The 253,904-nt window shown below is 37.4% G+C and overlaps 2 protein-coding genes across 3 annotated transcripts; both read right to left on the bottom strand.

Moving 5' to 3' along the window:
- Positions 1 to 16,112: 16,112 nt before the first annotated feature.
- Positions 16,113 to 227,076, bottom strand: B3GALT1 (beta-1,3-galactosyltransferase 1). 2 transcript variants are annotated; one of them, XM_037398682.1, is made up of 5 exons: positions 226,915 to 227,076; positions 130,777 to 130,917; positions 78,956 to 79,060; positions 21,493 to 21,531; positions 16,113 to 20,928 (listed from the first exon to the last, which is right to left on the bottom strand). In XM_037398682.1, the coding sequence occupies exon 5, from the start codon at positions 20,700 to 20,702 to the stop codon at positions 19,722 to 19,724; it is 981 nt and encodes a 326-aa protein (XP_037254579.1). In that variant the 5' UTR covers positions 20,703 to 20,928; positions 21,493 to 21,531; positions 78,956 to 79,060; positions 130,777 to 130,917; positions 226,915 to 227,076; the 3' UTR covers positions 16,113 to 19,721. The 2 variants fall into 2 exon arrangements, with proteins under 2 accessions (XP_037254579.1, XP_037254581.1); XM_037398684.1 differs by lacking the exons at positions 130,777 to 130,917; positions 226,915 to 227,076 and adding an exon at positions 79,222 to 79,272.
- A 14,839-nt stretch (positions 227,077 to 241,915) lies between these two features.
- Positions 241,916 to 250,136, bottom strand: XIRP2 (xin actin binding repeat containing 2). The gene is made up of 4 exons (XM_037397589.1): positions 250,064 to 250,136; positions 249,821 to 249,954; positions 244,395 to 244,528; positions 241,916 to 243,436 (listed from the first exon to the last, which is right to left on the bottom strand). Exons 1-4 carry the CDS (start codon positions 250,134 to 250,136, stop codon positions 242,440 to 242,442), a joined length of 1,338 nt encoding a protein of 445 aa, XP_037253486.1. The 3' UTR covers positions 241,916 to 242,439.
- Between the last annotated feature and the right edge of the window lie 3,768 nt (positions 250,137 to 253,904).

The following is a 253,904-nucleotide window of genomic DNA, read 5'->3' as shown; positions in this document are numbered from 1 at the left end:
GGAGGGTTTTTGGGCAGGGGCTGTGGATGGGCCCTGTGCTCTGGCGGGAGCCGGTGAGCCGCAGTGGTGAGTGTGCCTTTCCTGAGCTTCAGGGGGGCTGTGTGGGCACGGTGTTGCTGGTTATCTGCTTGGTATGTCTTCTGCGTCAACTGTATCATACCTCAGCACCCTGTAATTGGCTGTTTATCCTTTGCCTTGCCGTGGGATGCGCTTTGTCCCAGTTGGTTTGTGCATGCCTTGCGGGCGCAGCCAGGGGAGGAATGGGGCTGGGGGCTGGCAGTGGCCACCCCACGTGTAGCTTGGCGGTGCTGGGTGAGAGCTGGGGGCACTGTTGTGTCTGGTCTGGGGGGGCAGGCTGCAACTGGGCAGCTAATTATTACTCCGTGTTGGAGTAGGAGTAAATTAAAAGGTACCATAAATGTGCATCTACCAGTGAAACAGTTGATGACCTGCAACACTGAGATGGGGTGGCTGTGGAGCAGGACCCACAGGGGTTCAGTTCAGAGCATTACTGTTAGATTACATATGTTAACATATGCTTCTTGAAATGTTGCACCAGTGTTGACTCATCCACCTGCATAGTAGTTAGCTGGTTAGCTTTCTTTTTCAGGCAAAGAAATGAACGTTCATGGAAGCTTGTTTTCACAGATCTGTAAAAGAAGTGGGAATATATAATTGGATGAAGATCGTGTGCCACCTGCTATACGCCTCCCCAGAGGTTGGGGAAAAGGTGTTGGGGTATGAGTAGCAACTGACAAAGTGCTCATCTGCCGTATTGGTTGGGGCTGCCAGGAGGTATCTAAGTAAAGAAGAATGTAATACTTTAATTGAATCAGTCAGCAGTATTGTACCAAGATAAAGCTGTAACAGTTGTTGCTCACTTGCAGTCTGATGCAGAAACATGCCAGTGCTTCACTGAGCTTCCTTGGTTCAGTGAGACCGTGAATTCACGCAGCAGCATTATTTATTGCAACTGTATTCTTTTTTTTAGGTACTTTTGCTGCTGCTGCTAAGGTATTGTGAATAAATACAATGTGAGCAAAATGAGTTCAGGTCAATGACCTGAAAGAAAAGGTAGCTAAAACTTTAGCGTCTGTTAACATGAGGTTTGTAAGCAGTTTATTCTTGCAGCTGTATACAGGTAAAAAAAAGGCAAAAATATACAGTAGGTTGCAGCAGATGTGTGTGCAAATGATAGAGTAGATGCCAAATGTAATAGGAATTTGCTTCCTGAATACTATATTCACACCCTCCCTTGAATACCAAGGGAAAAGAGAAAACCAGGAACTATTCATTTATTCATGTTTACATGAAAAGCATTTAGGAGATGGGTACAGTTCTCATATGGATGATACGACTTGCCCCAAAGCAGTTGTGGTGCTCCTGTTAGAAAGATGTTGCTGGACAATACCCTGGGCCTGTTGCTGACTGGAGCACCTGGCTGGGTTTGAAGGAAGAGATCTCTAGTTAATGAGGTGAAGCTGGAACAGGTGAGCTACCATATAGCTGTCTCTTAAGGCCAGGAAAACAGGGCTTAATTAGAGGGTTCTAAAAATACAATCATCTGGAGCGATGATTATATGTCACCACTTGCAGCTGGGCACTTGCAGGCTCTCTGGGCTGATGAATGTCAACATTGGTGGAGCCACCCTGACGGTGTGCTGAAAGCAGCTCTGTGCGGTCGACCAAGATGAAAGTCAGCTGATGAAACGCAGTTCTGTATTTGTCACTTTCAAAGTGTTAAAAAGGATGAATATAAACACAGAATTTAGCTCAGCACAAAACCAGGTCTGGCAAATAATTGGTTTGTGCATGTGTAAAGGAGTGGGAGAGGAGGATCACTTCCAGCTTTTTACGTCCTGGGACACCAGCGTGGGCTTCAGGCTGGGGAGGCTGCCTCCCACTCTGGCAACATATGCTTTTCATGCCAAGAGAACAGGAGCGCATGACTTTTTCTTCTGACAAGTGCTGACCTCGTATATTCCCACTGACACATACAGGGAGTTGCATTCAAGCTGCAATGCAGCTAGCTAGTTGTGATAAATATTTTTGCTTTCCAGAAATATTGTCCTACGTGCTACCACAATTTCATTTCTAGACCTCCCAGCCTCAGAGCACACTTCTGCTTTGTGCATGGAGGTGGAAGGGGGAGAGGGGAAATAAGCCAAGAAACATAATTTAATTTTCTCTCCTCCACATTCTCGCCTGAGATGAAGATGAATGTGTGCCTTTTCAGCCAGCTTGGTCTAATTTAAAATCTCCAATTTGGGGGCTTCCAGAGCAGTCCTATAAAATTTAATTGTGGGGCATCCCTTCTGAATGTTTTTAAACAGCTTTATTCCTCTGAGAGGGAATGCTGCGTGCAGCTTTTAAATGGTGTGTCTCCCCCTCACGCTTCCCTTAATCAGAGATTTGTTTTCCTTTTCACCACCTACCTCTGCATAATGATGTTGGATGGTGAGATTGGCCTGTGCCTGAAATCAGTTAGCTCTGATGATGACTCTGACGCAGACCTAAAACACTGCTAATTGAGTGCATTGAAAATGCTGATTTTTGTGTAGCAGGGAGCAGAAAATGTTGTCTCAGTCCCTATCTTGTTTTTTTCAAAGCAGCAAAAAAATACGAGACCTTGTTGATAATGAACAGCAGTTGGTATTTTTTTTTTCCTCTGGATCAATTGTGATATAACTGTATTCAGTCAATTGCTGTGGGTTTTTCCACCACATCAAGTGGGCAGCCTTTCCACCCTCTTGCAATGTACTTGTGCATGTGCATGCACTAAGAATGCTAATAGCTTTAAAATGAGGGGGTGGAAGAGCAGCAGGAGCCTACATCTTTGAGTTCCTTGTGCATGTGCTCTGCTAATGAGCTGATGGAGCAGCTGGATTTACTCACACCATGAAAACTCCAACAAAGTCTGGTTTACTTGTGTTTTATTACACAGTGGTCTAACTGATGAAATACCCAGGTATATTAGTTGAGCACTGTGACATTTCAGTTATTCATTTTCCCTCAATGACTAAGAGTAACATTATAGCGCACATAAAATGTGGTTTTATAGTGGCTTTATGATTATTAGATTGATGCTTGTCAAGCTGCTTGCGTAGTCATTGTAATCTGAGGTGTTGAACCAAACTCAGTAGCTGTGAAGTTGTCTGCTCCTAATAATGTTCAGAATATGGGCAGTGGTGAATCAACAAGGGACTTGGAAGAGTGTGTGGTAAGAAGAAGAAATATTTAATTTTCACTGCATAAACTGATAGGGAGGCAATCTTGTCTTTCTCAGGACATGAATATTTTGCCATCTAATTTTCAAATGTCAATTTGAAACATTATGCTCGTTTATTGTCTCAGTAGGATGTAGAAAAACATCTATGCAAGTGGATGCCTTTATATAGAGGAACCGCTATTAGAAATAGAATTGGAGTAGTGCGAAAATACATGCTTCCCCCCCCGGTACAAATTTTAAGAATTAATGAAAACCAGCTATTTTTCAAATATGGAACATTTAGAATATTTTTTTTATTCTTATTTCTGGAAAGTAACTAAATGGTTATTAGATCTTTTTCATCCATGTAATAATTCAGGTTTATTAAAGAAATATGCTGCTCATGCATAAAAGTGCTGAGGTTCTTTAGATTTATTTTGAGCAAAAGTCTTTTTGTTTACTATGCACCTGTTTCCTTTGAGACATCTCGAAATGTGAAGGAATTTAAGGTTATTTTGGTAACACAACTGTCTTCATGTACAGGTAGTGTGTGTGGCTGTCATCAACAGGCAGATGAACCAGAAGAACCAGAGTGTGTCCAGTGGTTTCAGGGAGGTGGACTCTACTATTCATGTCATATAAAACCCACATCAATAGACAAAAAGATTGTATCTCCCAGTAGCAAAACTTCTGTGTTCTGAAAGATGGACTGTGTAGTGCTAGACTGGAAAGCCTCTGTAAGGGCAAGGCCTGTGTTTCTGCCTTTATCTCTGTTTTTGAAAGCCTGGAATTGATTTTATGAAGTATTCTGATATTGGGGTGGGGGGAAAGTGGAAGGCAAAAAAAAAAAAAAAAATGCTGAAGCTGATGTATTTTGACGTTAGAGCCTGTACCTCTTAAGTTTCATAATGTGAAGGGCAAAAATTTTTGAAGACTGTTACCAGGAAAGCTCCTTATGTCTCTAACAGTTATTATTCTGTCCAATACATCAAGGAAGGTTGAGAGACCCAAATATGCCATTACGTTAACCTGTTGGTATTTGTATTGTTAAGGTTGCTGGAAGTTTGGTTGTTTTGTTCTGGCAAATGAGTATCTTTTGCTAAATCCCTGCATTGTGCTCGTACTCTATTATTGACCAAGAAAGAACAAAGTGTTAAATTAAGGAATTTTATACTTATCAAATGGTCAGCAAACACAAGCTTGTTTGGAACCAGGGAGGCGTGCATGACAATGCTCCCTCTTCTCCCAGGCTTCCCCGTGGTTTAACCAGTCCTTTTGGCCAGTGTTCCCTTCCCACCCGGTCTGGTGGGACAAGGTTCCCGTGCGATGGCGCAGCAGGGCATCGCACCCTTGCAGCGAGCTGTGCCAGCCGTGCCAGCGGGCCTGAGCATGCCCAGCCAAGAAGTTAGCAGTGCTCTCTGCTCCTGTAAAGAGTACCTTCTTGAAAGTAAACTTTCTGTGCCTGTTTTTGCAATAGAGGTAAAGGATTTTGTACTTAGACCAAGAAATATATTTGATGGTTTTCTAGGTTGCTTTGATCACAGTTTTTAGTATAAGCTAAAAGCTTTATCTTTCTAACAGTGCAAGATGGGCAATTTGTGAAATCAAATAAAATTCCTAACCATTTTTTCTTAGGTCTGAGGAAAAGTGTTTGTGAAGTGAGTGATCACATTGAGGAATAGCGCAATAGATACATGATTGGGGTTGTTAAACCTGGAACTGTTTCGAGTATCTCGGAGAATCAGCTGAGAATCCTGTTGAATTCAAGATCTCTTCTTCTTTTTTTTCTTATTAGAGCATCTCTGATTAAAACAAACTTTAACTTACTGGAGCATTTACTCTATATTATGAGAAATAGGAAGAGGGTAGAGAAAAACACCTTAAATTAGAACAGAAAATCTAGAGGGAAGGACCATTATTGAAATCTCGGCCCCATGAATTAATAATACTCCACAATGGCTTCAGTGGGACTAAAATTTCACTCCCTATCTGTGTTGATTATGAGCTCCTCAGTTTACTCCTGGGGCTATAAAATGGAAAAGGATCCAATCATGATTAAAGAGTAGGTGTGATTTGAATGGAAGGTGATTACTAAAATCTCCCTGAAGTTTTCCACCCTGCTTGTGCTGCAAGCTTTTCCTATTTATAATAGCATAGCAGAGCCATCCAAGCAGAAAATGACACCAGAGAGAAAGAGTTTTCTGATTGTTTCTGATTAGGTTCAGTGCTAACCTTGTAAATCTGTTTGTCAGGCAGGGCACAGTCTAGTCATCCATAAACCTGATGCTTCACAGAAGATTGAAAGGGTGAGGAAACTCATGCACTTGTGTGTTGCTTGATACATTTTTTAATTTTTTTTTCTCCGAATAGATCTTCACAAAGATAAATCTAGACTCTTGGATGAGAGCTATTAAGCTACAATTTAGCATTATATAAATTACTATACTTGTTTAAAACTACTGTGTGTTCACAGATTTGTGTGTATTGTATAACAGTACCTCCTTGTTGGATTTGTAAGGCCAACAAAGGTCTGTGTCTCCGAGGTCTGTCCCATTTGAAGGAACCGTAGCTTGTGTCGGTGGAAATCAAAGCAGGGCTGTGTTTAAGCAAATGAGTGAGTGTTACTCCTTCCACTCCCCTCCCCCCCTTTTTTTTGGTCATTATCTTCATATTCTGTTGTCAGCATAGTCAAGCAGGGTGTTTTTCATAGGCAGATATTTTAATTTTTAGTAAAGTAATTGCAGATAATGTCTTATAGTAAGGCTATATGTATTTTAATCCAGAGATGACTGGAGCTGTTACATTTGCCTATGCCCTATAAATTGCTTTAGGCAACATAAGAGTTTATGCTAAGAGTAACAGTACTGAAGTAAATTTGATATTCTTCCTCACTCCTGGTATAAGCCAAAGGCCTAAAAATACCTTTTGGAAGAGTACTCCAGTGACCTTGTAGCAAATCAAATTGATGTGAGTTTAAATTGAAGACAGCTGTTGGATGCAAAAAAATTACAACAAAGTGAATTAAACATTCAGTTTTGGTCCAGGAAAGTAAACAGATTTGCTTTCCAATTTACGGTGTGTTAGATGTATGTTTTAGTGCTACAGAAAAGTGAGAGTGTTTACTTGCTGTGAAATTGGCATGCTGAAAATGTGTGGTAGTGTTTTGGTTTAACAAGGGTTATATTTTGAGGTAATGGAACATGCATATAATATATTCTCAAATTCAGTTGAGTAAAAAAAAAGAAAGAGTTCTTTAGCTTCAGATAAAATTTTGACTGGTTAATAACTGCAAAAAGCTTGTTTTGTTACATATGCCAAGTTTCCATGGGGCTACCACTTACCAAATAGACCTTTTTATGTATGTATTTATGCTAATTGTTCCGAGGATTACACTTGGCAGTAGAGGGAAAGGAAAATAATTTTTTTTTGCGAACTGTAAGGTTCACAACTGTTTTATATAAATATACATGTGTGTGTACATATAAAAATTGGGAATGAAAAATAACACTTAGGAGAGCTTAACAGTTATTGATGTGATTTTTGGAAAAATCAAATGCCACTAGTAAAATTAAATGGGTATGTGAAGTAACAGCATTTTGTTTGTTTAAGAAATTGCTACCATGTGCTTTCTAGGTAGGAAGCAAGAGCATCATATAAACAAAGAAGAGCAGCACAGAAGCATGCACACACCTCCAGGATTAAATACTTTATCAGGAATTCTGTCCTCATCTTGAATTTTTTGTAGTCATGTAGCTGAGCCAAATACCTATTTTTTTTGCTTAAATGCACTGTTAGGACTGACTTTATTGGAAGGCATGTTAGAGTAAGTTGTGGGAAGAATGCAGAGTGCATACTTCTCCTCTTGAAAATACTGCTTTTTGTCATCATGTGGGTCCTAATATGATTAAAAGTGCAGTTTCACAAATATGTACTTCAGGAACTTTTAAGATAAATCTGTTGCCAGTTGTCTGATGATTTCCAGGCAGCTGCAGATCCCACAGATGATGTTGCCTCACCCGCTGTGAATTACTGCTTAAAGCAAATGCATGTCTTGGCATTACAGCAAACTGAGAATAAATTTGTGGGCTGGAGACGGTGGTGTACCTGAAATTTCAGAACTCATGTTTTTATAAAACTTTATTATCTAACATAGGCTTCAAAGATACAAGTAATTTTGTCACCTGTAGTATATCACTTCCACTAAAATTTCTGCAGCTCCCAAGTTTTTTGTGTCCAGTCCTTACATGTGAGGCTGCCTTGCTCTTTCTGTGCAGAATTTTTTCACCTATGGGTAGTGATGTTGGTTTTGCTTCCTTACATAGAATGGGTTTGGGTTGGAAGGGACTTTTAAAAGGCTATCTAGTCCAACACCCCTGCAATGAGCAAGAGCATAGAATCATAGGATAGTTTGGGTTGGAACCAAAAGGACCTTTAAAGGTCATGTAGTGTAATGCCCAGTCTTTGACTAGATCAGGTTTTCTTGCTTTCAAACAGTAGCATGATTAGTAAAAGTTAAAACCTGGGAAAGGACAGTACTGTTTGCTGTAATCTCTCCTCGTGAGAAGTCACCCATCCTCACAGCCCATGTCAAGGAACAACAAAATACTTCTCATTTCATTTCTGTATTTCATGTGCATGCTGCCAGCCAGTATGTGCATGCAAATACAACCTCCCAGGTGCAAGTTTTTCCATTTTTCTTTAAGAATATTTGCATTACACTTAAGCATTTTTTCCTTAAACAAAATGCAGTCTTGCTGAAATTGTGATGCATAAAAAAAGTAATAAACTGTTAGGTACTTTTGAAATGAAGGGCATGGAAAAGAAGAGGATGTAATATGATTGATGATCAGAGCTGGAAAGGGAAAACATGGGCAGGTGGTAGTATTAACACTGACAGTCCATATGGTTTTTAGTTTACTTACTGATGTGGCTGTCCCAGCATTCAAATGTAATGCAATATACTCCTTTGAAGTGGTATTTCTCTTGGGTTTAGTAGAAGATAAAAGTGCAAGCTTGTTATCAATGACGTTTCCAGCACAGCAGTTTCAAAAACATAAAAAAAATTGAAAACATTTCATCATCTAAAATGTCCAGGAAGGAGATGATCTATCACAAATGAGACAACTTTGTCTGTTAAGGGTTCACTTGCCTTAGAGCCTAGAAATCCTAAAAGGTAATGTTTGCGGGCACCATGATTTATAGCCAAGGTGAAGTGTGCTGTTCCCCCGTGAAAGCTTTGCACCAAAGGGTAAGCAAGGATCCTGCAAGGTTTTTGCCTGGCTGTGCTAGAAAGCAACCAGTCCTGGGGCTCATGGGAGTCTTCAGGATGTAGAATCTGTAGGATGTCAATGGGTTGGGGTATACTTCATTTGTGTTCTTTAGTAGCCATGCTATGAGGGTAGTTCTTTCTTTTAGAGGTGGGAAGGACCTGCCAGCCTCGTCAGTCAGAACAGACTCTCCTTGCTAATCCCTACTTTCCTAATATCGCAACCAGGGAGCTTAATAACCATTCTTGCCCATACAAATTTTTTCTTTTTTTTTTTATCATCTAATTGGGGCATAGTACTCTGGGGTACTAAGTGAGCGAGACGTTTTTCTACTTGTCTTACGTAGTCTTATTATCGCATGTATAGGTTTTGTGTGTAGTTTATTTTCATAGAGTTGATGCTTCTTGGGCATAAAGGTTTTTGTTACAGGATGTCCCTGGAGTTCAAGACAAGAAGCAACATCTGGAGCTTAGATCTTAAAATGAATAGAGTAGAGGTGTAGGTATTTCATAGGCTGATACATGTTCAGATTAACCCGTGGACCTTCTTCCATGTAACTCGTGTAGCAAATGACTTTGCCCTAAACAAGCACAGCAGCTACCTCAGGTGCAGACTGATGTAGGGTATTTTTGGGGGGAAAGCAAGGGTAATCAGTTTACGTTTACTTAGTCTGATCATTCTTCTAAGCATATGGATGGATATATTGTCTACATGATATTCCTGACATTAACCTATCCTTGAGGTGCAAACACACAAACATAGAGTTGTTTAGGTTGCAAAAGACCTTTAAGGTCATCAAGTCCAACTGTTAACGAAGCACTGTCAAGCCCACCACTAGACCATGTCCTTAAGTGCCACATCTACACATCTTTTAAATACCTCCAGGGATAGTGACTCCACGACCTCCCTGGGCAGCCTGTTCCAATGTTCGACAACCCTTTTGGTAAAGAAATTTTTCCTAATATCTAATCTAAGTATCGTGTGTCCTGTCTGCCTGTCGGGCCTGTCTTGGGGAAGGCACGGTATGATTCCAGTAGTCAAGCTCGCTCTTGTGCTCCCTGATACTCCTCAACCTACTCACGTGCTCCTGGAGCTCTGCCACTAAGCGGAGGAGTTTCCCTACTCAGGCGTGCTCCCGCAGGAGTGCCCGCTGCTGCCGTGGCCTGGGCGACTGCATGTTCCCACTCGAGCGCTGTCTGGGCAGCTGTGGCAGTTGCGGGTGCAGAGCTTTCAGAGGCTGTGGCTTTCTGCCAGGCAAGTGCCACTGCTCGTTGGCTGAGCTGGCAGCGCGTCGGTGCCCTTCTGCACAAACTGCTGTGCAAACTGCCGCACCAGGCTCCATCTGCCCGCCCTGCTGGCGGCACTCCTGGTCACGCTTGCTCTCCAGTGGCTTCTTTTATATGCATGGGGGGCTCAGCTGACATTTCTCCTGGCCCTACCCAGGTCCCACCAGCTGCTGTCAGTGAGCTGTGGGCTCCTGGCAGCTCCCTTGGCTCCTCCAGAGGTTCCCCCAGTTTGGGAAACACCCCGAGCACCACTGACCGTCCTGCCAGTAGCGGAGCAGCTCACCTCTGCGACTGAGATACACTGCAGCATCCGTGCTGTTAGGCACACTTCTGTCTTGTGTGAATGGTGGGGTTTTTTGATCTCATTTCTGTATTGATAAAACAAATAGCCGATAACTATTTTGTCAAATACTGGTTTGCAAGGCTCAGTTTGTTTTCCTATAAACACTACATGTTCAAAACCCCTTTTAAAGGAATCTGTGAACCATAGTGTAATTTATTGCACCTAATTAACAAAAGCCAATACTTTTACAAGTAATTAAGTCACTTTAAAAATGTTACACGACTCGCCCATCTGTTTGAAGTAACAGCTAAATTGCAGTATAATCCAAATTAAAATGTATACTTCCATAACCTGTATTTCAAAGTATATGCCAGCACTTGCATTGTGTGCAAGTATGCTCCTCTATTAAAAAATGTAATTTTTATTACATACTGTATATATTCTTCATTCTAGCCCATTAGTTTTATCCCCATGTGTAGAAATGCTGAATCCAAGTACCTAGGCAGTAAATAATACTGGCTTTTAATGACCAATTAAAGCAGCCTATCATCAACCTTGGCATCAGCTGAGTTTGTAATTCAAAGTACAGATATGCTGTAATTGGTAAGAATAAAATGGTGCTCTGGAAGTATTGAGTCAGCCTCATCAGTACAGGTTACCACTCCCCAGAGGCAGCAATACTTTGTTTCATAAACCATCCTGCAACCAAAACTTAATAAAACTGGAAGCTAAATAAGTGGCTCCAAAGTGATGGCAAACATAATACAAAGCTTCAGTATACCTCGATGACTTTATTCTGAATGATCTGGACCTTTTTGTGGCCTTTGTCAGGGGAGATGGTGTCCTGTATAAAGAAAGTTTATTAACAAGACACTTATAAAAATAGCATGGTTATGTTGACACCTGCCATGTCTATAGCTACTCTAGCCCTGTAAACCTGCTGCTTGTTCCAGATGCTAGCAAAAGTTAATTTTCTGCTTTGAATGTGGTAATATAAGACAAGCTGTCCTGTCTGGTGAAACTAATCCAATAACGCAGTCCTCGATACCTCAAAAACAGGAACAGAGTAAAGTATTGCTGTGCTCAGCCTGAAATAGATTTGGTGCTGGATGTCTGACTATTAGAAAGGTACGCAGAAAGTGGAGGCAACATAGGGAGCAGAAGCAGATAAAAAGATTAAAACATTGAAATTATGGAATAAGATATACTTGATTAAGGGGAAATTAAAATGTGAAAAAATGCTGGTTTGAATTCTGATTAACTATTCAAGGTTATGAGCAGAAAGGTAGAAGAAATACGGAAAAAGAAACATAAAGAAAATGTGGGATAGTGAGATCTGTTAAAGATGAAAGATGATGGGACCTGCTTTTTCCATATACCTAAAACTAGACCGGGCAATACCAAAGAAAAGGTTCTTGAAGGAACTGCTTCAAGGGCTTCTTGTTTTCTAAAACTGACTAAATTCATTTTGCCAGGTATTGGACAGCACAGGACTGTAAACCCTTCAGGTAGGGACCATCTCTTCATAAAACCCTGTGTTCTTATTTTTGTAGGTGGTTTGAATGGATATGTTAGATGGGAGGATGCTGGGCTATGTAAAAGCACATTAGGAAAATGAAGTGATGGAAACAACAGGGAAATGTACCAGACTGAAGCAGATTAAAAGTGCAGACGGATTGAATGAGGCTAAAGAGACTTGTAAATCAAGTAAAAAGCTGAAGTGGGGGAAAGAGAGGAAGTAGAAGGATGTGGTGGAAAGTCAGGCTGTCCATCCTATCTTATGGTAATGGGTTTTATGCTGGGACTGACAAACGACGTGCAAGTCTGTTTTGTAAGAAACTAATAATGGAAAGAAGTAAACAGTCCCGCAAGGAGAGGAAAGAACAGCAGCAAAGCAAGCAGGTGACAGTTTTCCAGGGCTTGCTGGTTGAACGAGGGGAGATAAGGAAGAGGAATGTGTTGAGGGCTAAGCCACAGCTGAAGGACCTACCAATGGCTGGAGCCTGCTGTTTGAGACGGGGCAGCTGTGGTGATGGCAAGGGTACTTGAGTGTGGAGGGGGAGCTCTCTGGATGCTTGACCTACACTAAATGAAGAGCTAGCTGAGAATGGGGGAAAGGGAGGGGGTTTATTGTGGCTTTAAGGTAAGAGACTAGAGCCAGAAAGGGTCCACACCAAAAGCTTTGAGTGTAGTGACTGCTCTGATGAATGGAGGGGAGGAACTGCAGGGATACCAGCAAGTCCTGATGCCTTGAAACTTGAAAAGACCATCTATACTTGTCTCATTATCAAGGGGGAAGAAAATTATCGTAAATTAGATTGTTGGGATTTGTCCTGGTTTCAGATGGGATAGAGTTAATTATTTTGTTAGTGGCTGGTGCAGTGCTGTGTTTTGGATTTAGTATGAGAATAGCATTGATAATACACAGATGTTTTCAGTTGTTGCTGAGTAGGGCTTACTCTAAGTCAAGGACTTTTCAAGTTTCCATGCTCAGCCAGTGAGCAGGTGCACAAGGGGGGGGGGGGGGGGAGCAGGGCCAGGACAGCTGACACGAACTAGCCAGAGGGATATTCCATATCACAGAACATCATGCTCAGTATATAAACAGGGGGGTGTTGGCCAGGAGAGGCCAATTGCAGCTCGGGGACTGGCTGGGCATCAGTCAGTGGGTGGCTTGGATTTCATTCCTCTTGCTCCCTTTCCTCTTCATTACAGTTATTATTGTTATTATTTTATTTTTAATTTATTTCAATTATTAAACTGTTCTTATCTCAGCCCACAGGTTTTACCTTTTTCCGATTCTCCTCCCCATCCCATCAGGCAGGGGCAGAGAGTGAGCAAGTGGCTGGATGGCACCTAGTTGTTGGGTGGTGTTAAAACCACAGCAGGATTCTTCCACATGAATGAAGTTTAGGGAGGGCATCATTGTATCACCATTTTTTTCTCCAATGCAATGACTGCAAAAAGAAAAGCTGTGTAGGGAATGAAAAAGGAGTGATTGCAAGGAGGAGGTATGGCCCTGTGGGGCTTTTGCTCTCGCCAATGGCATGTATTTATTAGTGTTGCCAAACAGACTTTTTATGAGCAGGGTGTCACGTTTCTGAACTGGCAGAGAGCCAGGTAATAGATAACTCAACACAGAGCCCTCTCCTGTCAAGAGTTAGTGCTATATGCCTGCTTTCATTGCACAGGTTACAAACCCATAGGTCTCATGTTCTACTTTGTCTTCATAAGGAGTAGGCTTAATGGGAAACTGGAGAGTTTGCTACTTGCTATGTCTGCCTGCTTGCATTTGATAAGAGGTGAAGTTTCTGGTGAGTGAAGTACTGCCTGGAATACAGTGTTCTTCCCCAGAAACTTTGATGATATCCCAGTTGATTTCACTGTGAGTAGGAGTAGGACCCGAGCTGGACACAGAGAATGAAATTCAGCCCTTCGTAAACAGGCATAAATCCCATTGAAACTCATGGGGCTTGTGACTTGGTTCAAATCTGATTTGCCTCACACAGCTCAATCCAAATGCAGTCTGTAGTACAGCAGATAATGGAGACCACTGTTTTACTTCATTGTCCTTGAATTTGTATGAGGATAAGATCTGATCGGTAATGGATAAGTGTTGAAACTTCTTGCAATAGAAGATTATTTTGAGGAGGGATTTTAATGAAGTTGAATAAATCATAAATTTTTTTAGAACATTTCAAAATGTTTTATCCATTTCTGCTCTTGCTACACTTTGGCACAGCTTTTCTTTTAAGTTGTTCCTATAAATGTCTTATGCTAAGCAAGAATCAATGTGTGATGTGAGCATGATGCACTTAGAGTTCAACAGTTGGTGTATCAAGGTGGATGAGTCCAGGCACTGGTTGTGGCTTATTTCACTTATGTGGCCGCTATCTTTATTGCCAAAAGTGAATGGATATCGTGCTAAATAATTTTGTACTCTGGGCCTGCTAGCACTTTGCTAATGATACTGTAGGGAGCTCTCTACTTCCCTCTTGCTTTTGTTGCTGTCTTATGGTGTCTGAGAGGTCTGCTTTGTTTTTGAGGAAAGAGGTCATGCTAGAATATAGGCCAGAGAAAGGAACTCCTAAAGGAAAAAGGGACATAGGGTTTGGAATTATTCTTGATAGTTTTGACTTATCTGCAGATATGGTAGGTGTTAACCTGCACACCTCAAGTTCAGGATATTTGCTTCCCCTAAATAAAAGTTGTGTGCATTACAAAACCATTGCACATAATTCTGCACAGCTTGATATGTAACACTGCCTTTGCAGAATAAATGCTCAAGGATAAATCTTGCATGACGAATAAATCACCTTTCAGTCTCCTTAGCTCTTTCAGGTGAGGCAGAAGGATAATGTAGAGTCAGCTAACTCGCAGACCGAGCAGAAAAATGGATCTTTTTTCCTACGTTAGGCATGTCATCAGAGGAGATACTTGAGACAATTCTATTACAGGTGCAGCTGAATCAATAAGGCATATTCATTTTTTTCCCAGATGACTCGTCTTCTATTTCATAAATTCCTATTTTTAACAAGAGAAAAGTAAGCAGATATTATGCAGTACAATGTTTCATGTCATATGGATCTCCTTTTCTGGCATGTTGCTGCTTAAATAGGGCAGCTTCAGCAGTTTTAAGAAAGTTTTGTTACTACTGTTTTCACTTAGGGCAGTGCAAATTTCTTTGAAAATCTATGACAATCAATTAAGTAAATGAGAAAATAGAATGCTTGTAATTAAGATAATCAAGCTACATGAAATCCATCCTACTAGTGCTAATATCTCTATATCTCCAAGCTGTGTGTTAATTAAACACGATGTAAGTGTTGCAATTAGACTTGGGCTGCTATGGTGAAAATGAGAGACAAATGGAAATGTTTGGAGGGGTTTTTACTGTATGTGAAACTCTTAGTTGTTTTAAAGCATCTTGTTACGATTTGTAAGGTTACTGCATTGCTGCAGACACTCCCGGGATGCCTGAGGACTCTGTCGCAGGCTTCAGCTGCTTCTGAAACAGGTGACCCAAAGAAAATACACTTTGGTTGCAAAAGCTACGTATCTTCTCAGGAGCGCGTGTTATTTTCCTCTCAATTTCATGAATGAACTTGCATTACTGAGCTCTGAAACCAGTGGTCAAAGAGGTTAGGTATTTCATTCTACATAGGAAATGGCAAAGGGGAGAATGGGAAGAGGGGAATTATGCTGACTAGTTCTTACAATAGAAGGGACTCTGTCCTGCTTTTTTGTCCTTCCGTGTTTTTATTTTGATGTGAAGACCCTAAGGTTGCCCAGGCCTTCCTACCAGACAAACAGCATCTTGATATTGGGAGGCAAACACTACATGAGACTAACTGGATAATCTGGGTGTGTCCAGACTGTGCTGCTTCATTTATTTCCTGATGCTTTCAGGGGGCCTGGGGAAGAAAAAGTAGCCTTTTCTGTCAGGGTCAGTGTGTGGCTCTAATGGGCCAGGGGAGGTCCCCTTCCCTCTGTATGAGCACCATCCTGGCGGTCACACAGCAGCTTCAATGTGAGTTTATTGTGGTTTTATGAGATGTGGGTTTTGCGACATCCGTGCTTTCTCTTTTTCTACTGTGTGTACCTTTTGATGGCCACAAACATAAGCATTAAGGTACCATGGAGGCAGCGGAAGGATCGTGTTGCAGGGCCAAAAAAGTCAAACCGATTTGCCACCTTAGAACTGCCAGACTTTGGTCTCGTTAGCTGGGGGTACCAAAGCAGCTGAATAGGGCAAAGCAGACGATGAACCCACCTGCTAGTTTGCCAGATACTGCCATGGCTCTTTTAAGTCTTTGGTGTCACATCAGCTAGAACACTTGATCAGTGTGGACACCAGCAGCTTGATGAAGTTGTTGCACAAATAATGAATAAAAGTAATTTTTTGTTTTTTCCAATTATTTTTTTAAATCTGCTTTTTCAGCTCAATATTCTTCGTTATAACAAAAAGCCTATTCACTGGTATTGTGTTTTCAGATAATACCATTTACATTTCTAGAAAGAAGTGAAGAAGAAAACTTACAGGACACTTTCAATTTTTGACTTGATTTTGTTCTTAATTTTTTTATTATTTGACATAGATACAAAAAAATAGTATCTTGATTAGCAGCTTTGCCGGCAATCCCACAAAACTGTAAATAATACTTTAATCTAAAAGAATGCACTCCTACAGACACTATAGATAAAACAATATATACAATTTAGACAAATAAATACATAAGTACAGCCAGTCATATATAATGATACACCTAAATTTCGGTTACTGTTGACAAGCTTTTCTAGTTAATTACACTCTTCATTTACAAATTGCCATCTACATTATAAAGACCAAAAAAAGAAGTCTCAATAAAGAATTGAAATTGAAACTTAATATTAGGAAAGATGGAAAATGAACCTTGAGACTTCTGTTTAAATACTCTCACAGTTTTAGAAAAAAAATGCTTTTGTGAGAAACACCTCCTAAAGAGAGTTGTTTCCCGCCTAGCTTCTTTGCTGAATGTGCTTTGTTCACGTTTTGGAATAAAAATGTGATTATAGTCACAGTTTTGAAGTGACTAGAAGCCAGCATGTTTTAACCAAGTTGTCGTTTGTCCCATGCCCAGTGAAGCAAAATGAACTTAAGTAACATAAGTATTTCTTTTGATTAAAGGAAGCCTAATGCGAACACTTGTTTGTTAGCAGTACCCCATGTGGCACAAATACTACTGAGTGGAAGGGACAGTAAGCTGTTCCTGTGAATAGATGTATTGCTCCCTTTCTAGCTCCAGGTTGCAATACTGCAATTTCTGAGCAGAGAGAAAGTAATAAATCTGTTGTGTAAGTGTAACAAGCTAGTGAAGTCTAGCATCAGAAAACTAATAGAAGTAGAAAATTAGGCTTTTGTTGTGTTCTTTTAAATTCACTTGACAATAAAAGAAAAAAAAATGTTGTACATTCGAAAGTTAGGGCACACATGCTTAAGGCTCTTGAAACACTGGACAAATATAATGTCTAACTCAGCTCCATGCATAACAGAATACTACGTAGCAAGCAGACTCTACACATATATACAGCTGAATACAGAAGAAAATGCTTTAGAAATATGTACATCAGTTTCAAGATGAACATTTACATGTCTGTCGAAGATCTATCTATTTATAAAAGGTAGGAAATACATTTTTCAGATACTATTTTCAAGGTGTACCTTCCAATCATTAATGCAGTCTGCTTGTACTGGGAGAATTCAAGGTTACCATGCTACTCAAGCCCTGAGTATCTGGATTGGGAGCCCTGCTGCCCTCTTGGTTACTAGCCAAAGGCCACAGAAGCATCAGCAGAAGTAGTAAGGCCACCAAATCCATTCGGTTGTGGATTCAGAAACGCCAAATTACCACACAGTGCAGAGGGATAGCAGAAATGACTGCAGCCTGTGGGTTGAAATTATTACAGAGTGTGTTCCCGGTAGGATCGCACCCATGCTGTCTGATTTACCCAAGGGCTGAGGATGAATTCCACCCTTGTTTCCCTTCCTAAAAAAAGCATATTCTGGAGCTTGGGTAGGAAAGCTGACCTTCACCCAATCAGCGTGTGCATGTGTGTTATATTCATCAATGCAATTAGTTGGACCTTGTTTAGCTGGAGTTCTGAGTTTGACAGGAAGCAAAGGCAACTTTAACAAGGATTAGGCCAACAAGGAAAGGATAATTCTTAATTATGCTGCAAGAGTATAAAATCACCGATTTTCATTTTTGAAGGGTGCACAAGCTCCTGTTGATGAGCAGTAACTCCTGGGCTGTCTGTTGTGTAGCTTCACCTTTAGATCTGAAGTAGATTTGAGACAACTACTGCTTGTGGCTTGAAGGCCATGTATACTTTACCTTACTTAGTAGTTCCTTTCAAAACGGTAGTGCTGCATCTGTGAATAAGGCTAACAATTTGTCATGAAACTGCAGACCTTTTTGGGGTAGCATCTTCATTCCCCCGTTGCTGTTGTAAAGTGCTATGTACACCTATGGCAAAATCAAGTCAGCGTTTTCCTTTAAATCCTTATTCAGTTAATTTCTGACAACTTTATAGACATCCTGAATAATGTACAGACTTAACAGTTTTTCATGTTACACGTAACACCAGCTGAAATGAATAAGACTTTTGTGTGTGCTGTGGACAGTGTGAGTAATCTACAGCTAATAATATATTTGGTGAGTCTTGTATCTTTGTAACTTGCCTATGAATTCTTCATTCCAAGTTATTTGCTGAGCAATGTGATATTTTAGCTCTTTGTTAGAAGGCGGTGCTGAATAGTGATGGCTTGAATTATTGAAGAATTTCCCAGGAAATAATTTTCATGACATTTCATAACATTCATATTCAAAACACATAAGCACATTATGAAACAAATAAAATATTGTGTATTTGATTTCTGTCGCATGCTCTGGGGATCTCTTGAGCAGGAGCTCAGTGACTATTGACTCTGATGAGTAACTTGGGAGCTGCAGATTTGTAACAAAGGCTTGAATTTGTTTTTCTTTAAAAGGTGATTCTTAAAAGCCCTCTATTTGCTGTGAAAGTTGCATGTAACTGTTATGTACTCTGTTGCCTAATGAACAGAAAATTGATTGCATTCTTTTATTGGACAAAATTCTACTTTTCTACACCATTACAAATTTAGTAAAATCTCATTCATGTATGTATTGTAGCAAGAAGTAAAGCTTACCCTTAAAAAGCTGCTTTTGTGTTACTCTTTTTAGGTAAATAGTGCACTGACTGATGCTGAAGAAATATTCTGCTTATTAACACTTTTATCATTCAATATAATTATATTTTGCTATGCAAGACACTTAATGAAGAGTTCCACTGACACTCATGAGAAACATTGCACTTGCTTTGAAATTAAAAGATAGTCATACTTTTCTCATGTATTTTAAAGATAGATTTTCATACAACTCCCCTATCTTATTTCTCTTAGAGATTTGACTTCATTTAAGAATTGTGTTAGATCTTTCAGGGGTTATTTTAGGCAGTGGAAAGAAATGTGGGGTATCTTCTAAAATAATTTAATGGTATACCATTTGGTGGATAAAAATATACTTCAGTGTGTGGGTTTGATTCTAAGGCCTATGAGACTTTGATGTTCTTACCTGTCTAAATTCTACTATTATACCATCAGTAAGCTGTTTGGGAATTGCACACGTTGTACTATAAAATATACATGTCAAGATAAGAGTATAAGGTCAGTGCAAATATATACTGCTCAATTTATTAACAAAGCTCTAAATAGAGGTGGTTGTAGGGTGTCAAAAAAGGAATAAACATGTGTTTGTAATTCTTCATTTCTTCGGGCCTGAGTCTTATCTCAGACTGGGGCATGAACTGTTAAGCAGCTCATAGTAGTTTATTACTGTCCTTTTACTTACAAATGCAGGAGCTGGTATGTTGATAAGAGGATAACACACAAAATCTGAGAGTTGAGTCTAGATCCTTTTGGTTGGTGTAATGTCCTTACGAAAAGACCTTGAAGTCTGTAAACCAGTAGTCAAAATGAGAATGAAAAATCAGTCATTAAAAAAATCCTCTCACAGTTGATATCCCACAGTTTAAACTGTAAATCAGCAGATCACTTTGTCAAAAAATAACCAGACTAAACCAAGATTTAAAAAAAGGTATTTACATTTGTAAAAATCTTAACATCTAAGATGTTTCTTGCTGGACATGTCATTCCAAATTCTGTGCATTTCTTCTGGTGTTATCTGGTGCACTGTGATCACCCTGCGGTACCTACACAAACTGTAAGCCATTTTCCAGTGGTTGAAGCCACTGTTTTGGAAGGGGTGAATGCCCAGCTTCCGAAGACAGAGTCCAACGTACACGTCTTCAAGATGAAGAAGTCTGGTATGAAGGGAGGTTTTGTAAATCAGTTCTGCTACATCAGCTGAAAAAATGTAGCCAGTGCCTGAACAGAAGGGTGGGTAATTGCTGTCAGGATACAAATCTCTCGGCATGTACCACTTACTGCGAACATCTCTTATTGGTCCTCCGTTTATAACATATCCAGTGAAGTACCTTCTCCTTGGCTTGGTGTTAGGTTTGAGCAGCTTATAAATAAGATTATCCATATTTACAAAAATATCACTGTCTGTCTTCATAACGTACTTTGCTTTTGAACAAAACGTTGCTACCCACCTCATCCCCATCAACGTTTTCAGAGTGAGGTTATGATAAGAGTCAATAAAATCCTCCACAATAATGTCGTGAAAAATTTGGCTTTCTTGCTCTACCATCTGATTTAACACAGGATCTGCATTTTTTCCGAGAAGAAATAACGTGGCGATTTTAATTCCTTTAAAGTTGTTTTCATCTCCCCATGTTTCTCGAATGGCTTGCCTTGCATCGAACTCTTTGTGAGTTGTGCTGATAAGAATGACCAAGAAAGGGACGCTCTTCTCACATTTGTTTGGTTCATTGATAAGAAAGTCAAAGGAATGTGGATTTATAGGTCGAGTTCTTATGTTGCCAAAGGAAACGTTTTTTCTGGCTATGGATATGCTACTGAGCTGTCTGTGGCCAGTGTAGGAAGAAGTAGGACGAGTTATACTTAAGTACCAAAGAGCGCTTGCCCAACAAACTACTGTCAAAAGGTATAAGCATGAGACCTTTGAAGCCATTGTTCCTCTAGCTCTTCTATTCCATGTGATGAATAAATAGCCTTCGTACCATGAATGCACCTATGTCCCAGAGAGGCAGCATATTATTGAGACTTGAAAGTTCGATATAGAAAAGTAATTCTGTAATCATTCATGGATCTCAAATAGGACCTATTAACCCTGATGATACTTAGCTTTTCTTCTTTTACTAGCAGCGGCTTCCATTTCTTGGAATTTTCTGTTATTTCTGAAAAATATGAAGACAAATTTTCCATTGCTAAAAGCCTAGGGCAAAAAACCCGAGCTCAAATATGACTGGCCATTAATGAGCTAAGTGTCTTAATGCATTTCTTGGATATCCTTTTTTTTTCTCATGAGGTACCACAATGTAGGATAGTCTACTAGAATATAGCAGTATAACTGAATGCTTTTATGATTGATAATTTCTCAAAGATGATAATATATTACAAAAGTTAAGAGTGGATAGCATGTTGACTATTTAGGTAATCTTAAAGGTCTATGACAATAATTTTCTGATTTCTAGCATTTTCTTGCTTCTTACCATTTTTTTTCTGGATAACCTCTTAAAATATGGCATGGAATATTTTAAAATTATTAAAAGAATGAAAAAATATACTTTTATCTTAGGATTATTAACATCAGTGGCACCTATGCATATGAATACTTAGAGATCTCATTTGGTCTAAACTTTGTTAATGTCCGTCCTGCTAATGAGCATGCTTTGGTGGAAAATAGACAGAATGGAACTGATTGGAAAAGGTACAGGAGAGAGATACATATGGGGTCTTACCCATGTAAAGATCAGCGTCCGAGTAGACTCCATAAAAGTCTAGAAATAAATTAACACAGTTTGGTTATTCTTGTTGGCTTCCTTCTCCTCGCCCCCCAAAACAGTCTTTACTTTTAATGAGCAAACATCATTTGTATACCATGTAAAATAAATCACAATGGCAGCCTATTAACAGTGTCACTTCCCTGGCTGGCCTGCAGAGTACTTGCCTAGCTGGCCAGGGTTCCTGCGTTGGCAGCCCTTTGCTGCTGCACCAGTCCTGCCTCCAGCACCGGGGAGCTTTGAGGTTTCCCTGGATCCAGGGAATGTGACAGCCCTGAAGCTTCCTTTGCTCTTACGCGTTTCCTGGGAACCAGTTCTGTTTATCATCATTTCATGGAAACGAGACAAGCTGCGTTAAGCCTGCCAGATCAGTGCTGACTCCTCCAAGGCGTACCAGAGTGCCTATAGGCTCCACATGCCTGGGTTTTACCATTGCATTACTTCAGAGCTAAAGGATAGTAGCAGCATGCAACAGATGAGCTTTACACGAGTCTTTGAGATATTTAATATTTACTTTGGATAGAACAAAGCATATATGGATTCAGAGAAAAAGACAGAAGCCCTGTCTTAGAAATGTTCTTTCTGTTTCCACACTGTTTTGACACATTGCTTGGATTACATCAAAATGCTTTTTGAGGAGCCCGTGCCTCCCCCGTGCTGGATATGTATGGTCCCTTTTTCCTTTCTCCAAAAGCAGACGAGAGTGTGGCCCTGTGGCAGGGTCTCCTGCCAGGTGATCTATTGCTTTAGGTTTGTGCAGACAGAGCCCCCCTTCATGCAGGTTATCAGAGTTAAAGGACTGTTACCCTCTCTCGCTGTTTCACACTGAAGTGAAAAAAAAACCACCAACAACAACCCAGCAGAAAAACAATCTGAACATTTGCTTAAATATGTACAGAGTATAACCTTTTTAGAGATTCTTATAGTTACCGCTGTCCTGCCAGTCTTCGTTACGTGCACTTTTATTTAATGAGAAGAACCTGCATACCCCTCTGCACTTCCACAAAATGGGATAATGTGAATTTGTGGCCTGTCTCACAGCTTCAGCAGTTTCAGTCAGTTTTGCCCTGTAACTGGGGCAATTTCATGAGGTAGAGGTTGACTGTGATCTCTTTCCCTCCTTGTCACAGGACTGGGGGTTTGCGATCTTTTCCCATTCAGCAGCAGCAATAAATGTTTGGGTGCAGTATATTTAAGTGAAGTCTGTAATTGCCCTGTAGGGCTGCAGAGCACAATGATCTTGGTGCACGCACGTATATCCTTGTAAATAAATACAGTTATGATAAATATATACGTGTCTGGAGAGGGGATCTGTCCTGCTGTAACAACCCACTGGGGTTACTGGGACACAGTTCTGAGACAGGCAAAACACATCCCTGATCTGGTAGGTTGGTTTTCTTTCTGGCTTCATTGTGAATCTCAGATAACTGCCCCCACTGGAAACTCCATCAGGGAAAAACAGCAAGCGTGAAATGCCATAATGTAAAGAAAACATGACAGTGTAATGTCTAGAAGACTATGTTAATAAAAAAATACAGCAGTCACGGATTGGCATTGTAGACTGAGAGCTATGTAGGTCAGAGTATTTAATGGACTCCAGCATTAAGGTGTCACAAATACCTCTAGTATTTTACATATAATGAATTATTTTAGGAAGCTATATATTGCATTCTCTAAATGTGTATATTCTACAGCTTTTCTTTATTAAAGACAGGTGCATTTGTTACCATGAATACCGTGCAGATTACTGAGGGAAAGGAGAATTCTAACGAGCGCTTCTGACAAACTACATAAAATAGCTTTTCAGTCCAGCGATGTCATGGCTGTGATGTTTGATCCTGTGTGCTCTGAAAGGATTAGAAGCAACAAAAGCCCTACACTATATTGAAAAAAGATTCCAAGCTATTGTAGGGAACTTTTTGCTCAGTTATGAAATCTACAGATAACTATCCAGGATGAATATTACTTATGTTGGCCCTTGGATATCTCTCTCTTGAAATAAGTTTATCTTTTGCTGTTGTGTGTTTAGGTTTGTTTGGTTTGTTGGGGTTTTTTGTTTGTTTGTTTTGTTTTTCTTAAAGAAAACAAGAGATTAGATTGTGTTCTTCAGCTTGGAGTGTTTTACACCATCCCAGTGGTAAATTTTGTGCAAACTGCAGGTGTAGGGGTTAAGAGTGAACTGGCTGTAGTTTTCCTGACACGTGAAAATTTAGATTTACTTATTTTGGGAGAAGATCGAGAGGAAAAAGAATAAGAGAGCTCCCTGTTTTCCTGTGATGGGTTCTGTTATTCCCACTCTGCTACAAGGTGAAAATGTGAAGATTAAAGTTCACATTCCTGCTTTACCTGAGGTTTGTGCTGTATATGAGGAACGTATTCAGAAAAAAATAGCACAAACAAAATTGGCAAATAGTGCAAATACAAAGCAAAATTTTCTGAAGATTCTTGGCCTGCTATTTTGACTGAAATTATTGTCACGTTCAGGACTGATCTCTCTTACTCTCTGTAGGATTGCAGAAGGGGCTAGATAAGTAGCTGTGTCATGTATGCCCTTTCTGGCCATAGGGCAAATGCTCCTACAAATTAATGCTGATAACATTGTTCCTGCACACTAATTCAAATAATGTTTAGCTTGTGCAAGCAAGAGAATACATAGTTTGATTAGGCAGGGAAACATGAACTAAGCAGTGAAATATGTATTTTGTGATGATTAAGCAGTCAAGAATTTCAGAGATTGCGGAGTTCTGTTATTAAGTATGATGCTGATTCATCAAGGACCTAAACAAACTCAGGCTTTCCTAGAGTTACTCCTATGTTAGAGCTATCTTGCAAATTTATTCACAGTATCAAAGCCTGTGACAGCAAACCTTTTCCTTGTCATATGTTGTGACCTGAATCTGACCTCTGCAGCCATCCAATACGCAGAATATCAAGGATGTGAATTACAAGAAATGAAATCAGAGTGTAAAATTAATGTGCTTAAATTAAAGAGTTAAAACTTTTGTGTTAATTACTCACTTGGAAAAGAGAAGCAATAAAGTATGTGAATTAAGGTTACTATTTTCATCTAAATAACAACTGAAAGCACTTCAATGCCTACATGTTATTGTGATTCCTGTAGCAGTTTCCCAGAAGTTCTTCAGAACATTTTTAACCTAGTAAATAGTACATATATCAAAAGCTGCCTTAAATATTAAATTGTATAGCAAAATCATTAATATACTGTATTTCTAACACTGATACTGGATTCAGTACATTATCACTTTAAGTTTTTTCAGTTTGTTTTTGGTTGCCTTTTTTTTTTAAGTTTTGCCATGATGTTCTTGAATTTATTGTTGAAATATGAAGACCCTCTAACAGCAGGGCTGTCACAGGGAGAGCAGAAAGCTTTTATCAGCTTTGGATTTTGTCTGTTGGGATAGGATATGTCACATCTGGGGACACTGGCAAAGGGAAGTGTGGCCTTTGTTCTGTGGGGTGAAAGAAAGCTTTTTAGCAGGGGAGCAGCAATGTTAAGCTCTTGGGATCCTTGTTTTTAAAAATGTTTTAATTCAATCTGTCCTTTTCCCCAACCTGGCTATCATACTGTAAGTAATCAGAGGCGGAAGCTTTGCTAGGGTTGATGATTGTAAAAAGCAAATATTTAGCATTGTGTTTCCATTTTGTGACTCAAAGTTGTGCACTTAATTGTGCTGTTCACAGCTTATGCTGTGTGAGCCAGAGAAGCCACCCAGTTAAAGCACAGAAAGTAGTACTGTGTAACTTCTGTAAGTAATTGACCTGATGGAGACTGTGAGTATTCGCAGCAAACCTTTTACGAGCTGACTGCACATCAAGAATAATCCTCCGGATAATGAACCCATTTGAGAATCTTGCTAACTGCTCATGGGCAATTTTCAGGCAGATGTCAAATGAGTTCAGCAAACATTACTTGCCACCTGCAATATTTTGCCAATATTTTGGAATGCTGCTGTCTCTGCTGAGAGACTGTTGATCTTTTTCTTCCAAGAAAGCCCATCTTATGTAAGTGCAGTTGCGTCAATGTAACTAGATCACAGCGGACGCACATGATGGAAACCACAGCTGGGGAAGCCTGGCATGCTGCCATGGTTGTAATCCATACTGTGTCGCTATCTACTGCTGAGGCATAACGTGGGTGCTGAGAGGAGGCAGTCAGGATGCTGAGCCCCAGGGGTGACCCCAGGTGAGAAGTCAAGGGAGGCTGCACCTGCTCATCCTGACACCCAGAAGCTTGTTAGGCAAAGCACGACTGAGTCAATACTGTGCGTCTCTGCCAAAACATACCTATTCCTTTCCCTGAAAAAAAAAGAGGGAATGCAGCTGCTAAATTATTTGGTAAACATAGCAAATTCTTCTCATTTTCCCTGAAGAGATATTTGTAAGAGTTTTCTGTGATCATGGCTTTCATCTGTGTAGACACCAAGACCCTGAAATGTCTTCACCACTTATAAAGTCCTTAAATTACCTAAGAAAAAGTCTGTGATTATTACTGACTCTTGTTGAGAAGATAATTATCCTGAACATTAAGAACACATCTACAAAGAAATCTGGGGATGCTGTTAAGTTCTTGGTTGTATGTTTTCATAGTAATTTCTTGAGGAAATTCTGGACAGATGGCATAGGTGGTTTAACAGGAGATTGCAAGCTCTGCTCTAGCGACTTCATTTGAAGGTTTCTTAAATATTCCAAATGCTTTTGCTGTGCCTGGGTGTAATGGTCCTGAAACCAAATCAGTGCTGTAAAGGAAGACCTTCCTCTCTAGAATATTGTGGAAAGGGACTGTAATGGATGGAGGAGCCAGAGTCTCAGGCTGAGGGGCAGAAAGTACGAGCATTCATTTCAGGTCGATGTTTTTTAGAAAAATCAGTTCCTCTACTTTGGGAGCGCCCAGCTGTCATATGTTAAAAGAGGCTGGCTTCCCTTCTCTTCCTTCAACAGCAAGGAGGACAAATACTTTCTGAAAATCAGGCTATTTTTTAAGACACACTGTTTGTACATAGAGAATCATTCCTTGTTCACAGAAATACCAATGATAGGCTTTATCCTAGGCAGCAACTGAATGGGAAAGCAAGTGTTTGCACAAGTGATTCTTTCACACTAACTGTTCTCTTTTCATGAATGCTGATTTGCAGATTGTTTATGCTGTATTTCGTCACTGAGTTGAAGAACTGATCTCTGGAAATAGATTTGGGATTTCTAAATTATTTTTCAATTTTTACTACCTGCTCTGAATTTGAACGAAGGGTAAGAATGACTATGCATTAGGGAATTCTATGAAAAGCTTCTAAGTCTTATATAGGGAAAATGCAAGTTTTAGAATTTCCAGTAAATGTGCCCATGCTACCAAAACTTCCCTAACCTTTAAAAAGCTTCTGCGGAGTCTTTTTAAGAGTTAAAATTTAACTCTACATGAAAGTAAATCTGCATATGACTGACTTCTCTGTATGTTCCACTTTATATTTTTTAAATTAATATACCTCTATAAACCCAGGATTTTCTGTTCTTTTTCAAGAAGTGCTGAGACAGCCTATTTAAAACAAACTATTTTCATTGCTTTTTTTCTCTTGCTTAAGAATGAATTGTGCACCTATTTTTTCTCAATGAAATAATTTGCAAGTTAAAAAGTAAACAGTTTCTACGACTAAGCTATGATGTGCAATTTTCAATTGCAGAAGATCAAACAGTTGAAAGAAATATTTAGAAATATTCTGATCAATACAAACATCATATTTACTATGGCTGAGGGGAGTGGGGTAAGTTACTGGTTAGGAAATGTGAACTTGGCATGAAGGGCCCTTCCTTGGCTAGCAGTGTACGGAGGTGGGATCTCAGTGTAGGTTTGAACAGCTTTTCTTTCTGGCTTGGTTTGTACATCAGGAGCTTTGTAGCTATAAATTCCCATCCAAGTTTTGCAGCTCAGGAAGTATTTTCTATGCAGAAAATATTTCTCTGCTTTCTCTGAGCAGAGACTTGATAGCTGCTAGGCTGGCCACGTACCATTCCGTAATTTTTATACACACAGAGCACTCCTCAGGAAGCCAGGTGATGACTGAGGAGTAGCTGCCTTCTGTGTGGTGACTAGGAGTCTGGTCTGCACCAGATGTGGCTACATGGGGCTTCTGTAGCTGCATGTTCTTCCTGGTAAATCTGACCCTGAATAAAACTGGCTTTGGAGAACCCCCTGTGCTGGTGGTGGAGGACAAAGTGGTGATAGATCAAGATTCAAGCTGGTCCAAACTGGACGCAGTGCCTATCTGGGTTTGGATATTTCATAAAAGCAAAACATTCACAGTTGGATTGCTAACCAGAAAAAAAGTATGATTTTGTAAAATCTGGTATTCATAGGAGATTGAAGTGGTTTTTTATCCCATCTGGCATGTCTCAACACTATGTTTTCAGTAACCTTCTTACAGTTTTGGTCATTTTTAAAAACAAGTCTCTTGGTTGTAGTCATTTTCTGTTTGTGACAAACTAGTCTTCTCCAAAGTCTCCAACGGTGGTATCACACAGCTGACTCCATGTGGAAGGAGATGAAAGGACAGACCAGATCCTGAGGACCATCTGTACGATGGATGGGTTTCTAAAATTTTAGCAAACTGACTATGCTTGGTCAGATGTTAATCTATAATGGTATATATCTATATTTCACTCAACTCAAAATAATATTAGAACTTGTGACATGCTAATCAGAAGTTCTGTCTTGTTATATTGCCAACTGCAAGTGATTTACTTGGAGCCTGCGCATACTGCTGTTAATGGGAGTTTTGCTGCTGCCTTTAGTAGCGACATTTTAAGCGTATATCTTTTGCACTAACTGAAGAGGAGAGAAAATAAATGAAGAACAAAAAATGAGAGAGCAGAATAATTTGAGCACAAATATTTTTCTTTTCTTTTTTTTTTTTTTCCTCTTTTAAAGTAGCCCAGGAGATGTCAAGTGTCAGATCTGTGTGTTTTTTCCCATTAATGCTTTTCAGAAGCAATTTTAAAAAACACTTTGTGACTTCAGGTTGTGATAGGTCATTTGTGATTACATCAATCATGTCCTGTTACAGCAGTAATATGTAAGTTGCATCTTGGTATGGTGATAAACTGATGCAAATAACATATTTCTCTCTGGGTTACCACAACCATTGTTTTCCTTAGCCATTGTGTTGTGCTCTGTTGTGAAATCTCACAGCAAGGTTTCTTAGCTCATGTCATCACCAAATTGGTTAAAATATTTTGCAGTTAATGAAAGTTTAGGACAAAAAAAAGAGGCTTTGAGTTCTTAAAAAAAATAATCAAGGGGATAACCTTTAGAACTGCTTTAACAAAATCTTTATTACTCATGAAACAATTTTACATAATTTATTACGAGTCAATAGGTCAAATAACCTTCAAGTAGTAGTATTTGAAATCAAATATACTGCTATTCTTGCCTTAACCTTCTTAAATTTCACTGTTACATTTCCTTGGTATTCACAGCGATGCCTGTGAAATGGTGGTCTGGGTTATGACACCAAGAATAGATGACAGTGGCCTTGATTATATAGATGCCTACCCTAGCGGCACTGCCATTTTCAATTAATCTTTGTCACAAAAAGAGAGTAACAATTATGTGAGGACTGGAACACCTGAAATCACACTTACTTACCCACTGAACAGGATAATGAATCTAATTCCCATAATTCACGTGCTATCAGGGGCATTGCAGGAAAAGTACAAACAATTAAAACTTTTGGATTTACTGGGAAAAGTTTAAATGTAGCTTTGAACCTGGCCGTTAAGGTATCAGTCATGATGCTTGGGTAACTTTGCTTTTAACCTCATCAAAACTGGGGGCACTTCAGGCCGGAAACATTGATTATTGCTATGTATAAATAAATTTTTATAACCTCAGAGCATAGCTCTTATTGATAGTTACTGGAAGGATTCTTCCATATCTCAGGTGTATATGTATGATACCTATATTTATTGTAATTGTTATATATCTTTTACCTGTGAATGATGGAGAGATATTTTTTTTAAAGGCTGAAAAATAGCTAGAATTCACATTATTTTTATTTCTTTCACAGCAATAAGGCTAGAAAATTTTGTAAACATTGAGTTTAGATGATCATATAATAGCATAGCTCCAACATTTTGTGCTTGAGAAAAAACATTAGAGGTTATCAGATGTCCAAGGAAATTGTTGGATGCTGTGACACTGTGGCTACACAGGCATTTTTCTGTTTTTCTTTTCCCTGAAAATATTCCCTGTGTTGAAGAGGTCCCAGAGCCTTGTTCTGTCCATCCAGGAACAGGTTGCAGTTCAATTTTTTTTCATGTTTGCATTACAGTAATTAATGTGAGGCTATGTGGTGAAGCATTTGTCACTGTGAGCTATTTATAAGTCAAGCTTCAGGTTTCCAATTCCCTTTGTGAAGTAGTTGTCATACATTTAAAGCAAGCTGTTGCTTTCAAAATTGCACCTGTCTCTCACAGAACTGTAACATAAAAAAACCTAACCAAACAAATGACTTTTGTCTTCAGCTTGGAAAATATAGCCCATACTTCTGCCAGATGACTTATTCTCAAATACGTGAAAAACATTTCCTAGACATACTTTTTTCTTTCTTTTTTTTTTCTTTTTTCTTTTCTTTTTTTTTTTTTTTTTTTTTGGTGATTGTTTAGTCATGATAGAGATTCCCCAGTTTGCTGGAAGTTTTCTGGGCATGGTTTAACATCACCTTAATTCTGGCAGAGACAAATACGTGCAGCTCTAACACGGGCAGGTGCTGGCTGCCTGCAGCTGGCTACCCTACCCCCCTCCAGCAGGCAGGTATTCTTGGGATGTGCCCCTGGCACCTCTCCAGCTGCAGCACTGAGTGCCTTTCCTAACAAGTTACTCTTCGGAGACGGGATAGCCTTCTTGGAAAAGTGGGATTTGCCTCCTCGTTGCATTAAAAGCTGGAACGACATGTCATTGGCTTGGCTGTTTGAAAATACCTGGAGCGGTGCTTGCCCACCAAGGAGCTGGTGTAACCATCAGCTGGTGTGCATGCTCACAGGCACATCGACCTCAGCGCAGTTTAGTCCAGCTGAGGGCCAGCACTTCTGGCTGTTAGCTATAGTAATTGTCTTTACAATGAAGACAGGAAACATATTTCTTTTCACTTTGTCGTAACTAAATGGTAGATGAGGTTTTGCTCAAAACTGGGGATTGAATGAAACAATCTCAGCTGCAGGAGAGGGCATTTTTTGCAAAGCTATTAACATTTGAGAGCAAGGTAGTGTCAGGCTCGTTCAGCTAGCACATAGCGAGCATTTTACAGACATGACCCCAGACATTTTGTCAGTGTTTAGTTTTCTGAGGCTTGTGGTTTAAATGGACCATTGCACAATGTTAACAGTTACACATTCATAGAACATACATTCAGCACAAGAGGCTGTATCTCTTGTGGCAAGGATTTAAAAATGGGCTCATAGTACCTGGAGTTTTTTTGATTAATCAAATAAAGGAGTGCATGCTGTAATAAATTGGTAAATATATATCCTTGTGAATCCACAGGAGTAAATTTGTCCTCGTTCTTCTACAATATTTCAAAAGTGCAGCAAATTGTGTCCTCAGCTGAGACACGTGTTTGAAAAATACTGTTTGGGATCATAAATGGGTTGCTGCCTCCTTAGCTAGACTGTAAACCCATTCTAGGTTATCAGCTATGCCTACTTGGTCCACCTTCTTTCCCAAAAGAACGTTTCTTTATTCTTCCATTCTATTCCCTTAATGAAAATTGTGAACATTGTCTATTATTCTCAGTGAAAGAAACCTGTGTGTTTCTGGGAAAAGCAGCCAGTTAACAGTTTTTCCATTTGTGCTCAGAGCTGAGTTTAGCTTGAGCCCTATGAGAGTTGTTGTAGGCAAAAATTGAGGAAGTTTTCTCAAACTGTTATTGATGAACAGTTCATGAGAATTTCTCAGTTAATAACTCTTATCTCCCAGCTGGGCAGAATATGGCTGATAATCTTGGGTATCTAATAAAGCTGCAGGGAGAACTGCATTCTGGTAAAGAGTAAATCTGAATTCCTGTTTCAACTCACTTTTATCACTTATGTCATTAGAGATGTCCTTCATGTGTACTTCAAAGTTTTCACAAGGGAGCATAAATTTCCAATCCTGAAGAACTGTTTGAGTAGTCAGGAATACTAACTCTGATTTCTTACATCTTTTGTCTGTGAGCCTTCCTAATTAGGGGTATTTGCAGTGACTGGTAACTAGGAAAATATCTAAGCAAACTTCTTCCTAATGTGTGTGCATGTGTGTTTGTCTTTCTTTCCCTAAACCTAACAGGGCCCATTTCTGTGGGTTCATTATGCTGCCAGCACATTTTGTTTTCTCTTTTTCCTATTGTGACTAGGGAAGCGTAACCACTGCAATTGCTACTCCTCTGAAAAATTGGAAACTCTCCAGTTGGCATCTCCACCTGTAATTGCATTGTCCCTAGTGGGCTGATGTAAGTGTACATGTAGTCTCATTGTCTATATTGAAGGATTTCTCAAAACATAGGCAAAGTAGTTTTATATAAAGCACGGCCTCAAGCATATTCAGAGTTGAGCAACAGGGAAAGCAGCCATCTTCCTCCTCCCAGTTTGACTTTTACTGAGACCACTGTGGCATGGGTAAAGCATGTGATTACAGTGTCACTCCAGAGAAGATTATTCAGCAACTTGTATGCAGTGTTGCTCAGTGCTTTCTGTTGCTCTGGTTTGGTCTGTTGTGCTGTCAGCATCACTGAGGCTGGCTGTTTGCCTTGATTCTGATGTAGCTCAACAGATAAAATTCTCCTTTTATCACCCACTTTTTTTGGGGATGTGTTGGCTTCTGCTTGTATAAGAACATAATGCACTGCTGATAGAAATCAACTTTGTGAAGCAATAAACAGTAAATATGTTCTGTCACTGTGCCCAAGGGGAATCATATCATACCTTAGTTATCCATGTATTCAAGACCAAGCCTTAAGGAGAAAGAGGGTACATGAATATACAGTGTAAAAATACAGATTGCTTCTCTTAGCTCTCCATCTGTGGACCTTCGAGCTCTATAAACACAAGCTCACTAGGCAGCTGTATACCCCAAGGAGGCAGGTAATATGGTAATAAAATCTGCCAAGCAAGTTAAGAGTCCAAATCTTGATACATACCTCAGGGTTGTAAGAAATAAATAGAGCAGTTTCACTGAGAGACATTCTTCTGGGAGACTCTTTTTCTTACAGAAGCAACATAAGATCAAACCCCTCTTTTGATAATTTTCCAAACTTCAGGAGTCCTTAGTCTTTAAATAGAATCAGAAGAGATTGCTATATAAATAACATAAACTCAGACCTTCTCTGGAGGACAGTGTTTGGCTCATAGCATGGCTGGAAACAGCAGGGATTCTCCTGAGCATGTTTAAACTGTGCAGGTCTCCCTCAACATCCTAAACCCCTCTCTCACTTTCAGCAGTCTCCTTTGAATATGACTTTAATTTGAGAGCTCTCTTGAAAGGGAGTGATTTTAAAGCAGTCTGCACTATGTGGTTCCATTTATTTCCTAGCTATTCTGACATCAAAGACATCACGAAGCAAAAATTGTATGAAATACGATAAAGTGGCTGTTGGGTCAGCTGTTGTGGGATCACAGAGGCCACGGAAGGAACACTGTTTTGCTGTGTGACCAAACCTTGATGGAGTAGTCTGTTAGATGACGCAGCCCGCATCTTCTCTGGTGCTTTCTGTCTAGCAAGGAAGAAGGTATGCTCTGACTCACAATCCTCGCTTAGAAAAAGCCAGAAAATTTGAGGGTTGATGCAGATATCAGTAGTGCTTTGTCCTGTTGCTTGGGAGAAAATAATTGCTTTCCTGGCAAAGCAGGATAAGAGCTACTGGAGAGGCAGGGGGTGTCTAGCTGAACCCTGCTGGGTACACAACGGAGGACAGACAATCCTGCCTGGAGTGTGCAGAGTGAAGCCTCTCTATACTATGTGGTTCAGGGTGAGGGGAATATAAACAATCTAAATGCACAAAATTTCAAATTGTTCTCTAAAAGCTTTTCTTGCTACTGATGCAATGAAGAGTAATGCCCCAAAGCAGAGATGTAAATAATTTCTTGATCGTTTCTTTTGGCTAAGTGGTAACAGCGTAATTGAGAGCTGCCCTGGTACTTTTAAAGAGAACATCCATGTTTCATTCTTTTGTACTCAAAGAAAAGCTCACTCTCTTTTTCTTTGAACAAATTAATTTACCAGTCTGTGTACTCAGAGCGCACATACTTTGTAAAGATGTGCCATTTAGTTTCCTTTCTAAGCTGTGATCTTAGACATATATTTCAGGGAAAAGGAAGCCAAGTGGTTGAGGTTTTTTTTGCTTTGTGTGAACAACAATGGGAATAATTCCAGAGCCGGGCAGTAAGGCTGCCTGAGATGCCAAGTACAAATCACCTTTTCGGTGAGGCATTAATTCATCTTGTGAACAATGTGCACAAACTGGGTAAAAAAGCTCCATTTCAATTCCTCCTCCTGTCCACTGGCTGGATCAATTAAACTCCAAATAGCAAGTTTTTGAGATGATTTATGTAAATTTTTTTTTTTTACTTTTGAGAACCCTTATTCCTGATGATCTTCCCTTCCTCTCAACCCCTTGCAACATGTGCTTTCTGCAGAAGATAGGGGAGCGGTGGCGGGTGCTGCCTGGGCGCAGGGCCCAGTCCTCGGGCCAGCCCAGGCCGCCATTAGGCAGCCCCTCACCTTGGGCTGGCTGGGGCACGGCCCTTCCAGCAGTCAGGAACCCCTTAGGGGCTGAGGGGCATTAACAGGCCCTGCCTTCCTCGGAGGGAGTGAGGGGAGGAGAAAGGGGGTCACTTTGCCCCTACTCGGCTGTTTGTGCCTTGTCTTTGGAGACAGGTGCTTCAGGAGCCGCAAAATACTGCATGAGATCAAGATGGAAAAGATTTCTTTGCATCTGCACCTGGGAAGTTACAGCCACAGGGTGCGTGTGTAAGCTGGTATTGCCACAAAAATATCCATGCATTTGTTAATAGTTTATGATTATTTTTAGTCAGATTTGAGTCCCCACTCAGATTTGCCTCATGGTCACACAAAAGCCTCGATCAGCACAGCTAAGGGGCATCATCAGTCTGAAGCAAGAGGATGGGGCCAGACAGGGCAGACCTGTTTTTCGTGGCCATGCTCCTGTCTTAAATGATCATCAGAGAGCTGAGGGCTTCCTTTCTTCCTCTGGGGACTGTAGCAGTAGCCCCAAGGTTTCCTCATATAAGAATAACACAAAGCAAACAGCTCCTTTCTTCCTCTTGCACCAATTGCCATCAAGTAATAAACCAAAAAGCCTTTGGTTGCTTGTTAAGTAGTTAGGCTTAAATTTCAGTGTTTTGGAATGTTTTGTTTTGGAAATCTATTCAAGCACTTCTTGATAATTAAAAAAATAACTCTCCTTTTAAATTTTTTTTTGTTTGTTTTCACAGTACTTAATGATTCTTTTTATCCTTTGACTCTCCCAAGATTGCCTTGAACTTAAACTGGAAACTTAATTGGATTTTAACAGGAAACTCGTTCGTACATATAGCAGCTTTAAAGGGCATGAATAGTATAGCGTTTGAGAATGTGCTGCTGTTTGAAAGATTGATGTGATTTTCTGATTTTAATGTAAAATGAAAACAAATGTCACAAGCCTCTGAATCAGCCAGATTCTTTTTAGAAGCCGAAGACAGCTCTTGGCTCAGGTAGGCTATTCTCCCACATGTGCCTTTGCCAAAAAAGAGTGTGTGTCAGGGCTTTTTTGCTGTTGTTTTTTTCTCCAGATGGTGTAATGAGGGATAAACTGCTTGTTGCTTGCCAAGGGTTGTATAATATTATGGCAAAATGCAGTCCCAAGCTGCAGTTTTGAAGGTAGCATATCAATCACATATTCATCAGGTTCATACACTTCTTGCTTGTAGGGTCAAACCTCTGCCATCAGGCCAAACCTATTAACAAGTTTCATCCAAATGTTTTGAGTGTGATGAAATTTGGTATGTTTTCACTCCAAATGTTGGTTAAAGTGTCTGCTGTTAGGATGTTAAGAGCCAATATGCAGCTGATCCTTGTTTTCTTCTGCACCTCAAACCTAAGTTAAGTCCGTCAGGTCAGCTAAAAATAATAGTGTCTTGGGTTTGCCTGTGGTTTTTCTCTCTAGTACATCTAAAGGAAAAGCAAGAAGTATTTGGTGTCACAAGTAATTTACTTCCATGGTTGTGATTACATAATTTATTAGGTTTTGAAACACACTTTGAGTTTGGGATTTCCCAGGAACCCTTTAAAAATCACTTCTTGCATCTAAATGAAGTTATAATAATAAATAGAGATAAAAATGAGATAGAATTTTTTTTCCAACTAAAGAGTGTGTAGTTTTTCACTGGATTTATATCTGAGTCTTCCTCCTGTTGATATTCATTTTCAAAATATACCTGATATGAATTATACCTTCACTAGGTATCAGAATGGCAGAATGATCCACCTTCTGGCTCTCTCAGGTGTTTGAGAGTGATTAATCACATCTAGGAAAAAAGTTACCCCCTGAGAGTGGCATGTACACACAATTTAGTCACTGTAATCTAGAAAGCTTCCAATATAGAAGCTTTGGAGACAAAAACAGTTGAAGGAAGTCAATCATCTCCATCATCTTTCAGCTTTGACTTCTTCATTTGTCAAACACTTTTTGTCATAGGGACTATGGTCATTCAATCTCACAGCAATCCAAGGTAGCGGAAGTGGTTGTGACTTAAAATTAGTGCACTGACATTTATGATAATAAAAGAAATTTAAAATGGTGATACACTGCCTTTTTAATACACTACTACAAATAGTCTCTGCCATATAGCAGGAGAGAAGAGGGTATTCAGTACTATACAATATTTCTAAAATACTTCAGAATGACAGCTTGTATGAAAAACACATGTAGGAAGGTTGCTTTGGTATGAGCTATAAAACTATCCAACTGTTTTTAAGAGTGATCTGATAAGCTAAATAAGAGTAGGCTTGCTAATTTAGGCTGTGTGGAAGACGTGTAGATGAGATTTTCAGCATCTTAGTGATATGACAACAGACAAAATCTACATACATTGTTTAGGTGCACTATACACTGTAGCTGGACCACCAAAAAGATTTTCTGCTTCAAGCAATACCAGATTATTATCCTGGCTGGCAGGAATCAACATTTAAATTATAGCTATATCTGGCACATATGAAAGAAAACCCATCAGACTGCATCATACATGAAAAATGTTTTCTTGGTTGCTGTGGTCAAGTTACTAAAAGTTTAGGTGTATCCTCTTTTAATTTGAGGAATGATGAAACTAGCACTGACAAGAACAAACCCGCAAGTTTCTAAAAGTAGATATATTGAATGGGGAGGTAGGTCATTTGTCAGACACCCCTGTACATAAAATAAAATTGAAGACAAAAAAGTTTGCTTTGTATCACAAAGCCAGAGACTGCAGCACAAGATTATGCATTCTAAGGCATCTACCTCTCCATGTGTACACCTCTAGAGACTCCAAAGGGGTCTTAAATTTCAGCATGCCCCAGCATCTCAAGTTCTGGAGGGAGAGAGAGACTGCAGAGAGTTGCCTTTATACAGCTGACATCAGTAGCCTCGAATGCCATCCATAAATTAGACCCGTATCAAATAACAGTGCCCCTAGGCATGTGCTGTTTAAAAACTGCTCTTCAGAGGGAATGGGCAATCTTCCGTAAGATCGATTATGCATTTTACAGTCCTCATAAGAAACCAGACTGAAAAATAGTACCAAAACAATTAAATCATCTCTATTGGTGGATCTCCTTTAAGCCTCTGAAAACCTGCTGAGTGAAGTTACTTTTGCAGTATTTTTTAAGACGTTTAGCTGTAACTTTACCTGATACATGCAGAAAAGGAATATAGCAGGGCATTTCAACTCTGCCTTTCTTCTCCATTTGGCAGTTGATCTTGAGTGCCCACATAGACTATTAAACTCATTTTGCTATAGCTTTACTATTGACATTTCAGATTAAATGCCAGGGAATGAAAGAAAATTTTTTAAGGACTGTGACTTTTTGTTTCATTACAACTTTGTCAGGAGCACAAGACTGTAACAGCCTGCTGTAATATGTTATTTCAATCATTTCTTCCTACCTAGGAAAAACTACTATTGATTAGCATAGCTACTATCCCTTTGTTACAAGGTTTATACAAAATTCAGCAGTGTTAATACAATTGAACTTAATGAGACCTGTGAATGCTTGGCACTATCTCGTTCCTGTTTGCAGCGCTTGCTTATCTCCTCTCATCCGATAAGCTACAAAGCAGGATAATTCCTTTATGAAAGCAGTGGTGAATCTTGGCGCTACAATACTACAGTAAAGGATTTTTGCAGTGCTAAAATGGTGCCTTACACATGGTATTATCACCCACCTGATCCACATTCAGTCTGAAAAAGATGGAGGCCAGAGACCTGGGATGCTTTAGTGGCTGGCCTGAGAGCACCCACCTGCACTGCCCTCCATGCGGCCAGCAGTGGTGATGAGCACAAAACCTTTGTGCGTGGGGGTCTGCTTCAGAGCCAGCATTTAGCAGTTTTATCTCTTGTGTTGGTTCTGGGGCAGCAGCCCAGCAGATCTGTGTTAAGGCCTGGGAATCTATTTCTGTAACTTTCTACCAAAAAATCTGGAGAGTCCATGGGCAGCTCATACTGGATTTGGCAGCTATCAGTAAACTAGAGGGGTACCACACAGATACTATTTTTCAATTTTTTCAGCTGGTAGGAATGTAAAACCTTGTAAACTCTCTTTTTAATTCTCTGTAGACAGAATCTTCTGATCCAATGCATCCTAGAATTGCCTTTAAATACTTGGTACTTCCACTGAAATTATGATAGTAAAGGACAGAGCTAAAGTAATTTACAGATATAATGGATTTAGTGAAGACTGCAGAGTGATTTGCATGCCTAGTATTATTCTAACACTAATTTAGATCTTAGTTCACCTAGATGAAAGAATTTTCATCAAAACTGTTCTGGAGAAGACAAGAACCACTTAGTTTTGTATCTTACAACTGCTGCTGTGCGATCAGATGCTTTTGCATACTTAAAGCATTTACAGAAAACAGCTTCTTTCTGTCATTATTGCCAGCACTGCCAGTTTTCTAATTGGACTTGAACAATTCTTAGTCCACTTAACACTTTTTTAAACAATTCTTAACACTTTTTACTGTTACCTGCTGTGTAATAGACCTGTAGCTTGCATCTGCCTCACAGAATACGTTGGTCTATCTTCTTAGACTGAAGATATCAGGGAACATCGTGCATGGCACTGTTTCAGGTGTGTCATTACAATTCATTCCTCCCTGCTCTTTCTTACCGTAACTTGTCCATTACTTCCAAACTGGTTATGTAAAACTATTCTGGATTGGTATCTTTAAAATTCTGCATGAATGACTGTGTGCTTGTTCTCAATGGTGGATGAAGTATTTAAATAATGATGGGAGAGGTTGCAGCACAAAAATTGTGCTAAGATTTCAATAGTCAATAATGATTTTAGTTGCTACAGGTTTAGAGTAGCAGGAATGTGAATGCAGATAGCATTGTACTTTGGTACGCTTCATCAAATTTTCCAGTTCTGTGTCTCACTTTTAGAAGTGGTAGGGCGCACATACATACAAGTTAAACTTTTCCAGTGTTCCAATGGTGAAACAATCCCAAACTCTCAAGGGCAATGAGTGATGGAAGGGGTGTTTGTGAGATGTTTATATTAATTGTGGTTGTGTGCAGCCTAATAATACACTTTCTGCTCTCCTGCTTGAACAAAATTTTTTCTTGTTGTCCACTGGATATTAAGCAATTTAATGACTTCATGAGCAAGAACAAGGTGATTGCAGAAGTACTTTCAGCCAGCTAAAACCGAGTATGCATCTTATTTTGCTGCTCTGCTTTCTGCCTAAATGGGGCATTTAATTATAGGCATCACATTTGGGAGGAGTTCTTTGGTTTACAGCAGATGCCTGACAATGTCATCTGGAGTTATCTTCTGCCCTGAACAGATAGATGTTGTACTGAAGGTTATAGCAAAGGCTTTGCCAGAGGGTTTACCTGTACAATGTAGTTGTTTGTATCCCTATGCATAACAAGAGACCTTCAGGGAGCAAACTTAGCCCAAGTATCTATTGCTGAAGTCAGCTAGAAGGGCCCACAGCTTGCATACAGCTTGGAGAGCAGTACTTTCTCAGTGGTTAATGAAAAGGATTTTGGCCAAGACTCTGACTGTCTTTCCTCTTTTGTGAGCATTATTGCAATCTGCCTGGACCTCCCATTGTAAACAGCATTTACACAAGCAGTGTTGTCAGAGGTTACTTGGGGAGAGACTTCCTTTCTGGTGCTTGTACTTCTCTCTGCTCCAAGATCACATACACATATGGATGCAATTTCCAGTTACAGTTTTGACATTTAAATGTATAAATGAGTCTCAAGCTCCTTCTTGTGCTACTGCTGTTTCTGTCATCTCCATTTCTTCTCTATCAGGATGGTGTTTGTAAGCTTTTTGTTACTTGGTCTCTTCTTGAAAAGCACCCAAAATAGTATTAAATACATCTGAAATTGCTTCACAGTATGTTTCTAGTATGTTTTCAGGACTGTTACGATACTTGGGTTTTTTTAAAGTATTTTGGGTAGAGCCTAGATTGGTATGTGAGATCCAGTTCTAAGAAATAGAGCTCTTTGCTATGACGCCTGTGTTGCCTCATGGAAAGCTAGTTACTGAACATCTTGCAGCTTCCTACCAGGTACATATACTAGCATTAGATCAGCAGGAGCTGCATGGCCCTAGAATCCAAACATGAGAAATCCAGTATGTCTTCTAAGGAAAGGCCGGTTTATCGAAGTCATTTGAAAGTTCTGCTGATGCTTGGTTTTCTGTCTCCTGTGCCCCTAACTGGCCTGGGCAATGTGTGCCTGTTTATATCTCATAACATGTGATGCTTTATTTCTCTGCTAAATGTTATGCTGTTTAAGTGATTAATTGTTCAGTACCGACAGACTAGATTTAGCAGTGGCAGTGCTTGGATTTTAAGAAGATGCAGCGCATTGACTTTGTAAATGTAACATCTGGCTTTTCCTATTTTAACATGTGATAACAATTAAAGAGCCAGTCAGGCTTCTGGGATTTTAAATACCAGATGGGAATTTTATATTCCTTGTATACTGTATCATATCTAGTAAATACTGAAAGAAGTGGTGGCTAACTCACAGAGGACCTGCATTTTTCAACTCACAAATGATTGTGCATTCATTTCTGTTGCTACTTTTAAAATTCTCATGATTGCCTTTGTCCTGTCACCACCCTAAACCTCGTCCATGTCCAGCATGTCTCCTTATCACTTCTATAACACTTTTTTTTAGGAGCAAGATGCTGCATTCTTTTGTTGGCACTATGGTAGGAGCTAAACTTAACAACAAATGACACTAAGGAACTGGGTTGTGTCCAGATCAAGATTTTCATGCTCTCAAGCATTTTAATATCAACACCATTATTTTCAAAATAAATAAGGCATTTAGAGTCTTTACTCTGCATTAGAAAATCAACAATATAAAAACCAAGGAGGCAAGCCAAACAAAATTTTTAAAAACCTATGATGGACTTCTGATGCTCTCACATAGAAGTCCACTTTGTTTTGCGTTCTTTATCTGTCATGCTTTACAGGCAGCCCAGAAAGGAACCTAAGCAGTCAAGATAAAGTAGCTCTCAGATTCTCCTAAATGGCAATTAAGTTGCAGCAGCCGCTGCACATATGTGTCAACTGCTATATCTACTCTGCAGTGAGAAGAGAAATAATCTGTTCTGATTAAATTACTCTTTAAGATGGGTGGTGTCAGTAGTGGAGATGCTGAGGCATAAGTAAGAGTAAGCATGTACAGTCCAATATAACAGCTCATTAGACAGTGGCAATAGTTGATCAGTGCAACTTTCATATTTTCAGGCTTTAGTTAAAGATCTGCATCTCCTTTAATAAGGATACTGCCTAAAGTGGTGGGAAAAGTAATGATCAGAATTTTGATATGAATAGAACCCCAAATATATTAATTTAGATTTAAACATGTTTAGATGTAAAAATGTTGCTTTAATTTTTTAAAATAAGCATTTTAAAAGCTCTGAAATACTTGGTTAAATATATCTTATTTTTTATTTCTTATCATGATTAGAAATGTAAACATTCAATAGCTGGAGAAAGAGTACCTGTTCACCTGGGATTTACAGCTCACTACTGCAGTCTCAGAAATTAAGATGCTCATCTGAGCTCCAAACCCTTAAATCTTTGCTTTTGTCTTCTAATGTGTAAGGACATTCCTTTGAAAATACCAGATCACATAAACTGCATAATATTAGCACTGAATTCCCTGTATAAAGAACAGTAGTCTAGAATTGTCAGACTACAATCCCTGTTCCTCATGATAAATCAGCTGCATAGCCATTAAGGTGTTATAGTATCATACAGTTAAGCGATTAAAATAAAAAATAAAGTCGTGTTATCTGACATTTTCAAACATTGGTTTTGATGGACAATATGAAAACAGGAATAGTGAAAGAAAAGTTTTACATTCCTCCCATTTCACTGACCTTCATCCTTATTTCTAGCTTTTCTGCTCAAATATCAAAAGATCTAGTATAATAAAGGATGACAGGAAGCACATCTGACAAAACTATCTCTTAAGTCTTGTTGAATAAAACATTCAGTGGAAATGCTTCTTAGAGCCAGCAGGTTAGCATTAAAAGTGTAATGGTTTTAAAGGAAGCCTGAACACCCTTTGATAAATGACAGCTCCAGATTTTAAAATTAAGATTTGAGATCAAGATGCTGCTGAAGTTACTAGAAGAAACATATCTAACAGTTGCATAATGCACATGCTCATGACAATACTGTTTGTCAGAAAATCAACCACATCAGTGATCTAATGCTGATGATACTGGCACATGTTATGTAAAGTAGAAGCCCTGATCATATTGTCAGTCACACAGCCAGGGTTCCTGCCCTTCTTTTTTGTTCAAAAAAATTCCCCTTTCAAATTTCGCTAGCATAGTTTGAGGGACCAGTTTGTCTGAGCTCTGAATTAACATTTGTTTCCATTTGCTTGAAAAGTAAATCAGAAAAAAAAACCAGTCCATAAAAGCTATTTTATTTTGCTTATTTTTTATCAATATTAACCATGCTAAATACTGAAAATACTGAAGGCTTATATTTTAGCTAAGCTATTAGAGACAAATTCTCAAAACTACACATACATGTTGGAGACTAATAGAAGAGTGTAAATTGCAGGCAATTATTTTGACATATTTGCACATGCTTCACACATGGCATTTTTGCATACCAGATTTGGAAAACGATGGACACAGCACAAGCTGAAGTTGACTTCTGCTGTGAACGTTAGTGTGTTTGCACAACTTTTTTAGCATTCTCCACCCTCCCTAAAGTCACACCACCAGGGAATATTGTCTCCTTCAAGCTCTGATGCCATCAAAAGAACCTGTTCTTTAAGGGTAATTATGAATGCAGAATCCTTTTTCTGTGGTACATACATGGTTTGTTCAACTACTTTGAATTGCTATTAGTATTTTTTCCAAATTGAATTGAACAATACAGATTTTTTTTAATGCTATATACAGATACTTACAGTGTAAGAGTACTAAAATGGGCTTCTTGCCATTATTTTTTGCTCAAGCAGCATTCAAGGAGGATCAGGGTCACTGGAATGACAATGAACGTCTCGTCATCACTTCACTCATTTTACATTTCTCTTGGAAAAGTTATCTTTCTGGGAATCATCTTTCCTCTGCATTTCAAAAAAGGATATCAATAAAACTTGGAAATTTGAATGTAGATTTCAGTGACCTATGTTTAAAAAAGTGAAATCAAGTCCAGTCATCAGGCAATACTGGCCAAAAGTGTCTTCTGTTTGGCTTCTTGATAACAGAGCTTCAAGATAAAATAAACAGAACATTGCTGAAGTTGAAAGATACGGTTTTAGATTTAGAATGATTTTACAACTTCAAAAGAAAATGCCTCATTTTACTCTTTAAAGCTCTGGTACCAGGTAATTATCTAAAAGTTGAGCTATTTCTTATTCAAAGACATTTCTGGTCTCACTGTCCTTGTGCAGACACAACTCCCATTGGAATCATCCTGAACTTTGCTTCTGTGACTAGTATGGGTTTGAATGAGATGCTGAGATTTCCAGGAGGCTCATTGTTACACTTTTTATGCTTTGCTGTATCTGCTGTTCCACTTATCCTTTATTGTGGCAAAACTACTGCCCAGTTTTCTTTTGTTCCAAAAATCTATTCATTCTATTTTAAGAGAACAAAAACAGAGGGGAGAAAAATATCTGTATTAAAGGAAATGAATATTTGTGTCTCAGGGAATACTTCCTTTTAAAAGTCCCTTAAGAAACTTCAGTAAAGTAAAACCTGAGAAACATTCTGGGTGGACTGCAGTGTATAAATATCTCTATTTTGACCCAATCTATTTTAAGGAAGCCCATTAACAAGTATATAATTCGTCTGACTTTTGCATTAGTATAAAACAGCAGGCAAATTAACTAGATGCTGAGTATATTTAAATTATAATTTCTCCTGGCAGTAGATCATACAGTGAAATAATTTTTCCAGAGATCCCTCTCCCTGCCTTCTAACAACCTGCTGTTTCTTGCCAATGTTGTCATCAGAAAGTTCTTACAGAATAAAATATACTAAATAAAGCAGACATTAGCCAAGAAATAGTTGCAAAAGCTGCTACAATAAATGTTCCCTATCATGGAGTGGCCCACACAGATAGCATTTATAAGGTGCAAAAAGCTTCATCCAGTGCATCAGATGTCCCTGGGAACTCTTTAGACAAAATGAAACAAACCTTATGCACTGAGTGAATTTGTTAAAATATGTGAGAACAGACATAAGTGTATAGTTGTGAGACTGCAGCTTCATCTGTAACGGTTCATCTTGCATGGAAGATGAACTTAGAAAAGAAGTTTCTTAGGGCTCTTGGATACATATAATGTATTCAATAGATACTGGTTTTCATTGCACATTGCAGTTGTCTGTGTAATACACCATCAGTGTTCCAAGGCCGATAATTAATTTGTTATCTGTCAAGTTTATCCCACAGGACCTAATCATCTCCCTTTTTTGCTAGCATTCCCTTCTTCTCTAAAGGTGCTTTTTCTCTCAGATTTTATAAACAATTACCATAATTAATTTAAACATGGAGATTTGTTTGAAACTGCCCTTAGGCTGAAGTCTGTGGTTTGTTTTTCAGACCTTGCTGGTGTTGCATGCCTAAACCCATGTCTGTTCTTTTGTCTGCTATATAATATTTTCTTACAAAAAGCACTACCTCTCCCTACAAACTGAGTCTTACTTACAAAATTCATTAATTAGTTTCCATTATCCTTTCTACCTTGTATGTTTTAATCTGTACATAGAGTTTTACGTAACCTGCTTGGTTGTGTGTTTTTTCATTAGACTCTGAGATTTAAGTTCAGGGATATAGCTTGATTAATAGGATCTCATTTGATAAGATGCCAGCAGGTAGTACAGGACATAAATAGTAGAAATAATTGTCCACAAACATTTAGTAATTAAAATATATCTCCAGTACTTATTTAGAACATTTTTTTTTCAAATCTTCTATTTTGATCTAGAAGTTCTCTTTGTATTTGACTTTTGTTCATCCAACCTGTGAAGTTAAGCACTGAAAGTTCTGCTGCTTCCAGGAGGTCAAGGGGAGATGCGTCACCAGCTAAAAGTCAAGCTGAGTGGTTTTAGATGCTACGAGCTACTAATTTGATGAACCTCCATGTAAGGCAGGTGTAATAGGCTGTTTGTTTAATGTTCCCTGGCTTGCAATGTCCTTGCCATATCTGAACAGAGCACTGACATTTTTGTCATCAAGTTTTAGTTTAGAATCTCAAACTTGAAGTAGTTTGAAATAAATGATTTTGTGAACTTTATGACAGTGATTAAAGAGAAAACAAGTTCTACCCTCTCCAGAACATGAATGACAGACCCAATGACACATCTTCCATATAAGAAATAAGATTAAGCACTTTGAAAGCCAAGGCATTTCAATAGAAGTGAAATTGAGCTTTTCGGAGCAGACTATCCAATCACCTCACATAGCAGGGAAATAACTCCGCTCAGTGATTTTATAATGTGGAATGTTTTTGCAGTGCTATTGCAAACTGTGTATCATCCTGAAGCGCAAACCACCATACGCTTGCTATAGAAATGACCCTATTCGGGGCAGCTGTACAAGTGAAAAATCTGCACATAGATTGCCAAATAGAGTAGTACAAATTCTATGCAGTAGCTGTGCTTATTAAACATTTCAATTTTGTGACATACACTTCTCTAATGATGCTCATGTTGTTATTCCGATAATAGATTACATCCAATCACTTCAGGATTTTACCAGTCTGCAAAAATATCAGAAAATGTAATTTACCATGCACTTGCAGTCAGCGGTAGTGAGTTGACAGGCATTTCCTCCTTCTACAATCTTTTGGGTCACTTTTACCATTTGGTCATGAATTTCGGAAGAGACATGCCAGGCCATTCTCCACTTTTCCCACAACTGTGCTGGCAATGATTGCTACCTCTTGTCAAAGGGGGATAGAACAATGTTCATTTTCTCAAGAATCAAAATTGGAGTCCTACTTTATCAAATTGCAACCTGTTTTTGCACCTCACACCAATCAGCACTATGCTGGAGCAAAATTCAGTGACCAACCTTCACCGAGTATGCTTCCCAAGCCAATAAGCCTCTGGGTACCTGTTTCTTTTAAACCTTCTGATAAAGAAATAATGACATTTCAGCATACAACATTCTTAATAGTCCAGGATTGAGATGTAATTTTACATATTTTTAAAGTTTTTGTATTTTTTAAAATTTTGTCGTCCTTTTCTGGGCCAGGAAGTTTTGCAGGGTGGAAAGAAAGGAGGATATGGCTAGGTAGTTACTTGTTTTTACTTTCTAGCTTGCTGGTAAGAAAGTGTTATTGCCTTTCAGAATATAGCACTATGCTTGTTTTCGGCAAAGGCTGCAAAGTTGGGAGACTTCAGGAAGCTGTGGAGTATGTTTATTTACTGTTTCTCAGACAGACCTGGACTTTCTCTGTTTCCTTCTCATGGTCGTTGCGAATGGGTGCAGCCACAACCATGTGGCTCCAATATGGAGCACAGGCAGGGAAATCTTCATGTCTGCCAGCAAAACACTCTTTTGCCCTAACCAGTTGAGGCTGTCTCTTACAGTTGACTTGTCCTTAATGTGACCTGCTTTATTCCTCTGATTCTGCCTGAGGAAAATGGGTCCAAATTCTGCATGTATTATCTAAAGCAATTTGAATATTTGTTTCACATTATCATTGGAGCCTTACTTATCAGCTGTTTGTAATCCTCTGCAAACATGGTATAATAGAAAGCATAGGGAAAAGAACAAAGTAATCTAAATCTCCGTGTGAATTTGTATCAGTGATGTAGTATAGGCAAAGGACAAATCCCCAAAGCTGTGGATCCCAAATTACAGGACTTGCCTTGCCTATGTTGGAGCAGCATGAGCTATCAAGCCTGCAGCTGTCCTCTGCACCACTGCCATTGGCTCACAGAGCAGAAATTACCTTTGCTTTAAGCCCCTCCTAAAGTTTGATTCCCAAAGGGGTCTTCACCCTGCAGCATGGTGGGTGAAACGGCTCTTTTCTTGCTTCTCCTCACTCTCATGCCGTGCTTTCCTGTGCCCCTCTTGGAAAGCACCAGCTAAATAGATGTCTGTGTTGGGAAGGGAGAGGGATGTTCCCTGTGAGTAGCTTTCCTCAGATTTCCCATCACCAAAGCGTGACAGAGACTTCATTATTTATAATTACTGTAATTTCGTGTTGCCAAGTTGTAATGCAAAATGCCTATGCAGATATTTTCGTACGTCTACAGTATTGTCTGGCAGTTGGGTCTTCGTAAAGATGAAACTCATGAATTCTGGGTGATTTTATGAAACCGTTATATTGTGACTGCTTTGAGAGGGATGTGATCCATGATATGCTGTTAAGGCAGTGTCATGCCTCCCTCAGAACAGGACTGAGGTCTGGGTGAAAAGGAGGTGAAATGGCTGCTGGACATGCTCTTCAAAACATGGGTGCAGGGATGTGAAAAGATTGCCTGCAAAGCCTGAAGCAGCTATATCCTTTCACTGGAGTTGCAGCAAGCCTAAATTTCACTCATTATTTAGTGTTCTAAAACTTGCTTTGAAATACTGCTTTATTGGTTAATTATATAGCATGCCTTTATAAAAAATGTTTCCAAACAAGGTCATGAGATTTCCTTTTACTTTACCTGATTTAAATTAAACAGCAGAACCATAACATGTGGTAGCTATCTCTCAACCTAAAGCATGGTGCTATGGTTGTGTATTATTATTTTTCATTAACTTGATGGCTTGGTGAGTACCAAATGGAAATGTTAACAAATGAAATATACTAAAGCAGAACTCAGTTAAATGCAATATATTATTCCTGCTCCTTTGACCAAATTTATCTTTGTGCTCTAATGTAATAGGATCAGCCTTGACCTCTCACTTCAAAATGCTGTCATTGTATTGTAAATAGGAAACACAGCGGTCTATATACATACTATAATTGCACTTAGACTTGACTTGGTCTCATGCTGCCATATTTCGCTGAAGTCAATGAGGTTACATGGTTAAGCGAAAGCAAAACGTACTCCTTCCATTTAAATTAAAATGGCAAATTACAGCTGAGTGCTTCTGGGAACATAGTGAAAGTAGCAATAAAATTATAATTTATGCATTGATCTGCAATAGGAAGCTTTGAGCACTCAGGAATTTTACAGAAAATTGCAGCTACTCTGTTGAAATTTGGGGTCTGTTTCTTCATTGCATCTTCATTGCATTGTTACAGGTCATTACAGAACTTGAGATCTGGTACTGCTTCTCACACAAGAGGAAAGCAGTTTTTGTTTACTGCCCAAAGTAAAAGCGTGTCAGACTAATTTTTCCCAGAGAGAATTAAAAAAAAAAAAAAGTTAAAGGGAATAAAATTATTTTTTGTAAAATTGTTTCTTTTTGAACAGACATATGGGCTGAAGTTAACAACTTTTAATAATAAATTACCAGAACAGCGACCTTATCATCATCATCACGGTCATGATTATTTTAACTCAGAATGGAAAGGGTCCTCCCTCCTAGTGGGAGGACAACAGCCAGCTGGAGTTACACGAGTCAGTACACATTCATTTGCAATACATGAGCACCCAAGATAGCTTTTTCCTATCTCAGCTTTTCCCATTCGTACTATGGTACTTTCTGATGTCACACTTTGAAAAAAATGGAAGATTATATCCTCAGATTGTAGCACCTTATCCAAGTGTGAAAAATCACCTACATGTACATTTTCAAGATGAGCTCTGAGGGTATTTACTACTTTTTTTCTTTTCTTCTTTTTTTCCTTCTCAGAAGTACAGAGCAACAGCAGTAGTTGTGATTTCTTAGGCACTCCAAAGAAGTGACTAGTTCTTTAAACCCACTAGACCTGTCTCCTGGGTCAGAGTTGGATTTTAGACTGATTTTTTTTTTTTATTACTGCTGAAGTTTAAATTTAGTGGGGTAGATGCTGCATCCTGTGCTGGGGCAGTAAAGACAATAACCTTATGACAAAGTGGAGAAGGCTTAGACAGCCTCTAGGAAGTGGTGCTTGGCAGCAGTACGGAGCTGGCAGTGTCCAAGGGACAGATAACGCTCTGGGGCATGTGTGAGTTATAGCAAGCAAGGGAAGTCGCGAGATGAGGACTTTGCGTAGATCTCAGAAACTCAGAGTTTGGTGTAAGGTATAGCTTATGGTAAAACAAGCTGAGATATGAGGATAGATTGGTGATTGTCAGTAGAAAAGCATGATTATGTCGTCTTCATGAGCTTATTTTTACATACGAAAAAATATCTAGTTTTAAATATCAGTGTAATATTTCTGCAGAAGTGAATATTATACACAGAAAGAACTTGTACAGATCATCTGCACTGACTCACCCCTCCATAAGTAACTACTACTAATACCATGTTGTGGGACCTTTCAGTCAGTGGGTGGGTGTGTGGCATTGCCCCAGGTTTTGAATATACAAAAAGTGGAACATGGTGCCCTTTGGCTCTGATCACTCTGATCCTGTGCTCTTGGCAGTTGTGTGCGCCTTTCTGAATGCATGCTGGAGAAATATGGTTTTGTACTGGCAACTTCCATGGAGCAAATAAATGCCCCCAGCTATGGCTCTGCTTTTCACCTCACAGAGAGCAAACGTAGGCTGGTTAAATGGATCAAAGGAAAAATGTAGCTTGGCCACAAGAAAAATAAGTTCTATACTTGATTGGGTCAAGAGGAGCTCAGGGACACCTGCTTGGATGAAAATGGAACGGCATTCACAACAGAGACAGGAAATCTGATCTAACATGGCTAAAACAACTCAGGAGCCTCAGAGATGCAAGTTGGAACTAAAGTTAGAAGCAAATGTGAATAGCTTAAGCTGTGGAGGACCAACATGTGTATGGTCAGGGGCCATGTTCATTCCCAGGCAGGTAGACAGGCCAAACCACTATAGTTACATTTCCCATGAATAGCAGCTTTCCTAGGAAACCCTGCTTGATGCAACTAAATTCTTGGTTTCTCTGGCTGGCTTTCTTAGCTGACCTCTCCACCCAGCAGCCAAATCTGGCAGGCTCATAAGTCAGGTCAGGCTACTGGACTGATTTGTTCACCATCATTAGTTGAAATGAGTGTGAATTTGTGAGACCGTGTGAAGCAACAGCAATAAAGCCAGCCACATCCTCCTATACACTCAAGATGTAGGAAATCATGGATTAAAGTTACAGTTTTCCAGGAAAGCTCTTATATTCTTTCAGCCACATTCTGCAAAGATAACTGAGCAATATATTCTTTACACACTAAAAGCAAACCAGAGCACTGTTGACAGTATAACGAAAAATTTTAAATCAGTTACTATGCCCATAATACCAAGTATGCCCTTTATGTCCCTCTTCCCCATACTAACATTTATATCTTTTTCTACAAGTGCTCAGATTCAAGTCCCCATAGGATTCTCCTAGCAGGCAGAAATCCATACAGCTGCTTCTTGCAGTTACTAGTAAACAGGTTGTATTGGTCATGGGACACTGGCCAGCGAGCAGGGTGGTTAAGTGTATTGTGAGTTACAGTCCCCATTTATGACCTTGTGGGAGGACCACAGCCACCTCGAACAAATTAGAGCAAACAGCTTTAAGGTGTTCCAGAGATGGGGCAGAAAATCAGGGCCCACTCAATGGTGGTGTGGCTGCAGAGAAACCTCAGTGATGTCAGTTCCCTCAAGTATCAGCAACCTCAGATTTCATCTAACAGGTACCTGCTTTGCACAGCAATAAATAAGTAACACAAGGGAGGGAAAAACCAGGCATACTGACCCCAGCTTGTAAATTGCACCGGTACAAAAGAGAGTAAAGAGTAAAGGATTAGCCCATGCACGTTAGTTACCCATGCGTATGAGCAGGAGGACAATGTGAGTCACTGAAGCTATGGTTAGCTACTTGCATAACGTATTTTGGTGTGAATGCGTATGTATGTACCTATGGAAAAAACTCTCCCTTTCTGTAAGTATATAAATATACGTGGTTTATTTTCAACTTCAACTGATATATTTTTCCTAACAAGGATTTTAATGAGCCCACAGAAAATGTTCACTTTTCAGAAAGTCTGTGATTATTAGAATGGTTTTCTCTGAAATAATCTGCAGAAACAGATCTTGACCTCATTTTCCAGACCTTGGACAAAATGAAACTGAAGCAGTTGACAGCTACATAGTAAATGACAACATTGCACAATAATTTATTAGTTAATGTTGCCTACTTGGTGATGACTGTCCTTGTAGCTTAGGGTTATTTGTGTTTTTCTGTTATCTACGTATTCCATTTAATTGTTACAAACATGCTGATAATATTATGTAAGTTGCTCTAGTCATATAAAATTTAGATTTTATTTTATTTTTGTGGAGCTGTTCATTATTTTTCTATTCAGGTTCAGTGGGCCAGCAGGAAAGAACGGTTCTGGTTTTCATTTATTTTGAAGTAAGATTCCTGAGGGTTGGATTCAATAATACAATTCATTTGTCTTAAGCACTGCAAAGGCTCATGACAAAGCCCTAAAAATCAATTTTTTGAGAGACAGAGAGAAGTTGTGTAGCTGTACACAGGTTTTAGCAGTCCAGAAGAGTGAGGGGTTTTTTTTTAACCAGTCTTTAATGAGTATAGATTTGTTTGTTTTAAAAGGTTGATAATCAAGTATTTAAGGCTCTAGACATAGATCCTGTATGCAGAAAAAATGGAAGATGTTTAGAAGATCAAATAGGAATATATTCCTGAATTTAAAATTAAATCACATCAAAGCAGATTGATTAGAATTTAAGATCTCTCTGACAGAGCTGGAAATAAAACCAGGACTAGAATGTGACATTCGCTAGAAATCGTTTAGTGCTGACTAAATGCAAAGTATGACTGGCATTTCTGTGAAAAAATTAATTTGGAACTGAACTGAGGGATAATTTGAAAGGCTGATAGAACAGCACACACGCAAAAATGGAAGGGAAAAAAAAAAGATAATTTCATTTTGATGGCATTGCCTTGAATTCAGGCAGCTCCCTGGTAGTGAGAGGCCAGGGACAGGGTGGCCTCTGTTCCTGCCACAGGGCCTGGGCAGGTGAGGTCCCGTGGGCTAGAGAGCCAGCCCCGGGGAGGCCTGTGTCAGGCCTCTGGCCTGCTCGGGGACGGCGAGCCCTGAGCAGGTGCTGATGGCGGCAGCCATCTTGGGAGCCCCGTAAGGCACTTGGGCCTCCTGGCGCTTGGTTGCCAGTACAGCGAGTTCCCATCTTGCCAGGTTTCATCAAATTATAATGGTTTATAAAGTTACTCGTGTGTGAAATCATTTCCAGATTTGTGATGCAAGTTTAGGAATGAAAATGAGGCTTGGGGTCCTTATTCAGCCCTTTCCACAGCCAGAGAAATTGTCCTGAGACAGGCTGACTGTAGGTTTGAGTAAGGCCTGACTGTAATAATCATGAAAAGTAAACAGGGAAAGTGTTATGAATAATACTATGCAAAACACAATGAAGGAATTGAAGTATGTTTTTGATTTGCAATACAACAGGGAATATATCAAAGGATCCTGTTTCATTTTGCTTCTGTGGAACAAAGTCTGAGTGTTCAGTATGTGTATTATTTATATTCTAAATAAGTCCTTAAAATGTTAACACTGAAGTGGATTTGTTTGAACAGAATAGAGATACATTCAGTTCATTGGAAGACTTGACAATATTGAGTGATAACAAAGCTGAAAAATAATTTAAGTAGACTTTTATTAAACACAAGAGAACTAATCCGTGTTTCAAAATATATTTGCATGGGTTTGAAGGAACTTCTGTGATTGAAAGATGGTGAAAAAGAGGCTTAAAAGTAAAGAATTGTATGGCAGCGAGACTTTAAAAAGACATTAGGAATTTAATCCTATAAATCCTGTAAGAGTTATAGGGCAGGACTTCAGCTGATAAAAAGTTTTTGTGGCCCATTCAAGTAGTTCTCCTTTATTTACCATGGAGGTCTGAAGATTTGTGTTTTCAAATTGCATTCCTATATTAAAAAAATCATCTCTGAATGGAAGTCTGTGAGGTTCACATAAATGCAGGTTATATGACACTGCTGTCTCCCCTTCTACCTGCCCAGCTGTCTGGTGTAACACCCAGTGCCAAAGACAAGGGACTGTATAAGAGCCAGTACTGGAGAGCAGGTAGGGTGATAGACAACAGTACCATTTTAAAGGCAGAGAAAACTTCAGAAAAAATGGTGCAACACTTTCAAACCATGAGTTTACATGCAAGAAAGCATCCTTCCCTGTTTTCGTCCCCCTGTTCAGCTTGTCAGCCTCAGCACAGAAAATCTCTTGCTGGACGTGTGAGATGGAGGGAGAGCTGTGTCACTGTGCCACCCAGCTGTGTGCAGGGAGATCTGCCTGGCAGGGGTAGAAACCTTTTGTTGCCCCTCATGTATAACAATGATATGTTAGACTTCCTATATATGTCCTTGTGATATGCACTTGCCTAAGACCTCAAAAAGGTTTGACAACCCTTCAGCTTGTTGAAAAGTTAGTATTACTGTGGCCTGTTTTATGAAATGGATCTCTGTGGCTGTCTCTCACTTTTGTAAATCTGCTGACTGGTCTCTATGAAACAAATGTTCATTTAAGAGCAAAAGTAAACCAATTTAAGTACAGACTCTTTTGCTATAGGGACTTCATAACGAAGGTGAGACGCTACTTTTGCTTCCATGTTACTGTCTTTTAAGTGAGATGGATACCATCTAAAAGTTGACATTTAGCAATATATTATTTGCTAAATTATTAGTGAGTTTGCTCCCTGTTCTTTTATTAATTTTAGGGTGCTAACTGCTAGCAAATTCTCTTTTTTTTTATTAATGATGATGGAACTTTTAATCTTACAAAGAAACTTGAGTTGTAGTATTACACGGAATTACAAATAGATACTAATACCTGACATTTTACTTCGTCTAAAAAGTAGCTAAAAGTGAAATTCATTCAATGTATTTCATCCTAGTTATGACTAGAGCTTGTGGAATTAATAATTTATGTGATTAATGTAGTCTTTTTCTGTTTGTTCAATATCAATAATTAGATCATGATTTCTTACCAGTGTTTATTTGCCAAAATGTCTTCTGAGCTTTTATCCCAAAGAAGGATTGCAAATTTTAAAAAATTACACTGTGCTACTTAGTTGTGCCTGTTCAGATAAGAAAAACAGTAGAGCTTTATTTTATTCATTGGATAAGTTCACAAGTGTTTTCAGAACAGGTTTGCATGTGCGAATTTACTGTTCTATTTCTACGAATTCTCATACATTCAATTTTGAAACTTATGGATACTGACTGCAGTTTCATAACTTCTGGTAGGTTTGGGGATAAGCTGACTCAGTAGTTACACAATGAAAAAGGCTGAGAATAGAAGAGTCAATTTACATAAAGAATATAGGGTAGGAGAAATTTGTTTTCTGTTTGTGCCAACAAAACTCAAGTACCTGAATATTCTAAAAAGAAAATGCTAAGCAGTCTGGAGAAAATAAAGTAGATGATTTAGAACCTACAATATAGAACTGGTACTTTTCTAGTTAAATTAAGGCGGGTTGGGGTGGGGCGGAGGCAGGAAGGGCAATAAATATGATACTGGAGACTGAACATTTGTTTAGTCATCCCTTAATATTATAAGTGAAGAAATTCTGGAGATATAATGCAGAAAATGTGAATTTAAAAAAGGATGAATTACTGTAACCATTACAAATTTGACAGAGTACTGAATGCATTTTATAAATTGATTGTAAGTTCTCTGTTGAGTACAAGGGGGATGTTCTTGTCTCCCTTGTCTGGTGACTTTTCTTTTTAGGAGAGGTGTTTTTGTATTCTTTTTCCTCCTGTGTAATTTAGCAGTTGGGTCTCTGACACAACCCTGACAAACTTGAACAACTTTACAATATGGTATGAATAATAATATATTTAACAGTTGCAGAAGTATAATGAGGCTGGTTCTTTGTTGCTGGTTTTGCATTACTTTAAATTAGGAATCCTTACCTAAATTAGAGATAGGAGGGGAAAAAAAAGGCTATTATAACCTAGGCCCTGCAATATCTGTTATTACAGATAACAAGTTGGGGTGTTTATTTTTGCAGAAGGTCTATATTACAGGGGATCTTGCAGTGATGCTTGACAACAGCTTGAAAATGGATCTGCTGGGACATTTTTGATCTGGAACTGTGCTGACAATCAGGTTGCTCTGTCTGTGGGATTTTACCCTGTGTTTCTAAACAAAACTCTTCTATTTCTTAGGCCCAGCCAGCATGGGTTTATGAAAGGCAAGTCCTGCTTGACAAACCTGATCTCCTTCTGTGACAAGATGACCCACCTAGTGGATGAGGGAAAGGCTGTGGATGTTGTCTCCCTGGACCTTAGCAAAGCCTTTGACATGTTCTCCTGAAGAAACTGGCTACTCATGGCTTGGACAGCCCCATGCAATGCTACAGGCTTGGGGAAGAGTGACTGGAAAGCTGCCTGGTGGAAAAGGACCTGGAGGTGCTGGTTGACAGCTGGCTGAACATGAGCCAGTAGTGTGCCCAGGTGGCCAAGAAGGCCAAGAGCATCCTGGCTTGTATCAGAAACAGTGTGGCCAGTGGGGCAAAGGAAGTGATCACCCCCCTTTACCTGGCACTGGTGAGGCTGCATCTCAAACCTCGTGTTCAGTTTTGGGCCCCTCACTTCAAAAGGGACATGGATGTGCTGGAGCATGTCCAGGGAAGGGCCACAAAGCTGGTGAGGGTCGTGGAGCACAGGTCTTATGACGAATGGCTGAGGGAACTGGGGTAGTTTGATGTGGAGAGGAGGAGGCTCAGAGGGGACTTTATGGCTCTCTACAACGGCCTGAAAGGAGGCTGTAGGTATGTAGGAGGAGGTCTTTTCTCCCAGGTAACAAGCAACAAGGTAAGAGGAAATGGCCTCAAATTGCACCAGGGGAGGTTTAGGTTGGATATTGGAAAAAAAAATTACCAAAGCAGTTGTCATGGACATGGTTTAGGGAGATTCGGCAGTCCTGGGTTAATGGTTGAACTTGATGACCTTAAAGGTTTTTTCCAACCTGAATGATTCTATGATTCTAGCCATTTTAGAAATGTATGATGCTTTTTGCATAAATATTTCATTAAACATTTATTTGCCATGCAAAAATTCAAGGAAGTTAACTTTTTTTTTTTTTTTTACTCTCCACTCAGGTGTAATATGAATCAGCAATTCTACATGTCTTATATGGAGTCGTGAGACACGCTGATCACAGACCTCCGACTTTGCCTGTGAACATCATCTAAAGGACACAGTGAGGAGAAGGACACTTCACAGACAGGACACCTTTAACTTCCTCAGGCCCCACTTCATATAGGAAGATCTTAAGCATCAGGTGAGCCTGACTATTATACTATCAGAGAGATATATCACAATTAAGACGACCAGAACAAATGCAGCTGTTTCCTGGTCAATGAAGCATGAGATTAAAAGCTGATGTCCAAATGTGAGGATCCAATTAGGAAGTGACTTATGTCTACAGTACAAAAGTAAAATACTGCTATTTGTGTTACATATTCTAGCACAGCATTATTCCTATTCTCATAGATTATAGAAGAATTTATTATGAGTAATTAAGTACATATCTGGAATAACAACATATGGTGTTATAAAGAAATGGCATATGAGTAATGCAGTATAGAAGTGGTGCTTTTTCTTCTGCATCATGTTGTTTTCCACACTGAACATTATACACCAAAGCCTTTAGTAGTGTAAGTTATGGATACTGACTGCAGTTTCATAACTTCTGGTCAGTTTGGGGATGAGCTGACTTAGTAGTTACACAATGAAAAAAGGCAGAGAATAGAAGAGTCAATTTACATAAAGAATATAGGGCAGGAGAAGCATGTTCTTGAGAAGATGTTTGCAGTATCAGACTGCTGCATTTTGCAATGGTAACCAGTTCTCCTCAGTCTAATGGTGCTTTGGATATTCCTGTGATGTATTTCCTAGAACTAAGGCAAATAGAAGGGAAATTGCACTGTTTCTCTGTGATACGTTCCTTGAGGAATATATATATGAAGCTTAAAGGTTGCTTTTATAATTGAGACGTGGTCCTCTTAAACACTTAAGAGATTTTGGTGGGGGAAAGACTTGAAGGTTATAGACTAATTTAGATAGACTTTTATTTCACAGGTCATTTGCTTGGATGATTGGGATTTTACAAAAGGATTCTGGGGAAATGCATTAATTTCTTTAAAGTGACTGAATGTGTATGGTTTTACGACTGTTCTCACTTTATTGGGTAATGCACCTTTTTGATTTCCTCTTGATGACTCCCCAGAATATATTTAACTCATTAGGATCATGCCTAAGTTATGCAGGCCAGTATCTGAACATGTGTGTCAACTGTCTGCATCTAATAATAAATGATAATCGAAGAAGAGGACTGTGCTGTTAGTTGGAAGGACCCCTTCTTGGATACCAAGAAGAAATACAGCTGATGGAAGATAGTTAGGTTCACCCATCTATCCATCTTTGTAGAAACATAGGGCATATATGAAGAGATACATATATGTGTAGAGAGTGGAAAACTGAGGACATATGCTGGCATTTCAAACAATGTAGACAATGTGCATTTATGTGTACTTGCATCTATAAAGTTGACCTAGGCACTAAAAAAGATAAATTAAAAATATAGATGTCAACCATCCATAGTCCTGTATGCCTAGTAAACTCAACTGAATAAACCACTCTTATTTTGAACACAATGCATTGCAAAATGTGATTACGGAGATCTTAAATCCACATTTGTCCAGGGTAATGCAAAAAGAGGTCTGTCTAAAATGAGGAAGTAAATATATTCCATGTTAGTAGCATCCACGTTGTCTGAGCTTGGCCTTGTGATTCTTTTTATCATGGTTGCCCTCATCTTACAATCATATAATTAAAATGTTCCTAACTACCAGCTTATTAGAAGGGGCTTTGAATGAAGCTGTTGAGAAATTTGGATGAGGAAACAGCATAATTTTATGGTTGCATTGTTCTTTGTTCTTAGCAATGCTTGCTTCATCCTCACAAGCTATCACTGTGCAGTCTTTTTCCTTTGTTGCAAGACTGTTCTCATGTTGTCATGACATCTGTTCACAGTCTGTTATGGATTTCACTGCAGTGTCATTCCTCCAGATGCTGCCAAAGGCTATTATTCTGGGGGGAAAGTATCTTTTTAAAAAAAAATCCAATTCAGAAGGTGTAAACATGAAAGTGAGAGTTAGTGATCATAGTTGGTTTTTTTTTTGTGAGTTCTGCTTTGCTAGACTCCCTGGTTTTATAGCATGAAACAAAACTTCATTAGAGAGCATCTGCCTACTGTGACCTCTCTTGACACTGTTGGTTGCTGTTTTCTAGTATTGCTGCAAAATTTTACAGTGAACAAGAACCTCCTGAAAGTATTCTTAGTGTCAGTACTAGTCACCACAGTACTGTTGGCTCTATAAAGCTAGCAGAAACCAAGCTCCATTTTTATTTTCTGTTCCTTTCCTGTTGCAATTGCATTTCCTGTGATTAAGACGACAAAACTTTCTCAGGAAAATTTAAGATTTCATCATAATTTTTACCTACTTCCACTCCTCTGTCATAATTTAAGAAAATATACTCAAGAGAAGAGATTAAGTGATTCTAAGGTGTCAGATGAGAATGAAATAAAAAAATTTTGGCTCTGAACCATGGAAGAGAGTGTCAACCCTTACAGATAGTCCCTTTCCTATTGCTGGTACTACTTGTACTATTCACTATGGTTTATGAAAATGCATAATACAGAGAATGATCTGATTCTTTTTTAACCCTGTCTGTCTTTTCCCTCTGTATCCCTGACACTTCATGCTTTTAAAATCCTCCTGCTTAAACTTAAACTTCAATTTTTCCAATTCCCTGTGTACATAATTTCTTCTGCTGATGAATGCATCAAAAGCAGATTGTTTTATGTCTTTGGATATAAGCTACATGGATACATGTCTATAGAGAAAATTTCATAAACCCTTCCTTAAGAGGAAAACAAACAAAGATTGGGGATGGAGCACAAAACCATGGCAAACACAGAGAACAGACTTTCTTGAGTTAACCACTCAAAGTATAGAAGTCTTTTGCAATATATGTATTTTTCTAAACCCCCTCCAAGATTCAGTTTGCTGTTTCAAAATGTCTAGTGTTGTAATATCTATGATGGAGTTCATTTCTTAATTTCCTAAGATGTCTGCTATTTCTTGTGATGCAGAAAATTGGTGCATTTAAAAGTTTTTATTCTCTCCTTTTATTGAATAAATCATCCTGACAGGACAGGAAATAGCTATCTCTCTGCTGTGGATATAAAAGATACACTCATCTTTGTACTGAACCTCTAGGATCTCATGCATGTTATTGTAATAGACCTCGTTATAACTGAGACACAGAATAAAGCTTTCAGCAAAGGTTTATTTTAAATGCACTGGTTTTTGAAGCCTTAACTGAGTGTTAAAGTAATGAAATGTTTTATATTCACCTTTAACACTGGGCAGTAATAACAAAAGGGAAATATTGCTGTATTCAACCAGGTATTTTGTATTTAATATTATTTATGCTAGGTAGGGTAAATAAGAGATATAGAGGTAGCTTGGAGAGATTAGAGAGATAGCTATGATTTTGCTAGATTTTTGTTTTTTCAGGTTGTTTATAGAAGCTAATGTGATTTTTAAGATTTTTTTTTTTTTTTAATGTTGCAAACTGTCATTGTTCTGTAAAACATAAATTGTGAAGGTTCAACTCATTCCAGCTTCATTGTAACTTAGGGCCAGATTCCAGGCTCTGCATAAGGTGCACACCCATTTAGCAGAACAGACCGTATCAGCCTTGAAAAGTCCTTAACATCAGTGTAGCTTCTATAAATAGCAGCAGAATTAGTTTGAACTGATAGAAAATGTCCGCTATTCCCTGGAAGTTCACAGTAATTTATTTCATTTATTGAGATGTTTTACCACTTTTTTGTCCTCTAGGAAAAGCATGCCTGTATTCAGTCTGCTTGACATCTAAAGGATGTGATATTGGACACTTATAAATGAATCTTTGGCTTAAGGGGAGACATTAGGCAGACTGAGAAGGTCAGTCCCATTGAACCATCTGCTCCATAAAACCAGAGCTGGATTAATGTAGATTTGAATAGCTGGACTTTTGAAAGCATAATTGACAAAAATTAAAATAGAAACATTTAGTTTTATGGGATTTTTACATCTGGAAGTACACAGAATACCAGGAAATGACAGTGCTCAGAGGGACTGGTACCCAGTAAGCGCTGGAGATTCAATGCATACATCATTTGTGTAACTTTAGATTTTAATACCAACAGGCATTTTGACACTCATATTCACTGTGCTGATATCCACACTATGCTGTAAAAGCAGACAAGTACAGAGCACTTCCCAAATCTCACCATAAATTGAACATTTCTCTGAGCTTGTTGGGGTACACAGTTTCCTCAATCTCAGTCATCCATAGCAAAGCAACACATGTTATCAAACTTCTTGTCAAATAAGTATGCAGTGCTGCACAAAGCATGAATTTTAGATCCCGGATTGTTAGGAGATTATGTAGGCTTACACGGACTAATATGAAAGTAAGCTCTTTCACATCTGTCCAGAAACTAATGTTATTTTAAAGTAACACTTCAGTATTCCTGTATGTTTTTTGTCTAAAAACACATGCTAGCAGAGCCTTTCCTACTGTTAAGGTATTTACAATGCATTGTTTAGAGGACTGCAAACATTGCCTACTGGAAAATCTGAAAAGAGGTGTGTAAAAGAAATTAGAGTGTTCAACTACAGTAGAAAACCAGCACAGGTTAGAATATTAGAAATGCTATATAAAAGCAAATAGAAGCTTAAAATTTACATGCCATTGTTCTTGAAAATGTTGCACTGTAAAAGATCAGAAGTCCAGAAAAAAAAAAACAAACCAAGAAAGAAGAGAGTCCTAAATGTTTAGATCCCATGAGAGGTAAGTTGATTTTTTACATCACAGATAATGTCAAAATATATTTTAAAATTTATTGATAATTTCTTCTTTTGTAAGAAGGTCATAGGCTTTTTCAGTCTCAGACTTAGTTGCAGTCCTACCTTCAACAAACAAGTAGATTTCGTAAGGGAGTGTAGGCAGTTAGAAATAAAAAACATCTCAGTCTATTGCTGTGCAGTTTGGCACCCCACATTGCTGTCACCTCCAGGCACATGCACTGAATTCAGTGCTTCACAGTGGTGGTCAGGGGCCCATCTCAAACTGGTAAAGTAGGAGATGCTGCAGAGAAGGAAAGCTGCAGATCTCATAACTGTTCTATGTTTGAGGCCTTCCAAGTTAAGGTGCTCATCTGGCCCTTGCTATTCTGAATACAAACAAAAGAAATAGTCCTGGAATTAAAAATTAGAGCATCCCATTCTTAGATGAGAGAGCTCTTAGGCTACAGAACCCCTCCTTGCCTTTTGCAAATCTATAAATCTCTCCAGAGAGTGTAAGAGCTTTAACTAGCCAGATGGAAGTTAGGGCACTGTGACCAGGTGTTATTTGGTACAGGTCTGGATTTAGGGTCCCTCCAACGCTTTTCACTTTGGAAAAACACACTCCTGCACCAGGCTTAATTAATTGAGGAGGTCAGGAGGGCAGACCCAGTGGCAGATGTGCCTGACAGCTGCCAACCACACTGTACCCATGTGCCTGCTGTCTCCTCTGGCCTCTCTCAGGCATGGTACCTGGCCTTTGCTCTGAGCAGTGTGTTCCTCAGGCTACTAAAGTTAAAAGCCATAAGGCTGCACTTCATGATGTGGGAAGCAGTAAAGGTGCAGGAGTAGGAAGAGAAGACACGAACTTCTGAGTTCCATTAAAGCTGAGCTGTCTGCCAGCCATGTGCAGGATGCTTGGACTCTGGGCTCAGCATCTGAAATGTCATGGCCTGTTGTTGTTAGCTATTGAAGACTTTCTCTTAGTGGTTGAACCAGAACCTTGGTTGTTAGCACACACCCTTGCCGTGCTTTCTTAAGGCACACACAGCTTTATTTGCAGAGTCTACATAAGTACAGCTCAAGCTGGTCTCACCAAAGCTCTTTATTAAATATTAAAATGAACCCTTGGTAACCAGAGTTGCTAGTGTCAGAAATGAGGTTCACTTAAATTATTTAGAAAAATGGAAATAGTAGCTGCTTTAACAAATATTCTTCTCTGATGAAGCATTTCCTAGAAGTTAAAACAGGAGTATATTTTAGAAGATATTAATTGTGCTGTAAGGCTTCCTGATAATTTGGTCTATGGCCTCTGCTACTTAGCTGTTCTCTACAAAACCTAGGTGGTCTTATTCAATGGTTCAGCAATGCATGTGTCATTAATAACTCTCAGATGCTCTTCTGGAAAGTTACACGGTAGGATAAATCTTGAATATGTTACTGTGCAGTTTGTCAATAGATAGGGAATTTCAGGCTTTTAAAAAAAGTATTTCTCTATTAAAATGAAGATTTAATCCATGCTGTGTCAGGAACACTGATTTTATGATGATGGATGCTGAATGAAAGGCTTTAGAATAGATAAAGAAGAATGTAAGTTATGGGTTATCATCAGTTTTCTCTTGAGATTTTTTCCCCTCATAATTTCTGGAAGGGTCTCTTTCTTTGGCAGGCTCCCAGAACAGCAAGTAACCATACTAGGCTGTTGGACATATGCTATTAAAGCTGATTGTCCGTGGCAGTGTTCAGGCAATTTATATATTCCCTAAAACTTATTTTAAAAGGTCTTTTTGTTCACCCTCTATCTTGAAAGCCAGTTTCAACAAGCATTACTGAGAGATTTTGATTTACTGTTATGAGTGGCAGTTTTAAATGTGCTGGCACTTTTGCAGGAAGATGAAAAATATACTCCTGTGTTCCAACTTTTCAACCCTGCCTGGAATTTCAGGTACATAAGGCAGATTGTGCCTTTGCTGTTCAAAGGCTTCTCTGATATTCCTAATGACATTTGGATATGAATTAATATTTTTTTGACTATTTTTAGGCTAAGCATTACTGAATACATATTTGGTGTATGTTGCAAATCTCTTAATAAGAATGAATAATTCTCTGAACATCTGTACAAAGATCTGTCATTCCATGATTTCATTACAATCAAATAACCAGCAGTTATATATCTGACGGGGACTATAGAATACTGAGAATCTATGAATGCTACAACTTTGTACTAATAGGATTACTAAGATTTTGAGGATCTTGTCCATCACTTGTCCCATAGAAAACAATAGAGGTGGGAAATTTGGGGAATGCTGAATCAGTGCTGAAATATTTGCACTAGGAAAACACCAAACTAAGTTTACAAATATTTTGTATTCATTAAGACTAAGGATATGTGGGAATATATTAATACGTGTTATACAGAAAGATAATGCTATTAATTAGTTACCATACAATATTAATTCTCCATCCTTTTATTCAGAAAAGAATGTTGTATGTAGCCACCACAAATTTAATCACTCTTAAATCACTGAAAAGACTACAATCTGAAATAGATTTTTTTCTTTTTCTGAATAAATATTTCATTAGGAAGTTCTGTTTTATTTACGTATGCAACACATTTTTCCTACTATGTTTTGGCTTTGATTTAATTTTTTTATACATGGTATTCTGGTTTCCACATTCAAAATTGGAACTTTTAAATAGATTTTTTTATTGTAGTTTGTTTGTTTGTTTGTTTGTTTGTGATGTTTTTTTGGGTTTGGGTTTTTTTTTTGGTTTTGGGGGTTTTTTTGTTTTTTTTTTTTTTATAATTCAGTCCTCTGCATGCAAAGAGTAAGTGCTCAAACTAAGCATTTGGAATAATTTGAGGTTTTATTCTTTTGTTAGTAGAAATATACTAGACTGAATTTTATTTGGGACAAAATTTTCCGTTTTTTAAAAACAAACAAGTTTCCTACTCAAGTCTACGTAAGTTCTATATTACACTGAACTGCTCCTACCTATGTATAACCATTATTGAAGGAGACTTCTAGAAAATTAAAGTCTGAGTTTTGGATGGCCTAATTTGTGATGACTACTATGAAAAACTTCAGAACAGCTTAATTACAGAGTACCATGATAGCTACTACATTCAGTTGAGTGAATAGTGCCTGCTAAAAATTAGATCCTCAGTTTTGCTTTTCATTATCATCGGTATTTTTTTAAAATCTAGGTTTAATCATGCAATGAGTAGTCCAGTTGTTCTAAAGCTTGGATGTCACAAAGGACATATTTTTCTGGTTCAGTGATCCCAACTGATATCCTTTACCTCTTCTTTTTCTACAACATGAACTCTGATGCATTTTCTTTAATTCAGGCCTTAGCGCTGCTTATGTTTAAGCATAACATTGGTTAAAGAAATACCTGTTTGTCAAATTTTACTTCGTGCATAGTTTGACTGACATAAGCTGTCTTTTCTTTCCACCCTACTACATACATATGGTTATGTCACATGACAGATTTCCCAGTTCCTTTTTAACAATATAATTGTTTCAGATTACAGTCATAGGTGTGATTGTGAGGTTAGAGAGGATAGAGAGAGGCAGTTCTCTGCAGGAAGTGAAAATCTATTTCCATACCTTTTACTAGAGCCTTTGTATCTTTGGTAAAATTAGATGATTATTAGCTTTTGAATGCTATGGTTACAAATAGCTTCATATTTATGTGAACTATCAGGCAACCATTAACCTGGAACTAATCTAATATCTAACAGAGCTTTCTACATATCAGAATTTTTTTCTGAGGTACTCTCAATCTTCTGCAGGATTAGAAGGTTGGGTTACATTATGGTGATGTCCATAAAATGCCATGTTTATCAGTTTCAGCATAGGTATTTATATAAACATCCAAGACATCTCGCATTTTGGCATGCTCAGTTTTTCATTGTACACTCTTTAGACCAGTGAGAAAAATCCACATAGATGGAAAAGCACAATTCTAACAAAGCCATTTAATTTTTATATTTGCAAGGATCTAAGAAATGTTTAGTCATACATTGAGAGCAGGAGAAAATAGAAGAGTTGTATTTGGCTTTTTATTTATTTTTAAATACCACGTAAATAAACAATTAGGTTTGTAATGATAGCAAAAATATTACTCTCATATCTTGAGTGATGTCATAAAGACATAAATGCTTGGATTTAATTAAGTAAACAGCTTTAGTTAAGTAAAAGCCAAGAAGAGAAACAATAAAAGTAAATCAACATCTCACAGTGGAGTATAAAATGCTATAAAATTAAAGAAAGAATGTGGCGCAAACTGAAACCATTGAAGTCAATACAACCTTGTACAACCAAGTGCAGCTTGGCAAAAGGAAGAAAAAGGAGGAAGCTGGGGCACTTTTTGCTGTGTATACACTGAATACCATTACAGAAACCAGAATTTTAAAAAATTGTCTGCTCTGTTGCTTGAGGCCTCTCACTGCTCCCTTGAAAAAGCAATGTGCATCCTGGATGCTCAGCTACTATGGGTATGAAACCCGCACATGAAGAAAAGAAAGTGTGACAATACTTTCAGATTTCTTCTTCCACCCCAGCGTCCTAATACATACTTTTATTATGTTTATGGAGTGCCTTTTGGCTATGCAGCGTTAACAGTCATTCATAGCCTTTTACTCCTTCCTTTCTCATTTATACATTATAAATCACATATGCCACTCATTCCTCTTTACAGTCTCAATTTATAGTTGATCTAGAGTTATGCAGCTATAGCTAGTCATAGTTCTCAAGTAGAGCATGTGTGTGAGGCCAAATTGTACTTTTCATGGACTTCTTAAGGAGGTCAGAACAGACCATTACTTTGTATTATGACTTATCCTGTTCATGGAGGTAGACAGTCTTGACCAGCTTAGTAGTAGTGCAACCTCACTATGCCTTTGCCATGTTTGTTAAGTCAACTAAAAGTCTTTTTGAAATACCTTCTGCATACTTTGCCAGTGAAGTAAATGTCTTTGTGGTGCATTACAGCAGATTTTTGTGCAATGAAATTTCTAATCTGTGTGCATTTAGACAATCTTTATGAACCTATAAGGGTACAAAATGCTAGAAAGTAAAAGCACATCGAGTAGCCTAAACATGAGTCACTTGCATGTGGGCATCTCTTATCTTATTGTTTAATTCTTTTGAACATTAGGATCCTCCTGATATGTACACAGAACCTGGAATTTCTGTGTGGTTTGCATTTTAGTAGAATAGATGTATAATGACTGGTTCTTAGTACTTTGACATAATCTTGACAAGCAATGGGCAAAGTTTGATCCTTGGAACCATCTATCCAATTTGCATGAGCTGCTTATGCACAAATATGTAGCTAGAGTTACAATAAATAGGCTATGTGATGACAATATAATACAGAGCTCCAGGTGGCCTCTTTAGACAAACAGAGCTTTCATATTAATAATACCTTGATGCTACATATGGAATGAAAAGAAAGACCTTTTCTCTAATAACATGTACAAACACTTTCATGGATATTTTGTTATTTTAAATTGCATACATATGCAGTAAAATTGAAACCTAATATTGACATAGCTCTGAATGAAAAGATGATTACTATCACCAGAAGTACTGCCTAGTGTGCGTTTAAGTAACTTGCAGATTACATTGCTCTGTATATAATTCTAATTGGTTTATGTTCCTTCAGATTTACAAAGAATTTGCCCTCATCTATTTTTCTACTCTGTTTGTAAAATAGAAATATATCTAAATATAAAAATTATAACTTTTCCAATAAGCATGACCAAGCGTATGTCAGAAGCTACTTGCCCTGAGGTAGGACACATAAATTATGGTTAACCACAATGCTATCAAGCTATTTTAAATCAATACTTTTATTCTGAGTCACTTTTCCATTAGTGACTTGTGTAACACTAACCCAGCTTTTTGGGTCAAGGAGCCTGTGCAGACCTTAAAGTTCCAAATACCTTTCTGAACAGTTAATAATCTCTGTAAAACAGGAATATTGGTTCTATGGAGACATGAAGTAGCATTGCAAGTTTAAAATTACTAGAAAATACTGAACAAAGTAAAATATTCTAACAAGGTAATCAGGCAGACCTTGGTGAATCCTTGTTAAAGTAGAGCATTTTTTTCTTTTTTTTTTCTTTTTTTTTTTTTTTTCCATTCTAGTTCCACTTATCTGTTGTATGACAGCTATTGCTTTTTCTTTACAAAAGCCCATACTGGGTAAGGTTTACAGCTGGAATGCCAAGTGAAAATGAATTACAGCATAATGGAGGGGAAAAAAAGAAAAATCTCCCTGCTAACAGAAATGTGGCACCTTATATATGTGCAGTCTACATTTTTTTTGCAGTGACTTACTGTTTGTTACCAGGGAGGAAAGATGAGAGATGTGTAATACTTTCCATCCCTAATCTCCCTTCTCACAAAGGTCAGTGTCTCAGCAGCACCCTCTGCTCTGGATGTTCCGTCACTGTAGCGGGAAATGTTTCTCTTCCTTGCCTGTCATGCCCTGATGCAATTTTAATTCTACAGCTGTAGTGTATCCCTCTAAAGCTAATATGTCAGATTCTGTTTTCTTCTTCAGCAATATTCAGAACTAGGATATGAGCTTAAACAGTTTCCATATTTTGGCAAGAAGGGCTCATATTGTCCAATATATCTGCTTGGTAGCTTCAGTGCTTTGAATAATGATTGAAACAATAACTCCCATAGCAAACTGGGACTAGGCAAGGTTTGTGCTTTGAACATTACTTAAATATTAATTGAAGGTAGTTTGAAACTGAGGGTATAGTCAATGAATGTAGTACCCGTTCTTGGCCACTGTATATACCAACTTGCTGCCTGTGTAGGAGTTTGAAGCAGGATTCTGCTTGGACGACTCAGTGAGTTTGTCATTGTTCTGCCCTTTGGTTATTTCATCCAGCGACACTATATATAGGTTGTACATTCAGAGCTACACCAGATGCACAGAGCAGAAAAACGAAATTGCTGAACACTTTTCTTTTATGAAACAATTTTCATTTCCCAGAGTGGTTGATGATATTCTGGGGAAGGGGATATCTTTTGGTGGTATTTCACAAAGATTGTTGTAGAATTGGACAGGTATTAATTCAAACTCAGTTTATTTTTGTGTTTCAGAATCACTGTCTTGCACTGTCCAAAATACTTAAGCTTCAGACTTCAGCTTTGATCTCACATAGTAGGAGACATTTGGACCACTGTGATTAAGGTTCATTCCATAGCTTCCACTAGAACTCATAAGTAATGGTCTCACCCCTTTGCAATGCACAGAAAATTACAGAATAAACCAGAAGATACTGTTCTGTGACAGTTCAGATTGATTTTGTGCTAGCTTTACAGGAATAAAAATAACCATCTGCATAGAATTAAAAATATTAAACTGCACTCTGATCTATAAAACTGAAAAGCTCGAAGGATGTGCACTTCTTACTGCATCTAAAACATGTTGTCTTCTGTCAATGTTGAATTGGTTTAAATTTCCTCTCTCTTCCTGCCCACCCTAGAATTTTTCTGTAAATAGGATTTTTATCAAGTATGTTAGGAAATAGTTGGTTTTCATGTAAGGTCCCTATGCTTGCATTTGAGAATATTTAATGGAAGTGGTAGAAATGCTCATGGTTTGCTGAAAATTAATAGCAGAAGTAGTCCTATGCAATTTATTTTGCTATTGTACTTTGTCCAAGATAAAGAAAAATTAGTCATGCGTCTAATTTTTTCTTAAATTACTTTTATTCGCAGGCTTTTATCGAGATATTTATGATATATGTTCTTCTAAGTGAAAACAGTTAATAGTTTAACACATATCAGCCTGAAAATATTCTGCAGGGTATGATGGATACACAAGACATCTAGAAGGAATGTCAGCTAGTTTATATCTGAGCTGATGCATAGCTGATTTTAATTTTTGACCAGAATCTATCTTTTGTCTCACTTTATCCAAAATCACTTTTGTATGGAAATTGTTTTGCAGCTTGTGTGGAATGAGCTTGTGGTTTTGATTTGTTTCCTAACAAGATGGTCTGGCACAGTAACTGTGAAAAATGACTTTACCTGATGCCTTTTATGGTCTTTTTGTCAAGATTAAAGGGATAAGAAAGGCAAATACTTAGACAAATAAACATGTGGAGTTTTTTAGATTGCCTGTGAGAGATGAAGTGGGTAAGTTTGATCCTCATGATGTAGTGTCTCTTCTGCAAGCAAATAAAAACCTCCTCCACAGTTGTTTGTTTGGACACTTTCCCCAAAAGCTGTTTTCATACATGAAAACTCAAATTCGGTTGTATTTTGTAGCTTGGCAACCAGAAGATGTGCAGACACTGTCAGAGAAATGCTGATCCTACATTTCATTAACCTGTACGTCCTCTTTAATGTAGAGGACACAGTTTTGCTGTGTAGTATCTTTTATAGGGATTTCAGGGTGTCTGTTTTTACAATGTGGAAAAAATAAATGGAAGATTCAGGAGGATAGAATAATTTCTATGTTAGTAGCCCAAACAATAAAATCTGCCTTAGAATTACTGCTTTCCAGCAGTAGTTATTCCAACAAAAACATAAAAGGACTGTTGAGCAGTTTATACATGAATGGAAAGGAATAATCACTGGTTGATATGTTACTAGGATTTCTTTTTTATTTCATCTGTTTCCTTAAGTTTGGTCTAAATGTGGAACATTTTGAAAGCCAAATGTAAATGGTGTATACACTAATCCTATTATTAATATAGGATATTATTAATTAATAGGATTAATGAGTGTACCTCCTGTATAAAGCTTTGAAAATGTGCCCTCTAGGTCCCAAGCTCCCCCTTTTTTGTGAATTGATTGTCAAGATAATCCACATATATGCAAGAACATTCTAACATATGAATTATATATTCTCTTAATGAGCCTGAATTTTGCTCTGCATTTATCATTTCTAAGCATTGTTTCTATACCTGGGGCATTCTAGCAAAACAGTGAAAGTGAGTAGTATGTTATGCTGATGCTTTTAATGGTTATCTGTTCTGTTTAAGTTCTGTTTATGCAAGACATCTTGGAGGAGAGAATTAGAGTTATATTTAAAAAAAAATCATAAATTAACTCACCTGTCATTTCAAAACCAGACAAATTAACGTATTATAAACAAGTGAATGTATTATAAAGTTCAAATTAACTGAAGCTTCAAACAATTTTCTTAGCTCATGATACAATGGTTCCTGTTTTTTCCTAAGCTCAGTGGACCCTGATCTGAAAGACAGACATCATGTGTCTCAGTTTAAAGATCCAACGTCATCTTGTAGGCAGGTACATTTTCAGAAGTATCTTTGGTGCTCCTATAGAACTGAAGTTTTACAAAGGCAGGTTTTTCTTTCTATTTGAGCACAAAAACCTGCTAGAATTTCTTACGAGCAAAACTCAAGAGCTATCAGGTAAAGAGAAACAAGGGACTCCCTAATATTATCCTATACTTGTTGTTTTGTATTTGAAGCCCACTTCATCTTCAGAGGCAAAATCTGCCATTCTGTGACTGAAAGAAGTTTCCAAGCTAGGATGTAGCTCTGGGTGAGTTAGAGTTGTGGTTCTTTATTTTTTTTTTTAATTTCTTTTTCCCCAGAAGGACTCTTGAGTCTTATCCACATCCCTATGCTATGATCAGTGAACAAAAAAAGAGAAGGATGGTCAGTGAAGCTCTTAGCTGAATATGCTGTCTAGTAAAAAATTACAAAGGCAGTATTATATATAGCAAGACAAAAAACTTACTGCTTTTGTACTCAGGAGCTCCTTTTATTTAATTTTTTAATAGAAGAGATTCTGTTTTCATAGTTGATATCCTATCTATTGATCAGTCATTACAACCTTAATTTGGCACAACTGAACCTCTTCTTAAATCTCTTTCATTAAAAAAATTCTGAAAAGGAGGAAGTAAAGATGATTTAAGCCTCATCATGAGAGAACTTTGGTTCATCTCTATTTTGAAAAAAAAATAAAATTGACTGGTTTTTGTCATTGTAAAAATTATTAGATGAGTAAAACTTCTGCTAAATACCTGTTGGAGAAAGAACCCTTAAATTAATTCTCATCCATTTTTATTATGCTGAAGGAAAGAGGTGTTATTTCAATTATTTGTCATACAATTTTTGGTTTTGTAAACAGGTTTTTATTCTACACAGAATTTAGTAAATTCAAATTCATGTGCATTCAAGGTGGAAATGGAAGTTTGGATTGCCTAAATGTTGTTCTTCCCAAGATTTCCTTCAGGCTTTGCCACCCTTGAGTGCTAAAATCCAGTTTGTTTTATATTGCTTAAAGATAGAGCTGCTGCAAACTTTTTTTGGTCAGGAGCACAACGCTATAAGCTCTTCTTTATGAAAACTCTTAAGATTCCTTGGGTACACAAATGTGTGTACAATGCTTAATCCTGGCCCTTTGTTCAGACTAGTGTTAGAAAGAGGGTTAGAAGTTGTGTATACCAGGAGACTTCTTGTTTTGTTATACATCTTGTAGCTGTGACAAGTATATTTGTATGCTTTAGCTTTCTATTTCTGAAACAAAGACTAATATAATTTCTCTTCAGTAGAGTTATCCAGACTGAGAAGGTAAGAAACCAGATGGTTTTGAAGATACAGGGTGGAATTCAGGGTGCTGTGTTTTAGTTCATAGTCTCTGGAATCTATGCTTAAATATGATTAAGAGTATGATTAAAAAAAAATGTGTTCAAATTCTGGGTCACAAATATATAGTGCTGTGCTAGCCTTATCCCTCAGTACCCTGGGCCACTTGTCTGGGTGCAAGTCAAAAATACTTCTTAGCCAAGTCTCTGATGAAGATACTGGAGTTTTCAAATTTTCAAGAGATTTAAAGTCTGGAGGCTTACCAACTTTTGTCTTGTTAAGATGAATATATTAATTAGATACAAGATTAATCCCATTAAAATGAGCAACAAAAAATTATTCTCCTCAATGATATTCAGCACAATATGAAAATGAAAGGTTAAAATTTGTTATTGACTGCTGCTTTTTGAAGTATTTGGTGGAAAAAAATGAGTTATGCTCCTATGACTACAAATTCTAGGTTAAGATAATGATTATTCAGTAGCTGAAAATTTTAAGAATTTACTGCTAATTGTGAAGTTAGATAATAACAAGATTATTAAAGATTAAGCAACAAGGTCTGGAAAGATTTATGGACATATTAAAAAAGTTTAGAACATCATGTTAAGGCAAATGGTGAGGATATGAGACTGTCCTTGCATGTGTATTAGTAGCAGAAAAAACATGGTGATGAGATAAACATCACTGTTATGTTGAATCCCCATGATTAAAAATGTTCATACTTGTTTTGATGTTTATGAATGTTCAAACTGTCACCATGTGATGAGCGGAAGTGGCACTTTGCACATACAGCAGTGCCTTATAATATAATTGCTACCCAAATTAAATTCATGTTAAAGGAACACCCTAGTTATTTCCGTGCAGAAGAACAACTAAGAGCCTGCTGAAGTAGGGAGTGTGTTTTCATATCTCTGGGCTCAGGTAAGAGTAGGATGAGAGGATGGTCATTTGGTCCATAATAATATCTGAGAAGCAATATTCACATAGCTTTTAAATCAGCTGTGATGACTAACTAAAAAAAGTTATATTGGGGCAGTGTGCTCTGTACAGATAGCACAAAGATTCATTTCTCAGATTGCTTTTGAAGGAGGGACAAATGTTAAAATGTTACTTTTGGTTGATATATGGGATTAGTGTTCTTTGAGAGACAGAAGTATTAGGTAAAAGTCTACTCTTTTTTTCTTTTTTTTTTTTTCTGTGATAGTAATATAGTTCAAAATGTGATATTCTATACTGACATTGTGACAGATGTGTTAGCCTGGCTGCTTTGCCTCTGAAGAAGTTGTGTGTACATAGTATTATTGTTTTACATAGGGGAGATTGTGTTTTACTAGCATGTTTTATTCTTCAAAGATTTAAATTCCTTTTGTGAAGATTTCTTACTCCTGGAGGAACAATAAATTGACAGAAGCATAAAACATTTCCTACATCTTTCTCAGCCTCTTTTCACTTCAGTGTTTTAATCATTCATCAAATGATTCTTCTGTGCAAAATTATGTCATTATAGAAGACAGTTAGGCCATCTACAAAGGTACATTCCAAAGGTCTTACATTGGCTTAATGAAAATTCCAATAGTAGACGTATCTGTTAACTTTTTTAAATTTTGCAGTCACTCACGCATTATTGATCTTTTCCTGGCCTTAATTCTTGGTGATTTAGCAAAATCTAGGATTATACCTACAATGCACTTCTAACAGAAAAATGGTTTTCACTTTACCTGAAATGTTTGTTATTCACTAATATGGCAGTTACTGTTAACTGAATAAGTTCAAGAACAGAATTTATTTCTTTTTGCACGTATATTCCTGATGTTCTAGAACAGTCTTTTAGACAGAAAATTAGTGTGATCTTATGAAAATAAAGTTAGGGAATCAAAACCATTTTGCAAAATACTTTTTCAGAGGTGTATGTTTTCAGAGAGAACACAAGTACAAAACCCCACCACTTCATATGGAAGTCAGTGGGAGTTCTGATCTACTGAGGTTTATACAAGTGTAACCATTGTATTTGTGTCAAACTATGTAATGTAATTTATTTTTTCATTTGGGTTTGATCTGCATATGAAATACTATTTGAGAGGCTTTTTATCATGTATGTGAGCCTAACCCAAACTCATTTTATCAGTGCAGTGGATTAGTTTCTCTCTTAGGACAGGATTTAAAGTAAGAGTCATCTGCTTCTGTGAATGTCTTTTATTTTGTTAGTAACGGATAAAATAAGCACAACTAATACTCCTGTCTACTATTTCAATAAACTTGTAAAACAGAGACTAATTAGATGACATGGTCTGTAGGAATGAAATAGAAGCAGAAGTGTAAATGAAATACTGATAAAATAAGACAGATAATGCAGTCCAGATCTTTTCTATTCATGGTATTTTTTATCTGCACAAACTTGCCAGTGTTAAACACAAGTATTTTGTGACCTTGTAAAAGCCTGACATTTGTATTCTTTTTGTTATAGCTCTTAGTAAATGCATTCAGTTTTCTGTCAATAAGTGAAGAAAAAGGAGGTTCAAAGAGGACAATAGAGGGGTACATTGCTATTTTGCTACTAATTAAAATAACTGGGTATTTTGTGTCATTTGTGTGTTAACCCCAGAAGGCAGCTATTTATCCATTTCCAGGAAAGCAGGGTATCATTGTACATAAGAGTTACTTTGGAAGACAAATACCATAACTTCTAACACCCCACTTCTTCCTTCTTTCCCCCAGCTTTATTGCTGAGCATAATGCAATATGGTATGGGATATCCCTCTGGTCATTTATAGTCAGCTGTCCTGGCTGTGTCCCCTCCCAGTTTCTTGTGTAACTTCAGCGACTCAGTGGTGGGGCAGCATGAGATGCAGAGATAGCCTTGATGCTGTGCAAGCACTGTTCAGCAATAGCTCAAACATTGGTTGTTATCAACACTGTTCTCATCACAAGTCCAAAACACAGCACCATACGAACTGCTATTAAAAAACCCCTAGTTTTATCCCAGGCAAAACCTGTACAGTATCTGAAAGGAAGGGACAAAGTGAACAGGCAAAGGATTAATGCAAGAAATAGAAAACAGGTGGCTTCGATAGCCTGAGTGGAGGAGATCAAAAAGTTCTTGTGAGCTACCAAGCAATTGTGACTTATCTACAAACGCTATGGCACAATAAAGCAAGTAACAGACTGACCACTAGTATGGTGTTCTTTGGCATACCTTCAGTCGTTATCATGGAAATATGCAACCCTGACATTACTGGGGACTGGGCCTCTATATGGTTTTCTTTCACACATTTCTTCTGCACTTCTGTAGCCTTTAACAGAACTGCACTCAGTGGTTTTGGGTGTTTTTTTTTTTTTTTTTGTATGTATACATGTCATCATTGTTCTCTAAACTTGTATAAAACAATCAAATGTTATTTCTTTCTACGTGGTATGACCCTTGACTAAAATGAAATTTCACCTCTTTACTTTGCAATGTAGATATCACTGTTATGTTGAGCTGAAGGTCAGTGCAGTTTGTTCTTGTATGCCTATCAAGCTAAAGGGCAATTTCATGCCAAGCCTGGGGTCCTCTACAGAGGGTTAAACCCAGCATATACCTATATAATTAACTGTAATTTTAGTATAGCTCCTCAGGTTGCCCTCATGAAAGCGGTATTTGGTTTATTCTTTAATACATTAATTGCAATAGATTGTCCAGTAGCAGAGAGAACCAGGCACAGCTGAGAAACTTTTGCCAAGTTTGTATGTTTTTGAAGTCAGCCTTCTGGAAGGACATGAAACACCACAGGCAATTGTAATTTTGGGTTAATGAAGTTATTTGTTAGTGAATTAAAATTCAGAAGTGAGTTTTTCAGTTAATAAATATGAAAAATTACTGAAAAATGCAACGGGCCCTCTTATTTCTATATTAAGTTCCATTTATTTGACACTGTACTTTTAGCTTTTAGTATTATGTAGATTTTCTGCATTAACAATAAAATCTAACAAACAAGAATGAATGAAAAGTGTGATCTGATCAGTTAACCATGGAAAACTAAAATCCTGTAGTTTAGCACTTGTCTACAAACAAAAAGTCATTGACTAAATTTTCAGGTTATGGTGCTATGGTCTCAAGTAGCTGGAAATGAAATAATTGCTGCTGTAACTATTTAAATGCATTCCCTGTGATCTAATTGCTTTTGCTTTAAATGATTATGCCCATTCCTCATTTAGCATGCCCAGTGCAACCACTTAGACTTACATGATTAATTTTGTCCTCGCTTTAGGATAGATTAAAATGTTGTTCCACTCTAAAACAGGAAGTTAGGACTAAGAATGTGTAATTTATTTGAAACTCAAGTAAATGCTATTTAGGTTAATGTCCAGCTGGTTTGAAATAGGTCTCTGAAGGCACAGACTAGGACTGGTCTAGACTGTGCTTTTTAGCACACTGATACATGTCTAGTTGCTTTGATTTATTTTCTTCACAGAAAATGTATATGCCATGACTGAAGGCATACAGAATAGTCCCTTTTAAAGTGAAGGGTAGGGGAGAGAAATAATGCTTAACGACTGCTACTGGCTGGCAAAATGTTGTATGTAAATGAATGCATTTTGACTTTCTGTGTGGACAGATGGTAGGTTAAGGCAAACCTAAAGATATTTCCTCCCATGATGATTTTGTAAAACAGCATAGCAGATTGCCAGTTTGTACACTGTTCTAATGGGACAATGATTTTTTTTTTTGGCTGGGTTGTTGCGTGGTGCTCAAACTATGTGAATTGTGCCTTGGTGCTGTATCCTGGTGAATCAATTATCTGCAATCATATGGATCAGATTCCTGAGTGACTCTGCCTGGGAAGGATAATAATTTCTGGCATCTTAATCTCCCTTCTCAGTGCAGACATGTAAAAAGAAAGGCCATGCTTACTTTTAATTTTGTAAAATCCAGTATGCAACTTTTAACTTGGCTGAGCTCTGTGGCTCCATCCAGCCACCTCCTCCCCACAGCTCCCAAGGAAGATAACTTTCCGCACTTGGTTCCGTTTCAGTCCCTCTAATGGTGCTCTCCAGCTCTGAGTGGGTGATTTTATCCTTTTGTCAGTCTCCTTTTTGTTGACAGATAAAGAGGTTGCTATTTGCTCTAAGAAACCGCTTGAGACGCACTTCTGCAGTGAGTCTGGGAAACGTTACTGTCCAAAGACAGCAGCTGAGGTACCCTTTGAAACTGAGAAGCCCTAACACCCACCTTGACAGGATTGACTCAGCATATTAATTTGAAATTTCAACCTCACTGCTGACCCCTATATTATGTCAGCTTTTGGATTTGGAATTTAGCCTTGGATCATACTTTCTTCTGAAGTTATATTTATAACCAGAGCAGGAGAAGAAAGTTATTTTAAAAGAAAACTTATATCAAATTCCTGGGAAGGAATGGATTATGTTACTAAGCACTCCCCAAGCCTTTGGTTTTTGGTTATGAGTAAGAAAGCAATATGAACAGCAGCTGACTTGCTGATCTCTGCCTTCACTTAAAAGTCAGAGCTCAGGCATTCATTTAGAGGACTCAATACTTTTTTTCACTAGATCCTGTACAGTTTTTCTGACATTCACAGTTAATACTGGTACTCTGTAGGCCGGAAAATATTACTAGAGGAAGAATGTGTCAAGGCTGATTTTGCCTTTGAATGAAGTTAGTGGAAGTTTGACCATTGCTTATAAAAGGAGGAAGACAAGACTGAAAAAGATTTAGAATTCAAATGTGTTTAATAGTCGTGCATCTGTATGGTACAGATTTACTCATGCTATTTTGAGTATATTTTAAAAAGACAGTCTCTTTTATTTTCTAGGGCATTGTCTTGTTTTTATTCTCTCCATAATTAGTTTCTATTTATAGAGCAGATCAAGAGAAGTAGCTTGCAGATGTCAGAAAGATGCATGTTTTTTCACATATAAGTGTTTTCTTGCTTTAACTTTATGCAAATACTTTATTATTAATGCTTTTTAAAAGAAAACAGGAGTAATATAGACTTTATTTTTTTCTGTATGATTAATATCAGCCATTTTTTTTGCTTTCATTTGTAAGTACTTAAAACTCTGCCATACAGAGAAGAAATGGGCTATGTGTATTTAAATGTACACATAAAGATTAAAAGAATTGCAATCCTTGGGGTTTTTTTAGTCATCTGCTTTACTATGACGGATCTCTAACATGAAAATTCCATTTTATAAAGTGCTATTACCAGCACATTTCAATTTTTCATCTTGGAAAAACATTTAATTTCCACCTTAAGATCTTACTACCTATTTTAAAATTCCCTTATACACATTGCTTCTGCTCTCAAGAGGTCAGGTAATTTACTGCTTTTGACTCCATAAAATTCTTACAGGCAGTTATGCTACTGAAATTTTGGTAAAATTACATGTGGTATTAAAAAAAAAGCGATGAGTAGAGTTTCTATTACTCTAGTCACAAAGCTGTATGTTTAAATGCATGTTCCCGTGACCTGTATTCTGTATGCTAGTATTTTTGTATGTTCTATTCTGTATAAATTCACTATCAGCCGAAAGTTCTTTGCAGCTGCAAATAAAATGTAAGCCTTTTAATAGGATGCTAATAATGAAGTTGTAAATGCATAAACCAAAGTACTTAAGGCATGTAGGTATTTTAGATACCGTGTTAGTATAGAAAAGAGACACCATGAATAGTGACAAAGTTATAAACTGTGAGCCCTTTTACAGAGCAACAACACCCTCCCCCTTTCTCAACCATTGAATGATCTCACACAGTAGTGGCTTTTATATTTGTGTTACACACAATTTCTCAAAAAATTAGTTCCAGCTTTTATCTTCCATCTTGAATTGTAAAGGGGGGAGGGCTTTCTTAGGTTTTCTTTGCCTGTTAAACACTTACATTTAGTGTAAAGAGTCAAATCAAAGCCTTTGATCATTAACAGACCAAAGAACTGTTAATTCTAAAAAAGTCAGTCAACACAGTTTAATCAAAATTATACTATCCAATTAAATCATATAATACCGTGCATTTATACTGTTGTATTAGCTATAAAAATCTAAACCAGTTTATAATATCATACAGTTATGTAGGTACTTACCATTTTAAAAGCAGCATCAAGTGGAATTGGTGGGAAGTCCCCAAAGTGTAATCAATAATTGATTAAAATGATGAGCTTTTATGGTATTATTTTGAAGCACACAATCTGAAATCAGAGGAAATTTACTGACAGTTATATATTTTGTTGAATTAAGGACTTCTCAGACATATATTAACAACAAAATTGATGTCTGTTGCCTTCTACAGAGTACAAGGAGAAAGATTTATTTTGAAAATGTTTTTCAGCTGGGTAACTAGGTAACTTACACTGTGCTACATGAAAGAGTTCAGATTCCATTTTGCAAAGCAGGATTCCAGTGCAATGAGTGAAAGAAACAGATGGTGTAAGAGGAGGACAGATGGGTACCAAAAAATTACAGCCGCTGTTTTCAGTACCTGTGCATTAACTGCCATAAATCATGTATTTTCATTTACTGAAACAGGAAAATCATAGATTATGAAGCCAAAGCATTACATGGCCCAAAACCACTCTATGTTGAAACCATATATTTATAGTGGTTAATAAGAGTTCTAGGTGGGCTACATCTGAGAGTAAAATTTTCTGCAGGCAAGAACCTCACCACCAGTCTACATTTCATTCTGTTAGGGGGATTTAATCACCTCTTTTATTCGGGCTGGGGGGAAGAATATTGTGTCATATCGGACAGCTGTAAAGCTTTCCTTGTAGACCAGAGGTGGGGTATTGAAGTGACACAGTGAGTGCTAGAGGGCTGCTCCACCACAAAGGCTTCGAGCAGCCTGGGAGTGAGCTGAACCTGGAGACTCCAAAGTAAAGGCTGAGAGTGCAGGAGGCCACTTTCCTTCCTGTAGCAGCCTTGAATTGCAATACATGAAAGGCAGATTAGAAAATCAAAACAAATTTACTATATATACCAGCAGTCCTTATCTGTTGCATGGCGCAGCTGTTCTGTCACATACTTGACCTTGACTTAATTTGGTCATCCCTGTGGTTAAATAGGAAGTTCAGCTGTGAGCCAAATAATTTCTTAACACCCCTCACCCCACTGGTAACTGCCAGCTTGTTGCTGATGCTGTTGAATTTTCGTATGAACACCTGTCCATTAGAAATTGGATGGTGCCCATCCAGACAATTTACATTTATTTTACAATGTCTTGCAATTAGTGGACTTTCAAAATCATAGAATACAAATAGAAATCACACTTGTATTCAAAACATTTGAGAAATGAAGCAATAGAAGTCAGAATATGTAATTGCTTTAATTCTTGTTGAATTTGTATCAGGAAGTTTTCTTGCGCAGAGGTACTGTATGAATAGCCGCTATATTTTGGTGCAGCAAAGGCAAAAGTATGAAGAAGTCTGTATCTCAAATATCTTGGAATTGGCTTTCTGTCAGATTTTATCCCGGTTCCTTTTAAAATCTTCCTATGAATAGTTTGAGTTTAAAATTCACAATTTTCTTTAATTTTTCAAAACAGTATTCTAATTAAAAATATTCATTTTAGGGGTTAGGCTAGCTACTTCTGTAATAAAACATAAACCAAATACGGTGTTTTGTCTTTATATGAAAAAGATTGGTTAGACTTTATCCCTCAATCTATTAAATGCAATTTAGAGTTTAATGTGGAAATAAACCAGCATTATCTAATTTTGTTAGCTGATTGTAGATTACCTTCCCTATATTATCTTGTTCAAGGTGAGCATTGTGATGCTTGCTATGATGAGTGCTAGAGGCTGGGTTACAGTCCAGCTGTAAACAAGTCCTGTTCAAAACTCATCATGTCCTCCTCCTACCTGTAAACAAATCTTTCTTGAATTGGGATGTAGCCTATGAATCAGGCAAATAGTTCAGAAGGGGTATGGCTGGGTAAATAGGAAGGAAGAGGGTTTGGCTTGGTTTCATAACTGAAGTGGAAAAGAAATCAGTGTTCAGTTTCCTTCAATTAGAAAATATTAGCAATCTGAATTCAGTTTCAGCACAGCTTTATTTATGTAGATGTAAATATACTAGGTTTTTTTTCATTAATTTCTTTTCAGTTGCAGAAACATTAATACAATTGCTATTAATTTTTTTTTTTCCACTGGGACGTAGAGAATTCTGTATGTCCATGTTTAGACATGAATATGAATCTCATCTTCTATAAAGAAAATGGATGCTTTCAGTATACTAGAAGGTCCTTATTTGTCCTTATGAATTCAACAGTTCCTTCTACACTTGTAAATAATCTTTCTCTTTTTCCCTTTCTCTTTTTCCTTTTTTTTTTTTTATTTCACACTAAATAGTCACATGAAAAATTACTGTGAGTAATCAGGAAACTTTCAGTAAAGCATGCAATTTCAAGCTTTTTGCTAGGAGAGGGGAAAGTGGGGGCAGCATCCAAAATTATTTCTAGAATATTGAAGAAGAAATAGGATGGGGATTCTGGAGACATTTTTTAGAATATTTTTGAAGTGACAGAAACAGGAATAAAAGCACGTGGTTGTCTGTATGTGGTTAGTATATGACCACCTGTGAATGAAATAATTTTAATAATGCCCAGTTCTGAATGTCTGGTAATACTTTCTTCTGACTCTTGGCAACCATTTTAGCAGTATAATAATGATGTTGATTTTCTTTGGATACTTTTGAAATTTGTATATATAGAACTTCTTCAGACAAGCACAAATACAAGATACTGAGCACATGCACAAATAAGAAGGTGGTAAGCAGACTAGCTTGTAAAGAACCTGATTTTGTGATGATGAATGTTCTGCAGAATGGCTACCATGAAATATCCTCCTACTTATCTACTTATCAATAGGAGAGGGATATGTAACTAAATAACTCATTAGAGTGATGAAGATAATGTTTAGGGCACGTTCATTATCCCCAGTTCTCCCCCCGCCCCCCGCCCCCCCCCCCCCCCCCCCCCCCCCGACATCCAGATCACTAAAGAATTTGTCACTGCAGAAGATGATGTCTGGTGTATGACTTGCTTCATGCCAGCTATCTTTCACAGGCATTTGTGCTACATTATTCCTTTGACTATCTGAAAGGTAAGGTATAGGATCATATATCATTGTCTGCCCTTGCAATGGAAAATAGACATTCCAATGCTTGACTTTTGCCATGCATTTAAACAAGCTAGAGTAGTTCAGTAAGCTTCACTACTAAAATTTTTAAGCAAACAGAAAAACGTTATGACAATTTTTAAGCAAACGCAAAAACATTATGACCACTATCATACTTCTTGTACTTGAAGCTAAAGACTGATGAATGGTTGATGAAGAACTAGAAACCACTGGCTATGCTTAAAACTTTCATTTTTTAGAATGAAACATTTTGTCATTCTTATTTTTTATAGCTGTTTCTGTAAACCTAGAACTGAATCTGAAGTGTTGATTTGTTCTGATGGTATTGGTATTTCCATTTGGAAATGTCAGATATTTCAGGAGAAATTTTATTCCTAGATGATCTTGAATTGCAGCCCTATTATGCAAATTTTATCCTTGCAAAGCTGAATGGAATTTACCCAGTTCTAAACCTTAAACCTTTCGTGAAATATCTCTATTAAAATATCATCTTAGAGTCAAGAAAAAAAATAGCTAAAGCCAACCTAATCTAATAAAGAGTCTTGTGTCTTTCTGTTGGTATATAACAACATAAGGATGATAAATTTGACTATAAATACCCATTTATTTTGTAATGACTGCTATATTTTGTAGGTAGGGCATCTTTATGCTGCCTGAGATTAAGTGGTTGCTTCTTTAGTTTGTAGCAGCAGACTTTTGACCTCTTTGTTTAATACCTCTTCATTGCAGTTTGTGCCACCTTTACTAAACAGAAGCTCTACTGTATTTAGATTAAATAATGACCAAGGTCCAGTCCCATCCATAATTATTTGAGTTATTTTTTCATAGTGTCGAAGTCAGCAGAACTTCTCGTCAGAGGCCAGGGACACAGAACTGGCTTCTTATGTTTGTTGAGCACTGTTAATTCCATGCCAGATTGACTTCTAATTATGTTCCCTGATGTCTCGCTAAGGTTTTATCTGCTTTATACTGCAGTGACAAAGGCCGAGTATATTTTAAACAGAGGCTTATCATAATATTTTACAATCTCATTAAAACTTTCAGCCAGTCTAGTCTACAATTTCATCTTTTTTAATGCACTTTCATTTTCTCTATATTGCCTACACATCCTGAATTTAGAGGAGACATTACTTCATAAAGCGTCTGCTTTGGTTACAGTCATTTTACACCTATTTCATCATTATTGTATGAGATTTGTATTGAGTATATAATTCAGCTTGCTGCTTCTTGCTCTGTGTTCAACTAAAACATGAATTCTCTGCCATAGCACTTTCATTAAAAGAAAAAAAGTGAAAGCACTTAAAAACAAGAAGAAAGACAGGTAAAAGTAACTCCTTGTCCTTTGGGAAAATGCATTTTATTCTTTCTCTCAGCTGGAACAGTTCCCACTAGAAATATTCTCAAGTTGTCTGTTTTCCAGCAGCATCCAATCTAAAACATTGTTTTGCTGCTTTGTGAAATTGAATCAAATACTTTCAAAATTCAAAATCATTTAGAGTTGTAAATAACACTTACCCTTCTATCAAATACTAAGTAAGAAACCATTACTATTTCACAGTTCTGGAAATAAAAATAAGCTCTGCTATGTGTTACAAAAAAAATTCTTAAGTTTTTTTTTTTTATTAGAAAATAATTAAAAACAGTGGGGAGTTTTTGAAGAGTTTCTCTTTCTTTATACATCTCAAATGTGTGAAAGAAAAACCACTGTTGCTGCTTCTGCAGTACTAGAAATGAAAGTCAAAAGTTGTTTACACAACTAATAGTTCATTCATTTTATATTAAAGGTGGAAACACAATATTTTTATCTGTATTGAACTGAGAATGTTTGTTAACATCAAAACATTGCTACAGTGACTTATCCCATATGAATGAGAATTTATATGTACAGTACAATACATGTATTTGTTATCCTTCTACAAGTCTTGTGCTCATTTTACAGAAGAACAAAGGTGCTATAATTAACTTCAGAGAAAACTAATCAAATTCATTCTGTTACTTTAGCTTTACAGTACTTACTTCCTTTCTACAGAGAAGATTGTGGTGGCATCCCAAATGGCAGTTGCTGGCAAGCAATCATAACTAGCACAATGCACTTGAATTTTTGGGTCAGAATGTAAAGAAACTGGTGCCAGCTGAGCTTTATTCCAGATCTAACTCTCCATAAATCCCTTCAATTGCTCTTGAGTCACTGAGTCCTTCCCTCATTCAGTTCCCTTCTGGAATTCAAGTATTAATGAAGCAAGTAAAAAAAGTCTTGCATCACTTAGAACAATTCAGTGTGTATAAATCTGAAAGATGTATTCTGAAGCAACGTTTCTGGGCTCTGATACCTTTATGGTGTATTTTGGGAGCAGAAATTAACTGGTGCTTTTTCTGGACTTCACAAGAAGTTCTGTGTTGTAACTTTTCTGTAGTTTGTAGCAAAGGTTGGTCTTTGAGAGGACTTCCATTGAGGAAATAATTTCTGCTTAGGATATCATACCTCTTTAAATATGTCTGTGCATGGTGTGGCTTTTGCTATTATGTATTTTGTAGTCTTACATATTTTTTTTTGACTGAGGTCTTATCTGCTTATCATCAATTCCTATCTGAGTACCCTATGTTGTACAATGACACCACAGGCCTCATTAGCAAGATACTTAATATTTCTTCAGAATAATCTATTACATATTTATTGTGATGACTAGAGGATAAAGCAGTTTCTATTCCTCAATAATTTAGTACATTCTAATATTCTCTTCATGGCAATTCTGATTTCACATCTCTACTCCTTGAGCTATCTGCGTCAATTTATTTTTTTGTATGACAAAGCACTATACACATCTGTGCAGGCCTATAAATAAAAAGCAATAAGCTGACATCTTTCACCTGTATCAAATGGTTTTCATACCCTTTTTTCTGGTATACTTGCTATTAAACTTCTGTCTCTTTATATCTATTGCCTGTCTGTTATTTCCCATGTTCCTCTCCCCCTTTTCTGGCAATTGACAGAGTTTTCAGCTGCAGATGAAGCTTAATACACCATTACTCTTCACTATGTCTACCTTTGTGCTGATGGGTTCACACAGGCATTGCAGACACTTTTTCTGCTATGGCATATAAAATGAACTCTACAGCCATGTGCATTTGATTTCACACATGTAAGATGCTGCTTATTTAATGCAACATATCTACCTGTAAGGAGAAAGATATGCATCTCATTAAAATTTGTCTCAGCAAGGCTAAAAACCAGAAAGTAAAAATGGGCTGAGATCATTGGCAACTCAAAGTTCTCAAGTGATCTAATCAGGCCACTTATTACATTCAGTCTGCAGCAGTGTCTCATGTATTGTAAGTGTTCATGTTATACTTCTGTATGGAAATTGTCCTATGTTTATAGAATTCAGCTAGACATTTACGTTGTCTTTTTTTCAAGCTGCAGCCCACTACCTGGCCATAACGGTTTGCCAGGATTGTAGGCTGGTCTCAGCCTGACCAATAGCTGCCTGCCCATCTTGCATGGGAGCAAATCACACTAATTGCTCTAGGATACTCAGCAAGTTGCTTTTGTTTTTACTGACACTGCATATTATTGCACCCCTGCCTTGTCTCGTGGTTTGCTTATTAGCCCTGCTCTTTAGTGCCTAATTCCTGCTCTTACTCGTAAATCTCTCACAGTACAGTCCCTCTATGGGTTTTGCTCACTTACCTTCCTTACTGGCAATGCTCTTATTTTTCAAGCTCTCACATTCCATAATTTCTCCAGTTTCCTGACTTAGGATCATCTTAACTAGATCTTTAATTAATTGTAACAGGAAGTTGAGCCGAGTCTGTGACGACAATTTCAGTATGAGGCTGGACTTAACACCTACCTCAGGTTACTGTTTTAAAGTGGTCTGTCAGTCTCTGATGCTCCCTGTTAATGTTTATGCATGATTTTTTTTTTTCATAATTTTAGGTATTTGGGCCTTTAAAAAAATCTTAAAGCCCTGTAACACCTAGAAGTGCAGTTTCAACATACAACCAAAGGAGATCAAGACTTCCTTATAAACACTTTTGATTGAAGGACCTAAAAACCTAAGATAAATACCTCTTATAATATTGTGATATTTTTAACAGAAGCACAGATTATGGTGACAATACAGTCTGTTACACCAGACAAACTACAAGGTTTATAAATCCAAATAAAAGGTTATGGAGAAGACAGGGAAAAGAATAAATACCTTGGGTGTCAGTGGAAATAATTGATGCTTTCAGTTTGAATTTTATTCACATTTAGCAAGATATACAAGTAAAGCTGGGTCCCTGGGTTATTTTAAAATGTAAATGTGTCACATTAAAAATAGATGGTGTCATATGAGAGGATGGAGAAAAGCCAACAAACAAATCCCCAACTGTGAGGTAAATCAGCATGCCTTTAAGTGGTAACAATCAGATCTTTATTGGCACTAGATCACTTGTTGTGTATTCATACTTTCTTATTTCTTTTTTCAGAATGTTAAGTGAAATCCTATAGAATTTTGTCTTACAACAATACTATTGATGTGTGTTGTAGTTATGACCTGTTCAAAGAACCAATGAAATGACTCAGGACTTTTAGTTGAACTGCAGTGCTCACTGATTTTCTGGTTGTAAAATAACAATATAGTCAATGGATAACTAAATTAAAATGCAAAATTCTGGGTCAGAAGCCCTGAACAGGGAAATGTCCTAAGTAAAGAATAGCTCGGTCTAATCTTGTATTCACTTTCAATGCACAGGAGTGTAATCTTGTCAGCAAAGGCAGTCATTTCAATAGATGAAAGTAAAAGGCTTTTGTGTACACAGGCTAAGTCACAATATTCATATTACTGAGCTGTGCTGTGATTTTAGCCCTAGTGTTGCATGTGAAGAAGTTAGCTTTTGGCTCTTTAAGTCAAATGAGCCGAGTTAACTGTCCACCTTTGTTCAATCTTCCCACCTTCTGCCCCTATAAATCTTTTTCAAATTGTTCTATATATGCAGCAGTAAACTTAGGCCCATTAAAAACCTGAAATCTGCCTGGAACGTACAATTTCAGTACACAGCTTTCATACTCATGCACATTTGTCACTTACCTTTATACACTTGCTTTGAAACTATACCAGGTTTAGCAGCTGGTGCTTTTAAAACTAGGAATTGCCAGTCAACCGAAGGACCCTTTGCCAATGTGTTTATTTTTGTGCATTATGGTTGTTCATAATACATTTTAATAAGTTTGAAAATGTAACTTCCTTTCCTACAAAACTGTTCCTTTCCATTTGGCAGTCTGTACCTCTGTCTCACTCTCACAATTGCTTTTGTTGCGTAAAGAACTGGTCCCATAGTTTTTCCTCAAATTTATTCCCAACAATTATGCACAACAGTGGAATTCAGCCTTCAATTTTTATCTACCTTTTCAAAGAAATGAGTCTTACGCAATCATGTCATCTATCTCTTTTTAGCTTTTAATTGCATGCCTAAAAACTATTTAACCATAATTTTTGGCTGGTAAATTCAGCTGATTTTGAAAGAATGATAGATTTCCTAACGATCCCATGCATGATTTGTGAAAATAGAGAAAATTTGTGAGAATAGAGGACAGAGAACAAAATAAGGAAAAGAAAACTTAATGTCTCTATGTTCTGTTTGCTAGTAGTGGCACAGATGAGGAGAGTCTCTTGGGGCAGTGAAACAGCTAAATATGTTGCTTTTGAAGATATACCTGTGCTATTTCTATGGGATGCAGAAGCATTACCTATTATCTAAGCATATGTCTGGGAACGCTGGCCTTTCTTTTTAGTTATCTTTACCGTGGTGTGGTTCAATTATTATTTCACTTAACAAACTATATCTTAAAGGTATTTAGGAAACTTAGCTTAAAGCACAGTTTTAAATGAGAAGAAATTTAGCAGGCTTTACTATGCATTGTTCATGCTTTCCCCCTCCCCCCTACTGGTCCTTGTGTGGACAAAATAAAGAGTGTTTGAAGGATTGGGGGAGAGGTCTCTGAAATTTGGAAAAATATATGTATGTTAAGTTGGAAGTAAGAATAACTCAACTGCAATAATACTTTTTAATTGCAAACATCACTGTCCCTGTTTTTAATACCAGTTGAATCCACAGCATTCTTCAAATTTAGAAATGGAGGCAATAACCCTACAGCATCACAAAGTCTGACATCAGTACAGTATGTAGCAGTATAGTGTACAGCATCAGTACGGATGCAGTGCTCAGGTTTATCCTTAGAAATACGTATCTGAAAATTATTCTTTAGATGTATCTGTGTTATTAAGGTCTCATGAGCACTGCCACACAAGCGTGTAATCTGTAGGACTGAAATGTAAGATCAAAATCTAAAAGAGAAAACACAAAACACCATTGGAGAAAGAAGAGAAAACCTTAGTTTAGGGTATTCTTTTGCTTTCATATTTTTATAATGATTTGGCGACTAATTTTTTATGTTTGCAATCTAGCATTTATTGTAGGCTTGTTTTGTGTAACAGCATGCTGTATTGCTGATTGTTGTTCATATTGAAGTTTTCACTTCCTATTTTTTGGAAGCTGAATGCCAAATAGTAGCTATAATCTGTCAGATAATAGATAGGAATCTGAGACTGTAATGAAATGTAGCTACAGTACATGTACTTCAATGCTAACTAAATGGCACTGACTCTGAAATCATAATCTGAGTGTTTATAAGAAGATTCAATTCATTAACAGATCCTGTCTAAATAAGATTTTGTCGCATTCCTAATTATTGTCTTGCATTAAAATAGCTAAGAAACTCACTCTTTCCAAGGAGAATTTCTGTCTTAAAGTTCTTACAACATAAAACAAAGCCTTTTGAAAGAGTTGATCTTCCAGCATTGGAACACTATTCCAAATTGTTCTTCTGTTAGTTTGCCAAGTGGTTCATTAGTTTCATGAGGACTTTGCAAATAAGCGTATGTTAGATGTGACACAGGAAACAAGATGATATTTAAGCTTCCCAGAACTTTGCATTGTAAGAGTTTGCATTATAACAGTTGCTAGGAGCTTAGCCAAACTTTTAAAGTATTTGGGCTGAAATGTGGGTTTGGATTACGATACAGCCTTTAATTATGTGAGAGCATACTATTCTTCTCCAACTCATTCCCTGCCTGCCTTATTCAGGTCACAAGATGGATAGTACTCATTTAACAGGCAGTTTTCCAATACGTCATTTAAGAATGTGCTTCATTCAGTGTGTGGCCCCCTTGCCTCCTGCAACATTCAAATCTTTCTCTGAACACTACACTATTGATTTCCTCATAAGAGTGATGGGCTCCATTGAAACTACAATATCTCAGAGTTCACAGATGTTAGTGTCTCTATTTTATAATACTCTTGTGAAATGAGCGGTTATTATTATCTCTGTTTTACAATGTTGTACTATACCTCATTAATATATCCTCAAAGCACAGACCAGTTTGGGTGTCTAATGCAAAATGATCATTACCTTATTTCTGAAAGTACATAGTTTTTAGTGTATGTCTAGACCTGGAGTTTGTAAAAGAAGTCAATTCACTTCACTTGTAGCTATGAATTCTTAAAACTTCTGCAAACTTATTCCTTTGTGTGTCTGACTGAGTGCTCAGAATACACAGCAGCTGCTTGTGAGAGTTTTGACTGAAGCCATTTGCCTGGGATCATGCAGGAATCAGTGGCAGATCTGAGAAGAAAATGCAGTTCTCCATTCTACTTTCTTTAGCTTAAGACCTGGGCCTCCTTTCAATTTCCGTAACAAAGGAAAGTGAGTTTGCAAACATCAAGGTCATTCTCTACACAGCTGGCTTTCATCCTCTGAACATCATATTTCCTGTGCACTGCAGTGACAAGATTTTCTTTTTAAATTAAAAAAATGCTGATGTGTAATATTTCACAGATAAGTAGGAATTAGCAACACATATGTTTAATTATGTTTCATTTTCCCTCTTATGTCCATAAAAAAAGTAGTCTTATTTAAATAAAGTTTAAATCTTTCTCACAGTCTTTGTTCTTGAGCTTAAAACCCCTGTTGGCGTTTTTACTCCTGTTGCTTGCAAAATGCATGTGCTTGGGATCTACACAATGCAGCCCGTGCCAGTTTATCAGTTTTTCAGGTCCACAGTGAGATATACTGGATTGACCTAATGACACATTTCAGAATTCTCTGGTGAGATCTTCAACACATCTTTCCTGAAAAAGTGAATTGATAGTAGAAGCTGGGAATTCCTGAGTAAATTGACTTTTTTTGTGTCGTTCTTTTAAGGCCAGATTTTCAAATGGGCATCTTCTTTAATGTCATTATGTTAGACGTGTTTTCAGAGATAACTACCTACAGTGTTATCTGGGAAGAGGGTGGAGTTTATGAATACATCTGTTTTGGAGGAAAAAAATAAATAATGTGAGCAGCACAGTTTTGAAAATTTGGAAATCCAGAGCCAAGAGCTTCTCTTACAAGGTAATAACGTGGACAAGCCTGCTCTGGGAGCTAAAAGTCAGGGCACAGTGGCTTTGCTGCCGAGACTGGTTTAACCACCCCTGACCATGTAGTCCTGCCTTCATGTGGTGAAAAATAGCTCTCTCAACTGTATGGGTTGAACTATACATTATTATGCCATAGGCACACTAATGTGGGAAAACAGTTTTCTGGAGAGTTATTTTTAACTCGCGTCAGTTTGTGGTGTGGCTTATAGCAGAATTTCACAAGCAGTTATGGTGCTAGAAAGGAAGGTCAGGAACTTCTTAAGCCAGCTTTTCACTGAAGTTCATTGATTGTGGAATTATCAGTTAAGCGTTGCAGTATGACACCTAATTAACATCCTAAATCCTGTGTACATGTGTGGTTAGTTAAAAATGCTGTCAGTTCAGGTCAGGATTCACATTTTGTCTTATCCAAATCCACTTAGATGGAATCTGTGTTTATGGCAGCAAACTAAGCTATGTTGCTCAGCTTTTATGTATAAAATGGGAGAGGATGAAGATCACGCACTGAATAAATTCACAGCCAGTATGTTGGGTTTGGTGTTTGTTGTTTTTTTTTTTTTTTTCCAGCTGAACAGAGTATTAGATTAAAGACATGGACATTTAGGGACATAAAGCCGTATACCCAAGATATTATATTAACCTAAATTTGTCTCCCAGAGGATGAGTGTCAAGAACAGAATGAAGAATTTTCTATGCACTGTTTAGGGGACCATATGTATATATATATGGTCAGCTGTGATCCAACTGAAGACAAATCTGATCCAGGAGATAAAAGTGAACAAACTAGTTTTGTGTGTGGTTTTGCTTTTTAGAAATAATCATAATACATATCTAATTAGTCTTTGAAAGTGTCCCACAAGCATCAGGAATGCGGCTGCGCCCTACACTTCATTATAAGCCACAATACCACAGGGAGGCATGGCCATGGCCATGAACAGATTGTTCAGTACTCTGCAGGTAAATTGAGCCATATCTCCTTAGAACCTGATATTTTGTTATTAATAGGTGGGTACAGAGGGTGGATGGAAATACTTCAAAGTTACTTTTTTTTTTTTTTAGAAAAAAAGATCAATTATTTTGGGGAATCTGAGCAGCTAATTGTTGTGTTCATTTGTATCTCATATGACCTTTGCCATCTTCTAGGCTTGATTCATTCAACTTTAGGTCACCAAGGGAAGGGACTACATTAAATAAGTACAAAGGATGTTCTAAGCATTAAATATCAGTAGGAAGCAATGACTGGAGAAACCTCAAGGGTTAAGTGAAATGAACAGTTTTCTCTTATTCTTTAAATGGCAGATTGATAATTTGTGGTTTATTGCAGCTAAATGGAGACAGTAGTATAGAAAATAAATCAGAAAATCAAGCCAAACTGCATCCTCAAGCAACTGTTCTATTAACATTGTCTTTCAGTCCATCATTCAAAATTTCTACTATTTTTCAATTTTATGCAACTCCTTAGTTTTATGAAACTTTACTTCTTTGTTTTGTATTCAACCTTAGTCAGCTTTTATAAGAATATAATACTCTTAATAAATATATAGAACAAAAAGGAAACCTCCTTGCACATTTAGATACACCCATAACTGAGTGTGAAAAAGAGGGAGAATCCTGACTTTCTCAGTAACAACTATCATGAGGCTGTCTCAAGACTCTAATCAAATGAAGAGATTTTGTCCTGCTGAGCAGCTGTCAGCAAGAAGGTTCTAAATTAATATTAAATGTCTTTCAGCAAATGTTGTCTATATCTGAATAAGAAATTTTATTTTCTGTATGATATTTTATTAAGAAATATTTGTGTTGAAGTAATCCTTCATCAGCAGTGTTTGGAATTATTCAGTAGATTGCTGAAAGAAAAAAGAAGTCATTTAGACAATGTGGTGTTGCAAGGTGACACACAATTATAAACCTGCAGCAGTGTCAGCTAGTTAGATATTATTAAATTGTTTTGAGTTCATGGAAGCTTGCTTTCATGCTGAGGACAGAAGACTGCAAAATTGAAAATGTAACTGGTTGCAAAATTATTCTGTGTTTTGATAACCCAAGGAAAAATAATTCTGTCCTGTGAGATTAAAATCCCAAATTGTCTTTGAGATTCTTAATAAATAAAATATAATTCTTCTTTCTTCTAGTGAAGCATGCACATGTATCTGTGTGTATTCTTTGCCAGCAATTAGAAGTAAGCTTGGTCAAATTTTCTTTCTATAATCAGTGCCACTTATCTATGTCTCTATGGCAGTGTTATTGCAGGCTTGCTAAAAGGATTTTGAAGGACTACTGACAGATTTAGATTGTCCTAATAAAGCTATTCTGGCAGCACCTCAAGTGTGTTTAATTCACTGGACCACTAAAATTTATTTTAAAGATATTAGTGTCAGTTTTCACAGCTAACTCCTATATTTCTAAAGGGAACCATAAATGGAAACAAAGGAATGAATCCCAGAGTATGGATTTAGTTTTTAGTATGTTTTTATCTCCACTGCCTGATGCCATGGTCAGCAAATGCACCTGAAGAAATCTAAGCTAGTGGGCCATCAGGTACACAGTGTATCATTTCTTTGGGAAGGAGATGCAAATTGTGACATCTTGCGACCGAATAACTATGTTTGCCCTGGAAGTCTGGTTTTGGGGGTTTTTCTTTTAGTTTAAAGGGTAAGCACATTACAGTACTTTAAGAAAAATTTTCTTGACCTTACACAGTTATTCAGTAAACCTTTTTTTTTTTTTTCTTCTTAAATAATGAAACAGTGATATGCCTCTTCAAAGCATCTCAGAAATTTGTCACAGGATTCACTAGCATTCACAGTGTCCTAAAAAATGTGGTATGACCACTAAAACCAATGACAGCAGGATCTAGAACTAATTTGCTGTGGTCGGCTCTGGCTGTGGTGCATTGCTGTGACTTCAGAGCTAACATTAAAGCTGAGTTAAAAACAACCATGTTAGACAAGCAAGCTTCCTTGATGGGGCTGTAAAAATCTTGAATTTTCAGCAAATGCAGCAACTAATGCTTGGAATAGTTTATGATATAGCCAGCAGCATATAGTTTCTTAACTGTGGCTAGCCAGCTAGCCCTGTGACATGAAATATATGACACTTCTCTATGCAAGTGCTGTATGTAGTATTGTCTGTGGATTCATCCACACCTAGATACTGCATAATAAAGGGAAAATCTCAGCTCCTAACCTGGAAGGAGAAAGATCCACAATTATCTGCATGCAATATACCTCTGAAAATATAATTGGAAATGTAACCAGTGAATAGATTTCTAGCTGGAAAAAAACATTAACCTTTAGGAGACTTATGGGGAGTGGTGATCCTAGAATAATTATCCATGTTATTGGGGGCAATAAATTGGAGTGATAACTCCTAGAGAATATGTAAAATTTGTAAAAGGAATACAAAAAGCTCTCAAAAGAGTTTTTGACAAGAAAAAAAATCCAACCCTTCCCTCCCAATATTTTTTCCAATTAAAATACATCCTAATTACTGTATTTTTCAACTATTCCAAATCAGACTTGTGTTTCAAACGCTTTTTCATTCTAAAGCACTCTTCCCATTGCACCATTCCTATTTTGTAAACAAAAGCAACACCAGAACACCAGAAAGATCAAAGCACACAGGTAAGGAATATAAGTAGCAATTCCAAAAGTAAAATGTGAGATCTTTCTTTGAAAGAAAGATATGGCTGATTTGTCTTAGTACCTACTAGTGGAAATGGAGCAAAATTGTTTTGTAGTTGTAGCATTTTCTAAAGTTTTTTCCTGAAGAATCCAATTCTAAATGATTTAATTAGAATCCAGTGGAACTATTAATTCTAGAAGTCATTGAATGTTGAATCAAATAATTGCTAGTGTTAATAGTATTAGTGCTTCTGAGTTTGGGTGAAATTAATAACTATTGATGGGTGAGTCTGTAAAATTCATCCTCTGCAGAAAGGCCTTTAGTAGTTTGTGTGTCACTTAAATCTTATTTCTATTCTAATTCTTAATATTACTCTGTTAAGCAGTAGTTTGATGTGTGTTGCTGGGTAGTTGTGTGAAGTTGGACAAATATTTTACCTCTCATATTTGTAAAGGCTGTCTTATATTTGTGAAGTTTGCAAAACTACTGCCTTTCAACAGTGCTAAGTCTCTAATATTTATAACATATTCACAATAGTTGGTGTTTTCCTTAAAGTCCCAGCTGCAAAATCAGTCTTAAAAAATTGTTGGGTCCTAATGGTTACTGAAAGAAGTCTGAAAACATGAGCATGTTTTGTATAGAAGTATCAAAAATCTGAAATCAAATAAAACCAGAAAAATGAATCAAAAAGTTCTTGGCATTTGAGGGAAATCTCTACAAACACTTGGAGGTCAGTTACGTGAAATTTCTGGGGCTGTAGAAGTGTGTGGTGTGTGCATTTTCATTTTGTCTTATTTCCCTTTCACTTGTCTCCTTCCCAGTAAAACCCTAACAGTTTTAGAGTTGCCCTGCAATACTGTAGCATTTACATGATTGCCATATTGCTTTAAGCAATGCTTGGATTACTTGGGGAAAATGGTACAAGGAATGTGCAAACAAAAAGGCATCTACTTTTGATGCTACAATGTTCCTTGTCACTATGAGAAGAATGGGATTGATCATTTACTAACAGCTCAGTAACTGAGATTGTGCCCTCTTGCTGGTAGACTTACTTGGTCCTGAAGAAAAAATATCCCCCAATATTTGTACAGATTTTAAAATTCAGTTGTTTCGTGGTGTTTGCTTTTAATGAACATTCTATCAAATAAACTTCACAGGAGGAGTGTTCTCAGAATAATACAATTTAATTTTATACCGAAGGAGAGGGTATTTGGAGAACACATACTGGTTATGAGAACAATGTTCAGGCAAACACTGAACAAAATCTAATATGTGGCTTAGGTAATTAGTTTCACAGACTAAATTTTGAATAATAAACATGCACAATGGGAGTGAGCTACAAAAGAGGAACTGTTTGCAGAAATTATTCAGCAAATAGTTGTAATGAATAATAAATATGAGAAAATTGTGATCTGCTCATAGGCATTTCATTAGTAAGTAAAAAAGGCAAAAATTGTCAACTAAATTATGAATGGCAAGTAAATTATTAATCATTTCCACAAATTTACTGTTGAGAGATCATGTGCTGTCTTTGAAATGACTCAGAGTAGGTATGTGATTTCTTCTCACTGGTTTTGTGTTATTTTAACATGACAGGTTCTGAGTTCAAAACACAGATACTGCTCACAGGAGTAATAAAGCCTAGTAAATCATAAATTCTAAGCACCATATTGCTCTACTAAAGGCAACCATATGTAAACCATTTATTTAATATAAATGAATGGGCATATTTGCCTTCAGGCATATAAAAGTGCTGGTTGACTGTGGTGGACTGTTTAAGTATCTGAAGGTAAGCATATCACCAAGCGTTTGCTGGATCCTAGGTTAGACTATAGACAGCTGGGACAGGCTGGCTAGTCACAGCTAATGAATGGCAAGAGCATGGCCTTGGTGCTTATTTTTGAAGTACCACATAGCATGATATATTAATTTCTGGTAATAATAACGTGTGTAGCTGCATGTTTCAATGTGCTTTAACAACATGGGCTTACAGCTCCCATTTTCACAGAATCACAGAATGGTTGAGGCTGGAAGGGCCTCTGGAGGTCGTTTGTTCTAATCACCCTTCTCAAGCAGGGCCACCTGGAGTTGTTTGCCCAGGACCATGTCCGCACAGCTTTTGGGTATCTCCAAGGATGGAAATTCTACTTCAGATGCAGTGAGGCTTTCATGCTAGAGATGTAAATGTTGCTGCTGGATTACCATGCTGGTAATAGGGATCCTTGGTGGATCCTTAACCATCCTAGGTGATTACATCCTACTTACGTGCTACAGAGTAAATATGGTGAAATTTATTGGTTGGAGATCATTGCAGGGAAATCAGAACTTTTGTGTTGTAAGGAAATTGCTTTAGACCTTCTGGGCTTTTGCTTAGTTACCTGTAAATCCAGTGAGTACACATCTGTGTTGTAATGATTTCTCATTGTTTATAAAGTTTTTGTGATACATCACTCTGGAAGTTAGGAAGATTTGTATTAGTATTTATTACACAAAACCACATTTTAAAGCAAAACAGTAAAAGTATTCCATTATTTGAGTCATATTACGAATGTAAGCTCACTGAGGCAGAAATCCCATCTACTTGATTATAATTTTCCCGGTATCTTACATAGCGTCCTGATCAGGGTACCATACCAGAACCAAATTAGGGTTTGTAAACCACTGTGCACATATAACTAAAAATGCTCGGTTTTCCATGACAATGTTTATCATTAGAAATTATTTCCAAAATGTCTTACTGCTATAAACTATTCAGGAATTGGAGCTTTTAAAAAATAAATCAATAGTAAAATAATATTCCTTTGGAAACTTACGAAATATTTATTATGTGCAAGAGTCTATAAATTTGTCTGTGCTTATCAACAACTGTCAGATTTTAGGGGTTTTCTCACAGTTTATATCCATTAAAGTGAAAATACGGTTTTGACAGGATTTTCCTTCCCACATATCACAAGAACATATGCTGTTTTTACAAATGACTGTATTCCTTTCAGACCCTAGCTGCTACGCTATTGAGAGTAAACTGTGAGCATTATTAACCATACATCTACATCACACATTTAGAGAGAGTGATAAATGATAGTTTACTACATGTCCTTGAGAACTATTTTCTTCTCAACTTCCAGAAGCATTTATTCCAGTCCCCAAAAGGCTTTTTTGAAATGTTTCCATTCTTATGCTTTTTATTTTTATAGCTTGCCATTTTAAAGATACAAATAATTTCTATTGCTAGATGAATGTGTTCTGTGTCTAGTGCTTTGGGTTACATGTCTCTACACTATTTAAGAAGGAAATAGCAGTATTACTTGAGATCTTATTGTACATTCTTCCAGCTGTTACACCAGCGAGTGATAGGTTAGGGCTGGTTGAATTTGTTGTTTAATAGGAAGGATGCATAATGTTATTAGCAAACTAGAATTCTATCCCTGAAAAACTGTTCAATTATTTTTCACCTGTCTCAGAAGACTGTGATCAAAATTTCTTTCTTCTAGTGGAATAGCTTGTGCATGAAAACAGAGTGCATGTAATGTTCATTACAAGACCAGGTTCTGCAATATATGTAGAATGTATGAACAGGCAACTATAAACTCTGCTTTTAAGTATGTATAGCCAGGAAAAAAAAAACAAACAATGGCTTCAATTTTATGTATTTTAACTGATCCCTGGAACTACTGCAATGTTAGTGAGCAGGAGAAGCAATCACCTCTTTTGACCACAGCACAGAACGAGGTAAAAACTTTGCAGCTCTGGGTAACAGAAACTCATGTCTGGAGCACCTAGCAAGTTTTCACTTCTTATCTGATAATTCCCAAATGCTGACCTTTTCATTGTTGAACCATAATGTTCCTACACTGAACAGAGAGAAGGTGGTTGAAATTTTTTGCCTCAGTCACCAAACAAACATCAGGTGTAGAGTTAAATACAAATCTGTTGGTGGCTTGTCAGAAAATCTGGAGATAACATCTTAGTTTTCTGGCACTGATCTTGGCAGTTAGAGAACCGTTTCGATTCCTGCTTCCTGCTTTGAGACAGTCATCCTTGTTTCTGAATAAACTGAACAGTCTAGCCACCTTTAAGGATAATACTAAGCAGTATTTTAGACCAGGAGTAACATTGTTTCCAATACAGATCAAAACATCAAGTTAGATTGAATTATAAAGTTATAGAAAACTATATGATCTCTTCTTTCTGGACACTAGTAATTACCTATGTTTCCATTATTATGTCTCTGTATGTAAGGTCCAGCTACCTAATTAGCAGTTACTTGCCAAGTGAAATGGTGATGTCACTCACAGTGTTACCAGACATTTAGTCATTGTACCCAAAGAAACTGTAAGCATGTATAATGCTTTTAATTTTGGAAATGGGTTTCCAGTGGCCTAACTCAGCTTAATTTAGCCTGATGGACAATGTGAGAAATCCAAAGAACTTCTTTAATTTTGGAAATATTATGCTTTGGGCATTTTTAATTGTAATACTGTGACAATATTGTGACAATACTGTGAGTAAGTATTCAAGCTTATATTTGATAAAGTGTGAAGAGATGGTAAATGCAACACCTGCATGTTTCGGACTATGCTAGTTTTAACATTTTAGCCTTGAGCAAGTTGCTGGCTAAGTGGATAAATGTCCTGACAGAAACCCAGGCAGACTTCCTTTTGAGCGGTTTGTTCTCTTAGCTTCCACTGGAGATCTGCTTTGAATTTGGTGTAATTTTATTGAAATCATTCAGTTCTCGACATAATGGTTTGCCTTTGACAAACAGGCAAAATCTTATGAAAAAAAGGTATTAAAATTATTTGCGGTGCTCTTTCTCTTTGATGCACTTTTATGGGGCAGCATGGTTGTGGCATTCTGCAGTCCTGCATTCCGCTGCCTCTACTGTATCCAGGAGTACATATACAGGTGGTACTTGTTTTCATCAGTTGACACCTGACAAGATTTTTTTTTTTTGAGCAGTTGTCAAAAATGAGATATGAATATTTCCAGGTTTACAGTTTCTTCCTGAAAAGTATACAATCACCAGCCAGTCAGGGTGTCAATTGGATGAATAAAATATAAGAATACAACTGACACGTTTTCAAGGTTCTATTAAAAGGAAAATGCTGTGACTTGACTTCATAGGATATGATATTTAATGTTATAACTATGTCCTTATATATTAATCTAATAATTTAATAAAATATCTAATGGAAGTCCTCATGAACATTTTTTTTCCTAACATAATCACTTTCCAGTCTAGCTCTTCATATTCACTGCATTAGATTCCTTCTGTTCAGACTATGAGAACAGCCAGAGGAGCGCTTGTCTCAATATCTAGCCTTTAATTCTGAACCCTGTACACAGGATGAGACAGGAGGATGAGGGTTTAGTTATACTATGTGAATAGTTTTGCAATGCAGACATGATCTCAAAAGGTTAGTGTTGTAAGATCTCACTGTTGCATCTCTGCTTTAATTTAAGGCATTTCCACTGGGAATGCAGCAGTCAGCTTTTCCCTTTTGATATTTACTTTATTTCCTCTGTGATTTAAACCTGCTAACATGTCATTTTCCTCAGCTCTTTAGAAACTTCAGTGATGGCTTTTTCCTTTCCACTAAAACTTCTTGTTTCTAGGATTATTTCTTTTCTTTTGTATAAGTTGGCATGTTTCTAGTGAACTTCTTGGAAGATCGTTTCTTTACTCATTAAAATTTCCTCAAGTTTTAAGTGCAAGACTGACTTGTCACAGTTATTGTGTGCTGAAAGAATATCAGGCTGGAATGATATTCACTGTCAGCTCCTAGATTTCTTTATTAATATGTATCTTGAGAATGTTAGACAAATGAGAGACATTACAGTTGCAGTAAATAATACACTAGCAGCAAAATTAAAATTATGTATAGACCTCTTTTATATAGGAAAGTTAGGCTACAATATTATCCTTTCAGCTTGCTGTAGGAGACATTGTGGGCTATTCTAAGATTCCTAAAGTACAGTTAAAATAATAATGTTGTTAATCAAAAGAAGTATTTTGAATGCTGTTCTTTCTTAAATAGAGCTACGTGCACTGGTTGTGGTCTAAAATAGGTTTTGTTGTTGTGGGTTGGCGCATTGCAGTTGCTGAGAATTACTCAATATTTAGGATTTGGATCATTATACATTTTTTTGTCTTTGCTTAAGTTATCTAATCTGCATTCTTTTCAAACCAACATCTCTCCATTTTGCTGTTTCAAATGGCACAAAAAAATTCTGATTGATAAGGAAGAGCTGACAGAAGTGTAGGTAACCAAACAGCTGAGCTCTGCATGCCTTTGCCTTCTAGCCCTTACATTTATCAATGCATCTGAGTGAATTTTAGGACCCTATGTTGATTACAAACTGGTTGATATTGAGAAGGAAAATAGTCAAAAAGTACTACCATGGCTAGTGGAACTTAATATAAGAACTAGTTTTGTTTTGTTGCTGCTGTTGTGCTCTTCTACTGACAGCATATGATAATTTCACATCTGATTTTTATATTTCCTTTAGGCATCATAGTCTGTTTCCTCTCACATTATAAGTATATTTCATGCATGGGATTTGGGCATATCTGTGTTCTTACCTTGTCAACCTTCTGGACTGGATGTTTTCTCATCTGAAATGGTGTTATGAACTTAGATCTCCTACACTTAGGGAGAGGGGCATGTAGAAAAACAGCTCTGGACATGCACAAGTGCCCAATATATCACTTAGACTGTGAAGTCACTTTGCTAACCAAAATGTACCATGACCGGTGCTTCAATTACTAGCTGCTGGTCTAGTAGTTTAACAGGTAAATTGTTATCAGTGGAGGAGACAGGTAAGCCTTATCAGTCACCAAACTTAGAAGGTATTTGAGGATAGGCTGTTGTTACGTGACTGTTGATGACATATTACTGCTAGGCAATGCAAGTACCTTTTTATTATCAACAGATCCAAGGTAAGAATACCTGTTCTACCTTAGCCCTATAGGATTCAGGAGTATGCAGCCCATTCCCCTCTTGCGGCTGAAGTGAAGGCTCCCCAGGCTGTGCAGATGAACTTTTCTTCTCTGCTTCTTGCCAAAGGATGAGCTGTAAACAGCATCAGCTTTCTTTGGAGTGGTGGTGTGTGTTTTAGTTTTTGTTTCTTTTTTTAATCTCAACACCTATCTATCCATCAAAACAGCTTTATGCATTCGGATGGATGTAAAAATAATTCAGGCCAATTCTCTGTGGGCTTCTGCGCCTTCCCACAGTTTTTTGCCTCCCCCACATCTAGGTCCTTGCCTTATTTATTATTGCTTAAATAATTAAAACTGCCTGTACCAAAATACTTCATTATTGCAAACTGCTACATGTCATAGTGATGGATTGGCAAACAAATGTTTTCAATCATGTAGTAATAATTTCAAAAAATACAAATGGGCATTAAATGAATAGCTAGAAAAGTTAAAGGATTGTACAGTCAAAGGTCAGAATAATTGTGGTGCTGTGAGCACTTCTCAAAAGGTTAACTCATCCATTTTAACTTCAGTGGCATTTTGGTGGCCTTTCAGAGAAGCAAGCAGGTCTGTATTGGTGCAACATTAAAATACACTTGACTTGGATTTTAGAATACTTTTGAAGAAGATGATGAATATTAGTATAGTCAGATTTCCCTGTATTTTAACAGCAGTGCCCCTACATATTTCTGAAATTCATTGGACTTTCTTGCCAAGATTTTTGTAGAAAAGGGAGAAATTGTAATTTTCATGATTGCAACTTTTCCAGTCAGGGTCAGGCCTTATGTTCTTTGGGAAACAGTTTTTGGTCCAACAGACACCAAATCTTTTAAAACTGTAAAAAATAATTAACTGGTTGCTCAACTGGGCCCCACAACCCTTAAGATTTTTAAAATAAAATAAAAAAATCCTTTACGTGAGTAACAGTAGGTAATTTCAAGCTGGATCATTATAAATTATTGTAGATGCTTCTGTTGTGGCTTTTCAGAAGAAAAGCATCAATTAAATTGTAAGCAAATGATGATACTAAGCAATGTATTCATCCTAAGAGATCTTAAAAAGCGTATGTGGATATCTGTTTATAAATTCCTTGAAAAATATAAACATGTGTATTGAATTAGGCTTCTACAGTCACACAAGACCTGTTCTAGACTGCAGGCAAGAATAAAGAATCTTTAAGATTTGAAGAATTATAGCAGGTGAGTTTACACATATTTCCCCAACATTGACATTTTTATTAAAAGGAACAGATACTGCACCTAGTTGCAGAGATCTCAGTTAGGCCTGAAGGAGAACAAGACAGAAAAGAAGTGAAACCAACAGTTTTCTGAGATCACAGACTGTGACACATCTGTTTAATATCTTGTTAGGGGTCATGGGTTATCATATTGGAACATAATTTCACTTCACAGTGCAAATTAGTCTGTGATAGAAGTACTAGTGTCATTGACCTTCCACAAATGCCAATTGCTTCATTGAAAGATGATCTCTAAAGAAACTGATATAAAACAAAGAATGGGTTGGGGTCTTTACCTGATAAACTTATGCATTATTCTGTGTATTTGAAATGCAGAGGACAAATGGATGCACCCTTTTTTGTTGTGAGCTAAAAAAAAACCCCACATGGTGAAATACCTGAAAACTAAAGCTATGTGAAAAATTAATTTTTCACAGCTGTAAGTGGAGGTCTGAAGGACAACTCAGTTCAGATTAAATGCTTTTATTCCCAAGAAAATAGAAAATCAAAACTTGATACAAGACTGGTATCTATTAGAAAATTGTAGACATGAAAAGACTGCATTTTAAAAATACAATAAGATTTTGGAAGGGAGGGAGCAGGAGACATCATTTCAACCCCTCTTTTAGCATTTTACTTTGAAATACTTGCACAGTCACAAAGGGCAGGAGACAGGGGATGACTGTCAGATCTGGGAGCTGGAATATAGAGTGGGCATGAAATTACCACTTCAAAGGGAAATGAGTTTTAACTGACAAAAAATGAGAGACACTGCTTTACAATAGCCAGTAGTGTGGTGGCTAAGGTGATGTCTGGGAGGGAAAGAGGTGAGATCAAATTAAGGCAGTGGAGAGAACTGAACATTTTTTTCCTATACTTTGGCTGACATTTAACTAATAAGTTGCCCAGTTCAAAGACACAGAGATGCTTGTTTATGTGGGTTTGGGCAGTGGAGTTGACAATCATGAAGCTTGACATACCAGTAGTAGTGTTTTCCTTGCAGAAACAATGAGGTCATTTTTAGGTTGCAATTCAGTTGTGGTCAGAGAGACTAGCATGAAATTTCTAATTTGTCTGAAACTGCTTACCCAGTTTTTACTGAGGATCATTGAACATGCAACACATCAGTATTTTTCCTAGTTTGTCTAGATAGATCTTTTCAAAATTTTCCTTTTCACCTTGACATGAATTTTCGACTTTTTTTTAAATCAACTCCTTCATCAGATATGTTTTTCCTTTCTGAATATAAATATTCTTCCCCCATATTAATAATGTGTTTCAGCCTCAGCTACCTGGTTAAATCTGTTTGTTGAAAGAGCAGTAGCATTAAATCTTATTAGAGCATATTATTAAACTGAAGATTAGTGAAGTTAGATGGTGTTTTGAATGCGTTACATATTTTCAGAAATCCTTTCTAGTTGACCTAACAGCGTATGCTGTGCCACTGATTAATTATAGTCATGAAACTGACACTACAGCTAGCACTGAGAAGGTATTTTCTGTTAAAAGATCATCTTTCAGGCACTTAAAATCTTTCTATCTCTAAAACATTATGCTGAAATTCTTAATTTTCCATCTTTCAGCTCACAAGCAGGGTTCTTTGTTTTGGAGTGCCTTAAGGCTTCTTAACTCCATATCTTCTCTTCAGATAGCATAGGAATAGCCAAAATTCATTTCTCCTCAGTTCCTTCACTACATACACTTCTAGATATTTTAATCGGTTTTCAGGTAAAAGAAAACAGATCCTACAGAAGCACAAAGATTTCTTATGAGTCTGAAGAAATGTAATTTAGAATAAAAGCTGGGAATTCAGCATGGCACTCAGAGCTAGGTTAGGCCAATTATTCAATGGATAGACAGCCATAAGTGACAGAATGGGTTTTCTGTGACCATGTGGCTCTGTTAAATTGAATGTTTGGAATATAACTTCACATAAATGTGTGCCTACTGCAGGGTGATTTAGAACGACATATAAAAAGTCATACATCTTGCGCTCAATGCAGGATTCCAGGAAATGAGCAAATGCAGATGATCTATAGGGAGAAATTATTTCTCCACCTCCCAATTCCTAACTGTCCATTTAGAAAAGCTAAGTTACTACTACAGTTGCATCCTGAAAAAGGTCTATTCTTGAGATATTCTGCAGGGCTAGCCTGTTCAGTCTTTCCTCTGGAGGACCCTGAGTGCAAAGGAATCCTAAGATAGCTATTTTTAGTCAGTACAAGGTCTGTCTTATACTGCTGGAGCACATAAAGGAGGCCAAGATGTCATTAACTACTGACTTATTTATGATCTACAAAGTAGCTTCTATAGGTATATTGCTACATTTCCGTAAAGTCTTATTGATTTAGTTCTGGTCACATTCTGTCAGGATCTTCCAGCTGACTGAACTGTTGGATTTTTAGGAGTTGGATTTATTAATTCTGTCTCTGTAGAGACAAAAAAAATAATCCTTTTCTAAGATACAGAACTGCTCTATGTTTACCATTTTCATACTGAAGTAGTTTGCATCTTTTGCTCCCTTCTTCCCAGATCAGCTAATCAGTCCCAGACAACTTACAGTTCACTAGTCCTTCAATTCCTCTACCCATTAAGCACAAAAAACTCCTGTAAAGATGAAGAGTCCTTGTGCTTCATTTGCACAAATTACCTGCAGTGATGTTAACTGGACAATGTGGGTATTTAGGAGCTCTGCAAGACTCAGTCCCTCTGGTCTGAAGGACATAGGTGACTGTCTTGAGAGACTCTCTCATTGCATGGACGTTCAACTGCTGGGAGGAATGTGATTCACCCTCACAAGTGGTGGCAGTTTTTGAGGTTAATTGTGTTTAATTGAATCTGCTTCTACATTTTCAGATAAACCATGTAATATGTTCATTTGAATTTGCTATCAAACTTCTAATTCTTGGTTTTAAAAAGCCAAAGAAATTGCGTGAGAAAAAGTCCTGCATTGTAATTACTTCTGGCATTTAAACAGAGTAAGGAAATTCAAATCCTGTTTCAAAGATAAGGTGTTTTTTTTAACAGAAACTTGGCCATAATGTATACATATAAATTTAACTCATAGCAGAAATTGAAGACCCTGAAGATATTATTACTGGTGTGTTTTTAGACATAAAAGAAAGCTTGTGGGAAACATGAAGACGTGATACTAAAATATATCATAAGATTGTAAGAATGTAAAATTAGACAAAGGACAGAGTTTTGTTTTTTTTTCAAGTACCTTGACTTTCAAAAAAAAAGGAATGTACTGAGCTATAATATCTGTATGCATATGTATAAGCATTCATGCAGTCATACATATGAATTACTTCTGCTTTCCCCAGGAAATACATTTTTATGAACTGCTACCATGGAAGCTAGGGGTAAAATTCCCATCAATTTTAATGGCAGTGGAATCAGACCTTAGCTGTGCTTTGTCATAAATATTTTCCAACTTCAGGCATTAGGATCAGGGATGTATGTTTATAGTAAATTATTTCTGCATCGTCATAGCCTCGGAACTCTTTAACATCTTGAAGCATTTGATAATTATTATCACTGTTGCTCCATTTGAAGGTTTAAGGAACATGTTTTCAAAGGATGAATTCAGTATGACTCTGAACACAGCTGCCTGCCTTTTTCATGCAAACAGGCCCTCCTGCATGTGACAAATAACTGTTTGCTTGCACAGCTGAGGGCTATTGAAAAGGAATCTCTTGCACCTTTCTTTGTATGTGAAAACACTTATCCATGTTTGTGAGAAGAGTAAGCCGATGCCAACTTCTGCTGCTGTAGGAAGGGAGACAGTAAACCTATGGGAAATGGCTATGGAAAGTTTTACTGCAATACTTTCAGGAGTCTGCTTTACTATCTAGGAAATAAAGCTAGTTAAAGGAAACTACCAGTTAAAATAAAGGCTGGAAACGTGTAGCCTTTCTATTATTCTAATTGCTATATATCACTCTAGCCATTTATAGTCCATTTCTTTGTATTCTTCACATCACCTTCACACATGGAAGTTCATTATCTAAGATTTGAATAGTTGAATGGGGTCAGAGTGGGTTTGTTTTCTGTAAGCACCTGACAGCACTTAGCGTACCTTATTTCCCAATTTGCCTGTATGATGAATAAAATCTTATTTTCTTCGTGTTAAACAAGAGACATAACTTCAATTGAAATTTTAAAATATAGACTTGTAAAATTTTGCAGGAGGACTTGAGCAGGGGGCTAGTATTTGGACGAACTTTTTCTTGCAGAATACTCTCTCTTAACCTTCCCAATAGATGTATGTTGCCTCAATACAGGCAAAACAAAATATTTATGCATGTTACCATGACATCATCACTACTCAAAAATGTTTGTAGTGGTTGTGGGACAATCCAAGAAAGGGAGGTTGTAGGAAGAGTGTACTTTGCTAAACCTGGCTAGTATGGCTGGGTAAAACAGATGTGCTTTTGGGAACAATTTTTTCTAGATTTGTTGATTTTTTTCCCCCCAGCTATGTCAGTTGGTCCAATAAAATACATTCTTTCTGTGTACAGACTTTTCCTCACTTGTAACAATTATGTCACTCACAACTCAGTGTTTGATAAGGGGAAGTCCCAGTGGTGCATGTTAATTTGTAGCAAAGGGTAGTGTTTTGTCTCTCTGAGCATGCCTTATGTCGTGTTATTAGATTGATAATAATAGGGATATATTAAAAGGCACTGTGCTAGATATCAAGAGGAAAGTTTTCTAGGGATTAGAATTTAAATGAAAGCTGACAAGCTGCCATGGATTTGTAAGAAGCAAAATCAGACCCATAATGTCCATTAATGTAATTCAGCTACAATAAGAGGAAATGAACTTACTTCAAGGTATTTATCAGTAATTAGGTTTTAATGAACAGAAGAGTAATGCAAGGCTACTCAAAGTAATTACAATTATTTTCTTATCAAGAACTATAATTTTATTTTACACTGTGCATGCCAGAACTGTGGGGTTGGGGTTTTTTTGAGATTTTTAGGGCACCTACATCAAAGGTACCATTCTTCAGCTCCAGCACAAACTACAATAAATTTTACATTGGCAGGTTGGTGCATGGTAGAGATGGAATTTCTTTTTTATCCACAGGTAGTTATCCTCCCCTTCAAAAATTGCGTTGTTGATGCTTACATATCAAGAAGGTTTTATTTCTGTCTCGCAGTCATGTTTATAGTTAAAGCAATTCCTCAACACTGTGCTTACATGCTCTTTCAAATTAAAGAATCTGTTACACTAATTTCTATGCAGAACAGAAAAAAGTTTATTTTCCAGTTTTGCAAAGGATTCTAGAATACTGGTGTAAAAAGCATTTATGATAACAGTGGAAGAGTAACTTTCAAGAAGAAAGCAGAATTTAACACAGTGTTGCATCTGGAGAGTCCTTTTATAATTCTGGAATATAATTAATGAACCAGTTTTGGACATCTAAAAGCCAAAACAGAAATCAGAGCTATAATTGCAAAACATAAAAATTGTAGGGAATTTTCCCAGAGGCTTGTATAGAGGTAGAATCAAATCTTGAATTCTCATTTTAATTGAATACTTGCTCAATACACGTTCAAATTCAAATCTTTTTCTGCCCTTGTTCAAAGGGTATAGCACCAACAACCCACAAACTGAAGCCCTTCAGTGTGAGCATTGATATACCTCAAAGTAGGTTGTTGTTATCTGTCAGTCTCAAATATACTATGCCAAGGCTCCAAACTATTTCTACTTATTTTCTGAATCGAAATGATAAAACCCCATCTTTTTGGGGTGGAGATTCTGGTGCTTCTCTAGATGCATAAACAAGAAGAAGCTAATCCTTATGCCCTGTTTCCCTATGCAATAGAAAAGAAAAGTTGGCAATGTAAAGGAGTATCTACATGATTTTTTTTTATTATCTTTATAACTTCCAGTGTAATTACTGAAGGAGCAATAGTGCACGGGGCGGGGGGAAAACCCAAACAATAAAACCCGAACCCCCATTTCATTTGTAGCTGTTGCAGTTTTAAAAATAGCTTTCTAATGTGCACATACGGTTAGAGAATGATGGAGAAATACAGCCAAAACCAACCTGAGGCTTTTCAGCAATGGAAGAAAACAGGCCGTTGTCTTGGAATGGCAAAGGTCAGTTTTGCAACACTGGCAGACCAGGGCTTAATCAGTGGGGAGCGAGGGGAAGGCTTGAAAGGGAAGCAAAGATATGGGGAATGGGTAGCAGAAGTCACTGCATGTCAGGACAAGTGAAAAGGGGCTGATGGGTATGGCTTCCTCTTCTCCCTTTCTCTGTACAGTCTCCATTGAGCCCTGTTTATCAGAACCTCTTTCTTCCCCCCAGGCAGGCTGATTCTCACCCTGCAGCAGTAAGCATGAGTCAGGATTAGTTACTATAGCTGTTAGCAGGAGTCCAAGAACTTTAATCAACTTCGTGCTGTAGCAGAAGATGAAAAAATGCCATAACAAAATCCATTCCTATGGACCTCCATTCTCTGCACTCAGGCTGCCCCTGTGGGATGCAGGGATGAAGGGACCACAGGGCACGGTGAGAAGGCCCCTCGAAATGGAGCTTTGTTTCTGCCACCAACCCCGAGAGGGAGGTAAGGACGGTACCTGTGTACCACCAGCATGGGTAACTCTGGCTCCTTCTTGCTGAAAGGACATGAGGGCCCAGAATGTCAGCAGAGGAGGGTTGTGCAAGTAAGGAGCAAGTGGTCAAAGGCAGCATCCATTTCACCTGGCACACACAAAGCAACGAGCTTTCAAGTGAACAGCTGATTGCTCTGTGACAAGAGCTAGCTCTGTCCCTGTGGCTTTTTTATGCTGGGAAAGTTTGCAAATCTATTCATCCTGTCATTAAAATACTCACAAGTATTAGCTATGTATTTGGTTTCTAGAAAATCAGAGCTATGCCAAAGAAACTTTGATGATATTTAGCTTCAGTACTCTATGTGCAGTAAAATCTGGATTCTTCCTATAAACATAAATTTATCCCCAAGAAATGGAAACAAAAGGAGAAAAATGGGCTTAAGCTTTGGAATATTTCTCTTCATTCTTTCTTGTCCTTAGAACTACCACAGAGGCAGATCTTAGTTTAATTGTTTTGGTCTCCCCTCCCCTGCTTTTTATTTGGTTAGTGTGTTTTGTTGGTTTTGGTTTTACCTATGCCTGCCAAAAATGTTAAACACTTTTATTTTGTACTAGGTGGCAATGCTTATATTATGTGAAAAGGTGCATGAAATCTGATAGTGGCATAAAGTCCTTGCCAGGGGCATCCTCAGTGAAAGCACTGTGTTTTCTATAATGCATATTTTCAGAGGATTTTGTACAGTGCTTATTCCCTCACAGGCATTTTTTACAAAAAATAACTTTTTATAACTTGGTACCAAAAATAACCAAGATTTTCAAAGAGGAAAGAAGATCACTGCTCAATGATTCATTCGTTTATCCATCCTGCACAGCAGTTTGTGGCATGCCCCTGAAGTTGGAGCAGCTGGGTTAACTTTTGCCATTATACATGAAGGCACGCACTGTTCTCTCCACCCACAAATTCATAAAAGCATGTGATTTTCATAGTATGGAGTATTTAAAATTGAGCTGGTTTTTTTTCCTTATCCTTTGAAAAGATTGATAAGATCAAGCTTTTAATTTTGCTTTTTGTTACCTGATTTTCCTATACTTTATATTGTAATTTCACAGAAAAACTGCAAAATAGCTATTGCTGGGCAGAATAGAGCCATAGAAAAAATTAACATTTCTGCCACAAGAAGGAACCTGAATTAATTCACCCAGTCAGTCTTAATCAGTCAGGATGCAATTCTTTAGTCCTTGTGACTTTTACAGAAATTTTACCTGCAGCAAACGGCCTGCTCTGTAACGCTTGGATGTTTGATTTGAAACATCTGGCTTACCTAAACAATAGAGCAGATGTGCCATATTACCATGAATTTCTGTTTCATAATGGAGTAAAATAAATTGCTGTAAGAACTCAGACTTTTTTTTGAAAGCCAAACAATTTACTGAAGTGTGTGATTCCATAGTTATCTGAAAATAAAATCATGGTCTTAATTACACCTGACTTAAAATACTTGTAACTTTTAGAGATAAAATTAATTGAAATGGTTTGAGCAATGTTTTATGTCACCATGCAATGGGACTTGCTGCAAAAATATTCAAGACATCTATAGAGCCAGCTGATGCATTCATATATCGTTGCTTGGTGCTGCATGGAAATTCTAGCTCAAATCCTGAAGCCAGTTGCCTATCAGCAAGGCTAGTTATTTCAGATACCGACCAAGATATACATCCTCCAGTTCTAGAGGCAGATAAGCAGCTAGCTGAAATTTCTTTGCTTATAATCTATGATAAGGAGTGTGTACGCTTGTTGTCCTGGAAAGGATCTTGAGCTGGTCCCCTAAGGGTTATCACTCAGTTCTGCCTTGAAGAAGACAGCACTAGGTTTACTCTAGTGACTTAGAGGTGCCACTAAAAGCTTTGTTTAAAGTAATTTTTTTAAATAACAATTTTAAGATATTTAAGCTGGTGAATTCATATTCACAAATGTGAAATACTACAAAGAAATGAGAGAGATCTACTTTCAAATACTTTGTTATTTTGTACACTGGTTCTTTCTTATTTTAGGCCATTAACAGTATTGTAATTGCAAAAAGAATTCATGCCAGTCTGATTAAGTCCTCTTTCTGTAGTCAAAAGCATCAGGTAATTTTAAGATGAACAATTTTACATATTTTGCTGCATCTTATTTAATTTACATGGGCAGTTAGATATATCAGCATGTGAGAAAGCCGCCTTCTTTTAGAATAGTTTCTTAGGAGGGAACATTGTTGCATAAATTGTCAGCAGTTGAGGCAGCCATGGGTGAAATGGCCTTTCTTATTAAATGTCACAAGATTTAATGTCACAGTATAATTGGGATGGAAGGATAATTGAGCTAAGCTCAACATGTCTTTTTCTTCTAACACGTTATTAATCTACAGGAGTGTTAAAATATGTTTTATAAAGGCCCTATTCACTTGATAATTGTTGGCTCATACAAAAAAAAAAAACAAAAACAAACCCAAACCAAAAAAAAACCCAAACCCAAACCCAAAGTCTTTTATTGCAGAATTCATGAACAACAATTTTGCATTTCCTTCACAAATAATTTAACTTGTAATTAAAGTATACAGCAGGATGGAGCACAATAAGGAATTAATGAAACACAGATTTTTTTTTTTTTTAAACCAGCAAAAATCTATAGTACCCAAACACTCTAGCACAGGCAGTGACTGAGAACTGATTTCCATTTGAAGTCCCAGCATTTATCTCTCATTTCAGAATTGTCTTTCAGTAATTGACATGATTTAACCAATAATTTATTGATATAATAATTTCATATAGATTTATTAGTTAAGTACAACTAGCCAAGTCACTGAAGAAAGCCTTTCTGTCTTAGTAAAAGAGCAGTATAGGACATAAATACACTGCTATGTCTTGAAATTTTAGAATTTTCCATTACCCATCAAGTAGAAAACAGTAGAGAAGCCTTTTGCAGACATTACATTTCTGATGGTTTCTTTTTGAAATGTAAAAGCATTTTTTTATGGCAAAAAATAGAATCAGTTAGGTTGACAAAGAACTTAAAGGTCATAGACTCCAGCTGTTAATCCAGGCCTGCAAAGTCCACCACTAAAACATGTTCCTAAGCAGAGCATCTACACATGTTTTAGATACCTACCTCCAGGAATGGTGATTGCACCACTTCCCTGGGCAGCCTGTTCCAATGATCAACAACCCTTCCAGTGAAGATATTTTTCTTAATATCTGATCTAAACCTCCCCTGGTGCAACTTGAGGCTGTTTCCTCTTGTCCTGTCACTTGTTACCTGGGAGAAGACTACAACACCCACCTGCCTACAACCTCCTTTCAGGCAGTTGTAGAGAGCAGTAAGGTCTCCCCTGAGCCACCTTCTCTCCAGGCTAAACAATCTGTTCCCTCAGCTGCTTCTCATAAGGTACTCCAGACTCTTCACCAGTTTAATTGCTCTGCTCAGGACATGCCGCAGCACCTCAATATCCCTCTTGTAGCAAGGGACCCAAAACTGAACACAGGATTCGAGGTGCAGCCTCACCAGTGCGGAGTACAGGGGGACGATCACTTCCTTTGTCCTGCTGGCTGCACCGTTTTGGATACAAGCCAGGATGCTGTTGGCCTTCTTGGCCACCTGGGCACACTGCTGGCTCATGTTCAGCCAGCTGTCAACCAGCACCCCCAGGTCCCTTTCCACCAGGCAGCTTTCCAGCTGCTCTTCCCCAAGCCCATACTGCTGCGTGGGGTTGTTGTGATCCAAGGGCAGAACCTGGTACTTCTTGTTGAACTCCACACAACTGTCCTTGGACCCTTGATCCAGCCTGTCCAGATCCCTCTGCAGAGCCTCTTGCCCTCAAGCAGATCAACACTCTCCCCTTACTTGGTCTGCAAACTGACTGAAGTGCACTCGATCCCCTTGTCCAGATCATCGATAAAGCTATTAAACAGGACTGGCCCCATGCTGAGCCCTGGGGAACACCACCTGTGACCGGCTGCCATCCACATGTAACTGCATTCACCACCACTCTGGGCTTGGCCAGCCAGCCGGCTTTTAACAAGCATAGAGTACACCCATTCAAGCCCTAAGCAGCCAGTGTCTCAAAGAGAATGCTGTGGGAGAAGGTGTCAAAGGCTTTGCTAAGGTCCAGGGAGACAGCACCCACAGCTTTTCCCTCATCCACTAGGTCAGTCGTCATAGAAGGACATGTGGTAAGCCAAGTAGGACCTGCCTTTCATAAACTCATGCTGGCTGGGCCTGATCCCCTGGTTGTCCTAAACATGCCACGTGATGGCACTCAGGATATTCTGCTCCATAACCTTCCCCAGCACCGAGGTCAGGCTGACAGGCCTGGAGCTCCCTGGATCCTCCTTTCTGCCCTTCCTGCAGATGGGTGTCTCACTGGCTGACCTCCAGTCTTCTGGGATCTCCCCAGTTAGCCAGGACTGTTGATAATTGATGGAGAGTGGCTTGGTGAGCTCTTCTGCCAGCTTCCTCGGTACCCTCAGGTGGATCCCACCTGGCCCCATAGCCTTGTGTGTGTCTAAGTGGAGCAGTAGGTCACTAGCTGTTTCCTCGTGGACTACGGGGACTTCATTCTGCTCCCCATTCCTGCCTTCCAGCTCAGGGGTCTGAGTACCATGAGGGTAACTGGTCTTGCTGTTAGAGACTGAGGCAAAGAAAGCATTAAGTTCCTCAGCCTTTTCCACATCCTTTGTGGCAACGTTCCCCGCACATCCAATAAAGGATGCGGATTATCCCTGGCCTTTCTTTTGTTTCTCATGTACTTGTAAAAACATTTTTTGTTATCTTTTATGATCGTTGCCAGCATGAGTTCTAGCTGGGCTTCCACTTCTCTAATCTTCTCCCTGCATAACCTCGCAACGTCCTTAGTGTTGCCCTGAGTTGCCTGTCCCTTCTTCCAGAGGTGGTTAGCTCTCCTGTTTTTTTCCTGAGTTCCAACCAAAGCTCTCAGTTCATCCAGGCCGGTGGTCTTCCCCAGCAGCTCGTCTTTTGGCACACCTGCTTCTGTGCCTTTAAGATTTTCTTCTTGAAGAGTGCCCAGCCTTCCTGGGCCCCTTGGCCCTTCAGGACTGTCTCCCAGGGGACTCTGTTGGCCAGGGTCTCTTAAAAAGGCCAAAGTCTGCCCTCCAGAAGTCCATGGTAGCAGTTCTGCTGACCCCCCTCCTTACTTCTCCGGGAATTGAAAACTCTTACCATCTGGGGATCCCTATGATGATGGTGTTCTCCGACCACCACATCACACACCGGTCCTTCCCGGTTTGTAAACCGTAGGTCCAGCAGGGCATCTCCCCTGGCTGGCTCGCTGACCAGCTGTGCCAGGAAATTATCTTACACACAGTCCAGGAACGTCCCAGACCGTTTCCTCTCCACTGTGCTGTATTTCCAGCAGACCTCTTCTAAGCTGAAGTACCCCGTGAGAATGAGGGCTAGCGATCATTATTATTTTATTGTTATTTCACTCTTTTGAATATATATATAGAAAAAAAAAAAACCCATGCTTTTTTTTTTGTTATTTCACTAACATTGTTAGCGATAATTTAACCAGTAACAAAGTTTTTGTTTGGACTAAAACCAAATGCTACAACTAGTTTTACAAAATTAAGTGGTAGAAATGGACATGGTTTCAAAATGTAGAGAGCAGCAGCGAAAAGTCTTTCAGATTAGATTCTAAATTGAAAAGACTTCTGATGGAATGACTATTCATAGACAAATAATGAGTATCCACATAATGTTTCATGCCTGTTGGTGAGTAAACAATAATTCAAAGAAAATAACGTGATGGTATTATTTTTGTTCCACACAGTCAGATAGCTTGTTTTTGTGCACATTTTTTGAATAAGGAATTCTAAGGATAATACTTTTTGAAATACTATCAGTGCGTGCCAAAAAATCCATTTGAAAGCACTGCTCCTTGTGATTTTACACCTCCAGTAAGACACAGCAATTTAAACTCTCTTGCTCTGTCTAATATGCCAGTTGTCTCACAGACGCTACACAGCACTACCTTTTCTTTTAAGCCTGTTAGTATCCTTCAGCAGGTTGGGGGTGGTATTTAGCACTTTCACTCTTACCATGAATTAAAACCAGTAGGCATTCTTTCATCACCAGCAAACCACCACCACTCCCTGAAAAGAGAATCACTTTGTCACAGATAGTTCATAATAAGTCCACATACCTTAATTTAAAAATATGGTAATTTGCAGGACAGAAAATCTACTTTGAATATTCTCTTAAAATAAAAGAAAAAGACCCACTTCTTTTTCCTCATATAAACAGTACAAAAAGTGTAATTTACAAAAGTTATAAGTTCTGGGCTTAGAATTTCCAAGTTTTATCACTTGACAGTGAATCCTACCATCAGAATCAGCTGCATCTAACTGCAGAACACACTTGCATGCTAAAGGAGTACAGTTTGAGAAATGAAAGGGCCTCCCCAAAATAACAAAACTAAGAGTTGTCCATCTCAGCACATATACCAGTTTTGCACAGACACTCACCAAGTATTTATTAACAGAGAAAAGCTAATTTATGTGAGTCTTTTGAATAGAGTCCTAGGTGACCATTCCAGCCCATGCATGATGCTTCTGTCAATCATTTTAAACTATGTATGTACTTTAAGTACTTAGGAACCTAAATCTTTATAAATGTTCTAGAAGATGAAGTCTTACAATTTAAGGGTACTGACTGTAGTTTTAAATGTAAAATATGAGAGTTTATCCAAGCATATATGCCGTCTTCTTCTTTCCCAAAGAAAGAAGACAACCAAATGGTGCTTATACTAATTAACAAAAATAATAGTAGATAGTGGAAATGTTTATGATTTGGTGCAAATTCACTCAGATTCCAGACCTGGTTTCCCTTTTAACTATTTGTTCATCAATTGTGTTTTGCATAATTTATCACATTATCTTAATCTATATTACAGCTCTGACTTTACAAAATGTCTTAGTCATGCAAAATGGCTGAAATAGATCCAAAAGAACTTCAGAATACTGCCCTTTCTAGAGTAGTCACAGTAGAAAAAAATACGAAAAAACCAGGTCTATCTGATAGCATTTGCAGGAGAGGTTTAGCATGAAGAAATTGTTCTTTCAAAATAAAAAGTTAGTATTAAAGGGCTTCTTTTCTAAATCAAGCTTCCAAGAGGAAGAAAGCAAAGACAACTAGACATTTGGACAGCACTTAATTTTATGCTTTTTTTATATGGTATCAGTTCAAATGTGTTCAGGCCCCCAAGGAAGTGGGATACCAGGCAGAACAGACAGTTAGGGGAACCGTCCAACAACAAAAAAGCTATATGTTATTCTGTTGAGCTGTATTGCAGCCTCCCTATCTGTCAGTGGAATAAGTTCAGCTCAGTTGTTTATAGGCTGAAAGAACTGAATGCAGCCAACTTTATTCTTAAATGGCCTTTTAAAAATGGTGATTCTGACAAATGCACATTTAAGAGGAATTTCTGTCTTTCTTGTTTAGCCTGCCAGACAGTAGCCCAAAGTTTACACCTACTTTGTCAAGGATGTCTAGGCCTACTAAAATTAGCTGACGGGACATCTCAGATAGCAATGTAATGTAAACTGATGTAGTTCACTCTGTAATGTTGCATAGCTGAAACTCAGAATTGTAACTGTCTACAGAAGAGCCATATGGCAAACTCAGGTGTTTCCAGGCACTGAAAAATTACCATGCAGTTCTCCTCCTGGTATTTGTAACTTAGCATTAAAGAATATAAAAAACTTTGCTTCAAAGAAACAGAAAAAAATACAATAAATCAGCTCTTCTATTACAGCTGGATAAAAAATTATTTTAAAATTTTCAAAACTTATTTCCCTCAAACATATTCTTCTTAATTAAAAAAAAAAACCCACCAATGTCCTTTGACAATTTTTTCTCCGAGATTTTAAGGTTGTTGTTGCTTGCTTCTTTTATAAGGGAAATAAGTCTTGGGCCAGCTTGTGTCCTTGTGAATTCAAGAGGAAGAACCCTTATCAAAGTCAAATCCAGATGAATCATAGACAAAGCTTTTTTTTTTTTTTTAACCTCAGAACAATATAAATACTTCATACAAATTGTACTGAAAAAGAGAGGAGGAGGAGGTCAAGGTGTATTGCCCTGTAGTAAGGCAAAAGATGGCATAATATCTCAGCAGCTGCTCTTCTATGAAATAAGGGAGATGAAGTGAGAGTTGCTCTCAGAATTAAATTAATGCTAATTAAGCTCCCTGTCTAGCATGAGCAAAAAGCGCCTTTTGTTCTGCTGGGCTTTTATCATTACTGATAGTCATACAAGTCATAAGATTAAGCCTACTCTCTAGTAGAAACAATTTGTAACTCGTATAGGCATATCAGGTAAATGTAGCAAAATAGACAAAAAAACTGGCAAAAAATATTTTTTGAAAGTTGCATTAGTTCTGTGTCTAAAAAAAGTGTATTTTGGTTCTGTTTTTTTGTGGGGTTGGTTGGGGTTTTTTGGGGGGGGGGTTTGTTTGTTTGTTTTTATTTTTAATGCTGACAAAACTGCAGTTGCTTGCAGTATTACAAAGGCTTTAAGTGGCCATCGTCATTCTGAAATTTGAAGTACCTCTTAGAGGTCATTCTCTAAGTTACTTTGAGCACCAGGTATGAAAAGAGACATTAATACACCTTTAAAAGCTTATTAAAAGAAGTTTTTCATTTTTCAAGATTTGTTCCCAATTTTTGTCAAAAACGTTGTATTTGCTCAGAACTAAAAAGATCTGGAAAATTTCTGCATCTCTTGGGACAACCTGTCAGGAGTCCAGAAAAGTGATCCCATGAATCTGATTTCCACTCACTGAAAATTCAAAAAATCCAAAATGCTGCAAGAAGACACCTCTGGTTAAAGAAAACAGATCTTCTTGAGAAAACCTTTTCACTTCTCCAAACACTTCTGTTTATCGTGTTTTCCAAGATATCTGGGCATAATTTACACAATGCACATAGGGATAAGCAATATTTCTAGTAAAAATGGGCAAAACACATTAATTTTGTGTACAGTGTGCACACTTAAATACTAGCTATCCAGTTGAGTCTGGGAAAATGATGACAACGCACTCCTTAACTTTCCAGGATGCATAAATTCAAGTGTTACACTCCTAGCATTGACAGTGCTCCAAGGCTGGTTAGTTGTCTCTGGCCAATACTGTTAGTGTCAGGCAAATGTAAGCAAAATTCAGATAGAATGAGTAATTGCCTGAATTACTGAATCAGTTATAGTGGTATGTACAGCCTCTTGCAGGAGTGGGTAATCAGTCTTTCATTGAGAGGAAAGGGCATACTCCATAGTGTTCAGAGCAAAGAAATAGTTCTGGCCATTGATGCAATCAGCGAACACCAAGTCAAGTGCCACGTGGCATAGAAGTCAGGCCTGCAACTCCCTCTCCTGTGCACCAAGGAACTGCTTTGACTAGTGTTCAGAAAAAATTTTTAAGTGTGTGTGTGTTTTGAGTCCATGTTCTCCTAGGCTAAAACCACAAAATTTAATTTCACTCCTCAGGAGACTGAACTGCAAGTGCACAAAGTAATTAACTATTAGCAACTGATGTATGTTACAGTGCTGGAGAGGAAACTGCAGAGAGTATAGAACAATTATCTCCTGCTAGTAAAGCTCAGAGGAGATTTTGCCTGCTTATTGAATGTAAGTTTAGAAGGTAAGAAGGACAAGTCAGGGAAGGCAAATGCCTGAAAACCATGCACCTGATAAGTATAACAATGATGTGAATATAGAAGCTTTGATACAGACCTCTGTAGGAAACTTTTTAGTATAATAGTTTGGTCTTTCCTGCTGTGAAATTATAGCAAATACTGAAGAGCCTTCTATCAAAAATTGTAGCCAAAAGTCTTCTTTGAGTTTATTTCTTTTTGTGTGTAAGGCAAGAGTAGAAGAGAGAGAATTTTTAACAAAGGCAGTGTAGACTAAAACAATCCTGCTTCTCTTGAAGTTCAGGGATGAAGTCACAAAGTGCACAAATAAACATAGTAGCAGTAAAACGTAAGGTTTTTATTTCCTCTATTAATTGGATTAAAGTTTCCTCCAGCATTAAAGACATAACATAGGCTTCTAATTTGTAAATAAGTAGAAAATGCCAAAATTCTTAAAAGCCATAGTTATTCTAAAGAATAAAGGTAAAAGATGTTCTTTATCTCTGATGTTTCTGTTGGGGGATTTTATTCCTAATTCATAACAATACAAGTATTTTTCTGGACAGAGACACTAGAACACACAACATCCCCTGAAAAGATGGAGTAGCTAATGTTTTATTGACAGTTTTTCCAGCAGGAGTCTGGCTGAGTTTAGAAAACATACTTGATTTCATTCTAACAAAAGACTATTTGTGTGACCTATTCCTCCTTTCTTTCTGCTTATAGATTATGTTCTGCTTGGCTTTGCTTTTATCAATATATACAGGTGCTACTCATAGTAAAAAGTCCCAAGCCAAAACAATAATAAACCAACAACAAACCAAACAAAAAAAAAAAGTAACAATTCTTCAAAGCAAAAAACAGCTGGGTCTTGGCTTCTAAATTTTTGGATGCCTGTTCTGATGAGTTTTATGCTACTGAATGTATGCATACTTTAATTATCTGATGACCCAAGGCACACTAAAACTGCTGGGTACTTGAGAACTAGAAAGGCACAGAGCAGCTAGAATCTACACCCAAAAAAGGACAGCTGCTGAGGCTCTGACATTCCCTGTTCTGTCCAGATGTACTGGCTTTCCCATTACTCTGGAGTTTTCTTAGAGGAAATGTTTAGTTCCCCAAGGTATTTTGTAAAATACTACATTTTGAAAACAGTAATTGAATTACCAATGTGGATTTTGCAGCATGCTTCTCTGTTAAAACCCATTTGTACCCACAACATCTCAACTAATTAAGAAAAGGTTCCTATCAACATTCAGAAAATCTAAGTCTTTGAATGGTATCTGACAGTTGAGACTCTATGAGAAAGGGATGGTAATGAAAAAATAACTTTGACTCACAATTTTAAGACTATCAGAAGATGAAGATGGAGTATTTCTAAGGAATCTTAATCAAAAGACTCCTGCCCAACAATAGAATCATCTAACAATAACTTAAAGCTTTGATAACTCACGAACACAGGTTTTCCAGAATTTCTCCACATGCACCCCAGACACATATATTAGAAGCCATAATTGCAGCCAAGAGAAAAAGTCCAAATTTAATATGGAGGATGAAATATAATCCTAGCTTCACATCACAACACCTCATGCAGAACCTTACTATAGCTAACAGCTAGACAGAAGACAAAGTCTGAACTTCAGTCCATCAGACTGACTGTAAATGAACACAAGAAACTGAACTTTCAAGGTGAAATTTTCACTCAAAATGAAAAGTACCCTTCTAATGCATCAAGTTGTAGTCATAGCATCTCTTTTCAGGGGATGTAAAGTCACACAACTATAAAGGTGTCTTCCACACCATGGAACACTGGTTAGTGTACTGTCTCTGACATGGAAAGCAAATTGACATTGTCATTTGGAAATCAAGGTGTGCTCAGGTGGAGATCACAGCGGTGAAGCAGTATTAAGGAAGAAGGTCTGCGCTTTCATGATGTTTCCAGAAAACTCTGGATAAACTTTACCAGTTGCATCTTAACTGCAAGTGATTGCAATGAATGTAACTGAAATGCCACTGCACATAACTGTGATACTAAACTCCAGTAAAATTACTGTTGTAGGTTTATTGTTCATGAGAGTCAGGGGTTGGTAAGGAATCCTCAACTGAAATAAGCTGCATTTCTTAAAAGGGAACAGTTTTAGGACCATGGCAGAAATTCTGGCCCCATTTCCATCAATGGCAAAATTTCAATTGACTTCAAGGCACTGGATTTTACTCAGGATATCTCAAGTCCCTCATTACTGTTTGGGTTCATTATCAAGTACACAAAATGGCTGGAAGAAGCATAAAATTAGAAGAAGTACCACTTAATAAAGTCATCTGGATTTCTATTCAGCAGCCAGGAGACTACATTGTGTGTGTGTATGGAAATATGCATATGTGTGCTGGGAGGCCAACCTCCTCATATGATATAGCATTGCATGACTCAGGGAAGTGGTGTACAGCCCAAACTGTTCCTTAAGCATGGGTTCATATTCATCCTTTTGACATGGGATGGGTAGAAGGACAGGAGACCTGGAGGTAGAATGGCATGCAATCATATAACATGCCTAGCTAAACTGTAGCAATTGCTTAAGTTTATCTAGTGGCACTACTAATTGTTTATCATTCCATAATAGAGAATTACACCTTTCATTTATGGTGGGGCAGTTACCAGGGATGAGAGGTTCTCTTTGGTCCTTGTTTGGGTACCTGGCCTACATGGCACACTGCCACGGCACCAAAGCACAAAAGACTCTGCATGTCCACTGCATTCCTCTTTACGTACAGGTGGCCGTGAGGATGTAGGAAGCAGCAAGAATAAGAGTACCAGTTTCAGGATTGTGGAAATTGTGACTGAATCAGTTCTTCCACAAAGGAATATGCTGCCCCTTGCTGATAACAAAGCATACATTTTACAGTCTACCTCACTTCTTAACGAAGACTGTAATGAAAGGTTATTAATGTTGCTCTTTTTTGGGCCAGACACTTAATAAGTTTAGTCAGAGCCCTGAGGTGGCTATGGCTGGTGTGTGTGCAGCATAAGAAATTTTCCTTTGTTTATCACTCAAAATTGACTGCATTAAGAAACATGCTTCTATAACCTGAAGCAAATAGAATATAAGCTTTCTCCCATTAGAGAAACTTACTTCAAAGTTGACATTTCTGTTCTCAGAGCTCTTTCCCGCTACACGTTTTTTGAGAGTCACCGTTCAGAAGTGACTGAATTTATTATGAAGCTTATAAATACTTCACATGCTCATAATGGTAATACTGTGCTGAAGAAAATGAGGATACAGCCATTTCTTAGGATCTTAACTTATGTTTAACTGAACTTGAGATCTTTGGCTGGAGAATCTTAGTAATATCTAGTCTTCTCAGGCGCCGAGTAACCACTGCTTTTACTGATTTCAAGTAAGATTACCTTTACATACATATAGGAAAAGAAGCCAATTCTTGACTTTATGGTTTATTGCTCAATTTTCCTGTATCGTAGCTGAACTGTATTAAAAACCGAGTGCAACTGAAAAGGTCTCTCTTCCAGGGAAGGCTGAATATCATTGTGCCTTCAAGACACTGAGCAGCATAATGTATTTTACCATTGCTGTTAAAAATTTATTAAGAATGTCACAGAAGGAATGAGAAGTCTGAATTTTTGGGAAAAGGAATAAAGGTTCAACGTTTAAGCATTCAAAAAATAAAAAAGAAAAATCTTCATTTTTCCCTTGCAAAAGAAATTCTTCAGTCATAAAATAAGTAACTCCCAAACAATAAATTCAGTGCTGGATATAGGACATATATTGTGGGACTTTTTGTGTTGGTATTATCAAACCTCAGAGTTACAAGGAGTGAAAATGATTTGTCAGAATGTGAGATTAGAATTAGATCTACAGGCGTTGCAATGCCTGAATTTATGTTCTACATTAGAAAGATTAAAGGTTTATTAGCTTAGATCAAAGAATAGAACCAAATTGCCTTTTTGAACTCTGTTGCCCTTTTGTATTCAGTTCCTGACATACATACTGTATACTTTGTTCTCTTTAATAATGATGTTTCACATCATAATTATGAATTTATGTAAAGGTTTTTTTGTTTTGGTGTTTTAATTTTTCAAATAAACATTGGGAATTGAAAAGAAATTATAAGAAAAACTATTGTTCTAAAATAAAACCTAACCTACACTTAGCCAAAATTTACCTTGGGAATTGCAAAGCTAGTGGTTGGGGTTATTTTATTTAGTCCCATTTTACTCTACATTTGGTTTTACCGCGGCCTATACAGCACCTGCCGCAGTAGAACAAACACTAATTAGGGCCGTTAGCTGCTAATATACAACAAATACCTAATAGTAGTATCATGAAACTGTAAGAAAAAATACTTCTGAACAGATGGTCTGAAGGCCAGGATTAAAATAAATCAAAAAGGTTTACATCTCTAATTATCTAAACTTCCACATTATGACTTTTCCAATGAAACAAGTGCGTCTTTTGAGGTTCCCCTATCACCAGTAGTAATTTTTTGCTTTTGCAAACTTGCACAAACTAATCAAATAGTAATAAGAAAGGTCTTGCTCCTGTTCTCATTGACTTCAATCAGAGTTTGGCATTGACTTGGATATGGTTATTACTGGATGGAGAATTACTATTTTAAATAGAATGTGCAGTGGGCTGCAGTTTTGACTTGGAATTTCATTAGAATTACCACAGTCATTTTTATTGTTGACTTTTTCCTTAACCTAGTTTGCTAAAATAAGTCAGTTTTTCATGGGACAGATTCTCATCTTCCTTGTTTTACACTAGGATAACTTCATTGTCTGGAAGAATATTACCAAATTGAATTACTAGAATGCTCTTTATTTGGGAGACTCATTAGACAATTTATGTAAGATTAAATTAGAAAAATAATCGGTATTATCAGTAGATTTTAAAAGCATATTGAAATAAAAGACAAAGCAGGAAAAACATTTATTTAGACTATTCTCATAGAAGTTGTATTTGCTGCATCAAAAAATTGAAGTCAAGGTCAATCCTAGGCAAGAGCACTGATGCAAGTGAAATCAGTATGTGCCTTGCTAATTAAGAAGTTAACTTTATGAAGCTCGCTCTCCACGTTGTTCCTTTTTCCACTTTGTTGAACTTTATTAGATGATCTATGACTCAGATCCTGACAATATAGATGTCAGTGTTAGGAATGCACTGAATTCCTCAGGGCCAGAATTTTTATTAGTATACTTATACTTTCAAGATTTATCTTGTAAGTATGTTAAACTTCAGAGCCTTCTGGTTTCTCAGTTAAGGAACCTTTAGATTTGCTCTATTAAATTTAATGTGGTCACAGAAAGGAACCATACCCTTTCCAGTTTCTCACGTCAAACTCTGCACCGCTTTGTCCATCATCTGAATTGATGACGTTTCCTATCAACTTCATCTTTCACAACTTCTCTTCCCTGTGTGCTCCTCTGTGACAGTCCTTGATGCCTTCTCCCTTCCTTGCTTATTTTTTCTTTCTGACTGCAGGAAGTTATTTACTGGAGGAAAGGCCAAAGGTGTGGATACTCCTCAGTGACTCTCCAAAATAAGAATCTTTCCCTTTATTGATGATTTCCCCTGCAAGGGGCAGAGGGCACAAACTGAAACACAAGAAGTTCCTTCTGAATATGAGGAAGAACTTGTTTACCTTGAGGGTCACTTAGTATCAGAACAGGCTGCCCAGAGAAGTTGTAGAGTCTCCCACCCTGAAGACATTCAAAACCCACCTGGACGTGACTCTGTACAGCCTGCTGTAGGTGAACCTGCTTTAGCACAGGGTTGGACTAGATGGTCTCCAGAGGTCCCTTCCAACCCCAACCATTCTGTGAGTCTGTGATTCTCTCTTCCTACAGTTCTGGAAATGATCAGATGAGACAGTTACTGCCTTAGAGCTACAGCCCAGCCAACTGTAGGCAGGAGACTTGCAGCTGTGTGGCTGTGCCACATGCCATAGCAGACGGTGCTTGATACTGAGGAACTTAAAACTTTTTTTGCATCCCTTAACCATTGCATCTTGCCTATCAAATACTGGGACAAAACCTATATAACTGACATTCAAAATAATCTTTACTGACAAAGACCAAAATACTCTATACTTTTAAAAAAAATGTTAACCTGCAATTGACTATTTTTAATATTATGACTATAAAAATTGTAATTGTCCAGATAAACATATATGTAATGAGAGTGATTACCATACAACAATAAGCCATCACTGTTATAAAACCATAAACTCTTATTCAATATACTGTAAAATTCAAAATCTAATTGAAAGTGCTAGTTTAGCATAATTCCCACAAGCCATCATTCTTTAATATTGTGAAATGAATGGGGGTTTTGTGGAGCTATTAATTGTTACTGACAACCAATAACCACTGGAATGAAACTCCAATTATCAGCAGCCATTAATCACATTTACTGTCATCTGTTATGTCAAAAAAATTCAATAATCTAAACAGCAAAAAGGAATTTATACCTCTTATGTTTTAACTCGCTTCATAGAAATCAGATGGTCTTTTGGTGGGGTAAGCAAAGAATTACAGAACATTATTTTCAATGTAAGCACAATATTCGGTCTTATATTTTCTATTTAAAAAAAATGTCTCCCACTTTATTCTGTTTTGATGGAGACTTAGATACCTTGCAGCTTTATTTCTATAAAGTTATGTACAATTTATAGCATAATTTGTTGCTAGCATGATGTATTGCAGTCACCTGTCTTTAAAAATCAGAAATTATAGAGACCATCTGAATATGTAGTTCACTAGTCTGTTCCAGGAAAGCACTTAATGTTACTTTTAGGATGCAGGCTTGAGCAAGAGATGAAGAGTTCTTGGAGACGAGGGTGTAAATAAGGGTGGCAGAGCCTTCATTGTAATACCTGAGCATTCCAATAACATGGACTCGCTCCAAACACATTATCATATATTCTTAATCTTGTTCATTTCCCAGATTCAGCTGTTTACATCAAATAATTGTTTTCTTTTTTTTTGGAACCTACACAGTATATAAAAACCACACATGTACATCCTTGGGAACAAAAGGATAGGAAACCATTCAGTACTTTACTAGTGACTGAAATGGCCAAATGTGCAACGTAGGCATCACAGTTAAAAAGCCATGCTTGCAAAATAGGATCTGCTTACTATACCCCTGAAAATTCCTGATATTACAAAGGTCTTTGTTGGACAATTAAGGGCATATCGTGGTCCTTACTCTCAGATGATATTGAGGTTTATTCTGGAAAATATTATATATGTATATGTGTATATATATATATCTATATATATCACCAGTCATTTACCTTGAGAGTCTGTCAGCTTTTGGTGGCATGAAACCGCTTTGATTTAGAATAGTGTCGAAGCACCAGTCTATAATCTGTTGTGAATAACTTCATTTAGAAAAAGCAGTGAAATCTTAAATATTTGGTATACTATACTGTGTTGTTCACTTATGATTTCATCCACTCTTCATAATCTATCAAAGGTACAAGTTCTCTAACATGAACCAGCAGAGCAGGAACAACATCTGTTCATAATATACTGCAAATATCCAGCAGAGTATCTTTTTGGAAGAAATGTATGAGAATTGACAGTTGAATAAATATCAAAAGAAGCCCTAAAATACATACAGAAGTTGTATTTAGCTAGGCAGCTCCAAAGCATAGGGCAGTTGCTTGTTTTTCAAGTTTAGAAGTAGAGGTGCATTTAAAAAACCAAGTATATTAGCACCTCTGGAAGTGAAAGTCAGAGGCGCTAAAGTCAAATAAAACAATGTTATTATTCCAGTTTATATAAACAGTGTTCCAAATTTTTAAATACTGTAGTTTCAGTAAAACTGGGATGCGTAGCTGACAATATGGTTTTAAAATGCACAATGTGCTACTTGAATAGGTTGTGTCTTTAAGATACTGTCCTTTCTGAAATTCTCTTAAGATACTGTCACCATTCACCCTTTGGTTACTTAAAAACTGTGGTTAGATAAAAATACTTTACTTGTGATTTTCCTGCTAAGTGTAACTGAATGTTTTTCTCTGAAGCATCACAAGTTTTTGGCCTATCTATATCTTCTTAAACTAATTGAAGACTTTGAAAGTGTACGCATCTAATATAATCAATATTATACTATAATGCTGTCATGATCAATTAATCAAAAAAATTAACTGTCTAAATGAATTGAACTAGCAGAAAAAACATTGGAACATGATTCTTTCCTTGAGTTCAACTCCTGAACTCTTCCATTTTTTATATTCTTGATGTTTTCCTGAGTTGTTTAATATGAAACTTAAATAGTTTGTAATTTTTTCAAAAAATAGTGGTAGTAGTAATTACCATATTATGACAAGATTTTAGGTTGAAGAATTCATACTGATATTCCATTACTTATATTTAATTAAACATTTTTATCTTTTCAGAAGAAATTACTAAGTATTTTTAAAAAAAGTTATTTTTCCATCACCAATTTAAAACTGCTGCACTGAAAATTTATCTTTCATTTGTGCTTGTTGTCAAGGCAACAGTTTATCAGAATAACAGAAATAAAAGTATTTAAAATGTAGCTGTAAATTATCAATTTATTAGGGTAAGGTAAACACTAACTCTGTCAAACACTAGTTATCTCTCATTAGCATGGATTTGAGTATGTTCTTAGAAGGCAAAAATATACAAATATTACTGTTTCTTTTAATAATACATAGCTTTAGAGAAGATAATAATAGACAAATGTTTGCTAATTCAGCAAGTATGTTTACTACACAGAGTCTTTAAACTTGAGCTGTCAGTTAACATATATTTAAGATTCCTTCTAATTCAAAAGGTAAAAACACCCTCGAGTACAATAGCCAGAACTGGCTTTTTCCCTCCCTCCCTCCCTTCCTCCCTTCCTTTCTCTTTTCCTCCCCTTCCTCCCTCCCTCTTCTTATCTCTCACTGAATAATAACCCTCATTTAGTGACATCAGTAATTTTTGCATCAGCCTTTTTTATGGCTGGAACAGAAGATTATGTGTGGAATAAGCATGAGTGGCATTCAAATTGAAATGTGTGAAAACTTCACAGATTTTGATAATACAGTGAAAAATGTGTCATGAGTTGGTGTTAACATTAGCTGAGAAATGGAAATGGTTGAAGTAATTTGCACAGCAATCACTCCTTCCATCACTGGGCTGCAAGTATTTACAAATGTAAACCCATGCAGTGTCAAACGTTGAGAATGGTAAACTGTACACAGTGGGTTTTGGTACTGAGTGCAAGGAGGGTGAAGCTTACAAGGGCCATACAGCCATGATCTTCTATTCATTTCACTGTGAGGTTCTGTTAACTTTAAATGATATTGAGTCACTTAGATGACTTACAAAAAAAACCCAAAACCAAACCAAAACAAAAGTTAAGTTACCTACCTAATAGCCAGTAAAAACTAACAGGAAAGCAAAATGCATAACCCATAATAGGAAATATTAAGAGTTACTAGAATTTCTCTGATTTATTTCTGCTAAAGATCTGGCCAAATGGAACAATCTTATGCTTTTTGGTTGCTCAAACTGAACACTTGAATAGATGATAGTTCTGAAGATGTCATCTGAAGTATTGCACAATTAGCATGAATAATTTTAAAATATTCTGTTCCTGTTATAGATCTTGAAATGCATCACCTAATGGACTATGGTGTTTAGCGCCAAACTATTCGAAAACCCAGTAAGCCTGTACATTTCCATTATTTGGTATCAAAAAATTTGTCATTTAACTTTTAAGTGGTGACTAAGTAATAGCTCCCAAAGAATGATCTAACCTTGGTTGGATTTTGCTTCCAAAGACAGCACTGCAGGGTGGGAGGGGTGAAGCTCAATTTACTGGAGTGGGAAAAATTGAATTTGCAGGCAAATAGTGCCACATGAAATACAAATGTTTTTTTCATTGAACCTACTTTCCTGATATCTTGGCTAAATTTTTCCGTTTGTGAATTCTGATAAATTGTAAAAGGAAAGTCTTTTAAAATTTGGAGATGTTGTTTGTTTTGGGACTTCTTAGGTCCTGTGAACAGCTCGCTTAGCCTGATACCAAAATGAAACAATTTAGGATTCTTTTACTTTAATTGTTTTCAGTAAATACTCTCCCCCACCCCACCCCCTTTCTTGTTCTAATAATTTATTTGATGATTTTATTATAGCTGTGCATATGGACTCTCATTTTTAGAGATTACTGATTTAATGTTTTCTCCAGCCTACTTCACATAAAACTCTATTTTCAATATAAAACCATATTATGCTAAAGTTTGCATTGCACATAGCATTTGCTGACTTTTGAGCCAGCTTGCTTTGAGATTGCCTGTAGGCTTTTACATATGGTGACTGGCAATTGCTTCCTGTTTAAATATTCCTGATAGGAGTTTATTAGTTTTCAGTAGCTGGAGAGTTAGCATAGCACACGTTCAACTCTCATATTTAGTTCCTTCTCCATTGCAGTTACAGACCCTATTGCTATAATTAAGAATTCTACAATTTGTGCTCATTATTCTATATACCTTGAGTGTGTTCTATTCTCCTTTCACTTTTAGTGGGCTCTCCAAGGTAATACAAAATAATAACATGCCATATGGCAAATGGAATCAGCTGTAACACCACACAGCATCTTTTATCATGTAGCTTTTACAGTATGACATTCCCAAGTTTGTAACTGATGAATATTGCATGTCCTAAAGACACTCTGGCTGTATTATGCTGCTTCTCCCATTAGAGGCATCCTTGTTGATACTCTGAACCCTTTTTTAACATAAATGAAGCAGTTGTCATTTTGTAAGAATCATCAGCGTACAAAGGAATAGGCACAATGTCTCAATGCGTGGTAATCTTACCGCAAAAAGTTAGCATGAACAAAATATTGCATTATCATGAATTGTGAAATATACAATTGATATAATGTAACAGTAATAATGAGTTTTATGTCATTTGGGAAGCTCAGCTGGGGTTTTTTGTTTGTTTGTTTTTAATGTTTGTAGAACTTCTGGGAATTAATAGAATGTGTTATTTCAGTAGTGAATTTCCATAGGTTTGCAGTCAGTCATCTGAAACATGCAGTCTGAAAGCATTAGATGCTGTTCTATGAAAGTTAGATATAAGCATAACATAGGCATTTTGTAGATGGGTTAAAGCACTTCTACAAGGCCAAACTCTGAAGGGAATTCTGATGATGTTACTCAAGAATGTGAAACCCTGTAAGTAACCATTTTTTAATAGTTGACATGTAGGTATACCAGCATCTCATGTTAGCTTTAGTTTTATAAGTGGAAGGGAGAGGTAAGAATTAAGCAGATAGGCAAATTATGGATATGTGAGGTTTAGTTATGAGTATTGCTTTCCATCTTCTGCTTGTGGCAAAAATGTAATTTCAATCTATTCTAAAAGTAACTATATTTAAGTAGTTAAGAGAACGTTTCTGTCACAAAGAATTGCATCGCATAGCATGCGGTTAGCTTAGCTTCCCAGCTTGTAGGCTGTAGAGAATGTACAGTCTCCATCACATTTACTGCTCCCACTGTCACTGCAAGTGGTAGGGCAACTTTTCTCCAAAGCAGTGGAGCAGAGGAGCAAAAGACGAAATGCTGCTCATTGTTCCTCCAGTGTTGGCAAGTATATCCTTATTCCTCTCTAGTCGGGCTTAGGAAACAGAAGTGTGCTCAATCTCTAAATGAACTTTCCAGCTGTCACCAGTGTAAGAAGGCAGACGTAGGTCATAACACATGTTGCTTTTCTGCAGTGCACGTGTAATGCCCCAAGAGATCAGTACTAGGATAGGATAATACAAGGTTTGAGAACTTTAAACTGATTTGTTGAGAAAGAATAGTACCACACATAGCACAACTCTCTTTTACTCCTTTGTAAAAATGTTATTTTTTTGGTTTCCTGTAGGAAATAGTGCAATGTTTTATTTAAGCAAAATAAAATGAAATACAGAAAATGGATTTTATTACAAGAAATATCAAATACCAGTATAGTAAATATTTGCACGGAGGGTAATGGCAATTTTGCTGAAAATGGAAATTCATTGCGTGAGTGGGTGTAAGCATGGTATGTGTGTGTGTGTACATATGGCCATAGACACATAAAGTGGTAATTCTCAGAAATATTAGGAAGGGCAAGATAAGCCTAAACTATTTGATATGATTCTTTGTACAATTTACACTTTATACAGAATCACCTGAATTCCTTACCTGATTTTTTTAGAAACTGCTCTGTCTTTTTGTCCTTAATTTTTCTTTCTTGCTTATCTGCATCATATCTACTGCCGTTCTCCACTGTTTGCTTGCCTCCTTGTCACGTATGAAACCAGCGTGGACTGTATATTGATAAACCTGCATTGACAAATATCCGTGAGTTACATATGGGTAAATGAAAGACTTTTTTATTACTCTTATTTCTTTCTTCCATGAAAACAGAGGTAGAACAATGAGAGACTTGGGGTCAAGTGTAATAAATCTGCATATGTGAATACTGATATATTTTTATATTGCTAACCACTTAAATCCACGCACAAAATCTTTTTTTTTTTGTTTTCTAAAAAAATGTGGCAACACAAACACATAGAAATAATATAAAAGTCTTACAACACAAAACATACGGACTTATGAGAAACAGAAACTACTAGTGTTTGGCAAGTTGTCATTTGGAAGCCCAAGCAACATCTTCAAAGTGACCAGTCATATTTAGAAGTGCCACAGACTAGTTTAGTTGTAGAATTTTTCTGTTTTCTTTTAGGCCTGATGCTGAAGTTTACAACAAGTTGCCTATCAAGACACCTTTGCAGGGTTTACTGATTTTCACAGATTTCTGATCAGGCTTGCAAGAATTACCTTATGTTGTAAATGGCAATTTTGTAAATTGAAATTTAAAGGGGGTTTATCTGCATCCTTTTTCTGTTTTATCACTCTTTGACTCTTTGGTGATTTGTTGGTTTTTTTGGTTGGTTTTTTTTTGGTTGGTTTTTTTTTTTTTTGGTGGGGTTTTCCCCAGAACTTTTTTCCTGGCTTTTCCCCAGTTCCTAACAATCTGTCCTCCACCTCTTGAGCCTCTTTTTCCCCACCATTGCTTTTGAACAGTCATGCTTTAGGCAAGAGTTTGTAAACTAAAATTGTATTGTTCTGTTTTATGAACTTAGCTATTCCCTACATTCTCATTTCTAATCCTCTGACTTCCTTAATTAAGTCCAAGACAGTTATAAACACCTGTATGGGGAATTTCACCATGGTTATTTGAAATGACATATTTTTGTCATAGAAACAGGTATGAAAAAAAAATTGGAAACATATAATGGTGCCAAGGAATTTTAATTTAATTAAGCTGTAGACTCTTGGGGCATCTTTTCTAAAATTAAAAACATATCTTTAAAATAATTTTTACATTAATGGGGAACTTATTTGCTTGAGAAGGACAACAGCCATATTTGTTAGCCCTTTTCCAGTAGAATTTATGTCAGAATGAAGACAAAAAGCATAGAAATACTTAAAATGCCTTCCTTTAAATGATTAAAATGGTACTACCCTTTAATGTACGGAGTCCTTAAGTATTCAGTCTCAAGGACTGCGCAAGCCTCTACATAAGCCTGCCTGCCGCTGAGCCTGGACTGGCAGCCTTCTGTGGCTCAGAGACACACAAATGCAGTACAATGGACAGAGCCCTGAATCAAAGATGAACTTGGCCTAAAAAGAGAATTCAGCTCCATGTTTCCCTTTGTTTCCCTGCCAGAAAGCTTTACATATAATAAACACAGTCATCAAAATTCACTTATGACAAGTAATAGTTCGCTTGTGGATCATTTATCGCAGAGTTCTGTGATTAGTCACACCTTCATATCCTTCAACATGTAATATGTGTTTCCTTGGAGCATGCCACATTTTATTAAGGTGTCCAGCTTTTCACATGGAGGATATTAAATGAAAACCATTCTTATTTGCCTGGAAATTCATGTCATACACCAAATACCATGTTTTCTGTGATTAGCTAGCAGGAACCATCTGTCATGTCCCCACCCCCACAGTGCTGAGGAAGGCAGAGACTGAAGGTGAGAAGTATATTTACTTTTGACAACACAACCAGCTGTTGCCATTACTTCTAGCTGTAAGGCAAACATGCTGAAAAAGGTGACTATCTATCGTGATTTTAGTACACTGGGACCAACTATGACTGCTGATGACAGCAAACCTCTTAAAAATCTGGAGGAAAATTGCTTTATGGGTTATGTTAGGAAAGAATGTACAAACACAGCTCCAGCTGGGAGCTGGAACCTGGAACCAAGAAGCAGAAACTTTAGGCTAGAAAAGTATCAGGATGAATTCAAGTAAGAATCTGCCTCTTCTCCCACCTTCCTTTTGGTAGAAATTCATATTGGAAGAGAGAACTGTTTTTCTCTAATGATAACACAAGATTCTGAAATTAAGCACAGCAGGTAGAAAGATTCAGCACAGATTTTAAGATCTTGCATATTCATACACTGAAATGTTTTCCAGTGCTGACAACTAACATTCCAAGTGGAAAAGGTACATTCTCTGCCAATTTCCTTTCTTAAAACTCTGGCACCATATTTTAGGGGCTGTGTACTCTAATCTCTGTTATTCTTACCTTTATCCATCAGACTAAGGAAGATATTTACACAGCCAAATAATTTTGACTTTAAAGAGGATTGCAGCAAATAGGTATATTTTTAAAATTTTTGAGTAAGCGGTATTTCTTCACTAAACCCACTTTATTCCCTTGTTACCTTCTTTCATATTGTACCTGGAGAGTACTGTGCTATGGTGTGAATGTACCTAGAGCATATTTCAGGAACAAAATATAAACACTGGCAGCAAAGGGCACTTCATGCAAATGTGTTTCCTGAGTGATGGCTCTTCATCCCTAATGATTCTGGCAAGACATCATAATTTGGGAAAATAAGTGGGGTGCCCTGCCCTTCAGCTCTTTTCCATAGAGCACGTACGTTCCCTTGCAAATAGGATTATGACAAAATAAAAAGTTCATTTGGGTGGGAGCTTCTTTTAAAATATGTTCAATATATCACTGTAGAAAACAGTAGAGATAAAGCAGAGCCATAAAAGACACACTTTTAGGAAGAGAAAACAGGCCATCATGCCTAACTCTATATTGCACTCATTTTGCTTTTACAGCCCACCTGTCAGTCCTGTTATCCTTGTCTAGAAAAGAATTTACAGTAAGTCTCTGCTGCAATCAGTTTCCATGGTAACTTAGTTCTGTCTTAAAACCTTTACATAAAAACGGCTTGGTTAAAATGATAATGAGCTGGAGTGCTTGCCCATACCTGAACTACACTTCTCCCATTGCTCAAAAATAATCAGCCAGGTGTGTCACTCCCTCTTCTCTAGTTCCTTTAGCTTCTAGAACATCATCTCATTATGCAATTCAGATCAGTTTCTTTGTCATCTGTAAATCTCTGTTTTCAGAGATGTATAGGGTTCAGGGTACTGACCAGTGTCACGTGCTACTGACTAGTTACATGCTGTAGTAGTCAGAAGTACTAACTACTGACACTTTACATGCTGTGAAGTACAGTAAAACATGTTGGGCTCTGGAGTCTTGAGGTCACTAGGGAAGAATCCCTCTGTGTGTACAGTACCTACAGTGGGGCTGAAAGCTCCAAGGACCATAGCACCTTTTAGGAAATGAACCAGAAAAGGCAGACTGTCTCCCTTCTAGAAAATGCTTTTCTCAAAGGTAGGAAAAAAAAATTCCCTTCAGGCCACATCAAGGGGAAATAAAAGTTCAGAAAAACAAATGGAAGTATGAATTGATTCTAGGAATATTGTAATACTGTCCCATCACTATGGATATATATGTTTTATCTGAGCTTTAGTTATCCCTTATACTGATTTCAAGCTCATCTCTTGCACTCATAATTTCTGATTCTCTGGCTCAGTTTGTCTTAGTCTTTTTTGTAATTCTGATTACTTCTTTATACTGTCTCAAATCTCATCTAGGAAAAAATCAGTACTCTTTTTTATGTAACTTAAATACTTCGATGATAACAGAAATTTCAGTTACAGCGAAGTCTTAAAAGTACTTCTAATGTTGATCTGATAGAGCTCTTCAACAATTACTCTGAAAACTTGCTGCATTTCATGGAAGTTGGCATCCTCCCTGTGATACCAAAAACCTCTTCTAAATTTCTGTACTAGAGCTGCCTTTCTGAATTGTGTCGGGTAGCTTAATAATTGTAGAAGAAGTCTTTTGTTCCATAAGAGGCACTAATAGAATTTATGAAAAATAATTTTACACGCTATATGTTCCGGGCAAGCATTACAAAAGCTGCTGAATGTAGGTATACACCAGTTAAATTACAACTGGGTTTGTCCAGACAAAGACTTGGTAAAGTTCTGATGTTTCGGCATGGGACAAAACAGTATTATTTTCTTGTGACAAGTAGTTCCCCCCTGGTTTCGATCAAGCACCTGAAATAACAGAAAAAAATCCATGTTTGCAATGTGTTTGGATAATATGAGATACTGCTGCCTTGTCCTTAGCAATACACAGAAGTGCACTGCTCAGTGGCTTGTCACACTTCATTTCTGAATGGCATTACTATGCAAGGTGTATGCATACTATGTCCTTTAGATAGGTTTACTTCTGTATAGACTTAACTTTGATTGTCATCTACTGATTCATCTAGATAATATGACCATCTCGAAATTCAGTTGCAATTTAAAATGAAACAGTATTCTTATCCTAAATAAAGTAATATGGTTGTACTAGAAATTTGATTTAGACCTACATAATTCCTCCCAAAACAACTTGAAAAACCAAGCTTTCAAATGTATTTTTCCACCTCTTATTTTTAACTAGCAGTTTAATTTACCCCCTGTGTCCTAACATTGTCCTATAGACATTAATTTCTGAGGGCAGGGCGTTGTCAAATCAGGGTGTCATAAATCTATGGAATTCCTTTCATCAGTCATGGCAATAACATCTTCACAGTACTCCTGCATGTCAGTAAAGTATGACCTTCTCTGACTGATCCGTGCAGACTATGCTTAATTGAACTATGCTTTTCCAGTGGGCATTTTAACTTTCACACAATGATTTTTTCAATAGCTGATGTCTAATCAACTGGTCTCCAGTTTCCAGGGGAAATAATAAATAAAATCTTGGTCAATTGAAAAAAAGTAGTTCCTGATTTTTAATCTTTTTAACCTCTTCTAAATCATTTGAACAACTAAATATGCTTACACTTTCCATGGTTTTTTATTCTTTTCATAGTCCTTTGTACAAAAAGAACTGATTCTGTGCCTCTTTTCATCATTGTAGCATTATTGATTTCTGGTGCTGATCTGTGCTCCAGAAGTACTTAACTTGATGTGAAAACTGATCATACTTGTTGGCCTCTTGAGATGGGAAATTTCTTGTTAGATATGGTCTTTAATACAGTTCTCACTGTATTTAATTAATCTGATAATTACTGCGTAGTGCAACAGGTTATATTTTCTTTTGCCCTGAATATTGTTTATATTTATGGAAGATCAATTGTTAGCTGCAAAACTAACTCAAATGTATCATTTGAAATGTCTGCCTCTTTTTAAGTAAATTAAAAATTGCTGTTACATTAAGAGGGTCTTATTTCTGAATTTTTAGCTCATTATGCTGAGTTATACTTTTTAAAAGCAGTAATTTCTTAATTTCTTTTAATTTTGAAATGTCTTTTATAATCTTATATTAATTATTACCAAGTATTTGAGAAATACAAGTATGTCGTACTAATTTAGTTTTTTACTGGTATGAATTCCAAAGAGTGAATTTCAGTGCCTTCAGTAATTGTGTGATTATTTTTTTCCCTTTATAATTATGACTACCCTCATATGCTGCTCTATACATTTTTTTCATTTTGCATACAATTAATAAGATTTTATTTAGTACCTATTTTACCCCCTCATTGTGCTTTCTGAATACATATCTCATATTTTGAAAGCTAGTTCTGTTGTGATTAAAGTAGAGCAAGCTTGTTTGAATAACATAATAAAAGCTCAAGCATTCATGCATCTATGAACCTTCACATTAGAAATCTCAGACGTCTCTGCTGATGAAGGCTGAATGGGCTATGTATAAACAGTATGTAAAATGAGAATCAGTAGCTTGTAATATGTTACCTGCCTGCATTACCAGCTTGTTGCACTATGTGCTATATGTTTTTGAGATGGATAAACTTTGCAATGGCTATATGAACCTCAGCCTCCCTCTTTCCTGGTCCCTCTGGTCCTGGTATCTCCCACACAATGCATCCTCCAAATTTCCACATTATGTCCTAAATTTACTTTCAAGATATCTCTCTCTCTGATTTTATTCTCCTTATGCAAAGTATCCCTTCTCCCTGATTACATGTGAGAAATCATGTTTTGAAGTGTGCTACACAGAAAGAGATCAACAGAGGAATACCATCATGAAAATTACATGAAAGAAACTGATGGTGCAGAGAGAGTTTGGTGAGTGACTGGAATTTCGTTTCTTCTCTCTGCCTGCTCCTCCTGTGAGTAGCACAGCAAAGACAGGCATATGAAAGTAAGTTTACCAGGATCATTAAGTTGCTTGCTGACCAAATTAACAAGGTAGAAAGTCTCAGAAAACTGAACCAGACACTTTTTCTTTGGCAATATGTGCTTTTTTTGAGTCAGAACCGCAGCATGTGAATAGTTTTTACATTTTTTCACTTCTACTGTTCTCTTGCCTCCAGCCCTCCTCATGACAGAGGAACTGGCCTATCTGGCTGTAAAACTTGTTGCACTAAATGCTCCTGATCTTTATTGTGGTGAGTAGTAAATGAGAATTGTTTTATAATGGTGCAGGATAGGAAAGAGCAAATAGATCCAATGGGTAGAAGAGCTAAGAGCTCAAACCAAGCCTTCAGGCACATTTAAGAGACCACCAAATCCTGTTCTGTTCTGGAAGGCTAAAAGGTTGTGAGGAAGTTAATTTCAAACTGAATTCATACCCACTCAATCTAATGAAGAGATTCTTGTCTCTAGAAAGATCATTGTGATCATTGTGATCACAATTGACATATGGGACTAATCTGATCAATATATTTTATTTTTTTTTTAGCAGAACTGTTTTTAAAAACAAACATATTCAGGTCACGTTACAATTAAATTTAATAGTTCCACCTAACCTGGAAGATAACTAGTATCAATGGAAACAATAAGCAGAAACATAATGTTTTCCTGTCACCTAATAGTGCTGAACAAGTAGGTATGTGTATTTTAAAAATGAGTTTGCTGTCTCAAAGTGACAAAGACATGGTTAGCCCCTTGGTCTGGATTATAACAGACATAGGCCAGTGAGCAGAGCTCTGGGAAGTTCAGGTTCCTTTCATGGCTTCTGGGCTTTTCTCCCTCTTCTATAAAATGAAGACCATGAGACTTCCTTAATTTGTGCAATATTAAGAAACACATTCCAGAATTTGTGATTCCCAGATAGTATAAAGAAGGAGAGAGTTGTGATGTATGTAAGTACATAAGTAGGAAATACAAAATAAATCACAACTACTTTCTCGTTCACAGTTTTACCTTGATTTACTCAAAGACTTGCATCTTCCGATGTGAAGCTTTTCAATGACATTATATAAATGAATCTAGCTAAATTTATCATTCATAGAAAATTTATATAAGTTGCCTGAAAGTTTCTAGAAAGAAATGCAAGCTTCCCATATTATTTTTAGAAGTATTGTATAAACAATTTATTTTCACCTGCGTTCTGAGAATCTGGGGTTTGGGAGTTTATTCATAAAATCCAAACCAGCTTGTTTGATTTTCCACCTTCCTTTCCTTCTTTAAAAAAGTACAACTTGAAGGAAGCACAAAATCAGATGGAAGAACTCAATCTGGGTTTTTGAGAATATATGGCAATTATATTTCCTTTTACAAAGGGAAAAGAATTAATCTTTTCTAAATTACAGGTGTAAAAAGAATCCGCTATGGCAACCTTATCAACAAGGTAACATCATCAGTCTGAGTCTGGCATTATTGTAGAAAATGGGGCAAATATTAATCTAATATAGAGAATATTGTGAATTACAAGGTTATGTATGCCATAGATATGTGGCTGATTCACCAGCTTTGAAGTCCAGAGTGCCTTATAGAGGACTGTGCTTCTAAACCAGAACTAAAGGTCAATGGGAAATGGGTTTGTTAATTTTTTCTAAGATGTCAGTTTAATCAATCGGAACATTTCTTAGAAAAATGGTATTAGGATAAAACAAGAATTTTCACAAATCTTCCAAGAAAAACTTGTAAGCTTCCCTAGCCATCTCTATTTCCCTTCACCACCCCCAAAACCACAAGTATAAAATCAAGACATATTTAAGACAGTGTAACCTGTAACATTCAAAGCAGTTCAGCTTTAAAAGGTAGAAAAACATTTTAATGAAATAAATGCCTGTCAGACAGTTATGATAAGCAAAGCAGAACCCAAAACAGATGTTGAGGAGCTGGCAGGCTGATCTGAGTCTAGTAAAACTGCTTAAAGTTAAAAAAAACAAAAAAAAACCCCAAAACCAAAAAAAACCAACCCCAATCCCCCCCCTTTAAAGCAAGTAACAGTCATTTGTGTAGGTGATGTTCTCATCTTTGTGATGTTCAGGTGTTTTCCTATCAGAACTTTTCTACCATATTCCCCCCCCACCCCCAACCCCCTGAAAATCTCTAACACTGCTTGTAATATGTATAAATTTGTCCTTCTAGTATCTCTTTCATACTGTTAAGCTGCTGAGTCCTTTTTTCTCCATCTTCAGAAGCTTCAACAGCTAAGTAACTTTATGTATGACTTTCATTAGGAAGACACTCTAGTTAGTAAATCAAAAGCCCTCTGAATTACTACCCAAACTTAATTGTCTTGATGGAGGAATTTAAGTCTAATAGGCAAACATAAAAATGTGGAACAATTTTGTTAGCAATTTTCTTTTAATGGTAGCATAGTAGTAGGACGTCTTGCTTAACTGTGATTAGATTTTTTGTCATTTCTGTTGAGTTTGATTTTGAGGAACAGAAGTTGCAAGACAAATATTTTGGTTCAAGAAGCTCAGTCACTCATGTGAGTTCAGTATTCTCTTTACTACAATAACGTTTAAAAAACCCAGGTATTTTTGAAGCCATGAAAATTAAGCAAAATCAGCCATGCTGGACTTACAAACAACTAAAATAATCTATTTTTAAAATAAATAGGCTCTTTTTTATTTCCAAATGAAGGACGTAATATTCTCATCAATGCAATAGTTAGATTTTTTAAAAGTAAGAGCGCAGGGGAGGCGGAATTGAGAGACAACATTCACTCATTGTACAAATACAGTGCAAGAGGTCAGTATTTTTAAGGTCATTTCTCATTATTATGAATATCCCTGTGGCTGCCTAAAATCAATTAGATTTAATGTAGTCTTATTCATCTCTAAACTTCAGCTCCTCAGTCCTACAATAGTACATTTTATGTACAATTATGAGAGGAAGAATCCTTCACAATATGTGAGTTTTGGAATTTTCAAAATCTAGAAATAAAAAGAAAAATAATGAAAGCAAATTCTGCTTTTCTATACACGTGGGCATGGGTTGAATTATGGGATTTTTTTCCTCTTAAGTTTGCTTTTCATCTCTATGAATATTACATTGGGAAATAATTTTGTGTCAGATTTTTTGTGTCATATGCCCAGATGGTATAAATTAGCTACATTGACTTCACTGATGTAGTATGGATTTATATCCCCACAGAATGGAGAGCATATACATGTAACATAACATAGCATAAAAACTTTCTCACTTAGCAGGGATTATCTATCCGCAAGAGAATTTCAAAATACTTAGTATCTTGGACCAAGAACTCAAAACTTGGTGAGAACTTTAGCATTGCCTTCTCTGGAGCTAATGAGGAGTATTCACACTACCCAATTTTAAGCTGCTAGCTCAGATCAGATGATTATACATAAATTTAGAAAAGGTAAAGTTGATTTTTTGTGTCCAAATCCTTATTTAACAGAAAAGAAAAAAATCCCTATGTTCTGTTAAGCCCTTTTTTGAAATTCAGATTAAGTTTATACCTCAGGGAAAAGACTAAAATGGCTTGCTTGAGCTTCAGATGATTAACCTACTTTATATCGCTCTCACCACACTACATTGGTTAATCATTATCTTTTAGCGGTGTCTTCAACAATTAGATAAAAGAGCATTTATCTCTTTTCTATATTTAGAAGACCTTACACAAACTAATCTTATTTTTCCTTTAGTTTCCATTATATTTGCCATATGGAATGTGTATAGTAGAATTAATGTAAGAAAACATTCAATCTCTATCCTTGACTAGATTCAGACAAGTTAATTCTTTCTTATCTTTACTCTCCCTCTAGGCCCAGCGTCCATTACTGTTGAATGAGGTACTATGCGTTTCTCACTGGCGATGAACATACTTTATAAATTCAGTCAGGCATTTTTCCCCTTAGAATCTGTTCTATCAGCTGATATTTTCCTGAAGCATTAGACAAACCAAGTGGGAAATCCAGTAAAGAGAAGACATTCTTGAATATTCTGTTCAGAATGAAACAGTCAGTTACTACAGTAATTTTGTGGGACATTCAGGGGTATGTGTGGTGATTACATAGTGTGTTTGTTTCAGCTCATAAAACAATTATACTAAAGGTGGGAGAACTATTGGCTTATCAGTTATTTTATATTGGCTTTCTAATGGTGAATATTTTTGGGGAAAAGGAAAGATTTTTTCAGGTTCATTTCCAGGCTTACCAGCTGCAACGCATAGCACAATTAGAGATACCTAATCTATCTATTCTTCCTTCCATATATTTCAGGGACAGAAACTTTAGTCTTCAGCTTTTCAAGACAGTATTTCAAAGATGTTTTTAATAACTGGTCTTAGAATGATTTTTCAAATGACATGGGAATTTGCAATGGCCAGTTCTGCTATATGTGCAATCTATTTGCATTTAAAGAGGAATCTTACAAAGGGACTTTTATTGCTTCACTCTAAAGTTTTCTTTCTGTATCCTCAGATTCTCTTCTAAAACTTCTAGTATTTTTGTGCGAAAAATACACTAGCTGATTCTTGCAACACTGTGCATACTCAAACTGTAACTTCATAATTGTAATTTTTAATTTTAATTTTTTTAAGATGTTAAACTAACAAAGAAATCAAGAGTATATTCTTTAACACTTACATAAAAAGGCTATAGGTAGGAAAGGAACATACAGCTGTGTTTATTAGTATGTCTCATTTTACCAAGTTCTTCTGGTAGAAAACTAAGTCAGCTTATTATTAAGTAGAAATACATTTAGACATCCCTGAGAAGACATTTTGGAGCAAAATAAATATAAGCAATGTATAAATTGCTATGTGTAACTAGAAAATGGCAAAGTTTTTTGGTTTTTTTTTTTTTTCTCAAGGAATGCCATTACAATATCACTCCATGTGATTTTCTTTGAGAGAAGGTACTTATCTATGCACAGTATCAGGTCAGAGTCAGCCTTTAGTGCCTCAGGTAAACAATTATGATGGAGTACAGAAAATGGAACAGTTGAGAAAAATACTGGGTTTAGGCCCATGTGCAATGCTAGATTGAATGGTAGATCTGATTTCCATTCAACTATGTGCTGAATTCTACAAAAATACCTAATTATTTTAATCTATGGGATCATCAGGGTAAAGAAAATAATTTTGCCTGGGCTTCAGACAATTACCTAATAATATTGTCAAGAGTAATCCACAGGAATAGCTGCTCTTTCCCCCCAATCTTCCTGTACACCGTCAAATCAAAATACCTCTCTCTCCCCAGAGAGACTTAGTTACAAACTTAAATACTTACTGGAAACACAGAAATCCTTGAAAATTGTTATGTGGCATAGGAAGAGAGCAAAAGACATTGTGTGACTTCAACATGTCCTACACCTAGAATAGAAGGAATGTTACCCAGTAAAAGTACTCAGGTGACTGAGAAAGAGACTGTACCACATGTGAAAAGAGGCAAATGTAAATCAAGAGCTCCTGCCTGTCTGATTATGTGGTAACAACTTCTTCACCTAACTAATTATTGATTAACCTTGAGCAAGTAACAATAACGCTCTAGTTGCAGACCACAGGTGCTTCTTAACCACTCAAAGCATCACTGCACTGCACTCAGCTTCCTGTCTCCAGCAGAAGGGTGTGCATCTTTGCCATGCACATAGGCTTGTCAGACCTGTCTGTGCTTAAATACCTGCTTCATTTACACTGCCTCTAGATGTCCAGTGCTAGAAGAAGTAGAAATGTCAACTGGATAACTAAGACAAGGATATATTTGTGATGGCAAAGACTGGCTAATTTTTGAGAGCTTTTTGATTATGAGAATCCCACCACATCTAAGAAAAGAATTACTTCTCGTGAGCATTTAGTAAAAAGAAAAAATCCCACATGCAGAATTCATGTATAATATTCTTTTTTAATACTGCTTCTCCTTATTCAAAGAATTCAGTGCCACCTTTTTAACATTTCCCAAGGCCATACATTTCAGAAACTATGTATTTAAATATCACTTTCCCAGAACTGTAATAATAGAGGATTTCATTAGCAACATTTAGGAGTTTTAAATTATTGCTGCAGAAACAGTTATATTATGATGTGCAAAAGAAAAGACAATAGTTTTCCCCCCAAGAAGATTCTCAATGTATATTATATGATTCATAGGGAGAATGATCATATAAATGAACTGTTTTTCTGTTTGAAAAGATTTAAAGCTAGATTTATTTACAAATTAAGAAAGTGTTATCAAAAAAAAGATTCTCACCAGCAAAACTGCTACATGAATACTAAGCACATACTGTATATTTTGCATGTAAGAAACTTGCATTTGAAAAGCTGATTTATTTATTCATATTTTTAAAGAAACTGTTAGGAGTTGTTGTAAATTCTTGAAGAGACAAGAATGGTCTTCTAATGTGACATAATAAATACCTTATTATGCTATGGTTTTTTTATTTCTGCACAAACTAAGTACTATGAAAAACTCTCTATCAACTTCCTTTTTAATCCATCCATTCTACTTCATTTTGCTTTGTTTAATTTCACATGACGGCTAGGTTTCATTCATTTCATACAGACTTACTCTTCCACCTCCTGCCTAGTTTCATGCTCCTTGGCCATGGTGGTAGCATGTCATGTATTTGTAGGGCAGGTCCTCCTCTCCTGATCCCAGACCACACATGTTGGAGGCAGCAGATCAGATGTGTCAACTAGTTTTGCCTGCAGTATATTGCCTTGGAACAGGACTGAGGCACTAACATTGCATTTCAATGGGAAAAATGTTGCTAGCTTTGGAGAGGTTGGTTTGTGCAACCTCCCTTCCAGCCATAGATTCTTTCCACACAGAGGGATATTATTACCCTGCCATCGCTAACTTCACTGGTCAGATTTGTGAAACGAAGGAGGTCACTGTATGGGATTTGAGTCTAGGCTTTTAAGCTGTGCCAATAGTATATTAAAAATACATGCTTACTATTTAACAATGAAAATAACGTATAACAGTCTACTCACAAGCTACTCCATTTCTATCCTGCCCATGATATCTTGTGTCCTCCTATATACTGTGACTGCAGCTGGAGTAACTTTATGTTTGACTGTGTGCCTGATGCAGAAAAGAACTTGATGTGGGATGCACAATCTATGTGGGAGCCCACAATGCAGGTGGTAAGCTCACATGGAACTCTGTGTGGCCTTGCCTAAACTACTACTATGCCTTGGGGAACTGATGTTTTACTTGGATATGTTTATGCGAGCTGCAAGCTTATTTTTAACCACATTGTAGACATGGCCTTGGCAGTAGACCTTTCCTAAAAAAAATTTCAAAATTTGAAAATCTGAATGGTAATGTTTCTGTTGTGCCCTAGATGCTACTGTGACATTATGTTACAGGGATAAAAGTACATTTACTGGTAGTTTTCAGCTCTACAATGCTGTAGCAATGCCTATTGGAAGAAACTACATTTCAGGTCAGTACCAATCCACAGAATCCTGCATATTTTTTTGTCTTAGTGTGTGATATAGCACTCTCTCTCTCTCAGTACTTTTGATGTGTTTATCATGTGTGTTAATGACTAGAAAAGTTTCCAGCTCAGTTCTCAGGTGGAAGAGACAAGCCAAACAAGCATACTCTAAAGCTGGAAGTGGCCACAGTATAAATCTGTATTGGCAAAAGTGAGGTGTTTTTAGCTAGCTAAGATGGTGTATCTAAGTTACAATTACGTTTGGTTGGAAGGGCCCTTAAAGATCATCTAGTTCCAACCCCCCTGCCATGGGCAGGGACACCTTCCACTAGACCAGGTTGCTCAAAGCCCCATCTGACCTGGCCTTGAACACTTCCAGGGATGGGGCATCCACAACTGCCCTGGGCAGCCTGTTCCAGCACCTCGCCACCCTCATAGTAAAGAATTTCTTCCTAAGATCTAATCTAAATCTACTCTCTTTTAGTTTAAAACTATTACCCCTTGTCCTATTGCTACAGGCCCGTGTAAAATGTCTGTCCCATCTTTCTTATTTAAGTATTGACAGGCCACTATAAGACCACCCTGGGGCCTTCTCTACTCCAGGCTGAACTACCCCAACTCTTTCAGCCTGCCTTCATAGGAGAGGTGCTCCAGCCCTCTGATGTCTTCTGTGTTGAGGAACAAATTGTCAGAAATTCTCTTTTCTGTTGAGGAGCATCTAGTTGCTGTGTCCCAATGCCAGGCATCTATCAATCAGCTCCTGTGGAAAGTACATATTGACTTCCTGATATTTCATTGCTTTCTATGAGGCAAAGATTCCATTTTACAAAGGTACAAAGGTAAGACATAGACTTTAGCAGTGAATCTAGACTATGTTTTATGGGTTCTGTAGGCATTATGTATAAAAAGCCAAAGGTTAGTAAATGCTGGTTGTAATTCATCAGCTAACGCAGTACATCACCCAGTACTCTAGGTGTGATCTGTTGGGGCTGAGTTGTCCTTCAAGCCAAAGAAGTAAAAAAAAAGTTAATAGCACATTTGGGATGGCTCTGGAGACTTCAGTGTTGGCTTGGCCATACCCTCATACTCTGTAATCATACAGGAGTTTTCACACAATTTCAAGATGAAAGATTAGTTCTATACAGTATTGTCAATCTCTTTATATTTTTCTTTTGAATTTTATAACAATATATCAGTATGGTGAAACTGAGCTATGCAATTTCCCAGAATGGCCTGACTCTACCAGACCTTGTCCTCCCTGAACATTTGTCCTTACTGAGAATGAGACACAAGGTATTTATTGCCTGAATCTGAGAACTGCTTGTATGGCATCTGCCTTCACCTGATTTCATCTATTGCAAGTATTTGGGTATCATCATGCTACAATCACAGAATTTAAGCTTACACTGTTTGAGGAAGCTTCTGCATGGTTTTTCCCTTTACTTCCCTGGCACAGTTCTCAGGTGGTACATATCTTTAAGTTCTCTCAAGTGCAGGTTTGTCAGTGAACTTTAAGATTTCACATCCTATCCATAAAATTATTGCACCAGCAAGGTTTGTTACCACAAAAGTTTAATTGGCATGATATCAAAATATTGTTAAGACAAATAGAAAAAGCAAACCAAGAATTTGACCTAAACCATAAACAATTCAAACAAACTCATTATTGGACTGATTCTGACATGGCTTAGAATTGAGCAAGAAATCTAAACAGAGATATTTACTATATATTACTAAACATGAAAACAAAGAACATGCTGTAGCATCATTCTTAATGTAGTGCATAATGAGTCGAAGGAGTCATTGGCACTGCCTGTGACTTCAGTTCACTGCTAGCCTCAACCATTACGGTCCGAAGTTGCGTTTTGGGCTAAATGCTGACTCTTCTGTCTGGAGAAAGTTTCTGTTCCCTCTAATTAAACTGGATAATGCAATTCATGAAGTTTTTCTGGATCAGTGCTCTTCTTAATTTAATGGAAATCAATTGAAAATAAGTAGGCTTCCACAGGAGGAAATAAAAGTACAAACTGAATCTCAGAAAAACAGCCCATGATGATTTGTCAGAAGTAGAGCACATTGGTGACCTGCAGCCTTTTCCCTGGCTTAATGCACAATACTTGCCTTGGAAATGCTGATGGTCAGGTGGTACTTTTTCACGCTACTTTGAAATGAGTTATCAAATCCTGCTGCTAGTACATAGCCAAATAAGCCAGAGTTTAAAAATAAGTTATCAAATCTTGGCACCAGTGCACCACCAAACAACCAGAGGTTTTACCATAGAGCACTGTGAAATAACCAAAACAAATCTCAGGAGAAAGGAAAACCAGAACAGTTCTGTGACTACAATTACAACATAAAAGGCTGTAGCTTGCCCAGTGCAGCATATCCACTGTCTCTAGCAACCTCTTTTCCAATGTTTTGCTATTTAGACTTCCCTGGCAAACTGAAAGATACAACAGTGCCTACTGAGAAACAGAAATGCAGCACTGACTTACAATTCTCCTAGTTCTTCAGTTTCTTTCCCTTTACCTGCACAGAGGGAGCTTGCAATGATTTGTGTTTCTTCTGTGGCCTAAAGCGTTCTTCCCTTAACACTGTGAATGGCTCCCTGTATTAATCTGGAGAGGCATCACTTGGGTAGTAGTGCATGCTATGTCACTGCTAGAGGAAACTAAGTGGGATTTTGGAGAGTAAAGCAGAAATTGGGTTGCTTTCCTAGTTTTAATGATGTTCCTGTTCAGATGTAAGGCTGTTTCTTATTTGTTGGCAGAGGGTGCACATGATGCAATAAAGGTGGTTTCCACTTTCCAACATGTGATGTAATTTGGAGTAAAATTAATAGGTTCTGTTGAGAACCAACATTTCTACAATTTTGCAGCTGCTGTGATAAGACAACTTTTCTGTCTGGGAAGCTAGAAGAGGCCAAACTTTGTGACTGTGTTCCAAATCTGTACTGAAAAAAAAACCCCTGTCCAAATTCTAGTTTTAAAATTCTGCAAGAATCTTTCATAAACAGACTCTGAATATTTCTATCTCTGTGACTCATTTAATGTGTCTAGCACGTTTAATGATAATGCTTGTGTTTATATGGAGACTTTAGCAAATTGTAGACTAGCAGCAGAATCCTTTCAGTTCTGCAGGGGCAGCAAGGTGGATGATGACAACCGTCATGTGTCAGTTGAACAAGATCTATAATCATCATTGTAAGGGGTTGGCAGGGAAGAAGGCCAGACCCCTATCTTTAGCTACAAAGCCCAAGCAGAAGACATCTTTAAAAGACTACTAATCACTAGATCTCAGATTCTCAGTTCTGACTCTCTATTCCTTGCTAGCTTTGTCAGTTTTCCCCAAAGTATTTCTCCTCTGTGCACTTTTTACTGCCTCCTAAGCCTCAGTGAAACTAAAATGTTTCAAGCCATTAATTGCAAAGGCATAATTGGTTTTCCATGATATGAAATGAATTCTTCCAAAACATGGTATGTTTAGAGGACAAAAACCAGTCAAAATTATCTGTTAAAACTTCGAAACCAATAAGTCAATCTTAATATTTCATGTATGTATGGTAACATATACTTCCTCAATAGTTTTGAAATTTTCATTTCTTAATAACTGAGATTTCATCAGCTTGAGTTAGCTCATATCTCTTCTGCATAGTAGTATTATTTGTTGCCACCTAAGAAACCCCCAGACAAAAGGAAAGAACTACTGTTTACTGTTGAATAGTGGGGAATTAAGAAATGACCATGAAAAGCTTTTTTAATTATGATGACAGCATGCAGGTGAAACAATGACAAAAAAATTTCTTTCATGAGGATAAGACTTGCCTTGCATGAAGATCTGCATTGGAGTATGCCTAAACCAGATGCCTGCAATTCTGTATCCACCTGAGGTTACCATCAGTTCACCTGAACTAAGAGGCTTCCTGGTGTTTCTCTTAGCATGTCTAACAATCTAGTCAGAGTCCAATCTCAACAATCATTATCTACCTTAGTTGCGTCACGTCCAAATGATCCTTTAAATATTTATAATGTAAAACATTTTAACATGACAAATGCAAGCAAAATCCTGTGAAATTAAAAAAAAAGAAAAAAGAAAAAAGAAAAAAAAAGAAAGGACATTAGAGCTAGACTACAGATTCCCTAATGGTGTGTAACTGATTTTCCCAAGATGAAGTCAGGGGGTACTTAGTATACCTATACATCAGGATCAAGATAAAGTTCCCTGAAGTTATTCACCTCTGAGTGGAAAGAGAAAAAAAAAAAAAAAAGGTATTTGAATTCTGATGTAGCTGTTGCTTAAAAATTTGGCTTTATTACATTGCAATAAATTCCAGAAGCCATACAGAATATAGATGCCTGAAATCTTACTCATTTCTGCCCTTCTATTTGTCATCCTCCTACCAGAAATAATTAGAGCCATCTCAAATTCTGCATCTTAATCTGACTAAATAATTTCCATGTAGATTTTACCTCCCGGAAGTCTGTTTATCATTTTCAAAGCTATTTCAGCTTGTCTGAAGAAATCCTGTATCTTTAATCATATTGTTTCAAAATATATCCTATCATACCAGTAAAAGGAAATTAACATTTAGAGGACACCTTCAGGTAATTCAGAATCCTAAAACAATATAAGCATAATTACTTGGAGAAATACAGATCAAAACAAGGAGCTAGTCCTCTTTTTATCTCTGTCAAGGGAAGATTTTGAAAAGGAAAGAGCCCTTTGTGACAATTCACTTGTAACAATTAACCATGTAGTGTCATCTTTCCATGCTGGCACACAAAGTTTGTACATTTTGGAGAATCAGAAGGAAATCAAGGGTGATCTTACAGGGATCCATACTACGTCTTATGGCCTGCATACTTTAATTTCTTCTCTTTTTATTCTGCCTGTAAATGTGAACAAGATTTCTGTAGCTTAGGAAAAAAAAACAGTGAAAAAGTTACTCAGCATTAGCTTGCAATACTTGGAGTACAGTATTTATTTCAAAGGGAACATGCTGTACGCCATTCCCATTGTACCCTCTGCCCTGTGTCTGTGCCTTCGCTCCCTGAATCCATGGTGTGTCATGGTCCACAAGGACATTTCCATCTATGACAATACAGTTTTATGCCAAGAAAGAGACAATGCTTATGGTGGCAGCTTGCTTTAACAGCCAGTTATTCCCTCCTTTTACAAAGCACAGATCTGTGGTGTCTATGTGGAAAGAGACAGTGATACGCTAAGTTGTGGGATTTACTGTGGCCACATCAGCACAGTCTGTACAATAAGATAACAAAAGCATGAATATCTCTATAGCAACTAATAAAACCAGACTGCTTCTTCAAAGCCTAGAAGAAAACAGTTAAGACTATATCCAGACTTGCTGCTTTGTCTCTATATTTTTGTAAGAATATGATTGTCCTGCCACCTAAAACTCACTGAGGTACAGATTATTCACAAGTTGTGAAAGAAAGTCATGTTATTTAAGATACTTCACTGACCATTCATGCTAGGTTGTTGAAAGTAGTTTTATTTATGATCTTTCACTGTTTTTTCAAACTAAAATTAATCATAAAGTTCTAATGAACTCATGATTCAGTGCCATTAACAGCTGCACAAACAATACAAACTGTAGATCTTCAGTTTCTAAAAGCCAGTTTTATGTTCAAGTCTCAGAATATCTTGATTTTGGTCTATAAGTCATCCTGCCAAAGACTATTTCTTCTTTGTGCAATATATGTAGCTGATTCCTGTGGTACCTTCTAACATTAAAAATATGAGACACTTCTGAAATATTTTCAAACTTGATGCCTAAGTGATTTATGCAATTATTCTGATATAAGCAAGTACTAAAAAAAGGTTTGGTTTGCAGTGTTAATTCTTGGGGATGCAAAAAATTTCCAGCTCTCTCTAAACTCAGTCAGTAAAAATCATACTACCTACATACATATCTAGATAGGAATGGGAGAAATACCTGATTTCTTCTCTCCTTTACTGTGTGACAGTACTAAAATCAATTCTACGCTGATGCTAGCAAAGACAAAGAGAACTGAGGTACTCTTTTAAAAACCAGATTAATTTTCCCTACCTTAACATTTGAACCTAGATATTCTTATCTCAACCATTCATTTTGTTGCTATGATACACTGAAAACAAAGTCTCAGTTTTCATAGAATCATAAAATCACTTAGGTTGAAAAAGACCTTTGAGATCATCAAGTCCAACCATTAAATCAGGACTGCCAAGTCCATCACTAAACCACGTCTGTAAGCACTTGCATCTATGTGTTTTTCAAACACCTCCAGGGATGGTGATTCCACTGCCTCCCTGGGCAGCCTGTTCCAATGCTTCACCACCCTTTCAGGGAAGAGATTTTTTTTTTAATATCCAAACTAAACCTCCCTTGGCATAACTTGAGGCTGTTTCCTCTAGTCCTGTGGTTTGTTACTTGGGAGAAGAGACTGACGTCCACCTGCCTACAGCCTCCTGTCAGGCAGTTTTATAGAGCAATAAGATGTCCCCGAGCCTTCACCTCTCCAGGCTAAACAATCTCAGTTCCCTCAGCTGTTCATCATAAGACTTGTTCTCCAGGCCCTTCTTCAGTTTTACTGCCTTCTCTGGATACACTCCAGCACATCTATGTCCCTTTTGAAGTGAGGAGCCCAAAACTAAACACAGGATTCGAGGTGCAGCCTCACCAGTGCCAAGTAAAGGGGGACAATCACTTCGTTTGTCCTGCTGGCTGCACCGTTTTGGATACAAGCCAGGATGCTGTTGGACACCTTGGCCACCTAGGCACACTGCTGGCTCATGTTCAGCCAGCTGTCAACCAGCACCCCCAGGTCCTTTTCCACCAGGCAGCTTTCCAGCCACTCTGCCCAAGCCTGTAGCATTGTGTGGGGCCACCCAAGCCATGAGAAGCCAGTGTCTCAAAGAGAATGCTGTGGGAGAAGGTGTCAAAGGCTTTGCTAAGGTCCAGGGAGACAGCACCCACAGCTTTTCCCTCATCCACTAGGTCAGTCGTCATAGAAGGACATGTGGTAAGCCAAGTAGGACCTGCCTTTCATAAACTCATGCTGGCTGGGCCTGATCCCCTGGTTGTCCTAAACATGCCACGTGATGGCACTCAGGATGATCTGCTCCATAACCTTCCCCAGCACCGAGGTCAGGCTGACAGGCCTGGAGCTCCCTGGATCCTCCTTTCTGCCCTTCCTGCAGATGGGTGTCTCACTGGCTGACCTCCAGTCTTCTGGGATCTCCCCAGTTAGCCAGGACTGTTGATAATTGATGGAGAGTGGCTTGGTGAGCTCTTCTGCCAGCTTCCTCAGTACCCTCAGGTGGATCCCACCTGGCCCCATAGCCTTGTGTGTGTCTAAGTGGAGCAGTAGGTCACTAGCTGTTTCCTCGTGGACTACGGGGACTTCATTCTGCTCCCCATTCCTGCCTTCCAGCTCAGGGGTCTGAGTACCATGAGGGTAACTGGTCTTGCTGTTAGAGACTGAGGCAAAGAAAGCATTAAGTTCCTCAGCCTTTTCCACATCCTTTGTGGCAACGTTCCCCGCACATCCAATAAAGGATGCGGATTATCCCTGGCCTTTCTTTTGTTTCTCATGTACTTGTAAAAACATTTTTTGTTATCTTTTATGATCGTTGCCAGCATGAGTTCTAGCTGGGCTTCCACTTCTCTAATCTTCTCCCTGCATAACCTCGCACCGTCCTTAGAGTTGCCCTGAGTTGCCTGTCCCTTCTTCCAGAGGTGGTTAGCTCTCCTGTTTTTTTCCTGAGTTCCAACCAAAGCTCTCAGTTCATCCAGGCCGGTGGTCTTCCCCAGCAGCTCGTCTTTTGGCACACCTGCTTCTGTGCCTTTAAGATTTTCTTCTTGAAGAGTGCCCAGCCTTCCTGGGCCCCTTGGCCCTTCAGGACTGTCTCCCAGGGGACTCTGTTGGCCAGGGTCTCTTAAAAAGGCCAAAGTCTGCCCTCCAGAAGTCCATGGTAGCAGTTCTGCTGACCCCCCTCCTTACTTCTCCGGGAATTGAAAACTCTTACCATCTGGGGATCCCTATGATGATGGTGTTCTCCGACCACCACATCACACACCGGTCCTTCCCGGTTTGTAAACCGTAGGTCCAGCAGGGCATCTCCCCTGGCTGGCTCGCTGACCAGCTGTGCCAGGAAATTATCTTACACACAGTCCAGGAACGTCCCAGACCGTTTCCTCTCCACTGTGCTGTATTTCCAGCAGACCTCTTCTAAGCTGAAGTACCCCGTGAGAATGAGGGCTAGCGATCATTATTATTTTATTGTTATTTCACTCTTTTGAATATATATATAGAAAAAAAAAAACCCATGCTTTTTTTTTTTGTTATTTCACTAACATTGTTAGCGATAATTTAACCAGTAACAAAGTTTTTGTTTGGACTAAAACCAAATGCTACAACTAGTTTTACAAAATTAAGTGGTAGAAATGGACATGGTTTCAAAATGTAGAGAGCAGCAGCGAAAAGTCTTTCAGATTAGATTCTAAATTGAAAAGACTTCTGATGGAATGACTATTCATAGACAAATAATGAGTATCCACATAATGTTTCATGCCTGTTGGTGAGTAAACAATAATTCAAAGAAAATAACGTGATGGTATTATTTTTGTTCCACACAGTCAGATAGCTTGTTTTTGTGCACATTTTTTGAATAAGGAATTCTAAGGATAATACTTTTTGAAATACTATCAGTGCGTGCCAAAAAATCCATTTGAAAGCACTGCTCCTTGTGATTTTACACCTCCAGTAAGACACAGCAATTTAAACTCTCTTGCTCTGTCTAATATGCCAGTTGTCTCACAGACGCTACACAGCACTACCTTTTCTTTTAAGCCTGTTAGTATCCTTCAGCAGGTTGGGGGTGGTATTTAGCACTTTCACTCTTACCATGAATTAAAACCAGTAGGCATTCTTTCATCACCAGCAAACCACCACCACTCCCTGAAAAGAGAATCACTTTGTCACAGATAATTCATAATAAGTCCACATACCTTAATTTAAAAATATGGTAATTTGCAGGACAGAATTATCAGTACCATCTAATATTTCCTGGAAGGATAACTATGATGTTTGAATTATGACTGTGTATTTGCTAACAACTCAACAGACTTATATTTAAAAGTAAAGGAAGATTAATTAGAAGAAGCTGTCCTTTTATCATGGTTCAATTTGGGGAGTAAGAATTTTTCTTTAATGTACGGTAAGAAAATCAAATGTGAAAGTGCAACTGTGAAGTCGGCACACAAATGCTGCTAGAAAAATATTTCTAGATATTTCCAGCAACTCACTTCATTTCCCTTCCCAAACTTTGCACTTAATTGCTTTAATAGACATTTTAAAAAATTTGTTCTTTGCCAAAGACTCCTAAAATCTACTTTGAATATTCTCTTAAAATAAAAGAAAAAGACCCCCTTTTTTTTCCTGATATAAACAGTACAAAAAGTGTAATTTACAAAAGTTATAAGTTCTGGGCTTAGAATTTCCAAGTTTTATCACTTGACAGTGAATCCTACCATCAGAATCAGCTGCATCTAACTGCAGAACACACTTGCATGCTAAAGGAGTACAGTTTGAGAAATGAAAGGGCCTCCCCAAAATAACAAAACTAAGAGTTGTCCATCTCAGCACATATACCAGTTTTGCACAGGCGCTCACCAAGTATTTATTAACAGAGAAAAGCTAATTTATGTGAGTCTTTTGAATAGAGTCCTAGGTGACCATTCCAGCCCATGCATGATGTTTCTGTCAATCATCTTAAACTATGTACAAACCATCTTCTGATATCTTAGTGAAATACAAAAGACTTGTGTTATCATTCCTGCACCTGCAGAAAAATGCTACAGAAATTGTTTTGGGGACTCCTTCAGTCTGACAGATTCTTTGTGCAGGATGTCAATTAACAAATTTAAGCATTAATACGGTGTCTATCAAGTGCCTTATACAGAGCAGAGGCTGCTTTTGGGAGTCTCCAGGACAGTCTGAAATTCCCACCTGTGGATCTCTTGCAACAATTAATCAAATGTTTTGCTATGAAGACAGTCAGATGTCAATCCCCTTGCCTTTTCCTGGGCTCCTCTCTGCAGAGACTTGCTGGGAAGTTCCCAGACCAGTGCTGGAATTTGATGACTCTGTGCTGGGTAGGCACACAGACATGGCCCTGATACACAGCTAGACAACTATAACCACAGTACAAACTTGAATTGCACTCTTGTATCCCAATCATAATTTAAATTCCATATATCTTGCCCTACAAGATAGGATGGAAAAAACTTTTGGCAAATATACACAGTGAGAAAAACATGATAGATGCTCAATTGAACAGACCTAGATCTAATTCATGTGTCTGACCTGGACATATTGAACAATAGGGATAACAGGTTTGCATGTATACTAGGGATTTGGTAATAGAGATCAAGTACAAGGCTTAAAAAGGGCCACAATGTTTGCTGTCCCTATAGGAAAGAAAGAGAAACTGAAAACTGACATTTTCTACTGAGCGGCTACCATGAAACTGGCCAAGAATTTGAGTCTGTGGTAGTCATTTCAGGTATCTAGGTCATCTCTCTGTGGCTTTCCTGATTCCTGTGGTAGCTCAGTCTAATACACTTTTTCAAAGACTTACTTCAGTATTGTCTGTTGGAAGCACACAGTACACATTTATGCAGTCAATGCTGATAAGGTTGCTATTACAGGAGTCTGTAAGATCACAAAAGTAATAACATAGCAAGGAAGAGAATGAACTTCCCCACCCCACCCCCAGCACATTTGGTAGCTTAATTTCCACAGAACATGCATAGACAATATATTTATTCCCCTTCTCATGTTGATACACATAGGGAAAAGCTTAGAAGCTTGATCCAGATTAAACGTGTCCTTTGCAGTCTTCCTTTTTATTTTACTCTTTATTCTCAAACAGAAAAAAATGCCTGCAACTTAAAATCAAATTGGAACTATGAAATGTAGCTTTATATTGAATCATATTACAAAGTTAAAGGCTATGAACAGGTCATTGTAATCTTGTTATCCAGGCACTTATTTCCTTACTCTTCAGTCCTAAGTATTTGAGGTAGCTATCTTGTCTGCTTTTTTTTCCAGTTTTCCCTCTCGTCTATTTACTTGTAATAGTGAGAATAATCATTGTCTTTTGTTCAGAATGCATTTTTGGTTCAATAAAGCAACCATATTCCAAATACTGATATTTTATCTGAGGCTTTTTATTGTTCTGAGTTCCAACTGTGTTGTATTCTATTTTTATTGGACAGTAAGGAGAAGGACTAGATATTAACTGCATCCTTCTCTTTTGACTCAATATTCCTATTGTTTTTGAAACTTGTGGGCAAGTTAAATAGCAGAGAAGTGGGCAAATGTTATGGAAAAAAATTAAAAGTTTGAAAGGGAAAAAACCCACCAAAATAAAAAAAAGGAAAGGAAGAATAATCAACTACAGGAAAATAGTGGCTACTGCTCTTTTTGTGAAACTTTTGTATGAAATCTCATAGACAAAGCATAAGCCTCTCCTTTTGCATTCCCGTATCACACCACCTGCAGTGAGTTACGAATACCATGCATTCGTAGTACCACTTGAGTCCTGCACCAGGATCCCGTATGGCTGAGTCAGTAGTTTTATCTGTGATCTGTCCACCACATCAGCTTCCAGGCTGAAAGAGGCCAGTGCAACTTTGCAGCCACAAATATTCCTCCAAACACTGCCCTGCCAGAAGGCTCCCTCCTGATGATGCTAGCTCTCTTCCCTCACGTGACAAGGCAGATGCACAGTATTTCTGATTCACATGACCGAATGCCTGCATCCAACGTGGTGAAAGCTAACAGATACCCACTCTGCTGTGAGAACCAGTGTTGAAGTTCAGTGCACTGAAGGAAGCTGAGAATTTCTTTTAACTTCTTTGTAAGGTCACAAAATCCCAAAGTAGGAATTATGCCTCGCTGCACGTTTGGGGCAGGAGTTTCACCTGCCCTATTGGCTCAACGCCCTTATCATATGGGGTCAGCACCTTACTGCTTTCATTTGCAGCAGAACACGTCTGATACTGAACATTTTGGGAACCTCACCTGAAAACATTTTCTCATATTCATTGTAATACATCAAATGAAATGCAGGCAGCATTGCATATTTCTGAAGATGAATGTGCTGACTGAAATGCAGGGCATTTCGCCTCCTGATAATTAGACTCTGAGTCTATTGAGAACAGAAGAACAGCTAGGCAGCTGACAGGGGGGTTTGACCGTGGTGCTTCTCTTTGCCACATTCCTAGCTGGACAGATGGCAACCATGTTGTCAGTCTCAGCAGATTCAGCAAGGACTCCAGTATTCAGAGAAACCGAACTACCCTCATTTGCATTAGAATTGATTCCTCCAGCTCGAGATTTTAGGCATGTTGGTAGAGTGTGAGGGTGCATTCAGTGTATAAACAACATACTGCTATCAGATTAGTGCCTTCTAAAGAACATAAAATTCATTACAGAGAAAAATAAAACATAGATGTTTTTAAGTTTCCACAGACACTCAACTCATAAATCCCATAGATTTGGGGGATTTTTGAAATTACAAACCACAGTGATTTATGTGTTCTGCAAATGGCCGTGGGAGACATGTTACAGAATGCTTGGAACTTCTTTAAACCATATGAACAGATTCTGAGGTTTTGCTTCTGTAATGAAGTCAAACCTGTTGGTTTATTCCAATGTTTTTAATCTTTCTGCAGATTCTTTGCATAATTTGTTTTCCACCCTTATACTAGTGTGATATTTAGCTCTCTGTTCCATTTCATTTCTGCAATTGTACATGGAGGTCAGTGTGCTGCCTCTCTTTTCCTTGGCTTTCATATTTATTTTATCTTGTGATTTATGTTGCACAGTATTCTGGCAGAGATATGAATTTCCACTTTTTCTGTCTTGTGAAGACTGACTGTACTATCTTTCTTTGTTCAGTCCTCCTACCAATTCATCCCCAAATTGCAGAAACAGTGGGTTTCATATGTATTCAGATATCTTCTTGTCTAAAGTATCAATACAAATGCATTATATTTAGCTGATAAAGCCAGTAATTAATTCTAGTTTGAATTGCAACCTAACTACATTTAACACTGAGATAAATTTTATATAAAGAAGAACCAGATTTTCTGTTTCATTAAAAATTCTCCTACTTCAGTTTTTGAAGTCCACAATGGAAAACAACACATTCTGAAATTTTTAATGGAATGAATCCTTATCCCTACCAAAATCAGTTGGGATTTAATCAAAGCATTTTCTATCAATAAAATCAAAAGGATTTTTACCTTCTTTATGGCTTATTTAATTTACAAACTTCATTCAAAAAAGCTGTTTCATAATAAAGAATACACAGTATTTTTTTAATCCTTTTTAAAATGTCAAACTGGGACATATTCCTAGCTGAAGTTGTTAAATTCTAAACTGAAATTTCAAGAAGCATCTTTTTGTTTTTATAAACAATATTTTTCAAGTACTTATTGTTTGACAGATTTTGATAATGACGAGCATATAATTTCTTCCTGAAAAAACATTTTGACAAAAAGCTTTCATCATCTCTGTCGAGCACCCAAATGATTAAGATATTGCTTAACACACAGCTAAGCTAGACCATCCCTTACAGGCTCATAGTCTGTATCAAGAGGACAGAAAACATCCTTACTGAGACAAGGACAATTTCTTTGGCATTGTAATTTATTTTTCTCTAGCATTCAGACTATGCAAATAACTGTGCCCAAAAATCCCACTTCAGAAATATTTTTTGGAATTAACTGTAGAAGAGATAACAGTCAAGGCTGTGTCATGACCTTCTAAGCAGGTTGCGTTCACAGCTGCTTACATCAGGCTATCAGCTGATAGAAGCTGTTTTTCTACTGTTGCCTCCATGAAAAAAAAATCAGGACAACATTTTTTTTTACCTAATCAATAACTTACAAAAAATGAAGGCTCCCGAATCACATGCAAATATGTCAGTTTTAAGTTATTACTTGATAGTTTTCCTTTTATGATGTTTTCCAATTTTATACTGTAAATAATTTCTCTGTTTATCATGATTAAGTAAATTAGGATGTTTGGGTAATTTTGGAACAAGTTGTAAATTGTGTAAGGGCTGTGTATACTTTTGATGCTTATTTCAAGTACTGAATTGGCAGAAGGGTTGTATTTCACCATTGGACTTACACTTCCTAGGAGAATTTACCACAGCAAGAAAACTCACCATTGTCTTAATGTTATGCTACTCTTATTTTGTTATTGTTATTGTGAACTCTGTAAAGGAATTTAATAAATATGTGTCTTTACAATGCTGGGTCACGGCTTTGCCGCAAAAATGTAGTATTGAACTATATTCTTAGCGGCCGCTTCAAAACTTGAAATTTCCCTCAACAGAGTTCAGCTCAGCTAAGGTGAAAAGAACCTCATCCACAGCGTATCAGGAAGCTTCTACACAATCATAATGATGCTAGCAGAGCTGTATGTATTCGTACCTGCCCAGATATTTTCTGTACTTATAGTGATAGTTTAAATCTACTTTGCATCAAACCATTACAGCACACTACTGTGAGTAGTGCCTTGAAAGTATTTTGATAGGAAGACAGAACAAGCCACCTATTAAGAATTTACTCTTCCTTAAAAAACCCAGAAAGTATTTTCATGCTGGATTACTTTGCAAGTGAGGTCCCATGCTTCAGTGAATGGCTGCACCCTCTACAGCCTCCCATCACGGCATCATGAAAAAATGGTAACAATTGTGTTCCAAGTATGAGCTCATGGTATTTTAAACTCTGCACAGCATGTTTTCAGGTTTTCTCTTTCACCCAGTCCTCCAGGTTTTGATATATTATTTATTAAGAAAATTCTTATTTCAGTAAAGCTGGAATTCAAGGGTGTTTTCTGCCCTGTTCTTGCTGCTGTAGCATCATAATAAAAGATGGACTTAGGCTTTTAAGGAAGCTGAACTGAAACTGTGGAGTTAATAGACATAAGTTCTGCACATCCAGCAAATAGACTCCCATAAATAACAGGATTCTGCTGCCAATTTTGTCTCCTATCTCCAAGTGGTCAGGTTATGGGAAAACTTAAAGTTTGTGGGCTGCAGCCAAGATTTGCAACTTTTCTTAAATATTAATAGCATTACCATCCTTTTTTGTGTGTGTTTTTCAGTCATTTGCCAGTTTTGCGAATATTGTCTCCATTTGTAGAGGGGTTAAGAAATGTCACCCTAGTATTTATCTGTAATGTGAGGAAGGGCCAACAGCAGGAGTTCTGCAAAGGCATATTGGATCACAGTGTGAACAAGAGCACCGGGGTTAGAAGTTGGCTAAAAAAGGAAAAAGCCAAGGGGCTTATTAATGTCTCACTTTTGCTTATGTCTACTGGAGTACTCTATCAAGTTTCATAGCCTGTGTTCACAAGCACCTGGTACATTACAAAAGATAAATGTTACCAAAAGAATGACCAAAACCTCAGCACTTCTACAAATCATGTTGGATGGATGGTGTACGTATGAAATCAATCACTTATAATTACATTAAAACACCCATATTACAAAACAGTCATATTTATGTATGTACTTAAAAATAGTATTTACTCTACCATTTTTTAAAATTCTGTGAATATTTATAAGGCTTTTTGAAATAGTTACTGGATAATGGAAATAGATGAAACAATGATCTGGTGGATTTAAAACATAGATGCTTGCAGAATGTAGTAAGTTGTTAGTTTTAAAGAAGTAATTGACAAATGTTGTTAATATTTTTGTCTTGATGCTGCCACAGTAGTATTTTTAATGTCCTATATTTTTTTTTTAGCTTTTAGTAGTGGTGGTATACTCTATAACTTAAACTAGTATTTTACAACAGAGATAAACCCACAGCAATATATATTATGGATTTACTTCGGCAATATTCCCCATATGATTACTTGAATGCTCTTTTGCCCATGCCTTATTGTATTCTTTTTTTTCTCAGTTTGTTGTTCTTTTCCACCATCTCTTCAGATTTACGTATTACTTTTGATTATTTTTTGTGCACTTAAAAAGTTCTTAGAGAGACGTTATATGAACTCCACCACCTGCAGTTTACTAGAAATCCTGACCCGAAATACTGAGTATATGTTAGCTCAGAACTTATTCTGCCTAGAGGATATGTTAGGAGCTCTGCATGCATAAAACTGTTTTCATCACATCCATATACTGCATACTCATTTGGAAGATATTTATAGATATGTTGTGCTGTTTCCATTTACTACCCCTTCATATCTCTCAATATTAGAATTGCTTTCTGCCTCTTTCTGAATGTGAGCATTTCTGTTATCATAATCCTGCTACTCTGATCCATTGTTGTTCTACCTCCTTTATTAACAAAAGTTGTTAATTAAACTTCATACATTTGGGCAAAACAGGGAAACATATAACAAAATGGATTCAGCTGCTGTCACATCAGAAACAGGACAGATCGCATGTTACACTTCTACCCAGGCCAGTAAGAAGTTGAATTCATTGTGCACTTCCCATGTGTTTGGTGAAAATATGAGGATAGCGTCATGGTCAGTTAACAGCAGAACACACATCCTGCCTTCTTCCTTTTCTTTGTCAAGACAAGATGCTGCAATTCAGCTGTAGCTGTACACCTTTATCTGAGTGCAGCCCCTCACTGGAGGTGTGATTCCCATTGCTCCCTCTGCTCATGGACAGCCCCTGCATCACCAGGCTGGCCTTTGCATAGCCAGGCAACGAACTGGATCATGGGCTAATCTGGCAAAAGCTAATCTAGAAAAAAAAAAAAAAGAAAAAAAATTAGCTTTCAGCTGGCTCAGTCAAACTCACTGCTTGGCCATGCAAATCTGGGAAGAGAAGGTGTAATCACCCTTTTCAGCGGCTGCTCATACATATCTTGCATTAAAGCAGCAATGGTGGGTGTTATAGTGTCAACCAGGCAGTAGTCCTGCTCAACCTGGAAACCAACAGCAGGAAAAAAAACCTGTTAACTGTTTGAACTAGAGGATCAGGGCTCCCCTTTTTACGAGTTGCAGAGTCTCCATGTTAATTCAGGATGGTGTCAAGAAACATCTGACTTACATGAAAGAGTTATTTAGATTACTCTTATAAAAAAAAAATAAAATTCCAACACAATACTGCAAAGTTCCAAAATTTTTTCACTTAGGTAAAAGTAATCGGCACCTGTTATTCAGGTCAACAGAGAAATACCAGCATAAGATAAAAGAAAAAAAAAACTGTCCCAAAGGATTTAATATGTAAGAGACAGGGGAGAGATGTTGTACTAAGTTCATCTTAGCTTAGAATCATGGAATCATAGAATCATGTAGGTTGGAAAAAACCACTGAGATCATCAAGTCTAACCATTAACCCAGAATTACCAAGTCCAACACTAAAACACGTCCCTAAGCACCAGATCTATGTGTTTTCTAAACACTCCAAGGGATGCTCATCCCATCATGTCCCTGGGCAGTCTGTTCCAATGACTGACAACCCTTTCAGTGAAAAATTTTTTTCCTAATATCCAATCTAACACCTCCCCTGGTGCAACTTGAGGCCATTTCCTCTTGTCCTATTGCTTGTTATTAGGGAAAAGAGACTGACAACCCCTCACTACAACCTCTTTTCAGGTAGTTGTAGAGAGCAATAAGGTCCGCCCTGCTTAAAGTAACACAAATTGTTTCAGCAAAACTATGTAGGGGAAGGAATCTGGCTCTGAGGTCTTGAAACAGTGGGAGGGGAAATGAGCTGCTGGAGGGTGAAATTAATTGGTTTCGGGAGCTGTCCAGTTATCACACCAGCCCTGTGAGCAGTATGCTGTGTGCATTGCTTTTGATATTAGTCTAGTTTTAAAGTGAATAGAATACCCAATGACTGTACCCACTCATTTCCTTCCTAACAATAAATAATCCTTGCTAAAGCCCAAATTTTCCATAGGGCTTGAAAGTGATGACAATATGCAGTGCATTAGGTAAATTAAATAATCATAAATAAAACATTTTATGATTTGTATCTGTATGCTTTCAAAAAAGCTGTACACAACTTTTCCAACACTGTGCTTTCAAGAAATAAAAAGAAACCCACTTGTACTTGGCCAGTTCAAAACATATTTCTGGCACTGAAAACTTTGAAAGATGCAACATATTTGGCCTTTTATCTGTTGGCTTATGGAACACTTACGTAGTTATAATATAAGCATTTCAAGCAAAGATAGTATGTTTTCTTAGCTCTCTTGAAACGCTGTTGTTAAATCATCCATACTACAAGGATCATTGTCTAAGGATTGCACAGTGTATTATGTACTTCCTTTGGAGAAAGAACAAAGATAACCCTAAATCTGGTAGTGAAACAGTATAACTTAGGAGCAGCAGCTCCAGACTAATTCTGTTCTTCGGAACCAAAAAACATTCGGTAGTCAGGACTAAAGATTAGTATCTAGGTAACCAGAAGGGTAAAAGGACCAGGAGAAATAAGGATATTAAAGAATGGTAATGTAATGTTACCCTTGGAGGGAAGATTTCAGAATGGGGTCCTATAGAATATTTCTAGATATCAATCTAAACAGAAACATGCACATTTTTAACCTTGTGAAATATTTGAGCATTTCAATTAGTGATTTACATTTTATAATGTTATTTTCTAGTTACATACGTCAACCTTGTATCATGATACTTAATAACTTTGATAGTATTTTTATTTGATTAATAATATTTTAAAATTCTTTTGTGCATTTAAATGCTTAATTACATTAATGTTTACAGAAGCACAAGTGCCAGATTCTGCTATCAGTCATGCTGGAATCATGCAGCTCACTTGATGGAGTTATTCCAGTTGCAACAGGGTTGCTAAAAGTAAAGCTACATCATGCTTTCTTGCCATATTCAGTTAAAAACTAATTAAAATATTACACAGACAGTGTGGATTCTTTTTCACCATAACAAAGATTAAGATTCCATACAAGTATTCAGGTTCCAGGGGAAAAAAACACTCAAAAATCATGTAAATTTTTCATTAAGGACGAAGTTAAATAAACATTCCATATCACAAATAACTTTTTTTCCTACTATTTATACATTATTTATCAATAACTTACTCATGCTGGAACTTCTACAATAAAATAATTTTCAAGATTTTATCATACATGTTTTGAAATTAATTAATAATTCTATTCTTTTTAGCACCTGTTGTCCAAATTATTTACAGAAGTTGCATTAACAAGAACTATGCATTAAAATTCATGGGAGTGACTAAAGGATTTCCCAAACTAGTGTCTTAAACATAATATTAGCACATTATTTATAAATAAGAATTATTGCTACTTTTAATACTGGAATATATGCATTTGGTATCCATCAGAGGGCTGATTCAGTCCCAAATTACTGACTATTCTGAAGCACAGAAAAATTGACTGTTGTAGCCCTTTTCTCGGTGTTGTGTTTGCTCTTCATCTTGGATTCCTAACACATACCCTACAAGACCTGCAAGGATTTCTTCAGGGATTTTCTGGCCCAATGAATGTTAATGGGTGTATTCATTTTGGGGGAAGTAAAAAGCCTTAATAGCATGAAAATTGTAGGAAGATTTATAGTAGAAAATATAAGACTTGTCACCCCATTGTAAAGAGGAAGAGACAAATGCAGATAATGACAACAAGTAGAAACCCACACTGAGGTCTAAGTTGCTATATACTGACAAGCTTTTTACATGAGATGTAGGCCTGCCAGCTAGACACAGATGGCAGGTTCTCTCTTAATTTGCATAATATCTAGCTAAAATATTTATGTACAAAGGAAGGAAGATAGGCTAAAGCTGAACCTTAACAAGCCAGAGGTCAGGACAGTGAGGACAGGCTTAAAAAGAAACAAAAAGTTCACATCTTAATTAGTGAATGCTGTTGTCCAGGACTTAGGTGAATTTTGTAGCCTTGAGACCATCTATGATTCCTCATACTTAAACCTAAAACCAGGCTATAAAATGTGCTCAGCTGCAACTGCCCAGAGGAATGTATGACATCGTATGAGACTCAGACCTATGTTTATCCACAGACTTGAATACTTCCCCGTGCAACAGAAAAGGAATAAAGCAATTTGGAAACAAAACAAAACAAAACAAAAGGTATCATAATGTCATTTAAAAACACTGAAGGACTTGTGAAAAACAGAGACGTTTGAAAAAAGTCTCACCTTTTCTTGGTGTGATTTACTTAGATTGAAATGTCACCTTAAACCTTCTCAGAAGAAAAAAACCGCAACTGCTGCGTAAGCAGGAAGAGGTAGGGTCTGCTTCACACCTCTAGCTAACAGCCTCATTCTCTAGATAAATGGGGGGAAAAGTAACCTAAAGCTAACACTTCCATAGGAATCTCCTATATTTTCTACTCTATGTGCTTCTGCACAGGTTTTCATACTCAGAAATGCAAATTTCTGTTTAAGTGTCTTAAATGATGGTACTTTTAGTTATGACGCATATACAGTTTCCATTATTGAAACAATTTGATTATGATTTGGTTTTGCAGTTACCAATGTTTTGAGATGTCTAGCAAAACAGGCAAAAAAGATAAAACTTTGGCAGAGAATCTAGAGCCAAACCTCAATAAATCCATTGCTCTGACCCTAAATATAAGGGAGTCTACACCTGCAGCCTACCCAGAAAAGTTACATTGTGTTACAGTACCTTAATTTAAGTCCTCCTGTGTTTTGCATCTGTACATTTGCATTTAAATTTGAGAACCTTTGCCTAACATACTGCATACTGCAATAATTTGCTGCCCATTCACAAAAAAAAGGTCCATCTATAAATGTTTTTCCAAGTAAGACTACCCTTCTTAGCCTCTAATGTATGAAACTGGCATAAACTTTTCCAGAACAAAAGCAGTCATAAAATGAAAAATTAACATTTCTCTTAAAAAAATGATATTGGAATGTCTGTTCACTTAAAATGTTCCCCTGTGAGTTCATCATCCTTCTTCTCTTTTTTCTTCTTTTTTTCTTAAATCCCCTCATTGAAACTGAAAGCAATGCAGTTATCATCTTCAAAAATCAGAGGCAAAAATGAGTTTTCAAAAATATATTTTTTTCATACATCTCATACCTATAAGCTTTCCTGTATAAATTTGAACAAACACGCATAATCTGGGTTTACTGTTGTCCAGAAAACATCCTTGTGGCTTTCCATTTTAGCTCTGCCTGGAAGAGCCTTGGCCACAGATTTGATCAGACTTAACGTACAATTTGTTTCACACTAACACACTGCCTTTATGGTCACAGAAGTACTGCAACTGTAGTTCAAATCTACTTCCACTTGAAGTTAAATTTAAAAAAGAAAATATAAATAATTCAATGTATGATGGAGTTAGTAATTTTCTTAGGAGACCTTAATATTGTCATTGTTTTCTGAAAGATGTACCTCAGTGATTCATAGGCATCTATAAGAAAACAAATGCTTTAGCACTAAGTATCAGACCCACTTGGCACATGGAAAGAATTTCAATTGTGCTATTATTCTTCTCTATTTTTATTCTTATTTTAATATTAAGCTATCTTGCAAACATCATTAAATCTATCCTTGCACCACCCTTCAGAGGATATCTGCTGCATCAGGTCTTTGCTATTCAGGATGTCTCTGGCAAAGCAAATAAAATCTGAAAACCATTCAGTTTTTCTCTGTACTTGGGTTCCTTGCGTAATAACTGGTCAAATACAGACTTGTTTCCAGATGCATCATTGCCTTCTCCTAATGGTAAATGAATAGATGCTATGTTTGCCTTAGCTATTGCAGATGATTTCTACTATCCCATTTCCCCCTTGAAAATATGTTGCCTTAAGCTCCACATTTTTCATCATTTACATTAGAAAAACTAGAGTGGTTGAAGATCTTGCTGCCAATTTGATTTCTACTGTACAGGACCTCTGTGCCCCATCTGAGCAAGATTGGAGACCCTGGAACAGCAACTTAGGCACTCAAAAATACCCTGGTGCCAGTTTCTGCTTCTGTGTAGATACAGAAATCTGGATAGCCAAAATCTTCTGTTTCCCTTACTGTCTACTTCCTAATGAACTGGGGAACAGATTCTGGAATCCATTCTAAACATAACATCTCAAAGAACAACAATTATCTCCTCTTCTCTTATGTGCTACTGAATCCTCCTGCAAGTAAGTGATTAGCAGAGAGCTTATGTCCTCTTCAGAGAGTGCATTCTGGCTGTATCCATCAAATGGTGGTTATAGGGTGCATGAGGTGACACAACAGGACTCCAGTGCTCATCTAGGATACCAGGCTGCTCCTTCTTTCAGAGGTCCTGAACCAAGGCAGGACCCAAATATTTTTTCTCTGGAGACTTGTTGTTAGGTACTTCCTTTCAAGATTTATCTGGAATAATGTTTTGAGATGTGTCTATATTCTGTGTAGTTCTTTTTCTTGGTATTGATCTTCAGGATCAAACTTATCAGTGCTGGGGTCAGTGTGAGGCTGCTGCTGCCTTTTTCCCTCATCTTTTCACTCTTGGATTCTGGCTGTGTATGTTTGCCTGAGAAAACTTTGTTCAAATGTCATCACACAGAGTGACAGCATAGTTCAATTTGAGACAACTATCTCTGGATGTAGGATTGAGAAAAAATAACAGCAATTTGAGCACCTATATGAAATGAGTCTATTCCCCAATCTGATTTAGCAACAAAAGTAACTGTTTGTTTACAAGATAGGTATGGATCGAATCTAAACTGTTCAGCATTACTTGCAGCAGTCAGAATAAACTGCTTTATCATATTTCACTTCTGTTAATGCAGGTCATTTTGTAAGTAGTAGTAGTATTGGGTAAGTTTTGTCAGCAAGATTAGATAAACATTCAGTGGAGTGGTGGGTTACATATTACTGGGCTCCATCAAACAATGTTTGGTGGTAGATGATTTACTTAAAATATTGTGACCTTGTATTCATGAAAACCACTAACATCTTCATCTTCAGACTGATGCATGACTTTGGAGCTAATTTTATTTGGTATTACATGTGCCCTGAATGTCCAATAACTGTATGTACAAATATCTCAGCTCTTGTACTTCTGGCATTTGTAATTGCTAAACCCTGTTCTGATTCTAGCCAATCACCCATGATAATCCCTGATTTTACTCTCAACTATCACCTCAGATAAACAGGCATATAGGAAAAATATGCTTCTGGTATATTGTATGACTGGTTTATATTCTATTTCTCTATCCTAGAAAAAATTCCTTTGGCCACAAAAAGTGTGTGTCCATATGTCTGTCATGTTTGATCTTCTGTTTTGAGCTGCATTGATCTGATAACTCAGTTTTGTGCAGCTGATGTTTTCATATTTCTTACTGGCATGTTTCAAATATACACTTTGAATCTGATACACAGCAGCTGTAAAACTTTCCATCTTTTATTTCACTGTTTTAGGACTCTAGTAATTTTCGGATTTAGAGATCATCTCTATCAAAGTTAGGCCATATTGCTGTCTTTGGCATAGGTCAGAATTAGTTTTTGTCACTTCTGAAGAATTCTTCCCCACATCCAAATTTATCCTACAAAGTTGGCAAGAAAATAAGGTGAAGACTTATACATAAGGCTGTAAATCTTAAACCACCCATCTTTGATTCCCATCCTCTGTTGCTCGGTCATGGTGCTGACATTATTGATAAGCTCTGTGCAGCACTGCCCTCTTCCTGGTTCTTCAGATGAGCCACAGCATTGCAGTGGGAATGTGAATGTCCCTTAGCACGAGCAGCAAATGGAAATGCGTGGAGGAGCTTAAGCCTCTTTCCAACAGAATCATTGTACCTATGGACAATCCCCTGTCCATGTGAGGAAATACGAAACGATACCTTCATGCCCATTAACTTGGGTAAACAACGTAATTTGTTTACCATCCTGATGTATGTCAGGAATTGTTTGGACAGCTAACCCCTACCTTGCTTCTCTCTAAAGCCAATTTTGCCCAATCCAGCAGCTGATAAGTAACAAACTGATATACTGTGTGGGAGTACATAAACTTAAATATATGCCAACAGCAATGACTACCAGGCTCCTTTTGTTCAACAGTTTTCTTCATCAAGATCCCAGGAATTTTGAAGAAGGCTAGGCCCCATTATATTAAATAATGTGCTAATGTACTTACATTTGCATTAATAATCTGAAGCTAATGGTATGCTGGGCCAGCAACTTAATTCTGCAAGATAAAGACTTCACTATTCTGAAACACTGAAGTCATTCACTGGATATGGAACTAATCTAATTCTCTTAGATCAGAATTTACATGATATTAAATATATTCTGACAGCACAGTGATAAAGAAGATTAAAAGGAAAGAGTGTGCAGAACTGTACAGGTTGCATCTATCTTCATATTACCTTGGGAGGGTTTTTTCTCTCCCCACTGATGCCTTGAGTTTAAAGAACCTCCCACAAAATGCGAGTAGAACAGGACTTCAAATCTAATAGGTGACGTTTGTCACCATTAAGAAGCTCCTGATGTCATCAGTCGTAACAAACGGGTTGGATCTGTTATGCATTATCAGTTAAGAATTTAGAAAGATTATATCAAAGAAACAGCCATTAAATTAGTATCTGGAATAATACTAATTAACAGACACCAGTTTTAAATTTTCAGTCCAGTAGATCTCCACACAGCATACTCTTGGCTCATTAATATGAATAAAATACCATGCTATGATCCAAAAAATGTACTGCAAGTTTAGCCAAGTGCCCATACAAACAGCAGAGATGTCAGACACCAGTGCAAATGCATTGCCAGATCCCTGGGTTTCTTTTATCTTTGACTGTTTTTTGACCATGGGCTGTTATTGCACCGGCCAAGGACAGATAGCTGTGATTTGTGCATCTTCACAGCTACCCACAGCTTCCTGGACTGGAAAACTGCTGACTGGATGCCATCCAGCACCGCCCAGGGCTGTGTTAGAATGGCCAGAAACTGGACAAGGTAATCATTAATCTGTGCCCATGCTGTTTGGGCAGCTATCAGACTCGTTCATGACCTGCCGAGGGCACTGAAGAAGCAGGATTTCTGACAAGAAAGGCTCAGTGTTGCTCCCTCACAGATTTGAATGTGGTGGCAGGGTTTACGCCAAGCACTCAAGCATCAGTAAAGGCCACAGTAAAGAAACCTGAATAGAAGTGAATATATGAAAACAAGAAAAAAGTTGGCAGTAGTCATAGTTTAGGCCTGATAGGTTTGTTTCTTTGCCCCAGCCTCCTACATACAATACATTCTTTTAACCCGTATCATGCTTTATAATGCTCTTACTGGGTATATTGTCAGTGTTAAAAAGGTTCCTTTTACTTATTGCTGTCCCCTTTTTTCATGTTCCAGCCTACTGTAGAGGAACACTGAGTTTTCTTCCTAAAGTCTTTGAGCTAGAGAAAGCTGCAGATGCCTCAAATGCAGTGTCCTCAGCCCTCCTGGTAAGGACACTGTTGTGCTTCTCTGTAACTTGCCAGGTAAGAGCAGATCAAGGGATTTAGGCCAAGTGACAAGGCACAGTGAGCTGAAACTCAGATTTCTTTTGAAGCTGAACCACTGTCACCTCGTCAACTTGTACTGAAGCTTATATTATACCTTTAAACACGTACTAGCGTGCACCAGTATGCTGTCCCTGAGCAACAGATTAAATGGATTCCAAAGAGAAAATATAGAGATTCAGGCATGTTGGGCTTGAAGCAAATTTATGTCTACAGCAGGAGTTGCAATTCCTTTTCTTCAGTGGAAAAGTTGAAAAACTTTCCACAAAATGCATACAAAGGGGAACCTGGGATTATTTTTTTCCTTCATGTATTTTTTTTTTAAAGCAGTTGTAGTAATAAAGGACCTCCAGAGACATTCACTGTCTCTAAATCTTTGTTGTTAGGAAACTGCTCAGTTGATCTTTTAAAACATTAATGATTACTTGTGATCCCTGATCACTATTTTCTAATAGTACAACTCAACCCTTTCCTCCTTCCACCACTCCCCTGCCCCTAGAATTGTTTTTTTAGTTCACCTTCACTTCTAGTAATACATTCTTTATGTAAATAATTTAGATTGCCAAGTTCACAGAGTTTTGTCTTCCAGTCTGACTTTCCTAGGAAATTACATTACATATTAAATATGGAATAAATTCAGTTCACTCAAGAATCTCAACGAGGCCTAATATGTAAATTCAGCCAGGCTAGGCTGTCAGTCTTCCCGATCCTATCTCTCCAAGCAAAGCTGTACTTCACAACCAAGTTGCAATGCTTGATTCTCAACACATGGGCCGTTGCCTGCACACAGAAGTTCACCGTAAAGACTAAGCTTTCCCTGGAAAACTCGGGCTAATATTCAACCTATACATGTTTCACCATGAAATAAATGTGAGTTGAAACACAAGTAAAATCTATACACAGTTCTCTTAATAAATCTGGATAGATTTAAATCAGATTTGATTAGATTAATATTTAACTGTAATTTCTGATTCCTGTTCCTGACTTCTCCTGTTGTGAAAAGGTTTTTTAATTCAGAATTGGGTTTTACATTCAAGATTTATACACTGAGTATTACTAGCAACAAGATATAGTTCCTGATTTACACTAAAAAATTCTCCTTACTGCACAAAACTTGCTTTTAAAAAATCTCATTTTAGGTTATCTAGTGTAGTTCATTTTGAGTAATTTTTTCTTTAAAAGTGCCATTTGAGCTGATACTGTTATATCCATACCTTCAAACAGTAGTGTTTAGACAATTATATGATATTAACCAGGATAATATAACTAAACCCTGAGGGGAGAATATTCTATTGGAAGTACTCAGAAACCTGAGTTCAATATGCATGAAAAGATGAACACCTCTATTTTGAGAAAAAATTTCTTATTGCTTCAGAACAAGTATTGCATTAAGTCACAGTTAAGACTTCTGGGGTAAGTCCCATGAAAAATAATCTGTTTAAAAACAAACAGCCCAAACCAAGCATCAATAAATATATGTAAAAAATTGTACTTATATACACTACTCTGACAATGGTGTGTGGTATTTTCAGAACCCTTTAACACATGAAGACCAGAAAGTGGCACATTTAAACATATAATGACATATATTTAATCACTTTATGCAGCAGAATGACAGAACTTTACTGTACCATTATTACAGCTTTCTATTTTAAATTACTTATCGAACAGACTAATTTTGACCTTTAGCCAAAGATAAAATATCCATAAAAAGCAAAGGGATAAGATCTTCAGGTACAGCAATATGTGATAACTAATACAAGGTCAGCAGAGCTTTGAAAGTTTATCACTCCTGTCTACTCAAATTAATTCAAGACATCTGTCTGGATTCTAGATGCTCCAAGAGAAGTAGTGTAAATGAAGTAATAACTTTACAAAGTTAATAAATTTTATCTTTCTTCTAAATACTGAAGTTACTCACGAGTTTTGTATTATAAAACATTACCTGTAATTCTTAAATTTTGTCTATAGAGTAAACCAATTATAAGCTAAAATTTTTAATTTATTATATTTTGCATATATCACTTTAATAGACAGAACATACAGAAAACTGCAAAACATTCTTACTTTGCCATTTTAAAACATCCTGCTAGAATGGCCAATAGGCCAATTTATTTCTGTATTTTTGTTTTACAAAAGCTCTCTCAGGACTCACTTTTATGGGGGGTCAATATCAGTCAGTAAATGCAGTTAATAAAACTAATAGTGCTATGGAACTGCAGATATTATTAGCTATAACAAGTCAGTTATGTTGGTGATAGTGTCCATTAGATATGCAAATTAATTCTTTGAGATTTACAGCTGAAACAGTATAGAAGAAGTTCTTCATTAATCAGCAAATTTATGCTCTTAAATGAGCATGTAACACACAAACATGAGAAGTGTACTGTCTCTTCTCAGTGGAGGTGCATCCAATTTGATCTACACTTGCTACCCAGAGAATGACTTATCATAACATGTTCTTTTCATGATTTAATTTTGCAGTGACTTTCAGTCTTTGTGACAATACTGTGTATCTCCAATGGCTATTTTTCTCAATTTATTCACACATAGGCACAAAATAGCCACAGCACAGCAGTTTTCACTAAGCGATCTAAACTCCATGCCTAATATCTAGGATTAAAACCTGTTCCATTTCCAAATTCTGCTGTTTAGGCTGAAACTCCCAATGATGGTCTCTGACTGTGCAAATCCAGATAATTTTCCTGAAAGACTGCCAAGCCAATGATTACATATTCCTGCCTTTCATAGTTTACAGGAAACAATTTCTTAGTTAATCCCATAGGTGCCATTGTCTTTATCATTTTTCATATACTGAAGAACAGCCTGCATGCTTCTGTCCATTCAAGACTATGGTTCTTTAACCATATCTGTGCTTATAATGAAGCATGTTTCATTACAAAGCCTAAAAACCATGTTCCATGTATGGAATAACACAATTTCATTTTTATATTTTCTACTTAATTGTTATTTTGTATATAGAAAAACTTAACAAAATGGTTATCTATAAATGCTTAGTTAGGCAGGTGATACCTGCTCATGATACCTCTATATTTAGACCTACGAAGTCTTTCACCAATGCTAATCTAAATTAATCAGTTTAAAAATGAATAGCTGTGTCTCACTAGAGACCATAATGAATTTCACATCTAAGCACCATTTCTATATTTCAAAGAAAGGTAAAAAAATACATAGGTATTCTTAACTATACTGAACTCTCATCTACATATATTGAGTCTCAGAACGTAATGTAATGACTTTACATTCATTATGCTGTCATTACAATCTATATATTCTTCCTCTAGTTCCCAAGACCTATATGTTCTCCTAATGCAGTCAGTACACATTTATTAGTTAGAAAATATTTTAATTCCTATTGTGTTTAAAAAATAATACAACCTGTAGGGGTTACTTTTTTTTAAGCCTCTCGGTTACTTTTGTCTGTAGTGTACAGGCAGCATGAACAGGCACCCTGTTCATATTAGAAAAACACATTCCTAGATTTAGAAGCCATCAACACGAAATTCTGAGATGAAGATGCACCTTCATGCTCCTATTCATTCATCCCTTTGTCACCTAAATAATATTCAAAGGCAAATTCAGATTTATTTCTAGTTCCAAATGTAACTTCTGTCATAGTTCAGAGACAAGCTGCACTTGTGATCTCTTTACCTTTCAAGTTTCCCTCTCCAGGAAAATTTACACTCTGTGATCCAGCTGAAATCTGTAATTTGTGAGGCACCCTGTTCTTGCTGTACTGTTGTGCTAACAGAGACTTATTATTGCAATCTCTTTGAGCACATACCATTCTTGTAATAGTATTTTTTACCTTCCCACTGTATTGTCCAGCCTATGTAGATGAGTTAGTTCTTCCATGTTACCCAGCTCTCACATGAGACAGATCTTGTAGATTGCTCTAGGACATTTGTCATCCCTGTGTTTAAGTGAATCCTGCATTACCATGCAACCCCTGTATGGTGGTTAGGAAGGCTCTTTTCACACATACTTTTTTGCCCTGCCAGCTCAAATATCTACAGGCTGGCTAGCCAGTCCTTAAGTAGATGTCTGCTAAAATTAATGTTTATTTCCAATTCTTGATATTTTCCTTCTACCTGCCCAGTCATTATTTTCTTAAAATCACAAAGTCGCAAAACATTTTCCTACCTCCAACCACTGACTTGTTTCCAGATTACTTTTCTAATACCTTCTCTTTAAATTTAGCTCTGCATAGTCAAACAGACTAATGTCAAGCAGATAAATCAATGTAAATATACTTCACTTACATCTTATACTACATTTTAGGGGAGTATCTTAGCACAAAAAAATTAATAAAAACTATATTTTGAGGAAAGCAATATATTCACAGACAACTGTGAGCAAAGAGATTAAAAGCTATTAAATTATTCACTTGTTTGAAGTATTTGCTCAGCCCTACTAACAGTCTACAAGAAATATTACTAGTTTTGTACTTAGCAATTTCACATAATGGATATTAGAAGGTGATGAACAGACAAGAGGAAAATCTGCTTTGAAAAATACAGAGAAATGAAATACAGACTTTTCTGGGTATTAGTAAAACACAGACTAAATTGCAGGGAGCACATATTCATTAGTTTCACAATCCCCAGCAGAAATCAACAGTCCTAAAATAGGTACCAAGATTTTTCTGTGGTATCCTCAGGGACTGCAAGATTTTTAGAAATGACTGCTACAGTAACCAGTCTGTAGGTAGCCACTTGCATTCATAGGATGGAAATGGAGGCCTAAGTCCACCCTGTCCTAGACACGTTGATACTTAATTCTGGGTTGAAGAAAGGTACCCATTTCCACTGAGAATTCAGAGTGCTGAGCATTCCCCCTGAGCTGGGTTAAGCCAGATACTGCACTCTCTCAAGAAAAATCTGAGAAGCTTCCTATCAATTAATCCAATGACAGATCAGAGCCATTAAAGAGTATAGAAAAACCAGGTCCAATTTCATGATTTAACTCCTCATCTAATCTCAAGAAAGCTTAAAATGTGTATTTTGTGTCTGCCAGAATATCAGATTTTTACCAGTGTACTGTAGTGATAGTATTCTGAAATGGAGCTGTCCATGGAAGCTGGTGGACTTTGCATTAATAGTGAACTATCAACTTGGTTGTTTCCATGAGAATCCCCCAAGCTTTAGGGTATTTAGCATTCTCATCTTCCTTCTGAAAAATACTCAAGCACTTAAGTATTTTATTAGCAGACAGTAGGGCAGAGAAACCTTTTAGATGTCAGCCTAGCAGGGACACTAGTGAACCCAACACCTCCCGAGTATAATGCTGAGGCTGTGATGTGTACCCGCAGCGTGCAGACTTCAGTGCCATTAGGAAAAAATTGCTATCATTTGCTCTCAAATAGCCTCCTCTGCCATCAAAAAGCCACCTTGCATCAAACTGCCTTGCTGATGCATATTCAAGCAATGCACAACTATGGATGACTTTGGTACTTAAACAAACCTGGCACACAATTTACATGCACTGACCCTGTCATCAAATTGTAGCCTCAATTGGTACCATTTTTGTGGCTCCTGTGAAGTGTCTCTAGACATGACAATCCACTGCACTTTGATTACTGTAAAAGAACATAATAGTTAAAACTCAGGGTGGAAGAAATTAGGACTTCGGTAATTTCTCTTGAGAAGTAAAAGTACAATAATGGCTAGTAAAAAGAAGCAGAGAAAGGCATATAGTTATATAGACAGAGCTTAACAGGTAGAAGTTTTGGGACTGTGGTCTTGTTTTTCAGCTAGCACCATGGAGTATTTCCATATGGGAAACACACTGCAGTGTTTTTTGTATGGAAGACGTTGAAAGCAGACTAGTAGAAAAGCTGCCAGTATTATTTCTGCAGGTGAATCTTGAGATTGCCAGCTTTCTACAATGACTTTTGCTCATCCTTTTTCATTCCACAGTCAAAGCATGCCTGTGCTAAATGAAATAAGGTATAATTACATGAAAAATAAAGATGTATCAGGACACTTTGACATGCACATGTTATAAAATGTGGATATTATCAGAAAATTACCACTTAACCAAAGAAAACCTTTATGGATGCTGAGCGTGAATTCTTAGTTTACTCACAAAGATTCTTTTGACATTCTCACTCCTTTTAAATCTTAGGTTTATTACAAAACATGGTTTTCACAAAGTTATTATATGAGGGATTACAGTAATCAGTTATATTTAACTGACATGTTAATGTTCTAAGTGGCAGTTTATCATTAATTACTTTTAGAAAATGTAACTTAAATGAGTAATGTCTTTATTTTATGTCAGAAAGGAATTCAGACTGATTCCATTTTTGCCTTTATATCTTTTTGATAATTATCTTTGTGAAGAAACCTTAGGCCCCTACGACCCACTATCAAAAGCCAGCATTTGTTTAGATATTCATGTACATTGTTTAATACTTAGATGTTAGTAAAATGTTAAAAAAAATAGTAGCTTTTATGTCCTATATCTCTCCCAAGACAAATGAGACAGGCAAATATTTCATACTGGACAGTAATATGTTACTTGCAACTATTACTAACTCTGAGGTTATTCTTCCCTCTATGGCCCATTGAACTGACCTGTCCCAAAATGCTCCAGCTTATTTCCTAGTAATACCCTTGTTATGCTTTTATTGAATGAAATCATGACACACTGATGCCAGTAACAGTTTTGCCAGATGAGGTGGGTTTAAATCAAGACATCTGGGACACCTATCTTGAAATCTGTGTATCAGAGTTCTCAAACCAGTTTTCATTTTTCAAGCAACTAAATTCATACTGTACTACATAGTTTATCATCTAGCTTTCTTGCTGTAGAACAAGCAATTTCCCAGAGTTAGGAACAATCTTGTACCTAGTTGGCATACACGATGCTGTATTATGTTTGGCTAGTTAATGCTGTCTCAGTTAAGAAACAGGAAAAAAGTCTTCACATCTACTATACTCCATCAGTTTTGCCAGTGACTACAAATTATTCTCTTTTAATTAAGTAGATTTACATCCTGATATGAATGTGTATCAGTTTCATGTTCACTGCTACATGCATCACTTTTGCATCATTTTTAATGCAATGTTTGCCAGCATCACTGCGATGTGTATGGTAGGGTTCCTCTTCCTCTAACCAACCTGCCAGCCAATTCTAACTTTCTGTTGTCACCCTCAACAGTCTTATGTACTAGTGGAATGAAAATGAAAGAAACTGCTGGTCATCACCAGAGTCCTGATGAGTCTCTAAATACATAGGAACCTTTCATTTCTATGCTCTGCTTTAATATAAATGAGTGACACAACAGTAAGTGTCAGTAGTGTAAAGGCAGACCCAAAAACAATCCACAGGAAGGCCTCTGAAGAGAGACAGTTTGGGTCATGTACAACACTGGACATGACAGAGGGGAGATATTTTGATTCCAAGAATCACTCTCACATAAAAACAATATAATTACAGGGCCCAGTTTCCCAAAAGGCCAAACTCAGCTAGGTCAAGAAAGGCTAAAGACTGGATGCAAAGATTACTAAGGCATTTTTGGAGTCTGAGAAGTATTACATGCTCTAATGGTAGATGTAGCCATGGGATGACACTGCAAACTTTCAAGAGGAAGCAGAGAAAGCTAGAATTACCTTTCCTTCTAGTAAAGGCTGGTAAATGTCAATTTGAGGCTTCTGTATTAAGCCACTTTGTCTAATGCTGTTTGTCTTCTAAAAATAACTTTTTCTAAAAATAATTTATTTTAGATTGGTGGATCTAAATATGAAGAAATAACACTTGCTTTACTTCATCTTGTGGTATTCTATAATGCAGCAGTATTTGCCACATGCTAGAGGAAAATGTGAAACCTGAATCAATACCTTTTGTTGTTACTGATTCTCTAGTATTTGTGTTGCTTACTGTGAGACACACAAAGAGTATCAAAAACTACATCTTGCTTTCAATGAAGTGATATTTGGCACTTAATACTTTCATATTGTTGCAGTATAAGTCATAGTAATATTTTAATATTTGATTAACTGAAGTACGTAAGTGAGGAATGTAATTAAAATGCTATACTCAACCTCTAAAATAATTTAAGAAATTAGACAAGTGATGGATCAGTTGTGAGTACAGCACTGCTTTCTTTTGGGGGGAACTGTAGGTTAGTGTTTAGTCTCTTTAAACAAAGCTAAAACAAGATGGTGTTTCAATCAGTTCAAATGACATACAGCTGTAGTTCTCAACTCCATCTCTACTGAGACCTCCTTTTTCAGCTCCAGAGGTCTTGTCTCTCCAGTCAAGTAAGGAACTCCACTGCCCTTTGAAATATGGGAAGTATAAAATCACCCTAATGCTCTGGCACTTGTTTACCACTCCATCAAGCATTATGACTCTTTGGACTAAAAGCCTTTGAGACGTGATGGGTTTTTTTTTGTTGTTTCCAGTTAGCCAGTTCACCTCTAGCGCAGATTAAACCATGGTTGAGTGCATATCCAACAACTAGAGGGAGCTCAACTCTTTGGAAGACCTCTTTCAGCCTGACTGACAGCTGCTTGAGAATTCAGGTTTGCTGATTATTAGGTGGAGTCATGAAATCCATGGTAAACAGAATTGTTACACTTAGTGCCAAACAGAGAACATACACAGAAGTGTGTTTTTCACTTCCCTGCTAATTTACCTGAAGAAATAATTCTGATAACCAGGATCTAGCACTGCCGCTCAGTAGGCGCTCTCAGAGCTACATACTACCTTGGAAATATATTTAGAAAAGTGATTTACCCACCATCGGGGTCCATTCTTTGTTATAAAATAAAACAACACGTAATAGACTATTTTTTTTTAATTGACATTATTTTGTTAGTTTGCAGAAAACATGGTCTCTTTTCAAGCTTGTAAAATGTATCACTTCTTTAATACTAGAAATTGCTACTATAAGAACATATGAATCATAAAGAACATAAGTAATGATCACGCTAAATATATACTAACATAACATAAAATAGTGTGTAATAGCATGTGAATCCCAGTAATATGCTTTAGACTTGCATTTGCATTGTATTTAGAATAAAATTTACACAGTACAAACTTCTCTTTAGCCCTACATAACCCTAAAACTGCCAGCATACATACACAGAAGTTGCCACCTGTTATTTGTTATCCAGACATTGTCTGAAAAAACAGGTCCTGAAACAGGACAATAATCCTAGGCAGCAACACAGCATTCTAAAAGAGCATCAGATAATAAAAGTAAGAATACCTGTGTTTCTTTTAATATATATATATCTGCATACAAAATGCATTACATATAGATATATATATTGTATCTATGTACACATATATACATGCAAGTGTTATAAGGAGCAGCTGAGGGAATGGGGGTCTTTTAGCATGAGGAAAAGGAGGCTGACAGAAGACCTCATCACTCTCTACAACTACCAGAAAGGAACCTTTAGCAAGGCTGGTGTCAGTCTCTTCTTCCAAGTAACAAGTGATAAGATGAGAGGAAATGGCCTCAAGTTGCGCCAAGGGAGGTTTAGATTGGATATTAGAAAAAATTCTTCCCCCAAAGGTTTGTTAAGCATTGGAACAGGCTGCCCGGGAAGTGGTGGAGTCGCCATCCCTGGAGGTATTTAAAAGATGTGTAGATGTGGCACTTAGGGACATGGTTTAGTGGTGGGCTTGGCAGTGCTGGGTTAACAGCTGGACTCAATGACCTTAAAGGTATTTTCCAACCTAAACAATTCTATGATTATATACACATAAATATTTTATATATATATATGTATATATGCATACATGTCTAACATATATATATATATATATATAAAAATACAATATTTAAAGACTCTCTTTGATAGGAAACTTTGCTACTTCCTGGGGAGGCAGAAACTTCTCTATCCTACTCACAGGAAAGGTAGACCAGTATAGGAGGTGACCTGTACGAATAGATAGGAATAGAAGGATAAGCCATATAGCAGGTATCCACATTTCATTGAGAATTGAGTCATTACCACCTTGTTACCTCCCCATTTCTTCTTGAGTTTTTCCACTGACCATGCTTTACTTGAGAACTCTCTATGGTTTCCCCTTTCTCCCTCCCCCTTTTTTCCCTCTTTGATCTTTTCTGCCTGTTCTTCTCTTTGACTTCAGTTTCCTCAAAGGATTCAGAACAGTAGCAGTGAACTTTTAACTACTGACATTCAGATAGGATCAGAATGATGTCAAAGTTGTTCACACCTCCCTACCAACATGTGTTTATAGAAAATGACTTGAATTCTGGCTTCTCAAAATGTAAATGCTTGTTACAGAGGGAGAAATATGTCATAAAAAGGAAATACTAAAGAAAACAAGAGGCTTTACCCTCCCCCTTTTACTTTTCATACAGTTCACAGAAGGTGCCACACTTCATTTCATTCTAAAACCTGCTCATGCTTTGGTTTAAAAAGGTCTGGAATATAAAATCTTGTGTGTCCTGTTCTCTTTGGGTCATCCAGGAGTGATTTGGGATTTTCACAATGTTACCTGTGGAAAAACTAAGGAATACTGAGCACCTTATATCAAATTAGTTTTAGTGTCAAAATAACAAAAAAAGAAAAACTAAAACAAAAAAAATGCCAGATCCCCCCCTTTCTTCAATTGTTTTATCAAGGCAAAAGCAATGGTTGCTTGCTTGGTAACGTGTATTATGTCACTCCTTATCAGTTGTATATAGACCTTTCCAAACAAATGAAACAGGACCTTGAGAAGCAAACCATAAAAACGGTGTATGTATGTAATCTTTCTATTCAGACAATTCCATTAAGGGACAAAAATCACATTTCTATGTGCAAAATTATGATGAAGTTAACCAACGTAAGAAAGTTCCTAAAGAGCCAAAGGGCATACATAATGTAGCTTCTTTCTGACATTTTAACAGGTGATATTTCAGTAATCAACCAATTCCGAGACATCTGAGCTCCCCATATACTAACCTAAACTGTCCGTGTGTTGATTTAAGATAGCGTTGTTGTCACCATCATATTCAGGTACCATTAACAGCCACATCTTCAGGCAACTATGAGATTTTTAAAGAAATACCAACAAAAAGATAAACAGAATCTTTCCTTCTTTTCAGGATGTGAGAATGTTCAAATTCCATTTCATTTGCCCTCTCTGAGGTTTTGACTGCCTTTTCCACAGCTTGACCTCAGCTTGCTCTTCTCATGAATTCATCTTCTCATGTAGATGCTATAAAACATAGCCACATTGGTAACATTACGCCAAGGATCAATTTACATCTACTTAATTTGCATGTAACAGAATATCTTGAATATTCAGTCAGACCACTTATTTCACTGAACAATGAATTATTTATCCATTCACAAACACAGTGTTGCATTAATCATGACTGGAGCTTTTTTTTGCAGTGTATAAGTGATTTTCTCCCCCAAGTCTTACAAGTTTCTTACATTAAAATATATTTAATTGATATTATTTAATTCAGGTAGTTACAAATTATAAACACAGAACTTCAGCTCTACTTTAATAATTATGGAATAGCTTGTAGCCTGCTTCTGATCTTTTATGGTATAAGTGTCACCTACTCATCACTCAGCCAAAACTACTCAAATGAGGGTTATTCTTTTTCTGTTGTTGACCTGAACATATTTAAAGCGTTTTCTCATAAGACCTTAAAGGATGAAAACAAAGGGAAAAAAGAACAAAACAAAAAGAAGGAGCCAAAATTATAAATGTTTTTGCATACTGACATGAAGTCCACAAACTGGACTATCGTAACTAGTAAACAAGAATAAGTAGAAATATGATGAATAATGAACACAGGATATTGGGAAACAAAAAATCTGAAGAGTTTCCCAACCAAACACTCTAGGTAACTTTCTTGTACATCACAATTTAAAAGTTCCAAATAGTTGCCAGCACTTTCTGCCTTTAAGTAGCAGACACTTGTGGAAATAACACTGTTCTAATTCAGCACAGGACAAAATCAATTTGTTCAGTTGACACCCCTGGCATAGCACAGGATATGCCATCTTTTCCCTAGTTTCTTGGTAGGAAACCACAAGAGAAGCAAGTCTCTTTGACATACCCAGCAGTTGAGTGTGCTCTGTGTATGAATCATAGCACAAGTCTGAACAATATCGCCAGCTGGTGCAAATGTATGGACAATGCCAGGTAGCACTAAAATGTTCAGGTTTAAAATTTAGAAGAAAAACTGATGCTGCTGCTTTCATCTTCTCTCTACCCCTGTTTTCCAGAGATTTCAGGGAACTATGTTCATACCTTTATAAAACTGATTCCCAGAAGTTCAGGAACTTAATTAATAACTTATTTTAACATCTTAAAATGAGTGCAAATGTTGACAATACAGTGAATATTAGAATTTCTCAAGCATTTCCTTATTCAATACCTGTTTTACAGGTTCTACATTACATTCTGATCCTCCTATCTCTTGCAAGACAGCATGTTTTCCTAAGTTTTTTCTGCATATCAACTATTTTAAAATTTATTAATTTCATCCACTCCTCATTAATTTGTTTAAGTATTTTCTCCTTGTATTTCTCCCCACCCCCATCCCCCCACCCCACCCCAATTCATTTATAAGAGCTTTTATTCCCACACTGACAACTGGGAAAACCTTTAATGAGTTGAAAACCGTAGGTTTCTGTTTTGTATCAATGTCTGTTAAAATGTTCTTTGATAAGTACATGAACAGACCTAAAGCACAGCGACCTGAACCTCTGGCACTAAACTTTCATGTTTTACAACTGGATTTTTAAAACCTGGTACCACCTACTAGCTTTGAATGATTCTGCAGCTTTTGCTCAGAGAAACAGAGTACATAGGATCGTAGATAATCGGACATATATTCTCTAAATATTCACAAGTAGGACACTGTAACTTAGTAACCTTCAAGAGTTACCACTGGATTTCCTCATGCTACTAGTCTCTAGTCTAGTCTAGCCCAGTACTACAGCACTACAAAATCAGTTTGAAGGAAGAATTTGAGAACAACCTGCATAAAGGAATTCAGCATTCTTTCTTAGTAAGTCTTAACAATTCATTCTACCTGACCTTTGCCTTTTGTTGCTTAGTTTCTCTTTCAAGTGCCTTCCCTTATCACCGTCTTCTGCATCTTGAAATAGCAAATAGCTTAAATTAATCTAGAGTTTAAAAAGTTGTATGAAACAGAAATTGCCTAAGGAGGGCATGTCTCTTTGCTTTTTAAAATGCTTCCAGTAATTTTCTAGCAGCAGAAAAATCTTGATTTTCTAGTAGTCTCTACTTCTCCATGGAGGGATTTTATAGCTGAGACAAACTCCAGCACAGTCAAACCATCTCTGCTCCAATGGTACCAGTTTTACACCTGAATTCTTACCAGTCATCCTAAGAGCCATCCTGCAATTATCTCATAGAGATTAGATTATTCATACTATTGAAATACTAATTTAAACCACTTCTGTTACAGTTGAAGAGAGAGGAAAACACCCTGTGGATGGCAAAAAATGCTAGCTGGTCAATGAAACCTTGTAAACCCTATTTTATGTACTATCCTACCAGAGGAAAATCAATCTAACACTGGTTACATATGACAAATGAGGATTGGCTTGGTTTAAACATAGTTTTTGTGTTTAGCATGAACAGTGATTTTGATCACAAAGCTGCTACATACACTTAATTTGCATTGAAATCTTCATAGTGTAATGGGCAAATAATGACAGAGATTTATAGAAAAACAAGTTTGTTGTCAAGTTTTTGGAAGGTATGTGCAATAGTAAGAAATTATGGCTAGATAAACCATATAAAGTCTTCAGGACTCTAAATGAAAATTAAAACTGTGTCAGAAAAGTAACATTTTGAAAAAAATATCTTTTTTGTTCTTTTTTTGGAGCATTGACCATTCAAAGACAGAAAAAGGCCATTTTCAGTAATGAAAATGGAAAATATATTGTGCCTAATATGACCTACTCTTTGTATTAAAAAAATCAATTATATTAAGCAGCAGCATAAATCTGATTATTGATTTTTAAATAATGTTATTAATAGCTCTATAAAATGCATAGTGAAACCTTTCTTTAAATCATATCCAGCATAGTTTAGTCACAGGACCCACTTTCAGCTTTATCTGAAAGCAGGATAATAATATGGGACCAGTATTTCATTTATATACAGTAGTCTTAAATAGAGGCAAACAGGGGTGCTTAGAGATTTAACCTGAATGTTATTAAAATACATTATTACTAGTGAATGATAACAGTTATGTTCCTTCTAGAGATATGAGCCTAAAACTTTCATGCCTGACCTGATTTAGTAGTATTTCATTAAATGAATCTTAAGAAAAAAGAAACCATTTTTGTAAATTCGCTTCTCATGTTAGAAATTGCAAGAGCTCTCATTAACAGAAAATTACATTCATGCGATCAAGAAAGCTTTTGTCATCCTGCAGATGAAATAATAAGTCTGTGTGGAGTCATTAACTAATTTGAAACTATTTGAAAAAGCAGCTAAAACAAAAACGGGCTTTCTTCTGATGAGTTCTTACTAAAAAAAAAGGGATATCACTAAGGAAACTGATTATTCATGTGAATAGATAGTTTCTATGAAAAAACCTGCAGCTATCAAAAAGTTCCAGCTTGGCACTGAATGTGGTCCATAGGTACCTGAAACAGAACTAGTCCCCTTGCTGTGTGGCATTCATTTGACACACTTGCAACTAGCTCTCATAGCAGTCGCCTGAATGCTTCCAGATGCAGTGAAGTCCTCTTAATTCCCTTATGCAAGTAGAAACCTGCTTTTTTTTTTCCTATTATTAAAAGGAGGTTGGCACATCACGAGGGACTGTAGAGTCAAGTTAATTTCCTGAACCGCTTGAAAGTTACCTACTATTAGTAATATATACAAATGTATATAATCGTATACATTTTGTTTATGTATATATCTTTGGAAATATATACATTTTGTATATACGTACTGTTTATAAAAAATAGATGACACAGACTTCTGCATAAGGGTGACTCATTGTCCATATATATGGCTGGCATATATAGCCATAACTGTATCTACTTGTTGATCAAGTTAATTCAGAAGGTGGTTAAGACTGTAAACTGCTGCTGAAGTCTGTTACACATTTGTTATTTCAATTTAAAAGAAGGGCAGGGATAGGTAGAGATGGTTTTTTGTGGCTGGTTGGTTTTAATTTTGTGATGGTTAAGTAAAAGTAAACCCTTCCAACTATATCACAAGCATTTTAACCCCAAACTGCTATCTCCTCAAACAAGTCATGATTTTATATAATGAAGAAATAGCAATCAATTCCCTTCCCATTACCTAATTTGTACAAACAATAGATTAGTTATTGTGTCCCTTATGTACACTTGCTGCAAAAATATGTCCCGTACATCCTAAATCAGCGGTATTACCACTACCTTCCCAGTAGGCTTTGCACAAATGTATTCCTCCAAAATCTGTTAAACGTTAAGTATTCCTTCAGCATGTGTATTTTAAATCTGTGCTTCTTATTGAAAGCTGCATATTGGCATCAGTCATTTAATTCCTTTACTTTTTCCGATTATTCTGTGCATCTATTCTTCTAAGATATTAAAGAGTAGTCCTATGGTAACTTTGAAGGAAGTATTCTGTAAGAACTGCGGAGTCAACCCTTGTATTTGATCTACCTTAAAGCTTCCAAAAATGGAAGCACTTTGTCATGCCCATTGTGCTGAACGTCTCTGTCTAAACCATATATTTGTAAATATTTCATTATTGCTTACCTTTATTTCTAATGTCCTTCCTACAGCTAATGCCAATTGGTTTCAAGAATGATAAAATGCCCTAGGGTTGCGGGGAGTAATAGCGGTGGTTCAAGAGGTGGTGCTCCTCACTGGCTCCATGCTCAGCTAAGGTCTTTGCTCAGCAGGGGACACTGGGTTCTTACAGGTGCACGGTCCTAAATACAAAATCAGTGTCCTATCTACTTCACACAAAACATGCAGCTGCTGTAACAGATGGTGACCTAGTAAAAAGGTTAGAAGAAAAAAATAATCCAAAATAATGATGTTGGTTGCAAAATATACTACTCAAGTCAGGAGAAGTTGGAACAGCCTTGCAAGGGCACTTCTGAGTTTCTGAGTAACTCGATAATCAGAAATACCAGCGAAAGTCAAGATAAATGACTAATGTTTCTAAGTACAGCAACATTTAAATCTGTGTATTTATAAGTTTATTTTTAGAAAATATCAGTGCTAGTCTAGCCTAATCTAGCCATGTAGTCAGTTTATATCCATCTAACAAGGATGTCATTAAGAAAACAATTTTCCCCTGCCTGCCTTTTTTCCAATATATGGTGTCTGCTGATTCATTACAGGTAGATGAGGTCCCCACCCATCACTGCAGTGACTAGAGGCAGCAGACATGCCCAACAAATAGATGTAAACTAAGAATATGCTGTCTCTGTCAGAAAACAAAGTTAAAACAAAAATAAATAAAAAAAAAAGCACTTCTGCAACCTGCAGATCTTATGAGACCTACTATACTCTGCAATTTCATTTGTAGTATCTCTCCCCTGCGTGGACTCTCTGGCAATATAGTTAAATTCATACTACATCTTTTCACTCAGTCGTGATCCTAACTGCTTTTTCCTTTACCAAAATGCTTCCTTCCCTGAAATCTGAGGTCTGTACTCATGTTTGCTTCTCATGGCTCTGCCTCTACCCTTACATTTAGCAGAAATTGAAGGGATCAAAAGCCAAGGTCAACTGAAGACAAATTCTCCTTTTCCTACCATTTTTTTTAATGACACAGCAATTAAAAATACTCTAATGTACAAAAAGACAGACAATATTATATGTGTGTGCCTTGTGATGCCAGTAAATGACAAAGCTAACAACAATAGAATTAGAGTTGACTTAAAAAATTTTTGGTGCTATATGTTTAGGTTTTGTAATTTTTCTTTTTCACACGCTTCATTGAAAACAGCTGGAGAAAAGTATTATGCCTTACTTCCAAGGCCTGTTCTATTGTCACTTAAGACTAACGCATTGGCACAAAGGAGATAAACCTTCTTTGAGGCAAGACTCCATCCACTCATATATGCAATGGTTGTCCAGTAGTTATTCTTAGGTATTGCTTCCTGGCATAGTTCCTCTTTCTGTTTATGTAGAATGGGACATTTTCTTTTTGCAAATTCTGAAGCTTACTTCAGTGATGAATGAATAAGCTCCTCCTTATTTCAGAGGAATTAAAATACTTCAGACAATTACCCTGAGGTCACTTGCTAAAAATTTCTGTATATGAGAGAATTGTGCATGCATTGTGTGCAGCCTGGTTTTGTATTTAAGTGCCTGGGTTAAGATACCATGAGCAGAGAAAAAAACATTGTATAGACCAGGCCGGCTCAGGTCTAGCTCTGGAGTGCTGCCAGAATGGAGCTTCTGGAAAAGCCAAATAGGACACAACTTGTGTGGTAATGTGCTGAAGTGAAGCCATGCCCTGCTGGCACTTCTGGTTCCAAAATGTCTTACTGGGTCAGGCAGACCCAGATGCAGCACCTGAACTGGCTCTGTGTGTTTGCATAGCGAGTACATGGAACAGTTCTGGGACAGCTGCTCACAGTGGCACACCAAGCTTCAGCAGCAGTGGAATTCAATTATTGCTCAGTCTGGGAAAGAGAGCTTCTTCCAGTCTGTTTTCATTGCAGATAATGGAGTGTGGACTTGATGTTAACACTTCAGAAAATCTTTTTCCCCCTTACTAGAAACACTATAAGTAATATTATATTGTACAATATTTAGCACACTTTACTGTGTAAGCCCCACCAGTTCCAAAATGAGACAGCTAGTGCACAACATGAAGAACTTTTCCGAAAGTTTCCATGAAAGGCAATTCAATAATGTAGACATCTGTAACTTTCTTTGAGAAATAGGTTTATCTTTGAAAATAAACTGTACTACTTATTGTCTGTCTCTGTGCAACTGCGAAGAACTTTAGACAAATGTTCTCCTTTCTTTAGATTGATGTGGGCTTTATAGGAACAGAGCTTATAAGACTGGTGTGAAATTCTGAAAGGACTTCTGATTTGCTTGTACTACATTTAACTTCATAGTGAATACTTGTGTTTTTCACTTGTAACATTTTCTTTTCCTTCACCTGTATTAGAAATACTTGCTATTTGTGTTAGGTATAAAAAAATACTTGGCTACATCACCTTCACATGTGTGTGTCTTAAAGACGGAGACTCACAGACTCTTTCTATGTTTTGTTGTGTTATTTTAAGAGACAATACAATTTATCTTTAAATGGGGGTTGACTCCAGGTTACTGAAAGCTCTGTATGGGCACTATGGAAAAAATATGTCCCACATGTTTTTTAAAAAAACCCCACATATTCCATATGCACAGTCTGCATTCTTATTCCACTGTTCCTCTTTTCACTGTCATTCATTCATCCTGTGTTGAAGATCTGATGATCTCATTCCTTATTACTCCAGCTTGTTTTTTAAAATAATCTTTCATAACTTCAGCATCCATGACACACATGTATTGCTTGTCTTGTACACTTATTTGAATTTATTCAGCTTTTTATCTACTTATTCATGTTCTCTTCAGAAAATGCCATCAATTGTCCAAAAACTGAAATTACACGTTCTGTTTCTATAATGCGTAGTATCACGAAGTAATTAACATGTAATATTCTAGCCAGTTAAACTTGTTCATACTACAGGAAATTTAGGTGCTACAGAAATCGATGGGGCAACTCACATTAATGAGCTAGGATTTCACTGTTAACTTGTTCTAAAAGAGAAATGCCAGGTTAGCCGTTCACTGATGATGGGCTACTGTACTGTGCAGTGACCAAAGATCAATACACTAAGCTACTAGAAGAAAAAGTCATTGTAAATTTATGTGGTGCATTGCTGAGACAATGGTTTTTATAGAACAAACAAACTTCCCCAAGCCTTCTCCCAACAGTTAATTCAGTGTTTATGCAGAATGAAATGTAACTCATTCAAAATGCCTGCAGGCAGTCCTGGTCAGCCTTGTCAAGTCCAGACTTACAGATTTCATCAGGTTTTCATTCAGCCTCTTTAGGTCAGAGACATTATGTAAAGCTGATGAGGAAAGGAAGCTAGACAAGACCCCTCTCACAAATTAGCTTAAAACATCTAAAGAAATTTCTAATAGGCTGCTAAGCTGCTGTCTCACCACAGACGCTTTGCATTCTTCCTCAGTCATGGCTGAACATCTAGGTCTTGACCAGACCACTATACTAAATGGCAACGGTCCTGTGCACCCCCTACTTGAAAAACAGTTAGACCAAGTTAGCACAGAATTAAGAAAAATAAATCTAGTTCATGTAAGTTTCTGCAAAACACTTTCTCCCACATTGATCAGTATTGTGTAGAAATATAGACAGTATCTCAATAAATTGTGAGAGCTAATTTCTAGCCTTAAAATGTAAAAAATAAAAATATGTTTTCATATTATTCTGATTTTACATAATTGAGCACAGCCTGTTCTGACAGAAAAGAACAGCTGTCTAAAGTAACTTCATGTTACATCTCCAATGGAACGTATTTTTCTATCGAGTTACAGATAATTGTATGCAATTACAACATTTTAGTAATCTCTGTAAAACAGCTAATTTAGGTGTCTTTTTTTCTTCTCTCTTTTTTTTTTTTTTCTCCTCCTTCTAATTCTCTCCCTCCTCCTCCCAGTTTCTGAAGAATAAAGTAAAATACAGAATGGGTAAGATAGGGGCTTCACAACTGTTTTTAACAGTCTTAAATGTGGACCAACTACACATCCCACCTTTACTGCCATAAATTTTCCCCAGACATTAAAGCACTTTGGATCGAGCATATCTCTCCTGTACCACATAAAGAAATTTTTCTGCTAGAAAAAATGCAATCAAATGGAGCCAGTGCATTGCTCCAGCTACACTGACTGCTCATTTAAAACAGAGAGTCAAATATTTCCCAAAATTTGTATTAGAAGTGTGTCCCTGAAAGTCTTTTATTTTCACCAAAAGTACAGTGAGTTACAACTTTATAGAACCCCTCTAATTTAACTCTTCCCATTACTTGCCCTTCTGGACTGCCAACAGAGCAAGTCCCTTTGCTCCTAAGTTGGCACATGTGCTGTGCTGCACCAGAAAGAGGCCTGTCCCCGAACTGCAAAGTGACTGCACATTTTCTGCATTTCATGCACTTGAGTCTTTGCCAGAGTAGTAAAATCCTTCTATACCGACACTGTGGGTGGTCTTTAACAAGTAGGCATAACAGCACATAACGAGGAATGTTTCATACAAAAGTCACTTATTTGTAAATTTTTACAAAACCTTAATTAAGACTAACTAATGAATGCTTCTAGAGCACATTGATTCTGCCTTTTCTCAGAAAGACAATCAAGGTTAAATGGACATGCAAATATTGTACAGTTCTTAGTATCAAGCTATTCCACTATGGCACTGTAGCTGACCAGTTTTAAAATATTATGTAACATCCTTGCATTTGCAAGAAATGTGGGGGAGTTTGTTGTCTTTGAGTATTTATTTTCTGTATAGATTTGCTAATCTGCAGAAAAACACATGTAGGTTAGTTTTCACTACAACTAGTAAAACAAATAAAACTTCCAGACAAAGGCTATGGAACATGCAAAAATAAACAGTTCTGGGATTTCTGCAATTGTGTGTTTATATAGTGGGTAAAAAAAAAAAAAAAAAGTAGTAAACAAGGAAGCTTGTTTCCAGTAGGGGCTTTATGACCAATTTTATAGAATTTTAGCATTTTAAAGGCTATATAATTGCAATATATAAAAATGAATAAATGTAGGGTTGTGGAAGGAGTCTACCTGTTTCATCTGTTGAGTGCCATTTCAAAAATGCAGGTTTTTACTGCTCTTTCAGTAGGTGGGAAAGTGTTTTCTTGCCAACAGTAGACTTGAAAGTTGCAGTGCCAAAAAGCTTTAGTTAAATGTCAGCCTTTGCTACAAACAGTATGCATGCAAAATACGCTTTCCATTTGCAGATTAAAGTAGCCATCAAATACAAAGGAAAACCAAAACAACCTAGTCTTGTAACAGATGCAAAACGCTTATTGGTAGACTTCATAGAGTTTTTACAAGAATGCAGAATGAATGACCATCCATGTACAGCCAAGCATTTATAAGAAAAAATTCTGAAATAAATCCTTTACTAAAAAATAAAATTATTGTACAAATCAGCTGTGAAGAAATTCAGAAGGGGGTTCTGTGGTTGAAAGCATTATGCTTTATTTTCAGACTACCATCTTTCATAAATTTAGGTGTTCAATATTGTACCAGCCAGGTGTCAGTAATGAACAATGACCTGCCAGAAGAGATGTTTCCCATTTCTTAACCACCATCCTGGTCCATGACAGAATTGATTGGCTTTTTCACATATACCACTACGACTGTCAGAGAGAAAATATTATCTCTCTTTAAATAACTATCTTTAGACCAATTTTTGTCACTTCAAGTACATTCAGTATGATAAATATTTTGATTTTAAAAAAGATAAATGAAATAAACTAAATCCTCGGTACTATGAAGTTCTTTCTTGGGAATACTAGAATACACTTTTGACAAAGGGCTTGCTTTATAATTTAAGCATAAGAACAGTGTTCAGTAGATTTTTCTTGTCTTGGTGGTACTTGACTTTTACTTCACTGAATGGGTATCTTAATCAATTAGGTACCATATGCTGTTTCCTATGATAAGAATTTGAGGTCTCAGTCTGACTTGATTGCCTTCTACTACGGTTTAAGGTGTTAGACTCAACAAGACTGTTCCGCTGTCAAAATACTGCTATAAAAAGAACTCATCAGTGACTGGTCACTCTTTACTAGTCTGCTGTATGGTGTAACATTTCTTATGATCTGTGAATTATGAGATCAATTTGCATCACAAAAGCATAACAAAGTTACAGCAGGAAAGTCTTGTTACCAAACTGATTTTTTGCATTCCCCTCTTAAAACTCTAAATAATGTGAACTATTGCAAAGGAAGTCAGCAGTTTTGCTTTGAATCATACCAGTTATTTCTTCCTTCTCTTGTGTTTCTCTCTGCTGGCCGGCCCATACTGGTTCCACAATGAGACTTTCATACAAAGATCAGCATTGCAAGGCGAGGGGTCTGCCATTAGGCAGACTAAGACTTAATTGAACACTTATCCAGGTTGAAGGAGTCTTTTTTCATTATTTTCATAGACCTCAGGTAAGGTTCTTAATTGGGAATAAGTTGCCTCGAGTTGGATTGTTCTTAGAAGTGAACTTGTGAAAATCTTTGGAAGACAAACTTCACAGATCTCCTTTGCCACGTGTTCAGTTTTTTAATTACTTCTTTTCAAATGTGCCTGCATAATTTGGTCGTGTTGGCACTAAGAGGTTGTGATTTTCTGCCTGTTCTGCCTCATCACTAAAATAATAATATACCAAAAGCGTATCACCAATCCAAAGTCATCCATCTCTGTGTCTTTAGTAGCCTTGCAATGAGCAGGCAATTTTGCAGCTTTCATTGCAAAAAGCCAGATTTTGATTAGGAAGCCTTTGGAAATCCTTCTGAAATCCAGGTTCAGAAAATGCCTTTTCTTAACACTGCAAACTGCATTTGAGCCAAAGATAGCTCAGTGAATAATAGAGGAAAACACTGCTACTAGGATATCCAAGTTTTCTATGGTTGTGTTTCCTTCTTTCATGTTCTCTTAATATAATAATTGTATGTGAATATGAAAGAAGTGTTATCCCAATTGTAATAAAATTAAAATGACAAGTTACAGGCACATTTTTCTACATGTCTTGACAGGTATTTTAAAACAATAGCAGAGGACTACTGATGACTTTTCTGGCTAAAAAGACTCCCGTCACCCTTAAACATTTTCTCATCTTCCATTACGATACTTTCCACAGTGAGCTGGCAAGATGAAGGTATAATTATGCAAACCTGAGAAACTGTATGGTTAATTTTAAACAGTAGAATACTTCATAACAAAAAGGATTCAAAATCTGAATCCAAAGGCATATCACTCCTGGGAAAACTTGTATTTCCACAATTACTCTCAACAGCTCCATCTCAGGATTTTCAGCACATAAAATAGTTTATATTTGGAGAATATTTATGAAAAGCCAGCTGCAATTCTACAAATGCTGCATATTGTCAGATTACATACATTCAACTACAAGTTCTCCTACTGCTTACAGAAAAATGTTTTCTGTATGTCTTCAAAATCACAGGTACAATAATTTGTTTTAATACACTGTTGTGAGATCTTTATATTCTGTACACCTCCATTATTTCTATAGGTTTTGTACAGGCCTGATGTAAATAGTCCAGCCCTGGAATGAGAAGTGAAAGGCACAAATCTGGCTGGTGCAGAGCCAGCTCAGGTTGGGTGGCAATACAGCAGTGTTGGCACAAGGCAGCACAAGGCAATGACTCAGGGCCCTGGGCTGTAGTCCATTGCAGGGGATGCTTTGGGGCCACATCGCTCTCTCTAGCAGTTCACATGCACAGTGTCCTACATCAGCCTGTGCTCAGCTTATGAATTATTGAACTACAGTTATTTAGTCTGCCCAACAAAAAAATAATGGTTTGATGTTGTGGTGCAAAGAAAGCCATCAAAAGGGTTGAGCAGCCATTTCGAATTATTTATCTGGTAAATGTGTTATAGACTTCATCCTTAGTTATTACTATTCTGCTACTAAAGAAACAAAGCTTGAAAAGGACAGAATATGTTGTCAGTGTTTGCCTCACTTCTAGCTAACAAAACTACTATCCAGAAGCATAGATCTACTATAAATAGTGTTAAGACCATAAACAGGGATTAATAATAGTATGCAAGTATAAAACCTTTGTATTGTGAAAGCCAACAAATTATTTGCCTGTTTGTGGGATCCACCTGGCTTAGATGAAATGTTGATTGTAAAATAAACATTTAAAAGTTTGTTATTGCTTATATTGATACAACAGGCAAGTTGAAAGCTTAGTGTCAGGTTCCAGGGAGCTTTTAAGAGCATGTGTTTAGGTAAGTGATGATGCTGACTCAGCTTGCAAATCTGACTTTTGTCATTTTCAAAAATAACCCACTTTCGTGGGCTATCTGCCCACTTCTGCTTTGTTTCCTCCTTGGTCTCACTCCCATCTTGTCATCACAGTTGCACAGCTCTCGCCTGCAGAGTAGCATCAGTCTGCTTAGGAAACACATCCCAACACCTTCAAGTTTCATTCGTAACCTCCTTGCTGAGTTATTTTTAACTCTGCTTTCTACATACTTGCCTTCCATCAATCTTTTAGTGATCTCTTTCCTTTCTTCAGATTATGTGCATGTATACACACACACAATTTCATTTAATAGAGTTGTCATCCTCTTGTGTACCTCATGCCCCCCACCCCTCTGGCTCCAGCCTCCTTTACCAGGACCCTCATTCAGTCTCTCAGATTAATTTTTGTTGCTTTTTTTTTTTATAATTATGAAGGGAAGGTGCTCTGGCTCTCTACTAAAGAATGAAACATTTATTTTAAAAAGTTGGAAAATAGAAGAATTTAATTTTCCTTCTGTACTTTTATTTCCATATGTTTTGATTTACATTACACAAAATTAAACTCACTTAATAAGACATCTCAGAATGAACTTACAGGTTCCATTTACAGCTGTGTCAATTTATATTTAATAATCTTCCTATTCTTTCCGGTAACCTACTCCCTATTTTAAAAGATAAGAAGCCTGAACATATGCTATCTTTTCCACCAAATTCATCAAAGCCTCATGGAAGTCAACTCAATACCAATAAATAAGTTAAGTAGATGGAGAGAGAACACAACAAACAATGAAAATTGAAAATGAATTTATTTTAATTCACTGTTATAGCAAGTGTGACACAGATGAAGGCTGAGTGCCAGGAGAGCACACTGAAAAATAACTGAGCTTTCTTTATGTTTCATTGTGCAACATGTTGTATTACAATACAATATGTGATTTTTTTAAAAAAATTATTTTTGCTGTGGCTTGCTTTCTTCCTTAGTGTCTTGTACATTCTATTCAGGCATTTTATTCAAACTATGCTTGACAAAGGTACAGCAGGGATGGTTTGAAAAAAACTTCAAAATCCTAGATTAGGGCAGAAACTGAATACGCATTAAAAGTGTGTGATTAGGTTAGTTTCCATAAAATGAATGGATATGAAGTTATTCTAAAAAGAACATATTAAATACATTTTTTTCTTACTCTTATCCCCCCCCCCCAAAAAAAATAATGCTTTCATTGTTATCATTTGAGGCATATGGTTAGAGCACCTAGAACCAATCAGTCCATTGAAGTTCATTCTTTCACATATATTATTACTAAGAAAAGGATTCTTTTCGTAGATTAAAGGTACAGTAAGAACTTGCACAGTCTCCCTGCATTCTCTGCAGGCTCACTGAAGCTTTCAGGGAGAAAAAAAGACGACAGTGAATTAAACCTCTGCCATGCTTCACCCTTCAGACTGTAATTGGAATTAAAAGGTGTAAAAGTGTTTCTTTCACGTAAGTGTCAGGGGATAGGTTTGGTAAGAGTGGAATAAAAAGTGCCACTTTATGTAATTAATACAGAGAGTTGGGTTGTTACACACCCAAAGACATTTTGCTACTGATCTGGAGTGGATCACCTCAAGTGATTTTGGAGAGGGTTCAAATGCACCATGCTTCTTTAGCTAGCCAATTCAAGGCTGAAAATGAGCATCAAAATTTCACATCTTTGTTAGAAATTAATGCCAAGAAATCCACGAGCCTCTTCCATGCCTTCTCTGAGATGAATTATCCTTGGGGCATTCATAACAGAAGCAGTCGTCTTCCCTACTCAATGTAACACCGCCTGACCTTCCACTCGAGGTCACATCCGTGTATGAGTAGATGCAGGCCACAGATGGGTTGATTCAGGAGTAGCACAAAGGTAAAACCAAGAATAAAATGCTGGAGGTATATTTATGTGCATACCAATATATTTGTACAAGTCTTTTAGATCTTATTGTAGAACCTTCCTTGGTGAAATGGCTATGAATACAGTCAAGAATAAGCTATTTACTTACCGGAATACCTTATGGAACAAACTAAGGAACTCGCTGCTTTGTTTAGTTATTTAAATGTTTGTTTAGCTAATGGAAGCTCACATTCCCTGCCTCTGCCTTCTTTGCTGAGGACATACATGCGTACAGGTAGCACACAGGCTTCAAGAATAAAAAGGTTAGGTTTGTATCAGGGAAAAATGGCAAAGGCAGGTGTGGATGACAAGGCTGAATGTCTAGGAGTGAAGTAGCAGTATTTTTTGTAGCTGATGATGACTTGGATAGGAAACATCCTCTGTCTGACCTTATATGCTAACTGCAAGTCATTCCCACTGCAAAGAAGGATTTGCCGTGTCAGACTGTCAATACTACCTCTCATGGTTATTACAGATTCTCCCTTTTTTCACTGTTTGTGCTGGCTTTGGTTGGACTCACACCTCGTTGTAAGAATTCAGCTGAATGCTGGCCTCTGTGTTCCCAGCTCTAAACCTCAGCCGGCCTGGGGTGGGGGCCAACGAGGAAGATGACGTAATAGGTGTTGACTGTCCCCCCACCCATAACTAATGTTAGGAAGGTTGCTGTGGCAAGGTTTTCAGTCACACATGGTTTCAAGCTCAGTAAGTTAAACCTATGCACATTATTTTTTGGGAAATGTAAAAAATGATGAGCCTTATCCCAGACTGACTCCCTCTCGGCTGAATGAAAGCAGGAAAAAAAAGATCTTGTTGGACAATGCTGTAGATTTTCTAATGGTAGAAGGGTCCTTCCTTATTTTCTGCTTATTGTTAACACACAAGTAATATCATTAATGTGGGAATTATGGTAGAATAAAGCAAATGTAGTATTAGGGGAGAGCATGTCCAATACAGCTGTCCTCATTTTTAGTGCACCAATATTATCATTTGGAGAAGAATGAATTATGATTATTTTAAAAATATGTATTGCAGTATTTATTTTATCATCCAGATGTCAAGCAAAACAAATTAGTTTCACTTTTCCATAGGCTTTCAAAACAGAAAGCTGTGTGTTTTCCTGGTAGTTTTTCCTTTTTCCAATGTAGGCAAACCATTTTTCAGAAAGCTAAGGAACTAGGGAATCTTTATCCTCAGAAGCTAGCTAGAACCAGACAGAGCCTCAGCTTCATGTCCTGAATTTACCCAAACATGCCAGTGTTACATGGTATTGTTTCCAGAGGTGCTGGAACACTACTTGTTTCCAACAACAAGTTCATTTGCCATCAAAATTAGCTACCATCAATACAAGTCAGACTCAGTGACAAAAATGGTTTTGAAATGAAAACAATTATTTACAGAAAAGATAAATTCTGAACACAGACTGGTGATTTGCAGGTGTGTATGAGGACAGGCGTACCTTCTGCTGCTGTGTAAGCCAGGGACAGTCATTCAGTCATAGACTGCAGAGGGAGGCTTACTGCATCCTAGCAGGCGAGCAAGCCAAAATCAAATAGGCTTCAGCTCGAGCGGAAAAAAGGGCCAGCGATGGATTCTCTCAGCACACTGAAACGGGTTTTCTGAGTGGGACCACAAAAAATGCTGTACTTTATTCCCAGTGCCTGTAAAACCTTAATCAGTAGAGAAAAATAAATCTTACTGCCAGACAAGCAAAAACAACTGGGAAAAAGTTCTCTTGGCTTTCAGGTTCTTCCTTATATTTCTGCATTTCCCTTAGTGAAAACTCTTTTTCGTTATAGCGTAAAGAGAAGGCTGACAAATAGCAAACCCCCAAATAGGCTTTCCACACACTGGGCAGAATTCTTGGCAGTTATCTCCCAGTTAATGATACTTAGAAATATAAGCTTCAATATACTTCTAGCTATCGAATATTACCAAATATATCAGAACACAATGTCCTTCTTGATGTTCAGCTGTAAGATAAAAAAATGTAACTGTCAGAAATACATGAATGTTATCCCAATTTTTTTAATTTAGTGAATGGGCTCAATTCCAGTACATAGATCTGAGATTACTTCTGGGTCTTATCTGATGATTTCTTTTAATTTAATCTTCTCTTGCAAATATTTTTACATCTCATCTTAGACCAAGTAAATTCATCTATCAGATTTATTTTCAAGATAGGGGAATGATAATTCTTCCCCATTGAAAACGTGCCCAATAACCTTTTAAAGTATTAGGAGTACTATACTATACTCATCCAGAAACCTATGGGCACTCAAGCAGCCCAGTTTAAAAAACAAAAAATCTAAACAAAATCCCTCAAATTCAAGTATGTTTTTTATTTGCATACTCACCAACAAAATACACTCTTTCCTTATTATATTACATATGGTGGGGGTTTTTTTTAGCAAAACCATGTGTTAGTGGACATCAGCTCTCCAACATAGCAATGTGTTAGAATTGCATATGGGTATTTCTCTATTTCTTGTAATACTTTGATTACATTCAATATTAGTCTTAAAATGTGGTGGTTCATCTCAGAGGAGGGTTGAAGCAACAGGGTCTGAATAGGTATTTCCTCAGAGATATTCACAGGCTTCTCTGAAGAAGAGGGGGGGATTAGAAAATAATACAATTAACTCTGTATACAGAATACAGAGCAAATGGACGATTAATTATATGAAGTCTATCAATGAAGGTCCCTGAATCTTTTTAAGGTTGTTTATACAATAAAGTTATTTGTATTTTTATATTGTTATATCGATAGTCCATTGACTCCATGAAGGGTTGAATGCTTCAGATTGCAGGTAGAAAGCTCTAGAGGTCACTGGAAAAGATCAGAAAGAAGGGGAATGCATCAAATAAGTAATACCCTAAAAGTTAACAGAAAACAGCCTATTTCAGTAATTTTGAGACCAAAACTGCAACACTGGAGACTACAGATGTCACTGGCAAGAAACAGAGTGAAACACAGAATTCCAGAAGATTTAATTTTATGTAACCACAGCACCAGGAAAGTTTATGTAATCTGTTAAAGCATTTTCAGCTTTGATACACTGATTCTCCTTAGATTTCTTAGATGGAAATTTCTTAGATGGAAGTGCTTTTCATTAGAAGACTTAGCTAGAATGTAACCATTTAAACAAGAGCCCAAAGACATTAAAGTTGTCAAAAGCTTAGTTTGTCAGAGGCCAATTAAATTTTTCTCTGCTACAAGATAGCAGAATTGGGTTTCCATTTGTTCCAGATAATTATTTGGATAACTAAACTGAGCTTATTAAGAAAATATTTCAGAACAAGTGAAGGTACTGGAAGGGGGTGGAACAGGCATTTGCACTGTCTAGCAGCTTATGTGGACTTCAGATTCTTTGCACACAGACCCCTTTGCCTCCATGGCTGCACGGCTCATACTCCTTGTCTGCCATCTCCTGAGATTGCATCAAAATATTTAAAGGGAAAGATGTAAATAATCATGGAGATTAACTTGGATATTATTAGTTCTTCATACTTTGATATTCCAACCTAAACCACAGCTGAGTACTGGCTGACAAAGATGGCATTATTAGGTGACACCTTAAAGCAGTAAAATCCTATACAACAGAGTAATTGGTCTCATGATGTTTTATTTGGGAACAGGAGCTTCAGAAAGTAAGAATAAGGTTTTACTGTAACTATTCAAAACTCAAAACATGGTTTTAGCTTTTAAGGACTCATAATAAATCTTTGCATCCTTACTCATTTTAGATAAATTTATTTGTTAATCTCAATGAAAAAAGTTTAATATCTATAAAAATTAAAACCAGATTTGTAGTTTCTAGTCCCATAGTTTCCATAGCTTTTAATTTTGATTTGGTTTTAGTTTTAATATGTGTTTTTAAGAAAGGTGAAGAAAAATGCTATATTTAAAAACTTAATGTTCATTAAAAATGCTTTAGCTGAAGGAGAAGCTTTATTGATTTTTAGGGCTGGGCTTTGGGAATTGCATTTTTCTAGAGCACACCATTTTATTTACTGGTGGTTGATAAACTGCAGTGTTACCTGCCAGCTAGCTTCACTTAAAGAAAGCTGACTGATTGGCCAGGACACACATATGAAGAACAAAATTATAAAAATGGTAGAAACTTCCCATGGCCCACCTCTCCCCCTGAATTAGTCAGGCTTGGAATTCCTTTGACTTGAAAAGGATCATTCTTATTATTTGCTAGCTGCATTATTCTACCTCCTGTAGGTACCAATCATCATTATAGTCTCTGTCTACTAGACTTTTAACATTCTGTAAAAAAATAAAAATAAAAATGGTTTGCATATATTATATAGTTGCTGAATGTTTATCATCATACAGTATAGTTTAGACATTTATCCAAGCATCAACTGCAATTTCATCTCTTCTCTATGAAGATGTCTATGCTACACAAAGTACTCCAGCGTTAAGGAATAAATAAAAATAATTACATTAAAATAATTCACATGTTAAATCCAGAGGTAGAAAGCAACAGATAGCTTTTCCAATTATTTTTTTGAGGGGTCCAAAATAATCTAATGACTAATTCCTTCAAGTTTTCTATACAGGACAATTAGTTTTAGGTGCAGTTACTAGTGAACAAATAGCAGCTGCATCACTGTTTCTTCATTTCTTCCTTACTCTGCCCTACTGCTTGTCTGACTGTTTCCTTAATCTTTTTCTTGCTGGCTATGGTCTGCAGGCAACTGCTTTTCACACCTATTAACACTGTTTCTTGACTTGTGGTTTGAAACAGCTTGGTCTGTCAAAGGGAGATGCCCTTCTCAAAGGGTCAGAAGCCCAACTGCCCCCCACCAGGTTTTGCACGTCAGTTGATAAAGGATTGGCAGCAAGGCCAAGGCATCCTGTACCATATCAACATTTCATAACCATCTTTTCTGTCATCAGATGTATAACAAAGATGGCGAATGGCAGAACAGTAATTCTAAATTTAACTGGTATTAACAGTAATTTAGAGTTTAAATTGGAAGTATTAATCTGGAGGACCACTGATTCTGGTGAAAAACAGTGCATAATTAAACTGCTGTTATCACAGAGGAGTATCTTTATTAGATATGCTTTTTTTAAAAATTCTAGGGGGCTCTAATTCCAAACAGATTGATGAAGACAATAGAATACATATTTAGTGCAGTTCTTTTGTTATGTTTTAAAAGTCTAGAAAATATCAGATTAGATCACAGAAACCCCTTGTAATGTCTGGGACAAATCACCTTCTAAGAAGGCTACTCTCTGTCTGTCAGGTATAGCTGAAAAAACACATTAGGGCATTAAATTTACGCATGTAGGTGGTCTTCAGGTTGTTCACCAGCCAGACACATGGACACAAAGCATACAGTATGGACAAATGCATGTGACAAGTGTGTGGGTTTAGAGGCCTCTCTTTTGACTGCAAGCTCTCACCATTTTAATCAACATACCATGCCAATCTTCTGTCCTAGGAAAGGGAAGCAGGAACTCTGTGTCATTTACCTCGCATTTCTGGTTCTTTAATGCAGACATAAAAAGGATGCCCTATACAGTGCTACTGAAGGATCCTTGTACTGCATCACATTCTATTTAGAAAACAGGCCAACAAAATCCCCTCTCCTATTCATCAGGGTCTTGTAATGATTAATTTTGGTGTTCCATCCTGACCCCCTATCTTATGATACCAAACACAGCAGCAGGAGAGTAGGAAAGTACAAACAACTGTACCATTTGCAGATGCTATCAATCTGACTGGTCCCACTCTTCAGAAAAGTAGACGGAGCTCTTAGTTGTTTACGTGCTCCATCTATCATCAAGGAAATGCTGATCACAAGTTTCCTTAAAATTAGTTGGCAGCTAAAAAAAACCCAAACCTAACAACAAAAGATGTGACGACTGTTCAGCATCTCCAGAATCTGCAAGAATAACAAATGATCTAGTTGCTGATTGGGCCCTCTTACTTTCTATTTAAAAGCAACTGTTAAATTAAGATGACAGTAATTGTTACAGATTTAGGTACCTTCATCAGTCAAACAAAAAAAACCAAACCCAAACCAAAAACAACAAAACAACAAACAACCCCACGTGCTCAGCTTCATTCCCAAAAGAACATAGGACAACAACCAAAGGGCACCACCATAACAAAACTCTTGTTGTGCAACCCCTGCAACTTTATTTACATTTGAAGAGCTGCATTAAGGAGAACTCAGCAATATCATTTAATTCATGCCTGACTGACTGTCCTTATAGCTGGTAACTGGAGTCAGTCATGGTTCAAAACCTGATGCTACAATGCAGCAAGCTGAAGGAAGCTGGTCATTAGTCAGTCTCTGCTCAGACTTACTGTAAGTGTCATTGAAAGACTTTCTTACATAGGTCTGTGGCTCTAAAAACCAGTTGCTAATATATGGGTAGGGAAGAATAGGGTGTAACTCCCTGGGTAGACTGATACTAGCCAGCTTCAACACAATTCAGCTTAAATTCTTCTTTATGAACTGGAATGCAGCTACCTGTTTTGGCCAACCTCACTTCCATCCCCGCACAGCTGGAGACAACCTCTAGCTCCTGCAGCCACAGTCAGGACAGCCTGATGGCAAAGGGCTTTGCCAGTCATGTGCAAAGTTACTGTGGTCTGTAAGAAGTTCACAGGTGACTTCCCTGAGAGCCCTTTATGGAAAGCAGTCTTCAGTGTACATCTCAAGATCCAGTATGTTAACTATTGAATTGCTAGTATTTAGAACAATACAACATTAAATACATCATTTTAGACATACTATGATGGAAGCGTTTTTAATGTATGTTCAACTATGCCAAAAATTTAATTCTAAGTATTATTTCCCGCTCTGTTATATTGTTGATTTTGTCTAAGCTGAATGATCCAGAAAAATATCTCTGCTAATGTAATATGAAACCATCCACAAACATGACAAAGATGTCTAGCGGCAACAACACTTGGTCTTTCTTGCTCAATCCATTTGCTAGGATTATCTAACATGAATTAACTACACAGTAGAAGCACCTTTTCTGTCAGAAAATAGGGCTGTGAGGGACCAAGTGATTTTAATGAGTCAAAAATAATGTTTGAAATTTAACATTTGCTTGCTGAGTGGCAACAGTGGAATCTTTGCTAGCAGCAGGATTGTTGGACCTTGGCTGTGATTCACTGAAGTTTCTATTTTGTCTCACTCCTGTAGACACTTTGTCTTACAACTTGAATAACCAATTTATAGCCATCCCAAAGTTGAGCGGAAATGCTGGGGTAAACCCTGGAGTGAAAATTAAGGGTGAAATGGCAGAATAAGACAATTCACTATTGTTCAGTACCTCTGGATCACTTCTGCACTGGAAGACCAAACTGTTTAATGTATATCTAAACACATACACTACATAAATTGCAATGTAGAGGTACACTGCCTCAGGGCTACATCCTCGAATGGCTACAGCACTGCCTGCTTGAAACAGCTTTTAGCCCTAGCCCATGGTTGCAGTGCAGAACAGCAGAGAAGAATCCTCTCTCCCCTGGTCCATGTCTCTGAGCATCCCACAGTTCAATCAGCCTTCTGCACACATGCAGGTGTTACCTGGGTTTAGTGCACCCCAAAATATTCCAAGCAGAAGAGAGGAACAAAAAGCATTATTGGCAAGGAGAAAGCTTGTTTGAAGATTAAACTCTAATTACACTACAGTTCTTCCAAGGAACATTGGTTGTACCACTTTCACTAATTTGGGGTCTGTCTGTATAAACATAACTCATAAATGGATAATACGTGTTTTCAAATTAGTCTTCCCGGTTACAAATTTTGGTTTTATATATTTAGTTTTCAAAGAGACTAAAGCTAGTATCCGCTATGGCTACAAAAATTGCTTTGAGGACTAATATTTCTTTCTATAGTTCTCTCATGTCTTTAAATGTTTAGATTTTTGGTACTGCAGGTTCCTTCCCTAGATATTCTACGATTTGTACAGCTTTGTGTGGCTGAAGACTTGAAATACAGAGATCAGTTATCTTGCAATACGACTGGAAGATAAAAATAGGCATTTTATGATCGTATTTCAGGGAAAGTCCCTTCAACAGAGGTTATGAGAGACAGCACAAATTTTTCACTTATGCACATTGAGCCTTTATTTCTGTTTCTTAAAATCCCAGAAATCCTTTTTATTGTTCTTTTACTTACCTTAGAAATCACTCGGGGGGTGGGGGGGTGGGGAGGGGTGGGGAGGGGAAGGTGGGGGGATGAGGGGGGATGGCAAAAATAACAACCCAAACCTATTTTATCCCCAAAACCTTTTTCTTAATAACTGGCATTAACAGAATTCAGAATTCTTCACATCCTGCTTCAGTTGCAATACCTGAGTTCTGACACCTCACATAAATCATACAGAAATTATGAGGACTTTATATAAGATGAGGACTCATCTAATAAAAAGTTTAAATATACTAAGATAAGAAAGATGTCATCATAAGAATGATGTGTGCGGTTAGCCCATGAGAAAAGAGATTACATCCTGATTATGAGCATACTACAAAAATAAAATGAGCACTTGAAGATGTTTTGTTTTCATCACCTTGATGCCCATGATGAATGATGAAACGTACTGTCAGCTTGAATGCCAGTGCTTCTAAAAAGTTACATAACCTTACCCCATCAGTACACAAGGCAAAAGCAGACTCATGAATTATTTCTTTTTTTCCTATTTTGAATATTGTCCACCAGTACACTCATACAAACTTGTGTGATTTTGTTTGCTGTTTGGCTGCTGTCTGCATGAAGAATATACATGATTGCAAACTTTGTAGGTTCATCAGTAATAGTGTAGCATTAAGAATACAGAATATATGGCATTAAAGACAACAAGTCAGAATTTAAACTTGAAATTACAGCTTTGAATTACTCTACTGGTAACAAAATCTCTCTCTCTCTGGACACTTAAAAATTGTATGTATGTGGTATAAACCAAACAAACTAGCTGAACGCCAGGTATTGCTCACGTACAAGAGTTATGCCAGTGGCATAATCACACTACGGCAACTCTTGACTGTTATTCCCTACAGGACTATTACTGTTCATCCAGGTTTTATCAGCCCAACATTGTTCAATTTACCCTTGCATCCAAACAAGCTACATATCTGTAGATATTGTATGTAGATATTTATAAAGATTAAGGGAGCAGAAGCAGTATTCCAGTATTTTTCCTATGCCACACCTCAAATTTCTGAATATTTCCCTGAGAGGGCTCAGGATTTGCATGTAAGTGCCTACAATTTGGGTGACTGTTGCTCTGGAAATAGAGATTTCACAGATGTTCATTTTGCCTCCTGTAAATATCTGAGTTATAACAGCTCAGTGCCAAAGCCTTGGTTTTATTTCCAACAAAATCAACAAGTACAGTGAATGATAAAATTAGAACACACTACTATTACTATTTGCTTTTCCTCTGCAGGGCCTCACAATCCAATCTTGTGCGAAGTGTAATTCCTTTAAAAAAAAAAGGAAAAAAAAACCCACCCCAAACAAAAACCAACTTCCCTCTCCCTACCCTAGACTCACACAAGCAAGACTGATAAATGGATGAGCCTTTTCAGTCTCCACAAAGTAAATGTACTTTACTAGCACATGCAAATATCAATTTAATAGGTAGCTACATTACAAAACGCATTACTGCTAACGCGCTGATTTTACATCCTTTTCCCACTAGAATATTTCTTCTCAATCAACTTGAAGTGGTATTTAAAAATTAAAAAATACTGGAACTGCAAAGACAGTTTGCAGTCTGCAAGACATCACTAATCATGCCGACTTTAAAAATTTTGTATCTCTAATAAAACCCTGAATTCTCAATTGACCTAAGAGATCTTCCGAGGTAGAGAGAAATCACTGGATTGTCAACGAGCCCATCCTATATGGAGCTAAAGTCCGTAAAAATACAGCTTACTAGAACATATTTCCCTTCCTTTAAACATGTTTTTTCTTTACTGCAAAAATTAAAAATTCAGACATATCCTGTAATTCTTATATCTAATGTGGATTGAACCATTACCGGCAAACTTCAAGTGCTCTGGAGAAGGGGGTGTTGTCCTTTTCCACGTTTACACTGCCTTACGCAAAAGCATCCAGGTCATATACATGTAAGGAAGAATACTGTAATAATAACAACATGATATGTAATACTATTACAGATAGTACTACCAAAAACAATAGGCTCTAAAATGAAATGTGACTCTGTGACAGACACTCCATTTTGCAATGTTATATGGCTATCTCAGAAATGAAACTATGTTGCTGTAACAAACTTCTGTGAATATAACTACCAGGACTAACTCCAGCAGAGTACCAACTGACTGCGACCTGCTATAAATGTCCCTCATGAAGAGACATTTAACTAAAAATCACATCTTCCTTCACAGGCATACAGAAAAAATAATATTTCATTATAAAAGACTGATTATGACCTCTGGGAACATCTGAGAACTCACCTGCCATTTACAGACTTAATGGGTTTTGTTTTTTCACTAAGAAAACAAAATTTTGTCTAGTTTCACAAAAAGATGCTAAGAAATTAGTACTGGACTTCAGCAAAAAATAGATTTTGATTCAAATGGCTCAAGGATCCATATTGGACCAGTTTTGCACATTCTAAATACCAGTGCCATTTAAGCATCCATAATCCAGTTCTAGATTTATTTTCCAAGTTTTGCCCCTTCTTTCCATAAGACATTGACTATTTGGACCCAGTATTTTGTATCAAATCCTCTGCTTCAGGTTCTTAAAAACAAATTGTAACCCCTTCCACAGAATTAAGGTAGCTGGAAAGCACACTGTAACCCAAAAAGGTTGCAGCTGACCCAAAACTTCTCTTCCAATCTGCTATTTTAAATAAAACAGGCATTATCCAGGGCAGGAAAGGAGATTTGAAAAATGCCAAACTACAAAATCAACTGCTATTAATGGTCCTCTTACTGCTCCAGCAGTTCTAACACTTCAGAAAGAAAGCATAAGAATCTTTTAGTCCTAGCTAGTTTTTATACAGACTTCTCAAGGATTTTAAGAAATAGTTGATATGAGTATTAGGATCATTACTGGTAATAAAACAACAATCTTGTTGTAAGTATGAACTATTTCAACTGAAAGAAATTATCTTAGGAAGATTTGAAACAGTAGATATTTTAAAAAACAGACAGATGTTTTCACTGGACGAAGGAAAGCAGAAGTATTTGACTCTCCCTTGGTGTTGCCCATGCTCGTTATCTGGGTCTGAACAGTTATATTGACTGGGAGGAAAAGAGGAATAGCAATAATGTACTTCACATTTTAGAAGACAGAAAAAAAAAGTTTCCAGAGGTTACACTGTTTCTTTATAAAACATTCTTCTTTGTCTTAATACTGGAAATATTATTATGGTATTTCTAAAGTAAATTAGAACAAAGGTGGGATAGTAGAGAACTATATACAACAGCAACTACAACGTACAGTCCTTTTTTCTTTTGAATGATTAGTTTAACGTGCTTCATTCATAAAAGCAAACCCAAACAGCTAAATGAAAAACATGCATGTAACAATAATTAAAACCTATGCTAATATAAACCACATAGAAACCTGTAATATAAAAATATAAAAAGTTAGAGTAAGGATTCTGCATTTTATTTAATAAGGAGCATTTCTGAAATTAAGGAACTGTTCCTCAGTACAATGTGCATGGAAAAAATCTATTCAAAAGAAGGCATCACACGAAGTCTGAACAGTGAACAGAGCCTTTGGAATCAATTTGAGATGTTGCTTCAATGCCAAAAGATCTCTTTCGGCAAAAAATGCTGGACCTTTATGAAAAAAAATACAGAAGTTAAACTGTTGGAAGAAGGCTAAAAGGAAGAGTCAAATACCCAAAGGTTGACTGGAGAAGAAAAAAACCCAAACAACAACCCTCTAGCATTTAGAAAAGGTTGGAGAAGTTAGTAATCTGGAAAAGCAGATTATGAAGGTTTTTTTGGGAAAAGCTTTGGCTAGTGTACATAGTCATAAATTCATTAACTTCAGATGCATTTTGATAGTATGTATTAGTCAAGAATCTGCTCACAAAGTTCTGTGAAGGCCAAGTCCAATGGGTTTCAAATTGTTAGGAATAACATCATGTTTTCAGACAGCTTACAGTAAGATTGCTTATTGAAAGCATCCTTCAAGGAGAGGCAGCTGAGCCTGGAAAGATAAATTGGTTGAGAACTATAAACACATGCCATGCAATATTTTCAAGAGACTGCAAACCTTTTTGTGGCAGTTTAACTGCACAGCACAACTAGTGCCCTATCTGAATTCCAGCACAGCCTAAAAATGCTAAGAAATACCTTTCATTTTCATCTGAACATCACACTGCTTGCCGGGTTCTTTAATCATCTAATTAAAGAGAGTTCCTAACATTTTTGATTTTCTAATTCACTTTGAACAAATACAGTAAGTGCTCAGGAAAACACACTTGATCTCTGTGTACAGTATATGAGAAAAACTTGCACCAGTGCTCAAAGAAGTGAAGCAATTAATTTAAGCTTCAAGACAGTAGAGCTGTATTGATTCAAGAACAAAAAAATATTTGTGACATTTTCAATATATTAAAATGGAAACCTTTAGCAATATTTGATAATTTGTGGAAATGCTTAATGCTACAAAAATAAGAAATCAGTGTTATGGTTCTATAATTTATGTATTTCATTTACAGTTTTAATAATACCAAATTGTTATGGCTGTATTTCCAACAATAATAATTCCAATCTGACAGATTCTGAAAGAAAATAATGACGTTCTAGAACCAAGTAATTATAAAGGTTTCTATTAAAGATGTTGCCATTTCATAGCTAAGTAGCTGTTTTTCCAAAGGTAGTGGCAACTTCACTTTGGGGCTGGCCAGTCAGATCCTCCTACAATTTACCCATCCTCATTTTGTCAAACAACACACCCCTGGCAAAGCAGACTCCCAGTCAATGAGCTTGTCTTAAAAAGAATACATGACCTGGGATTCTCAGCACCTTGTTCCTTCCCAAATCTGTCAGACCAAAATACAGGTTTTCCTTCTTCTCATCTGGTCTGTTCTTCCCTCCCATCTAGCCAGTGTATTAATTTTCTGCTCACCTAATCATAGTCCCAGCTACCTATGAATCATGTAGGAATGACAGGCTCTTGACAGCCTACTGACACGTGTACTGCACCTTGTATACCACAGTGGCTCTGTCACCTAACATTACTAACAGCATCTATATCATCATCTTATTTTGTACAATAAGGTGTGCTCTGTCAATGTAATATTCAGCTCTAACCACTTTGAGATAAATTATCTGCATAGTGCATTTCACACATGACTCCCATTATATCCCACAGACATAGTATAAGCTGCTCCCTAGCAACTGCAGCAAAAACATACCCCTTTAGGTATTTTTCCCAGCTAAAGAAACCAACTTGCTATTTTATGAACTGCATATATAAAAGAACCTTGGTTACTGTCAGATCAAATTATTCTGACTAATGGTCCTTAAGATGCATTTTTAGCCTTTTGCCTAGTTTAAGTTCTGATACTGAAGCTTCTCTCTTGCAAACCTCCCACCTCAATAATTTTAGCAGCAAGGGAAAAAAATATTTCTCCAAACTGAGAAATACCTTCCCAATAAAAGCTAACCATTTATACAAGAATTATAATCATGTCATGAGCTAGAAATCCATTTTATATGGGAAATGAAACTCCTAGCATGTTGGCAAGAGTGGAGATAATAGATTTATTTTGTGGAACACCAGAAAAAGTCTTCTGGTTGGACTTCATTCACATACTGAATGGGACTGCAAATATTTTCAAAGGACTATAAGCTTTTAAGTAGACTAATGCTTCCTATGTTACCACAAATGTATTTAAATGAACTTAGTTAAAATCTGGAGAAAGCCACAAATTACTACTCCGTGTTTAAAAACACTAGCCTCGTGCTTACATCACACCTAGTGAATAAGAAGGTGTGGCTGTTGTGAGATTGGTATTAACACACCATAAAATATTTTAAAGGAAATAACTGACTAATAACAGCTAATTAATATTTCACACATGAACAGAACCTTCCACCAAACAAAATAAAAATTCAGGAATTTACCCCCTGCGCCAGGGGAAAGGCTGTAACAGCACAGAGTAGCTTCCCCATAGAAATAAAGTCAAGCCTTCAAGTGTGATGTTATCCAGGCTCACTACGTTAGCACATGTAGGCAATGTCTAGTTTGGCATTGTTGTACTGCTACTTAGGGTCCTACTGGTGAACCAAAACCATTAAAAAAAAAAAAATGATGGGAGAATTGCCAAAAAGGAGAAGACTGGAGCAGACGATGTACCAGTTCCATACCAGTTTGAATCTGGACCATTCATTTGGCTTCACAACATCAAATGTCATGCTAACTTGAGGTATCTTTGTACTATGGGTCTAGCTCTACAGTTGATTCCATGGTTAGATTATCTTTACTAAACTGTTGTACTTAACATGGTGGTAGTCACTGCAGACAAGGACAGCCAGAGTACCTTACATTATGCAAAAGGTATTTCTTAGTGATTGAACCCTTCAGGATCTCAAAACCCAAGGAACTGTGATGATCAGACAGGGTCTCTGCAACAGTTTTGTAAAGTCACTTTTTTTTTTTCTGGCCTTCCAGTATGGCTAAATGGTGAAACTATATGACTTCTCTTACTGATAACTCACCAGTAATAACTACACCACCACAGTTTAGCATGTGCAATGATTAGATTCTGGCATCTGTCTTGAGCCATGCTCAAAGTTTAGCTTTTTTAGCACTGTAATAATAATAATAATATTGTAACATATATACAAGATACACATTATAATTTGAGACAACCTCCCGAGCTTTAAAAGTTCTACTGCTGCCAAACAGAGTTATACTGACTTCATGCTACAGTGGTACATAGAGAATCTTTTAAACTCTAGATCTTCAAAGAGAAACTTCTACAGAACCATTTTACATTTGTATATAACTGCACTGGTTTCCAACTTTTAAACAACAAATGCTTGTAGAATGAAAATAAATCCCTGGCTAAAAGATGGTATATATATGTAAAGCACTTGATGCAGTCAACTGCCAAGAGGAGGTGGGTTTTTTTGAAATGGGTACAGGGTTCACAACGTGAGAAAAGTGAGCAAATACACCATTGATAATTATGTTAGTGAACATTAGAACAAATAACTTGATGTGGACAGTAAAAAAACCCTACCCAAACAAACAAAGAAACCCCAGCAAAAACCCACAAGCCCTACCAAACCATGATATCCTCTTTTAATGATGTGTAAGGTGATTTTCTGACTTTTTCAAAAGAATAGAGAATGTTCCAAAACTAACGTCTGTCGCCTTTGTTAGATTATAGTTCCATTCTCTCTAATTCTGTTTTCTGAAGAGCAAATATTTTAAGGAACATTAGAGAAACTTTAGTTCAAGGAACATTCATTAATGCATTTTCTCTCTTGCTGTCTTTATATAACACTGGTACACAAGAAAGCAATGGACATTGAAGAAATCTTAATTAAGATTTTTCAGGCAGTTCTGCTACCAGAATTGTTGTTTTCTACTTCAGCATAAAAGTTACTAGATCCTTAAAAGTCACATGACTGACTCTGTGTTCAGCAAAGAGGTAGACAACTCAATTTAGGTGTTACGCTATTCTTACACAGCTGTATTTTCTCAACCGAGTCAATTAACATAAAAGGAGCTTCGTGCTATTGTGATTATATTGCTTCTAGTACAGGACTCATTTGGGTATCTTTGTTCAGAGAGAGGAGAGTTTCAGCATATTTGTGTTCATTTAGAGTAGTTTACCTGCATGTTTTGTCCACATCAAAAATAAAAGCACTACTACTGTCACAGTTGTTTGCAATTTAAAATCAACCCTGAAAAACCTTCAGCTTAAGGCAGTAACTAAGCAAAAAATTAAGCATGTGTATAAATTTGCTCACTAGGCATTGATACTAAATTATAAAAGACAAATAAAAAACATTGGCACAGAGAAGATTAGTTTAAATTGCTGCTGCTTGTGCTGTATTTGTTCTGTGGATAACGAGATGAGCTCAAGTTTTACAGATGTCAACACCTGTCACCACTACCAAATTCAACTGAAAAACCCCTACTGCAGACTTTCAAAACCACCTCTTATGCAATGTTATTTTCTGAAAGGCTTATTGCTCTCATGCTCCCAAAATTGCTAATCATGCCTAACCAGTTCTCCTGTACCCCATCATGCTGTGAAACATACGTGCTTCAGTTGCAAATGGTCTAAAAATAAGTATACGTATGCAGTTTTATCAATTTGAAAGAGAAATCCTATAAAAGCTTAAAAATTTAGGATCTACATCAGCTTCCACTGGCATGCAGCCTTGTGGACGGTCAAAAAGACTACAATTCCAGAACAGAAGAGAAAACAGCGTCTGTTAGCTAGCCAAAGACAACAGCAATTAAAACAGCAAATAGCAAAAAGCAGAACAGAGCTATCCCTTCCCTTTAGGAAGTTCTATCTCTGCAACTATTACAGAGCTCTAGAGGGAATTAAATCTGTCCTTTTAGTAGAACAGGAAAATACAATAAAGACCTCTGTTGACTGATAAGTCTCTAAGAAAAAGCATAGCACGTGTTGCATGTAGCTACGCTTTAAGCATCTTCCTTGATACCCTTCAGTGAAGCTGACATTGAAAAAAAGTGCAAATTAAATTCACATACAGGTTTATCCCAAGTTTAGACATGACCCCAGAACAGGTCCTGGTGACCATCTTACTTCGTGAAGCAGAAATGCATTTTCTAAGAACTTAAATGTCACTGTCACCAGAAGTCAAACGCTACATAGAAATTGGCATATTTAATAAAATGCCATTGAAGTGAATCCTAGCTGGAACACTGCTAAATGATATGCTCAATTCCTGAACCAAAGTAATCATCTTCAGTGTCACTGGGTAACTAACCTGGCGCCATAAAAAAAAAATGGTATTTCCATTAGAGCCACGTATTCATCACTTCTATATTCGGTACACATTGGAGTTCAAACTGCATTTCCATGAGAGAGTCCAATATGGTGTACCTGGTATGGTGTTATGGATTTAAACTTGATGCAAAGTTTTATGAGTAGTAGTACAGTCTTCAGTTCAGCAAGATTCTCATTTCATGAACAAACACCTTATTGACTTTTCTGTGAGTTTTATGTACTTTATGTCTGCAAGGTCAGGTCTTCTGTATATATCTTAATCAAAAGAATAGTTTTCATACCAATACACAAGGTATAATATAGCAATAAGAGAGGGAAAGCTTTTTCCCTTTTAAGCTAATAACAGGCACAAAAATTTCTAGGTAAGACCTTTTAGCAGAGTTTAGTATTTCCGCACAACAAGAAATAAGTGGGTTATACTTATACCCTAAATGATGAAAGAGCTGTGTATTTGAAAGGAACAAAGGACCATATGCATAAGGAATGTCTTCCTATGTATGAAAATCCAGTTAGATTAGAAGAGGAAAAACTGAAAAATAATTTTTCATAGTTTACACTCAGAGAAAACCAAAAAATAATATGCAAGCTTCCTAGGAATGCTCAAAACCATCCTTGTAAAACAAAGCATACCATTTTTTAATTTGACTTCCTTTTCCTTTCTAAAAATGCAAATCTGTTTACTTTCTGTTAAAAGAAATAAAACAAAAAAGCAAAGCAGCCTGGAAAAGAAAGATGGTTTAACTGGTTCAAAAAGCCAAGTGCAATATACAAGCTGCTGTGCAAGAAAGAAAAAAAAAAACTTTGAAGATTTAAATATGAAGATACCAGTATGTGTCACAGTTTTACCTCTTAATTTAATTTTAACATAGGTTGAGAAAAATATTACTCATCTGATCTTTGCCATCATCTCTCTTTTACTTTCTCAAATATCAAATTGTGCTGTCTCTGGATATACATTGAAAACTCCCATTAATACCAATCAAAGTTAAATATCTGAAATACTAAAAGAAGAAGAGACTGCTGTTTTGCTTGGTAGGCACCATTTTCAGAAAAAAAACCTGACTGAATGAGATACATAACAAATACAAAGTTGCTTCTCCTCTGAGAATTCAAACCTTACAATGCATTTCAAGTTTAATATTAACTATGTTGCCAACTTAAAGTTCCAGCCCAAACTCACACAGTTGTCACTGTTTTGTCTCTCTCATTACTTCCATAACAAATATACTACAAAAATTGAGCATGGTGTTCCTGACAGAAAACAAGTACTATGAAAGCAAAGTACTCCTAAGCCCTGATAAAACAGCCATTATGAAACAGTACAGAGACCATCCTGATGAACGCACAGGCTTCAGGTTTTGGGGAAAAGGAAACTATACGTCTTTGCAACGCCATGTACAAAAGAAAGCTGTTAAATGCACTATTAGGTAGGTAGGTATACTACCTACCTAAATCCTGAAAACTGGATTTATTGAAATTCAGAGTAGTCCTTTTCACTCTCATGGAATAGGTGAGAGGAATCAAGGCTAACTGAAATTAACTGAGGTCTTAGAGATCACTTTTAGTTAGTCCAGTGGGCTTTGGACAGGGACTTCAACGTGAAACTCACTTGGCAATCAAATATTTTTACTGTTTTAAAATATTTTATTTCTATCTACATATTTGTAAATTAGCCTGCCTTTTATGTATTTGTTAACGTTGAATATGGTCATTTCTTTCTTATGGTTCTGTTTATTGTAACTGTTCTTTTCATTAAAATTATTTATGAGAATAATAATACTGTTTGAAGAATAACTCTGAAGAGCTATAGTTGAGGTTCTTCTCTAGAGGCGCACAAGGTTATTACAATATTTCATTACTACAAAACAATACATCTTCAGATAGAGGCAGTATTAGCTTAGCTTGCAATATTCCTTGCTACCATGGTACCAGCTTTTCCTTGTAAAGCAATTTAATCACTTCCATATTGGTTATACATGAAGTATTAGTGCTATGCTTCATAGGAAACACCTCCCAGATTTTCATTACAATACATTGTTATATTATTTACACAGTTAGAAAATCTATTTGTCTTTAAGCATGTCACTGCATCTCATTGAAAAATGTCTAGCCCAAGTTTTATTATTAAAAAGAGGTGGTTTTTTTCCAGTTTTAAGTCCTCAACTCAACCAGTCTGGGGTTCCTCATAGATTTTCTAAACCCCACATCATCTCCATGGTTCTTTTAATTATCTTTCACAATACCACCTATCAGCACTGTTCAAAGACTATAAATCTTTGTCTTTCAAGACAGAGAACAATCACATAAATTTTAACATCCCATGAGATAAGAATATAGTTACAGTACCAGGTTATCTAGCAACTATATAGCAAAAGAAATTAAGACTATACCAATTTGTATTGGTTTACTTATGAAAGATGTGGTCATCACCTTCAAAAGCTTAACACGATTTTATTTTTCAACAATGAAAATACATCAACAATATATATGAACAATTTCTTTTCTTTTTCTCCATGGAAATAATCTATTAGATAACAAAGTAAAGCTAACTTTATTAATGCTATGCCCTTCTTAGCAAATCAGGTAGAAGATCATCCAGCCAATTATGGAATCCTGGCACATAAGAAGAACATATACAAAACCAAAGCAATTACAGAATTCACAGGTAGTACACAAGACAACATAATGAATTAACAAGTTAGCCATGCATAAATAAACATGTATGTATTGCATATTTAGAAGGCTTTTGAACAGAGAAAAGATGAAACTGAAGTTCTGATCAGCATTTTTATCATCACTGTGTAGATACTAAGCCAGGCGCTCAGATGCATGAAGTTTCCACTCTGCAAAAGAAGGAAGCTGTTACTAAGCCAGTTAACAGCTACTTGATTCTGTAGTGTCCTCAGCACCAACGCACATTTGTCTTATGCCACCTGCCTAAGGCTCCCAGGGGACCAAACTGTAGTACCCTTGAGCTTCATCCATCCAAGCAAGTACAAGTGCCACCAGGTACACATGTATGTCCATGTGTCAGAGAGCACTTTCAGACCCAGAAGATCTCACCTGGCTATCCAGGCTGCTCTCTAGCAGTTGGGACCAATTATACACAGCACGCGGTGGCCAGAATGCAACTTCAGAACTGATCCACCTCATCTAGCCACAACTGCTATTCTTGATCGCCTCTGGCCTAAGCAAATCTGCTCTGGTGTTCAGAACAGGTAATCCAGGGGCCAAAACTGACAGCATGTCACTGCTGCACTATATAGAAACTTCTTAACTTGTTCTACAAATAACTCAGTCTCCAAGTCTGTAAAGAAACAAGTACTACTAAAAGCACTTGTAATGTAACTAATACTAAAACTGATTGCTGGTATTAATCACTGTACTTTTTATTTGTACATATTCAGAGGATGCTTCAATGTACAAGATAGTAGATGCTTCTATCTGTGCACACATGCTTTGTCTTGAAGAGAATTACAAAACACTTTTTATAAAGTAAAACTAGTATTTTTAATACAGCTGCTTGAAGCCATGTTGTTAAAACCATGATTAAAAATTACTTTCAAACAACTGCACGTTGTATAAGTGTAACCTTGCTTATAGGTCACACTGGCCCAATAACATAAAGATTGACAGAGTCTGAAAGATAGGCAAAACATATTTTTAAGAAGTTTGGGTAGATCTATAAAGTTGAAAAAAACCATGCAGAACCCTTACTGGCATCTTGCTAGAATGAGCTGCATTAACAGTAAATGTGGATAGTACAGGCTCTGAGTTAGGTATTTTATCAAAATATCAGGTAACATGCAGTCAAAGTTAAAACTACCTGAGCCCAAAGGTCTTATACAGATATTACAAGTGGTCTGAGTCCATTCCACTGACAACTGTACAACGTGCATAGGACTTGCTCAGACATAAATGACCTGTTTCCTCATGTCAGTCTCATTACAAGACAGTCACCTCAGACAAGTATCTAATAGTGAAATGAAATCATGCAATAACTTGGCTGAACGGCCACACAGAAAATAGGGACATACTTTACAAAAGACAAGTTTCATTAGCGCTAGTATGTTGCTTACTTTTACTTGGTTATAAAGAAATTTGCCTGTCTCAGTTTTCAAATTATTAAGAAGGTGACTTCCAGGTGACCTCAGCTGTGACACATCAACCAATATACGGCTTCCCCAGACTTTGTGGTTAAAATAGTAATATATAGTTTAAAATTATATAAAATGGGTATGGTCTGGCCCAGGCTCAAACTCCTACACCTTAGAGGTGCCTACCTCTAAGCGTACCTGTGATTCCATGACAGATAGCCAGAACGATCTACAATAACCCAGCCAGCAACAGTCAGATGCCTCAGTTAAAAGCCAGTGATGAAATGCAGCAATAGGCAGAGGCTCAGGGAAGTTTTCTACTTTCAGGTAGGGTGTCTTTGTTCCAAGAAGTCCTTGCAAGACAACCAAAACCTAGCAGAAGCCTACTGTGACAATCTCCCTGTTACATGATGAACCGTTTCTACTGCATCATCCACATTCTTTCACTCGTTTTACTATGACTTGTCATATAGTCTGATACCTAGTACAAGTGTAACATCTTCAGAGGAAAATCTATTACTTATGACTCAGTTGTTTTCTGTGCAATTTTTTATTGAGCTATTTTGCTGTGTGTCATTTTATGTTTTACTTTCTAAAAAGAATTAATTAAATTTTGTTTCAGAAAACTGAAATGACAAAATGTCTACAAGTGGACAGCTGATGCTATGGCATAATTTTCCTCTCCAAAAACTTGCAGGTAAGCTTCTTGCTTTTACTAGCAAATTCTCTTACCATCTACTTTTGTCAGGACCATTCCTCAGACACACTGTCTAATTGTGTCATATGGTAAAGAGCAATTTTACAGTGCGAGGTGCAGTACCAAATTCACTTTGCAGAAGACTTCAAGTGATAAACATACCAGATCTTAGAGAGGAAGAATTACTGTTTCTTCTCTACAAATGAAAAACAACTCACAGCAAACATCTTACTTTGGAACTTTTCAAAAGAGTTGACTGTTTATCTTTAGAATTTGTGCCAGTACAAACAAAATTATTTTGTTTCCCTTTTAAGTGAGGATATTACTGAATAAACAATATAGAACTTCTAGAAGCTAGTTCTTAGTTTAACTAAGGTTTTTGTTTGATGCCTCTATGCACACTTCTTTTGTTCATACCCACACCTATCAAGATTTTATATTTTCTCCAGAGAGATATTCAGAGTAAGATACCCATACCACAATATTTCAGAATCTCCTCCTCACTTGTAACTAGGACACAATGTGTTGAATTCTACTGCCATTGAGTTTTAATTTCATAAACTAGACAGAAAATATGGACAAAACAATTTTATCCCAGTAGCAGTATATTTTCCACCTGACATGTTTAATATGGTCCAACTTGCAGCATCACTAGCAGACCGGATGCTCAAATTCTATTCCAGACTCTTTTAGTCTATTTCAACCCCTGATTTATCAATGGGAATGTTGGCTTTGTACAGTAATCTGAAATCTGCACATGAAAATTTCCAGCAAGCAGGCCAGTCTCTTCAGAGCTTGCAAAACATTTTTCACCTGAGCCGCAACATAGCAAAATATTTGTATAATAGGCAGCAGAAGTAGTAATATGCTCTTTAACAAACTGGTAGGACAGCAGTGAACCCCAAGCAAGTATACACAGACTTGAGGCATCTGACTCAAACTGACCTAGGTGTACTAACTTGCTGAGCAACTTTCATTTCAAGCTTCATTTGGGTGATGAAAGCCTGTAGTATGATCAGCTATGCTCATACATTTGAATCTTTCAGCCACCTTTTAGCTGTGCTATGTTACTTCCTAGCTTATTTTAAGCAAATACAGTAGCAAACTACATGTAATCATAAAACTAATTCTGCTGTATTTGATGTAAGATGCATTTGCTGAGGCCTTTTAACAAACAGCTAGCATACTCAAAAGCTTGGCAAAAAGAAAAAACTAGTAGGTTTAGTCTGAAGTCTGAAATGCAAGCCATGGAAAAATTTGCAAATTCTGAAAGCTTTAAGTAAACTTTTGCAAAATAAATTTTTACAGTACAATAACATGAACGTACTAATGTCACTCTTACTAGCTGCCTAACAGACCAAATTCTTGAGATTTAAAGTGTCCTCTTAGAAAACGTACACAGAAGAAATTAATTGGTTTAGTGTATTTTGTGGATGCCCACAGCAGCATGGCTTCCTTTACATGTACCATCCTACCTACATGAAAGTACTTTTTCTAGGGAAGAATGCATTAAAACTTGGCTGATGATTCAGAAGTATCTTATTTAAAAATGTTAGATGAATGACTACATACATCTTAACACAAGAAGATATTGTCATAATTAAACAATGGAAGACAAGTTCCACTTTTTATGATGATAGGCTGTTTAAGACAGATAAGCACTACAAGTGGCACTGCTCTATCAGTAAGCTGCTAAATGTATTCAGCACAGATTCATCAATTACCACTACTGTGGCCTATGAGTACTGGAGAAAGAAGAGTCTGCACAGTCTATACACTAATAGTGTTCATGTCCATCCACGACACCCTTGCAGGATACCATGAACCCACTATTCCACTTTAAAATAATCTTGAACTGCATCAGCCAACAGAAAGCTAACTATGACTTTGCAGCTACTGTACACAAGGACACGTTTGTCATGAGTTTCAAGCATACCATGCAAAAGGGATACACCAAAACATTTCCCTGTGGCAAACAACTGCCTTGCTTTGGTTGCTACAGACTCTGGCAAACAGCACCCATTAAATAAGATCAGGAAACTGACTTTAAACCACCCATTACTAAATTCAAATAGTAGAAATATTTGTTACATACTTGATAACATGCTAATTTGAAAAAGCTGTTTTTGTCAACTGTGTTATGGTGCAAAACAACATGAAAAAAGAATCCTATTGCTGTAAATTAACTGTGGTTGGTATCACAGTCTTTTAGACAGCCAGACTTACACAGCAGATGACCTCATCAATGGACAGTAGCACAGCTGTGGCCTTGCTTCAAAGGATGTAAAATATAATTAAGGTAAATATTTCAATTAACAAAGCATTAAGATGACCACTAAAATAGTTCTGTGTTTCTGCCAAGTACTTTAATAACAATAAATCAAGAAACAGAACAGCACTTCAGGCTGGGGTTTGACAAGCATATGAGGGAATTTAACTGCTGCCCATCAACCACCTTGCTCTCCTCTTGCATTTACCTTTATAGCTCTACGTCCTCCCTTGTATCAGCCCTCATAAGGTCCTCTGTGAAGCACATTCAAGCTGGCAGAAAGTGGCTTTCTGTTTTGGTTTGTTTTTGGAAACCAGTGGCCTGTGGGGAGGAGTTGTCTTCTGCCGGACCAATGTGCTGAAGTGGTTCTGCAAAGGGTTGGGAAGGTTGGAGTCATTGTGACTGGGAGAGGGGAAGACAGGATCATCACAGACATGCTCGCTGGAGTCACTTACGCTGCTGTGAAACCACATTTATTACTAAGTAACATCAAGTAATAATGCAGCACACTAATAATACATTTCTAATGTTTCTTTAAACGTCTCTCAATGCTGTTTGCAATGCAGCGGCTCTTCTAAGTGACATGCTCTGAATATCAAATGACTAGACTGTTTTTGAACAAGGAACATGAAGAGATCCTTTCTATATGGTGGGCGTCCAGCCTAACCTCTAATAAAACTGGGAGGGAGGAGGAAAAAGCTTTGCTTATTATTTTCACATTATTATGAAATGTAGTTCACAAATGGAAGGTAATTAATTAGATGGTATTGGAGTTAAGACTGTTGTGTAGTGAATCCATAAGGAGGCTAGAAAAGCATTTAAGTTATTTGAGTAAACATCACTTTACACTCCAATATTTTTAAAAGCTTCTTTGGCTTTAATTAAGCATAATTTTAACAGCAATCAATGTGGATCAAACACCATATACTGCCAATCTCATCTCCCCATTCAATGCAGCTGGATTAACTGCTATGAATGGCATCTTTCAGAGTGTTCTTTCTTTTTTATCTGGTCTGGGTTTCTGGACACGGCCTTAACCTGTTATTCTTCTGAGCTCATGTTTACTGAGGTTCAAAGAAAAAAAAAAAAAAAAACAAACACAACAAAAAGCAAAGCCTGTGTTATATACAAGCCATTTTTAAGATCTACGGACACCTTGACTGATTTGCCACAACACTTTTATCCCTCTCAGACATCAGACATACATGCAAAAACTTCATAAGGAATGATAATGTTGGCAAAATTAGGACGAAGACAAGAAGCTGCCTTCAGGCACAGGACTAATCCCATGCTGATGGCAAAGAACTCCAGAAGCACCTTGCAAAACTCAAAATGGACAAAAAGATGCCAAATGAGCTTCAGTGTAGATACACGTAAGCTAATACATCTAACAAAAAATAATCTAAATCATGTACGCACCATGTTGACAAATGACTTGGAGAAGAAAAACTAGGAGTCATTTTTGACAGATCCCTGGAATTAACAGTTTTACATTCAACAGCAACCAAAAAAATCTAGCAAAACATTGGACATCATGAGGAAAGGCATTGAGAAAAAGACAGAGCACATCTAAACAACCTTTGTCCTCCCACATCTCAAGCCGCGTGTGAAGTTCTGGTCCCTGCACCTCAAGGACAGTCTCTAGTCAGAGAAGGGCAAACAAAACATCAAAAGGATGGAGTGCCTGCCTTAGAAAAGGACTAAAGAGGTTCTTCAGTCGGAGAGAAGGCTGAAGCAAGAGATGATTGATCAAACCATGAGGGTGGTAAATAAACCAACGTAAAACTTGTGCTTGCTAAATCCTTCAATAATAGAATTAAGGGACATTTAACAAAGCTAGTACGACATTAGTTTATAAAAGATTAAAGTGCTTCTTTACAGAACTAGCTTTTGGAACTTGCCACCCCAGGAGGCTGTGAAGGTAGTGAGCATGAGCAAGTTTGAAAAAGACTAGTTCTTTGTTGGCAGGTCCACAAACAGGCTCTAGAAATGATGAGCATATATATACCTACCATCCCTAATATGAAAACTATGAAGGGAGAGTACAAGGGAACAGATACATAACATAGCTAGGTTTGTGTACAATCCCTAAATAGTATCCCTCAATGTCACTGTTGTAGACCAGACCCCAAGTATGAAGCCCACTGGTCTGACCCAGTAGAGCTTTCTCTGATATTCTTAACTTAAACTTTCTCTAATACCATCTGTTAAGCTCTAGGAAAAAGACACTACAAAGATGGTTACACCCCTGCTTCTCACCCACTGTGAAAGATACAGGTCATATTTGAATAACAGCAGATCTTCAGTATAAATTGTAACATATACTATCCTATGTTAAGCAATAAATTAGTACGGTATCTTTAAACAAAAATAAGGGTCGGACCCAAGAGGAAATATTTGAATTATTCCAGCCAGTGTGACCCCTACAAAGCCACAGATGCTGTTCCACAGCAGGATCAACTATTTCAGTGAAAATGTAGCCACCTGCTGAGGGACAAAAGAAACAAACAGCAGCCCCTCAAACAGCAGAGCTGCAGAAAAGCCCAAAGGGAAGTAAGGTTGGGCATGGAAGTCATTCACTTTTTTACTACAGAAAGTCTCAAAAGATGGTAAGAGTTAAAGCTTCCTGGTACTCAGATGGCAGTCTTTAAAAAATGAGTGCAAAAACCAGTGTCTACAGAGTATTTTTTGCTCTCTTCCACGGAAGCATTTATACCTGAAATAAGCATATCTTAACTGAAATATTTTGAAGATATTGATAATACAGAACACCTTCTGCAAAGGGAGAAGGTCTGCAGGCGACACTCCATAGAAATTAATAAATATAGTTCAACAGAACTCTCACACAGTTTCAGTTGTACAGCACATTCTTTATTCACTTCACTCTTAACCATTAGCTCCCTCTCCAGTATTTGGTAGCTTCCTTGTTTTTCAGAAGGAAAGAGTGTAAATTTATATTTTTCATAAATATATGTAAAAATTATGTTATACATTAAATTACACATTATTCTTAAGGGAATAATAAAGTACAGTTTTGATGAGTAACTATTGCAGATATTTAGATTACTCCCACTAGTTTGGGAGCTTAAATGGAGAGCTACAAAAATCAGATTGCGGGAGGGTTAAAAAAGATTGTCCCCCACTCCCCCCCCCCCAAAAAAAAAAAAAAACCCAACAACAACAAAACTAGCAAATTTACAGTTTAGGTATTGATACCAGGAGAGGGGTGTGCTCATAAGTGAGACTTGTAATTCATTATCACACTTTGATTCATCTCTGTATTAACACTACCCACAAGCAGGCCCAAGGCTCAGAGAGACTGTTGTACATCCTCTCTTTCTCCTGGATGAACTCTAGAAAGCTGATCTCAGCCACCAACACATCTGCAGCCTGAATAGCTCTGCTGAAATTTACGTCTGCCTGCCATTAGTCAAAGAACAACTTGCGTATCTTCACCTCTCCCTCCTTCACTCTGTTGAAAAGCTGTGTCCTCAGCATCAGGAGCTGAATCCCCATGTCCTGTTTAAGAGTATCTTTTGCTAACTTCCTTGAAAAGCTTCCATAGGAAAGACAGGAGCTGAAGAAGAGCAATCTTGGTCATTCACATATGCCTATGGCAGTGTTAGGCAGCAGCAGATACTATCACCATTTGGTAACATCTGAAGCCTGTGACTAAGTGACAAAGGGAACACTTGGATGCAGAGGCATTTTATACTTCATCTGGAATTCTGCAGAGCTTCCATACATCAGTGTTTACAGTTGCTGTGTTTGCTGGAGACAGTGCTAACAGCTACAGGTCAGTATTTTAACTGCAGTTCAAAAACAGCATTAGCTTTTCAAAAAAGATCAGTGTACCGTTTGCATGATCTAATACAACTAGGAGAAATACCATTCATCCATCTTTTCTATGATCTTCTGCAACTCTTCAGCAGTTCAACTAAATGTACATGTGTACTTATTTCTAAAAAAGCACACCACTTGTTTTTCTTAGCTGCATCAAAAGAAATCATTTTCCTACTACTCATGGCAAATTGCATCAATATTATTTTAATATCAATCTTTAAGCAACTAAATAGGCAGTAGGTTGGAGAATGTGACAGGACTGATTGCTTCAGTTCCAGATTTTTTATTATATTGCACATAGCAATACTTTCCTGTAAAAATTACTACTACAAAAGCAGCTTGGGAAAGTCCTAGATATTGTTGTTGTTGTTGTTATTTTAATATTATTTTAAACCTCCTTTTAGTTGGGAGGCATACAGACAGACTCAATTTCTTTGATATAGAAGAAAACTATGAAAAACAAGCTAACAATCTGAAATTTCTGCATTCTTGTCTAGCTTTAACTAGGTAGGAGCATTATATGATGATAATAATTATGAATATTAGTAGGTCTATAGCTGATGAATATTTTTTAACAAGTAAATAGTTAATACATTTATATTCACTTCAGTGGCGGGATGATCCCTGCTCCAAAAAAGTTCATTACTTTTAACACAGAAGAGAAATCAACACTGAATCAAGCACCCTTCTGAAGACAAAAACCGGAAATATTTTTACCTTTTAGAAAAGGTTTCCCAAGAACTCTAAGGAAAAAAAAAAGTAGTTAAGACAAAGATAGGCTATGTAGCAAATACAGTGGCTTACATTCTCCTGTACGCAGGTCCTGACAACAATCCCAGTGAAACAAGTATCACAAATAAAGACTACTGGTGTGCTGAAGATTACTACAGTTCACCCATTCATAAACTAGATTTTTAGATTAAAATTTGGTGTCAGTCATGGGGGGGGGGGGAAGCTCTGTGTTTTCAACCTATAATCTCTGCAAAAATTCTACTGGTGTCTGACACAAAACCACCACAAAAATGTGGGGGTTTCTTTCTTAAGAAAGGACATAAGAAATACACAGATGAGGTATGAGGCAGACTGGCACAACTGAGCACATCAGACATTTCATCACAGCAATGTACCTGGATCAGGACTGCTCTCTAAATTAACCTAAAATACTCTGACAACATTGATTCCAGTTAACTAAATGAGGTTTCTCAAAAACTGGTTTGCCAATATGACATTTGCCGGATCTATGTGATCTATCCAGAACTGATGATGTACAAGAAACCGAAATGTCATTAGCAACTTATGTTCTGTCAAAAATGTTATTCAGTGGTTAAGTATGCAGGGAGGGAACAACATTAACCTGTACCAGTTATACATTCCACACCTCAAGTCTTTTACACTGACTAGTGCTGCCTTCTCAGCTGTAAAACTGAGCTTCAGCTCTCCAGAGCAAAGCATGTATTTGTAACAACGGTACTTCCACTGGTTATTCATCCTTGCCATCTGTCACATGATTTTAAAAAATTCTGCAAGCACTTTATGCATCACGTGATCGAACGCATCCTTATAACTGAATTAATGTATCAGACTGCTCTGTATCAAGAAAGAGGGAACCAAATTAATACGCTCCTGGAAAGTAGGGAAGGAAGCCTCCAGCTCCAAAAGAAGGAAAACCTCAATCAAATTAAATGCTCTTTGTGTTTTCTGCAGACAGTGTTTCTTAATGTTAAGATGCCCAACCCATCACATGCGAAATAATCAAAAGATAACAGAAACTATTTTCTGTTCAACCGTGGATGCTATCTTGCTCCCTCCTGAATCAACATCAAAACTCCTCTGTATTTCCATGGCTGAAGGATCAGGTCCATCATCACAAAGTCTGGCAGCACCCTAACAATTCCTTAAAACATTATATAAACTAGGTTGGGAATGTTTATATTAATGGCTATAAATAGCACTAAAAGGCTGGGGTTTTTTTCTAAATTAACAAGATTTGACAATACTTAAAAGCCTTCCATATTAGCTTCTACCACTGAAAGTACAGCAGATTGAAGAACAATGAAAAGGAGCGCACAGGGATAAACGGGATTTCATCTTCGGAATTCCTCCATCTCAATAGCCAGTGGCTATTACATCAACTGTCACCGTTACTCCTACTTTAAAATAACTTTTCTTTGAACTGTTTTAACAACTTTAAGCCACAGTCCGCGGCCACAAGACCACCACCTTCGTTAGCCTCCCCCGCGTGCGAACCGCCCAGCCGAGGCTCCGGCGCCACGTCCGAGCGAAATTCTCCCCCGAAGGAGAGCTCCAGCGGCCGGCGCCGGGCCAGCCCTGCCGAGCTGCTCGCCCCAGCGCCGCCGGCCGGCTGCCGGGCCGGGGCCGGGGGTCGCCGCTGTCCCCGCCGGCGCCCGGCTCCCCGGGCAGCCAGCAGCCGCCCGCTCCGCGCCAGCCGGGCCGTCCCGCCCGCCTCAGCGCCCGCTGCGGAACGCGGGACCCGCAGCCCCCCGGGTGGGTGCGGGGACGCGGCGCGGAGCGCCTTTCCCAGCGGACGCCCCCGCCTCACCGGCGGCACCGCGCGGCGGTACCCCCCGACCCAGCCCTCCCGAGGCGACCGAGGAGCGCAGCGCCGCAGCCCCTCCGCCCGACTCGGCCGCTGGGCCAGCGCTGTCCCCCGCGGGCACCGCTGGCCGCCGCCAACCGGCCGGACTCACCGAAGTTCCCACGGCGCCGCGGTCCCTCCCGGGGACCGAGACGGGGCACGGCCGGCAGCGACGCACATAAAGGCAAGGCGAGGGGCGGCGGGGGACCGCGCCCGCCCGTGACCCCCGCCCGCCGCGGCCCACCGCCGCCCTGCACCGCCACCCGCCGCGGGCATCCCTCCCGCCCGCCGCTCCGCCCGTGCCGGTGCCGCTGTCCGGCGCTGCCGCCGGCCCATTCAGCACGAGGCGCAACGGATGCACACGGAGGCAGGCATCTGCCTTCCTCGCGGCCGGACCTTACCGGCCGCGCTCGCCGCCCTCGCCCGCCTGGGCGCACGCCGCTCCGTGCCGGGCTCCCGCTGCCATACGCCGCCTCGCAGCCGGCATCACTGCTCCGCCCGCAGCCGCACCAGCCGCCGCGGCGCCCGGCAGCAGCACCCGCCTCACGAGAGCGCAGCCCAGGCAGCGGCGGGGCTCGCCCTCTCCGACTGACAGTGGCGAGTAGCCAATCGTCGCCCGCGCAGCACCGAGGAGGCGGGAAGTTGTGACGGAAAGGGACCAATGGGAGCTCGCCCCAGCAGCAGCGCTGTTTCCGGGAGGGGGTTGCCGCGCCGGGCGGTGAGGGTCGCCGCGGGTGTGAGGCGGCGGGGCGCTCCCGCAGGGCCGGCGGCGGGGCTGTGCGGATCGCCGGGCCGGAGCGGGGCTGGGCCAGGGCAGGGCCTCGGCCTCCCGGGACCTCGCTCCTGCCCCAGCGGTGGCTGCCGGCAACGGTAACGCGTGCGGCTGGGCCGGTCTCGCCCTTCGCCAGCTGCTCGGGCGAACGGGCGCGGGGCTGGGGCCGTTTCTGGGGTGGGAAGTGTGTGTCGCCCTTCCCCCGCCTGCGCAGGAACGTCAAACTTCACGCCGAAGCTCTTTGTTTAAAATTAAAAAAAAAAAAAAAAACCAAAAAAAAAACCAACCAAAAAAAACCGGGGAGGAAAGGCTGTACCTTTTGCGGCGGGGCGCTGCGGGGCTGAAGCCGTGCCGGCCGGCAGCATCCCCCCGGCCGCCGCCTGCCGCCGACCTTGGCGCCGCCGCGGCGGGCAGCGCAGCGCGTCCTGCGGGGTGCGGTGCGGCGCCCGGTGCCCTCTGCCGCCGTGGCTGGCCGTGCGGTGCGGGGTGTGCACCCCTCTGCCAGGCCTCGCCGCGGAGGCTCGTCCCGCTGGCCGTGCCCGACCTGCCTGCGCCGCCGTTCGACTTGGTTCAGCTGTAGCAGTGATGTCGCCGGCGGAGCAGGGGTCTGGCTGACTGCTGCTGGTGGGGTACAGCCGTAGTTTTGCATCGCTGTGATTGTAGGTAGAATGGGGTCGTTCGCACCCTAACTAAGGGATGTAGCGTAGAGGGATGTAGGCCTGGTAGGGTAGTAAAGGCCCTGGAGAAGGGAAGACCTAGGAGGTACCCTAGAGGAGTATTGGCGTAGAATGGGAAGGGACACAGGCTTGGTACTGGAGACCTTGTGGCTGCAAACAGCTTACTCATGCTCTGTTAAAGAAATGCACACCTGGTGCTAGGCAGGACTGATTTGGGGGGCAACAGAAACAGTATCTGACATACCTAAATGGTAATATACACAGTAAATTCAGGTGTAAAATTAGAGCTGCACACCAGTGAGGAAAGAGAAAGTTAGAAAAGCATGTTAGCAAAGATAAAAATGACCTCCAGTGAATCCTAGAGAAGGAAGGTGAAATCATAAACTTGACCATTGTACTTCTGACCAATGACTCAGAATGCTCGAAAGTCGCTGCTGTCAACCCCTCTCACTCCAAACCTGGGATGAAACTGACCAGAAACTGAGCGGGGGGCCTGGAGGGGCGGTGGAAGGCTGGGTGCAGCAGCAGGAGAGGAGTACAACAGCAACCTGAACTGCATCATTATCGTTCTTTTCCCGTAGCTAATGACTATTAGACTCTTAAGTTTTCAATTATACAAACAATAAATGTCTTTTCCCTCTTTTCCAGTCTCTCTCTAAAAATTCAGGTGAAAGCATTTCAGAAAGATGTTTCACTGCTGGGTATTGTCAGTGCTGTTGGTTATCCACTGGTTTGGCATTTGCTTGTCAAGAAAATCCCCTAACCCAGTTTCATACTTTATCTGCTGATTCAAAAGGGTGTGGAGTTTTCTTAATTCCTAATGGCTTACCATCATATTTCATGCCTTTTTAGAATAGTTTCTAAAATGAAATAACCTCTTGAGTTAATCTGGTCATAACCAAATATTTGTTAGGTCTTAATGAAGGAATTTTTTTGTTAATATTGGATACTGTTTACGGGAAGAATTCCTTCAGTTGTACCAGATGCGGGTACCCTCATCTGTGATGAGTTTAGAAATGTTCAATGTTAAATGACCTGAAATTCATGCCCTTTCCTTTCCTAGCAACCTTTTAATGCAAATTTTATTCTGGTGAGACTGATCTACTGCAGTGTAGGTTTCTTTTCCTCCCACCTTTCAACTGTTTAGCTTTTTCTTTGGTGGCAATGATACATTTGAGTTTACTGTGTCCAGTGTGAACACTGAATACACTCATTTTTTGGAAGGAAATAATGGCAAATATTTTAGATGCTTATAGGTTTAGATATCCTGTGCAATACCTCAGTCAGGGCTGTCTTTCTTCTAGAAAATTGGTTTTATTACTTCAGGAGCAACCTCAAGCCTTGAGAAAATACAGTGTAAATATTAGTATTTTATACATACCAAAAATTAGGAGATTTTTTTACTTTTTGTTAAAGCAGGAGGTGGGTTTTTTTTAACATTTGTTGTCAACCATATCTTTATCTTGGAAAAAAAACCCCACCAACCAACATACTTTATTTACTGTTGAGTTTTACAAATGTTGCAGGACTAACTAAAGCATTGCACAGTTATAACTTTATTACTCCTGCAAAGAAGGAGGAAATGGAAAAAATAATCCATTTAAGTGAAGCTCTTTCATAGTAACTAGAACAGAAATGTTGTTTTTAATCTTTTAAACTTTATCTAAAAATGTAAACATAAATTCAGATATCCTGTCTGAAAATTATTTTCATGTTAAAAAAGTACCCTTTAAGATTCAACAACAGCTTCTTGCAAGCATATACACATCTCAGTCTCTAAGGTAAATCATTACTTGCCAGAATAAACCTGCAGTTTAGCTACCAAAAAAAAAAAAAAAAAAAAAAAGTAAGGTATCTTTAACACTGTTTTTCAAAACTGCTGAAGATTGCTAAAGAGATTTTGTTCCAAATAGAAAGTCAATGTACCACATAACAGCTACATAGCCTGTTGGTAAGACAAAACTTCTCAAAGGGAAACTGTTACAGGCATAGAAGCACCAATTAATTAAAAGTGGAAAACATGCAAGAAAGAGAAGGCAGCACACCTGAAATATGAGCCTGTTCATTAAAGTGCTTTACAGTACACATAACATTTGCTAAAAATTTAGCAGAGGTCTTAGTACCTGGGTAAACTTTTTGGTTTCAATATATCCCATTAAAATTGCATAGATTGTTTAGCCCACAAAACTAATTTAGCCTTCCAACCCATAAGGCAGAAAAGTTCAAAAAGTTCTTTCTGAAAACCAGTGTAGTACTCTTGAAAAGTACTCACAGGGCATACAGGAGCTGAATTACTCTTATTCACAGAAGAAACCGTAAGATATATAACCCCCATCCAGCCCTGTCAGCAGGAGTCCATTCTGTCCTGGATCAACAGATCAACCGGGTGACAGAAGAAGTCATGAATCAAATCTATGAAATGATTGTTTTAGCTGTTAAGACTGCCAACAAGGTGTGAACTGTGGTCTATGTGCTGCTATTGGGGACCTTGGCAGAGAGTTAAGAACTATGCTAAAATCCATCTCCAAAAAAAGAAACAGTGGCTGTATATCCTTTGGTCTTTAGCCTCAGGTTTGAGGAGCGCTGCTGCATTTTGCTACCAAGGTTTGTGCTTTGAAAAATTAACCCCTTCTCTGCCCAGAAGGTCTTTGTGGCCCCAGGTGGCTCCCCAATTACAGAAAGAGGTTTAGACTCCCAGTTATTTTTCTACTTGTTCTGTTCATGACTTCATGCAGACATTTTACTTTTTCATGTCTCTGCTATCTTTTTACAAATAAGAAATGTATTGGTTTTGGAGAGACCCACCTCACAAGGAGTTTATATAGGTAGCAGTGGAGACTTGGTATTATGTTTTGATATTAACTGTGCATCCAGCTGGAGCCTGATTATACTAAACATCAAATCTTCAGATTTTCCATGCTTCATCTAGTCTTTTTTCCATTGATTCATCTGTTGTCTTTGCCTCTTAGTGTCCTGCCCCCCCCCCTTTTTTTTTCTTTGAAAGCTCTACCTATAGACATACATAAAATGCATCGTTACCTGCTACTGTTTTTTGATGTGAGTCATATTTCTGATTACTAGGAAATAACTTTATGGGCCCTAATTAGGTGAGTCTATCCCGGACCAACTTTCAAAGAGGAATAACTGCAGTGTGGGTCTGATATCCAGGAGGAGTACCAGAAAACACAAAACCATTTGCAGGATGGTAATAAGCTGACAGAACCTCTGAGTTATAAAATACTGTGGATATTCCCTGCAGTGGTGTGTTGACCTTGGCCAGCTGCCTACCCAGTCGCTCCCTCTTTAACAGGACAGGGAGAGAAAGTAAGGTGGACAAGTGTGAGGGTTTAGATAAAGGCAATTTAATAAGAAAAACAAAGCCGTGTAAGCTTTGTAAGCAAAGTATAAGAGGGAGTTGATTCACTGCTTCCCATCAGCAGGTGATGTCCAGCCACTGAGAATCCTGAGAAGGAGGACCTCAGTACACACAGTGATTGCTTTGGAAGACAAACTTTGTAACCATGAATGTCATCATCCCCTGCCCCTCCTTTTTCCCAGCTTTTATTACTAAGCACAATGTCATGTGTCATGGAACATCCCTTTGGTCAGTTGAGGTCAGCTGTCCCACCCAGCTCCGTATTGGCAGTTGGTGTTAGGAGGTGAACAGTGTATTGATGGAGCCCTTCTGTGAGGCACAGTGCCGCAGCAGGTCTTTTACATCAAACTGTAAAAATAACCTTTTAGAGATAAACATTATTTAGGTCCTCCTTTTTGGTAGGGTTTGAATATTTAAGTGATGCATAGATGCAGCACTACTTTTACAGATCTGTGGGAGGAATATTCAATTATTTATTTTTAAATGCGTTACAATTTGCTGGTGTGATTCAGCCTCATTTGGTAACCTGTGTTTTAATATTATGTAGATGTATGTTGTGAGATGCAAATCACAGTTATGTGCTAGATGCTATACAGACAAATACGGAAACAAAGTTCTTGCCCCAAAGACTTTGCTCACATGAACTCTTCTAGAAGCGCATTGTGATGTGATTTCACACTGCATGAGGAACTATTTCCTTTTGTTATTTTATTTACTGTGCTTTAGGCCGGCTGAAGAGAACTAACCTCCCCATAAACAAAGCCAGGCGAGTTCCTTTGTGTGCTGGGTGAGTCCTTCAAGATGTTTGTTTATCTGAAGTGATCAGTTGCAAGAACAGCTTCCATTTATATAGCGTCCTTCATAGCAATGTGACTGTGAACAGAATATACTTTAAAGTATTTAAAGACTCTAAATATATATTTCTTTGCAACTACCTTGAAGAGCGATGTAAGATAGGCCTTTTCTGTTGAGAAAGGGATGGATAGTGGAGCATTTTTTTCAGATCCAAGCAATTCTGCTTTGCATGAGTGACCAGGACATTGAAAAAACATATTTTTTTCTCCATTGGTCCAGTCAATTTAGGTATTTTTACCTTTGTTTTTAATATGTTAGAGATTTTATTGTCCCCCACCCAATACTTAATTTTGTGGTGGATCATCTCTTTTGGCAAACATTTGCACTGTTACCTAAGGAATTAATCATAAAAAAACCCCATTAATCCAGCTCTCAACTGGGCTAACCAAGAGAGAATAACCTTCATATCACAGTCAGTGGCTGAATCCAGCTGGCAAAAATCAATGTAGTTCTGTTTAATCATGATTAATGTTTTCATTTATTTTATAATTTTGCATGCAATTTTCTTTTTAGGGCTCTTGCAGGATGATTTGGCAATTGCTATTCATAAACCAGAGAGCTTGGTTCTGTGTTATCTGATAAAGATGTCATCTGATTTGCTTGCCAGCAAGGGGATGTGACCAGTAGAAGGATGTGACTTGACATTAAATTCCATTTTCTCAAAGGACACATCTACCAGAATTCAGGATTCATGTCCCCTTGTACTAGTACTGAAAAGGTTGGAATTGTCACCACTGGTGCTATTTTGTAATTGACACACTGACCTGGTTCTGTCACCCGTATTTTCATTTATGACCATCTTAAGAAGAATTACATGTTTCTGTTTCTGTAGTGGCATCCACGTAGGTAAGGATGTCTGCCTGGGAAGGGGCTGAGGACTTTGCTGCCAAAATTTATTCAAAGATAGAAGAACTACATTAGGAATTAGAAATACATTAGGCTGTGTGCTTTTGCTTTTCATCTGGAAGAAAGAATTGTCCATAATCTCAGCCCAAAACAGCTTATAATGCAAGTAGAGGAATGATAAAAGAAAAAATGGAGTACATGGATAGAAAGAAACGGGGTGGGGAGGAAGTGAAGGCACCATATTATGAAGCAATTTAGCGGTACTGAACTTGCCAGTTCTATATATACACGGCTGGTCTTACAGTAATTTGCTGATTGCTTGTAGTTCTACTTACGTATACATGAGTGTCTATCTATTTATATACATACAGACATAGGATATTCATATATTACATTAAAAGAACATTAAGTTTGAAAGTGGGAATGCTTGAACTTAAAAGTTCTGTCTGATACAGTCTTTAGTTTTGTGATTGCATGATGTTTTTCTTGGGGCTCTTACCTGATTTGGAGCACTGAAGGGATGAATCCTGCTATTTGCAGAACTATTTAATATTTTCATTTACTGAATTATTAAAAATATGACCTCAGGCCTTATTGATTATAATCTCCTATGTATCTTTTAGCTGCTGCAGCAATTCAGAAAGAAGTCTTAATAAAAACATTCTCCTGGCTATATATCACAAGGACATGATCTGTACCATAAAATAATGTGAGAGATGTTGAAATTGAAAACTATATTGCAAATATAGCCAAAATAGAACTCTATCAAAGTCGAGGCACTAGACTGATTTAAGATCATTCAGCTGAAAGATATTTTTTAGCATGGGCAAAATTCTGTACTGTTACCAGATGTTGTTCCTGGAAATGGAGGAAGCCTTTTTGGTAAAGCTTTAAAAAGAAATCAGCCCGTCTGTCATTCCCTATGTGCAGAAAGCTGCAATCCAAATAGATAACACTAGACAAAACCATAAGCAATTGAAAAGAGCATTTTTTTTAAAATGGGAAGTATGCAAAACTAATACTAGAATGGTATTACCTTTTCCTACAATTAAGACACATACATAACTATGTGGGATGGAATAAAACATAGATTTTAGCATTACAGTTTAGCAGGATAATATTGCTCAAGTAGGAGCATGTCGTGTACAGAAGTCACCCCAGACAGGTTTTGGTGTATTTTTTCTGCTCCACCAAAACATTTAATGTGCATTATACAACAATCATTCTAGAAAATTCTAAAATTTTTATCATTCCAAGACTCGAATCAAGGGAGGAATTACTCCTAGTATTATAAAACTTAAAATTCCAGCAGTCCATAAAGCATGACATTTTGGTGCTGGGTTTTAACAGTTTTCAGAACTTACAGGTGGATCCAGATTTTTAATTTCCAGAATTCAATCATTGTATTTGGCACATATGTTTGTATGTCTTGAGCAAATATATTAAAGGAACATTCAAGTTTCAAAATCAAGCACTCAGATGTTAGCAAATGGTAAAATTAAGGTTGTTAATTTGACCTTATTTCATGACTCTGTGACTTATGATTAATTTTTTAAAATTATGGTCACTTAGTAAAGACTCAGTAATATAATAGATATTAGTAAGTATAGTAATACATATACATACAAGTGGAACAAACTCAGTAAAGGTACAGGAGGTGCAGTTTCATCCATTATCCATTTTTTCTGTGTATCCAAGTCTTCATTTGAAAAAACCCAAAACATTTCTAGGAAGTTCTCAAAGAATGTTGATGTGAAACTACTAAAGAGGATCATGGTAGTTCCATTAGGGCACCGAGTGCAGGTTTATTCCATTCACATGCAGGTTGTTTATCAGTTCAGAAGGCTTTTTCTAGGCAGGACACTGCAGAAGCACAATACTCTTGCTGTCAACAAATAAATTTCCCACAGTTAATTCTATTTTCTGCCTTCCGGCTTCTGAGTTTCTGGATGGAACAAGTTCCAGACTGACACTGATCAGTGCCTTAACAGGGGCAAGGTGAGCACCTAAACTTTAGCTGCAAACAAATGCATGCAAGGATCCACGTTACTGAATGTCCCTTTGTCAAGATACAGTAGTAGTTTGATGACATTGAACATCCCCAGTGAAGCCGCAGTTCCTTAGGGTGATACAAGAAGTTTAGCAGACAGGCATGAAGTTTTCACAGGAAATTTTCCCCAAGAAGAAAAAAGCTAAAGAGGTTAGCCTTTACAGTGGTTACTGTAAAAATATGTTTTGATCAGCGTGCCCATATGCACTTAAGGAATTTGTTTTGATTTGTATACTATTTGTCTTAGGTATTTGGGAGATGGTGTTGATTAAGTCCTTCACTTTGGATAAACTTGGTGCAGAACTTAAGAGTCCCCATATAAAGAAATGTATGTTTCTCCTCCATTCTGGAGCTGGCAGAGGACTGGCAAACACAAATTGTTTTCATGGCTTCTTTCACCTTCACTCCACGATATTTGACCACAATAATCTCCTTTATCAAATGGAAATAGCCAGAGCCCAGAAACGTAATGCATTTTATTGCTATGTCTTCTCTGTTTCTCAGAGGCGATGATGCAATTTGTAGCTGGTTCAAGAAAATTATTTGTTTTCTGGAGTGCTGCAGTTAGTGTTGAAGTGTCATCAAAGAACATAAATATCTGGAGACCTAATCCCAGCTTCACTGAATTTGTTGGAACCTATTTGGAAGAATTGTATAAAGTATAAAGTTCAGTTTTCTTATCCAGGCTTTCACAATTAAGGTAAATTATCCCTATCATTCTTTTCCTCATTTTCCTGTCTTGGTGTCTATAGTGCACATATACTTTCTTTAACCAAAAATAATGATACTGGAGAAGTCTGCAGTATATATATTATATATATATAGCATATACATTAGTATTTTCAAATATAGCTTACCATATATTATTAACAAAATGTTCATATCATGATGCCTGCAGGAACATATAAAGGTACTTTTGGTTGTGTTTATACTACTTTGTTTCGAAGAAAATGATTTAGGCTTCACATTCTGGCCCAAGAAGAGTCCGTGCAGTTTCTGTTTTATGGAATGCTGTTGGCACGGACAGCTGCCAAGGACTGTTAAAGGCAACTTCTCATCACCTTCTCTCCAGGCACATAAAAAACACTGCCCACTTTGGCAAAATAGTTTCCTCAGTTAAAGCCACCAAGACTCAATCTGTAGCCTTCAATGCAAGAGTACTGTCCCAATGAATTAGAACAGCAGCTTACAGGAGACAATAAAGAAAAAGATATTCTAAACAGTGTATGATACTGTGTACATGCTACTTCCACTCTAATATTGCTTTATGGAAAGCTGTAGAAAATCTCTTAAGGTTGGAACTGTGAAATTACTTTTTGTGTCCATTATACATACTGAACCCATAGCTATTTCTTCCTTTTAATGTGATACCCTGCTAGAGCTCTTAAGTGCGATCACAGAGAGAAACTGGAAGCATATTCTAAGTGGTAAGAGACTAGTTCTTATAGATTGTTAATTCTTTTTGTTATAATATGTGCACCAGTATTACAAATAAGATGACATAATCTAATTTACCAAACAGTATATTGCAGTATATATACCCCTCATGGTACAGCTATACCTCCATTCATCCATAAATTTTTAACTATTTCACCTTTTGTACTGAAAACTCATCTTCCCTTTTTGTTCAGAGGTGACTTTCTTTATCATTAAATGAAGTATTTGGTCAATCTTTTCTGCACTAAGGGTGACTGGAAAAACTGCCTTCTTTTCAGTTTGGAACATGCAGTTTCTGTGGGGAAGGAATGTCTCTTTCATAGTTACCTGTTATGATAGAACATTATTCCTTGTCAGCATCTGTCACACGTATCATTACATCAGTCTAAAAGTAATTTTAAATGGATACTACTATTGATAGTTACAGTGTCGAGAGCCAGAAGGTAAAATGGGTTTGAAATTAGCTGTCATCATGTAGATATCCCTTTGAGGTTTTTCTAGGAGGTTTTTTATTATTATTTAACTAGATTATGAGATTTTGAAAATCACCTGCTGCAAATGTGTAGTAGATTTTTCATGTCTGTTTTTAATAAAATTGTAATGTACTCGGTTAATGAGTACACACATTCATAATGCATATGAAGACTTTTTCCTCTCTCCCACATCCTACCCTAAGAGAGGTTAGATAAGGTGAGGAAGGTATAGGAAATAGGTCCGTGGAGATGTAAGACTTTGAATTTTTCATCTCTTTTCCTGAAGCAGTAAACAGCTGCCTTATTTTTTGTTTAAGGACTATACTGAAAATTCATATCTTTCATGGTGAAGTTGTAATTTAATGTTTCAGAAAGCCCAAAAGTAAGGTCAGTCTGATTATGTTCCTAAGCCCATTTTAACACAATTCCTCTATTTAAAACATTTAAAAATGCTTTTCATGTCAAAGCCATCAAATGTAACCCACATACAAAGTGAAATGCTGCTTGTGAAAGTCAGTAAAGTTCACCCAAAGGACTTAACTTAGGTGCTTCTTAATGGATGAAAGCACAAAAAGAGACAAAGGTTTTAATCTGTCTCTTTTTGACTTCATGTTTTCCTGTTTTTGTGAATGTACTCAGGGTTGTTAATATTTTTGCAATTATACCTAACAGCTGGAGGCGTACTTGACTGAAGTGACCCAAATCTTATGTAAGTGATTCTGATAATTATCCTGCACATTGAAAATAAGGCCTGAACTATAATTATTTATGGGAGAGAGACTGCAAGAAATGTTCAGTGTTAGAACAATGCAGATCCTTAGCTTGATTTTAATGTCCACGCTGAGCACTATGTGTTTTAAGATACCACTGTAGGTATGCCTATTAATATGTATGGAGGAGATAAAAGCTTAACAGAAGACAGACAAGGTAAGTACACTTTCTGCAGTAATCAAGCATTTGCTTTCAGCAAGTCCTTCACCGAGGAGAAGCAGTACAGTAAAAGTGTTGTTTAGGTCCCGCTATAGTTTTGAGGATGCCTCTGACTCTACAAAAACTCCAAAGGGATCAGTTGATATGCTGCATCTATAAAAACAATTTAAGTAGCTCTAAGTAAGTCTTCGTGCCAATTGTGTTAATAAAGCTGCAAAGGGACTGCAAATTTAGAAGCCCTCTGAAGTCCAGTGCTGGCCCAGCAATTCAGAAGCTTCTTAATGAGACATTAAATCATGCTCTTTAATCTCTCTAATTGGTGCTTTTTTGAGTGTAGAAAAATAGATGAACCCTGCGGTGTTCTAAAAGCAGTGGAACATCTTCACTAGTAAATAATACCTAGTGAAAACAGACTTGTCGGACTGCAAGTCTCCTGTACTAAAAAACGATGTGGAGAAATTTCGTATCCCTGCTACTTGTCAGTGCAGTTTTGCTGTTGAACAGTGCTTGGCTGCAGCTGTGCTGGAAGTGGGTCAGCTCTGCCCTGCGTGACTGTCAGGTACCATTCCTCAGCACTGCTAAAGAGCCTGCCCATGAGCCAAGGGGTGAAACCCAGGAGCAGCCAGAAGAAGTTATCCTGCAGAGAGAACGGGAGTTTCAGTACCGTGATTGCTCTCGAGAGCCTTCGTGCCTCTCTTCACGGAATGGGACTTCTACAAACCGATGACCGGTTATTTGAACTCAGGTACTAAAACTTAGAAAGCCTAGATGTTAACTTAAAGATATTTAAACTTAGAATAACAACTTTGTTTCACAAAAGTACAGCTCAAATGGATGCTAGTTCTTTTAAAACCATAACGACTAGCTCCTTGGCTGCAGGAAATCCATACTGTTTCGCCAATATTGCATGAGGCTTTTTGGCAGCTAAGGAGTTACTACTGACTTAGCATTTCATTTCAAGAAAATCTGTAAGGTTGCTACTTTCTAGCTACAGCTTTTACCCCAGTCTCACTTTCAGCTGTTATATGCATTCTCTCCAGAGTGTGACTTCTGAGTGCTAATGTATGTATACATTAGGGTGATTCAGGCATACATTATCTTCCATCTCTTTTGCCATCTATGGGAAAGAGAGTAAAACAAACATATGTCTCAGTGAGTTCCAGCCTTATCTTGTCTTGATTACTCCTGCTCTAAGGTTTTGGCTGAAGCTCTGAAGAACTTGTCTGCTTCAGTATTTTTTTCCAGATAATTTACATTCTTTTACAATTTTTTATTACCTGTGGCTATTATTTTTCTAGAACAGGTTTACAGGGTGTCATCCTTATAATTTGTAGAAGAACTCCAAGACAGTATGATGGGACACCTGGCTTGTGCTTCAAAGAAACAATTATGCAATATAATTTCATTTTTTTCTTAACATTCATCCTCACTGCTGGAGAAAGAAAAAAGGCCACCCGCTGAGAGAAGAGTGAATGATAATGAATCCACTAGAGGAAGGCTCTGTACTTCTGTATCTGCCCCATGCTCAGCAGAATCCCAGTCATGGAATATCCAAGGAGATTTGTCCTATACAGTATGTCATTTATATACGTTGATTTGACACATTATTCCCTCTGGGAATAAACATTTTCCTGTAGTCCTGCCTGTTTCTACTATTTCATCAAAGCCTTTATTTCAGTCATCTCTAGCTGGCCAAAGGGAACATGCTTTTTCTGTGACTCATTTTTTGTGTTTTTATTTTGTTTAAGGGAAGCAAGAATGTCTATATTTTGTAAGGATATTTTCAGAGGTATTAATTTCTTGGTCTAAATGAGTTTTTTTATTATCATAACTCATATCCGTCACTCCTCTAAATTGTAGGATACACCTTTAAATTCTTCAGAATATGCAGGAAAATGAAAAGTGGCAAAGGACTGTACTTCAGGTATAAATGTTACAATCACATTAGCTTTTCACTTGAATTATTGACTTGCATATGATCACACCTATGTACATAAACAACCAACCACCATTTCACCCTCAATGTCATTCCTCTTTCCTAACTAATACAGTCAAATCTGATCTTATACCTAATAAGAAATTTTGGAGAATGGGGAGATTTGAAAGTTTAGTCCATGTAGAGCTTTTAATATTTTAGACAAATCCATTGATTTTCTTCAGGCTTGCATTTTCTGAGATTTTTTTTGTTGTATTATAAGGAATTTTGTTGATGTTAATTTTTGTTGTGTTATCTACTCAAAAAAGCAAAGTAATTTAGATCTATTTACTAATCTCTTGGGTTTTTAAAAATAATGTATTATGGTTATAACCAAATAGGGTGAAGGGAAGGAATAAGAGAGAGAGATCTTGCCAAAATAATTTTTAAATATTCACTATGGCTTATAGGCTAATGCTTTTCAACAAAGTTGTCAAATACAGTGGTATCTGAGTGCTTTGCTTGAAGGCTAATTATTCTCCTGAGAACATTTATTTTAAGGGGTCTTTTCTATATGCCTGCATTTTGTGAAAATAGTTCAGAGGAGTCAAACATGATGCATAAAGAGGAGGCTTCACTTTCTTGAAGTACTCTTGTGGAGGAAATACTATGTATAGCTTTTCTCGTGTGTGTATATAATTGTTTCTGTGTAGGTACAGAAGAAGAGTCACATGTGGATATCCCACTCCACCCACAATCCCATTTCTTTGGGCAATGAGTTGTAGTGCAGCAGATATTTTGTTCTAGAATTCTTCACAATGATTTCTTAAATGTTTTAACATCAACCTGTCTTTCTTGTAAATTACTCCAAACACCTGTCTTGGTCAGATACTTCAGACATTATTTTCAAAACTGTATTTTGATTATCTTTCCCTTTCACTCTGACAAAAACTTCACTTTAAAGTAATTAACACATGAAGAATGTCACAAACTGTTTAAGGAAAATCATATGTATAAATTCATATTAAAAAAACCTTCACAAAATACTTTTTGGTAAAGTGCTTTTTTATTATGCGTTGTCAACAGTTAAATGATACGTTGCCATTTCATGCAAGCTGGAATGGTGTTAAAAGAGCAAATGTTAATCCATAAACATGTTAAGGAAAAAAAGTGCTAAATCTGCATAAGTTTGTACAGGCTTAAATATGAAACTGGACAGCTGCTTCAGTTAAAATGACTTGGAATTAGTTACTGAAACAACCACTATTCTTAATTGCCCATTATTCCCAAATCTTGATCCAGTTCTGTGTAGGATGTTTGGTTTTATCCTGTGTTAAAATTTGCACTTTCTTTTTTTTTTTTTTTTTTTTAACTGTCATACAATATAATGCCATAGTAGCAGCTCTAGGAATACAGCAATACAGTACTATTCACCAACCAGTTTTGGTTAATATTCAATAATGAGTCCATTTCAAACTGAGTACTGTATACTTCATGAAAAAAAGCCAAAAAAACAACCCCCAAAAAACCCAGCCAAACCCCAAATCTTCTCATATGAGCTAACGCAACAAATGTACATAATATGTCATGGAGCAACAGCTCATTTACAATAATAACAATACATAAGAAAAAAACTGTGGAAATAATTTTTATTGTTTTGTGCACACCAGGTGCTTCACATCTTAATTTGTTACAAATGATAGACAGTAAAATTGAATTATTAAGTTTCTGAAGGACAGTCATGTAGTAAAGTATTTCTTGCAATGTTCAGGAACATAGACAAGTTGTTTTAATTACATACTGAAAACGTTCTATTTTATGCATCTTCATTGCCTTAAATATAAATTAAGTAAATAAAGTCTGAGCAACTGACAGTATACAATACAATTTTTCATATGTAATCTCTGGATTTTATATTCTTCAAGAAAGACTAAAATAATTGTACTGAAGAAATACATATTTATTACATATTTTATAATGGGTGAAAGACATAGCTGATCATTTAGCTGTTTTATTCATTTTTGTCATAGAATCTATTTCTTTTAATTTATTCTTCTACAGTGAACTGTTTGGGCTTGACTTTCTTGCCTTAGAAAGATGGAGCAGCTGTATGTCTTGAGCTCAGTAAGTCTAAGCTTGTGTTTATGTCATTCTTTGACACTCTGATTATTTCACTTTCTTGACAGGCATTAATATCATTCAGTTCTGTATCATAATTCCCATGTTCTTTTGAATATGAGCTGCAGGAATTCTTAGTTATGTCTACAGAGCCTATTAGTCTAAAAACAGGTTGTCTTTTTTAAGAAAAAAGATGTTTTCTGAGTGTCGGATAAAATAGTATTTAAGTTTTTGTCATAATTTGATTCTTCTCCAATGCATACCAACTCAGTATCAACAGGGAACGTTGTATTATTTGCCTCCTTTAAAACTCATGAACTATTAGTATGAGACTTCTGACAAATGGCATCTTTATTAAATTGAGCAAGACTATTAGAGGTAACAGCATCTTCATCCTTTGAGTTTTGCTCATTCTGTGAAACAGTTACAGTATCACTAGAATAGCTCTCACGAGATTCATACATCTCAAATAGTTCTTCATTTCCAGACCGATTTTCCAGCCTTGCAAAGGCATGCTGCGATAGAGTGCAAGTTGCTTAATGCTGTCGTTGGGTTAGATGTGGCTGAGAGAGTTGTTTCGTGCCTACAAACGTTTAGATGTGAGAAAGTGGCATAATTGTTATTGTTATTGTTATTCAAGCTGAATTCTTTGTGATTCTTTTGTACTGTTACATCATCAATGTTAGTAACCTGTACAACTTCTGATTCACCATTTTCATTAATTTTTTTCTCTTGCTCCTTCCCAGCACTAGGCATAATCACATTATCACCTTCATTAATATCCTTTCCACTTTCCTCCCTATTCTGTGATCCTCTGGTTTTATTCAGGTTATCTTGCATGTTCCCGTCTTCCTGATCTTTTCCGTTATTGCCTGCTTCATTTTTCTTTGCTTTACAGATATTTGTAGCTTCTTTTTCAGACAGAGACCTAAAGGATGAGTGTTGATCTTGTTGTGCATTTGCAGTGTTATTTTTATTTTGCTCTGTCACAGCATTTTTCTTCTGAGGATCCTTTTTATTGCCCAGAAGTTTATTGGTATGTAAACCAGAGCCTTCTTGAGCAAAATCTCCTGGTGGCCACTTTGGCTTATTTACTTTAGCCACTTTTTCAAGAGAAAATGTTTTCTTAGGTGTTGCATCATCTGTTGAAGGAGGCCATGTCATCCTTAATTTACCTCTTTCTGTGGTTGTTTTCAAATTATTATCCAAAATATCAGGATGAGTACCTTCAGTACCTGAATGCAAATCTTGATCAATTTCTGTAATTGGTTTAGAATCAACAGGTATACTATTAATGGGATTTGTTTCTTCAGCATGAATATTGCCAGCTGAGCTATACCGATCTTTAGAATTCCATAATTCTTTATGCTGCTTGTGTCCGAAACCTTCATCATAATTTCCTTTTGATTTGAAAAGTTGCTTAAAATGGGGCTTACAATATATTTTTCCATGGAGAGATGCATAATTTCCCAAGCTGCCAAATGGAAGAAAATTTGTTTTATACTTTTACATATCATACATCTACTGTGAATTTTACATTTTACTTGATATTTCAAGTACCCCTAAATGACAGTATATATAAAGAAAGGAAGAGCAAAAAGAGAGGAAGTTCAATGTATTGGCCAATCTGACAACACCCACCAACCCCCAAGGGTATCTAAAACTTTTAATTGCAAATTCCCATACGATTTCAAGGTCAAAGTGAGGAAGAGTCATGCTTTGTAATTTAAGAAAGAATTTGCTTTGTTGCACTGCACAAGTTTTAAATAGGAATGCTCCACAGCACTTTGGGGTTGCTGGGACCTTTTTCATCATCAGATTGAAGACTGAATCCTCTATTTTTCTACAAAATGGGTGGAGTAAATACAGTGCCAATTTTCTTTAGCCTTTGTGCAAATGATAGAGATTTGAGTTTAATTATATTTGGATTCTGCTCCTAAATGTCTGTAACTAACCTCAAAATTGTTAACATCAGATGTGTTAGCATTTGCTGTCTGATAGAGCAATAAACACTGCATTTCATATAAAGGTTACAAGAGTAGTTTGCTAAATGCCATTATAATTCATTGGATCATATGGATGAGGAAAAGTGAGAGAAAATTTGGTCTGCGTTCAGATGTCTTAAATTCCACCCAAGTTTCTGTGTCTACTGCTTCTGGTTCATGAGCTCTCCTGAAGGCCTGGAACAGTAAGTAGGAGGTAATATGCAGAAGAATTTGGAAGGTACCAGGGTAAAAGAGTTCTTTAGAGAATTTCAAGGGCTTGTTCCACATCACAGTGTGGATGTCAGTAGTAGAGAACCGGGGAACCCTGGTTACTCCCCTGTCAACTCAGCATCCTACAGGTTGCATAGCCCCATCAAAAACAATTTCCCCGGCTGTGTTCATATTCAAATGCAGAGTTCTATGAGTGAACATGCAGTTACTTCTTACCTTAATTGACTGCCACAGTGGTGACATCGGAAACATGATTTATGAAAATTCTGCTTGTCAGCAACTAGGCATTCCATTGGGTAAACTCTCTGTTGGCAGAGTTTGCACATTTCATTTTCCTGAATCTGCAGTTTCTAGAACCACATATTAAAAAGTTATGCATTAGTTTAAGCCACGTTTTATGATTTTTTTTTAACTGTGTTGGTCCATATGTTTTGTTAAAACTGTAGTTTTCTTTATCCATCAACTGGTATCTCAGCTCTCAATTTTAGGACTTCATTTTTATTCAACTAAGAGTAGTACTTCAAAAGTGAAAAACTACTTACCTTTCCCTTTTCCAAAATCCATAAATTTGAAAGGACTATTCACTTCACCAGGTACAATATTCCCATTTATTTGTAATAACTATTTATTTTGTGAAATGAGATAGGAAAATAAAAAGTTTACTAGTATAAGTGGAATTGAGTATAATGTATGTATAATCTTTGAATCTACGATATGATTTAGAGATCAACAAACAGAGGCAGATGTTTAAAATTCTGGTGAGGAACTTCTGCTTAATCATGCCAAAAGCACATCAGGGAGTTCCACTTCTGTGGTAACCTGCAGACTATAAACTTACATGACCCAGATATGCTATGGACATCATTATTTGTGATTTTTACAATTTTCATTTTCAGACCCGATGCTTTCTTCAGTTAGTTTTTAAGATTGCGTTAGCTACAATTACATTAGCAGACTACATCAAATCTTTTCTTTTGTGAAGTATAATTAATTGTAAAGGAAACTTGTTCTCTGTAAAGCACAAAGCATGAACAGAAGATTGATTTCATACCATTAAGGGCCAGAAGGCAGTGATGGACAATCTGTTTGGCTTGGAAAAGCGCATGCTGCTCTTCTGTCTTGATTTCTGAATTGCTATAAGAACCAAGAAACTGAGGGAAAGGAGGAGCAAGAGGGGACACTCAGAGCTATGACACTTCTCTTTCCAAGTAACTGTTGTGCAAGTTGAGGCTTTGCCTTCCAGGAAGCAGCTAAACATCTGCCTGCTGATGGGAAGTAGTGAATCAATTCCTTATTTTTCTTTGCTTGTGCCCCAGCTTTGCTTCACCTATTAAACTGTCCCTACCTCTGCCCACAGATTTTCTGGCTTTTTTGCTCTTCCAATGTTTCCTCCCATCCCACTGTGGGGGAGCGAGCAAGCGAGCGAGTGACTGCATGTGGATTCAGCCGCTAGCCCTGGCTAACCCACCACATTAAGTATCTTGTTGGTCCACTGCCAGACTGTGCCTCAGTTTACAGGACCACAGGCTACTCATGTTTAATTCTGCTCCTAGCATCGACAGTGGTAGCACCCTTCACAGTGCGTGGAGCTGGGAAACACAAAGCAGAGCTTTCTGCTTAGGAGTTATGCAGGTACAGGAGCATTTAGCTTTGTTCTGCCATTTGCATTGCTGTTCAAGCATCAGCCTTCTGTTCACGTACTTCAAACAGCTAAAGCTATGGTAACATCTGGTTTTCCTGCAGGATCCCGTCCATACTCAATGCCCAAAATAGATGCACAAAAGGAGAACATTGGTGTACATCATGCAATAGCATATGCAATATTTTCCAAGTTTCAAATGCGTAACTTTGCAATCTAAATACTATTCTAATTTTTAAGTAACATATGCACCATGAGAAACGAGGCATGTTTCATTGTCAATGTTTACTTCATATTCATATATAAATATTCATATAAAAATCCACATACTTTATATATTTCAAAAGTTTGCTTCAATATGAAACAAAAAACAGGCTCAGCTTTTTGAGGGACACTGAGTGGCTCAACTCCTTAGCGATGTGAAACCTGCAATATGACATCAGGCAAAAGGGTTTGCTGTCTTAATTCAGACTACGGCTGTATCAACAGGTAAAATCACCCAGCAGGAAACAGCAGAATTTTGTTTTAAATGCACATTATTTTATAAACTGTTTCAGTAATTTTGCTTATACAGGAAACCCACCAAAATGTGGTTCTTTTTGTTTTAAGTCACATCTTGTGCTGTAATAAACTAAAACAGATGTGCACAAAACGACCATTATTTTGTCTCTAGAACTATTTTATACAGGCAACATTTTACCTCAGTTAGAGGATGTTGCATTAATTTTAAGCATGAGAATTGAGGTGCATTCTCTACACATTTTCTAGCATGTTAATATTTCTCAAATACAACAGTAATTATATTTTAATCTTAATGTCTATTTTTAGTATCTTTTTATTTTGCTCTATATAATTCTTCAGGATAGCTCTTGTAGCATTAATCCTCATAATGGTGGAAGAGGTAGTAGCTAGAGGCTTTCACAACAGTTCTTGTGTCTTCAGCTTCTCAGCTTTCTGGTTTTCATGAAGATCTATTTCAATTCCTGCATTGTATTTTTTTACTCCTTGCATATTGTTGCCATCAAATTTGGAATCAGAAAGTGTGCTTTGCTGTGGTGTTACAAGGGCTGCTACATCTTGTGTGGGACCTTGATCCTAATTTTTGTGGCAATGTTTCAGCTGGACTTAATTCCTCTGAATCCTCTGTGTGCCAAGGCTGTTTTCATCTGTTTTGCCTTGCACACAGCACCACTCATGTTTTCCTGTAGAAGAATGAAGCTGGGTAATTAACATTGATAATATACAGCTGTGGGTTGGCTTCAGGGGTGGCGGGTTGGCCGATGTAGATAAGGTGCAGCTGTGGCTGGCTCTGTCAAGGGGTTGAGAGCCAATGAAGAGAGAGCAGCTGAGGAAGAAGTGGAGAGAGGAAGGAGCAAAAGAAGAGCGAGCAGGCCCTGGATGAGGTGAGGAGAAGGCAGCAGAGGGACTGTATGAAGAGTGTGCTGGTATAAGATGCTAAAAGGCCTTGTTGCAGCTTGATAGTTTGGAGAGTGTTGGGATGTTTTCCTCCACTGAGATTCCATGTACCACTTTAATTTCCACTAGGTCTTTGTTGGTCACAGGTAAAGGTTGTGTTTCAAACATTCAAATGTGCTATTCTGATATGCCTCTCTTCAGTAGCTTTTCTATGGACAGCTTAATTCTTCAGTCCTTGACCAAAGTTGTCTCTGGTAACAGACAGTGGCTGTGGTTCAAAATATTTTATGCTTTGCACACTTCCTTTAAGCTCTTTCAGCTTAGACCTCAGCTGTAGCAAGTTAAGGACATCTGCTGGGTTGAGCTGCCCAAGTTTACTCCGGTTCTGTGCTTCCAGCATGTGCCTCAGGGTCTTTTACAGCACCACTAGAGACTTCTCGGAAGCAAGCTTCGTCTGATGTTTGTTCCTCATCATGGTAATACTTATTCTTAGAGGCCAGTGGCTGCGTTTCAAACATCTATGTGACTGCATGAACACCTCCTCTAACTAATGCAAGGGGCTTGTCCATAGTTCCTGCAGAGCCTGGAGCATCTGCATGCAATGCATCAAGAGGCTGGGCCTGAAACATCTAGGCTATGTATTTAACATTTCCACCTGCAACAGTTTTGTGGTCTGCAATGTCTCTAGCTTTGTCTGGGTCTGGAAGGTCAACTTCAATTGGAATGAAAGCCTGGTTCTGAAAGACCCATCTTATAGAGAGGATCTCCCTGGATTTTACACCACTTTAAGCATTGTTTTTCTCATCTAGTGAACATCTGAATGATGAAGGCAAAGCTGTGTCCAGCCTGTTGCACATCTGACATCATATTCCATGTTTCAGATTTATCAGATAAAATATTAGAACTCTCATTCAGGTAATGTTTCTCTAAGTGTTTTCTTAATTGTGGGTGAAAAAATTTGTATAAACATCTTAGTTCACAGAAATTGCTTTGCTTTGGGTATGGGCCTGTGGAGAGAGTGAGCTTTGTTGAAAAGCTGGACAATTCAGTGGATCGGGAAGTTACTGTCATTTCCAATGGAGCTTTCACATAAGCAAACTTTTCTGTGCTTTCATATTCACGGGATCTGGAGCAAACCATTGCAGAAGTAGCAGTTCCATCCTGGTTTTTTTTCCTTGGTGTAGAATTTTCCTGTGGTCTGCTTGCTGAAGCAGTAGCAGCAGAAAATGAGCTTCCTGTTGAAGACAATGTAATTTCCTGATAGATATTTTCCATCTTTAGGGAGCAAAAGTGGTTTGTTTTGTGGTTGTTTTTATTTTTTTAAAGTATAGTAACATGTAAAACAATTTTTCTATTCTTCACAAAAGCTAGTTCTGCAAGGAGCCAAGCAATAGGATTATAATAAGATCTGGAAAGTTAAAATCCATTAGCTATTGCTCAGAATGCATAAAGCCAACCTTTTGAACTAAGAGTTGTGCTATTTGCATGATAGAATATATGTGGAAAAAAATACAGAATTCATATAAAATGCAAAATGATGATTGAGCAGTCTTGGAGTTTTTGCCGCAAAAAATGCAGGCTTTGCATTATAAGCATAATGTAAAGTTATGCTGTGGCTTATGCTCATTTTAATTTCTTCTGAAAGTGACATGTTCTATGCTTGTGAGAATCTGTGATGACAGAAATTACACATATTTACAGATTCAAAACAAGGAAAGAGGAGACTATTCAGCAGAGGACAGGGATATAAAAGCTTTTATAAAGGTCTAGTTTTAATTGTTTGTCGCATACTGCAAGTACTTGTTGAGCCTTCTGATGTACTTGTCCTGTTTTCAGCTGCGGTAGAGTTAATTTTCTTCATAGTAGCTGTGTGTTGGACTTGGTGTGCGAACAATGTTGATAACGCACTGATGGGTTTGGCTGCTGCTAAGTCATGTTTGTACCAAGTCAGGGACTTTTTGGTTTCTCAGGCCCTGCCAGCGAGAGGGCTGGAGGGACATGGGAAATTGGGAGGGGGCACAGCCAGGACGGCTGACCCCAACTAGCCAAAGGGATATTCCATACCATGGGACGTCATGCTCAGTATATAAATGGGGGAAGAAGAACGAAATGGGGGGGACACTTGATATGATGGCCTTTGTCTTCCCAGTAACCATTAGGCTTGATGGAGCCCGGCTTCCCTGGGGAAGGCTGAACACCTGCCTGCCCATGGGCAGCGGTGAATGTATTCCTTGGTTTGCTTTGCTTATGTGTGTGGCTTTTGCTTTACCTATTAAAGTGTCTTTATCTCAACCCACGAGTTTTCTCGCTTCTACTTTTCTGATTCTTTCACCCATCCCACTGGGGGGTGTGTGAGTGAAGGGCTGCAGGGTGCTTAGTCACTGGCCAGGGTTAAGCCACAACAGTACTTCATATTGCGTTATGTGCACTTAATTCCTAAAGTCCATATACTCCCACAACTTTCACAGGTTAGATTTTTAGTCATAATTCATCAAAACATGAATGCAGACTGCATGGCATACCAGTGTCCTAACTTCACCACTTCTAATTTGCATAAAGGAAGATCCCTCTTATTAAAAGCACAAACCTTTACTTCTTTTGCAGGTGCTGTAGTCTCTCTGTCAGAGTGAACAGCCTTTTCCTCAGCTGTCCTTTCAATCTGCTGTACTAAAATCTGTGTTACAGTCTTTGGGAGCTCTTCATTCTGAGCTGCATTGGTTACTGCAATGGGAAGAAGAATAAAAAAGATTGTTTTTCCTCCACCCTGCATTTTATGAAACTGACTATCAATTATAAAACATTACATTTGAAAAATTGTACTTAGTCTTGCAGGAGTCTGGAGAGTCACTTGATCGGGAACAGAAATCCATAGAGAGAATGACAGGACGGTTGTTGAGGGACATGTTTAACGTGATTTAAAAACCTACTGTTTTGCCATACCTGAGTGGTGTGGCAGGGCTAAAGTTTGACTGGGGTCTGTGGGAGAATATAATGCGTGAATTCTAATACTAGGACTAAACTGCAGCAGCAGTGTCTTAACACTGTGGTCATATTTTGCAGGGCTATTCACTTCAGCTATGAATTTATCATCCACAATTTTGTATATATGTGGGCTAGTGTTTACCTGTGTTTTCAACAATTCAAGTCCCCAGTTCTTTCAAGCAACTGAGTAAATATTTAAAACCACCTCCTTATTCAAAAGCCAGCTCTCCATACTAAATTCTAAACTCATTTCTTTATGTCCCATTGAAGTCAAGGAATGAGCATTGCTGAGAATTCAGAGCAATGTGCATTTTCATGTTTGCATGCTAAGAGTGGTACATTTGCGTGAGTAAAGACATTTGCCATTGCTCATTTGTGAGCCTGTATTCTTATGCTACTTCTTACCTGTTTCATCAGTATGCTGAGTGAGTGTAGAAGTCATTTTTATCTTATGAGTAACTTGCTCACGATGAGAAACCTGTGCACAAAACCTTCACTTTACTACAGGATTTATTGTAATATGTAAGTATTTTCCATACTTCTGCAACTGTATTTAAAATGTTACATCAAAGAAAAATATGAATGTAAACCTAATTAATTACCATGTCAAAACAATAATAAATTTAAAACATTTAATAAAACACCTTTTAAAAAATTATGTACTACCTAATAAGGAAGGCTATCAGCAGAACATCCAGATCTTGCTGTACCAAGTGGTAAAGGAGGAAGAAGCAAAGCAGATATATATCAGCATCAGTATAATTGTCCAATGACATGATTTTTAATTGATATAGTTACCTCTTGTGTTTGAGAGGCTTCCATTTGACTTTCTTTGGAGGTCATTTCATTGCACTCAGCTTCCCTGGTGCTGCTTGATACTCTGCGCTGACTGCTACTTGACGTTTCCTGAAGACAAATAAAAATAATATCATATTAACAGCTAATAGTAAATTGGATTTTTCTTTTTTTATTATTATTTTTTTGGCCTATGAAGGGCTTTCACAAATAAATTCTAATGTAAATGGTGTAACTCAAATAGTCATTTTACAGCAAAGTACCGTTATTTTTATTATGATTGATATTTGTTGCCATAAAAACTGGAACAGGGATTTTTATAGCACAGAGGATGTCAAGTCACTTACGTTACTGCAGCTAGGCTTTGACCAGCAGATACAGAAAGCTGCATGAATATGTACAATGTATAAATAGATTGAAGGGGGACAAAGGTGACTGGGAAGGCTGGATGTGCTGTGCCATCAACTTGTTACCTATTAGTAGGCATGAAGTTAATGTAATTTTGTAAAAGGAAGTATAATATGTCTATGTAAGAGATGCTGACTTTCTGCATATGCTTTGTATAGCTTTTCCAATGCAAAAATCGTGCTGAATTGCAGTTGTGAAAAAGATGGACCATAGGCTAACCACAAGATACTATAAACCACACAGACTAGCATTGTATCTGCAAGTCTGACAACTGCAGCGTAATAAACAGAGCGTAATGTTGAGAGTTTAAAGCACTGTCCAAGGTGCCCACGTAGTTTCTGAGGCTACCTATGTTTAGTTCTACTCCAGATTCTGACAGTAATTTGTTTTCTTATTTAAAGCCTGTCACAGAACCACGTGTAACATGATGTGTTACATGACAATACCTGTGTCCGTGGAGTACTTTGAGATTTAGTGATTAGAAGAAAAAAATCCTAAGGATTGATATCATTGAGAGCAGTTCTGTGCTTCCTCTCTCTTGCACACTAGCATGTACACAGAGACATCTAATAAATAATTTCACTCATATCAAATTAAGTTTTCTTTTTCCTTTGTGAGAAGAAAGCTTGCCTATTACTTTCTACTGATAATAAGCTTTCAAATGAAAATAGCTTCTGATCCCTCCAGCAAGAGCTTTCCAAGTGTTCAACGTAATGTGAATGTGAGTGGAGGCAGCACTGTGTTTCTGAGGTTGCTGCTATACATCTAGTGCTGTAGAGCTGTAAGCTTCCTTCATATCAGATGCTGTCACCTACTTGAAATCCAGCTAATTGTAGGGCAAGAAATTAGCTCTCTCCCTCCGTCATCCCATGACATAGCATATATTTATGGGATTTATTCTACCCTCGAACTAAGGAATGCTTACACTACTTGCATCTCCACCAACATTTCTTCTGAATCAATTTAGGGGAGCGCCCACTGCCTGGCCATGATTTCTGCCATACAGTAGGCAGCAAGGACTCTTAGGTTCTATGGCAGAGAGACAGTGTGCATCCCCTTCATGGGCTGTAGGAATTCTCTTCCGCCTTTGTGCTGCCAAATCAACTGTTTCAACTATAAGATGTTTTAAAAACACAGGAACAAAAAGTAGAGTAACTTTTCTGATTACTGGCCTAGTAAACGGTTTTAGTGTGTTACCAGTATCAAAATTAATCACACCTACTGCAAAGTTTGAATTGTCAAAGTGAGGCGAGGCTTGAGGAGAGCAAGTCAGAGTATGGATTACGCTCTTGGGTCCTGTGCATGTGACAGTTGTAAGGGAGCCGCACAACGTGAAAAGATGTAGAGCTAACCCCACACCAAGCTGAAGAGAGGCAGTTCAAAGAAAATGAAGTGCAAATTTTCCCATCTATTCTCTGTTTAATGACTATGTGTAGGTGTATGTATAATATGCCTTCTCATTTTATATGGATATACTTTTCAATATATTTATGCATATATATGCTTTTTTCATCTAAGATATGCTTTTCTGTTCTAATGTGCATGTTTTAGATATGTAAGTCAAGCTCTCATTACTGGAAAAGCTCATTCAAGAGACACGAAATATGTTCATGATAGTCATTATGTGTCCTTTGAATGGTGTGGGGTATTAAAAAGGAATATAATTAGGCTTAATGTAGTCAGGAAGCAAATCTAATCTGAATGTCACTACTGCTTTATTGCTGTAACTTTGGTACTGCTTATGAAGTAGTTGCCATATTGCAGAAGATTATAATCGTTTAATGTGACAGCTATGGCTGTCTAAAATGCACCCTAAACATTATGGGCCAGATTTTGACAATATAATTACATGGCCTTGCTCTGGGCATGCAGGGAGGAAGAGGGACTTGGAGGTTCTTATATTTTTGTGTGTCTGTCAAGATGGCTAATTGAAATTCCAGCGACAGAGGGTAAAATACTACTTGTTTATTATTCCAAACAAGTGGAGAGCAGGAAGACCTGTGGATTCTTCCATCCTTTGCAATGGCTAACTGCTGGATGTAGGATAGGATATCCTGTAGGTAGGATTACCCCATTAGAGTCTGTGGCATGTTTTGTACACCCCATAGATTCTGGAGAATATTCTGTAGAATGATTTGATGGTCTGCATGGATTAAGATGGTTTTTATTTTATTAAGCAGGGTAAGTCATGCCTCCAATGCAGGACTGTGGCTGGAGATTATGATCTAGATTTAATACTTGTTAAGAGTTATGTTTGTGGGAACTTGATCCCTTTATTTGTTTCTGTGGAATACACGATGCCTACCCTACTGTGCATTATTGAATTAAGCAAGGTTGTTTAATCAACCACATCCTGCATTGTGGTGTCAGGAGGAAACAGCTCCCCTCCAGCTGTACAGCAAAGGAGGACAGACAGAATGCTCAGAGTGATTTTTGATGTCGAGACTGAAAAGACAACTAATACTGTTGTGTTTCCTGTAGCCCAA

This window comes from Falco rusticolus, chromosome 8, assembly GCF_015220075.1.
Source record: "Falco rusticolus isolate bFalRus1 chromosome 8, bFalRus1.pri, whole genome shotgun sequence".
Lineage (NCBI taxonomy): Eukaryota > Metazoa > Chordata > Aves > Falconiformes > Falconidae > Falco > Falco rusticolus.
This window is presented reverse-complemented; position numbering and strand designations above follow the sequence as displayed.

What these genes read in the sequence shown, in the direction of transcription:
- B3GALT1 (XM_037398682.1), bottom strand. Translation starts at nt 20,702, where the DNA reads ATGGCTTCAAAGGTCTCATGCTTATACCTTTTGACAGTAGTTTGTTGG.
- XIRP2 (XM_037397589.1), bottom strand. Translation starts at nt 250,136, where the DNA reads ATGTCCCTCAACAACCGTCCTGTCATTCTCTCTATGGATTTCTGTTCC. An exon ending in AAGTGACTCTCCAGACTCCT is followed by an intron (nt 249,955 to 250,063) that starts GCAAGACTAAGT and finishes TTCCCATTGCAG; the next exon opens with TAACCAATGCAGCTCAGAAT. An exon ending in CACCTGCAAAAGAAGTAAAG is followed by an intron (nt 244,529 to 249,820) that starts GTTTGTGCTTTT and finishes ATGTGGTTCTAG; the next exon opens with AAACTGCAGATTCAGGAAAA.